The sequence below is a fragment of the Cherax quadricarinatus genome, chromosome 80, assembly GCF_038502225.1.
Source record: "Cherax quadricarinatus isolate ZL_2023a chromosome 80, ASM3850222v1, whole genome shotgun sequence".
In the NCBI taxonomy this organism is placed as follows: Eukaryota; Metazoa; Arthropoda; class Malacostraca; order Decapoda; family Parastacidae; genus Cherax; species Cherax quadricarinatus.
Window position 1 is genome coordinate 1,733,820 of NC_091371.1, and position 288,358 is coordinate 2,022,177.

At 41.8% G+C, this 288,358-nt stretch overlaps 1 protein-coding gene and 1 long non-coding RNA gene across 6 annotated transcripts; one reads left to right on the plus strand and one right to left on the minus strand.

Moving 5' to 3' along the window:
• Positions 1-1,776: 1,776 nt before the first annotated feature.
• Positions 1,777-14,659, minus strand: LOC128702405 (uncharacterized). Its single transcript, XR_008409099.2, has 4 exons — positions 14,566-14,659; positions 4,572-4,632; positions 2,529-2,590; positions 1,777-2,196 (listed from the first exon to the last, which is right to left on the minus strand). It is a non-coding gene; the product is annotated as an uncharacterized lncRNA (long non-coding RNA).
• Positions 14,660-72,706: 58,047 nt separating this feature from the next.
• On the plus strand, positions 72,707-239,155 carry LOC128702286 (protein arginine methyltransferase NDUFAF7, mitochondrial). Of its 5 annotated transcripts, none has more exons than XM_070102068.1 (11): positions 72,707-72,772; positions 81,063-81,234; positions 91,566-91,730; positions 92,732-92,868; positions 98,413-98,523; positions 105,400-105,517; positions 122,648-122,806; positions 140,686-140,954; positions 142,634-142,777; positions 190,459-190,632; positions 238,909-239,155. In XM_070102068.1, exons 2-11 carry the CDS (start codon positions 81,150-81,152, stop codon positions 239,083-239,085), a joined length of 1,539 nt encoding a protein of 512 aa, XP_069958169.1. In that variant the 5' UTR covers positions 72,707-72,772; positions 81,063-81,149; the 3' UTR covers positions 239,086-239,155. The 5 variants fall into 5 exon arrangements, with proteins under 5 accessions (XP_069958169.1, XP_069958173.1, XP_069958171.1 ...); XM_070102069.1 differs by lacking the exon at positions 72,707-72,772 and adding an exon at positions 72,786-72,920; XM_070102072.1 differs by lacking the exon at positions 190,459-190,632.
• The last annotated feature ends 49,203 nt before the right edge of the window (positions 239,156-288,358 follow it).

Below are 288,358 nucleotides of genomic sequence, written 5' to 3' on the forward strand. Positions count from 1 at the left end.
CCACTCCAGCCTCCCTGACAGTAGCCACGGTGGTGTTATTCCCACTCCAGCCTCCCTGACAGTAGTCACGGTGGTGTTATTCCCACTCCAGCCTCCCTGACAGTAGTCACGGTGGTGTTATTCCCACTCCAGCCTCCCTGACAGTAGTCACTGTGGTGTTATTCCCACTCCAGCCTCCCTGAGAGTAGCCACGGTGGTGTTATTCCCACTCCAGCCTCCCTGACAGTAGCCACGGTGGTGTTATTCCCACTCCAGCCTCCCTGACAGTAGCCACGGTGGTGTTATTCCCACTCCAGCCTCCCTGACAGTAGCCACGGTGGTGTTATTCCCATTCCAGCCTCCCTGACAGTAGCCACGGTGGTGTTATTCCCACACCAGCCTCCCTGACAGTAGCCACGGTGGTGTTATTCCCACTCCAGCCTCCCTGACAGTAGCCACGGTGGTGTTATTCCCACTCCAGCCTCCCTGACAGTAGCCACTGTGGTGTTATTCCCATTCCAGCCTCCCTGACAGTAGCCACGGTGGTGTTATTCCCATTCCAGCCTCCCTGACAGTAGCCACGGTGGTGTTATTCCCACTCCAGCCTCCCTGACAGTAGCCACGGTGGTGTTATTCCCATTCCAGCCTCCCTGACAGTAGCCACGGTGGTGTTATTCCCATTCTAGCCTCCCTGAGAGTAGCCACGGTGGTGTTATTCCCATTCCAGCCTCCCTGACAGTAGCCACGGTGGTGTTATTCCCATTCCAGCCTCCCTGACAGTAGCCACGGTGGTGTTATTCCCATTCTAGCCTCCCTGACAGTAGCCACGGTGGTGTTATTCCCATTCCAGCCTCCCTGACAGTAGCCACGGTGGTGTTATTCCCATTCCAGCCTTCCTGACAGTAGCCACGGTGGTGTTATTCCCATTCTAGCCTCCCTGACAGTAGCCACGGTGGTGTTATTCCCATTCTAGCCTCCCTGACAGTAGCCACGGTGGTGTTATTCCCACTCCAGCCTCCCTGACAGTAGCCACGGTGGTGTTATTCCCATTCCAGCCTCCCTGACAGTAGCCACGGTGGTGTTATTCCCACTCCAGCCTCCCTGACAGTAGCCACGGTGGTGTTATTCCCACTCCAGCCTCCCTGACAGTAGCCACGGTGGTGTTATTCCCATTCTAGCCTCCCTGACAGTAGCCACGGTGGTGTTATTCCCTCTCCAGCCTCCCTGACAGTAGCCACGGTGGTGTTATTCCCACTCCAGCCTCCCTGACAGTAGCCACGGTGGTGTTATTCCCTCTCCAGCCTCCCTGACAGTAGCCACGGTGGTGTTATTCCCACTCCAGCCTCCCTGACAGTAGCCACGGTGGTGTTATTCCCACTCCAGCCTCCCTGACAGTAGCCACAGTGGTGTTATTCCCACTCCAGCCTCCCTGACAGTAGTCACGGTGTATAAATATACCTAGTTGGATGAATCTTATTGTGGCTAGCTGGTCCAGTGGCTAACGCGATGGTCTGGAGTTTTGAGACTCTCTGACCGCGGGTTCTAACCCCACCCGTGGTATGGTATGTTTTACAGTGTTGCATAATATTTCTTTTAAAGAAACCAGACTTACAGCAATGTAATGACATACTAAAGTGGAACGAAAAGTCTCCCAAAATAATCTTAATTGAATAAGTTAAACGTTTTTCTCACTAACTACTGAGGAGGTGCAGAGCTGCAGTGTTCGCTTCGTCCTCTTAAATTCTCCACATTTCCTCTCTTACCTTCTAAACTTGAATTATGGTCATACCACGTTCAGTAATTGTGATTTCTTTATTGGGCCTAAGTATACACCAGATCCCTCTTCACATTAGGTCAAAAAGCCTCCAGCTAGCACCAACAGCATGCTTGCCTCTCCCTACTTTACATAACGATTGTCACATACTTCAACTCACTCAATAATTTATGAATCCTAAATACTCAAAGACTCACAAAATATATGAAGTGAAATTATCATTGTTAAATATAAATATATATTTGCTAATACCTAGATCCATCTTATAATAAAATAAATTCAATAGTAGGAATATTTTGTAGTGTGTTAAACACTCCAGACAACACATTAATGTTCTAGTATTGTGTTGCAGGAGGTTGTAGTACAGGTTTGCAGGTCCAGCCGTACTGACAGTCAGCGCAACACTTGTATTGTGGTGGACATTGACAGTCGTTGTAACACCTCTGTGAGAGAGACATGTTAATGTTAGTATATGTACGAGGATGCACTATATGCATGCATGAACAACCTAACTAATGAATAGAAAATATTTCCACTTACATTCTTATGGTATAAAATAATAATTCATTATTATTGTTATTATTATTATTATTATTATTATTATTATTATTATTATTATTATTATTATTATTATTATTATTATTATTATTATTATTATTATCATTATTATTATTATATTTAATTACAGTTACTATTTTATAATTGCTATTATCATTAATTTCATTATTTTAAAGATGGTAAACCCGTAGGGTAGGTTATGGTCAAAATACTTTACCGGCAACTGAGGAGGATGTTGAATACATTCTTGTAATATTCTCGGACACGAACCTTGACCACCTGGAGAAAAATGGCAAAATTAAATCTTTTAACTCAGATTCAGAGTTTTATTTAATAGTGGACCCCCGGTTAACGATATTTTTTCACTCCAGAAGTATGTTCAGGTGCCAGTACTGACCGAATTTGTTCCCATAAGGAATATTGTGAAGTAGATTAGTTCATTTCAGACCCCCAAACATACACGTACAAACGCACTTACATAACTACACTTACATAATTGGTCGCATTCAGAGGTGATTGTTATGCGGGGGTCCACTATTATAACTTATTATTGTCAAAGGAACTTGAGTGCTTCAGAATGTGCTGAGAAATGTAAAAGTCGTAATCTGTCTTTATTTTTCATGTTTACTCTAATTTTTTTGAGAGATAATTTTTATGCTAGCTGTAAAAAGTCTCAGACTTTCTTCTTCACAATAAATGTTTTGTGATTTTATTTTTCTGAATTTTCAACATTCTTTTGATTGTTAGTATTTATATGTAGTTAGTCTAGTTTTTAAGAGAACTATTGAGAAATAAAATGAACAAATTTTACTAGCGTTATTCACGCTAAAATGCGACTGGTAATGTTACTCTTTAGAAATTTTGTAAATAGTACTAGTAATAGTGGTTGAAAAAGATACTTGGGCAAACACTAAGATATATTAAAAAACTTTTCGGTCCTCTGGCCTTGATCCATTCTGATTTTAAATGATCAAGGGCCCAGGACCGAAACGTTTTCTGTTAAATATGTTCTAGTCTTTACTTAAGTGTCTTTTTAACCCAGTTATAGCAGTGGTGGGCAAAATTATTAACTTTTTCACTAACGTAAACGAAAAAATATATGTATCTTGAAACGTATAAGAGAAAATTTTAAAAAGAACTTAATTTTAAATGAGTTCTTGCTAATTGACCAATTTTACCTATTCAGCACTGTATATATATATATATATATATATATATATATATATATATATATATATATATATATATATATATATATATATATATATATATATATATACAGAGAGAGAGAGAGAGAGAGAGAAAGAGAGAGAGATAGATAGCTAGAGAGAGAGAGAGAGTCCTTAACCTGTAAATAGCTTGTCAATAAAGCTAGGGATCCTTAACCTAACCTTGTTAAACCCTGTGTAAAAAAGAGAGAGAGAGAGAAAGAGAGAGAGAGAGAAAGAAAGAGAGAGAGAGAGAGAGACACTTGCATACATACAGTAAGTGTATATATACTCTGAGATGTGTACATATTTCAGTTGATATATATATCGAGAGTGTTTCTCTTTCTCTCAGCATATATAGTATAAGAGGTGAAAGAGCGTTTATACAATAATAGAGAACATTTCAGTAACAAGTATGGAGTTACGCTGGTTGTGTTGTCTTCTATGACTGGGAGAGTTCCAAACACTCGTTTATTCTGTTTACACAACACTTTGATAGGTCTGCTGATCCTTGTCTTCTGTGTCATCATTTAAATTGGCAAGTCAGTTTACTTAACTAATATTCGATATACACTTCTATCCTAAGGTCACGCAGTCACATTAGTATTGGAAAGCAGAACAAGATATGTATTAAAACACGTGAAGGACATGTATATTAATTTTTATGATAAAATTCCAAAATTTCCTGGGAAGTATAAAAAACGATTAGTAACAATAGTAAGCTCTATTATGAGTTATGGATTAACTAAAAAAATTCTTTATTTTGGCATATATTTTCCTACGTAGTGTATATTATTTAAATCATAAATATAATGGAGCAAAATAGAATTTTTGAGGGAGAAGATATGAGATGAGTTGCAATAAGTGAAATAGAGACTTCACCGTCAACATTTATATTTTTATTATTTTTTTATTATCACACTGGCCGATTCCCACCAAGGCAGGGTGGCCCGAAAAAGAAAAACATTTATATATTTTCATAAATAGCCAGTTTTTCCACATTTAAAGAAAAAGACTGAATTTAATGTAAATTATTTTATATGTATACTCACATGTTGCATCTACCAGAACAAGTGATGCAACCAGCAACATTGTCACCAACATTTTTCGCAGCTGTTGACATAACAGGTCTGGTCAGGTCAGTTCAGGTCACTAATTAGAATACACAAAAATCTTAACAGAAGAACAAAAGTCACAATATCGTGGATGAAATATATAACAATAATATATAACAATAATTAGGTTAGGTAAGGTTCGTCAGGAGACAGGACAAATGTTTCCTGACGCGGGTCTTAGTCAGATGATGACCCGCCTTTGGAGCTTTTGGTCACCTGACCGAGGCCTTCCGCTGGCTTACCGGTCCACCCCTTTAAAAATTATGGTCATTTATAACCATTGTCTGTCTATATACCTAACAATAATATATAACAATATGTAAATAAGGACTCAGCCACTTTTCGATCCATTCTGAATTATTATAGTCATAAACTGATAATGATTCATCATAGATTATGATTGTTATAAAATGATAATGATCCGTCCTGGATTATTATAGTCATCATATGATAATTATCAATCCTGGGTTATTAAAGTCATACACTGATAATGATAAATTCTGGATTATTATAGTCATCATATGATAATTATCAATCCTGGGTTATTAAAGTCATACACTGATAATGATCAATTCTGGATTATTATAGTCATCATATGATAATTATCAATCCTGGGTTATTAAAGTCATACACTGATAATGATCAATTCTGGATTATTATAGTCATCAGGTGATGATTATCCTTCCTGGATTATTATAGTTAAAATCAGATAATGACGGTCCTGGACTACTATACAGTCAGTAATAATGATTGGTCTTGAACTATTAAATCATTAATAATGATCGGCCTTGGACTATTATAATCACTAATAATAAACGGTCCTGGACTATTACAGTTACTAATAATGATTGGTCCTGGGCTACCATAATTACAAATAATGATAGGTCCCGGACCATTATAGTAACTAATATTGGTCGGTTCTGCAATATTACTGTCACTTAAAATGATAGGTCCTGGAATATAATATTTACTAATAATGATCGGTCCTGGACTATTATAGTCACAAACTAATAACAATTTGAGAACTTTCCAAATCCAGTTCAATCTCTGAATTAATACTTTGTTTTGATATCTTAATGGTACCTTAGATATTTTACTATTTAACAGAAGATAAAGAACTTGACTAAGTATCAAAGTTAACATTATATGGTTGTTTAATCTGAATGATACAGGTTGATTTTCCAGATTTTAGATGTGGAAAGCCATCTTCAGAAAATATAATTTTTTGTGAGTATGACATCACATACTTACAAGAATGTACAGACCATGATAGTATAACATCACAGTAACATGATCCCCTGGAATAAGAATGTACAGACCATGATAGTATAACATCACAGTAACATGATCCCCTGGAATAAGAATGTTCAGACCATGATAGTATAACATCACAGTAACATGATCCCCTGGAACAAGAATGTACAGACCATGATAGTATAACATCACAGTAACATGATCCCCTGGAACAAGAATGTACAGACCATGATAGTATAACATCACAGTAACATGATCCCCTGGAACAAGAATGTACAGACCATGATAGTATAACATCACAGTAACATGATCCCCTGGAACAAGAATGTACAGACCATGATAGTATAACATCACAGTAACATGATCCCCTGGAACAAGAATGTACAGACCATGATAGTATAACATCACAGTAACATGATCCCCTGGAACAAGAATGTTCAGACCATGATCCTCTTCAAGGGGGGCTCCTTGGCGTGGTGAAGAGGCTCTTGGTCTGAGGAATTAGACCTATCGGTCTTCTTCCTCAGACCGAACCTAATTACCCCCCAATCTCCCCTCCCCTATCCCATCCTCCCCATCCTCCCCTTTTTCCTTTCCTCCTCCTCCTCCCCACTCCTCCCTTTTGCCCTTCCTCTTTTTGTCCTTTGGGATTTCTCCCACAGGCGCGCTAGTTCCTAGGTAGGAGAAAGGACACCGGGGTCCATCCCATTCCGTTGAGGTTTCTTGGCGGTGGCGTAGTTTGCCGTGGAATCTGGATTGCCTAGGGATGTCCCGATCCCTCTCCGGTATCCCGGAGTAGCTTTGGGTGTCTTTTGGGCGACGGGTGTAGCTCTGGAAGCCACCTTTCGGATTCCGGGGGTGGTGGCTGAAGGAGGTATGCTTTGTGGCGGATATCCGGCCGCCCTCTCTTTTGTCCACCGAGGTAGCTCGGCAGATGTGAGGTTGCTATCCCAGATTGCTGGTTTACTGGCATGAAGGGTAGGGTATGGCACGGGTTCCATGCTGCATCTGCGCTACTAGCGGTGTCGAGTCCTCTTGGGCGCGGAGGGAGATTTCTGGCCCTTTCATCCCTCCTAGGAACTATCCCTCCCCGGTCCCCCCTTTTTTTTTCTTTTTTTTATTTTTATTTTCTTTTCTTCTTTCTTTTTTTTTCTTAAAAACAAAAAGAAAGAAGTAACCTAACCATGGCAGCCCTAGTCCATGAACCTGGTACCCCCGGGCCCCTTCTTGATACCGCACCCCGTTCTGACCCCGCCTCGTCTTTGGACCACTCTTCAGACATTCCTCATGCCTCTGTACCTATTGCCGGTGCTGTTTCCTCACCCGCTTCAGGTACTGAGGCCTCGACTGACTCCTTCGATTTATCAGACCTTCGCTCTCCTCTGACTATGCTTCCGGCCTCTCCCTCTACGGTGCGGCAATTTTCAAATCGCCGACCCGTTCCACGTCGGACCAACTCTGGTCCCACGCCTAAACGTCAACGACAATTACCTGCTGATGATACCTCTCCACCTTCACCTTCTCGTTCTTCTCAGAAACGATCGACACGTCCTTCACTACCTTTCCACGCTCAGTTTCAGACTGAACAGTGGACTAAATTCTTCACTTTACGACCAACTTCCTCTACTGCCTATCTTTCTGACCATAGTATTGGCAAGGCACTCCTACGCCATGTTGGTAAAGATATTTCTTTTCATGCTCTTAAGAGCGGTACGCGCATCATTACCGTACAGAATGCTACCCAGGCTCGTGAGCTCTCTCGTCTTACCCATATAGATACTGTTCCTGTCACCCTTGAAAAACATCATTCCCTCAATTCTTGTAGTGGTACCGTTATTCTGCCCCATACCATAGTTCAACAAAATTTCCAGACATGTGGCACCGACATTCTAGAACAGTTGGAACTCCAAGATCTCCCAATCCTCAAGGTAGACACTTACGTTCTTCCTGCCCGTGGGCGGAGACGATACCCTAGCAATGTGGCTCGTTTAACTTTTGACAGCCGAGAACTCCCATCCTCCGTTTATATAGCAGGACATCGGTTACAAGTTCGAAAGGTGATCCCTACACCACAACAGTGTAGAAATTGCTGGCGATTTGGCCATCCAGCGAAATATTGCAGATCTATCGCCGAATGCCCAGTCTGTGGTGCCGATGACCATTCTAATACGTCTTGCAATCGATCTCCCTCTTGCCTTAACTGTCATGAGGCTCACCCTTCGTACTCTCGCCGTTGTCAGGTCTATTTAAACGAGCGGGAAATCCGTTACCTCAAAGAGACAGAAGGTCTCCCTTATGCCATGGCAGTTTCTCATCTCCGCCTCCAAGGGAGACTCCCACGTGTTTCTTATTCCCGTGTTTCAAAACGTCCCCCCACTTCTGGTATCCCATCTTCTACACCCACCTCTGTGGTTACCTCTCCCATAATCACTCCTGTATCTAATCCTTTTGCTGTCCTCGGCTCAGACGTCCCTACTTCAACGCCTCAGTCTAATCTCGCTTCTTCGAGTTCTCTCTTACAAGCCTCAGTATCGACGAGACCTCGTACGACACCTCTTCCCAATCGTCCCTCTACTTCTCAAAAGTCAAAAAAAGGTCCGGTAACACCTCCTACCCATCTTCCACCTCCTCATTTTACCCTCCCTGTCTCTGTCCCTAGTTCTTCCCCTCTCACTGGCTCAGTTACAAGTGCAGAGGTTCACCCTCCTCCTCGTAATGTACCTTCCTCCCCTGTTCCCTCCCAAGTTTCTTCCTCTTCTGCCACCTCCCAGGTTCCTGTCTCTTCTGTCCCCTGCCACGCTTCTCCAGTTCCCTCCACCCTTTCGCCCCCCCCTACCTTGGTACAGTCCAATACAGTTCCAATCTTTACTCATCCTCCCCCTACCATTCCCAATATTGTCTCCCATACGACATCTCTGAATTCCGAAACACTTGAAGCAATCTCTGAATATATTGCAGAGACCAAACCATCAATGGACACTGATCCACCTTCCGCTCTTCCTCTCTCCTCTGCTCCATCTGCGCAACTCCTTTCTTCACAGCGCACCGTTCCTTCGCTGCTTGAACATTTTCCACTGCCTCCGCATGTGGACTTTTCTAACCCTTCTAGTCCGTAGGAACCCTTACCTGCGGATTTCAAGTATCTTTATCATTGCCAATCATGGCCTTTTTACAGTGGAATATACGCGGCCTCAGGGGTAATCGGGGTGAGCTTCAGATGTTACTCTCCCAGTTTGCCCCTGTTGGTGTTTGCTTACAGGAACCAAAATTACACTCTGCTGTTATTTCTCACATCTCAGGCTATAATTTATTGTATTCTTCAGATCCTTTTCCTGATGGGACCTTTAATGAAAGTGCCCTTCTTCTCCGCACTGATATTCCGTACCATCAGCTATTTGTTCATACTTCGCTGCATTACACAGCAGCCCGTATCCACTTACATAGGTGGTATACGCTCTGTTCTTTATATCTCTCTCCTTCTCGGGCATTATCTATTCCGGATTTTGCCTTCCTTGTTTCGTCATTACCGCCACCGATTCTGTTACTTGGTGATTTTAATGCCCACCATTTCCTCTGGGGAGGGTCTCACTGTGATTCCCGTGGAATTCAGTTAGAGGCTTTTCTTGCCACCCACCCCCTCCATGTTTTAAATACAGGTACTCACACCCATTTTGATCCTCGGACTCATACTCTCTCTTGCATCGATCTCTCAGTTTGCTCTTCCTCCGCCGCATTAGACTTTACTTGGTCTGTTCTCCCGGACTTACATGACAGTGATCATTTCCCAATCATTCTTACTTCCCCTTCATATTCGCCACCTCTTCGCACCCCACGCTGGCAATTTAATCGGGCAAATTGGAACCTTTACTCACACCTGACTGTTTTTAAAGAGGTTCCTTCTTCGTCCTCCATCGATGAGCTTTTACACCTCTTCTCGTCCTCCGTTTTCACCGCAGCTTCTCATTCTATACCCCAAACTTCGGGCAGGCATTCTCAGAAATGCGTGCCTTGGTGGTCTCCTGCTTGTGCTCGTGCAGTACGTTTGAAACGCGCTGCATGGGGCAGGTACCAGTACAATAGAACCACAGAGCGACTCCTTGATTTTAAACAGAAGCGTGCGATCGCTCGCCGTGTCATCCGTGACGCTAAACGCACTTGCTGGCGAGATTATGTCTCCACCATCACCTCTGCTTCCTCTATGAGTGCAGTCTGGAAAAAAGTACGAAAACTGAGTGGTAAATATTCTCCTGACCCGGCTCCTGTTCTGCGGGTTGCCGGTGTTGATATAGCAAACCCACTAGATGTTGCCAATGAAATTGGCAATCATCTGGTCCGTATTTCTCAGGGACTCCATCTATGCCCCTCATTTCTTTCCTCAAAGTCTGCCAGAGAGTTAGCACCCTTGGACTTTTCTTCTCTCAGAGAAGAACAGTATAATGTGCCTTTTACACTTCAAGAACTGGAGGCAACACTCTCAGCTTGTCGATCATCGGCAGCTGGGCCCGACGACATTCATATTCGTATGCTACAACATTTACATCAGTCAGCCCTTGCAGTCCTATTACACCTTTACAATCTTATTTGGTCACAAGGAGTTCTTCCACAGCTGTGGAAATCCGCCATTGTTCTCCCTTTCCGCAAACCAGGCACTACGGGACATGAAACCTCCCACTATCGTCCCATTGCTCTTACCAGTGCAGTTTGCAAAGTAATGGAACGTCTAGTAAATAGACGTTTAGTGTGGTATTTAGAGACACACAACAGTCTCTCCACTCGTCAATATGGCTTTCGTAAGGGACGTTCTACCATAGACCCCTTACTGCGCTTGGATACGTATGTTCGTAATGCCTTTGCGAATAACCACTCAGTTATTGCCATATTTTTTGACCTTGAGAAGGCATATGACACAACTTGGAGGTATAATATTTTAGCCCAAGCCCACTCCTTAGGCCTTCGAGGCAATCTACCATCCTTCCTTAAGAACTTTTTAACTGACAGGCATTTCCGTGTTCGGGTTAATAATGTGCTCTCCCCGGACTTTGTCCAAGCTGAAGGTGTCCCCCAGGGATGTGTTCTGAGCACAACACTTTTTCTCCTTGCTATTAATGATTTGGCCTCTAGTCTTCCATCAAATATTTGGTCATCACTCTATGTTGATGACTTTGCTATTGCCTGTGCAGGCGCTGACTGTCACCTCCTTACAGTTTCTCTCCAGCATGCAGTCGACCGTGTTTCCAATTGGGCCACCACACATGGGTTTAAATTTTCCAGCACTAAAACCCACCAAATCACTTTCACTAGACGCTCTGTCATCTCTGATCATCCTTTGTACCTCTATGGCTCACGTATCCCTGAACGTGATACAGTCAAGTTTCTGGGCCTCCTCTTTGATCCTAGGTTATCCTGGAAACCTCACATTACCTCTCTGAAGGCAACTTGTCACAGCCGGCTGAACCTTCTTAAAACCCTTGCTCATCTTTCGTGGGGAGCTGATCGTCGAACCCTCCTTCACCTACATTCCACCCTTATTTTATCGAAACTTGATTATGGTGACCAGATCTATTCAGCGGCATCTCCTGCTACTCTCTCTAGCCTTAACCCCATTCATCACCAAGGATTACGTTTATGCCTTGGTGCTTTTCGCTCTTCCCCTGTCGAAAGCCTCTATGCAGAAGCAAACGTTCCATCCTTATCCGATCGCCGTGATGCCCATTGCCTGCGCTACTATGTACGCTCTCATGATCTCCGCAATCCTTCCATTTATAGAATGGTCACTGATATTAGTAGACATTCTTTATTTGTTCGCCGCCCCTGCTTACTCCGTCCCTTCTCTCTTCGCCTTCATTCGCTCTTGTCTTCTCTTCAACTACCACCTTTCTATGTACATGTAGCATCTCACTTTTCCCTACCCCCCTGGGAGGTCCCAGCTGTTCGAGTCTGTTCTTTCTCCCTCCCTTGCTCGAAAGCCCAACTGTCTACGGTCGCTTCCCGCTCTCTTTTTCTTGACCACTTTCACTCTCATTCTCATGCCATTGCTGTGTACACAGATGGCTCTAAGTCTTCTGACGGCGTAGGATTCGCAGCAGTGTTTCCGGACAGCGTCGTACAAGGGCATTTACTATCTTCAGCTAGTATTTTTACTGCTGAATTATATGCCATCCTTACAGCACTTATCCGTATTGCATCTATGCCTGTGTCATCATTTGTGGTTGTCTCAAACTCCCTTAGTGCTTTACAGGCTATACAAAAATTTGATACACCTCACCCCTTAGTCCTCCGTATCCAACTTTGGCTACGCCGCATCTTTACTAAGCATAAAGATATTGTTTTTTGTTGGGTCCCTGGTCATGTTGACGTATAGGGCAATGAACAGGCAGACACTGCTGCGCGGTCAGCAGTACATGACCTACCAGTTTCTTACAGAGGTATTCCATGTACGGACTATTTTGCTGTAATATCTTCCCACCTTCACACCCGTTGGCAACAACGTTGGTCTACTATGCTCGGCAACAAACTTCAGTCTATTAAACCGAGTATAGGTTACTGGCCGTCTTCTTATCACCAGTGTCGAGGTTGGGAGACTACTCTCTCCCGTCTTCGCATTGGCCATACTCGTCTTACTCATGGATATCTCATGGAGAGGCGTCTTGCTCCTCTCTGTGAGAATTGCCAAGCTCCATTATCAGTCAGCCACATTCTGTTGGACTGCCCACTTTATCAACGAGCACGCAGAATTTACCTCTGTCGTCGTCTTCGCCCCGCTGCTCTCTCTTTACCTTCCCTTCTCGCTGATGGACCCACCTTTCATCCGGACTCTCTTATTGACTTTTTGACAACGACTGACTTACTTCACAAATTCTGATACTTTCAGCCCTTTCTACTTGTATCTCTTGCTACCCTCTACCCCCGTACTATCCCCTGCCCCGCTGTTTTCTGTAACCTGCTGATCATCCCCCCTCCCTCCTGCCATCCAATTCCCTTGCTTCCTTCCCTACCCTGCAGCGCTGTATAGCCCTTGTGGCTTAGCGCTTCTTTTTGATTATAATAATAATCAGACCATGATAGTATAACATCACAGTAACATGATCCCCTGGAATAAGAATGTACAGACCATGATAGTATAACATCACAGTAACATGATCCCCTGGAACAAGAATGTACAGACCATGATAGTATAACATCACAGTAACATGATCCCCTGGAACAAGAATGTTCAGACCATGATAGTATAACATCACAGTAACATGATCCCCTGGAACAAGAATGTTCAGACCATGATAGTATAACATCACAGTAACATGATCCCCTGGAACAAGAATGTTCAGACCATGATAGTATAACATCACAGTAACATGATCCCCTGGAATAAGAATGTACAGACCATGATAGTATAACATCACAGTAACATGATCCCCTGGAACAAGAATGTACAGACCATGATAGTATAACATCACAGTAACATGATCCCCTGGAACAAGAATTTACAGACCATGATAGTATAACATCACAGTAACATGATCCCCTGGAACAAGAATGTTCAGACCATGATAGTATAACATCACAGTAACATGATCCCCTGGAACAAGAATGTTCAGACCATGATAGTATAACATCACAGTAACATGATCCCCTGGAATAAGAATGTACAGACCATGATAGTATAACATCACAGTAACATGATCCTCTGGAACAAGAATGTACAGACCATGATAGCATAACATTACAGTAACATGATCCCCTGGAACAAGAATGTACAGACCATGATAGTATAACATCACAGTAACATGATCCCCTGGAACAAGAATGTACAGACCATGATAGTATAACATCACAGTAACATGATCCCCTGGAACAAGAATGTACAGACCATGATAGTATAACATCACAGTAACATGATCCCCTGGAACAAGAATGTACAGACCATGATAGTATAACATCACAGTAACATGATCCCCTGGAACAAGAATGTACAGACCATGATAGTATAACATCACAGTAACATGATCCCCTGGAACAAGAATGTACAGACCATGATAGTATAACATCACAGTAACATGATCCCCTGGAACAAGAATGTACAGACCATGATAGTATAACATCACAGTAACATGATCCCCTGGAACAAGAATGTACAGACCATGATAGTATAACATCACAGTAACATGATCCCCTGGAACAAGAATGTACAGACCATGATAGTATAACATCACAGTAACATGATCCCCTGGAACAAGAATGTACAGACCATGATAGTATAACATCACAGTAACATGATCCCCTGGAACAAGAATGTACAGACCATGATAGTATAACATCACAGTAACATGATCCCCTGGAACAAGAATTTATAGACCATGATAGTATAACATCACAGTAACATGATCCCCTGGAACAAGAATGTACAGACCATGATAGTATAACATCACAGTAACATGATCCCCTGGAACAAGAATGTACAGACCATGATAGTATAACATCACAGTAACATGATCCCCTGGAACAAGAATTTACAGACCATGATAGTATAACATCACAGTAACATGATCCCCTGGAACAAGAATGAACAGACCATGATAGTATAACATCACAGTAACATGATCCCCTGGAACAAGAATTTACAGACCATGATAGTATAACATCACAGTAACATGATCCCCTGGAACAAGAATTTACAGACCATGGTTACTGAACTGCAGGAGTTGACGATATAACAGGTTGATAGGTGAGTGTGACTGCTTGTGTCAACGTACCTGCACCTTTATATGCATCGGCTAGACCCGCTTACGTGATCTTCAAGTGTGTGTGCGTGTATGTGTGTGTATGCGTGTGTATGCGTGTGCATGTGTGTGTACTCACCTATTTGTACTCACCTATTTGTGGTTGCAGGGGTCGATTCACAGCTCCTGGCCCCGCCTCTTCGCTGATTGCTACTAGGTCCTCTCTCTCCCTGCCCCATGAGCTCTATCATACCTCGCCTTAAAACTATGTATGGTTCCTGCCTCCACCACATCACTTTCTAGGCTATTCCATGGCCTGACTACTCTATGACTGAAGAAATACTTCCTAACATCCCTTTGATTCATCTGAGTCTTCAACTTCCAATTGTGACCTCTTGTGTCTGTGTCCCATCTCTGGAACATCCCGTCTTTGTCCACCTCGTCTATTCCGCGCAGTATTTTATATGTCGTTATCATGTCTCCCCTGACCCTCCTGGCCTCCAGTGTCGTCAGGCCGATTTCCCTCAACCTTTCTTCATAGGACAATCCCCGTAGCTCTGGGACTAGTCTTGTTGCGAACCTTTGCACTTTCTCTAATTTCTTGACGTGCTTGACTAGGTGTGGATTCCAAACTGGTGCTGCATACTCCAGTATGGGCCTGACGTAGATGGTGTACAGAGTCTTAAACGAATCCTTACTGAGGTATCGGAACGCTATCCGTAGGTTTGCCAGGCGCCCGTATGCTGCAGCAGTTATCTGATTGATGTGCGCCTCAGGAGATATGCTCGGTGTTATACTCACCCCCAGATCTTTTTCCTTGAGTGAGGTTTGCAGTCTTTGGCCATCTAAACTATATTGTGTCTGCGGTCTTCTTTGCCCTTCCCCAATCTTCATGACTTTGCATTTGGCAGGGTTAAATTCAAGGAGCCAGTTGCTGGACCAGGCTTGTAGCCTGTCCAGATCTCTTTGTAGTCCTGCCTGATCCTCGTCCGATTCGATTCTTCTCATTAACTTCACATCGTCTGCAAACAAGGACACTTCTGAGTCTATCCCTTCCGTTATGTCGTTCACGTATACCAAGAACAGCACAGGTCCTAGGACTGACCCCTGTGGAACCCCGCTTGTCACAGGCGCCCACTCTGACACCTCGTCGCGTACCATGACTCGTTGTTTCCTCCCTGTCAGATATTCTCTGATCCATTGCAGTGCCTTTCCTGTTATGTGTGCCTGGTCCTCTAGCTTTTGCAGTAACCTCTTGTGAGGAACTGTGTCGAAAGCCTTCTTGCAGTCCAAAAATACGCAGTCGATCCACCCCTCTCTCTCTTATCTTACTTCTGTCACCTTGTCATAAAACTCTAGTAGGTTTGTGACACAGGATTTTCCTTCCCTGAAACCGTGCTGGTTGTCAATTATACACTTGTTTCTTTCCAGGTGCCCCACCACTCTCCTCCTGATGATCTTCTCCATGACCTTGCATACTATACACGTTAGAGATACAGGTCTGTAGTTTAGTGCCTCATGTCTGTCTCCCTTTTTAAAAATTGGGACTACATTTGCCATTTTCCATACCTCAGGGAGTTGCCCAGTTTCAAATGATGTGTTGAAGATCTTTGTTAATGGCTCACACAATATCTCTGCTCCCTCTTTAAGGACCCATGGAGAGATGTTGTCTGGTCCCACCGCCTTTGAGGTGTCAAGTTCGCATAGCAGCTTCTTCACCTCCTCCTTGGTTATATGTACCTCGTCCAGCACTTGCTGGTGTGCCCCCCTGTTCTGATTTCTTGGAGTCCTACTGGTTTCCACTGTAAATACCTCTTTAAATCTTGTGTTGAGCTCCTGACATACCTCTCGGTCGTTTCTTGTGAATTCCCCATCACCCTTCCTCAGTCTGATTACCTGGTCCTTGACTGTTGTTTTCCTCCTGATGTGGCTGTACAACAGCTTCGGGTCAGTCTTTACTTTTGATGCTATGTCATTTTCATATTGTCTCTGAGCCTCCCTTCTTATCTGTGCATATTCGTTTCTGGCTCTTCGGCTGATTTCTTTATTTTCCTGAGTTCTCTGTCTTCTGTACCTTTTCCATTCTCTAGTACACCTAGTTTTTGCCTCCCTACACCTTTGGGTGAACCAAGGACTCGTTCTGTTCTTCCCATTATTTCTGTTTCCCTTGGGAACAAACCTCTCCTCTGCCTCCTTGCATTTTGTTGCTACATAGTCCATCATTTCTTGTACTGGTTTTCCTGTCAGTTCCCTCTCCCACTGAATGTCTTGAAGGTAGTTCCCCCTTTTGTAGTTTGGTTTTTCCCAGCCTATTCCTGCTACTCTCTCCACTTGGAGCTCAACTATGTAGTCGAAGCACAGAACCACATGATCACTAGCTCCCAGGGGCCTTTCATACATGATACCCTCGATGTCCGAACTACTCATGGTGAATACAAGGTCCAACCTTGCTGGTTCATCCTCTCCTCTCTCTCTGGTAGTGTCTCTAACATGTTGATGCATGAGGTTCTCCAGTACCACATCCATCATCTTGGCTCTCCATGTTTCGGGACCCCCATGGGGCTCCAGGTTTTCCCAGTCAATCTCCTTGTGATTGAAATCACCCATAACTAGTAACTTTGCTCCCCCCATGTGTGCTCTCCTGGCCACCTCGGCTAGTGTGTTGATCATTGCTCTGTTGCTCTCATCGTATTCTTCTCTTGGCCTCCTGCAGTTCTGTGGTAGGTTGTACATTACTGCAATTATCACCTTATGTCCCTCAGACTGGATTGTTCCTACTAAGTAGTCCCTTTCGCCCATGCCATCCATTCCTTCCATTTTCTCAAAACCCCACTGGTTTTTAATGAGCAGTGCAACTCCCCCTCCCCCTCTCCTCCCTCTGTCTTTCCTGAAGATTTGATATCCGGATGGAAAGATTGAATCTGTTATTATTCTGGTGAGTTTTGTTTCTGTGAGTGCTATTATGTCTGGGGATGTCTCTTTGATTCTTTCGTGCCACTCCTCATACTTGTTTGTTATTCCATCTGCATTTGTATACCACACCTTCAACTTCTTTTCTAAGACTGTGGTCTGGGAAGTATATTGGGGTTGGGGAAGTGGGAGACCTGGTAAGGAACTATGGGTTGTTGCTGTGGGGGTGAAGTTTGTAATGTAGTGGGTGGGGGCATTGGATGTGGCATGGGTGTTTTGATTTAGAGTGTTTGGTTGCACTGGGGTTGACCTGGTTGGGAGGCTTCTATAGAAAGTTGTGAGGGAGGCTGTATTAGATCTTCTTCCTGGGTCCGGGATCTCCTGTCTGTCTTCTCCATCCCCTCTCTTTCCTCCTTTCGCCTTTGTACCATCTCTCTCAGTTTCTTCCTTTCTTCTTGTGTTCTGTCGCGGTCGAGATACACCCTCCTGTATGCCGTCATGTCCCTTAATCGTGCTTTCTCCTGCAGTATCCTGGTCCGAGTCGCTTCTGCCTTGAAGGTCACTCTCACTGGCCGGGTTCTTTTTTTTACAAACCCCCCTATTCTCCGAAAATTTTCCAGCTGGGTCATATCGTCTTCTCCTATTGCTTTCATGATGCTTTCAATTGCTTTTTTTTCCCCTTGTTTTCTTGCTTCATATGTTTCCCCTTCGACTTCCTGGAGCCCATACACAAAGACTGACCTCACCCTTTCATTCTCCCACTGCATATCCCTGTGTATCCCCTCATTTAATTTGGTTTCCTCCACTGCAGCTTTCCTTTCATCAGTTTCACTGGCTAATGTACTTGGGCTCAGTGGCCTGTCATTTTCCCTTCTCGGCTTTCCTTGGGCTCTGTTGTTGTCTGTTAGGGCCTCCACATAAAGCTTAGCTCTTTCATTTGCTACAGTCTCCTCTGATAGAGCATCTCCATGCAGTTGTGCCCCTTCTTTCCCTACAGTCCCCTTATTTGTGGCTGAGGTAGCAGTCTCTGTTGTCAATCCCAAAATGTTCTTTAGTTCTTTAGGCTGTTTCAGATTTTTCAATTCCTCTTCTAAACTCTGTATCCTAGCTTCTGCTGCTTTGACATGCACCTCCCACTTCCTGTGTGTGTGTGTGTGTGTGTGTGTGTGTGTGTGTGTGTGTGTGTGTGTGTGTGTGTGTGTGTGTGTGTGTGTGTATGCGTGTGTGTGTGCGTGTACTCACCTATTTGTGGTTGCGGGGACTAGTCATAGCTCCTGGCTCCGCCTCTTCAATAATCGCTACTAGGTCCTCTCTCTCCCTGTTCCATGAACTTTATTAATATACCTCGTCTTAAAACTATGTATGGTTCCTGCCTCCACTACGTCACTTTCTAGGCTATTCCACTGCCTAACAACTCTATGGCTGAAGAAATACTTCGTAACATCCCTTTGACTCATCGGAGTCTTCAACTTCCAATTATGACCCCTTGTTTCTGTGTCCCATCTCTAGAAAATCCTGTCTTTGTCCACCTTGTCAATTCCTCGAGGTATTTTATGTTGTTATCATGTCTCCCTTAACCCTCCTGTCCTCCATTGTCGTCAGGCCGATTTCCCTTAACCTTTCTTCTTACGACAATCCTCTGAGCTCTGGGACTAGTCTTGTTGCAAAACCTTTGCACTTTCTCAAATTTCTTAACGTGTTTGTGTGTGTGTGTGTGAGAGAGAGAGAGAGAGAGAGAGAGAGAGAGAGAGAGAGAGAGAGAGAGAGAGAGAGAGAGAGAGAGAGAGAGAGAGAGAGAGAGTAACCCTTACAATGGTCAGGTAGAATGCTTATGTTCATATTTTTAAGCAAACATCTAATATTAAATTTTTAACAAGTATCGGGTTTTAACCGATACCGATACCGTAAAAGTGGTCGATACCGATACTGTGGTACATCCGTAGTAATAACATCACAAATTATGTACGGTGATGGATCTAAGCAGGAAGTTACAGGCAGGGCTGCATCTGCTCTTGTTACCACCTCCCTAGTTAAGAACTATAATATCTTTCTCGAGTCACTCGTAATAAATAACATCCAGTCATCTACACTGTAAACTTGTTGGTGAGGGGCTCTTGATTTAGGGAATTGGATCTGTGCTCCAGTTCCCCGAATTAAGCCTGAATGCCTTCCACATATCCCCCCCCCCAGGCGCTGTATAATCCTCCGGGTTTAGCGCTTCCCCCTTGATTATAATAATAATAATAATACACTGTAAACTGAAATATTTGCCAATATAATGGCACTACAGCAAACTTATGGTGTCGAGGTGGACTCCTTGATTATTACCGATTCTATGTCATCCCTGGAGACACTTGACTGATATAATGAGTAACATCACGTTCGTTAGAAAAGACAAGTACAAATAATGAGAAAGTCAGAGAGAATAGAATTAATATACACATTTTATGGATTTAGTCTGCTGTATAATCCTACGGGTTTAGCGCTTCCCCCTTGATTATAATAATAATAATAATATGGATTTAGTCACATGCTAATCACTTCTATGGTCTGGTGGCTAAAGCTCCCGCTTCACACACGGAGGGCCCGGGTTCGATTCCCGGCGGGTGGAAATTCCGACACGTTTCCTTACACCTATTGTCCTGTTCACCTAGCAGCAAATAGGTACCTGGGTGTTAGTCGACTGGTGTGGGTCGCATCCTGGGGGACAAGATTAAGGACCCCAATGGAAATAAGTTAGACAGTCCTCGATGACGCACTGACTTTCTTGGGTTATCCTGGGTGGCTAACCCTCCGGGGTTAAAAATCCGAACGAAATCTTATCTTATCTTATAATGAAGTTGACATTAAACAAAGAAGACACCATGAAGGAAAATGTAGAATTTAACTTGGGAATATCTGTGACAAGAATTAGGAATAATATCAGTAGAGAGGTTAATTATAAGTCTGAATGTCACTGAAACGTAGCTAGAAGCTTGGGTGGATCTAGTACTCTTTATGATAACATTTACGTAGATAAGCATATTTAGGGAGCAACTTGCAATATAAACAAATTATCTGATGTCGTAGTAGCCAGGTTTAGGCTTGGTTACACATACTTCTGGAAGTTTTGCATTTTACATATTTGATGATAAAATTATATGCAAAGTTTGTGGTCAACCTTGTGGACCCTTTCTTGAACATAGTTAGTTTAATATGTTTATTATGCACCCCATACCCATCCTGTGGGCGGTAGTCAAAAGATTACAGAGGTACATAATTGGTCCAGGGACTGGACTCCAAAGTTTTGATAGCTCAATGTGCTTCAATGTCCACTTATTAAGGAATACTGATATAGTAGAGTGATCTATGTGACTTATCAATGTATTTTAATAAGTATAAGATACTGGTCATAATAATTAAGCAAGCAAAATTTGCTTGTAACACAAGACAACTCGTAGATATAAGACAATATGTACTTCTTTTAAACCTTCCGAGGTCTAGTTTCTAAGCCTTTAGTAAATACATTTACTCTTACGCTACCATCTACAGGATGAATGTGGGGCGCACAATATACTAGCTGCTTTGGAAATAAACTCTGAATGTATTACTACTTCTCTGTGATAACTGTGATGTCTGGCGTTACCTCTGCTCTTCGTTCTTCCAAGTTATTTACCATGTTTGATAATCCATCAGCATTTGTGCACCACACTCTGAGCTTTCCTTTAGGATACTCTGGTTTGTGTTGTGTAGTTTTTCTGTTTGCTCCTTATCTGTCAGAAGTGGGGAAAATAAGGCTGGGGTTGGTGTGTGTATTGTATTGTTACATGAGGAGTCAGACTTATTGTTGTAATTAGGGAGAGGGAAAGATGTGGGTTAACATTAGTAACGGGGAAGTGGTTGCAGGTCATGCTAGGAGATGAACAAAGGCCTTGACAAAGCAACTTGGGTTTTATTGTTCCCTCAACTTGCTTCTCCTTCTGCTTCTTTCCTTTTTCTGACAGCCCTTTACATACTCTCTTTGCTCCATTTTTTCTCTTGTTAGATTCAGATATAAAAGGATTTTGTGTTCCTTAAACACTGTCTTAGGATCCAGCTTTGAGGAGCCATATATGGCAAAAAAAAAAATTTGACTAGGCGTTGTTTTCCATAGGAGAGCCTCCGGATCCTTTAAATATTTTTTCATCTGCGCTATGTCTTCCTCTCCTCCTTTGCACTAAATAATTGATCTCATCGCATGGTCTTCCTCCACACATCATCTTCTTGTTCCATCAGCCCCCTGAAGACCTCTGTCTTTCTTCAACCCACTGTTCCATCAGCCCCCTGAAGACCTCTGTCTTTCTTCAACCCACTTTTCCATCAGCCCCCTGAAGACCTCTGTCTTTCTTCAACCCACTGTTCCATCAGCCCCCTGAAGACCTCTGTCTTTCTTCAACCCACTGCCTTTCCATGCAGATTGGCTAGTATGTCTTCATTAGTTCCTGTTGCTGTCGATATTATTACCTTCCTTACCTCTTGAGAGTATCTCCTTTCTGGATCCCTCTGCTGCCCATTTTTCTTTCCCACCCACATTTTCTCTTTGGTTTTCTTCAGCTCTTTCATTTTCTCGTCGAGTCATAGAGACCATTCTTGAGTGATAATTTTTTTACCTGTTCTGCAACATCTCTTGCTTCATTACACATTTTACCAATTTTCTTTCGAAGGGCATTGAACTTGCCTTCCCGCTACTCATTCAATTTGCTTTTTCAGACCATCTATAAATGTATTTGAGTAATGTTACCCATTTCTTTTACCTTTTCCCAGTCAAAGCAAGTAAAAATATTTTATCTGTGATTTCAACCTCTCCAGGGATTGAGAGACTGCACCCAACATCTTGCTCCTGGGGGATTTCAACTTAAGGCACCTAAAATGGAGGAATATAGCAAATAATATTGTTGCAGTAATAACACCAGGAGGCAGCTCTGATGAAAACTCACACTCACACGAGCTTTTAAATCTCTGCACAAAATTCAATTTAAACCAGCAAATAATAGAGCCTACTAGACTGGAGAATACACTAGACCTCATCTTCACTAACAATGATGATCTGATAAGAAATGTCACCATATCAAAAACAATATACTCAGATCATAACATAATTGAGGTTCAGACATGTATGCGTGGAGCCCCAGACCGACAAAATGAGACTAGTCACGAGGGAGCATTCACCAAATTCAACTTCAATAACAAAAACATAAAGTGGGACCAAGTAAACCAAGTCCTAACCGATATAAGCTGGGAAGATACACTAAGCAACACAGACCCCAACTTATGCCTAGAACAGATTAACTCGGTGGCACTCGATGTATGCACAAGGCTTATTCCTCTAAGAAAAAGGAGGAGTAGATGTAAAATAGAAAGAGACAGGCGCTCCCTTTACAGGCGACGGAAAAGAATAACAGAGCGGCTAAAAGAGGTCAATATATCTGAAATGCGTAGGGAGACACTGGTCAGAGAAATAGCAAGCATCGAACTTAAGCTAAAAGAATCCTTTAGGAGTCAGGAATCGCGGGAAGAACTAAAAGCCATAAATGAAATCGAAAGAAACCCAAAGTATTTCTTCTCCTATGCCAAATCAAAATCGAGAACAACGTCCAGTATTGGGCCCCTACTTAAACAAGATGGGTCCTACACAGATGACAGCAAGGAAATGAGTGAGCTACTCAAGTCCCAATATGACTCAGTTTTTAGCAAGCCGCTAACCAGACTGAGAGTCGAAGATCAAAATGAATTTTTTATGAGAGAGCCACAAAATCTGATTAACACAAGCCTATCCGATGTTATCCTGACGCCAAATAACTTCGAACAGGCGATAAATGACATGCCCATGCACTCTGCCCCAGGGCCAGACTCATGGAACTCTGTGTTCATCAAGAACTGCCTTTTCCATCCTATGGAGAGGGAGCATGGACACGGGGGTCGTCCCTCAGTTACTAAAAACAACAGACATAGCCCCACTCCACAAAGGGGGCAGTAAAGCAACAGCAAAGAACTACAGACCAATAGCACTAACATCCCATATCATAAAAATCTTTGAAAGGGTCCTAAGAAGCAAGATCACCACCCATCTAGAAACCCATCAGTTACACAACCCAGGGCAACATGGGTTTAGAACAGGTCGCTCCTGTCTGTCTCAACTATTGGATCACTACGACAAGGTCCTAAATGCACTAGAAGACAATGTAATATATACAGATGTAATATATACAGACTTTGCAAAAGCCTTCGACAAGTGTGACCATGGCGTAATAGCGCACAAAATGCGTGCTAAAGGAATAACAGGAAAAGTCGGTCGATGGATCTATAATTTCCTCACTAACAGAACACAGAGAGTAGTCGTCAACAGAGTAAAGTCCGAGGCAGCTACGGTGAAAAGCTCTGTTCCACAAAGCACAGTACTAGCTCCCATCTTGTTCCTCATCCTCATATCCGACATAGACAAGGATGTCAGCCACAGCACCGTGTCTTCCTTTGCAGATGACACCCGAATCTGCATGACAGTGTCTTCCATTGCAGATACTGCAAGGCTCCAGGCGGACATCAACCAAATCTTTCAGTGGGCTGCGGAAAACAATATGAAGTTCAACGATGAGAAATTTCAATTACTCAGATATGGTAAACATGAGGAAATTAAATCTTCATCAGAGTACAAAACAAATTCTGGCCACAAAATAGAGCGAAACACCAACGTCAAAGACCTGGGAGTGATTATGTCGGAGGATCTCACCTTCAAGGACCATAACATTGTATCAATCGCATCTGCTAGAAAAATGACAGGATGGATAATGAGAACCTTCAAAACTAGGGAGGTCAAGCCCATGATGACACTCTTCAGGTCACTTGTTCTATCTAGGCTGGAATATTGCTGCACTCTAACAGCACCTTTCAAGGCAGGTGAAATTGCCGACCTAGAAAATGTACAGAGAACCTTCACGGCACGCATAACGGAGATAAAACACCTCAATTACTGGGAGCGCTTGAGGTTCCTAAACCTGTATTCCCTGGAACGCAGGCGGGAGAGATACATGATTATATACACCTGGAAAATCCTAGAGGGACTAGTACCGAACTTGCACACGAAAATCACTCACTACGAAAGCAAAAGACTTGGCAGACGATGCAACATCCCCCCAATGAAAAGCAGGGGTGTCACTAGCACGTTAAGAGACCATACAATAAGTGTCAGGGGCCCGAGACTGTTCAACTGCCTCCCAGCATACATAAGGGGGATTACCAACAGACCCCTGGCAGTCTTCAAGCTGGCACTGGACAAGCACCTAAAGTCAGTTCCTGATCAGCCGGGCTGTGGCTCGTACGTTGGTTTGCGTGCAGCCAGCAGCAACAGCCTGGTTGATCAGGGGCTGATCCACCAGGAGGCCTAGTCACAGACCGGGCCGCGGGGGCGTTGACCCCCGAAACTCTCTCCAGGTAAACTCCAGATAGCAGATGTTAGGCGAATGTTGTTTGTTTTGCTTACGGCGAGTAAGATGAGACAATCTTTACATGAGTGCCAAGTGAACTACAAGGCGCTGTTTACCCTTACCCATTACACAAGAGATTACCTGCAGTGTCCTGTTGAATCAGCTGATATTCGATGCATGCAACAATGTGTATGCTTTTGTGTGTGTGTGTGTGTGTGTGTGTGTGTGTGTGTGTGTGTGTGTGTTAGTTACCATTTTGTCCTAGGCACATGTCGATTAGACACTAGGCCTGTGTGCATGTGTGTGTGCATGTGTATGTGTGTGTGTGTATATATGTATGTATGTGTGTGTGTGTGTGTGTGTATGTGTGTGTATATGTATGTGTATGTGTGTATGTGTATGTGTGTGTGTATGTGTATGTGTGTGTATGTGTGTGTGTATGTGTGTGTACTCACCAAGTTGAGGTTGCAGTGTGTGTGTGTGTGTGTGTGTGTACTCACCTATATGTGGTTTGAAGAATCAAGTCTCGACTTGTAGCCTCACTTCCTCACTGGTTATTACTCAATTCACTCCTTTTTCTACCACTTCACTCTCCAGTTTGACCCACTTTCTGATTACTCCATGGCTGAAGAAATACTTGATAACATCTTATGATTCATCTGAGTTTTTAATTTCCAGTTGTGTATTCGTGTTCCTGTTTCCCAACTCTCAAATAATCTGTCCCCATTCACCTTATCAATTCCCTTCAGTATTTTGTACGCTATCATATTTCCCATAGACCTTCGGAGACATCGGGTTCACTTCCCTTAATTTTTTTTCATAGGACATACTTGTTAGTTCAGGGACTACTCTCGTTGTAAACCTCTTCTCTCTCTCCAGTTACTTGACATGACATGTTTGACTAGACGTGGGTTCCAAACTGGTGCTGTATACTCCAATATGGTTCTAAAGTATGCAGTACAGTGACGTGAATGATTCCTTACTCAGATGTCGAAAAACTATTTTTAGATTTAGCAGACACATATTTGCTGTAGCAGCTATTTAGTTGGTGTGCTTCTACTAGTGATATGCTCGGTACAATTCTCACCCCAAGGTCCTTCTCCTTGAGTGAGATTTGCGGCCTTTACCCCCTCCGATCCTGTACTCCATCTGTGGTCTTCTCTGTCCTTCCCCAAACTTCCTACCTGCTGAGGTTAAATGCCAGGAACCATTTGTCAGACCAGGCCTGCAGCCTGTCCGGATCAGTTCGTAACCTTCCTGGTCCTCGTATGCTTATATTCTCATTAGTTTCATGTCATCTGCGATCAGGGATACTTCTAACTTAATCCATTCTGTCATGTTACTCACAAGGAACAGCACCGGCCATATTACTTATCCGTATAGAGTCCCATTCGACTTATGCACCCATTCCGACACCTTCTTGAGGCTCATCACTCGTTGTTTCCATTTTGTCAGGAAGCCTTAATCCATTGCAGAAATTTCTCTGTTATTCCTGCCTGCTCCTCTGGCTTTTGTACTAGTCTCTTGTGTGGTACTAAGTAAAAGGCCTTCTCACTGTCCAAGAAAATGTAATCTACTCATCCTTCTCTCTACTGCCTTACTTCTGCTATCTTATGGTAGAACTCCAGAAGGTTCTTGACACAGAATTTTCCATCCCTAAAGTCTTGCTGGTTGTTAAGAATGAATCCATTCTTTCCTAGGCGCTCCACCATTTTTCACTTGATAATCTTCTGCATAGCTTTACGTACTTTAAGTGGCAGCGACACAGATCTGTAAACAAACCACCCGTACTGTAGTTTGTTTTTAATCGTGTCATTACGATTTGCTGATCATGATGACAGCATTGAGGGGACTTGAGCTAGAGTTCGTCACGGTCATGCTGGTGGGAGATCCATCTGTAAAAACTTACATTTGTGGTCATAGTGGTGGCCTATGCTAACCTTCCTATGGTGTATAAATGTACCGTTGGATGAATCTTATTGTAGTCAGCTGGTCCAGCGGCTAACGCGCCGGTCTGGAGTTTGACAACTCACTAGCCGCGAGTTCAATTCTCACCCGTACCGTGGTTTGTTTGTAATCGTGTCATTAAGATTTCGTGAGACATATATGTAATTTAACGGTTCCTATCTGTTTCCGTCCTTATAAACAGAGATTATATTTCCTGTCTTCAACATGTCCAGCAGATGCCCTGTGTCCATAAACTTATTGAAGATTGGTGTTTAAGGCACACACAGTGCCTCTGCTCCATATCTTAGGACCCAGGGAAACGTATTATCTGGTCTCACGGCCTTCAGAGTATCTACCTCACACAGCAGTTTTTCACCGTCTCCCTAATTGTGTGTATTTTGCCCAACTTCCCTACTTCCAACTTTAACATTCGCCGTCTTGTTGAATCCTCTCTAATACGCAACTTTCCTTGTATGAATCTTAGTCCTGGCTTCATCTCTGTAGATGCCGTCCTCTCCTACTACATTGTAAAATGCTCCAAACTTCACAACACCCGTGACTTAACCTGATTCCTCATTTTTTCTTCTTCTCCCTCTTCCCCTTTCCTCTTTCCTTTTTTTTTTTTTTTTGTCTTTCTTCTGTCGCGTGTTTCTGTTCCTTCATTATTTATTTCATCACTTCCCCTTCCCCCCACCTCTGTGCACTTGCTCTCCCTCTGTGGGCACCTAGCTCCCTTGCAGTGCTCCCCTGTCTTTATATTTGACTGGCTTCTCCTTAGTTCCCCACTACTACTACTACTACTACTACTACTACTACTACTACTACTACTACTACTACTACTACTACCACTACTACTACTATTACTACCACCACCACCTCTTCCTGCCTATATATAGCCGTCCTGCTCCACTTCTGGTTAGTGTGACTTTGTAAATGGTCCAAGTCGGACCGAAACGTCGTCGTAAGCTCCTCTCTTCTATGTGCGGGTTATTTGTGTACGGTCATTCTTTGTGAGTTACCCCTCTTCCTTCTTCAGCCTGATTACTCGGTCCTTCACTGCTGGTTTCCTTTTGATGTGAATGTATAACAACTTTGGGCCGAATTTAGTTTTCGATGGTATGACTTTCTCAAATTGCCTTTGAGCCTCCATTCTTATCCATGCATACTCGTTTCTGGCTCTTCGGTACAGTATTGTGTTCTATCATATCTAGCTTCTCCTCTCTACATCTCTGGGTACACTATCTGCTTGCTCACTTTGGTCTTCTGCTGCCTCCCTGCACTTTCTGACAACATATTCCATCATCTCATTCACTGTTATTCTCTCTGATAATCTTTCCCATTGCGTCTCACACAGAATTTGCCTCATGCCTGTGAAGTCCCCTCTTCTGAAATCTCCTCTACTGAAGACTGGCTTCTCACATTCTTTCAATTATGCTACTGTCTCCACTGTTATTTCCACAAGATAAATAGGGCAATGGTATAAAATACCGTCAAGTTGATAAGTAAGACATGTGTAGCAGCTAAGCATCTTTATTTAGAAATATTTAGTCTACACAGTAGATTTCTTCAGTCGAATACACCAGAAAGCAGAATGAACACAACCATACCTCGGTACAGAGGATGTCTTCGACAACTTCATTGCTTGTCTACTAATTACGAGTGAGAATGGATGGATTTGAGAAGGACCTACCCAATTGGTTTGCTACACTGCCTCTCAACGATTACCTTCTTGATCCTGCTAGTAGGTCTCACCTCTCATGTCGTCAAGATTTTCTGCATCTCACCTTGACACCCCTGACACCCCTGACACTCTTCAGGTCACTTGTTCTATCTAGGCTAGAATATTGCTGCACACTAACAGCACCTTTCAAGGCAGGTGAAACTGCTGACCTAGAAAATGTACAGAGAACCTTCACGGCGCGCATAACGGAGATAAAACACCTCAATTACTGGGAGCACTTGAGGTTCCTAAACCTGTATTCCCTGGAACGCAGGCGGGAGAGATACATGATTATATACACCTGGAAAATCCTAGAGGGACTAGTACCGAACTTGCACACGAAAATCACTCACTACGAAAGCAAAAGACTTGGCAGACGATGCACCATCCCCCCAATGAAAAGCAGGGGTGTCACTAGCACGTTGAGAGACCATACAATAAGTGTCAGGGGCCCGAGACTGTTCAACTGCCTCCCAGCACACATAAGGGGGATTACCAACAGACCCCTGGCAGTCTTCAAGCTGGCACTGGACAAGCACCTAAAGTCGGTTCCTGACCAGCCGGGCTGTGGCTCGTACGTTGGTTTGCGTGCAGCCAGCAGCAACAGCCTGGTTGATCAGGCTTTGATCCACCAGGAGGCCTGGTCACAGACCGGGCCGCGGGGGCGTTGACCCCCGGAACTCTCTCCAGGTAAACTCCAGGTTGACATAAAAGTTTTCATTCTATTGCTTCAGCTTCACATTGTTCCAAACTATAGAGAAAAACTGAGGGACTACCCACTGACTGCTTCTGCGGCCTCCTATGTATTCGACTGAAGAAGCCGACTGTGTAGGCAAGGAGTTTCGGAATACGGATCCCTAGCTGCTGCACATGTATCTTAATTATCAATTTCCATAAGATATTCAAAACTCAGGACCATGTGGTCGCTAGTGCCGACGGGCCTTTCCCTAAGTCAAAACCACTTAGGGTGGATACAAGGTCCAGCCTTGATGGTTCATCATATTTTTTTCTCTCTCTGAGTGTATCCCTAACATGTTGGTGCATGAAGTTCTCCATGACTACCTCCATCATCTTGGCCCTCCATGTTTTTCGGTCCCATGTGGCTCTAGGTTCTCCCAGTCACTCTCCTTGTGGTTGAAGTCCTGCTAATGTGGGCCCTTTTGACCACCTCAGCTAGTGTTTTAAACATTTCTCTGTTGTTTTCATCATATATTTGTCTTGTTATTTAGTGGAGGGTCGTACGGTACTGCTATCACCACTTTGGGAGTCCCAGTATTCATTATGACTAGTATGTAGGCATCTGTTTCCCCTCTTTTTATACCTCTTATTTCCTCAAAATTCCACTGGTTTCTGATTAGCAGTGCTTTTCCTCCTCCTCTGTTCCCTCAGTCTTTCCTCAAATTTTGATATTAAGCTGGGAAGATTATGTCTCATATATTCTCCATAAGTTTTGTCTCTATAATATCTGAGAATTCCTCAACTATTCATTTGTGCCGCTCCTCACTCTTATTTCTCACTTCCAGCTTCCACTCCATTACTGTGATTCATTGATTCCCTGTACATGCCCATGGGTCAGAGTCAATTTGATTGGATGTCTTTTTTCTCTTGAGAACTTTCTAAGTCTCTTAAAATATATCACCTATGACACATCAGCTTCTCCACTAGTTAATTTGTTAATTTGATATCATTAAGCGCTCGTTCATCCACCATCCGTATTTCATCGTAAGTCATTCCTTCAGCCTTTCGAAGTCCGCGAATAATCATCGACCTCTCTTTCTCTTCTTTTCCCACTTTCTTTCCCTCTATACTTGTGTATCTGGTTTGAGCAGTTTCTTTGCTGTTCTCCTTATCGTCTCCTACACCTCTTGGTAGTCTTAAAACACTTCTGCAAAGGTTTTCTTACCTCTATCTCTTCCTTCAGTCTCCTCACCTGTTATTGCTCTTCCTGGTCCTATCTCAGTCACCTTTCCTTCAGCTCTGGTTCCTTCATCGGCTCTTATATCAGACTTTGCACCTCTACACCAACAACCCATTTGACCGATTCATTGTTTTCTGCAGATACCTTCTCTACCTGCTCCTCCATCACTTTGCAAAACTCTCTGAACTTTTTTCCCATTCTTATTGCATCTTTGACCTGAGCCCTGCTACTCACATATCCTTCTGAGAGCGTTCCTCCATGATTCGCCTGGCCCCTTGTCCTAGCCTCCCTGCACTTTATGGTCACGTAATTCATCAGTGAACTTACTGTCTTTCCCTCCAGTTCTCTTTCCCACTAAACCTCGTGCAGGAATTTCTTCAAGCCTCTGTAGTCCCTTCTTTTGTAGTTTGGGTTCTCAGGACTACGTGGTCACTAGTCCGAAGAGCCTTTCATATGTGTTATTCCCAATGTCTGAACTATTGAAGCTTCATCCCTTCCCCTCTCTCTCTGGTAGTGTCCCTAACATGTTGATGTATGAGGTTTTTCACTGCAGCCTTCATCATCTTAGACCTCCAAATTTTTGATCCCACCTCGGGTTCCAGGTTTTCCCAGTCAGTCTCCTCCTCTTCTCGACACTTCTGGCCACATCAGCTACTGTGTCCACCATTATTCTCTTGCTCTTATCGTACTTGGTCTCCTGCTAATCTGTTGGTGGGTTATATTTCACTCCAATCACCACCTTGGGACCCACAGACTGAAGTGCTCCTACTATGAAGTCTTGCTTCCCTGTTTGTGTGTGTGAGTGTGTGTGTGTGTGTGTTTATGTATGTGTTTACTAACCTACTTGTGGTTGCAAGAGTCGACTCACAGCTCCTGGCCCCACCTCTTCACTGGTTGCTACTGGGTAACTCTCCCGGCTCCATGAGATTTATCATTCCTCTTCTTAAAGCTATATATGGATCCTGCCTCCACTACATTACTTCCAGACTGTTCCACTTCCTGACAACTCTGTGACTGAAGAAATACTTCCTAACAACCATGTGACTCATCTGAGTCACATGGATGTGACCCCTTGTTGCTGTGGCCAGTCTCTGGAACATCCTGTCTCCATCTTGTCAATTTCTCTCAGTATTTTGTGTCCTTATAATATCATCCCTATCTCTCCTGTCCTCCAGTGTCGTCAGGTCGATTTCCCTTAACCTCTCCTCGTAGAACATGCCCCATAGCTTCGAGACTAGTCTTGTTGCAAACCTTTGCACTTTCTCTAATTTCCTTACGCGCTTGGCTAGGTGTTGGTTCCAAACTGGTGCCGCATACTCCAATATGGTCCTGATGTACATGGTGTTTAGGGCCGTGAACAATTCCTTACTGAAATGTCGGAATGCAATCCTTAGGTTTGCTAGGCGTCCAAATGCTGCAGCAGTTATTTGGTTGACATGCGCCTCAGGAGCTCGGTGTTATACTCACCCTAAGATCCTTTTTGTTGGGTGAGGTTTGTAGTCTCTGGCCCCCTAGACTGTACTAGACTGTACACCTTCTGAAGTCTTCTTTGCCCTGAGCTTGCCTCGTCTCATTTGGACAATGCGATATGGTGCTTGCCTTTTCGACAGTCACGACACTCATTGAGTTGAACGTTGCAATCCCTGGCAAAGTGTTTCCCACAACACTTAAAACAGTGTCGCAACTCCTTTATCCGTTACAGCCTTTGGTCGCAGGCGGCGTTGCCCGAACACCCTCAATTAGCGTGCTCACCTTTGCAGAATGCACACTGTCTTGTACTGATAGCCTTGGTGACTCCTCCTTTGGGCTCATTATCTGGGGACTTATTTTGGGCATAATAAGTACCGACCCTAGTAGGGTGTGCATTAGACCTATCTTCCGAGTGCCTGCAGTGATTGTCAGATTTCCCTTTGGTGGGTAGTTTCTCGCCCTTACCTATGCTTATTTGAGAGACAAGATTAACCCAGCTTTCAATGATTTGTTTTACTGTAAACCGGTTCGTCCGGTATCTCAAGTGTGACTCATGTACTGTGGTGCTAGCCAGCTTCCTTTGAAATGTCTGGCTAACGAGCCATTCTGTCTTACCTCAGTCATATAAATCTTTGAGTCTGTTTGTCAGATTCATAACCTCAATGTGGAACATCTCTAGGCTACGACTGTCGTGTCGGCAAGCCTCTAAATCCAACAGCCGACACCATACAGCTATCTTATTTTGTTTCCAAACATGTCCTTTAATTGACTCTTGGCATGTTGGTAATTAGCATCAGTAGTCTGAATCAGTAATGAACATCAGTAGTGTCAGACTAAATCTAATGCTTTGCCCTTAAGCTGTGACCGTATGTACTGTAATTTGACTACGTCCGACAAACCATTTCTGTCGTCTCTGAGCTTCAAAACTGATTCCATAACGCAATGTACTCTGTCAAGGCACCATCATATGTTGGAAAATTTAACAGTGGAAACAGGAGTGTATCTGCTTGTACTCCTAGCAGTATTAGTCACTGTATCTGCCATATTAGTCTTTAATGTTTTCATTAGCAGCATGTATTGTCTCATCTCTGACTTAGCGACTTCGTATTCGTGCCGAGCTACCTCAGCAGTGTCCTCAGACTTATCTACATTATGGGCCACTGACTTAAAGAAGATACGCCCCCTGGAAGGCCTTTAACCGTTCATCTAAAAGCTTCAAGCAGCTTTCTAGATCATGACAATCTACATCCTGTCTGATCTCTTGGCACTCATCACGTGCCTTGTTTAAGCGTCCCTTACGGAGTGCCATAGACCACTTTAGCTTAATTAGAGGTGAGACGGTTGGTACTTGATTGTCTTCCTTCATTGTCTTGGGTTAGGAAAGGGTGAGGCACTAATTCGTGCTTTTACTTTTGACAGTAATCATTTATCGTTGTTAAGTTAGCTTAACCTAGCGCAAATCACAGTATTGTATAAGTACAACAATAAAGTTTACCCAACATAAAAATGCAGTCATTGCAAGATTAAATTTCATTGGGTCGGGCACAATAAATTTAGCAATTTCACTTATCAAACAGCAATACGTAAATGTGTAACTTGCCTAATTCGCTGTAAATATTAACTAGGCTAAATCTTTCCTAGCAGTTAGCTAGCTTAGACATTTGCAAATATTGCAAATACATAAGCTAACTTTGGCTACTTTGCAAATTCACTAAAAATAATTAAATTTACAAGCTTATTTTTGCCTACTTCTTTCTGGCTTTCTTATAAATCGCTGTAAAGACTCAATTTTTGCCTACTTCTGGCTTGCTTGTAACACTGTAAACAATTAAATGTACAAGCTTATTTTTGCCTACTTCTGGCTTGCCTGTAAACCACTGTAAATAATTAAATTTACAAGCTCAACTAGCCTACTCTTGGCCTGCCTGTAAACCACTGTATATAATTAAATTCTGTGAGCAGGTAGTCCCAGCCTAGCCAAACTTTTGAAAGTCTCTGTCCATAAGCTGTGAGCTAACTTTACCTTTGTAAACACTGGTATGTAGCTGTGGCCTTGCTATGTTAAGACGATTCTGTCTGATAAGCTAACTATTCTCCAGTGTCGGTTAGAAGGACCATATGAAAATGTTTGTAATGTCTGCCTACTTGCGGGAAGCTCTCTCTAGCAAGTACTGTTGACACCGTCCCCCGACACTCCTAACACCTATGTCTCACAAGTGACTTGTACAACACTTTCATTAGCAAAACTGTAAACTGTAGTAAATATCAACTTCAAATTACCTGATCGTTAGTCATGGGCACGCTTATTAAAAGGACGTTATCTATCCCTGATTTTCCCACCCAGTATTAGTAGCCACGTGACTAGGGTAAAATATGGTAAATATAAACACATATGCAGTGGTGACGTGTACTTAGCTCTGTGAAGACCTGTTTGTGTGCTCTCTGTGAATTTGAACAGGATGCCCTCTCTTGAGCAACTTTACCAGCAGCTGAGAGAAGAGCTCAGAGTTGCTAAGCTGGAGATACGGCGATTAATGGAGGAGAACAAGAGGATTCGTAGTAATCCTCCTGTTGTGACTCCCCAGGTTAAGAGGGGAGCTTGGTCAGTGGCCGGGCAACATGTAACCAAGCTGAGGATCAAGAAAATGGTTGGAGAGGCAGAAACAACGAGAAACCAGAAGACTACCGTGGAAACTTCCAACCCATTCTCGGTGCTACCTGACGAATGTGAGTGTTCTACTGGGAATGCCAAAATGAGCACCAAGGAAGCATTGGCAGACGTGAGTGAGACATCCCTAGAAACCCCAACGAAGACCATCGAGAACGTCTTGACGAATTCCACAAGTGGTGTAATGCCACTTGACGAATGTGAGTCGACTACTCGGAGCATCACGATGGACGACGCCAAGGAAGGCAAAAATATTGTTGTTGTTGGGGATAGCCAGATTAGGTACATGGATAGGGCATTCTGCTTGAAGGACAGGAGTAGGAGGCAGAGAGTGTGTTTTCCTGGGGCTGGGACGAAGGATATTGTTAGCCGTCTGAATGACATCATGAGAGGTAATGGGTGAATCCTATTATCTGTCTCAGTGCTGGAGGCAACGATATTGGCAGACGTAGGAGTGAGGACCTGATTAGCAGGTATAGGTCAGCAATAGAGAAAATTAGGAGGAAGGGTGGGAAACCTGTCATATGTGGCATTTTGCCAAGGAGAGGAGTTGGAAATGAATGGTTGTCCAGAGCAATTGGTGTCAATTGCTGGCTGGACAAATACTGTAAGGAAAATACGGTAACATTCATTGACAACTGGGACCTCTTCTATGGCAGAAATGACATGTATGCCATAGATGGGGTTCACTTATCTAGGTGTAGGGTGGGAGCACTGGCCAACGCAGTGGAGGGAGCGTTAGGTCTTTAAACTAGGAATAGTTAGTGGTATGGGTTTTGGCGGGAAAACAGTGAAGTCGCAGTGTAGTAATATGAGCACTAGGAGAACTAGTAATAGGCAAAATGAGGTGGATATTGGAAAGCCAGTGGCGCTAATTGACAAGGACAGTAATAGGTTTAGTGGAATAACAGAAAGGAGCAGGAAGGTTAAAGAGAGAGTTGGGTCTTTAAATATATATTACACAAATAGTCGCAGTCCTAGGAATAAGATGGACAAGTTGAGACTAGTTGCTAGTGCAGGTAACATTGATGTATTTGCCATAACTGAGACGTGGTTTAATTCAAAAAGTCGGGACATGCCTGCGGAATGTCACATTCAGGGTTTTAAATTGTTCCAAGTAGATAGAAGTGTCGGGAAGGGGGTGGGGTGGTACTGTATGTCAGAGATCGCTTGAACTGTTGAATAAAAACGGGTATTAAGTCTGAGGTAACACATACAGAGTCTGTTTGGATAGAATTTTCAGAGGGGCATGAAAAATTAATTTTAGGTGTGATATACCGTCCCCCAAACTTAGATAGGGACCAAGGGAGACTACTATGGGAGGAAATTGTTAGGGCCACGAGGCACGATAATGTAGTAATTCTAGGAGACTTTAACTTTAGTCATATTGATTGGAATTTCTTGACTGGAAATTTAGAATCATACGACTTCTTAGAAGTAGTTCAGGATTGTTTTTTGAAGCAGTTTGTGACAGAACCTACAAGGGGTAATAACCTGCTTGACTTAGTTCTGGCAAACAATGAATCCCTTGTTAATAATTTAGAAGTTTCAGAGGAACTGGGTGCTAGCGACCACAAATCAATTAAATTTAGCATTGAATGGAAGTATGATAGTAGGGATAACTCAGTAACAGTCCCAGATTTTTGCTTAGCAGATTACGATGGGCTTAGAGAACACTTATCATCTGTTGACTGGGGTAACGAAGAGAGCTATCAATATGACAGTTTTCTGAACACTATACATGAGGCTCAAAGAATGTTTATCCCGTATAAAGAAATTAGATCAAATAGAAATGACCCAAAATGGATGAATAATAGGCTCAAATATCTACTAGGACATAAGAAAGGAATTTATAGGCGTATCAAAAGAGGTGAGGGTCATCTTATGAATCAGTACATTGACACTAAGAGGGACATTAAAAAGGGGATAAGAAAAGCTAAAAGGGACTATGAAATTAAAGTTGCTAGGGATTCTAAAACTAACCCAAAAAGTTTTTTCCAGGTATATAGAACAAAAGTCAGAGATAAGATAGGTCCCCTTAAAAATAACTATGGGCATCTTACTGACAAAGAGAATGAAATGTGCTCGATTTTAAATAATTATTTTCTCTCGGATTTTACACAGGAAGACACTAATAATATTCCAGTAATTAATTTTTGTAGTGGGCCAGAAGAAGATAAATTATGCAACATCACAGTCACTAGTGAAATGGTTGTGAAGCAGATAGACCGACTGAAGCAAAATAAGTCACCGGGTCCTGATGAGGTTTTTTCAAGGGTTCTTAAGGAATGCAAAATGGAACTCTGTGATCCATTAACTAATATTTTTAATTTATCTCTTCAAACAGGTGTAGTGTCTGATATGTGGAAGATGGCTAATGCAATTCCTATATTTAAAACAGGGGACAAGTCGTTACCGTCAAATTACCGTCCAATAAGCCTGACCTCAATTGTAGGCAAATTACTAGAGTCAATTATAGCTGAGATTATAAGAAGCCATCTCGATAAGCATAGCTTGATTAATGATACTCAGCATGGATTCACAAGAGGCCGGTCTTGTCTAGCTAATTTATTAACTTTCTTCAGTAAAGCTTTTGAGGCTGTAGACCACGATAAAGAATTTGATATTATTTACTTAGATTTTAGTAAGGCTTTTGATAGAGTTCTGCACCAAAGACTGTTAAAGTGGCAGCTCATGGCATTAGGGGAAAAGTGCTCTCATGGATCGAGTCATGGCTCACAGACAGGAAGCAGAGAGTGTCCATAAATGGGGTTAAATCCTAGTGGGGATCAGTAACAAGTGGCGTTCCACAGGGATCAGTCTTGGGCCCGTTGTTGTTTATAATATATATCAATGATCTTGATGAAGGAATTACTAGTGATATGAGCAAATTCGCCGATGACACAAAGATAGGTAGGATAATTGATTCAAACGTAGATGTTAGGGAACTTCAGGAGGATTTAAACAAACTATATTCTTGGTCAGAAAAGTGGCAGATGCAGTTCAATGTAGACAAATGCAAGGTTCTGAAGCTCGGGAGTGTCCATAACCCTAGCACTTATAAGTTAAATGATGTAGAACTTAGCCATACAGATTGCGAAAAGGACTTGGGGGTTATGGTAACCTGGAGTTTACCTGGAGAGAGTTTCGGGGGTCAACGCCCCCGCGGCCCGGTCTGTGACCAGGCCTCCTGGTGGATCAGCCCCTGATCAACCAGGCTGTTGCTGCTGGCTGCACGCAAACCAACGTACGAGCCACAGCCCGGCTGATCAGGAACTGACTTTAGGTGATTGTCCAGTGCCAGCTTGAAGACTGCCAGGGGTCTGTTGGTAATCCCCCTTATGTATGCTGGGAGGCAGTTGAACAGTCTCGGGCCCCTGACACTTATTGTATGGTCTCTTAACGTGCTAGTGACACCCCTGCTTTTCATTGGGGGGATGGTGCATCGTCTGCCAAGTCTTTTGCTTTCGTAGTGAGTGATTTTCGTGTGCAAGTTCGGTACTAGTCCCTCTAGGATTTTCCAGGTGTATATAATCATGTATCTCTCCCTCCTGCGTTCCAGGGAATACAGGTTTAGAAACCTCAAGCGCTCCCAGTAATTGAGGTGTTTTATCTCCGTTATGCGGGCCGTGAAAGTTCTCTGTACATTTTCTAGGTCGGCAATTTCACCTGCCTTGAAAGGTGCTGTTAGAGTGCAGCAATATTCCAGCCTAGATAGAACAAGTGACCTGAAGAGTGTCATCATGGGCTTGGCCTCCCTAGTTTTGAAGGTTCTCATTATCCATCCTGTCATTTTTCTAGCAGATGCGATTGATACAATGTTATGGTCCTTGAAGGTGAGATCCTCCGACATAATCACTCCCAGGTCTTTGACGTTGGTGTTTCGCTCTATTTTGTGGCCAGAATTTGTTTTGTACTCTGATGAAGATTTAATTTCCTCATGTTTACCATATCTGAGTAATTGAAATTTCTCATCGTTGAACTTCATATTGTTTTCCGCAGCCCACTGAAAGATTTGGTTGATGTCCGCCTGGAGCCTTGCAGTGTCTGCAATGGAAGACACTGTCATGCAGATTCGGGTGTCATCTGCAAAGGAAGACACGGTGCTGTGGCTGACATCCTTGTCTATGTCGGATATGAGGATGAGGAACAAGATGGGAGCTAGTACTGTGCCTTGTGGAACAGAGCTTTTCACCGTAGCTGCCTCGGACTTTACTCTGTTGACGACTACTCTGTGTTCTGTTAGTGAGGAAATTATAGATCCATCGACCGACTTTTCCTGTTATTCCTTTAGCACGCATTTTGTGCGCTATTACGCCATGGTCACACTTGTCGAAGGCTTTTGCAAAGTCTGTATATATTACATCTGCATTCTTTTTGTCTTCTAGTGCATTTAGGACCTTGTCGTAGTGATCCAATAGTTGAGACAGACAGGAGCGACCTGTTCTAAACCCATGTTGCCTTGGGTTGTGTAACTGATGGGTTTCTAGATGGGTGGTGATCTTGCTTCTTAGGACCCTTTCAAAGATTTTTATGATATAGGATGTTAGTGCTATTGGTCTGTAGTTCTTTGCTATTGCTTTACTGCCCCCTTTGTGGAGTGGGGCTATGTCTGTTGTTTTTAGTAACTGAGGGACGACCCCCGTGTCCATGCTCCCTCTCCATAGGATGGAAAAGGCTCGTGATAGGGGCTTCTTGCAGTTCTTGATGAACACAGAGTTCCATGAGTCTGGCCCTGGGGCAGAGTGCATGGGCATGTCATTTATCGCCTGTTCGAAGTCATTTGGCGTCAGGATAACATCGGATAGGCTTGTGTTAATCAAATTTTGTGGCTCTCTCATAAAAAATTCATTTTTATCTTCGACTCTCAGTCTGGTTAGCGGCTTGCTAAAAACTGAGTCATATTGGGACTTGAGTAGCTCACTCATTTCCTTGCTGTCATCTGTGTAGGACCCATCTTGTTTAAGTAGGGGCCCAATACTGGACGTTGTTCTCGATTTTGATTTGGCATAGGAGAAGAAATACTTTGGGTTTCTTTCGATTTCATTTATGGCTTTTAGTTCTTCCCGCGATTCCTGACTCCTAAAGGATTCTTTTAGCTTAAGTTCGATGCTTGCTATTTCTCTGACCAGTGTCTCCCTACGCATTTCAGATATATTGACCTCTTTTAGCCGCTCTGTTATTCTTTTCCGTCGCCTGTAAAGGGAGCGCCTGTCTCTTTCTATTTTACATCTACTCCTCCTTTTTCTTAGAGGAATAAGCCTTGTGCATACATCGAGTGCCACGGAGTTAATCTGTTCTAGGTATCAATTGCTGGCTGGACAAATACTGTAAGGAAAATGCAGTAACATTCATTGACAACTGGGACCTCTTCTATGGCAGAAATGACATGTATGCCAGGGATGGGGTTCACTTGTCTAGGTGTGGGATGGGAGCACTGGCCAACGCAGTGGAGGGAGCTTTTAGGTCTTTAAACTAGGAATAGTTAGTGGTATGGGTTTTGGCGGGAAAACTGTGAAGTCGCAGGGTAGTAACATGAGTACTAGGAGAACTAGTAATAGGCAAAATGAGGAGGATATTGGAAAGCCAGTGGCACTAATTGACAATGACAGTAATAGGTTTAGTGGAATAACAGAAAGGAGCAGGAAGGGTAAAGAGATAGGAGGGTCATTAAATATTTATTACACAAACAGTCGCAGTGCTAGGAATAAGATAGACGAGTTGAGACTAGTTGCTAGTGCAGGTAACATAGATGTATTTGCCATTACTGAGACGTGGTTTAATTCAAAAAGTCGGGACATGCCTGCAGAATGTCACATTCAGGGTTTTAAATTGTTCCAAGTAGATAGAAGTATCGGGAAGGGGGGTGGGGTGGCATTGTATGTCCGAGATCGCTTGAACTGTTGCATAAAAACGGGTATTAAGTCTGAAGTAACACATACAGAGTCTGTTTGGATAGAATTTTCAGAGGGGCATGAAAAATTAATTTTAGGTGTGATATACCGTCCCCCAAATTTTATATAGGGACCAGGGGAGACTACTATGGGAGGAAATTGTTAGGGCCACAAGGCACGATAATGTAGTAATTCTAGGAGACTTTAACTTTAGTCATATTGATTGGAATCTCTTGACTGGGAATTTAGAATCATACGATTTCTTAGAAGTAGTTCAGGATTGGTTTTTGAAGCAGTTTGTGACAGAACCTACAAGGGGTAATAACCTGCTTGACTTAGTTCTGGCAAACAATGAATCCCTTGTTAATAATTTAGAAGTTTCAGAGGAACTGGGTGCTAGCGACCACAAATCAATTACATGTAGAATTGAATGGAAGTATGATAGTAGGGATAACTCAGTAACAGTCCCAGATTTTCGCTTAGCAGATTACGATGGGCTTAGAGAACACTTATCATCTGTTGACTGGGGTAACGAAGAGAGCTATCAATATGACAGTTTTCTGAACACAATACATGCTGCTCAAAGAACGTTTATCCCTTATAAGGAAATTAGATCAAATAGAAATGACCCAAAATGGATGAATAATAGGCTGAAATATCTACTAGGGCATAAGAAAGGAATTTATAGGCGTATCAAAAGAGGCGAGGGTCATCTTATGAATCAGTATATTGACATTAAGAGGGACATTAAAAAGGGGATAAGAAAAGCTAAAAGGGACTATGAAATTAAAGTTGCTAGGGATTCTAAAACTAACCCAAAAAGTTTTTTCCAGGTCTATAGAACAAAAGTCAGAGATGAGATAGGTCCCCTTAAAAATAACTATGGGCATCTTACTGACAAAGAGAATGAAATGTGCTCGATTTTAAATAATTATTTTCTCTCGGTTTTTACACAGGAAGACAATAATATTCCGGTAATTAATTTTTATAGTGGATCAGAAGAAGATAAATTATGTAACATCACAGTCACTAGTGAAATGGTTGTGAAGCAGATAGACCGATTGAAGCAAAATAAGTCACCGGGTCCTGATGAGGTTTTTTCAAGGGTTCTTAAGGAATGCAAAATGGAAGTCTGTGAACCATTAACTAATATTTTTAATTTATCTCTTCAAACAGGTGTAGTGTCTGATATGTGGAAGATGGCTAATGTGGTTCCTATTTTTAAAACAGGGGACAAGTCGTTACCGTCAAATTACCGCCAAATAAGCCTGACCTCAATTGTAGGCAAGTTGCTAGAGTCAATTATAGCTGAGATTATAAGAAGCCATCTCGATAAGCATAGCTTGATTAATGATACTCAGCATGGATTCACAAGAGGCCGGTCTTGTCTAACTAATTTATTAACTTTCTTCAGTAAAGCTTTTGAGGCTGTTGACCACGATAAAGAATTTGATATTGTTTACTTAGATTTTAGTAAGGCATTTGATAGAGTTCCGCACCAAAGACTGTTGAAGAAAGTAGCAGCTCATGGCATTGGGGGAAGGGTGCTCTCGTGGATCGAGTCATGGCTCACAGACAGGAAGCAGAGAGTGTCCATAAATGGGGTTAAATCCGAGTGGGGATCAGTAACAAGAGGCGTTCCACAGGGATCAGTCTTGGGCCCGTTGTTGTTTATAATATATATCAATGATCTTGATGAAGGAATTGCTAGTGATATGAGCAAATTCGCCGATGACACGAAGATAGGTAGGATAATTGATTCAAACGTAGATGTTAGGGAACTTCAGGAGGATTTAGACAAACTCTACTCTTGGTCAGAAAAGTGGCAGATGCAGTTCAATGTAGATAAATGCAAGGTTCTGAAGCTCGGGAGTGTCCATAACCCTAGCACTTATAAGTTAAATAATGTAGAACTTAGCCATACAGATTGCGAAAAGGACTTGGGGGTTATGGTAAGCAGCAACCTTAAACCAAGACAGCAATGATTGAGACACTTATGCAGCATATGGGAATCTTTATTCAGGAAACGTTTCGCCACACAGTGGCTTCATCAGTCCAATACAAAGAGGAAGGCGTAAGGAGAGGAGGAGAATGAGGTAATCAGTCCCTCAACCTTGAGTCGATGTGTTCAGTCCATCATCACAAGACAGCAATGCCTAAGCGTACGTAATAAGGCAAATAGATTACTGGGATTTATATCAAGAAGTGGTGGTATAAACCTTGGTAATAAATACCGACAAGTTGGTTTAGAAAGACACGTAAGCAAACACTATAACATATTTATTAGAAAACGTTTCGGTCCTGGGACCTTGATCACTTCTAACATACAGAGGTAGAAAGACATTATATATATAGGCGGAGAGTGAGATGTGACGCACGTGACCTGAGGAATGTCATAAGAACATAAGAATGGAGGAACACTGTAGAAGGCCTACTGGCCCATGCGAGGCAGGTCCTTATCAAAACAACCTCTGTCTATGATGAGGACCAGTAGACGATGAAATCATGTGACTCCTGTGTTGTTGGGTTGGTGCTGCTTAAGTATCATGTATGCCAATGTTTTTGAAATTTTGAAACATTGGCATACATGATACTTAAGCAGCACCAACCCAACAACACAGGAGTCACATGATTTCATCGTCTACTGGTCCTCATCATAGACAGAGGTTGTTTTGATAAGGACCTGCCTCGCATGGGCCAGTAGGCCTTCTACAGTGTTCCTCCATTCTTATGTTCTTATGACATTCCTCAGGTCACGTGCGTCACATCTCACTCTCCGCCTATATATATAATGTCTTTCTACCTCTGTATGTTAGAAGTGATCAAGGTCCCAGGACCGAAACGTTTTCTAATAAATATGTTATAGTGTTTGCTTACGTGTCTTTCTAAACCAACATATCAAGAAGTGTAAGCAACAGAAGTCCAGAGGTCATACTGCAGCTTTATACATCATTAGTAAGGCCTCACCTAGATTATGCAGCTCAATTCTGGTCTCCATATTACAGAATGGACATAAATTCGTTAGAAAACATTCAGCGTAGGATGACTAAATTAATACATAGCATTAGAAATCTTCCTTATGAAGAAAGATTGAAGACTCTTAAGTTACATTCACTTGTTAGACGAAGAATGAGGGGAGACCTGATCGAAGTGTATAAGTGGAAGATAGGTATTAATAAAGGGGATATTAACAAGGTCTTGAGGATATCTCTCCAAGAGAGAACCCGCAGTAATGGATTTAAATTAGATAAGTTTAGATTTAGAAAGGACATAGGAAAGTATTGGTTTGGAAATAGGGTAGTTGATGAGTGGAACAGTCTACCTAGTTGGGTTATTGAGGCTAGGACTTTGGGTAGTTTCAAATTTAGGTTGGATAAGTACATGAGTGGGAGGGGTTGGATTTGAGTGGGACTTGCACATCGGAGCTTGTTTCTTGGGTGGCATTGAAAATTGGGTTGGTCAAATGTTTGTTAGTGGGATGAATTGTAAAGGACCTGCCTAGTATGGGCCAACAGGCCTGCTGCAGTGTTCCTCCTTTCTTATGTTCTTATGTTCTTATGTTCCTAATTCCACCTAAAACCTGTAATCTATCAAATTAGTGTAAACCTATCGATAATAATGTGCTGATTCATGATTTCCGTTACCTGTTTATGGCCGTGAATTCTGAAGGCCTCTACTGATTGTTACAATGGCCCTGAGGGATTTCTTGAACTCAATAAATTACCACAAAATATTTTATTTCGCGTTTTTAGGAAAGTTCAGTTTGATAATAAAAGTATATATGATTGGAAAACTTGCATAGAAAATACCTAACTTCAATACAAATTAACTTCCAATAAAGTTAATCAACTTTTAAGTGTTTGAAGCCGACCAGAAAAACCATTCTCTAGCTATCACGCAGAACCCAATAATTTTATTAAATATGGTTCTTTAAGATTTAAATTGCTCAAAGTGAAAGCTAAGTTTCTTTTAATATAGCTCGTCAACACAAAAAGTTTGAAGCCTACCAGAAGAGGCATTCTCCAGAAAATGTTCTAAATGAAATGATTGAAAGATTATTTTTACAAATTTCAATAAACTTTCAAATTTGCACTAAACCAGAATAAACGTATAGTGTCATTATTCTTATTAGTTGCATCATAATAAGCCGGAAAGACACGGCATTCTTTAATTATTGAGTGGAAATCAATATTAATATTTATTTAATGAAATTTCCAAATTTGGATTTATGGAGACCAATAATAACACTAACATTGCTTTCTGGATGAACATCAAAATGGTATACAATACCGACAGGTTGTTAGGTAAGACACATATGCAACAGTTAGACAACTTTATTCCGAAACGTTTCGCCTACACAGGCTTCTTCAGTCGAATACAGAAAGTAGGCAGGAACAGTAGAGATGTGAAGACGATGTAATCAGTCCATCACCCTTGTAGTCGTAGAATTTGAGGTTGTCAGTCCCTCGGCCTGGAGAAGTTCAGTTCCATAACACACTAATACTGACATTTTAAGGTCCATCAAGGGAGGCTTTATGCAGTTATCCAGTTATCCGGTTAGTGCATTAACAAATTTCTAAACATATACTGTCATGGCCGTAAGATTTTTTTTTTTTTTTTTTTTTTTTTTTTTTTTTTTTTTTTTTTTTTTTACACAGGGTTTGACAAGGTTAAGGATCCCTAGCTTTATTGACAGCTATTTACAGGTTAAGGATTCTTAACTTTATTGGCAAGCTAAGAGCTGTTACCTACATCAGCTCATTTGAAAGCATTTTTATTGTTATGAGACATACAAGTAGGGAACAGGATGAAGTTGGAGCCATCTGTGGGCCAGCATTTTCATTTGATCAACTGACGTTATCTCGTTGACATCATTATGCTGTACGAATGTGTTCCATACTCGAGTCATCCTGGGTATGTATGATCTCAGATGGAGTGATGTTCTGGAGAAGGGTACAGCCAGAGTGAAGTTGCTGCTTTCTGCCCGTCTTGTGGCATAAAAGCTTGTTTCACGCTGTCCTCGAAGTGGATCCAAGTGTGGTATTTTGACAATATTGGCCTTGTACATAACAGTAAGGCCACCCACATCCCTCCTATGTTGAAGGCTCTGCTGAAATGACAGATCTATCCAGGATGGGTCCAGGCGAGAGATGAGACGTCTTGCTCTGTTCTCTACTCTGTCAAGCAGTCGCAGATGAGAGGGGGGGCAGGCAAACCAAGAAAGTGGAGCATACTCAAGGTGTGAGCGTACTTGTGCCTCGTACAGGATCTTGCAACCCCTACTGTCAAGCAGATGCGAGATACGGCGAAGTGCTGTAAGCTTCCTGGCTGCCTTGTTTGCAAGATTTACAACATGGTTCTTCATGGTTAGTTTGGAGTCAAATTTCACCCCAAGGATATCAACTTCTTCTCCAGGTGCCAACATCGTCCCATTCATCCTTACTACTGCACCAGCATTACCATCATGGTGCCTAGAGACGATCATCATTTGCGTTTTCTCAGGTGCAAATGTTACTTGCCATCTATTTCCCCAAGCTGATATAGCTCTCAGCTGGTGATTGATGTAGCTTAGAGCAGCTGGCATTTCTTCTCTTGGATAAGTGAATGTCAGTGTACAGTCGTCTGCATATGCATGTGATTCTGGGATGAGATGAAGAAGGTCGTTGAAGTAGACATTCCATAACAGTGGACCCAGCACACTTCCTTGTGGAACGCTTGCCCCAATAGGATGCCTTGCTGATTCCGTTCCATTGAGGACTACACTTAGAGATCTACCATGAAGGTAATCACTGAGGAGACATAGCGTAGAGCCTGCAATTCCCAGTGCTTGAAGTTTTGCTAAGAGGCCCTGGTGCCACACCCGGTCGAAAGCGCCAGCAATGTCCAGTGCTACCACACAGCTGACTTTGGATTCATCCAGTGACTGGTGCCACTTAGTGGAGAGGTTTAACAACAGATCAGCAGCAGAGTAACCTTTCCTGAAGCCATATTGACGATCACAAAGTAGTGAGTGGTAGTCAAAAAAATCTGTCATTTGTCTTGAGATTATTGTCTCAATGATCTTACCAGTGATTGACAGGAGTGACACTGGTCTGTAGTTGCTGATTTCTGCTCTGCTCTTCTTTTTGTGAACAGGGACTACATTTGCCTCTTTCCATGGAGAGGGCCATTTGCACTGTACTAGGCAGTGCTGAAAGATGCGAGTTAGAGGTGCTGCTAGCTGGTCTGCACATCTTCTCAACAATCTTGGGCTCAACTTGTCTGGGCCCACAGCCTTTTCCTGGTCAAGTGATTTAAGAAGGAAATGCACCTCCTCCTGCCTTATTGTCACCACTGACAGTTTTGACACAGTTCTTGCAGCTAGCCAAGGAGGGTCCCTTGCTGGATCAGGAACTTGCATTTTGGTAGCAAAGTGTTCAGCAAAGAGGTCCGCCTTCTCTTGACTACTAGTAGAGGTGGTCCCATCCTGTCGATTTAGAGGTGGAATAAGTTCATCAGGCAGATAACCTTGTCTGTCCTTGACCAGGGACCACCAGGTTTTGGAGCCTACCCTACCTGATGCTAACTTTCTTTTAGTGTCCACCTCCCATTTAGCAATGGCCCACTTTTGAACATCACCCATATGCCTGCAGGCTTGCATGTGCAAGTTCCTGTTATAGGTGGTAGGATGTCTCTTATACCTTCGCCATGCTTTGTACTTAGCAGTAGCAGCCTCTCTACAACGAAAGCCAAACCAAGGCTGATCTGTAGGCTTTGTCACATATTGCCGGTGAGGAATGTGTTCTTGTTGCAGATTAAGGATGTGTCCAGTGAAGGCTTTCACTTGGTTGTCAACATCCCCCTGGAGAAGAGCATTCCAGTCGGTGGTGGCGAGCTCAGAGCAAAGGGCTGGCCAATTTCCTCTTTCCCATAGCCAGGTTGTGCGTGTGGACTCCTCACCTCGTTCTTTTGGGATCTTAAGTGTGGTAAAAACAGCCTTGTGGTCAGACGATCCAACGTAGCCGAGGGGTTGACAAGTGACTATGCCTTCTGCCAGATCACTCACTACTGGGTCAAGGGAGGAGCCAGAGATATGAGTAGGGAAATCAACAAAGTTTCTCATGTCAAACACTGCAAGAAGGTCATCAAAGTCCCTCTGTATAAGGTGCTGGTTGAGGTCACCAACAATTATAATATGTTGACAGTTGTGTTGTAGCAGAAGGGAGTCAATATTTTCCATTAGGAAGTTGATAGGGTCTGCATGTTGCCACTGAGGTCTGTACATTGCACATGCTAGTACAGAGGTACTAGTGTTTATACAGAGCTTGAAGAACATCATTTCAAGATGTGTAGGGGTGGCAACATCTATGTGCTGGGCATGAACACTTTTAGACTTTTAGATGCATTAGCAGTTAAATATTGAAACTACTCCCAAGAGGTAGTCTCAAATATATTTAACGTGATTTAACGGGAATCAAAATTTCAGATTATTATGGGCATAAAGAATGGCAGAAGTTCACCTACACCATGAAATTTCACTTTCCATTGTCGTCGAATTAGTAGGCAACGTCTTAGAACGTTTAATTTTGCATTACAGAGTAGCCATTCCAGGGTACTGTGACCAGGTTTTACAGTTCTTGTCAAGCGATACCTGCACATACCTATTGTTCCAAGAACCTGGACCTAGTTTTCTACACCATTGTTTAAAATGTGACCACGATCGAATGAGGCTTTCTCGTGTTAAAAGCAAAATAAAAACGAAAAGTTAGGCGAAGAAAAAAGTATGATGGTCAAGGATATTCAAAAAGTCGATATTCAAGGATACCTTATAACATAGACTGCTTTAAACTTTCTGCTGCTTAGTTAGTTTAATATGTTTATTATGCACCCCATACCCATCCTGTGGGCGGTAGTCAAAAGATTACAGAGGTACATAATGGGACTGGGCCTCAAAGTTTTGATAGCTGAGCAAGTTACAGAGGTAATGAATTCACAATTTACAAAGGTAATGAACTCACAATTTACAAAGGTAATGAACTCCAGGTAGGTCTAGTCACAATCATGACACGTTACAAAGGTATTTACAGATTACAGAGGTACACAATGGGTCCAGGGACCGGGCTCCAAAGTTTTGATGGCTGAACTAGGTACAAGGTAATGAACTCACAAGTTACAAAGGTAATGAACTCACAAGTTACAAAGGTAATGAATACTGTAAGAATGGTTACTTACGTTTATACATGGCTGCAATCATGAACAAATTTTAGAGTAATGAGCAATTCACACTTCCACACCCGGTCACAACTGTAGTGAGTTATTGGTGCAAATGTTGATTGCTGAGTCTCTCTCTCTCACACACACACACATACAAATTCATACACACACACACACACACACACACACACACACACACACACACACACACACACACACACACACACACAAACTCATACACACACACGCACACACATTCATACACACACACACACACTCATACACACACACACACTCATACTCACACACACACACACACACACACACACACACTTGTTAACACACGCTAGTATTATAATTATTAGAACTACTTTCAGTGTTAATGGTATCTCATTAGTATTACGGATACACAGAAGTGAATTGTATTTCTGGGACATATAAACAACTGACGTGCTCACACACACACACACACGCGCACACACATACACACTCGGGGCCAGGAGATGGGTCTCGACCCCTGAAACCACAACTAGGTGAGTACACACAGCTGATCCTTGGAATTTGACCGCCTCCCCCACAGACCTCTTACCTTTCCCCTCCCTCGCGTTTCTCCCTCTCAATACCCTCTTTCCCTCCTTTCTCCCTCTCTCTCTTCTCTCCCTCTCCCTCTCTTTCTCCCTCTCTCTACCCTTTCTCTCCCCCTCACATTTCTCTCTCTCCCCCTTGGTCTTATCCCTCACCCCCATACTCTCTCCTCTCTCTCCCTCTTTCTACCCTTTCTCTCTCCTCTCTCTCCCTCTTTCTACCCTTTCTCTCTCTCCCCCACACCCTCTCCCTCCTCTACACATGTAGTAAAAGGTAGTACATAACTGGGTGAAAGAATGACTTGTTAACACACGCTAGTATTATAATTAGAACTACTCTCAGTGTTAGTGGTATCTCATTAGTATTACGGATACACAGAAGTGAATTGTATTTCTGGGACATATAAACAACTGACGTGCTCACACACACACACACACGCGCACACACATACACACTCGGGGCCAGGAGCTGGGTCTCGACCCCGAAACCACAACTAGGTGAGTACACACAGCTGATCCTTGGAATTTGACTGCCTCCCCCACAGACCTCTTACCTTTTCCCTCCCTCGCGTTTCTCTCTCTCATAGCCTTCTTCCCTCCTTTCTCCCTCTCTCTCTCTTTCTCTCCCTCTCCCTCTCCCTCTCCCTCTCTTTCTCCCTCTCTCTACCCTTTCTCTCCCCCCTCACATTTCTCTCCCTCCCCCTTGGTCTTATCCCTCACCCCCATACTCTCTCCTCTCTCTCCCTCTTTCTACCCTTTCTCTCTCCTCTCTCTCCCTCTTTCTACCCTCTCTCTCTCTCCCCCACCCACACCCTCTCCCTCCTCTAGCCTTCTGTCTGTGGTAATAAAAAGTAAAAAAAAAAAAAAAAAAAAAAAAAAATGGGTGGCCTTAGAGGACGGAAACCCAGAGATCTGGTGGACGAACCAGGGAGGAAAGACTGGGAGCTAGAGCTCCAAAAAAGGGAGGAAGAGTGGGGAAGGAAGATAGTAGAGCTTGGTAAGAAAATGGAGGAGCAGATAGCTGAAGAGTGCAGGAAGTGGGAAGTACAGGTCTTAGCAGCAGAAGCTAGGATACAGTGCTTAGAAGAGAAACTGCAAAGCCTGAAACAGATTAGAGAGACAAATGACAATTCAGGTGTGACATCAGGAAATTCAAAGTCAGGCGCAGACAAGGGGATGGTAAGCAACAACGGAGACATGCCGAACATGAAGGCCCTATCAGACCCACGTGGGGCCAGGGAAAAGACGACGAGCACACTAAGATCAAACGACAGGTCCGAAGACAATGAAGGTATGCTATATGCAGAGATTCTAACAGCCAACTGCAGTAGCAAGGGACAGCTGGTCAGGAAAGACAGTCCACTGAGAATAGAAGTTTCAGATATGACAGGGACTGAAGGCAAGAACATGTCAATGGAAGGAAATAAAATGCCTCAGAGGACGCAGATGGAGACTCAGTGGGAGGAGGAAAGGGCGAGGTCAGTTTTTGTGTACGGGCTCCAAGAAGCCAAGGGGGCCAACTTTGAAGAAATAAAACAGGAGGAGAAAAAAATGATTGAAGGCATCATGAAAACAATAGGGGAGGGCAATATGACCCAGGTGACAAATTTTCAGAGAATTGGGTGGTTTGCGAGTGGAAGGATACGGCCTGTCAGAGTAACTTTCAAGGAAGAATCAGTTCGAACCAGGATTCTGCAAGAGAAAGCAAGACTGAGGGACAAAGAGGGGTACCAGAGAGTATACCTCGACCGCGACAGAACACAAGAAGAAAGGACTACACTGAAAGAGAGGGTACAGAGACGCAAGGAGGAACGAGAAGCAATGAAAATGAGCAGGACCCAGACACAGGAGGAAGGGCAAACACACCCCACAGAATCTCCCACCAAAAGACTCCACCCGCGACATTCCCAACGCAACTGAGCAACCTATACTACAACCCACTCACTGTTCCCTCTGCCACCAATCCCCATATCACAAACCTCACCCCAACAGCTGTCCCTTATGGGCATTCTGACCCCACCCCCATCAACACAAACCCCACCTACACCACAGCCCCATATAGGCCCCCACCAAGGCTCTCGCTCCCCCAACCCCAATATTCTTGCATGACCACAATGATAGAAAAGAAACTAAAGGTTTGGTACACAAACGCGGATGGAATAATGAATAAACATGAGGAGTGGAATGAAAGAATCAGTGAAAAATCCCCAGACATCATAGCAGTCACAGAAACAAAACTCGCTGAGACAATAACAGACACAATCTTCCCAACAGGATATCAGATCCTGAGGAAAGATAGAAGGAGTAGAGGGGGAGGAGGGGTTGCACTGCTCATAAAACACCGATGGGGATTTGAGGAAATGGAAGGCATGGACATGATTGGAGAAAGAGACTACATTGTAGGTACAATTCAGTCCGGAGAACATAAAGTAGTCATTGGAGTGATGTATAACCCACCACAGAACTGCAGGAGGCCAAGAGAGGAGTACGAAGAAAACAACAGGGTGATGGTGGACACACTGGCTGAGGTGGCAAGAAGAGCTCACTCGAGCAGAGCAAAGTTACTGGTAATGGGCGATTTCAACCACAGGGAGATCGACTGGGAAAACCTGGAGCCACATGGGGGTCCCGAAACATGGAGAGCCAAGATGATGGATGTGGTACTTGGAAAACCTCATGCATCAACATGTCAGGGACACAACCAGAGAGAGAGGGGAGGATGAGCCAGCAAGACTGGATCTTGTGTTCACCCTGAGCAGTTCAGACATTGAGGACATCACTTATGAGAGGCCCCTTGGAGCTAGCGATCATGTGGTTCTGAGTTTTGACTATATAGTAGAGTTACAAGTGGAGAAGGTAACAGGAACTGAAGGGGACAGGCCAAACTATAAAAGGGGGGACTACACAGGTATGAGAAACTTCCTGCAGGAGGTTCAGTGGGACAGAGAAATGGTAGGAAAATCAGTAAACGAGATGATGGAATATGTGGCAACAAAGTGCAAGGAGGCAGAGGAAAGTTTTGTTCCCAAGGGAAACGGAAATAATAGGAAGACCAAAACGAGTCCTTGGTTTACCCGAAGGTGTAGGGAGGCAAAAACTAAGTGCAACAGAGAATGGAAAAGGTACAGGAGGCATAGGACCCAGGAAAACAAGGAGATTAGTAGAAGAGCCAGAAACGAGTATGCACAGATAAGGAGGGAGGCCCAGCGACAGTATGAAAACGACATAGCATCGAAAGTCAAATCTGACCCGAAACTGCTGTATAGCCACATTAGGAGGAAGACAACAGTCAAGGACCAGGTGATAAGGCTGAGGAAAGAAGGTGGAGAACTCACAAGAAACGATCAAGAGGTATGTGAGGAGCTAAACAAGAGATTTAAGGAAGTATTTACAGTAGAGACAGGAAGGACTCTGGGGGGACAGACCAGACGGGGACACCAGCAAGGAATACACCAACAAGTGTTGGACGACATACATACAGATGAGGAGGAGGTGAAGAAACTGCTAAGGGACATCGATACCTCAAAGGCAATGGGACCAGACAACATCTCCCCGTGGGTCCTTAGAGAGGGAGCAGATATGTTGTGCGTGCCACTTACCACAATCTTCAACACATCCCTGGAAACTGGGCAACTACCTGAGGTATGGAAGACGGCAAATGTAGTTCCCATTTTTAAAAAAGGAGACAGAAAAGAGGCACTAAACTATAGACCTGTGTCATTGACGTGTATAGTATGCAAAATTATGGAGAAGATTATCAGGAGGAGAGTGGTGGAGCACCTGGAACGGAACAGGAGTATAAATGCCAACCAGCACGGATTCACGGAAGGCAAATCCTGTGTCACAAACCTTCTGGAGTTTTATGATAAAATAACAGAAGTAAGACAAGAGAGAGAGGGGTGGGTTGATTGCATCTTCTTGGACTGCAAGAAGGCCTTTGACACAGTTCCTCACAAGAGATTAGTGCAGAAGCTAGAGCATCAGGCGCATATAACAGGAAGGGCACTGCAATGGATCAGAGAATACCTGACAGGGAGGCAACAACGAGTCATGGTACGTAATGATGTATCACAGTGGGCACCTGTGACGAGCGGGGTCCCACAGGGGTCGGTCCTAGGACCAGTGCTATTTTTGGTATATGTGAACGACATGACGGAAGGGTTAGACTCAGAAGTGTCCCTGTTTGCAGATGATGTGAAGTTAATGAGGAGAATTAAATCTGATGAGGACCAGGCAGGACTTCAAAGAGACCTGGACAGACTGGACACCTGGTCCAGCAAATGGCTTCTCGAATTTAATCCTGCCAAATGCAAAGTCATGAAGATGGGGGAGGGGCACAGAAGACCACAGACAGAGTATAGGCTAGGTGGCCAAAGACTGCAAACCTCACTCAAGGAGAAAGATCTTGGGGTGAGTATAACACCGAGCATGTCTCCGGAAGCACACATCAATCAGATAACTGCTGCAGCATATGGGCGCCTGGCAAACCTGAGAACAGCATTCCGATACCTTAGTAAGGAATCATTCAAGACACTGTACACCGTGTATGTCAGGCCCATACTGGAGTATGCAGCACCTGTTTGGAACCCGCACTTGATAAAGCACGTCAAGAAACTAGAGAAAGTACAAAGGTTTGCGACAAGGTTAGTTCCAGAGCTAAGGGGAATGTCCTATGAGGAAAGATTAAGGGAAATCGGCCTGACCACACTGGAGGACAGGAGGGTCAGGGGAGACATGATAACGACATATAAAATACTGCGTGGAATAGACAAGGTGGACAAAGACAGGATGTTCCAGGGAGGGGACACAGAAACAAGAGGCCACAATTGGAAGTTGAAGACACAAATGAGTCAGAGAGATAGTAGGAAGTATTTCTTCAGTCATAGAGTTGTAAGGCAGTGGAATAGCCTAGAAAATGACGTAGTGGAGGCAGGAACCATACACAGTTTTAAGACGAGGTTTGATAAAGCTCATGGAGCGGGGAGAGAGAGGGCCTAGTAGCAACCGGTGAAGAGGCGGGGCCAGGAGCTAGGACTCGACCCCTGCAACCACAAATAGGTGAGTACAAATAGGTGAGTACACACACACACACACACACACACACACACACACACACACACACACACACACACACACACACACACACACACACACACACACACACACACACACACACAAGACACTGTACACACACCCATACTGGAGTATGCAGCACCTGTTTGGAACCCGCACTTGATAAAGCACGTCAAGAAACTAGAGAAAGTACAAAGGTTTGCAACCAGGTTAGTTCCAGAGCTAAAGGGAATGTCCTATGAGGAAAGATTAAGGGAAATCGGCCTGACGACACTGGAGGACAGGAGGGTCAGGGGAGACATGATAACGACATATAAAATACTGCGTGGAATAGACAAGGTGGACAAAGACAGGATGTTCCAGGGAGGGGACACAGAAACAAGAGGCCACAATTGGAAGTTGAAGACACAAATGAGTCAGAGAGATAGTAGGAAGTATTTCTTCAGTCATAGAGTTGTAAGGCAGTGGAATAGCCTAGAAAATGACGTAGTGGAGGCAGGAACCATACACAGTTTTAAGACGAGGTTTGATAAAGCTCATGGAGCGGGGAGAGAGAGGGCCTAGTAGCAACCGGTGAAGAGGCGGGGCCAGGAGCTAGGACTCGACCCCTGCAACCACAAATAGGTGAGTACAAATAGGTGAGTACACACACACACACACACACACACTCACACACACACACACACACACATAGACATATGTGGTAATGCTTTATTTACAGCTAGCAAAGTCAGGGTATTTCTCCAGAATGGTCTGTAATATACCACTGTGGATAAAATACTTAGCCATTTCTTGAACACTTCTGAGTGAGTTGTTTCTAAATTCATTAATTTTATCGCACTCCAGTACATAATGACGCAGGGTGTGACAATAATCCATCTGGCAAAGTTTACATTTCGTTTGGTCTACATCTGGTGGTGGTGATTTAACCTGCCAAAGATACTTGTAACCCAGCCGGAGCCGGGCGGTAGTGACATCCAAGAGTCTGCTTATTTTGTTGGATGCACCATAGACATGTGGCTCCTCCTGCATGATAGAATGATGATAGATGGACTCACTGGTGTCAATCTCCCTGAGCCTTAAGTCCATAAAATTCAGCTGAAGTTCTTTTCGTATTATTGTTCTCAAACTACTACCTGACAAGCCAAGATTGTAATCTACTCCCTCTTTGAAAGCATACAGCTTAGCCAATTTATCAGTTCTATCATGCATCTGAAGACCAATGTGAGATGGAATCCACAGCATGTGCACTCTGACTCCACTGTCCACAATCCTACCATACCTGTGTCTGGCTTCTGACACAAGCATGCCACAATTTATGCTTAATGAGTTGAGAGCATTTATGGATGACAGAGAATCAGTTACAATTAAACTGTCAATCTTTGATACATAGATGCATTTCAGTGCAAGGAGTATGGCAAACAGTTCTGTCTGAAGGGTAGAGGCCCAATTATTGATGCGTGCTCCAATTTCTTTAAGAGAGCCATCACTCTGTACGACAACAGCAGCACTACCAGCTGCACCAGTGGATTGGTGAACAGAACCATCAACGTAAATAATTTGCGAGAGTGTGTGCTGTGTGACTAAGTTATCAATACAGCTTAAGGCCTCATGTTTGGCTTCAAGGCGAAGTTTTGGTTGTGATTTAAGAAGTAGTTTGGGGGGAAATGGAGGAATGGTAGTTTGGAATGGGGTAATATTCCATGGAGCGGAGAAGTGCCGCTGTTGCCTTACTTGACATAGATCATGTATCTGATTCATGCGGAGGTCGGTTCCAGTCTTTTCGATCCATCTGGAGGAGTGTTCACCAGTGCTGAGGAAAGTTTGGAGGGCTTCTGTGCAGGGGTTTGAATGAGCTTGCCTGAGCATATTAACCCCAATTAGGATATTTCTTTCAGTAACACGATCTCTGATGCTTGGAATATCAAGTTCTTTTTGCATATTTAAAATTTTGGCAGTACGAGGGCATCCTAGGATGATCCTCATTGCTTCGTTCTGCAGTTTTTCCAGCCCTCCAAGCTTCCAGTCAGACACAAGAGCAAGTAGTGGCGCAGCATAATCAACCAATGATCTAATATAAGCAAGATACATCATTTTCACAATTTTAACATTAGCACCATACCTGGGGTGAAGCCCTGCCACAACTCTAAGTGCTCTTAGTCGTTCTTTGTATTGGCGACAAAGTCTTGTTACAACAGGTCCAAGTAGTGGAACCTCAAAGCCTAGATACCTGTATCTGCTTACATATTCTAGAAGAGACCCATCATGCAATTGGATCTGACGAACTGTGCCTCTCTGTCGAGGAGGACGCCTATTGAGTATCTTTGTTTTATCAGTAGAGATTATCAACCCCAGGTCCTGACACGAGGCTAGTACATGATTAAGAATGTTTTGGGTGTTGGAGAATCCGGTGGTGTGAATCATTATATCATCAGCAAAACTAATCACATAATTATGGGGCTGACTAGGCATAGCATTAAGTAATGCATTAATTAGAATATTGAACAGTGTGGGACTGAGCACACCTCCCTGTGGGGTTCCTAATTCAAAGTCTTTAGTTACACTTCTATGTCCCTGGAACAACACAGACGATTTTCTGTTGGACAGGTAGCCTTTAATCCAGCGGAGAAGCCATCCTCCAACATCCATTCTGGCAAGTTCACTAATTATTACATGTCGGTTGGCTACATCGAAAGCGGATTTAAGGTCAAGGAAGGTAGTGTATGAGCTGTCAGTGTGCAGGGTGAGAAAGGTGGCTATGCAATGATGCACGCTCCTTCCATGCATGAAACCATGTAACCGGGGAGACAAAAATTGTTTGATTCTGTACATGAGACGATTAAGAATCATTCTCTCAAATGTTTTACACAAGCAGCTAGTAAGAGATATTGGGCGAAATGCATTTTGTTGATTGGGCTTAGGAATTGGAATGATGAGGCTGTTGGTCCAAGATTGAGGGAGCTCCCCAGTTACATAGCTCATGTTATATAATTCAAGTAATGGATTACCTGGTACTCGACACAGCAATCTGAGTATGTTGTAAGTAATACCATCCTCACCAGGCGACGTGGAGTTGCCCTTAGTTAGCGCTGCATCAAGTTCATAATTAGTGAAAGGAATGTTGCAATCATCTGCCTTGTTGAGCATAAAGCAAACAAGTCTCTCCCTTGCATCATATTTGTCATTTAATTTTGCCTGTGTGGTACTGGGAAGATTGTCATAGCTAGATGTAGCAGCCCAAGCACTGACTAACTCATTCGCCCTATGCAAGGGATGAGGGTGCGCGATCTGCCCAGTTCGGTTACCCTTAATTCTATTTATGTCCCTCCATGCCCGGCTAAGTGGGGTGTGAGCATTAAGACCGTTGACAAATTTTTCCCAGTCGGTTTGCCGCAGCTCTGTCATACGCTCTCTGGCAGCAGCAAGGGCAGTTTGGAAGAGCCTCAGCATTCCAGGGGTACGATGTTTTCTATAGGCTAGGCCTAGTCTGCGAGCAGTACGTTTCAGTGTACGAAGTTTAGAATCATTGTAATAAGTATGGTTTTTGAAGGAGGTATGATTATTATGGAAGTTTGTTGGGTTTAGAGTACCAAGAGGTTGCAGTGGCGGCTCTAAGTAGTTCTGAATACTGCTCACAAGATCATTGTTAAAGGTCTCTACAGAGGAACACTCATAGGAATTATACCAGTCAGTCACATGTGCAACAAAGTCATCATGCTGATCTGTGGGAACATTAAAACGTTTCCGTTTGAATATCCCACCAGGAAGGATAGTATTACCAATATCTAGAGAGGTTAGCCTAGGGAAATGATCAGACGCTATATCTGTTACAATGGAAGACTCACAGCTGGCAGAAGTAATGTTGAAGCCCAGGCACAGATCAAGGACGCCTCCATAGATATGTGTGGGTTCAAGGTCACCTACAATTTGGACATTATCATGACTGTTTAAGAGTGACAACAGTTGATTGCCATTACGATTACCAAACTGTGAGTTTCCAATGCTTTTGTGTCTCGCATTGTAATCGCCAATAATAAGAGTAGGCTCAGAATGAGCACAAGTTGGGAGCTCCAAGTAATTAAATTTATCAGCAGGAGCATACAAGTTAAATATGTTGAGAGCAGAGTTCCCTATATAAATCCTAACACCGTGATATTGTAGCCCCTCTGTTTTCTTGTGTGCAAGAAGTTGATGGGGAAGCGATTTTTTAATATATAGAACACAAGAGTTAGTAGATTTGAGGTTATATGCAACAAATGATGGTAATTTAGGGGGTTGGGATTTTTCAGGGACTCTGCACTCTTGTAGACACACAACATCAATGGGTTCGGTGGTTACTTTATGATGAAGTTCAGGAAGTCTTTTTCTAAGTGATGCAATATTCCAGCTTAATATAGAAAGTTTATACGAGTTTTGATCCATTATAGTAGTCCTGGGATCATCTCGAGTTTCTCAGCATAATGAAAAAATTGTTCATATAAATAGCAGACCTTATCAATGTCAACAGTGCTACCCTTGTCCATGAGTTTTGTAAGTGCACCTCCAGTTGTAAGGCCTCGTGGGAGTCTTCGTAAACCCAGAGCACGACGCTGTTTATGTGTGAATGTATGATAGGTGACACCACCACTCACATTCCCTCCTCCACTAACATTACACGCGACACTACAAAACTGTCATCACCAGCGCCACTACCACCATTGTGTTCATTACATTTATCAACAGTATTGTATTCAACATTAATGTCTATGTGGTTAACCTCATCACACTCTGCACCACCACTTATTTTACGCTCATCACTATTACTAACATTATAGACACCACCGCTCTCATCACACTCTTCACCACCACTTATATTACGACACCACCGCTCTCATCACACTCTTCACCACCACTTATATTACGGTCATCACTATTACTAACATTATAGACACCATTGCCCTCATCACACTCTTCACCACCACTTATATTACGGTCATCACTATTACTAACATCATTGACTCCACAGCCTTCATTATGATGCTCACTACAGTTATCAACACAAATATTATTGTGGAAAATTTTTAATTTTCCGAAACTATAGCGCCTAATAGGTGTTTTATGTGCCGATATGAGTCAAAATGTATTTGAAAATGGAGTAGAACCAAGAGTTCCCTTGGCGCATGCGCGGATGTGCGGGGGAGGTAGAGGCGGATTGTTTTGAATGGTGGTGAGGAAGCTGGGAAAACATGGAACCACGAAATTGACATTCACGGTGGCCTAAGGATTAATATAGGCCTCATTTCATAATAAGAAGTGTCGTAACTGTTCCTGGTGGAGAGTGAGGGAACGTGATTTACGGGACCACGGTAATAGAGTGGTAAAAGTGTGATAAGAGTAGGACCGGGTGACTGACGCGTCACAATGGACTGTGTCCTGGGGAAAATTACCCTTGGTTTAATCATCACTCATCGGTCTCAGATCTTAATGGAGTGACCTCTAGTTTGTATAATAGTTATGAGACGTTAAATCGTCTTGTGAATAGTAATGTAATCAGTGATAATAACATTGAGTTAAGAGAAAGCGGATGTGAAATAGAGCGCCCTGCTCCGAGTGAACGTGTGACTCTCGTAACGGGGATAGTGGAGATTTATAGAATCACGACTTCTAACCGGGACGATCCGACGGATACCTCGTCCTGCCGGAATGAGAACCGTGTCGGTGTAGCAGGACATCGAAACTGAGGTAGTGAATGGAAGAAATAAGGAGTATCAATCACCCACAGTTAAGTAACCCTTCTAGTTATAGCAACCTTAGGCTGGCCAGTTGTGGTATGTTATAATTAGATAGGTTATGAGTGATCCAGCTACATCAAGTGACCACCGGAGAACAGCTGGTAAGTGGTGGGATTATGTATAAATGCTTTTCCTTGATGGATGTATCCAGGTGTATCTTACCCCCCCCCCCTCATTCAGCTAAACTAATATAATCTATACAGTCCACAATTAATTAGTAGCACCGTACTTGTGGGTGCTATCCAATCCATACTGGTCTCGGATAGATATGGATAAGATTGTGAGGCCGAAGGAATCACTTGCCGCGACCAGGGGTGGTTAAGTTTTCTCACATGTCTACACGGGGTGACTACGGTAAACATACAGTTAAGCACCCTAGGAAATTTTCCATATCTGCCCGCTGGTCCTTCGTGAACCGGATGCAATCAGTGAAAAAATTAATTGAATTAATTACTTAATAATTAAGTGACTGATTGAAGGAAGTGGGTATAGGGTACACAAGTTTAATCGATCGTGTGATGGATGATAATTAGCCCAATAAATTGCTAGCACATGGGTGGCTAGGATTTATACAAGAGTAAAGTGCAAGAATTACTCTTATAAAGCGTCTACTTAAGTAGTATAATGGGTGATTATTAATTCCCTAACCATGGCTGGGTCTGAGGAAGTTAGTGCGACTGGCAAGTCCATGGATGCCAAAGCAAAGAAAGCGTCACTACAAGCTCGGAAGGGTCATGTTACTAAATCATACAAGAAGTGTATGGAGTTAATGAAACAAGAAACGGTAAACCCTGATGAATTAAAGCTACACCTAGATGCCTTAGGAAATAGACATGAGTCATATAGATTGTGGTTTAAAGACTATGAAAAAGAGCTGCTAGAGAATTGTGCAGATGATGCTGAAAGGGAGCGACTGCTGGATCAACATTATGAAGTGGAGGACAACATTGTGTCCTGCAAAACTAAGGCTTTGGAGAAGGTAAAGGGTGTAAACAATGTTGTTGGTCAACCTAGTAAGGAAAGTCAGAGGCATCTACCAAAACTCCCAGAATTATGTATGCCTGTGTTTAATCCGGGAGAACACTGGGAGGAGTTTTGGTCTATCTTTAAAGCAGTCGTACATGATAGGAGTGATCTTGCAAGTGTTACCAAATTATGCTATTTAAAGGGACAAGTAAGGGGAGATGCGCATGTTCTCATACAAGCATTCCCAAATGTAGATGACTCCTATAGTGAGGCAGTTGACTTGTTGGAGGTCACTTACGGTAACTTGGAGCAAAGTAGGCTGGACCTAGTAGCTAATTTGGCTAATTTGAAGACTCCAGATCACAACCGCAACAGTTTACAGCAATTTAGGATCAAACTAGAAAGCACTCTTAAGACCTTGAGTAATAAATATGATCTGGAGGGAGCAGAGTGGTTGTTGAGTGCCTTGATTCAGAATAAATTGAACCACAAGACCATAGAGTGGTTATCTAACAGATATCACAAGGGTTACTTCAGGTTGGAAGAAATAAGAGTGGGACTGCAAGAGCTAATTGTCCAACTGCAGACCAGCCAACCCATTACCTCTAGGAATACCACGTCTACAGACCCCAGTGCACCTGCCAAGTTCCACAAAGGGAAACCTTATCCTAATATCAATAATCCTAAGCCACCTACTACACGGGGTTACGTAGGCACGTATCAAGTGACAGGTGCCAGTTATAGTGGTTCTCCACCTCCAAGCAAGAGGAGGAAGTACCACAATAAGGGTAGCCCAGTTGATAAGAGGTCAGGCAAAGAAAGGAGAGATTGTATCTTCTGCAACGGTACTCATTTCTCTAAGAACTGTAATGCCTATAATTCATGGGATGTTAAAGTGGAAAGATTGGAAGAGCTTGCTAGATGTATCAGGTGTCTAGGAAATCATAATGTAAGGGATTGCCGTGCTAACTTGCACTATTGTTATCAGTGTAACAAGGGAAGACACCACATAGCTATGTGTAAGGGCAGATCTAATCGTAATGATGGTAACAATAGTACTGATAGTGATAATAACCCAGACACAACAGTAGCCCACGTAAAGATTGCAGCTAACGTCGGTAATGATGGCCTAGCTGAGGTAGCTTTGCCTGTGTTGGATGTGGTGATTAATGATAAACGGCGTAAATCCAAAACTGTAACAGCATTACTGGATCAGGGATCACAACGTACCTTCATAAAACGTAACTGCCTTAATGGGATGAAGGTACAAATGGGAGATCCTGCTATACTCAAGCTATCTGGCTTTCTCTCGAATAAGAAGGCCCAGTCATACGACACTGTTTATGTAACTGTCCGGCTGGGCAATGAGAGAAAACGTATTAATGCCGTAATTGTGGATAGGCTCCCAGAGAAAATATCTACAATAGGGCTTGGTAACGCTACTGAAAGGCTTTCGAGTAAGGTAGATTTGGCACCTTCTGGTATAAATAATGATTCGGTGGGGCCAATAGATATTTTGATAGGTAGTGACCATTATGCCACCTTTGTAAAGGGTATGACAAAGAAATGCGGAGTCACCCTTCTAAGGACCGCCGGAGGTCACGTGATGTATGGCAGGCTTCCTCGTACCGATAATGAATGACTGGAGGAATCCATAAATACAGTTACGGTGTGTCTTACTCATGAAGTATCACCCCAGTATAAATATACTTCAATAGAGGATGAAGTTGAACCTGTGTATAAATTATGGGAATTGGACAGCATAGGGATCAATGTAAATGAAGAAAGTCCAGATGATTCCTTTACTCAAGAACAATACCAGAAGGATGTTAAATTTGAATCTGGACAATACTGGGTGAGACTTCCGTGGAAGCTGAACCATCCAGACCTACCAACTAATTACCGGATGGCGTATGGACAATTAAAGGCTCAGCTCCACGAATTGAGCAAGACACCAGAACTGTTGACTGCTTACGATGATATAATTAATGAGCAGTTAAATAATAAATTCATAGAGGAGGTACCTCCCGAGCAAACCCAGATTTATGGTCACTATTTGCCACACCACGGAGTGAAGAAGGATTCTAAGACCACTCCTCTGAGGATTGTGTTTAATTGTAGTGCCAGGAGTAATAAAAGTGTACCTAGTTTGAATGACTGTTTGATGACAGGTCCGTCGTTGACGGAAAAACTGGGAGACATACTATTAAACTTCAGGGTTAAGAATTATGCCTTTACGGCAGACATAAGTAAAGCTTTCCTGAGAGTGGGTCTGCAGGAGGCTGACCGGGATTGCACTAGGTTCTTATGGCCCGAGAATCCTAGTGACCCACTTAGTCCCCTGAAGACTTTTCGCTTCAGGAGTGTATTGTTTGGTGCTACCTCCAGTCCGTTCCTACTCCAGGCAACGATAAATGCACACCTTAAGCGTACGGGTGGTCCACTGAGTGGAGTAATGGGTAAACAATTTTATGTGGACAATTTCCTGGGGGTGACGTCTACTGAAGAGGAACTAATGAGCATATACGCAGGGGCTAATGAAATAATGCAAGGTGCAAATATGCCCCTGAGGGAATGGAACAGTAATTCGTCCAGCTTAAGAGTTCAAATAAATAAAGACAACCCTGGAGTTGAAGTGTCCAAATATAGTAATGTGCTGGGACTGACTTGGGACACAGAGGGAGACTTGTTATCGTTAAAGTCTAATGACTACAGCATGCCCAATAAATTAACCAAGAGAGTCTTGCTTGCAGAAGTTTCAAAATGCTTCGATCCACTAGGCTTAGTGTCCCCACTTACCATAAGAGGAAAATTGTTGATACAAGAAGCATGGAAGCTTAAGTGTGCTTGGGATGAAACCCTACCTGAGGAATTTGTTGAAAGGTGGGAAGAACTAATAGGGGAATATGTAAAATTACCAATGTTGAAGTTCCCCCGTAATGTGGCCAGTCAAGAGGGAGAAAATGTACTCCACATTTTTTGCGATGCTTCGAAATTAGCATATGGAGCAGTCGCTTACCTTCAATGTAATAGTGCCATTTCTCTTGTTATGTCTAAGGCTAAGGTGGCTCCAATCAAATCACGCACCTTACCTCAGTTGGAATTAACGGCCATTTATGTAGGTGTCAAATTAGCCAATTATATAAGAAATAAATTGCGAGAGATAAATATCAGCGACACCGTAATTTGGTCTGATAACGAGGTATCCTTACAATGGATTCGTAATGGTAACAGTAAGATTGTGTATGTACAAAACAGAGTCGCTGAAATCCATCAAATGCAGGAGAAACACAACAGTTTGGGTCAGCATATGTTAACCTTTAATCACATTCCTGGTGACGAGAACCCAGCTGACTTCTTGTCTCGAGGCTTGACTTATGGAAAATTTGTGAGTGCTTTATCGTGGTTTAAAGGGCCAAGTTGGCTGGTGGACAAAATTAACTGGCCGGTGCAAAAGGCACATATTGCTCCTGTCGAAATTACGGTGAGCACCGCTCCGGTCAGTAGTCCCTCCTTAGCCATTGATATGAACAGGTATTCTTCCTTACCTAAGCTGATTAGTGTGACCAGGTTAGTGTTTAAATTTATAAGTAAGATGAATATCTCACATAATTTTCCCCATCCCCTGAAATACTGGCTACAGAGGGTACAAGAAGAAACCTACAGGGATGAGATTAAATTCATGATGGACGGAAAAATTGTGAAAGGCTCAATAATAGAAAAGCTGGGGCTGTATTTAGAGGATGATGTAATTAGGTGCAGAGGCAGGTTACAGAATGCTGAATTGGGGGAATATGCTAAGCACCCTATCTTGCTGCCCAAAACTCATCACCTGACAACCTTGATTGTCTTTAATGCCCATAATAACGTGATGCACGGTGGGGTACAGGATACCTTAAACTGTATTCGGGAAACCTTCTGGATTCCACAAGGACGGCAAAGTGTAAAGGGGGTTATCAAGTCGTGTGTAATATGTCGCCGGGTGGATGCCAGAACCTACATGTACCCAGGTCCTCCACCATTGCCCAAGGAACGCGTGCAGTTGGTAAAACCATTTGATGTGACCGGAGTGGACTATAGTGGGCCAATCATTTTGACAGGTACTTCAGATGGTGTCCCCTTGAAGGTGTATGTATGTCTATTTACTTGTACAGCTACTAGGGCTGTTCATCTAGAAGTGGCTCAGGACTTGTCTGCAGAACAGTTCATACAGCTGTTCCGGAAATTTGCAGCTAGACGATCCTGTCCAAGATTGATGATCTCAGATAATGCCACCAATTTTGTAGCGGGTGCTCAACACTTGATGAAATTAAATAAGAGTGATGATGTACAGTCTTTGTTGACCCAGCGAGGGTGTGTCTGGAAATTTATTACTCCCAGAGCCCCCTGGCAGGGAGGACTGTACGAAAGAATGATAGGTACAGTGAAAAGATGTCTTCGTAAGGTGCTACACAGGAAGAGAATTGATTTGGAGGAGTTCCGGGCAGTGTTGGTGGAGGCAGAAAATCGAGTGAACAATCGCCCTCTGTCATACATGAGCGACACTCCTGACGCGGAGATACTGACTCCCTCTCACCTAATATGTGGACAAAGGTTAGAAGCTGCGCCTATCTATAGAGATAATCCCGAGGGAAGTGATGAGGATTATAATAACGTGACTGTGTTGAGTGACAAGTTCAAAATGTTAAATAAGGTAATTATTCATTGGTCTGATGTGTGGCGTAAAGAATATCTTCTTACACTACGTGAACACTTTTATGGTGCGCCAGAGGCAGTAAACCGACAGAACATTCAACCAGGTGACATTGTGTTAATTGATACTGAACAACATCGAACACTGTGGCCTCTGGGCAAGGTAGTTACATTATACCCAGATGCACAAGGTGTTGTCAGAAACGTCAAAGTGTTGTGTCGTGGTCAAGAAAGTTTGCGTACCATTAATAAATTAATTCCCTTGGAATTAAATGGTGTTCAATCCAGTGCAGATGGAAACCTAAGGGACAGTGACACGAGTGATATTGAAGACACTGACCGGGTAATGCAAGAAGAAACCGTAGTAAGACCCACTAGGAAAACAGCAGCGCAATCTAGAGAGGGCTGGAACCGTCTCCTGGAGGAAGACGCAATTTAAGTCGTCTAACAACGACTTCCGCCCGGCCGCAGTGTGGAAAATTTTTAATTTTCCGAAACTATAGCGCCTAATAGGTGTTTTATGTGCCGATAGGAGTCAAAATGTATTTGAAAATGGAGTAGAACCAAGAGTTCCCTTGGCGCATGCGCGGATGTGCGGGGGAGGCAGAGGCGGATTGTTTTGAATGGTGGTGAGGAAGCAGGGAAAACATGGAACCACGAAATTGACATTCACGGTGGCCTAAGGATTAATATAGGCCTCATTTCATAATAAGAAGTGTCGTAACTGTTCCTGGTGGAGAGTGAGGGAACGTGATTTACGGGACTACGGTAATAGAGTGGTAAAAGTGTGATAAGAGTAGGACCGGGTGACTGACGCGTCACAATGGACTGTGTCCTGGGGAAAATTACCCTTGGTTTAATCATCACTCATCGGTCTCAGATCTTAATGGAGTGACCTCTAGTTTGTATAATAGTTATGAGACGTTAAATCGTCTTGTGAATAGTAATGTAATCAGTGATAATAACATTGAGTTAAGAGAAAGCGGGATGTGAAATAGAGCGCCCTGCTCCGAGTGAACGTGTGACTCTCGTAACGGGGATAGTGGAGATTTATAGAATCACGACTTCTAACCGGGACGATCCGACGGATACCTCGTCCTGCCGGAATGAGAACCGTGTCGGTGTAGCAGGACATCGAAACTGAGGTAGTGAATGGAAGAAATAAGGAGTATCAATCACCCACAGTTAAGTAACCCTTCTAGTTATAGCAACCTTAGGCTGGCCAGTTGTGGTATGTTATAATTAGATAGGTTATGAGTGATCCAGCTACATCAAGTGACCACCGGAGAACAGCTGGTAAGTGGTGGGATTATGTATAAATGCTTTTCCTTGATGGATGTATCCAGGTGTATCTTACCCCCCCCCCCCTCATTCAGCTAAACTAATATAATCTATACAGTCCACAATTAAATTGTAGCACCGTACTTGTGGGTGCTATCCAATCTATACTGGTCTCGGATAGATATGGATAAGATTGTGAGGCCGAAGGAATCACTTGCCGCGACCAGGGGTGGTTAAGTTTTCTCACATGTCTACACGGGGTGACTACGGTAAACATACAGTTAAGCACCCTAGGAAATTTTCCATATCAGGCTTAATTCGGGGAACTGGAGCACAGATTCAATTCCCTAAATCAAGAGTCCCTTGTGGAAAATATTTTAATTTTCCGAAACTATAGTGCCTAATAGGTGTTTAATGTGTCTATATGGGTCAAAAATGTATTTGAAAATAGAGTAGAACCAAGAGTTCCCTTTGCGCATGCGCGGATGTGCGGGGGGAGAGGTGGACGCGGGCCATAGGGGGAGGCGGATTGTTTTGAATGTGGTGAGGAGGCTGAGGAAACCGGGAATGAGGAAACTGGCGTTCACAGGGGCCTAAGGATCAATATAGGCCTCAATTCATAATAGGAAGTGTCGTGACTGTCCCTAGTGAAGAGTGAGGGAACGTGATTTACGGGACCACTGTAAAGGGGTGGTAAAATTAGTGAATAATGTTCGACCGGGTGGCAGGTGCACGGCCAGGGTGTGTGTCCAGGGGACATACCCGTGTGTTAATCCTCGCTCATCGGCCTCAGATCTTAATGGAGTGACCTCTAATTTGTATAATAATTATGAGACGTTAAATCGTCTTGTGAATGGTAATGTAATCAGTGATAATAACATTGAGTTAAGAGAATGCGGGATGTGAAATAAGTCGCCTTGCTTCGAGTGAACACGTTAGACCTTGTTGTTCCCGAGACGAGGAAAGTGAAGCTCATTGAGTCAAGACTTCTAAACCGGGACAAACCGACGGATACCTCGTCCTGCCGGAATGAGAACCGTGTCGGTGTAGCAGGACATCGAGATGAGATGGTGAATGGAGGAAATAAGGAGTATCAATCACCCATAGTTAAGTAACCCTTCTAGTTATAACAAACTTATGCTGGCCAGTTGTGTTATGTTGTAATTGGATAGGTTATGAGTGATCCAGCTACATCAAGTGACCACCAGAGAACAGCTGGTAAGTGGTGGGATTATGTACAAATGTTTTCCTTGATGGATGTATCCATGTGTATCCTACCCCCCCCCCCCTTCATTCAGCTAAACTAATATAATATATACAGTCCACAATTAATTAGTAGCACCGTACTTGGGGGTGCTATCCAATCCATACTGGTCTCGGATAGATATGGATAAGATTGTGAGGTCGAAGGGACCACCTGTAGTGACCAGAGGTGGTTAAGTTTTCTCACATGTCTACACGGGGTGACTACGGTAAACAATATGGTTGTCTCCCAATGAGATTACTTGTATGTATATAATGTTGAGGTACATACAGATAAGCACCCTAGAAAATTTTCCATATCTGCCCGTTGGTCCTTCCTGAACCGGAGGCAATCAGTGAAAAAAAAAAAATTAATTGAATTAATTACTTAATAATTAAGTGACTGATTGAAGGAAGTGGGTGTAGGGTGCACAAGTTTAATCGATCGTGTGATGGATGATAATTAGCCCAATTAATTGCTAGCACATGTGTGGCTAGGATTTATACAAGAGTAAAGTGCAAGAATTACTCTTATAAGGCGCCTACTTAAGTTGTATAATCAGTGATTAATAATTCTCTAACCATGACTGGATCTAATGGAGTTAATGTGGCTGACAAGTCCGTGAATTTTAGAGTAATGAAAGCATCATTACAGGCTATTAAAAGCCATGTGACGAAGGCATTTGATTTAGTGAATCAAAGAACCGTGAACCTTAATGAATTAAAGTTATATTTAGATGGTTTAGAGAGTAGATTTGATTGGTACAAATTGTGGTTTAAAGACTGTGAAAGAGATCTGCTGGAGAATTGTGCAGATGGAATGGAAATGAATGTTTTAATTAATCAACATTACGAATTGGAAGAAAAACTGTCTTGTAAAAGTAAGGCTTTGAATAAATTAAAGGGTGTAAGCCAGGCAGTTGATCAACCTATTAATGCAAAGGGTGGGTTTGCCAAAACCTCCATAGTACGGTCTGGAGGAAATCAGACTAGGTCGGCAGGAATTAATTGTTCAATTGCAGACCAGTCAGCCAAACAGTTCTAAGGATATAACACATAATGACTCTGAAGTATCTGTCAAGTCGCAAAAGGGAAAAATAATCCCAGTGGTAATAATCATAGTTAAGAGTTAAAAAGGCACATATCAAGTCAGGAATCAGTAATAGTGGTTCCTCACATCAAGGTAAGAGGAATAAGTACCTCAGTAAGTGTAACCCAGTTAATAAGAGGTCAGGCAAGGAAAAGAGAGACTGCCTCTTCTGCCAGGGTACTCATTTCACTAAAAATTGTAATGCCTATAATTCATGGGATATCAAAGTGGAAAGAATGAAAGAACTTGACAGATTTATCAGATGTCTAGACAATCATAATGTAAAGGATTGTCATACCAAATTGAACAGTTGCTATCAATGCAACAAGGAAAGGCACCATACAGTTATGTGCAGGGTTGTATGTGATTCTTATAATAATGGTGACAATAATGATAATGTTAATAACCCTGACACTACAGTGACTGATGTAAAGGTTGCAGCTAATGGCAATAATGATGGCCTAGCTGAGGTAGCCTTGCCGGTACTGGATGTAATAATTCAGGATAAAGGGCATAAATCCAAAACCATGCGGCGTCACTCTCCTCAACACTGGTAAGGGCCATGTAATATATGGCAAACTACCGCCTAGTAATAATGACTAGAGGAAGTAGTGAATACAGTCATGGTGTCTTACTCATAAAAGGTCAACCCAGTACAAGTATTCTTCTATCGAGAATGATGTTGAACCAGTCTAATTTGTGGGAGCTGGACAGCATAGTGATTAATATAAATGAGGAAAGTCCAAATGATTCCTTTACTCAGGAACAATACCTGAAAGATGTTAAATGTGAATCTGGACATTACTGGGTGCGACTTCCGTGGAAGCTCGACCGTCCAGAAATACCTACTAATTATAGGATGGCGTATGGACAGTTAAAGGGCCCAGCTCTGTGAACTGAGCAAGACACCAAAATTGTTGACTGCTTATAATGATATAATTAATAAACAGTTAAATAATAAATTGTTCTTACTTCAGGCGACGATAAATGCACACCTTAAGTGCACAGGTGGTCCACTGAGCGAAGTAATTGGGTAAATAATCTTATGTGGACAATTTCCGGGTGTGACGTCAACTGAAGAGGAACTAATGAGGATATGTGAAGGGGTTAATGAAATAATGCAGTAAGGTGCTGGGACTGACTTGGGATACTGAGAGAGACTCGTTATTGTTAAAGTCTCAAAATTCCAGTATGCCCAATAACTTAATCCAGGGAGCATAGGCTTATGCCCCTGAGAGAATGGAACAGTAATTAGTCCATTTTGAGGGATCAATAAATATGGATGGCCATGGAGTTGAAGTGCCTATATGCAGTAATGTACTGGGGCTGACTTGGGATACTGAGAGAGACTTGTTATTGCTAGTCTCATCATTCCAGTATGCCCAATAAATTAATCCAGGGAGCATAGGCTTATGCCCCTGAGAGAATGGAACACTAATTAGTCCATTTTGAGGGTTCAATAAATATGGATGGCCATGGAGTTGGTGCCTATATGCAGTAATGTGCTGGGGCTGACTTGGGATACTGAGAGACTTGTTATTGTAAAGTCTCATAATTCCAGTATGCCCAACAAATTAGCCCCGAGAGCATAGACTTAGTGTCGTACCTTACAATAAGAGGGAAATTGTTAATACCAGAAGCATGGAGGCTTGAGTGTGCTTTGGATGGAGCCCTACCTGAGGAGTTAACAGGTGGAAAGAATTAATGGGTGATTATGTAAATATCAATGTTGGAGTTCCCAAGCCAGGTGGCCAGTGAAGATGGGAAAAATTGTACTCCACATTATGTAAGTCGTCTAGCAACGACCTCCGCCCGACCACAGTGTGGAAAATATTTTAATTTTCTGAAACTATAGTGCCTAATAGGTGTTTAATGTGTCTATATGGGTCAAAAATGTATTTGAAAATAGAGTAGAACCAAGAGTTCCCTTTGCGCATGCGCGGATGTGCGGGGGGAGAGGTGGACGCGGGCCATAGGGGGAGGCGGATTGTTTTGAATGTGGTGAGGAGGCTGAGGAAACCGGGAATGAGGAAACTGGCATTCACGGGGGCCTAAGGATCAATATAGGCCTCAATTCATAATAGGAAGTGTCGTGACTGTCCCTAGTGAAGAGTGAGGGAACGTGATTTACGGGACCACTGTAAAGGGGTGGTAAAATTAGTGAATAATGTTCGACCGGGTGGCAGGTGCACGGCCAGGGTGTGTGTCCAGGGGACATACCCGTGTGTTAATCCTCGCTCATCGGCCTCAGATCTTAATGGAGTGACCTCTAATTTGTATAATAATTATGAGACGTTAAATCGTCTTGTGAATGGTAATGTAATCAGTGATAATAACATTGAGTTAAGAGAATGCGGGATGTGAAATAAGTCGCCTTGCTTCGAGTGAACACGTTAGACCTTGTTGTTCCCGAGACGAGGAAAGTGAAGCTCATTGAGTCAAGACTTCTAAACCGGGACAAACCGACGGATACCTCGTCCTGCCGGAATGAGAACCGTGTCGGTGTAGCAGGACATCGAGATGAGATGGTGAATGGAGGAAATAAGGAGTATCAATCACCCACAGTTAAGTAACCCTTCTAGTTATAACAAACTTATGCTGGCCAGTTGTGTTATGTTGTAATTGGATAGGTTATGAGTGATCCAGCTACATCAAGTGACCACCAGAGAACAGCTGGTAAGTGGTGGGATTATGTACAAATGTTTTCCTTGATGGATGTATCCATGTGTATCCTACCCCCCCCCCTTCATTCAGCTAAACTAATATAATATATACAGTCCACAATTAATTAGTAGCACCGTACTTGGGGGTGCTATCCAATCCATACTGGTCTCGGATAGATATGGATAAGATTGTGAGGTCGAAGGGACCACCTGTAGTGACCAGAGGTGGTTAAGTTTTCTCACATGTCTACACGGGGTGACTACGGTAAACAATATGGTTGTCTCCCAATGAGATTACTTGTATGTATATAATGTTGAGGTACATACAGATAAGCACCCTAGAAAATTTTCCATATCCCTCACCAACATCAAGGAACCTTCCTTGAGGGGAATTTGAATTTGAATTGTGGTCCTTGTCTTATTTCCATTGTGGTCCTTGGTTTATTTTCATTATTTCGTATTTATTATTATTATTATTATTATTATTATTATTATTATTATTATTATTATTATTATTATTATTATTATTATTATTATTATTATTATTATTATTATGGGGAAATGAGCATGTTATTAGAAGGCGGGGAAGTCAGGTGCCCTTAACACCCACAACAACAACAACTAGTCTCAGCGCCTGCGTTGACTGGTAAGATGTCTGGCTCTGCCTGTGTTTTTAGGCCTGGGGTCCACTTGATTTAAGTTAGGACCATAGCTGATGTTGCCTAGATTTGGGCAATATCTTTTTTTCCTGGAGTTCAGGAGGAAGGACTCTGTAAAACAGCTCACACACTGAGGTCAGTGATTCGACCCCCGGTACGGGTGGAAACACCGGGACGTGTTTCCGTAAGATACCTACTGTCTATGTTCACCTAGCAGTAAAATAAGTACCTGGGTGTTAGGTGACTGGTGTGGGTCGCATCCTGGGGACAAAATTGACCTAATTTGCCCGAAATGCTTGCATAACAAGTGGCTTACCATATAGTACACTGATGTTAGGCCTGTGTACTTTATTATTATTTTACTATTATTATTATTATTATTATTATTATTATTATTATTATTATTATTATTATTATTATTATTATTATTATTATTTTTATTATTATTTTTATTAATTATTATTATTATTATTATTATTATTATTATTATTATTAGTATTATTATTATTAATTTTATTATTATTATTATTATTATTTATTATTATTATTATTATTATTAAAGGAATGTCGAATCTGAGTATATTTTTCAGTGTTGAATTAGAGTTTTTGGTTCATTGGGTGTGTCTGGCCTGGGTGTGGGGCCTAAAGCAGCAGTGGATAGAGGAGAAAAAATCAGGTGAGAAGGTTGACTGGTCAAGGAACACGTCCGAAGTCTGATGGTAGTGTTGGAAAGGTTGATTATTTATTATTTTGAGTCTGCTAATTAACCCTTAAACTGTCCAAGCAGATCTATGCTCACATGTGTAGAGCTCCAAAAGTAGATCTACGTTTTTTTTTACATATTTTCAAATAAAAAAAAAAAAAGTATATCAAAGTTTTTTTACTCGTTTTCAAATGTAAAAAAAGAGAAAAAAAAAAGATCTACTTTTATTACATACTTTCAAATGTTGAAAAAACGTAGATCTACGTTTGGACAGTTTAAGGGTTAAGGATGCAGTGAGGTCAGTTTATGCACCGAAGGACTGGGATTTGATCCCCAGGTGAGTGGAAATATTTGACAAGTTAACTTGCACCTTTCAAGGCAGGTGAAATTGCTGACCTAGAAAATGTACAGAGAACCTTCACGGCGCGAATAACGGAGATAAAACACCTCAATTACTGGGAGCGCTTGAGGTTCCTAAAACTGTATTCCCTGGAACGCAGGCGGGAGAGATACACGATTATATACACCTGGAAAATCCTAGAGGGACTAGTACCGAACTTGCACACGAAAATCACTCACTACGAAAACAAAAGACTTGGCAGACAATGCAACATTCCCCCAATGAAAAGCAGGGGTGTCACTAGCACGTTAAGAGACCATACAATAAGTGTCAGGGGCCCGAGACTGTTCAACTGCCTCCCAGCATACATAAGGGGGATTACCAACAGACCCCTGGCAGTCTTCAAGCTGGCACTGGACAAGCACCTAAAGTCGGTTCCTGACCAGCTGGGCTGTGGCTCGTACGTTGGTTTGCGTGCAGCCAGCAGCAACAGCCTGGTTGATCAGGCTCTGATCCACCAGGAGGCCTGGTCACAGACCGGGCCGCGGGGGCGTTGACCCCCGGAACTCTCTCCAGGTAAACTCCAGGCACCTGCTGCTGCTGTTCATCTAACAGTAATTAGGTACCCAGGTGTTAGTTGGCTAGCATGGGTTGCATCCAGGAGATGATCAAAAGACCACATATGAATGGAAGTAAGTCAGTCTTATGACGTGGCTTTATATCCCATTACCCTTCAAGAAAGGTTCCCCTGAAGGGAGGTTCCTTGATGCTGGTGAGGGGCTCTTGATCCAGGAAATTGGATCTTTGCTCCAGTTTCCTGAATTGAGCCGGAATACCTTCCATCCTTCCCCCACATGTGGTGTATAATCCTACAGGTTTAATGCTCCCCCATTATTATAATAATTCAAGGAAGGTTCCTTGATGCTGGTGAGGGGCTCTTTATCCATGAAATTGAACATGAGCTCTGCTTCCTTGGACTAAACCTGACTGTCTCCCATTCCTCCAGGCACTGCATTAACCCTTAAGAGTTTAGCTTTCTGCAGTTGTATGTAATAATAATAATTCATACCCCTTTAAAGTTGATTTGATACCAGTGATGGACTCTTGATAAAGGGAATTGGAGCTACCCTGCTTTTACTTTGATCTGACCTGATTGCTTCCCATGTTAGGTAAGGTTTGTCAGGAAACAGGACAAGTGTTAACTGACACAAGTCTTAGTCAGATGATGACCCACTGTTGGAGTTTTTGGTCATCTGACCGAGGCCTTCCTCTGGCTTAACGGTTCACCCTTTTAAAAATTATGGTCCTAATTATAACCATTCATGATTGCTTCCCATTCTGCATACACTGTATGAACCCTATGAGTTTAACATTTTTTCATAAATATAATTTAGGTTCTACCCAAGGATACAGTCCACAAAAATTGATTTATACCCAAGTCTCTCTTTACTTTACTTCTAGGTAAACATAGGCAGCACATGTTAGAGAGACTTGCCATACCTGGGTTATAAGATTGTAAGCAAACAATCTTATAACCCAGACTTAATATCACTGCATAAATATTTTGCAGTTGTAACTAATTTTCACTGCTTTCCAAAAAATGTAAATAGTATTGTAAGTAGTTAGTGATTCAGTGGCCCTGAGAGACCACTTGCCCCTGAACATAACCAAGTACAGTTTTGGCAGCATCGATTTTCGTGAAATTCGACTCGGCAAGTTTTTTTGGCAAAATTTGGCCTCGAGTTTCGTGATTAGACTCATGATTCGGCGACCGTCCGGTACCCGTCCGCCCATCACCGTGCACACAAAGCCAGTCTCCCATGCCATTCACGCTCAGTGTGCCATTGTTTACCAACACATGACCACCACCCCGCGGGTTCATACGTAATAATCCATTGTTTTTTGTGATTGCAACTGCTAAATAAGTCACCATGGGCCCAAGGAAAGCTAGTGCAAGCCCTTTGGTAAAGAAAGCGAAGAACACGATCCAGAGGGGTTTTGAAGGGTTTGAGGCAGACCCTGACCCTGCCGACCCTCTGCCTGTTGTGGAAGGTGTTGTGGCATTGGGCAAGTCTATGGGGTTGGAGGTGAGTGACGGGGATGTGGAAGAGTTGGTGGAGGACCACAGGGAAGAGCTAACCACTGATGAACTGCTAGAGCAACTGGAACAGCATCAGACCACAGCTGAGGAACTTGCCTCAGAGGAGGAGGAAAAGAGAGTGAAGGAGGTGCCTTCTTCGGTGATTAAGGACATGTGTTCAAAGTGGAATGAGTTGCAAAGTTTTGTTGAAAAGTATCGCCCTGACCAAGCTGAAATAAGCCATATCTGCAACATGTTCAGTGACAAAACCTTGTCCCACTTCAGGCAAATCATAAAGAAATGCCAGAAACAGACCTCTCTGGACAGATATTTTGTGCAACAGAGGTTCAGTGACTCTCAAGTTGTTCCCAGTGGCATTAAAAGAAGAAGGGAAGTAACCCCAGAAAAGGACTTGCTACCTGAATTCCTAATGGAAGGAGATTCTCCTTCCAAACAATAGTGTACACCTTCCTCCTATCCCCTCCTCCCGTCTTCCATCCACCCAGAAGTCTTCAGTAAAGGTAAGTGTAATGTTATTATTATTTTTGGGTGTCTGGAATGGATTAATTTTATTTCCATTATTTCTTATGCGGAAAATGGTTTTGAGTTTCGTGAATTTTGACTTTCGGCAGGCTCTTTGGAACGGATTAATCATGAAACTCGAGGGTCCACTGTACAATGACACATAAGCCATCTAAACTTAGCACATGCTTAACTGAGGAAGTTGAACTGCACCTGAACCTACATATGATTAGCTGAAGAGGTTGAGCTACACCTCCTGGGTATATTACATCACTAGCTGAGGAAGTTTAGCTACAAGTACTGAATCTACCACCTGACTAGCTGAGGAAGTTTAGCTACACAGTGAAAAGCTCCATTCCACAAGACACAGCACTCCCTCCCATCCTGTTCCTTATCCTCATATCTGACATTGACAGAGATGTAAACCACATCACTGTGTCTTCCTTTGCCAATGATACCCAATTTGCATGACAGTGTCATCCATCGAAGACACCGCAAATCTCCAAGCAGACATCAACCAAATCTTTAAATGGGCCGCAGAAAACAACATAAAGTTACATGAAGACAATTTCAGTTACTCTGATATGAAAAACTCAAGGAAATTAAAACTAAATCAAAGTATAAAACAAATTCCACCCACACAATAGAGAGAAAAACTAATGTGAAGGACCTAGGAGTGATAATGTCAGAGAATTTCACTTTCAAAGATCACGACAATGTATGTACCACAGCTGCTAGGAAGATGATAGAATGAATAATGAGAACCTTCAAAACTAGTGATGCCAAGCCCATGATGATTCTCTTCAGATTACTTGTTCTCTCTAAGCTGGAATATTGCTGTATACTAATGGCCCCTTTCAAGGCAGGCAGAATTGCAAACCTGGAGAATGTGCAGAGAACTTTCACGGCACATATAGGTATGATAAAGCACATAAATTACTGGGAGCAGCTGAAGTCCCTTGATTTGTACTCCATGGAATTCAGGCAAGAAAGGTATGTACAGGTCCTCCATCACAAATCCGGCATCATTGGGACCTGTAGTGTGCCGGATTACTGAGTTTGCCGAATTACAGTGGTTAAGTTAGAATACACTTAATAAAATTAACTAACTTGACTTACACAGTTCATTGAATGTCGGCAAAAATCGAACATTTCCACTACTTTGAGCTCAATTTCAAGGTACTTTTCGTCATGAAAACAATCAAAATCATGTCTATTTCTGTAATATATCTTCCATTATATCAAATGAGTCCAAAAATTGAGAATACAACCATAAAAACCATATGAAAATATACTGCAAAGAGGCGGCTAATGGCTGAGAAGTGAACTCCCTTATGATGGAAAGTGGATACAAATGCAGCATATAGTCATGCGCTGCATAAAGATGCTTCGGTCAGTGATGAACAGCATTTACGACTGGTATAAACATACGTACTATGCTGCCAGACATATAAAAGTATAGCACAGACAGTTATGTACAATCCACAATACTAATGATAATGAACAACTATGTTTCCGGTTTATGTATTTACTGTTCTGCACTTTATATTGTTATTCTAGAATCTAAAGTGTACTCCTCCTACTTATAAAAAAAGTTTACTGTTACGCCAGCAGCAGCTTCATATGTCTCATGTTCACCACATCTCTTGATAGCATCATTTTCTCTTGTGTTTGATTTAATCTCATGTTGTTTTATTCACCATAGCCCCTACAGGAGAAGAAGAAGAGGAACCCCCAAAGAAAATTCACACTGAAGGGTTTAGCAGAAATTTTTGTAGACCTCAACAAGCTCCTTAAAAAATTTAAAAACCTGGACCCCAACACCAAAAGGTTTTCATTAATAGAGAGGAAAGTTTGTGATACATAATCTGCTTACAAGCAAATCTCTGATGAAAAAAACAAACAAACCATATAGCCTAGGTGTGTAGTAGGCTGTACCATCTAGGTTTGTGTAAGTATGATGTTCGCACAAGAACGAAATCACCTAACAGTGCACTTCTCAGAACGTATCCCCATTGTTAAGTGACACATGACTGTAATGCGATCCTTTATTGATTACGTTTTTGCCTTCATAGTGGGCTTTATTAAGTCACAAACAGATCTGTTGAAATTCCTGCCAAGTGGGTGAGATATTTCAATGGTGGAGACAACCAGCTGTTGCACATGTGTCTTACTCATCAACTTAGTATTTTATATCATTTTCAACAGATACGTTTGTGACGATAAAGCCTACTATGTGAGTGAAACATCAATAAAGGATTGCATTATACTGCATTTATATCTACTTTTCCATGCTGTACAGCAGTTGATTTCACTTCTTTGTAGTCTTCACTTGTTTTTACTAGGTTGAGGGAGCATTAGGGCAATTATTATAGTTTTTTTGTTTACCGTCCGATTTCCTCCAGTTTTGGTGCACAAGACAAAGTGTTTTCACTCTTTCTTGAAAATATTTATCAAAAATATACCTGAAACAACAACTGAGAAAAGACTGAAAAAGGACTGATTTACTGAAAATGCCCTTGTGGCCAAATTTATTCCTAAATGGGACGACATAAGGTTGTTTGGACACTTGGTGCCGAGAGAACAATGCTTATACGAATTCCTCGTGGATTAGTTTCCTCTAAATATCTTACCTTTATTTCACAAAAAAATAAAGTTTGTTAGTTCTTGGAATGTTGAAAAATATCTGCCCTTTACCCCCACATAAATCCCAAAATACAGTGGACCCCCGCTTAATTAACGATCACCTCCCAATGCGACCAATTGTGTAAGTGTATTTATGTAAGTGCGTTTGTACGTGTATGTTTGGGGGTCTGAAATGGACTAATCTACTTCACAATATTCCTTATGGGAACAAATTCGGTCAGTACTGACACCTGAACATACTTCTGGAATGAAAAAATATCGTTAACCGGGAGTCCACTGTAATTGGAATACATATTTCTCAAAATATTCCACCAGTAAATAGAGAAATCATTATTTTACAATTTCTGTGAATATTATTCCATTTAATTAAGTAATAAAGGAACAATTTTGGCCATTAGGTGAATAAGTTACTTCCGAGATATTGGCCAGGAGCGCCGGCCAGCCCCCCCCCATCTAAAAAAAAAAAAAAAATTGTATTGGCCGAGAGCGCCGGCCAGCCCCCGTCTCAAAAAAAAAAAAATGTGTGAAAATCGCGTTTCTTTGGGTATATTTCTTAGTAAACTGATGTTCTAGTGCAGTTAACCTCTTCAAAACACCATTTTCTCTTACTCAGAGACCAAAGAATACGACATGAGAGGACTCACTCATTTATATCAAAATATTCCCGATGGTCTCTCACCATATTATGGCTTATTTTATTCAATCTAGAGTATATAACATGTTTGTATGTTATTTATAGTGTTTATTATATCATATTAGATCAATTCTGATAGATAAATAAGCCGTAGAGTTGATATATAAGCTGATATAAGCGTAATAATGAAGTGATTTCTCCTGGCATTCTCTGGAGCGGGAACACTGCCGAACGTTCCCATATGGTGCCTGGTTGTCTCTAAGTCTTTGGATAAGCTCCACCTACTGTTTCATGATGCCAAATAGTCAGTTATTATATTAGAAAGAATAATGCAAGAAAAAGAGATAAAAAACAAGGAAAAAAATCCAAAAAATATGTGGGCTGTGAGCAGACGTGCTACCCACATCACCGTCGCCATGCCTGATATAAATGACTATAATTTCTTGTAGAAACGTCGTAGAACATTCATTCTGGTACCATTGTGTTGCCAAAGAGTTAAGCAATTTTTCAGTATAAATAAGTCAATTTCCATAATTTTTCTATTTTTTTTTTGAGAGCACGTGGAAACATGGATAAAGGCCCCCTTAAGCAGCTTTTGCTCATGCTCTTGAATTCTTATGGCTTGAATTGAGTGATTTCAGGTACATCCTTGAATGGCTTTCTTTATCATCATACTTTATAAGTAAATTCTCAGTACAGGCAGGCTCTGCTTATACAGCAGGTTAGCTTCTGGGCTACTGCTGTAAAGCAAAAATCGCTGCAAAGTAAAATGGCTTTTTTTTTTTTTTTTACTTTCAAATGCATATAACAGCATGATAACATGTTTACACACTCATATATTAATAAGTGAGCAATAGAACTAGGTTTACAAAATGCATATATTGTACATTACTTTTTTTTTTTCAACAAACTGGCCATATCCCACCAAAGCAGGGTGACCTAAAGAGAAAAATGAAAGTTTCTCTTTTTAAATTTAGTAATTTATATAGGAGAAGGTGTTACTAGCCCCTTGCTCCTGGCATTTTAGTTGCCTCTTATGACACGCATGGTTTACCGAGGAAGATTTCTTTTCCCCTTCCCAATGGAGACACATTACTTACTTCAAAATATTTTCATCCTTAGCTTATAGTGAGTAGTGAATATGTTTATTGCACTAAGTCTGAATAAATGAAGAATGGATATAATTGAAAAGTGCTGCATTAGCGAGACGCCGTAAAGTGAAGCACCATAAAACACAACCCTCCTGCATATGTTCATTTAAGAAATATGCCTTTCATTGACTATACCCTAGATAAATTTAAATTTTATTTGCAGAATTTTACTGATGACCTGAAATTTTTACCCTTTTATAGGTTCATGATATGACTTAATCTGCTCTGCTGAGACTACCTAGACAGAAGCGTATTTATTAACAGCAAGCAGGTTGCTAAATTGAGGCAATGGGAAGCCTGAGTAAACTGCCATGGAAAATAAGTCGCCTCTACTGTCACAGTCACCTTCCTCTTGTTGCCGGTTATTGGAAAGGTTAGTGCATGGTTTCAAAAAATTTATATGGTGGATAATGTGTTTATTACTTTTTCAAACAGGCTAAATACCATTAACCCTTTCAGTGGCCATCACATGGATCTATGTTATTGATGCCAAGGTCTTTTATGTAGACTAATGTTTTGAGCACAGCTCCGTCTCATAAACTGCGAGCAGTAAATTTTGGCCTAGATATGAGAAATTGGGCTTGCGCATTTTTTTATACAGAATTATGCAGGCACAGATTTAGCTGTCTGAGCATAATTTACACATCAGCAATTTCGCCCACCTTGAGTTGTATTTTAAACAATTTCATTGCTTCATTTGTCTTAGCTATTTCACTACTATTCCTTTTGTTCTATTAAGTGAGCACAAGAAACACTCATTCATCTATTACAACTAAACCTTATCAAGTGCACAGAAGTCAGTAATTTGGCCACTTTTACACAAAATTAGAAAAATACCAATTTAAAAATAGAGTGCAAAATATACATTGCAGACATTTCTGGCACTAAAAGAACATTTCCTCTGTTCATTAATCATGTCCCCCAGGCCTCTCTTATATTACATTTGCCTTCCGTTTTGAATTAATCACACAAAAATAGAAGATTTACTGCATTTCCCGGTTAATAAAATATAACCAGGAATGATCGGTCATGATTTATGGTGTCCCAATAATCAGGCCTATTATAAACCCATAAAACAGACTGTTGGGTAAGAGGTGTTACAAGGCTTTACTCATCCTTTAGGAAAATCTGTAAAATTCAAATATTTCTGCTATTTTGAGCCCAGTTTCAGGCTACTTTCAGTCCTGAAACCAATTAAAATAATTTCTCTTACATTACTATGTCTTCATTGTACAGGTCCTCTGTCACAAATCCGGCATCATTGGGACCTATAGTGTGCCGGATTACTGAGTTTGCTGGATTACAGAGTGGCTAGGTTAGAATACACTTAATAAAATTAACCAGCTTGACTTGCACAAAGTTCATTGAATATCAGCAAAAATCGAACATTTCCGCTACTGTGAGCTTAATTTCAAGGTACTTTTCGTCATGAAAGCAATTAAAATCATGTCTATTTCTGTAATATATCTTCCATTCTATCAAATGAGACCAAAAAAACGAGAATACAACCATAAAAACCATATGAAAATATATCGCAAAGAGGCGGCTAATGGCTGAGAAGTGAACTTCCTTACTTATCGTCCATCTTTTTTATTTTTGGTGTACATTAAGGAGCATCTTTCCATCATACATTGCCCAAGTTTCAATGAGATAGCCCAACAAGCAACCGAGAAAAAAAAACATTTACCAAAAATCATATATGGCAAGCCTAAGCCATGTACTGGAAATAAGTCACTTTGTCTGACTTTTTTGGGTTATCCCAGGTTCTCTATACATACACTGCTATGTATAATAATCTGTGTAACTGTATTTGTGTATACTTTAATAAACTTATTTACTTCTAGTCTGTTGACTGACTACAAGAAACCACCCATTCACCTATTTCAACCACCCAATAAAGTGGTCAGAAATTGGCAATTTGGCCAATTTAACACAAATTTCAACAGATGCCAATTTCAAAATAGGGTCCAGAATAAACAGTGCAGACATTCCTGGCACTAAAATAACATTTGCTCTGTTCATTAGTCATGGCTCCAGGCCCCTCTTATATTACTCTTACTAACCATTTGGAATTTTTATTCACACACAAAAATAGATTTACTGTTATGCAGACTACTGCATTATTGTAATAATTGTATAAATAATGTCAGCCCATTCTTGACTGCATATTGGAATTTGAACTGGCAGGTGGACAGGTATTGGATGGTGGTGTCATTTGTTTACTCTTGAGCTTCACTAAAGAATAGAACATTTCCGCTACTTTGAGCTCAATTTCAAGGTACTTTTCGTCATGAAAGTAATCAAAATCATATCTATTTCTGTAATATATCTTCCATTCTATCAAATAAGAATAAAACCATAAAAAAACAAGAATATAACCATAGAAACCATACAAAAATTCTGTACCGCTAAACGGCCGCTAATGGCTGAGAAGTGAACTCTGCTATTTATGGTCTGATTTCTTTCATTTTTGGTGTATGTTAAGAAGTATCTTTCCATCATATGTTGCCCAAGTTTCAATAAGATAACCCAACAAACAAATGAGAAAATAATAATAATAATAATTTACCACACGTACATGTACATGGTATACAGGCCTAGCTGACATCAGTGACACAGTGGAACCTCAAAAATTGAACTTAATCCATTCCAGGAGCTAGTTCTAAATTTGAAAAGTCTGAAATTCGAAGCAATATTTCCCATAAGAAATAATGGAAATACAATTAATCCGTTCCAGAAACCCAAAAATATTCACAAAAAAAATACATTGTATAGAGATTAATTACAGTTTTACTTACACACAACAAATGCTATAGTCTTTAATTATGTATAGTAATATAAAATAACATTTTTACTTACCTTTATTCAAGATTGGTGATGGCATCTGGAAGATAGGGAGGAGGAGAGAGGGAGTTGGGGTTATTGTTTGGAAGGAGAATCCCCCTCCATGAGGACTTCCGGTATCAAAGCCCTCCCTGGGGTTGCTTCCCTTCTCTGTATTGTAATGCCACTAGGACCAGCTTGAGAGTCATTGGACCCCTGTCTCACAAAATAACTGTCTACAGTCCTCTGTTTCTGTCTCGCAAAATAACTATCCACAGTCGTCTGTTTCTGTCTCACAAAATAACTGTCCACAATCGTCTGTTTGTCTCACAAAATAACTCCACAGTCGGCTGTGTCTGTCTCACAAAATAACTGTCTCACAAAATAACTCCACAGTTGTCTGTCTGTTCACAAAATAACTGTCTCACAAAGTCGTCTGTTTCTGTCTCACAAAATAACTGTCCACAGTCCTCTGTACATCCTGGCAAGCTCAACAAGTCTCACTCCAATCTCATACTTCTGTATTATTTCCTTCTTCACATCTATGGTGTTTCTCACTTTCTTTACCACAGGGGTACCACTAGCAAGTTTCTTTGGGCCCATGGCAGCTTATTTCACAGTCCCACAAGCACTAAACACAACGAAATAATCGTAAAATGTGTGAATGAGAGCGCAGGTTAGTGTTCACTCAAGCATAGACAAAGCTAGACTGCTCACAGCGCCTGCGTGGGGCTGCGGACGGAGCGGGCCAGCAGACGGGTCCCGTACCTAGCGGTCCGAAATTAGAGGCGCGTTTGATAATTGGGACACAGTTTGTCCAAAAAAATGGTCTTATTTTCGAAACGTTCGATATTGATACATTCGATTCTTGAGGTTCCACTGTATTACTATATAGAAAGCCCCTTGTTATGCAGAGTATTTCAAGCAAATTAGGTCAGTGTCCCAGGATAACACCCACACCAGTCCACTAACACCCAGGTACCCATTTACTGATGGGTGAACATAGACAACAGGTGTAAAGAAACACGGCCAATGTTTCTACCCTGGCTGGGAATTGAATATTTGCCAAAAATCATATATGGCTAACCCAAGCCAGGTACTAGAAATAAGCCACATTGTCTGACTTTTTTTGGGTTATCCTAGGTTCTCTACACATATACTGCTATGTGTGATAGTATATATAGAGAAAATAGCTTTTTTATTTCAGGTTTATTTTGCAGTACGAGTGTATATCATAGTTAGCCCTGTGCTATGATCCGTTTTCTCTAATATAAGCCCCAAGACAGGGGTAGGAGAATGGTACTTGTATCCCATATCCTCTTCATACCTCCGTCGAACTGCTCGGTATTATGCCAAATATTATTCATTCTGGAGTATTTAGCATGTTTTATATTATTTATATTGTTTATTATGTCATATTAGATCAATTGTGATAGGCAATAAGCTGTAGTGTTGATATTAGCGTAATAATAAAGCATATTCCCCTGCATCACGAGACTGAGCTCATGGCAATGGACAGTGGCTTCAAAGCCACCTTATCTTTAATGGACAATTAAAAGTAAGCAGGTTATAACAATAAATGGAGAAAAAATTAGAATGACTTTTGCAACAAGTAGCGCCACCAAGCAGTACCAGCAGGTTGGTGTGGCGACCCTGAAAATTTGAAATTATACTAGCCAAAATTAGTGCCGAATAACTGAAGGAACCGAGAAACCGATTTCCGGATTTGTGATGGCGGACCTGTATCAAATGATACTTCCAATAAAACCATAAAAGCCATCCTAGAAAACACCTCAAAGTGTCTACATGTATTTTAAACCAGAGTTTTGGTTTTCCCATCATTAACAGCATGGGGCAGAATTTTTTTTTTTATGCCATTCACAGTCACCATGCAGACCCATTCTCTCATATCTAGGCAAAAATTTACTGCTCACAGCTTATCTAAGTGAGCTGAGCTCATGACATGTAACTATGTGAGGGTTCTCTGGTTCTCTTGATAGTTGTGACAGAACCCACAGGCATAACACCAGACAAACATCTCTATGACATTCCCCGTGTCCAGCTAAACCTTTACAAAAATTCAATGTATGTCAAAGGCCCTAAAATTAGGAACACCCTACCTGAAAACTCTAGAACTGCAGACACATTCATCAAATTCAAAACTACCATCAGAAAACATCTTATCTCCCTGATACACCTTGTCAACTAATTACCACCTGGTGGTTCACACTTACACTCACTCACCCATTTGACCATAAACAGAAATATCAATCTCAATCTTAAATTAATGAATCCTAACTAGTCATAAGTTGGCCTGTGATACTCCAATACTGAAACTGTGTATTGTGCCGAAACAAAAGCATTCACATTGCTAAACTCACAAACTAGTATTAACCCTTTGACTGTCGCGGCTGTATATATACGTCTTACGAGGTACCGTGTTCGACGTATATATACTCATAAATTCTAGCGGCTTCAAATCAAGCAGGAGAAAGCTGGTAGGCCCACATGTGAGAGAATGGGTCTGTGTGGTCAGTGTGCACCATATAAAAAAAATCCTGGAGCACGCAGTGCATAATGAGGAAAAAAAAATGACCTTTTTTTTTAATTAAAATGCCAACTTTGTGGTCTATTTTCGTATAGTATTTATGGTTGTATTCTCGTTTTCTTGGTCTCATTTGATAGAATGGAAAACATATTATAAAAATAGAGGTGATTTTGATTGGTTTTACTATAAAAAGAACCTGGAAATGGAGCTCAAAGTAGGGGAAATGTTTGATTTTTGCCAATGTTCAAAAGTAAACAAATGATGCCATTGTCCAATAAATGTCCAACTAGCCATTCATGAATGGGTTGATGTTATTTATGCAATTATTACAGTATTGCAGTAGTCTGCATAATAGTAAGTCTTCTATTTTTTGTTTGAATAAAAATTCAAAATAGAAAGCAAGAGTAATATCAGAGGGGCCTGGAGACATGACTGATGAACAAAGAAAATGTTATTTTAGAGCCAGGAATGTCTGCATTGTTCATTCTGGACCTTATTTTGAAATTGTCATATTTTTTAGTTTTCGTGAAATTGGCCAAATTGCAAATTTCTGACCACATTATTAGGTAGTTGAAATCGGTAAATGGGCAGTCTCTTGTACTCAATTGATAGAAAAAATGGAGTTCTAAAGAAATAGCTATGAGTTTGGGTGACTGGAACAAAGGAATTAGCCGAAAATAGGGCTCAAAGTGGGCGAAATCGCTGATTTGTAAACAGCGCCGAGGTCGCTAACTTCGCGAGAGCATAATTCCGTCAGTTTTCCATCAAATTTTGTTTTTTTGGTGTCATTACAATCGGGAAAAGATTCTCTTATCATTTCATAAGATTTTTTTTTTTTTTTTTTTTTTTAAATTTTGCGACACCAGGAGACACCTCAGGATTGGGGGTTGCGACAGTCAAAGGGTTAAGTCACTTAGCCATAATACCAACTTACCTCATAATTTGTAATATTTTAAACTTAAGATTTAATCTAAGTCTGCCCGATATGCCTAGCCATGCTAGGTGTTCTAGTGATACACTCTGTAATTATTATTTTACTACATGTAAACCACACAATAACCAAATTCTGTAAACTCAGCATTGTAATCCTTATAGACAATAAACTTTGAATCATTGATGTAGTTCTATGTGATGGCCAATGAAAGGGTTAAAATAAACAAATTTGTTTACTCTCTTGTTTTCTTTTCTCTTTTAACCCTTCGACTGTCTCGACCCCAAATCCTAATGTGTATCTCTGTGTCGCAAAATACTGTATTAACCCCCTGACTGTTGCAACCCCCAATCCTGAGGTGTCTCCTGGTGTCGCAAAATTTAAACAAAAAAATTATTTTTTCTTATGAAACGATAGAGAATCTTTTCCCGATTGTAATGACACCAAAAAACGAAATTTGATGGAAAACTGACGGAATTATGCTCTCGCAAAGTTAGCGACCTCAGCGATATTTACAAATCGGCGATTTCACCCACTTTGAGCCCTATTTTAGGCTAATTCCGTTATTCCAGTCAACCAAACTCATAGCTATTTCTTTAGAACTCCATTTTTTCTATCGATTGAGTACAAGAAACTGCCCATTTACTGATTTCAACTACCCAATAATGTGGTCAGAAATTTGCAATTTGGCCAATTTCACAAAAATTAAAAAACATGAAAATTTCAAAATAAGGTCCAGAATGAACAATGCAGACATTCCTGGCTCTAAAATAACATTTTCTTTGTTCATCAGTCATGTCTCCAGGCCCCTCTGATATTACTCTTGCTTTCTGTTTTGAATTTTTATTCAAACAAAAAATAGAAGACTTACTATTATGCAGACTACTGCAATACTGTAATAATTGTATAAATAACATCAACCCATTCATGACTGCATATTAGAATGGCTAGTTGGACATTTATTGGACAATGACATCATTTGTTTGCTTTTGAACATTGGCAAAAATCAAACATTTCCCCTACTTTGAGCTCCATTTCCAGGTTCTTTTTATAGTAAAATCAACCAAAATCACCTCTATTTCTATAATATGTTTTCCATTCTATCAAGTGAGACCAAGAAAACGAGAATACAACCATAAATACTATACGAAAATAGACCACAAAGTCGGCATTTTAATTAAAAAAAACGATCGGAGTTTTTTTTTCTCGTTATGCACTGCGTGCTCCAGGATTTTTTTTATATGGTGCACACTGACCACACAGACCCATTCTCTCACATGTGGGCCTACCAGCTTTCTCCTGCTTGATTTGAAGCCGCTAGAATTTATGAGTATACGTTAAACACGGTACCTCGTAAGACATATATATACGGCCGCGACAGTCAAAGGGTTAAGAAAAAAAAATTCTTATGAAATGATAGAGAACCATTGCTGATGGTAATGACACCAAAAGTATGAAATTTGATGGAAAACTTATGGAATTATGCTCTCGTGAAGTTAGCGATCTCTGTGATATATACGCATCGGTGATTTGGTGCACTTTGAGCCCTATTTTCAGCCAATTCCATTGTTCCAGTCAACCAAACTCGTCCAACTAAGTTGGATGAATCTTATTGTAGCCAGCTGGTCCAGTGGCTAACATACTGTGATTTACTTGCAATAGTGTTATTGCAGTTTTGTGAGTCAATATTATTATTATATATATTATTATGGATCAAAGTAGAATGACATGGAAAGCATATAAATCTATAGGGAAGGAAGGCGGGGTAGGGGTCGTCCTCAAAAGGGTTGGAGAGAGGGGGTAAAGGAGGTTTTGTGGGCGAGGGGCTTGGACTTCCAGGAAGCCTGCGTGAGCGTGTTAGATAGGAGTGAATGGAGATGAATGGTACTTGGGACCTGACGATCTGTTGGAGTGTGAGCAGGGTAATATTTAGTGAAGGGATTCAGGGAAACCGGTTATTTTCATATAGTCGGACTTGAGTCCTGGAAATGGGAAGTACAATGCCTGCACTTTAAAGGAGGGGTTTGGGATATTGGCAGTTTGGAGGAATATGTTGTGTATCTTTATACGTATATCCTTCTAAACTGTTGTGTTCTGAGCACCTCTGCAAAAACAGTGATAATGTGTGAGTGTGGTGAAAGTGTTGAATGATGATGAAAGTATTTTCTTTTTGGGGATTGTCTTTCTTTTTTGGGTCACCCTGCCTCGGTGGGAGACGGCCGACTTGTTGAAAAAAAAAAAAAATTATTATTATTTATTATACATATTTAATGTGTGTAAAGGTAGAAAATTGAAAGTGAACATAAAAAAGAGTAAGGTGATGAGGGTATCAAATTATTTAGATAAAGAAAAATTGGATATCAAATTGGGGAGGAGGAGTATGGAAGAAGTGAATGTTTTCAGATACTTGGGAATTGACGTGTCAGCGGATAAATTTATGAAGGATGAGGTTAATCATAGAATTAATGAGGGAAAAAAGGTGAGTGGTGCATTGAGGTATATGTGGAAACAAAAAACGTTATCTATGGAGGCAAAGAAGGGAATGTATGAAAGTATAGTAGTACCAACACTGTTATATGGGTGTGAAGCTTGGGTTGTGAATGCGGCAGTGAGGAGACGGTTGGAGGCAGTGGAGATGTCCTGTCTAAGGGCAATGTGTGGTGTAAATATTATGCAGAAAATTCGGAGTATGGAAATTAGGAGAAGGTGTGGAGTTAATAAAAGTATTAGTCAGAGGGCTGAAGAGGGGTTGTTGAGGTGGTTTGGTCATTTAGAGAGAATGGATCAAAGTAGAATGACATGGAGAGCATTTAAATCTGTAGGGGAAGGAAGGCAGGGTAGGGGGTCATCCTCGAAAAGGTTGGAAGGAAGGGGTAAGGGAGGTTTTGTGGGCGAGGGGCTTGGACTTCCAGCAGGCGTGCGTGAGCGTGTTCGATAGGAGTGAATGGAGATGAATGGTATTTGGGACCTGACGATCTGTTGGAGTGTGAGCAGGGTAATATTTAGTGAAGGGATTCAGGGAAACCGATTATTTTTATATAGCAGGACTTGAGTCCTGGAAATGGGAAGTACAATGCCTGCACTCTAAAGGAGGGGTTCGGGATGTTGACAGTTTGGAGGTATATGTTGTGTATCTTTATATGTATATGCTTCTAAGCTGTTGTGTTCTGAGCACCTCTGCAAAAACAGTGATTATATGTGAGTGAGGTGAAAGAGTTGAATGATGATGAAAGTATTTTCTTTTTGGGGCTTTTCTTTCTTTTTGGGTCACCCTGCCTCGGTGGGAGACGGCCGATTTGTTAAAAAAAAAAAAAACATATTTAGATGGAAACACAGCCTGTAGAGATACAACATATGTGGAATAGGAATCATCAAGATTGATCCAAGGAATGGGAAAACATGTCCAATTTCTTGGACCAAGAGCTGGTTGGAAAGCTGATGGTGTAAGAACAGATCCTGGTTTCATTGTTTGCTTATGCTAATTAGGCAGTATTATAAACACAGATGGTAGTCATAACTAAGTCAACAAGCAAAGAACTCAGCAGAACAGAGCTAGGGCAAGGCAACCAAGCAGGGGTAGACTTTTTTACCCATGTATTCCTTCACCAATATATACACTATGTACAGTATTGATAAGAGAATAAGACAGATTGGAAGTGGTACTAATCAGAGCCACTCAAAGCACTAATGGTCATGACCAGTGACATTGGAAGTCTGCCACTCAACCAGATCAGCTGAAGTTATATCGTGTTGATTGAAGGAGTCCCCCTTCCACGTGATTGGTGGGTTTGAACTGGATAATAAGCACAACACTGGGGCCCCAGAACTGCTACCTTCCTAATTGCCAGTTCACTGGTCGAGAGGTCATGCCGAATAGTTGTGTGACAAATGTGGAATAAAATGTAACATACTTAGCACATGCCACAGGCAGTGTTACTCTACAATGCACTGCATGGACCCAGCTGAGCTGAGACCAAAAATATCAGCAAGTGATGTATTTGAAGTCACAAAAAAACTGGCATGCAAGTACATCTATCACATCCTCATCACCTGCACACTGGTGTACTGAACACTGTTTAAAGGTTAAAAGTAATTTGTTTGGCAAATTTGGAGGTGTATGGAATGTAATCCTATTTTTCCCATATGTTCTACACTTCACATTAAGCAAATGTTCATGGGGCACCAATTTTTGGGGACCTATTCCATACAAGGTGAGAGGATTTACTGCATTTTCTGTTATTTCACTTATTTGCATTTTGCTGGGATTCTGAGAACCTGGTGATGTCAGAATCATGGGACTCCATGGTAGATAGGTATTCTACAGAATGAGGGTTTACAACCAATAACTTTCCATTATGCCCATAAGCACACAGCAACATATGATTGAAATTTGTATTTTCAGGATCAATTTCTAAAGAAAAATACAAGAAAGGCAGACTTTCCACATGTACTCATATTAGAAGTATTGGGACAAGTGTCCCTGTGAGTAGAAGCCAAGTCATTCCAAATTCAAAATCACCAGAAACGCCACTTCTGAAGCAGTTAAAAGCTCGCATCAAATTATCAGGTGAGATAAATAGGTCTTTGCTACAATATTTTTTATAATATTTTAAAGTCATCAGCATCTCACTCAAAGGAGCAGATACATTTTGTGAATAATAGGTTAAGTCTATTCTAATGGCATCACAGCACAGCTAACACTGCTTTGAGACAACAGACAGATGCTTTTTTTTTTTCCCTACTTATAGGACATCTGAGACTGTCCAAGTCAACCCACTTCTACCTTAGATCATCAACAATCAGAACTTCCACCACAAACAGCAGTGGTAGAAGGCACAACTGTATGTAGATTGACATCCAAAAATTCTGTAATTGAAGTGATTCAATTACAGAACAGCCCTTTGTCAGCAGCAGTTAACTGGAGGTCTCTGTCACACTGTGGACACCTCACCTTCAACTAAGTTTTAGTTGCTTAAGGAAGTTTTGAAAATCTTATAGATTTTCCATCAGTACTTGCAATGTTGATTAATCTGTAACTTTGGGGACAAACAGGGGTCCAGGTGCTGCTAGCAAGTAACTCCTTAATGGAGTGATGATGATGATATGTGCCATGTACTGTACCACCTGCCTGCTAGGTACATCTGTAGCATTTGAGCATTAAGCTTATATGTATATTGGTACTGGTATTAGTATCAGTTATAGGTAGTAGGTTGGTAGACAGCAACCACCCAGGGAGGTACTACCGTCCTGCCAAGTGAGTGTAAAGCGGAATCCTGTAATTGTTTTACATGGTGGTAGGATTGCTGGTGTCATTTTTCTGTCTCTTATACATGCAAGATTTCAGGTACGTCTTGCTACTTCTACTTACACTTAGGTCACACTACACATACATGTACAAGCATATATATACACACCCCTAAATTTAGAAAGAGAAACTTTTGTTTTTCTTTTTGGGCCACCTTGCCTTGGTGGGATATGGCCAGTTTGTTGAAAAAAAAATTAGTATCAGTATCAGGATTTTAAATTATAGTTGTGGTTCATGTAAATGATGACACACTTTTTTGACAGGACCTTTGACAGTTTACGATTACATGAAAGAAGTACTAATCAATCCAGTCGCAGGATATTATGCAGCCGGTCAGGATATGTTTGGAAGCCAGGGAGACTACATCACTTCACCCGAGATATGTCAGATGTTTGGTGAAGTAAGTTTTCTTTTATTTCATTTGTTGCTATATTACCTCACCCATTATTGTGTTTAATTTATAAAATTCACACTACATATTTATTCATACTGTACTTAGCCTTTTAGGAACACAAATTTTAAATTTGTTTGTATCCTTGATGTCTTGTCAAATCTGAAAATTCAGCATCCCTGAGAGGATGTCTGTGCTCTGATTTCTCATTTCATTTAACCTTTTCAGTGGCTGTCATGTAAAACTGTGTCATTGAGGCCAGGGGTCCCAGACATAGTTCTGTGTCATTAGCTCAGGTCACTCAAGCAGTGAGTGGCAAATTTTGGACTAGATATGGGTCTGTGCATTAAGTGTGCACAGTATAAAAAAAATCCTGCCTCATGCAGTGCATGATGGGAAATGTAAAACTCTGGCAGTGTGTATGGTTTAACCCTTTTGCTGTGTCCAACATCCTAGAATGCAAATGCCTACAGAATGTTTGCAGTGTGTCCATCATTCTAGTACTCACAATTTTTTGTACCCACAAATCTGCCTTCTGCCAGGACTTTTGGTCTCAGCACAACTCTTCGGGTCTTCTTCCATCTGCTCATATATTTGAAAAAATCTAAGGCCAGTAAGGTCCACACAATGTTCATTGTTAACTGCTCAGAGGATGATTATTTCCAACATACTAGTATGCCTCCCTAACAAAAGTAAACAAAGAACCAGGAGCTAATGAGTGGTGAACATATTTATTGTGGGAAGTCTGAATAAATGAAAAATGGGTATATGTAATTGAAAACTGCTGTATTAGTGAAATGCTTTAAAGTAAAGTGCTGTAAAGTGGGGCCCTCCTTTTCATGTTATTTGACAAAATAGGAAATTAAAAAAAAAAATTGTTTGGCTTATTTGGAGGAGTCAGGAACCTAACCCAATTTTTCCCATATGTTATTCACAGAATGACTTGGAGAGCGTATAAATCTGTAGGGAAAGGAAGGCGGGGTAGGGGTTGTCTTAGGAAAGGTTGAAGGGAGGAGGTCAAAGAGGTTTTGTGGATGAGGGGCTTGGACTTCCAGCAAGTGTGCGTGAGTATGTTAGATAGGAGTGAATGAAGACAAATGTTTTTTTGGGACCTGACGAGCTGCTGGAGTGTGAGCAGGGTAATATTTTGTGAAGGGTTTCAGGGAAACCAGTTAGTCGGACTTGAGTCCTGGAGGTGGGAAGTACAATTCCTACACTTTAACCCTTAAACTGTCCAAACGTAGATCTATGTTTTCACTGCCAGCACTCCGAATATTTTGAAAAAAAAAAAAAAAAATTTAAATTAAAGACTGTAATTTTCTGTGTGTTATAAGACAAAAAAAAAAAAAATTAGGACCAGTACTTACCGAGATAGACCGCGAAGTTGGCGCTGGATGCTCAAATGATGGCAACATCAAGTCCTGCTATTTTTATTTATTTTTTTTTTATTATCACACTGGCCGATTCCCACCAAGGCAGGGTGGCCCGAAAAAGAAAAACTTTCACCATCATTCACTCCATCACTGTCTTGCCATAAGGGTGCTTTACACTACAGTTTTTAAACTGCAACATTAACACCCCCTCCTTCAGAGTGCAGGCACTGTACTTCCCATCTCCAGGACTCAAGTCCGGCCTGCCGGTTTCCCTGAACCCCTTCATAAATGTTACTTTGCTCACACTCCAACAGCACGTCAAGTATTAAAAAAAAAACATTTGTCTCCATTCACTCCTATCAAACACGCTCACGCATGCCTGCTGGAAGTTCAAACCCCTTGCACACAAAACCTCCTTGACCACCTCCCTCCAACCTTTCCTAGACCGACCCCTACCCCGCCTTCCTTCCACTACAGACTGATACACTCTTGAAGTCACTCTGTTTTGCTCCATTCTCTCTACATGTCCGAACCACCTCAACAACCCTTCCTCAGCCCTCTGGACAACAGTTTTGGTAATCCCGCACCTCCTCCTGACTTCCAAACTACGAATTCTCTGCATTATATTCACACCACACATTGCCCTCAGACATGACATCTCCACTGCCTCCAGTCTTCTCCTCGCTGCAACATTCATCACCCATGCTTCACACCCATATAAGAGCGTTGGTAAAACTATACTCTCATACATTCCCCTCTTTGCCTCCAAGGACAAAGTTCTTTATCTCCACAGACTCCTAAGTGCACCACTCACCCTTTTCCCCTCATCAATTCTGTGATTCACCTCATCTTTCATAGACCCATCCGCTGACACGTCCACTCCCAAATATCTGAATACATTCACCTCCTCCATACTCTCTCCCTCCAATCTGATATCCAATCTTTCATCACCTAATCTTTTTGTTATCCTCATAACCTTACTCTTTCCTGTATTCACTTTTAATTTTCTTCTTTTGCACACCCTACCAAATTCATCCACCAATCTCTGCAACTTCTCTTCAGAATCTCCCAAGAGCACAGTGTCATCAGCAAAGAGCAACTGTGACAACTCCCACTTTATGTGTGATTCTTTATCTTTTAACTCCACGCCTCTTGCCAAGACCCTCGCATTTACTTCTCTTACAACCCCATCTATAAATATATTAAACAACCACGGTGACATCACACATCCTTGTCTAAGGCCTAGTTTTACTGGGAAATAATTTCCCTCTTTCCTACATACTCTAACTTGAGCCTCATTATCCTCGTAAAAACTCTTCACTGCTTTCAGTAACCTACCTCCTACACCATACACCTGCAACATCTGCCACATTGCCCCCCTATCCACCCTGTCATACGCCTTTTCCAAATCCATAAATGCCACAAAGACCTCGTTAGCCTTATCTAAATACTGTTCACTTATATGTTTCACTGTAAAACACCTGGTCCACACACCCCCCTACCTTTCCTAAAGCCTCCTTGTTCATCTGCTATCCTATTCTCCGTCTTACTCTTAATTCTTTCAATAATAACTCTACCATACACTTTACCAGGTATACTCAACAGACTTATCCCCCTATAATTTTTGCACTCTCTTTTGTCCCCTTTGCCTTTATACAAAGGAACTATGCATGCTCTCTGCCGATTCCTAGGTACCTTACCCTCTTCCATACATTTATTAAATAATTGCACCAACCACTCCAAAACTATATCCCCACCTGCTTTTAACATTTCTATCTTTATCCCATCAATCCCGGCTGCCTTACCCCCTTTCATTTTACCTACTGCCTCACGAACTTCCCCCACACTCACAACTGGCTCTTCCTCACTCCTACAAGATGTTATTCCTCCTTGCCCTATACACAAAATCACAGCTTCCCTATCTTCATCAACATTTAACAATTCCTCAAAATATTCCCTCCATCTTCCCAATACCTCTAACTCTCCATTTCATAACTCTCTTCTCCTATTTTTAACTGACAAATCCATTTGTTCTCTAGGCTTCCTTAACTTGTTAATCTCACTCCAAAACTTTTTCTTATTTTCAACAAAATTTGTTGATAACATCTCACCCACTCTCTCATTTGCTCTCTTTTTACATTGCTTCACCACTCTCTTAACCTCTCTCTTTTTCTCCATATACTCTTCCCTCCTTGCATCACTTCTACTTTGTAAAAACTTCTCATATGCTAACTTTTTCTCCCTTACTACTCTCTTTACATCATTATTCCACCAATCGCTCCTCTTCCCTCCCGCACCCACTTTCCTGTAACCACAAACTTCTGCTGAACTCTCTAACATTACATTTCTAAACATACCCTATACCTCTTCGACCCCATTGCCTATGCTCTCATTAGCCCATCTATCCTCCAATAGCTGTTTATATCTTACCCTAACTGCCTCCTCTTTTATTTTATAAACCTTCACCTCTTTCTTCCCTGATGCTTCTATTCTCCTTGTATCCCATCTACCTTTTACTCTCAGTGTAGCTACAACTAGAAAGTGATCTGATATATCTGTGGCCCCTCTATAAACATGTACATCTTGAAGTCTACTCAACAGTCTTTTATCTACCAATACATAATCCAACAAACTACTGTCATTTCACCCTACATCATATCTTGTATACTTATTTATCCTCTTTTTCTTAAAATATGCATTACCTATAACTAAACCCCTTTCTATACAAAGTTCAATCAAAGGGCTCCCATTATCATTTACACCTGGTTCCCCAAACTTACCTACCACACCCTCTCTAAAAGTTTCTCCTACTTTAGCATTCAGGTCCCCTACCACAATTACTCTCTCACTTGGTTCAAAGGCTCCTATACATTCACTTAACATCTCCCAAAATGTCTCTCTCTCTCCTCTGCATTCCTCTCTTCTCCAGGTGCATACACGCTTATTAAGACCCACTTCTCGCATCCAACCTTTACTTTAATCCACATAATTCTTGAATTTACACATTCATATTCTCTTTTCTCCTGCTATAACTGATCCTTCAACATTACTGCTACCCCTTCCTTAGCTCTAACTCTCTCAGATACTCCAGATTTAATCCCATTTATTTCCCCCCACCGAAACTCCCCTACCCCCTTCAGCTTTGTTTCGCTTAGGGCCAGGACATCCAACTTCTTTTCATTCATAACATCAGCAATCATCTGTTTCTTGTCATCCGCACTACATCCACGCACATTCAAGCATCTCAGTTTTATAAAGTTTTTCTTCTTCTCTTTTTTAGTAAATGTCTTCAGGAGAAGGGGTTACTAGCCCATTGCTCCCGGCATTTTAGTCGCCTCATACGACACGCATGGCTTACGGAGGAAAGATTCTTTTCCACTTCCCCTTGGACAATAGAAGAAATAAAGAAGAACAAGAGATTTAGAAAAAGGAGACAAACCTAGGGTGTATGTATATATATATGCATGTGCGTGTCTGTGAAGTGTGACCAAAGTGTAAGTAGGAGTAGCAAGATATCCCTGCTATCTAGCGTGTTTATGAGACAGAAAAAGAAACCAGCAATCCTACCATCATGCAAAACAGTTACAGGTTTCTGTTTCACAGTCATCTGGCAGGACGGTAGTACTTCCCTGGGTGGTTGCTGTCTACCAACCTACACACCGAATGTTAAGACCCATTCTATACTGACCAAGTATCTCAGGCCAATTGTGCCAAATTTGGAGGCAGGAAAAATAAAACATAGATCTACGTTTGAAGCGTTAGCGGTACAAATGTGGATCTACGTTTGGACAGTTTAAGGGTTCAAGGAGGGGTTTGGGATATTAGCAGTTTGGAGGGACATCTAAACTGTCGTATCTGAGTGCCCCAGCAAAGACAGTGATTATGTATAAATGATAGTGAAAGTGTTAAATAATGATGAAAGCTTTTTCTCTCTTTTTGGGTCACCCTGCTTCGGTGGGAAACTGCCAGTGTGTTAAAAAAAAATCATTCACATTACACAGTGCTAATTACATAAAGCATCAACTTAAGGAGCATAACTCTAGCATTGTGTGAGGCTCTAGCATAGATTAATTTTATATTAATCTAAGTATTTGTAGTTTTATTTATTCACAACTGTTCAAGAGTATTCTTCATTTTCTGAGCCATAATTATTTACAGGTGTTATGATATTGTTCTCCAGCTTGTAGGTGTGTGGGTCTACAGTGAATGGTACAAGTTGGGATCACCCAAGCCACTGCAGCTAGTGGAACTGGGACCTGGACGTGGCACTCTCATGCAAGACATTCTAAGGGTTAGTTTCATTATCATATCTATTTATTACCTTTTGAATTTTCTTGCTTGTGTTCTCAAATTTAAACAATAAAGCAGAATTCAGATGATTAATAATGTAAGTAAAAATAATTATGAAACAATAAAAACCCATTAAAGTAGAATGCCTCCAATAACAAGCCTCTGCTTTCTATAAGTAAAAGATTGGCAGCTAAAGTACTTTATATAATAATTTCTTAAGAAAATAATAAAAGTAAAATTTGTAGCACATAATGAAAGTAGTTTGTTAGATTATGTATTGGTGGATAAAAGGTTGATGGGTAGGCTCCAGGATGTACATGTTTATAGAGGGGCAACTGTTATATCGGATCATTATCTAGTTGTAGCTACAGTTAGAGTAAGAGGTAGATGGGAAAAGAGGAAGGTGGCAACAACAAGTAAGAGGGAGGTGAAAGTGTATAAACTAAGGGAGGAGGAAGTTCGGGGGAGATATAAACGACTGTTGGCAGAAAGGTGGGCTAGTGCAAAGATGAGTAGTGGGGGGGTTGAAGAGGATTGGAATAGTTTTAAAAATGCAGTATTAGAATGTGGGGCTGAAGTTTGTGGTTATAGGAGGGTGGGGCAGGTGGAAAGAGGAGTGATTGGTGGAATGATGAAGTAAAGGGTGATAAAAGAGAAAAAGTTGGAGAGATTTTTACAAAGCAGAAGTGTTATAAGAAGAGCAAAGTATATGGAGAGTAAAAGAAAGGTGAAGAGAGTGGTGAGAGAGTGCAAAAGGAGAGCAGATGATAGAGTGGGAGAGGCACTGTCAAGAAATTTTAATGAAAATAAGAAAAAATTTTGGAGTGAGTTAAACAAGTTAAGAAAGCCTAGGGAAAGTATGGATTTGTCAGTTAAAAACAGAGTAGGAGAGTTAGTAGATTGGGAGAGGGAGGTATTAGGTAGATGGCGAGAATATTTTGAGGAACTTTTAAATGTTGAGGAAGAAAGGAAGGCGGTAATTTCATGCACTGGTCAGGGAGGTATACCATCTTTTAGGAGTGAAGAAGAGCAGAATGTAAGTGTGGGGGAGGTACGCGAGGCATTACGTAGAATGAAAGGAGGTAAAGCAGCTGGAACTGATGGGATCATGACAGAAATGTTAAAAGCAGGGGGGGGATATAGTGTTGGAGTGGTTGGTACTTTTGTTTAATAAATGTATGAAAGAGGGGAAGGTACCTAGGGATTGGCGGAGAGCATGTATAGTCCCTTTATATAAAGGGAAAGGGGACAAAAGAGATTGTAAAAATTATAGAGGAATAAGTTTATTGAGTATACCAGGAAAAGTGTACGGTAGGGTTACAATTGAAAGAATTAGAGGTAAGACAGAATGTAGGATTGCGGATGAGCAAGGAGGTTTTAGAGTGGGTAGGGGATGTGTAGATCAAGTGTTTATATTGAAGAGAATATGAATGTGTAAATTCAAGAATTATGTGGATTAAAGTAAAGGTTGGATGCGAGAAGTGGGTCATAATAAGCGTGTATGCACCTGGAGAAGAGAGGAATGCAGAGGAGAGAGAGAGATTTTGGGAGATGTTAAGTGAATGTATAGGAGCCTTTGAACCAAGTGAGAGAGTAATTGTGGTAGGGGACTTGAATGCTAAAGTAGGAGAAACTTTTAGAGAGGGTGTGGTAGGTAAGTTTGGGGTGCCAGGTGTAAATGATAATGGGAGCCCTTTGATTGAACTTTGTATAGAAAGGGGTTTAGTTATAGGTAATACATATTTTAAGAAAAAGAGGATAAATAAGTATACACGATATGATGTAGGGCGAAATGACAGTAGTTTGTTGGATTATGTATTGGTAGATAAAAGACTGTTGAGTAGACTTCAGGATGTACATGTTTATAGAGGGGCCACAGATATATCAGATCACTTTCTAGTTGTAGCTACACTGAGAGTAAAAGGTAGATGGGATACAAGGAGAATAGAAGCATCAGGGAAGAGAGAGGTGAAGGTTTATAAACTAAAAGAGGAGGCAGTTAGGGTAAGATATAAACAGCTATTGGAGGATAGATGGGCTAATGAGAGCATAGGCAATGGGGTCAAAGAGGTATGGGGTAGGTTTAAAAATGTAGTGTTAGAGTGTTCAGCAGAAGTTTGTGGTTACAGGAAAGTGGGTGCAGGAGGGAAGAGGAGCGATTGGTGGAATGATGATGTAAAGAGAGTAGTAAGGGAGAAAAAGTTAGCATATGAGAAGTTTTTACAAAGTAGAAGTGATGCAAGGAGGGAAGAGTATATGGAGAAAAAGAGAGAAGTTAAGAGAGTGGTGAAGCAATGTAAAAAGAGAGCAAATGAGAGAGTGGGTGAGATGTTATCAACAAATTTTGTTGAAAATAAGAAAAAGTTTTGGAGTGAGATTAACAAGTTAAGAAAGCCTAGAGAACAAATGGATTTGTCAGTTAAAAATAGGAGAGGAGAGTTATTAAATGGAGAGTTAGAGGTATTGGGAAGATGGAAGGAATATTTTGAGGAATTGTTAAATGTTGATGAAGATAGGGAAGCTGTGATTTCGTGTATAGGGCAAGGAGGAATAACATCTTGTAGGAGTGAGGAAGAGCCAGTTGTGAGTGTGGGGGAAGTTCGTGAGGCAGTAGGTAAAATGAAAGGGGGTAAGGCAGCCGGGATTGATGGGATAAAGATAGAAATGTTAAAAGCAGGTGGGGATATAATTTTGGAGTGGTTGGTGCAATTATTTAATAAATGTATGGAAGAGGGTAAGGTACCTAGGGATTGGCAGAGAGCATGCATAGTTCCTTTGTATAAAGGCAAAGGGGATAAAAGAGAGTGCAAAAATTATAGGGGGATAAGTCTGTTGAGTGTACCTGGTAAAGTGTATGGTAGAGTTATAATTGAAAGAATTAAGAGTAAGACGGAGAATAGGATAGCAGATGAACAAGGAGGCTTTAGGAAAGGTAGGGGGTGTGTGGACCAGGTGTTTACAGTGAAACATATAAGTGAACAGTATTTAGATAAGGCTAAAGAGGTCTTTGTGGCATTTATGGATTTGGAAAAGGCGTATGACAGGGTGGATAGGGGGGCAATGTGGCAGATGTTGCAAGTGTATGGTGTAGGAGGTAGGTTACTGAAAGCAGTGAAGAGTTTTTACGAGGATAGTGAGGCTCAAGTTAGAGTATGTAGGAAAGAGGGAAATTTTTTCCCAGTAAAAGTAGGCCTTAGACAAGGATGTGTGATGTCACCGTGGTTGTTTAATATATTTATAGATGGGGTTGTAAGAGAAGTAAATGCGAGGGTCTTGGCAAGAGGCGTGGAGTTAAAAGATAAAGAATCACACACAAAGTGGGAGTTGTCACAGCTGCTCTTTGCTGATGACACTGTGCTCTTGGGAGATTCTGAAGAGAAGTTGCAGAGATTGGTGGATGAATTTGGTAGGGTGTGCAAAAGAAGAAAATTAAAGGTGAATACAGGAAAGAGTAAGGTTATGAGGATAACAAAAAGATTAGGTGATGAAAGATTGAATATCAGATTGGAGGGAGAGAGTATGGAGGAGGTGAACGTATTCAGATATTTGGGAGTGGACGTGTCAGCGGATGGGTCTATGAAAGATGAGGTGAATCATAGAATTGATGAGGGAAAAAGAGTGAGTGGTGCACTTAGGAGTCTGTGGAGACAAAGAACTTTGTCCTTGGAGGCAAAGAGGGGAATGTATGAGAGTATAGTTTTACCAACGCTCTTATATGGGTGTGAAGCGTGGGTGATGAATGTTGCAGCGAGGAGAAGGCTGGAGGCAGTGGAGATGTCATGTCTGAGGGCAATGTGTGGTGTGAATATAATGCAGAGAATTCGTAGTTTGGAAGTTAGGAGGAGGTGCGGGATTACCAAAACTGTTGTCCAGAGGGCTGAGGAAGGGTTGTTGAGGTGGTTCGGACATGTAGAGAGAATGGAGCGAAACAGAATGACTTCAAGAGTGTATCAGTCTGTAGTGGAAGGAAGGCGGGGTAGGGGTCGGCCTAGGAAGGGTTGGAGGGAGGGGGTAAAGGAGGTTTTGTGTGCGAGGGGCTTGGACTTCCAGCAGGCATGCGTGAGCGTGTTTGATAGGAGTGAATGGAGACAAATGGTTTTTAATACTTGACGTGCTGTTGGAGTGTGAGCAAAGTAACATTTATGAAGGGATTCAGGGAAACCGGCAGGCCGGACTTGAGTCCTGGAGATGGGAAGTACAGTGCCTGCACTCTGAAGGAGGGGTGTTAATGTTGCAGTTTAAAAACTGTAGTGTAAAGCACCCTTCTGGCAAGACAGTGATGGAGTGAATGATGGTGAAAGTTTTTCTTTTTCGGGCCACCCTGCCTTGGTGGGAATCGGCCGGTGTGATAATAATAAAAATAATATGTGAACAGTATTTAGATAAAGGTAGGGAAGTTTTTATTGCATTTATGGATTTAGAAAAGGCATATGATAGAGTGGATAGGGGAGCAATGTGGCAGATGTTGCAAGTATGTGGAATAGGTGGTAAGTTAATAAATGCTGTAAAGAGTTTTTATGAGGATAGTGAGGCTCAGGTTAGGATGTGTAGAAGAGAGGGAGACTACTTCCCGGTAAAAGTAGGTCTTAGACAGGGATGTGTAATGTCACCATTGTTGTTTAATATATTTATAGATGGGGTTGTAAAAGAAGTAAATGCTAGGGTGTTCGGGAGAGGGGTGGGATTAAATTATGGGGAATCAAATTCAAAATGGGAATTAACACAGTTACTTCTTGCTGATGATACTGTGCTTATGGGAGATTCTAAAGAAAAATTGCAAAGGTTAGTGGATGAGTTTGGGAATGTGTGTAAAGGTAGAAAGTTGAAAGTGAACATAGAAAAGAGTAAGGTGATGAAGGTATCAAATGTTTTAGATAAAGAAAAATTGGATATCAAATTGGGGAGGAGGAGTATGGAAGAAGTGAATGTTTTCAGATACTTGGGAGTTGACGTGTCAGCAGATGGATTTGTGAAGGATGAGGTTAATCATATAATTGATGAGGGAAAAAAGGTGAGTGGTGCATTGAGGTATATGTGGAGTCAAAAAACGTTATCTATGGAGGCAAAGAAGGGAATGTATGAAAGTATAGTAGTACCAACACTCTTATATGGGTGTGAAGCTTGGGTGGTAAATGCAGCAGCGAGGAGGCGGTTGGAGGCAGTGGAGATGTCCTGTCTAAGGGCAATGTGTGGTGTAAATATTATGCAGAAAATTCGGAGTGTGGAAATTAGGAAAAGGTGTGGAGTTAATAAAAGTATTAGTCAGGGCAGAAGAGGGATTATTGAGGTGGTTTGGTCATTTAGAGAGAATGGATCAAAGTAGAATGACATGGAAAGCATATAAATCTATAGGGGAAGGAAGGCAAGGTAGGGGTCGTCCTCGAAAGGGTTGGAGGGAGGGGGTAAAGGAGGTTTTGTGGGCAAGGGGCTTGGACTTCCAGCAAGTGTGCGTGAGCGTGTTAGATAGGAGTGAATGGAGATGAATGGTACTTGGGACCTGACGATCTGTTGGAGTGTGAGCAGGGTAATATTTAGTGAAGGGATTCAGGGAAACCGGTTATTTTCATATAGTCGGACTTGAGTCCTGGAAATGGGAAGTACAATGCCTGCACTTTAAAGGAGGGGTTTGGGATATTGGCAGTTTGGAGGGATATGTTGTGTATCTTTATACGTATATGCTTCTAAGCTGTTGTATTCTGACCTCTGCAAAAACAGTGATTATGTGTGAATGTGGTGAAAGTGTTGAATGATGATGAAAGCATTTTCTTTTTGGGGATTTTCTTTCTTTTTTGGGTCACCCTGCCTCGGTGGGAGACGGCCGACTTGTTGAAAAAAAAAAAAAATTGTGAAGATAAGTGTCAATTTTTAAATCAAGTAACACTGCCAGAATTCTTCTAAAACTATTCAGAGCTGTGGGAATGTTGAACAAGTTAGACCACCACTGTAACACTTGACTCTCACATCCAGGTCTGGAAGCATTATAATCATTGAGTTACAGTGAGGCTACAGAACAGCTGGTCTTAGTCAACACAGATTTCTCCCCTGCCCCTACATCTTGGTCTCACCTGATTCTGTTATTATTGGATATTACCGTATAATGTTGACAGTTACCAAAAATATTATACAGTGGTATCTTGAGTTTCGAACAACTCCCAACTCGAACAATTATGTAAGTATATTTTTGTAAGTACTTTTGTAAGTTTGTAGATGAATGCTTCAGAGAACCGACATGTTGATAAATTAGACACATGTGCAACTCTTGGGTATCTTTATTGAGGAAACGTTTCACCACACAGTGGCTTCATCAGTCCATACAAAGGAGAATCTTGAAGAACAGGAGGAGAATGAGGTAATCAGTCCCTCAACCTTGAGTCGATGTGGTCAGTCCATCAATCTTGAATAGAATCTATTCAAGATTGATGGACTGACCACATCGACTCAAGGTTGAGGGACTGATTACCTCATTCTCCTCCTGTTCTTCAAGATTCTCCTTTGTATGGACTGATGAAGCCACTGTGTGACGAAACGTTTCCTCAATAAAGATACCCAAGAGTTGCACATGTGTCTAATTTATCCACTTTTGTAAGTGTATTTTTGGGGGGTCTGAAACAGACTAATCTAATTTACATTATTCCTTATAGGAACAAATTCATTCGGTATCAGCACTCAAACAGCCTTCTGGAACGAATTAAGTTCGTAACTCAAGGTACCACTGTATAGCCGTTATACATTATTATCACCATCACTAAGAAGAATTTAGTCAACAAGAAAAACAAAATCTGGTTAAATGTTATCTAAAAGAGCCTTTCTGCTTGTTTACATCTAGCTCTAAGTACAGTAAATTGAATATTATCATGATTGTTTTCTTTTGGAATAGGTGTTACAACAGTTTGGAGAAGCAGGGAGCGATCTGAGTGTGCATTTTGTGGAAGTTTCTGAAGAACTGAGTTGCAAGCAGGAAGAGAAATTGTGTGGGGTAGTTCAGTCTAATAAAGGTATGTTTGTCATGCTTCATTAGTGATGGTAACTGTACAGTTGTATCTATTGTCTTCACTACATTTAAATTTTTTTTAACTTCATGGAATGGACAGGATTCAAACCCATGGCAAGTCAGTGCTCTAACCGCTACACCATGCTGGCCTGATAAGATTCATCCAACTAGGTATATCTCTATACTTATGGAAATCCAGTTACCTGATAATGATATCAGGTAACTGATATTGAACATGCAGCTAATGTAGATGTGAGGGTAGATACATAACTAAAATAGTAGGTGCAAAAGAAAGCCTCTAATCATGCAGTGCATTTCGGAAAACTAATCATGTCTTACAAACTACTTAACTCATTAACTGTCCTAACGTAGATCTACTTTCTTACCGCTGGTGCTCCAAACGTAGATCTGTGTTTATTTTTCCTGCCTCCAAATTTGGCACAATTGGCCTGAGATGCCTGGTCAGCATAGAATGGGTCTTAACACTCATTGTCCATAGTATTAAAAATATCTGGGACCACTTAGTACCTCGTGGGAGCACCAGTTTAACTGAGCGCCAGCTAGAGCAAACAGTGCAGCAAACACCAGGAATTCACTGATGTCATGTAGTAATAACACTCCCATTTTAAGAGGAAAGTGATGTTGACCCTGAGTTTAGTGGCTTTGAAGTAGATGTGGCCACAAGTGGTCGAGGAAATGTCATAAACCTCGATAATAACATATGTGCAACATTTGTGCAACATCCTTTCAATTTTGGTACCACTGGTAGTGTCATCCTGCCAGAATGTCTTATAACCTATGCCATAACTAAAGAGAAAATTCTGGAATGTGTTTTACTTTCGTAGGGAGTGATTTCTGTGTGCAGATTCGGGACCATTCCTTCCAGGATTTTCCAAGTGTAGATTATGATATATCTCTCTCGCCTGCGTTCCAATGAGTACAAGTCAAGTGCTTCCAAGCATTTCCAGTAGTTGAGGTGCTTGATAGAACTTATACATGCAGTATAAGGCATATCAAAAGAGGGGATGGGCAGTTAAGAAATCAATATATTCAATTAAAGAGAGAAATAAAGAAAGGAATAAGAAAGCAAAAAGGGATTATGAGGCTAAGGTCGCAAGGGATTCGAAGACTAACCCAAAAGGGTTCTTTCAGGTATACAGAAGTAAGATTAGGGACAAGATTGGCCCACTTAAGAGTAACTCTGGTCAGACAGATCACTGACACTGATAAGGATATGTGCAAAATTCTCAATACCTACTTCCTCTCAGTTTTCACCCAGGAAAATACTAGCGATATTCCTGAAATATTAGATTATGTAGAACAGTACGACAATAAACTATGCATGATTGCGGTAACTAGTGACATGGTCCTCAGACAAATAGAGAAACTAAAACCTAACAAATCCCCAGGCCCTGATGAACTGTCTGCAAAGGTGTTAAAGGAATGTAAAGAGGAACTTAGCATACCTTTGGCTAATCTTTTTAACATATATCACTACAAACTGGCATAGTGCCTGATAAGTGGAAAATGGCAATTTTTTTTTTTTTTTTTTATTATCACACTGGCCGATTCCCACCAAGGCAGGGTGGCCCGAAAAAGAAAAACTTTCACCATCATTCGCTCCATCACTGTCTTGCCAGAAGGGTGCTTTACACTACAGTTTTTAAACTGCAACATTAACACCCCTCCTTCAGAGTGCAGGCACTGTACTTCCCATCTCCAGGACTCAAGTCCGGCCTGCCGGTTTCCCTGAATCCCTTCATAAATGTTACTTTGCTCACACTCCAACAGCACGTCAAGTATTAAAAACCATTTGTCTCCATTCACTCCTATCAAACACGCTCACGCATGCCTGCTGGAAGTCCAAGCCCCTCGCACACAAAACCTCCTTTACCCCCTCCCTCCAACCCTTCCTAGGCCGACCCCTACCCCGCCTTCCTTCCACTACAGACTGATACACTCTTGAAGTCATTCTGTTTCGCTCCATTCTCTCTACATGTCCGAACCACCTCAACAACCCTTCCTCAGCCCTCTGGACAACAGTTTTGGTAATCCCGCACCTCCTCCTAACTTCCAAACTACGAATTCTCTGCATTATATTCACACCACACATTGCCCTCAGACATGACATCTCCACTGCCTCCAGCCTTCTCCTCGCTGCAACATTCATCACCCACGCTTCACACCCATATAAGAGCGTTGGTAAAACTATACTCTCATACATTCCCCTCTTTGCCTCCAAGGACAAAGTTCTTTGTCTCCACAGACTCCTAAGTGCACCACTCACTCTTTTTCCCTCATCAATTCTATGATTCACCTCATCTTTCATAGACCCATCCGCTGACACGTCCACTCCCAAATATCTGAATACGTTCACCTCCTCCATACTCTCTCCCTCCAATCTGATATTCAATCTTTCATCACCTAATCTTTTTGTTATCCTCATAACCTTACTCTTTCCTGTATTCACCTTTAATTTTCTTCTTTTGCACACCCTACCAAATTCATCCACCAATCTCTGCAGCTTCTCTTCAGAATCTCCCAAGAGCACAGTGTCATCAGCAAAGAGCAGCTGTGACAACTCCCACTTTGTGTGTGATTCTTTATCTTTTAACTCCACGCCTCTTGCCAAGACCCTCGCATTTACTTCTCTTACAACCCCATCTATAAATATATTAAACAACCACAGTGACATCACACATCCTTGTCTAAGGCCTACTTTTACTGGGAAAAAATTTCCCTCTTTCCTACATACTCTAACTTGAGCCTCACTATCCTCGTAAAAACTCTTCACTGCTTTCAGTAACCTACCTCCTACACCATACACTTGCAACATCTGCCACATTGCCCCCCTATCCACCCTGTCATACGCCTTTTCCAAATCCATAAATGCCACAAAGACCTCTTTAGCCTTATCTAAATACTGTTCACTTATATGTTTCACTGTAAACACCTGGTCCACACACCCCCTACCTTTCCTAAAGCCTCCTTGTTCATCTGCTATCCTATTCTCCGTCTTACTCTTAATTCTTTCAATTATAACTCTACCATACACTTTACCAGGTACACTCAACAGACTTATCCCCCTATAATTTTTGCACTCTCTTTTATCCCCTTTGCCTTTATACAAAGGAACTATGCATGCTCTCTGCCAATCCCTAGGTACCTTACCCTCTTCCATACATTTATTAAATAATTGCACCAACCACTCCAAAACTATATCCCCACCTGCTTTTAACATTTCTATCTTTATCCCATCAATCCCGGCTGCCTTACCCCTTTTCATTTTACCTACTGCCTCACGAACTTCCCCCACACTCACAACTGGCTCTTCCTCACTCCTACAAGATGTTATTCCTCCTTGCCCTATACACGAAATCACAGCTTCCCTATCTTCATCAACATTTAACAATTCCTCAAAATATTCCCTCCATCTTCCCAATACCTCTAACTCTCCATTTAATAACTCTCCTCTCCTATTTTTAACTGACAAATCCATTTGTTCTCTAGGCTTTCTTAACTTGTTAATCTCACTCCAAAACTTTTTCTTATTTTCAACAAAATTTGTTGATAACATCTCACCCACTCTCTCATTTGCTCTCTTTTTACATTGCTTCACCACTCTCTTAACCTCTCTCTTTTTCTCCATATACTCTTCCCTCCTTGCATCACTTCTACTTTGTAAAAACTTCTCATATGCTAACTTTTTCTCCCTTACTACTCTCTTTACATCATCATTCCACCAATCACTCCTCTTCCCTCCTGCACCCACTTTCCTGTAACCACAAACTTCTGCTGAACACTCTAACACTACATTTTTAAACCTACCCCATACCTCTTCGACCCCATTGCCTATGCTCTCATTAGCCCATCTATCCTCCAATAGCTGTTTATATCTTACCCTAACTGCCTCCTCTTTTAGTTTATAAACCTTCACCTCTCTCTTCCCTGATGCTTCTATTCTCCTTGTATCCCATCTACCTTTTACTCTCAGTGTAGCTACAACTAGAAAGTGATCTGATATATCTGTGGCCCCTCTATAAACATGTACATCCTGAAGTCTACTCAACAGTCTTTTATCTACCAATACATAATCCAACAAACTACTGTCATTTCGCCCTACATCATATAATATAATATAATACCTATTTACAGGACAGGTGACAGGTCCTTGGCTTTGAACTATAGACCAATAAGCCTTACCTCCATAGTGGGAAAGTTTATGGAATCAATAATTGCCGAAGCAATTCGTAGCCATCTTGATAGGCACAGATTGATTAATGAATCTCAACACGGTTTTACAAAGGGGTGTTCCTGTCTTACGAATTTACTAACATTTTTCACTAAGATGTTTGAGGAGGTAGATTATGGTAAAGAATATGAAATTGTGTACATGGACTTCAGTAAAGCTTTCGATAGAGTTTCACATCAGACTATTGAGGCTATTGAGGAAACTTAAGGCACACAGAATAGGAGGAGAAAATTTTTCCTGGGTAGAGGCATGGCTGACAAATAGGCAGCAGAGAGTTTGCATAAATGGGGAGAAATCAGAATGGGGGCACATCACAAGTGGTGTTCCTCAGGGGTCAGTGTTGGGCCCATTGTTCTTCACAATTTACATAAACAACATAGATGAGGGAATAAATAGCGACATAAGCAGATTTGCTGATGACACCAAAATAGGCCGTCCAATTCATTTTAATTTTGTATTATCCCAGTGTTTTTAGTGCTTGTAACTGCAAAATAACTAGGTAGGTTGGTAGACAGCAACCGCCCAGGGACGTACTACCGTCCTGCCAAGTGAGTGCAAAACAAAAGCCTGTAATTGTTTTACATGAGGGTAGGATTGCTGGTGTCGTTTTTCTGTCTCATAAACATGCAAGATTTCATGTATGTCTTGCTACTTCTTCTTACACTTAGGTCACACTACACATGCATGTACAAACATACATATACACACTCCTCTGGGTTTTCTTCTATTTTCTTTCTAGTTCTTGTTCTTGTTTATTTCCTCTTATTTCCATGAGGAAGTGGAACAGAATTCTTCCTCCGTAAGCCATGCGTGTTTTCAGAGGCGACTAAAATGCCGGGAGCAAGGGGCTAGTAACCCCTTCTCCTGTATATATTACTAAATGTAAAAGGAGAAGCTTTTGTTTTTCCTTTTGGGCCGCCCCGCTTAAGTGAGATACGGCTGGTGTGTTGAAAGAAATAACTGCAAAATAAGTCACCATGGGCCCCAAGAAAGCCTCTAGTGCCAATCCTGTGGTAAAAAGGGTGAGAATTAGTATGGAATTGAAAAAAGAGACAATTGCAAAGTACGAAAGTGGAGTGCGTGTCTCCAAACTGGCCAGGTTGTATAACAAACCCCAATCAACCATCGCTACTATCTTGGCCAACAGAAAGGCAATCAAGGAAGCTGTTCTTGCAAAAGGTGCATGCCTGTTTTCGAAACAGAGATCACAAGTGTTAGAAGATGTTGAGAGACTGTTATTGGTGTGTATAAATGAAAAATGGATAGCAGTAGATAGCATCTCTCAAGCGATCATATGTAAAAAGGCTAGGAAGTTGCATGAGGATTTAATTGAAACTATGCCTGCAACTAGTGGTAATGAGAGTGAATTTAACCCTTAAATGGTCCAAACGTATATATACGTTTTTTCAACATCTGAAAGTATGTAAAAAAATGTAGATCTTTTTTGTTTTACATTTGAAAACGTGTAAAAAAAACTTTTATGTACATTTTTTTTGTTACATTTGAAAATATGTTAAAAAAAAAGTAGATCTACTTTTGTAGCACTACGAATTTAAACGTCGATTTGTTTGGACCGTTTAAGGGTTAAGGCCAGCAAAGGTTGGTTTGAAAGATTTAAGAACTGTAGTGGCATACATAGTGTGATTAGGCATGGTGAGGCTGCCAGTTTGGACCAAAAAGCAGCTGAAAAATATGTGAAGGAATTCAAGGATTACATAGACAGTGAAGAATTTAAACCTGAACAAGTGTTTAATTGCGACGAAACAGGCCTGTTTTGGAAGAAAATGCCAAGCAGGACCTACATTACTCAGTAGGAAAAGGCACTCCCAGGACATAAGCCTGTGAAAGACAGGCTTACTCTTCTGATGTGTGCCAATGCTAGTGGTGATTGCAAAGTGAAGCCTTTATTGGTGTATCACTCAGAAACTCCCAGAGTGTTAAGGCAAAAAAATGTCCTCAAGGCTAATTTGTGTGCGCTGTGGAGGGCAAACAGTAAGGCATGGGTCACTAAGGACTTTTTCTATGACTGGTTACACCAAGCATTTGCCCCCAATATGAAAAATTATGTAATTGAAAAGAAATTAGACCTTAATTGCCTCCTGGTATTAGGCAATGCCCCTGGTCATCCTACAGACTTGGCAGAGTGACTTTCTGGGGACATGAGCTTCATTAAGGTCAAGTTTTTGCCTCCTAATACCACTCCTCTCCTGCAGCCCATGGACCAGCAGGTCATTTCCAACTTCAAGAAACTGTACACAAAAGCTATGTTTCAAAAGTGCTTTGAAGTGACCACAAACACTCGATTGACTCTAAAAGAGTTTTGGAAGGATCACTTTAATATCTTCAATTGTGTAAACCTTATAGGTAAAGCTTGGGAGGGAGTGACTAAGAGAACCTTGAACTCTGCTTGTAAGAAACTGTGGCCAGAATGTGTAGACAAAAGGGATTTTGAAGGGTTTAAGGCTAACCCTGGGAATCGTATGCCACTTGAGGAATCCATTGTGGCATTGGGGAAGTCCTTGGGGTTGGAGGTTAGTGGGGAGGATGTGGAAGAGTTGGTGGAGGAGAACAATGAAGAACTAACCACTGATGAGCTGCTGGATCATCTTCAACAGCAAGAGGCCACACCTAGGGAAACTGCTTCGGAGGAGGGGATAGAGAAATTGGAGAAGTTGCCTACTTTTCAGATTAAAGAAATGTGTACAGTGTGGACAAAGGTGAAAGCTTTTATGGATGACAGTCACCCTCACACAGCTATTGCAAGCCGTGCTGGTGACTATTACAATGACAATGTTGTGAATCACTTTAGAAAAGTCATAAAGGAACGAGAGGTACAGGCCTCTGTGGACAGATTTGTTGTGTGACAGAAGTCCACTGACTCTCAAGCTGGTCCTAGTGGCATTAAAAGAAAAAGGGAAGTAACCCCGGAAAAGGACTTGCTACCTCAAGTCCTAATGGAAGGGGATTCCCCTTCTAAACATTAACAACTTTGACACACTCCCCTCCTCCCATCCCATCAATCATCACCAGATCTTCATTAAAGGTAAGTATCATGTATTCTGTTGTTAGTAGAGTACTACAAACTGTGCATGTCTTCAGTTTGTGTGCATTAAACTTAATATTTCATGTGGTAAAACTTTTTTTTTCATACTTTTGGGTGTCTTGCACGGTGTGAGGGAAAAGTTCAATAGATAGGAGTAGCGAGGGAGTGTATAGCAACAATAGTTTCATTGCCGGCTACTTGTTAAGGTAGGGTAAGTCCAGCTCCTGCTATCCCTCCCCCCTTTTTCCCCCCCTCCCCGAAAGTGATAGTTTGATTGCCGGCTGCTTGTTAAGGTAGGGTCAATCTAGCTCCCGCTATCCCTTCCCCTCCCTCTTCTCCCCCCTTCCCCGAAAGGTGACATGTGGGGCTCCGGTCAAACAGTAAATCACTCGACTCACAGCTCCCAACACTACTGTAAGTACACGCCTGATCATATTTTAGTGGACTTATTGGTTGAAAGCTTCACTTTTGACCAATAATTAACTTAGTCCTTTCAGTCTTTATCTGTTAAATGTTTTAATAATCACCACATCTTTTAGGTATTGTACTTATCATGGAGAGTGATTTCTTAAGCAGTGGGTAATCTGTCTCTCTTTACAGCTTGGAATGAGAGAGGGTCACCTGCCAACCAACGAGAAGAATTGAAGGAGACGGACTATCGTCCTGAGATGTCCCATGTTTTATCTACTTGCCTGTGCACTTGTATGAAGAATCAGGATGTAACCCCTCATCATTGCAGCGGTAAAGAACCTGATTTCCTGTCATCTGGATCGATTATTTACGGCTATAAGAACGAGCCGGTGGGTTTTCACCAACACCTGCGATCCCCCCCCCACATCATCAGCAACGGCTACGATTTCAACAACACGCAGTGTCACCAACACCAGACACCCAAGTTTTATATATATTAGCGTTGAATTCAGATATCATTTATATTTTTCATTTTTCATTTTCTTTAATGTAGGATCAATATTTCATATTTAAGTGTTTTATATTTTAAATTTTCTAAATAATAAAGTGTTTATGTTTGTCAGTTTTTGTTCTTTTTCTATGCATTAATTTTCCTGAGGAGGAGCCAGCCTTAGTAATACTGACTGAAGTTGTTACAGGGCTGAGTAAGCCTTCACAAGTGGCGACCTTGCCAGGATCAACTCTACTGAATCAAGATTCAATTCCATCTCGAATCTACCATTGGAACTTCAACGCCGCATACCACAGACGGTTACCACCAGCCATGAGTAATCATTCTCTATGGTAGGACTACTGTACAGGTATTTAAAAGATTTGGTGATTGTTATAGTCTCAATTTATTGTAAGTCAAGTCAGGCAGGATGTAATATTTAATTCTGCCACTTTTTTTTCCGAGCTTGAAACACTTTGGAGGATTAGACTCTAGGGACCCGAGATTTTCCAGTGACAATTTGTTTCATTGAGCTCTTTATTTTATCAAGGGAACTGTCATAGGACACTCTTGATTTGTTGGTGAGAAGATTGGATGGTCAAGTGACCCCATTCTGCTTACTGTTTGCTCGGAGCCGGCATAGAACCCTTCGTTTTCATTAATACATATTGTGTAATTGAAGTAGGGATCGAGCCCTCTGGTTTATTTACAGTTTGAGCGGAGCAGGAATTGAACCCTCCGTTTTCTTTGATACCCGTTTCTTTTTCCCCTGATAGTTTAAGTTATTCTTGCAAGTATGGAGGAATACCAGTTTTGGATGAATGCTGGAAGTAAGTTAGGAATAACAGGGAAAAATTTAGAAGCTTTCATTAGTGCTAAGATCCAGGAAAGAGAAAGAAAGGAGAAAGAGAACCTTGAAAGACAGGAGAAAAAGGAGAAAGAGAACCTTGAAAGACAGGAGAAAAAGGAGAAAGAAAACCTTGAAAGACAGGAGAAAAGGGAGAGAGAGAGAATTGAAAGAGAAAGCCAAGAAAGACAGTTAGAAAGAGAGCGAGAAGACAAAAAAGAGCGTGATAGGCTTGATCGTGAGGAAAGAGCGTGATAGGCTTGATCGTGAGGAAAGAGCTAGAGAACGTGAGGAAAGAGCTAGAGAACATGAGTTGAGAGACAGAGAAAAGGATCGCGAGCTCGAGAAAACTCGCCTTGAATTAGAGAATAAAAAGTTAACTTTCTCACAACAGCAATTAGAGGAAGGAGTAATGGAACAATGTGCAGCTAGTACACATATTCCAACACCTAATTTACCTCCCTTCACAGAGGGTGAAGACATTACTTCATACATTATCAGGTTTGAAAATACCGCTACCCTCTGTGAATGGCCTACTGACACCTGGGCTACCAGGTTAGGAATGTTTTTTTCTGGTACAGCTTTGAATATCTATGCAACTTTGTCGCAGGATATCCTATGTAATTATAACCTACTGAAGAAGGCAATCCTTAAAGCATATCAAAAAACCACAAATTCTTACAGGAAAGATTTCAGGTATGCCACCTTACAGCCTGGCCAGAACTTTCAGCAGTTACAGGTAACACTCTTTCGTTTGTTCGACTTTTGGATAGAGAGTTCAGGAATTGATCACAGTTATGAATCTCTTAGAGACTTCATGGTTGCTGACCAGTTCCTGACAGCTCTTCCCCACCAGATAAGAACATTCATCAGAGAACGTAACCTGATTAAAGCTGAGGAAGTTGCTGAGGCCGCTGACTTGTATGCTGAGGCTCACAATTCCTATAAAGACCTAAAGGGATCAAACCCTAAGGGCAAGGGTTCATCAGACCTTAAGAAATCAAAGCCTTTAGTGGAAAGTAAAGTGACTTTTTTTATTCCTGTTTGTCATTTGTGTGGTGTTAAGGGACATAAACGTCCAGATTGTCCTTCTAAGAAGGTGCAAAAAGTTGGAAGATGTTTTAAAGACTGTAATGACCAAGCACCCTTCTGTTCAGGAACAGTTAATGGACTTAATGTATCTACCATTTTACAAGACACTGGATGCACATGTATAGTCATTTCTGATAAGCTGTTCCCTAATCTTAAAGAAACTCATTCCTCTGCTATACTTTCAGACTACTTGGGCCATACAGATACTTTTCCTACCATCCGTTGTTACATTAGGTCTAAATGGTTCACAGGTTGGTCTGAAGCCGTACTAGCTCCCATCACTTCTTGCTCCGTACTAATAGGTAATGTAAAAGGTGCCATTCTTCCTTCTGAGGTTGACCTTTCATCACCAAAGATGGACATAAACTTTTCAGATCCTCTTCCTGTAGAGTTAGAGAATCCCCTCGAAAGTTCAGATGATACAATGTCTCGTGAGATTCATGTGGGATTAAAAACCAGTGATGATACTCTCGAAAGCGAGGTAGTAGGATCACTGGTTCACTTGTTAGATGAAAGTGAAGATATCACCTCCGATACCATAAATGTCTTGACTAGGGCTCAGACCAAAGCCTAGGCTTCTCCTACTGTCCATCCTTTGATTTTCCCTGACTTTAAGCCTTTAGATATATCGAAGGACTCCTTTGTCAATTTACAACGTAATTGCCCTTCTCTTCAGAATTGCCATAATGCTGCTAAACAAAATCAAGTTATCCAAAAGAAAAACTTTTCATATAAATTTGAATATATAAAAGGTATCTTGTACAAGTCACTATTCAAATTAAATTCAGATGAGATAGATTATTCCATCTTAGCTGTTCCAAGTCAATGCAGAGAGACTGTTCTTAAAATGGCTCATGACCTGCCAGTGGCCGGACATTTCTCGCATCGTAAAACCTTAAATAAAATTAGGGAAACCTATTTTTGGCCAAAAATGTCCTCAGATGTCACTACCTATTGTAGATCGTGTAAAGTTTGCCAACTGTCATCCTCCCGAGGTACCAGGCGAGTACCTATGGTCAAAATGCCTATCTTTACGGTACCATTTGAAAGAGTAGCTATTGACATCGTTGGTCCTTTATCTCCACTTTCATCTGGGGGACATAGATATATATTAACATTAGTTGATTATGCTTCAAGTTTCCCTGAAGCCATTCCCTTAAAGACCATACTACTACAGAGGTGGCTGAAGCCCTTTTGTCCATCTTCTCCAGAGTGGGCATCCCTAGAGAAATTTTGTCTGACCATGGGACACAATTCACATCTGACTTAATGCAACATCTATACCAACTTCTGGGGGTGAAGCCTCTCTTCACCACACCCTATCATCCCAGCTGTAATGGGAGGATTGAGTGCCAGCATTCAATTCTCAAGTCCATTTTAAGGAAACTTTGCTCCCTTAAACCTAAGGAGTGGCATCATTACCTACCCTGTGCTTTGTTTGCCATGAGGGAAGTTCCCAGTGACTCCTTGGGGTTTTCACCTTTTGAACTTCTCTATGGTAGACAGTCCAGAGGTCCATTGTCCATCCTTCATGACTTATGGACTAATGAGGAGGTAAATGCTGAGGTTCAGTCGTCTTACCAGTTTCTCCTTGACCTTAGATCCAAACTTGAGGAGACCTCTGACATAGTTTCGAGAAACTTAAGCTTGTCAATGGGCGGTACAAAATCTATTTTGATTCCAAAAGTCAGAGAAGTTTTAAAGTAGGGGATGAAGTTCTTGTACTTTTGCCTATAAAGTCAAATAAATTATTAGTAGCATGGCGTATGAGGCGACTAAAATGCCGGGAGCAATGGGCTAGTAACCCCTTCTCCTGTATACAATTACTAAAAAAGAGAAGAAGAAAAACTTTATAAAACTGGGTTGCTTAAATGTGCGTGGATGTAGTGCGGATGACAAGAAACAGATGATTGCTGATGTTATGAATGAAAAGAAGTTGGATGTCCTGGCCCTAAGCGAAACAAAGCTGAAGGGGGTAGGAGAGTTTCAGTGGGGGGAAATAAATGGGATTAAATCTGGAGTATCTGAGAGAGTTAGAGCAAAGGAAGGGGTAGCAGTAATGTTAAATGATCAGTTATGGAAGGAGAAAAGAGAATATGAATGTGTAAATTCAAGAATTATGTGGATTAAAGTAAAGGTTGGATGCGAGAAGTGGGTCATAATAAGCGTGTATGCACCTGGAGAAGAGAGGAATGCAGAGGAGAGAGAGAGATTTTGGGAGATGTTAAGTGAATGTATAGGAGCATTTGAACCAAGTGAGAGAGTAATTGTGGTAGGGGACTTGAATGCTAAAGTAGGAGAAACTTTTAGAGAGGGTGTGGTAGGTAAGTTTGGGGTGCCAGGTGTAAATGATAATGGGAGCCCTTTGATTGAACTTTGTATAGAAAGGGGTTTAGTTATAGGTAATACATATTTTAAGAAAAAGAGGATAAATAAGTATACACGATATGATGTAGGGCGAAATGACAGTAGTTTGTTGGATTATGTATTGGTAGATAAAAGACTGTTGAGTAGACTTCAGGATGTACATGTTTATAGAGGGGCCACAGATATATCAGATCACTTTCTAGTTGTAGCTACACTGAGAGTAAAAGGTAGATGGGATACAAGGAGAATAGAAGCATCAGGGAAGAGAGAGGTGAAGGTTTATAAACTAAAAGAGGAGGCAGTTAGGGTAAGATATAAACAGCTATTGGAGGATAGATGGGCTAATGAGAGCATAGGCAATGGGGTCGAAGAGGTATGGGGTAGGTTTAAAAATGTAGTGTTAGAGTGCTCAGCAGAAGTTTGTGGTTACAGGAAAGTGGGTGCAGGAGGGAAGAGGAGCGATTGGTGGAATGATGATGTAAAGAGAGTAGTAAGGGAGAAAAAGTTAGCATATGAGAAGTTTTTACAAAGTAGAAGTGATGCAAGGAGGGAAGAGTATATGGAGAAAAAGAGAGAAGTTAAGAGAGTGGTGAAGCAATGTAAAAAGAGAGCAAATGAGAGAGTGGGTGAGATGTTATCAACAAATTTTGTTGAAAATAAGAAAAAGTTTTGGAGTGAGATTAACAAGTTAAGAAAGCCTAGAGAACAAATGGATTTGTCAGTTAAAAATAGGAGAGGAGAGTTATTAAATGGAGAGTTAGAGGTATTGGGAAGATGGAAGGAATATTTTGAGGAATTGTTAAATGTTGATGAAGATAGGGAAGCTGTGATTTCGTGTATAGGGCAAGGAGGAATAACATCTTGTAGGAGTGAGGAAGAGCCAGTTGTGAGTGTGGGGGAAGTTCGTGAGGCAGTAGGTAAAATGAAAGGGGGTAAGGCAGCCGGGATTGATGGGATAAAGATAGAAATGTTAAAAGCAGGTGGGGATATAGTTTTGGAGTGGTTGGTGCAATTATTTAATAAATGTATGGAAGAGGGTAAGGTACCTAGGGATTGGCAGAGAGCATGCATAGTTCCTTTGTATAAAGGCAAAGGGGATAAAAGAGAGTGCAAAAATTATAGGGGGATAAGTCTGTTGAGTGTACCTGGTAAAGTGTATGGTAGAGTTATAATTGAAAGAATTAAGAGTAAGACGGAGAATAGGATAGCAGATGAACAAGGAGGCTTTAGGAAAGGTAGGGGGTGTGTGGACCAGGTGTTTACAGTGAAACATATAAGTGAACAGTATTTGGATAAGGCTAAAGAGGTGTTTGTGGCATTTATGGATTTGGAAAAGGCGTATGACAGGGTGGATAGGGGGGCAATGTGGCAGATGTTGCAAGTGTATGGTGTAGGAGGTAGGTTACTGAAAGCAGTGAAGAGTTTTTACGAGGATAGTGAGGCTCAAGTTAGAGTATGTAGGAAAGAGGGAAATTTTTTCCCAGTAAAAGTAGGCCTTAGACAAGGATGTGTGATGTCACCGTGGTTGTTTAATATATTTATAGATGGGGTTGTAAGAGAAGTAAATGCGAGGGTCTTGGCAAGAGGCGTGGAGTTAAAAGATAAAGAATCACACACAAAGTGGGAGTTGTCACAGCTGCTCTTTGCTGATGACACTGTGCTCTTGGGAGATTCTGAAGAGAAGTTGCAGAGATTGGTGGATGAATTTGGTAGGGTGTGCAAAAGAAGGAAATTAAAGGTGAATACAGGAAAGAGTAAGGTTATGAGGATAACAAAAAGATTAGGTGATGAAAGATTGAATATCAGATTGGAGGGAGAGAGTATGGAGGAGGTGAACGTATTCAGATATTTGGGAGTGGACGTGTCAGCGGATGGGTCTATGAAAGATGAGGTGAATCATAGAATTGATGAGGGAAAAAGAGTGAGTGGTGCACTTAGGAGTCTGTGGAGACAAAGAACTTTGTCCTTGGAGGCAAAGAGGGGAATGTATGAGAGTATAGTTTTACCAACGCTCTTATATGGGTGTGAAGCGTGGGTGATGAATGTTGCAGCGAGGAGAAGGCTGGAGGCAGTGGAGATGTCATGTCTGAGGGCAATGTGTGGTGTGAATATAATGCAGAGAATTCGTAGTTTGGAAGTTAGGAGGAGGTGCGGGATTACCAAAACTGTTGTCCAGAGGGCTGAGGAAGGGTTGTTGAGGTGGTTCGGACATGTAGAGAGAATGGAGCGAAACAGAATGACTTCAAGAGTGTATCAGTCTGTAGTGGAAGGAAGGCGGGGTAGGGGTCGGCCTAGGAAGGGTTGGAGGGAGGGGGTAAAGGAGGTTTTGTGTGCGAGGGGCTTGGACTTCCAGCAGGCATGCGTGAGCGTGTTTGATAGGAGTGAATGGAGACAAATGGTTTTTAATACTTGACGTGCTGTTGGAGTGTGAGCAAAGTAACATTTATGAAGGGATTCAGGGAAACCGGCAGGCCGGACTTGAGTCCTGGAGATGGGAAGTACAGTGCCTGCACTCTGAAGGAGGGGTGTTAATGTTGCAGTTTAAAAACTGTAGTGTAAAGCACCCTTCTGGCAAGACAGTGATGGAGTGAATGATGGTGAAAGTTTTTCTTTTTCGGGCCACCCTGCCTTGGTGGGAATCGGCCGGTGTGATAATATATAATATATATATAGCATATATGTGAACAGTATTTAGATAAAGATAGGGAAGTTTTTATTGCATTTATGGATTTAGAAAAGGCATATGATAGAGTGGATAGAGGAGCAATGTGGCAGATGTTGCAAGTATATGGAATAGGTGGTAAGTTATTAAATGCTGTAAAGAGTTTTTATGAGGATAGTGAGGCTCAGGTTAGGGTGTGTAGAAGAGAGGGAGACTACTTCCCGGTAAAAGTAGGTCTTAGACAGGGATGTGTAATGTCACCATGGTTGTTTAATATATTTATAGATGGGGTTGTAAAGGAAGTAAATGCTAGGGTGTTTGGGAGAGGGGTGGGATTAAATTATGGGGAATCAAATTCAAAATGGGAATTGACACAGTTACTTTTTGCTGATGATACTGTGCTTATGGGAGATTCTAAAGAAAAATTGCAAAGGTTAGTGGATGAGTTTGGGAATGTGTGTAAAGGTAGAAAGTTGAAAGTGAACATAGAAAAGAGTAAGGTGATGAGGGTGTCAAATGATTTAGATAAAGAAAAATTGGATATCAAATTGGGGAGGAGGAGTATGGAAGAAGTGAATGTTTTCAGATACTTGGGAGTTGACGTGTCGGCGGATGGATATTATGTAAATATTATGCAGAAAATTCGGAGTGTGGAAATTAGGAGAAGGTGTGGAGTTAATAAAAGTATTAGTCAGAGGGCAGAAGAGGGGTTGTTGAGGTGGTTTGGTCATTTAGAGAGAATGGATCACAGTAGAATGACATGGAAAGCATATAAATCTATAGGGGAAGGAAGGCGGGGTAGGGGTCGTCCTCGAAAGGGTTGGAGAGAGGGGGTAAAGGAGGTTTTGTGGGTAAGGGGCTTGGACTTCCAGCAAGCGTGCGTGAGCGTGTTAGATAGGAGTGAATGGAGACGAATGGTACTTGGGACCTGACGATCTGTTGGAGTGTGAGCAGGGTAATATTTAGTGAAGGGATTCAGGGAAACCGGTTATTTTCATATAGTCGGACTTGAGTCCTGGAAATGGGAAGTACAATGCCTGCACTTTAAAGGAGGGGTTTGGGATATTGGCAGTTTGGAGGGATATGTTGTGTATCTTTATATGTTTATGCTTCTAGACTGTTGTATTCTGAGCACCTCTGCAAAAACAGTGATAATGTGCGAGTGTGGTGAAAGTGTTGAATGATGATGAAAGTATTTTCTTTTTGGGGATTTTCTTTCTTTTTTGGGTCACCCTGCCTCGGTGGGAGACGGCCGACTTGTTGAAAAAAAAAAAAAAAAAAAAAAAAAAATATATATAGCATGGAAAGGTCCATATAAAGTATTAAAAATTTGTGGGAAAGTTGATTACCTCATAGAAGTCAAGGGGAAACCTAAGCTGTATCATATCAACATCCTTAAGAAATATTACCAAAGAAATTCAGTTAACTGCCTTTATAACTTTGACTTAGTTTTTCCACATGAACTTGACAAGACAACTGAAGAATGTAAAGTGTGCGTAATTGACACCTCTAACTTAGACTATGACAGAGAACTACATGACTTGGTGACTCTTGGCCACTCGGGCGCAACAAACATTAATATTAATGAATCTTTGGATGACCATAAAAAACGAACTACTTCAATATGTGAGTAACTTTTCAGACGTCTTTACTGATATTCCAGGTGTTACCTCCACAGTAGTCCATAAGATTGATTTAGTGACGGACAATCCTGTCAAATGAAAATTATACCCAGTATCACCTTAGGGATGCATTTGACCGAGAGGTAGACAAATTATTAAAACTAAAGATCATTGAACCTTCAGTATCTGCATATTGCTCACCAGTAGTCATGGTTAAGAAGGAGGATAATTCATATAGACTTGCTATTGACTTTAGAGGCCTTAATGCTATACTTCGGTGGGATGCTGAGCCTATGCCCTTAATAGATAGCGATCTACACAAATTTTATGACTCTTCCTTCTTTTCAGAGATTGATATTGTGCAGGCATATCAAGTAATGTTAGATCCTTCTTCTAAGCAGTACACCGCTTTTCCTACACACCAAGGACTGATGCAGTATAGAACTATGCCCTTTGGTTTGGTAACTGCCTGTGCTACCTACGTGAGACTGATGAGAAAGGTCTTGGGTAATATGCCAAATGTTTCAGTTTATTTTGATAACATTTACGTAATGACATCCACGTGGGGCAAGCATATCCAAACATTAACATCAGTTTTACATAGGTTATGCTCACATGGCCTCAATGCCAAGCCGAAGAAATGCTTCCTTGGGTATAACAAGATTAAATATCTTTGACTGATACTTTCTAATAACTCTTTGCAGCCTCTCCCCAGTAAGATCAAAGCTTTATTAGAATTTAAATTCCCCAAAACCAAGAAGCTCATGCGTAGCTTTCTTGGTTCTGTAAATTTTTATGCACGGTTTATCCCGAACCTTACTGATCTTACAGGCATCTATTCTGACTTCCTTAAAAAGTCTGTGAAGGAACCTCTTGAACTTTCCGACGTAGCTCGGGAAAAGTTTAATGAGATTAAAAGTATCTTTTCGAAAGACCCTATACTTAAGATTCCAGATATTAATAAAACATTTTGTTTAAGAACCGATGCCTCCAATACTGGCTTAGGTGCGGTGCTACTACAATACCATGATGGTACTCCCTTCCCTGTATGCTTCCTAAGCCGGAAACTCCTTCCCGCAGAAACGAGATACTCCACCATAGAAAAGGAATGTTTGGCCCTTGTGTGGGGTATCTCCAAGCTTAAATTTTATTTGCTGGGAAAAGAATTCATTTTAGAAACGGACCACAAACCTTTGATATACCTAGAAACTTTTAAGGGAACCAACAGTCGCCTCTTGAGGTGGACGTTGGCACTCCAGGCTTTTAAGTTCCATATTGTGTATATCAATGGTTCATCCAATTATTTCTCTGACTGGTTAAGTTGTGACAGTCAGTAGAAGATTTGTTGCCTTATGCGGCTTGCACATGTTAGAACTTTTTCCTCACCTATTCTTCTTATACTCCTTGACTATAAGTCTTGGTATGGGGGAGTGTGAGGGAAAAGTTCAATAGATAGGAGTAGCGAGGGAGTGTATAGTAACAATAGTTTCATTGCTGGCTACTTGTTAAGGTAGGGTAAGTCCAGCTCCCGCTATCCCCCCCTTTTCCCCCCCTTTCCCCCCCCTTTTCCCCCCCTCCCCGAAAGTGATAGTTTGATTGCCGGCTGCTTGTTAAGGTAGGGTCAGTCTAGCTCCCGCTATCCCTTCGCCTCCCTCTTCCCCCCCCCCCCCCGAAAGGTGACGTGTGGGGCTCCGGTCAAACAGTAAATCACTCGACTCACAGCTCCCAACACTACTGTAAGTACACGCCTGATCATATTTTAGTGGACTTATTGGTTGAAAGCTTCACTTTTGACCAATAATTAACTTAGTCCTTTCAGTCTTTATCTGTTAAATGTTTTAATAATCACCACATCTTTTAGGTATTGTACTTATCATGGAGAGTGATTTCTTAAGCAGTGGGTAATCTGTCTCTCTTTACAGCTTGGAATGAGAGAGGGTCACCTGCCAACCAACGAGAAGAATTGAACGAGACGGACTATCGTCCTGAGACATCCCATGTGCACTTGTATAAAGAATCAGGACGTAACCCCTCATCATTGCAGCGGTAAAGAACCTGATTTCCTGTCATTCGGATCGATTATTTACAGCTATAAGAACGAGCCGGTGGGTTTTCACCAACACCTGCGATCTTCCCCCCACATCATCAGCAACGGCTACGATTTCAACAACACGCAGTGTCACCAACACCAGACACCCAAGTTTTATATATATTAGTGTTGAATTCAGATATCATTTATATTTTTCATTTTTCATTTTCTTTAATGTAGGATCAATATTTCATATTTAAGTGTTTTATATTTAAAATTTTCTAAATAATGAAGTGTTTATGTTTGTCAGTTTTTGTTCTTTTTCTATGCATTAATTTTCCTGAGGAGGAGCCAGCCTTAGTAATACTGACTGAAGTTGTTACAGGGCTGAGTAAGCCTTCACACACGTATTAATTTGATTTCCATTATTCCTTATGGGGAAAATTAATTCGCCTTCCGGTGATTTTGGCATACGATGAGCTCTCGGGGACGGATTAATATCGTATGCCGGGGTCCACTGTACTCTGTTCTAGCTATTACCTCCTCCAGTTTTCCATAACAGAGTAGTTGGAATTTGTTCTCATTGAACATCATATTGTTTTCCGTTGCCCATTGGAAAACTTGGTTTATATCTTCTTAGAGGTTAATCGTGTCCTCAGTAGATGACAGTCTCGTGCAGATCCTAGTATCGTCTGCAAAGGATGACATGGAGCTGTGGATTACATCTCTGTCCATGTTTGATATGAGGATGAGGAACAGGATGGGGGCAAGTACTATCCCTTGTGGAACAGAGCTTTTCACTATGGCAACTTCCGATTTAACTCTGTGTAAGAATGGTATATAATACCGACAAGATGAAATTAAGACACGTGTGCAACATCTGGGTATCTTTATTGTAGACGTTTCGCCATCCAGTGGCTTTATCAATACAAATTCTAGGACATAACTTGAAGACAGTAGAACTATGTACAGAAGATGAGGTAATCAGTCCCTCAACCTAGGAGTAGGTGCGAAGAGCACCATAGTCATGGAGATTCTGAAGCAGAAGAAAGGAGCCTGGCACTTATATAGTAACGTCAGGTGTAGCAGATGAGGGCATAGTCACTACTTCCACTGGGGAATCCCGCTTACCAGTGACTATGCCCTCATCTGCTACACCTGACGTTACTATATAAGCGCCAGGCTCCTTTCTTCTGCTTCAGAATCTCCACGACTATGGTGCTCTTCGCACCTACTCCTAGGTTGAGGGACTGATTACCTCATCTTCTGTACATAGTTCTACTGTCTTCAAGTTATGTCCTAGAATTTGTATTGATAAAGCCACTGGATGGCGAAACGTCTACAATAAAGATACCCAGATGTTGCACACGTGATTTAACTCTGTTGACCACTACTCTTTGTGTTCGATTAGTTAGGAAGTTGAAGATCCATCTCCCCACTTTGCCAGTTATTCCTTTAGCACATATTTTGTGCACTGTTACGCCATGATCGCACTTGTCAAACGCTTTTGCAAAGTCTGTGTATATTACATCTGCATTCTGTTTTTTCTTCCAGTGGTTTGCAATCATGCTTCTTAGCACTCTTTCAAAGATTTTTATGATGTGGAACGTTAGAGCTATTGGTTTATAGTTCTTAGCTAATACTTTGCTGCCACCTTTATGGAGTGGGGCTATATCCATTGTTTTAATTGACTGTGGAATTTCACCCATGTCTAAGCTCCTTCTCCATAGTATACTTAGGGCATGTAAAAGGGGTTTCTTGCAGTTCTTAATGAACACAGAGTTCCACTATTCTGGGTCTGGACCTAAGTACATGGGCATGTTATCAATGGCTTTTTCAAAGTGTATCAGAGTTAGGGTAATGTTGGAAATCTGGCATACATTGATGGAGTTTTGAGGCTCATTCATGAAGAAATCATTTGGATTGTTGATCCTCAGACTGATTAGTGGCTCACTAAACACAGAGTCGTACTGGGATTTCAGTAGTTCATTCATTTCCTTGTTGTCATCTGTGTAAGTCCCATCCTGTCTGAGCATGGTCCTGTTACTAGATGTGGTATTCACCTTGCTTTTGGCATATGAAATGAAATATTTCGAATTTCTTTCAATTTCACTAATAGCTTTAAGCTCCTGTCTCTCCTGGTTCCTGTAAGAGTCCTTTAACTTAAGTTTGATAGTTTCCATTTCCCTAGTCAGCACTTCCTTCCATGTATCAGATATTCTAGCATTCCTGAGGAGCTCAGTGATTCTTCGTCGTCTTCTGTAGAGGGAGCATTTTCTCTCTCCAGTTTACTCCTGCTCATCTTCTTTCTTAGGGGAATATGCCTAGAACATACTTCAGCTGCCAGGAAGTTGATCCTTTCAAGGCACTGGTTTGGATCCATGTTATTTAACCCTTAAACGGTCCAAACATATATATATACGTTCTCTCACATAGCGCCCCAAATGTATACAGGTCTCCCTCAACATTCACGTTTTCTGCTTTCGCGGGCTTCACACATTCGCGAATTCCCAACCGCCAAATTCCCAGCCGCCAAATCATATTCAAGTTTCCCGCCACCTGCGAGTCCCTACTACCCTCCCACCGACCCCCGCAACTGGCAGCCAGCCCTCCCACCACTCATTGTGGTGAGTGTTTTGTTTGTTCATTATTTGCTATTAAACTACAGTATAAATAATGTAAACACATTCATGACTGCATATTGGAATGGCTATTTGGACAGGTACTGGACGGTGACATCATGTGTTTACTCTTGAACACAGCAAAGAATCAAACATTTCTGCTACTGCTAATAATAACAATAATAATAATAATAATAATAATAATAATAATAATAATAATAACAATAATAATACGATATAATTGAAGAAGGAAATTGTACAAAAATACGAGGGAGTGGTTGACACATCGTCAGTGTGGCTTTGTTTATGCTGGAGTGAACATTAGTCTCCCTGCTCTTCCAAACATTTCACAATAATTCATTGTTTGGTGCTTGTAGATTGAGTGTGACTGGAGTGGTTGAGGCAGTGGTAGAGGCAGTGGTAGAGGCAGTGGTAGAGGCAGTGGTAGAGGCAGTGGTAGAGGCAGTGATAGAGGCAGTGGTAGAGGCAGTGGTAGAGGCAGTGGTAGAGGCAGTGGTAGAGGCAGTGGTAGAGGCAGTGGTAGAGGCAGTGGTAGAGGCAGTGGTAGAGGCAGTGATAGAGGCAGTGGTAGAGGCAGTGGTAGAGGCAGCGATAGAGGCAGTGATATTTACTACATATGTGTTATAAATAATAATAGTACATTATGAATAACATTTATTATTATTATTATAAATGTTATTAATATTAACATGTACTATTATTATTTATAACATACGTATATGTTAGTAAATACCACTGCCTCACCCACTGTCTCTATCACTGCCTCTATCACTGCCTCTATCACTGCCTCTATCACTGTCTCAACCGCTGAATTATTGTGAAATGTTTGGAAGAGCAGGGAGACTAATGTTCACTCCAGCATAAACAAAGTCACACTGACGATGTGTCAACCACTCCCTCGTATTTTTGTACAATTTCCTTCTTCAATTATATCGTATTATTATTATTATTATTATTATTATTATTATTATTATTATTATTAATATTATTATTATTATTATTATTATTATTATTATTATTATTATTATTATTATTATTATTATTATTATTATTATTATTACTATTGTTATTATTAGCAGTAGCAGAAATGTTTGATTCTTTGCTGTGTTCAAGAGTAAACACATGATGTCACTGTCCAATACCTGTCCAAATAGCCATTCCAATATGCACTCATGAATGTGTTTACATTATTTATACTGTAGTTTAATAGCAAATAATGAACAAACAAAACACTCACCACACTGAGTGGTGGGAGGGCTGGCTGCCAGTTGCGGGGGTCGGTGGGAGGGTAGTAGGGACTGGCATTGGTTGAGGAAGTGGTGGAGGCAGTGGTGGAGTCTGTGGTATTTAATAACATACATGTTATTAAAGCATAACATGTATATATTTAGTACAACTTACGACATTTTCATGTATTTTATGATTGTTCATGGCTCAACAAGTTAAGCAGTATTGTATTATATTTCCCTACAATATATTGGGGCACCAAACATTCACGGTTTTTCAACATTCGCGAGGCTCTTGATCCCCTAACCCTCGCGAATGTTGAGGGACTCCTGTACTTCTTTTACAACCCCATCTATAAATATACATGTTTTAAACAACCATGGTGACATTACACATCCCTGTCTAAGACCTACTTTTACCGGGAAGTAGTCTCCCTCTCTTCACACCCTAACCTGAGCCTCACTATCCTCATAAAAACTCTTTACAGCATTTAGTAACTTACCACTTATTCCATATACTTGCAACATCTGCCACATTGCTCCCCTATCCACTCTATCATATATTATATATTTATATTATCACACCGGCCGATTCCCACCAAGGCAGGGTGGCCCGAAAAAGAAAAACTTTCACCATCATTCACTCCATCACTGTCTTGCCAGAAGGGTGCTTTACACTACAGTTTTTAAACTGCAACATTAACACCCCTCCTTCAGAGTGCAGGCACTGTACTTCCCATCTCCAGGACTCAAGTCCGGCCTGCCGGTTTCCCTGAATCCCTTCATAAATGTTACTTTGCTCACACTCCAACAGCACGTCAAGTATTAAAAACCATTTGTCTCCATTCACTCCTATCAAACACGCTCACGCATGCCTGCTGGAAGTCCAAGCCCCTCGCACACAAAACCTCCTTTACCCCCTCCCTCCAACCCTTCCTAGGCCGACCCCTACCCCGCCTTCCTTCCACTACAGACTGATACACTCTTGAAGTCATTCTGTTTCGCTCCATTCTCTCTACATGTCCGAACCACCTCAACAACCCTTCCTCAGCCCTCTGGACAACAGTTTTGGTAATCCCGCACCTCCTCCTAACTTCCAAACTACGAATTCTCTGCATTATATTCACACCACACATTGCCCTCAGACATGACATCTCCACTGCCTCCAGCCTTCTCCTCGCTGCAACATTCATCACCCACGCTTCACACCCATATAAGAGCGTTGGTAAAACTATACTCTCATACATTCCCCTCTTTGCCTCCAAGGACAAAGTTCTTTGTCTCCACAGACTCCTAAGTGCACCACTCACTCTTTTTCCCTCATCAATTCTATGATTCACCTCATCTTTCATAGACCCATCCGCTGACACGTCCACTCCCAAATATCTGAATACGTTCACCTCCTCCATACTCTCTCCCTCCAATCTGATATTCAATCTTTCATCACCTAATCTTTTTGTTATCCTCATAACCTTACTCTTTCCTGTATTCACCTTTAATTTCCTTCTTTTGCACACCCTACCAAATTCATCCACCAATCTCTGCAACTTCTCTTCAGAATCTCCCAAGAGCACAGTGTCATCAGCAAAGAGCAGCTGTGACAACTCCCACTTTGTGTGTGATTCTTTATCTTTTAACTCCACGCCTCTTGCCAAGACCCTCGCATTTACTTCTCTTACAACCCCATCTATAAATATATTAAACAACCACGGTGACATCACACATCCTTGTCTAAGGCCTACTTTTACTGGGAAAAAATTTCCCTCTTTCCTACATACTCTAACTTGAGCCTCACTATCCTCGTAAAAACTCTTCACTGCTTTCAGTAACCTACCTCCTACACCATACACTTGCAACATCTGCCACATTGCCCCCCTATCCACCCTGTCATACGCCTTTTCCAAATCCATAAATGCCACAAACACCTCTTTAGCCTTATCCAAATACTGTTCACTTATATGTTTCACTGTAAACACCTGGTCCACACACCCCCTACCTTTCCTAAAGCCTCCTTGTTCATCTGCTATCCTATTCTCCGTCTTACTCTTAATTCTTTCAATTATAACTCTACCATACACTTTACCAGGTACACTCAACAGACTTCTTTCTTTCAACACACCGGCCGTATCCCACCGAGGCGGGGTGGCCCAAAAGGAAAAACGAAAGTTTCTCCTTTTACATTTAGTAATATATACAGGAGAAGAGGTTACTAGCCCCTTGCTCCCGGCATTTTAGTTGCCTCTTACAACACGCATGGCTTACGGAGGAAGAATTCTGTTCCACTTCCCCATGGAGAACTCAACAGACTTATCCCCCTATAATTTTTGCACTCTCTTTTATCCCCTTTGCCTTTATACAAAGGAACTATGCATGCTCTCTGCCAATCCCTAGGTACCTTACCCTCTTCCATACATTTATTAAATAATTGCACCAACCACTCCAAAACTATATCCCCACCTGCTTTTAACATTTCTATCTTTATCCCATCAATCCCGGCTGCCTTACCCCCTTTCATTTTACCTACTGCCTCACGAACTTCCCCCACACTCACAACTGGCTCTTCCTCACTCCTACAAGATGTTATTCCTCCTTGCCCTATACACGAAATCACAGCTTCCCTATCTTCATCAACATTTAACAATTCCTCAAAATATTCCTTCCATCTTCCCAATACCTCTAACTCTCCATTTAATAACTCTCCTCTCCTATTTTTAACTGACAAATCCATTTGTTCTCTAGGCTTTCTTAACTTGTTAATCTCACTCCAAAACTTTTTCTTATTTTCAACAAAATTTGTTGATAACATCTCACCCACTCTCTCATTTGCTCTCTTTTTACATTGCTTCACCACTCTCTTAACTTCTCTCTTTTTCTCCATATACTCTTCCCTCCTTGCATCACTTCTACTTTGTAAAAACTTCTCATATGCTAACTTTTTCTCCCTTACTACTCTCTTTACATCATCATTCCACCAATCGCTCCTCTTCCCTCCTGCACCCACTTTCCTGTAACCACAAACTTCTGCTGAGCACTCTAACACTACATTTTTAAACCTACCCCATACCTCTTCGACCCCATTGCCTATGCTCTCATTAGCCCATCTATCCTCCAATAGCTGTTTATATCTTACCCTAACTGCCTCCTCTTTTAGTTTATAAACCTTCACCTCTCTCTTCCCTGATGCTTCTATTCTCCTTGTATCCCATCTACCTTTTACTCTCAGTGTAGCTACAACTAGAAAGTGATCTGATATATCTGTGGCCCCTCTATAAACATGTACATCCTGAAGTCTACTCAACAGTCTTTTATCTACCAATACATAATCCAACAAACTACTGTCATTTCGCCCTACATCATATCGTGTATACTTATTTATCCTCTTTTTCTTAAAATATGTATTACCTATAACTAAACCCCTTTCTATACAAAGTTCAATCAAAGGGCTCCCATTATCATTTACACCTGGCACCCCAAACTTACCTACCACACCCTCTCTAAAAGTTTCTCCTACTTTAGCATTCAAGTCCCCTACCACAATTACTCTCTCACTTGGTTCAAATGCTCCTATACATTCACTTAACATCTCCCAAAATCTCTCTCTCTCCTCTGCATTCCTCTCTTCTCCAGGTGCATACACGCTTATTATGACCCACTTCTCGCATCCAACCTTTACTTTAATCCACATAATTCTTGAATTTACACATTCATATTCTCTTTTCTCCTTCCATAACTGATCATTTAACATTACTGCTACCCCTTCCTTTGCTCTAACTCTCTCAGATACTCCAGATTTAATCCCATTTATTTCCCCCCACTGAAACTCTCCTACCCCCTTCAGCTTTGTTTTCTAAATCCATAAATGCAATAAAAACTTCCCTACCTTTATCTAAATACTGTTCACATATATGCTTCAATGTAAACACTTGATCTACACATCCCCTACCCACTCTAAAACCTCCTTGCTCATCCGCAATTCTACATTCTGTCTTGCCTCTAATTCTTTCAATTATAACCCTACCGTACACTTTTCCTGGTATACTCAGTAAACTTATTCCTCTATAATTTTTACAATCTCTTTTGTCCCCCTTCCCTTTATATAAAGGGACTATTCATGCTCTCCACCAATCTCTAGGTACCTTCCCCTCTTTCATACATTCATTAAACAAAAATACCAACCACTCCAATACTATATCCCCCCCTGCTTAACATTTCTGTCATGATCCCGTCAGTTCCAGCTGCTTTACCCCCTTTCATTCTGTGTAATGCCTCACGCACCTCCCCCCACACTCATCCTGTTCTTCACTCCTAAAAGATGGTATACCTTCCTGTCCAGTGCATGAAATTACCCCCTCCCTCTCTTCATCGACATTTAAAAGTTCCTCAAGATATTCTCGCCATCTGCCCAAAACCTCCATCTCCCCATCTACTAACTCCCCTACTCTACTTTTAACTGACAAATCCATTTGTTCCATAGGCTTTCTTAACCTGTTTACCTCCAAAATTTTTTCTTATTTTCATTAAAATTTCTTGACAGTGCCTCTCCCACTCTATCATGTGCTCTCCTTTTGCACTCTCTCACCACTCTCTTCACCTTTCTTTTACTCTTCATATACTCTACTCTTATTACAACACTTCTGCTTTGTAAAAACCTCTCATAAGCTAACTTTTTATCTTTTTTCACAACCTTTACTTCATCATTCCACCAATCTCTCCTTTTTCCTCCTGCACCCAGCCTCCTATAACCACAAACTTCTGCCCCACATTCTAATACTGCATTTTTAAAACTATTCCAACCCTCTTCAACCCCCCCACTGCTTATACTTGCACCAGTCCACCTTTCTGCCAATAGTTGCTTATATCTCACCCGAACTTCCTCCTCCCTTAGTTTATACACTCTCACCTCCCTCTTACTTGTTGCCATTTTCCTCTTTTCCCATATACCTCTCATTCTAACTGTAGCTACAACTAAATAATGGTCCGATATATCAGTTACCCCTCTATAAACGTGTACATCCTGGAGCCTACCCATCAGCCTTTTATCCACCAATAGCCTACCCATCAACCTTTTATCTACCAATAGCCTACTCATCAACCTTTTATCCACCAATGCATAATCTAACAAACTACTTTCGTTGTGCTATATCATACCTTGTATATTTATTTATCCTCTTCATAAAATGTGTATTACTTATTTCTAAACCTCTTTTTACATATAGCTCAGTTAAAGGCTCCCCATTTTCAATTACCCCAGGCACCCCAAATTTACCTACTACTCCCTCCACAACATTTTTGCCCACTTTAGCATTAAAATCCCCAACCACCATTACTCTCACACTTGGTTCAAAACTCCCCACGCATCACTCAACATTTCCCAAAATCTCTCTCCTCTACACTTCTCTCTTCTCCAGGTGCATATACACTTATTATAACCCACTTTTCACATCCAACCTTTATTTTACTCCACATAATCCTTGAATTAATACATTTATAGTCCCTCTTTTCCTGCCATAACTTATCCTTCAACATTATTGCTACTCCTTCTTTAGCTCTAACTATATTTGAAACCCCTGACCTAATCCCATTTATTCCTCTCCACTGAAACTCTCCTACCCCCTTCATCTTTGTTTCATTTAAAGCCAGGACATCCAGCTTCTCATTCATGACATCCACAATCATCTCTTTCTTATCATTTGCACAACATCCACGCACATTCAGACTTCCCACTTTGACAATTTTCTTCTTCTTATTTTTTTTGTAATTATTACAGGAAAAGGGGTTACTAGCCCATTGTTCCCGGCATTTTAGGAAAGATTCTTATTCCACTTACCCATGGATATAAAAGGAAAAGTAATAAGACCAAGAACTATTAAGATAAAATCAAAGAAAACTCAGATGAGTGTGTATAAATAAACATGTACACATATGTGTAGTGTGACCTAAGTGTAAGTAGAAGTAGCAAGACGTACCTGAAATCATTATTTTCAAGAACTGCATAAAGCAATTCAATCATTTTTGTAATTGTATCATTTGTACCTTTTTTTTTTTTTTTTGGCCTGAAACCCAACTAGCAGAGGTTGACCATATTGTGGGATACTAGGGAAGAGTAAACTCTCTTATGAATTAATTTTTAAGAAGCAGTGGCAAGTTGGATATTTGTGTATAATTATTTACATCAGCTGGATTGCCTCCTTTGTGTATTGGGGTAACCCTTGTTATCTTAAAGTGTCATTGGGAACGTTCTGGTTTTTAATGACTTTTTGAACAAAATTGTAATGGTGAGTGAGTGCACATGAACTACGTTTTTTGTATATTAGTGATGGCAAATTAGTTAAGTTTCTTGCCTTGTTTTTCAGTGAATTTATTATAACTGTGACCTCATGGGATTAGTTGGAGCTAGATAGTGAGTTAGGATAGTTCCGGTGAGGTAGTTGCTTGACCAAGCATTCGATGTTGAGATTTTACTAGCTAGCCTTGATCCTATAGTAGAGAAAAATCATTTAGTGTGTTGAATGTGTCTGCAGGTTGGATGTGAGGCTGGATGAGTCTTACTTATTAATGAGACACGGTATAATGTTTGAATATTTTTCATCACATGAGTGGCTTATAGTTGTGTTACAGTTTTGTAAGTCAGTAGTTTTTAAATTCAGAATTATTATTTTGCTAAATGATGGCCACTAATTAATGCTCAGCTACAATTAACCTTTTGACCATGTCCAGGCTAGTCCACACTGTGTAAATCTAACCCAGGAGAACTCAGTACTAAAGTCAAACAATGTGACTTATTTCCATGTTTTAATAAATATTACACCCTGAAACAATTGAAATATCATAACTATTTCTTGTACATAGTGTTAGAGCATCAAAACAGTAAAAAATGGAATAAAAGCTATAATCGCACTAATTTGTGCCATATATTCCAAGTCCTATGTAGTAGGTTGGTAGACAGCAACCACCCAGGGAGGTACTACCATCCTGCCAAGTGAGTGTAAAACAAAAACCTGTAATTGTTTTACATGATGGTAGGATTGCTGGTGTCTTTTTTCTGTCTCATAAACATGCAAGATTTCAGGTACATCTTGCTACTTCTACTTACACTTAAGGCACACTACACATACATGTACAAGCATATATATACATTCCCCTTTGAGTTTTCTTCTATTTTCTTTCTAGTTCTTGTTCTTGTTTATTTCCTCTTATCTCCATGGGGAAGTGGAACAGAATTCTTCCTCCGTAAGCCATGCGTGTTGTAAGAGGCGACTAAAATGCTGGGGGCAAGGGGCTAGTAACCCCTTCTCCCGTATAAATTACTAAATTTAAAAAGAGAAACTTTTGTTTTTCTTTTTGGGCCACCCTGCCTCGGTAGGATATGGCCAGTTTGTTGAAAGAAAGAAGAAAGATATTCCAAGTGGAGCAATGTTGGGATAAGCATTTCCCATTGTTCAACCTTTTGAGGGTGCTAGCCCCTGATTTGAAACCTGCTTTCAGGGTCAGAGAATTTTCAAAAAAAGAAATTATTTTTTCTTATGAAATGGTAAAGAATCTTTTTCTGACATTCCTGCCGCTAAAACATTTCCTCTGTTCATTAGTCTGCTGGAATATTGGCAAAAATCGAACATATCTGCTACTTTGAGCTCAGTTTGAAGCTGCTTTCAGTCCTGAAGCCAATGAAAATAATCTCTATTATCTTCTGTTCTGTCATGTAAGACCAAGAATACAACAATAAAAACCATATGAAAATACACCGCAGTGTCACTGTCTTAAACCAAAAATACAATCACAGTTTTTTTTTCTCATGTACTGCTTGCTGCAGGAATTTTTTTTTATATGGTGCACACTTACCACATAGACCCATTCTCTCATACCTAGGCCCAGATTTACTGTTCATAGCTGATCTGAGTGAGCTGATCTCATGGTGTAGCACTATGGGACTGACCCTGGCTTCAGTGCCGTAGTACTTCAGGACCAACCCTCAAAGGGTTAACCCTTAAACGGTCCAAAGAGATTGACGTTCAAATTCGTAGTGCTACAAAAGTAGATCTACTTTTTTTTACATATTTTTAAATATAACAAAAAAAAAATGTAGATGAAAGTTTTTTTTACAGGTTTTCAGATGCAAAACAAAAAAGAAGATCTACATTTTTTTACACACTTTCAGATGTTGAAAAACGTATATATACGTTTGGACCATTTAAGGGTTAAAGTACTAAAACAGTGAAACACCTTTTATACCATAAAAAACTAGTGTACATAGTATTAAACATTATATAGAGATTAAAAAACTAAAAGAAAACAATCATAATTTGGCATCATAATAACAAATATTGCTGGTGCATTTATGCTACTGTTGCTGAAAAGTGATTATTTTTTGCCAGCCTTAACATACTATAAAATTGCAAATTTTTTATCAGAATCCACTCATTTTAGTGTTATTCGTTTCATAAAAATGCACTTTCATAATCTTGCCACACAGGAATTCTTTTTGTGGGCATGCCACAGTTAACCCTTTGAGGGTCGGTGACGTACTAGTACGTCATTGCAGCCAGGGTCGGTCACGTACTTGTACGCATAAATTCTAGCGCCTTCAAATTGAGCGGGAGAAAGCTGGTAGGCCTACGTATGAGAGAATGGGTCTGCATGGTGAGTGTGTGCAGAAGGAAAAAATTTGGGCACCCAGTGGTGCATTGTGGGAATGCCATTTTAGTTCACCTTGTCCACCATGCCTAGCGGTAAGAAACTTCTCACTCCTCGGCGAATTGGGACTCTTTTGTTCCCAAGTGACAGTTCAAATACAGATGGAAGTGTCAGTGAAGATGAGTTCTAGGGTTTTGATGAGTTTGTGACTGAGAATAATGAACATAAGAGTGGTAATGGTGATGAAAATCCAGACGACCCTCAGCCTTCCACATTTGGTGCTGGGCCATCTTCACATTCAGTTACACCAGAACGAAAGAGGAAACTCGTATTTTCCCGTGCTCAGGACACAGATGTGAGCAGGGGTGATGATAGTGACAGTGAATATGAGCTCCAAGCTCTTGAAAACAGTTCCAGTAGCGAGAGTGAAGAGGAATATTCTCCAGTGAAGCATCAGTATATATGACGCTACATGCGCTCTGGTTGTGTGCCATATGCTGTTCCAAGGGTAAGGAGTACATCTCGGAGTACATCTTGTGGCCGTACAACAGGAACAGATAGTGAAAATGAAGATGATATTGTTCCAATGGGGCTCAAAAATGTGCAGGTGTCAGAAGATGGTGGTGGTGGCAGTGCCAGCCATGAGGCACCAGCAGCAGCCCATGCTGTTATCCACGCCGCTGAGTCAGCTCAGCTACAACAGAGACCACCCTCAGCCACCCACCCACCATGCCAACCTCCACAACCACAACCTCCACAACTACAACCTCCACAACTACAACCTCCACAACTACAACCTCCACAACCATCTGTCACTATCCAGTATCCACCAGCAGACTGCACCTAGGATTGGCAGGAAGCTGCCAGTTTTATTCCCAATCCCCATCAGTTTGATGAAAGTCAAAGTGGACTACAGCCATCTTCTACACTTGGGAACAATGCAACTGAACTAGAATGTTTTGAGTTGTTCTTTGACGAACCCCTGATGGAAATGATTGTAAGGGAAAGCAACAGATACTACGAGTACATCATGGCAAACACAATTCTTTCACCAAGATCACAGCTACACCAGTGGAAGGAGACAACTGTGGTTGAGATGTATCTTTTGTTTGCCACAATAATGCTTGTGCCACATGTGTATAAGCACAGTGTCAAATCATACTGGTCAACAGACCGCCTCATTGCAACCCCAGCTTTCAGTGATATTATACCAGTGAATCGATTTGCGCTACTGTTATGTATGTGACACTTCTCAGACAAAACCAGGCCTGACAGAAAAGACAGGTTATATTAGATTAGAAATGTGTTTATGTATCTGAAATAGAAATTCAATATGTATTTTTATCCCTTCAGGAAGCTTGTTATTGATGAGTCTTTGAATGAGTCTTGGTATATACTGCAGACTGTCATTCAAGCAGTATATACCAAGCAAGAAGAAACGTTGTGGCATAAAGTTGTTTGTACTTTGTGATTGCTACAGTGGTCTTGTATTAGATGTTATTGTGTACACTGGAAGTAATACATTGCAAGATACCAGGAAGTTATTGGGTGTCTCTGGTGATGTGGTTAGAAGTATGATGAGACCATATCTTGGTAAGGAGCATTTATTATATACTGATAACTGGTACACAAGCCCCTCACTCAGTGATTTTTTGCAAGTGAATATGACAGATGTGTGTAGTACAGTGCGTGAGAATCATAAACATATGCCCAGGTTCAAGGCAGGCACTCACGGAGGTGAGGTGCAGGCATTTGCTGCCAATGACATCGTGGCATTTCGGTGGCATGACAAACGAGATATCACACTGTTGTCATCAGTTCACCGAAACGAAATGACAGACACTGGCGGGCAGCATAGAGAGACCAATGAACCCATTCTAAAACCTGCAGCTGTGATGGAGTACACCTTCAATATGCGCTATGTGATATGAAAATTGGGTTTGCTGATTGTGTTCGCAAGAGTTATAAATGGTACATAAAACTCTTTTTTCATCTTGGGGACATTTCCATGCTGAATGCTTATAATGTGTACAAGTTGAAGACCAGAAACAAACCACCATATTGTCAATTTTGTTTGTCTGTCATCAGGCAAATATTATTCAAGTACCAAGTAACAACACCTGCAATAGAACAACGCCTGTGAACTGATCATCAACTACCCTCTCGTCTGAGGCCTGGTGATCACTTCCTAATACAACTACCTGCTACTGCTTTGAAGAAAAAGGCTCAGAAGAGGTGTTTTGTCTGTGCACACACAAGAATACTCCCACAAAAATGCAGAGACCCACGTTTTATGTGTGAGGAGTGTAAAACACCATTGTGCATGACACCGTGTTTCAAAGATTACCACAGGCTGCAGAACTTCTAGAAACATGTCCTGTGACTGTATATGTGTATATAGAATTTAGAAAAATAGTAATAAACAACATTTTATATTATTCGTTTGTGTAAGCATGTTTTGTAAACAATATAATGACAACAGTGTTTGTGCAGTTATTGCGTAGTATAGAAAGAGTATACAAAATAGTGCTCATGTTGGTCTCACAGACCATTAAAGTTACTTGAAAAGAAAAAATATTAAAAAATAATAGAAAAAAAGTAAAAAAAAAAAAATAAATGATTACCAGGTGACCGGCAGTCAGCGATGTTACCGTATGCAGTTCAATTTCTGTCAACCTCACACCTCCATTGATGGCAAAAAAAAATTTTTTAGCCTCTAAAATTTAGAAAAAAAAAAAGTATCTTTTCATAAGAATTTTTTTTTTTTTTTTCGAATATTTTTCCACCCTGAGAACAAGTCTGGGAGAGGGGCTGTCGACCCTCAAAGGGTTAAGGGGTTAATTTGTTGTTGAAAGAATTCAATATACCTTTTATTATTTTTTATCTACACATTTCTCATTTACTACCAAGACAAGGTGACCCAAAGAAGGAAACATTCTCCATCATTCATTATCAAGCTGTCTTTCAGATATAAATGGATATAATATTAACATTCCAGATTCAATCCATGGAAAGGTGTCCCTTGCTTTATGCAGTAGATGTGTTCCAAGCACCCCTGGAAGCTGTACTAATTTCATTTAGGCCAACACTTAATTATGCACATAAGAATCTGTAGTAGGGGTAGGAATGTTGTGGTTTAGAGAGTCATCTGAGTTGTGGTGTCTGTAATGGGGTGTGCAGTAACACTGGTATGGACAGTCCACCTTGTCTGTTGTTGCAGGCATGGTAATTTTAATGGGTAGGAGCTGTGCAGGGTACTGTAAAAAGTCACAACAGATTAGATAGTGGTTTATTGACAAGTGGGTACACCGGGCATAGCATAGGGAAAATTCAGAGCCAGGTCTGATGAAGAGGAAGATGTTGTCAGTCCAACTGCTGGCATCCAAGTGAGAGTGAGGTAGAGGCTAGCAGCCATCCCCCATCCCTCTTATGGCACAAGAGTTTCTTACCTAGACAGAACTTGTGCTTTGGTGGGATCTATAAAAATACAAGGATGCCTGGTTACACGTCATCATGATTCTAGCAAAACAGTGAATGAATGAATGATAGTGAAAGTGTTTTCCTCTTTATTGGGAGATGGCCAGTGTGTTACAAAAAAAAATCTTCAGACTATTTTGTGAGCTGTATTGACTGCAAACAATGAATGTACAGTATATCACACTTATAATAATACCTTAAGTATAGGTTCACCTAAGGTGAACCAATGGAAAGCACTGGAAACCTGCATTACTTGGTCTGTAAAATGTGTACCATTAATACTGTGCTGGCAATAATTACGTATACTTCATAAGTTAGCCAGCATTATATTTAACCATTGTTAGTTTTATAATTCATAATTCCATAATGTTTTTTTAACAGATGACTATGAAAAGGAGTTGTATTTTAAGAAAAGTACCACAACTGGTGGCTCACCAGTATTTTGGTACAGACACCTGGGCAGTGTTCCAAGAAGTTTCTCTGTGTTCCTTGCTAATGAGTTCTTTGATGTGCTACCTATTCACAAAATTTGTAAAACAGAAGATGGATGGAGAGAAGTTCTAATTGACATAGATGAAGGAGATGGACCTCATCACCTGCGTTATGTTCTATCCAGAGCTGAAACACCTGCTACAAAAGTTTTCATTCAGGTAAAAAATTATTATTTTATGTTTTGGAAGGTTCTGTATGGGGAAATGGAGAAGAATTTTTCCTCTGTAAGCCGTGCGTATTGTAAGAGGCAAGGAGCTAATAACCCCTTCTCCTGTATAAATTACTAAATGGTAAAAAAAAAATTCCTGTTTAGGTCACCCTGTCTTGGTGGGAGATGGCTGGTGCATTAACCCTTAACCCTTTGAGGGTCGACAGGCCCTCTCCGAAACTCGTTCTCAGGGTCGGCCAAATTTAAAAAAAAAAAAAATTATTTTCTCTTATGAAAAGATAGAGAATCTTTTCCCGATCATAAAGACACCAAAAGTTTGAAATTTGATAGAAAACTTACGGAATTATGCTCTCGCAAAGTTAGCGGTCTCGGCGATGTTTACTCATCGGCGATTTTGCCCACTTTGAGCCCCATTTTCGGCCAATTTCACTGTACTAGTCGACAAAAAACATGAATATTCCGCTAGAACTCCATTTTTTCTATCGAATGAGTGCAAGAAATCACCCATTTATAAATTCAACTATCCAGTACAGTGGTCAGAATTTAGCAATTTTGCCAATTTCACACAAATTTCAAAAGATGCCAATTTCCGAATAGGGTCCAGAATAAACAAGAAAGACATTCCTGGCACTAAAATGACATTTCCTCTAGTCATTAGTCACGTCTCAAGGCCCCTCTTATATTCTTTTGCTTTCCACTTTGAATTTTTATTCTCACAAAAAATATAAGATTTACTGTTATGCAGACTACTGCATTAGTGTAAAAAATGATATAAATATTATTGGTGCACTTGTGAAAGAATATTAGACTCACCAGTTGACGTGTATTGCACGCTTGGCACGATTTGTTTACTTTTGAAGTTTGGTAAAAATCGAACATTTCTGCTACTTTGAGCTCAATTTCAAGGCACCTTTCATTGTAAAACCAGTCAAAATCATCTCAATTTTTGTAATATGTCTTCCATTCTATAAAATGAGACCAAGAAAACTAGAATACAACAATAAATACCATACGAAAATACACTGCAAAGTCGCTGATTTATTAAAAAAAAATGGTCAAAGTTTTTTTTTTTCTCATTATGCACTGTGTGCTGCAGGATTTTTTTTAGACTGTGCACACTGACCACATAGACCCATTCTTTCATATGAAGGCCTACCAGCTTTCTCCCACTAGATTTGAGGCCGCTAGAATTTATGAGTACTAGTACGTCAAAAACCCCTACGCGTAAGACGTACTAGTACGACCAAAACCCTCAAAGGGTTAAACGGTCCAAATGTGTATATACGTTCACCTGTGCCCCGAATACTTTGAGAAAAAATTTTTTTTTTTTTTTTGTAGGAAAAAAGAACATGTGGTACCCTGGCATCCCCAATTTTTTTCATATGGCACACACTGAGTGATCACACTCATTCTCTCCATGTATAGGCGACTCAGGCCTATCGTGCCAATGTTGAATGAATAACAAATGAAGCGTATATATACGTTTGGGGTCCTATGCGAGAGAACATGTATATACGTTTGGACCATTTAAGGGTTAACAAGAAAAAAATTATAGAGCGTAATGTTTCATATGATCTAACTTTTCTATGCTAATACATTAGTAGTGCCACATAGAATATTGTTTAAATATTTTTGAATGAAAGTTGATGGATTTTTTGTATATTGTAGCCTGAAGAAACACGTGATGAAATTGAGGTGAGTCCAGATGCTGCAGTACTTTGTGAAGAGCTGGCAAGCAGGATAGAAGAAGATGGAGGCATTGCTCTTATTATGGATTATGGGCATGATGGCAAAGATTCCAGTACTTTCAGGGTTAGTAAAAGTTTTAATTCTGGGAATGAACCATCTATATTGTGAATTATATCACTTGAGATGATGCTTCTTTGTATTGAAATTATTGTGCTCAGATTCTAAGTTTTATTGAGATAATGCTAACTCTGTGGTATGGTGGTCAGACAGTTGCATCAGCTGCTCAAGTCTACATGGGTAGACCTCACTTTCCGGTTAATTCGACTGTAATTCTCTGGTGGTGGGAATTACAGTGCCTGCTCTCTAAAGGAGGGATTTGGGATATTTGCTATTTAGAGTGACATCTAAATTGTCATATCTGTGCACCTCTGGCAAGACAGTGATAGTGTGAATGATGGTGAAAGTTTCTTTTGTTTCACTCTATCATGGTGGGAGACAGCCAGCGTGTTAAAAAAAAATACTTTGAACTAATATATGTATGTGCGTGAGTGTGTTAGATAGGAGTGAATGGAGACAAATAGTTTTTGCGACCTGACGAGCTGTTGGAGTGTGAGCAGGGCAATATTAAGTGAAGGGATTCAGGGAAACCGGTTACAGTGGTCCCTCGTTTTTCGTAATTAATCCGTTCCTGGAGGTGCTACTATTATCGAAATCTATGATTTTCGAATCAATTTTCCCCATAAGAAATAATGTAAATACAGTGGTCCCTCGTTGTTTGTAATTAATCCGTTCCTGGAGCCATTACTATAAACGAAATTTATGATTTACGAATCAATTTTCCCCATAAGAAATAATGTAAATACAATTAATCCGTTCCTGACACCCAGAAGTATTAAAACAAAAATATTTTTAACATGAAATATGCATGTAGTACATAAACAATACAATGGGAAATGATGAATGAAACATTAACAGCATAACACTTACCTTTATTGGAGATTCTTCTTGCAGCTCTTCAGTGGTGAGCTCTTCATTGTGGTCTTCCACCAATTCTTCCACATCCTCCAAACTCACATCCAACCCCATGGAACTCCCCAGTGCCACAATTGATTTTACAACAGACATAGGCTCATTAGGGTCAGTTCCAAATTCTTCAAAATCCTTCTTGTCGACACAATCTGGCCACAATTTTCTCCAGGCAGAGTTCAAAGTCCTGGTAGTCACTCCCTCCCAAGCCATACCTATAAGGGTTATGCAGTGGAGGATGCTGAAGTGTTCTCTCCAAAATTCCCTTAGGGTCAGGTGAGTGTCTGTGGTCACAGTCAAGCACCTGTGAAACATTGCTTTTGTGTAGAGTTTTTTAAAGTTTGCAGTAACCTGCTGGTCCATGGGTTGGAGGAGAGGAGTGGTATTCGGGGGCAAGAACTTTACTGTGATGAACCCAAACTCCTCGAAAATTAGGTCATCCAAGTTTGGAGGATGAGCAGGTGCATTATCCATTACTAGCAGGCACTTGAGATCCAATTTCTTTTCCAGGAGATACTCCTTCACACTAGGGCCAAACACTTCATTGAACTACTCGACGAAAATTTCCCTCGTAACCCATGCCTTACTATTAGATTTCCAAAACACACACAATTTACTCTTCATAACATTGTTTTTCCTGAACACTCTGGGATTTTCAGAATGGTACACTAGTAATGGCTTCACTTTGAAATCCCCACTAGCATTAGCACAGAACATTAGCATCAGCCTGTCCTTCATAGGCTTGTGTCCTGGCATTGCCTTTTCCTCTTGTGTATTGAAGGTCCTCTTTGGCATTTTCTTCCAAAAGAGGCCTATTTCGTCACAATTGAACACTCGTTCAGGTTTCAGTCCTTTAGCCTCTATGTACTCCTGGAATTCATGCACATATTTTTCAGCCGCCTTGTGGTCCGAACTGGCAGCCTCACCATGCCTTACCACACTGTGTATGCCAGTACGGTTCTCTCAAACCAGCCTTTGCTGGCCTTAAATTCACTCACTTCACCACTATTTGCAGGCAGTTTCTTTACCAAATCTTCATGCAACTGCCTAGCCTTTTCACAAATAAACGAAGTCATAAGAGTATCTCCTGCTATTTGTTTCTCATTTATCCACACCAATAATAACTTCTCAACCTCTTCCAGTACTGGTGATCTCATTTTTGTCAGCATAGTTACTCCCTTTGCAACAACAGCATCCTTTATTTAATTTTTCTTGGCCACTGTGGAACATAAGGTTGTGTAGGGTTTCTTATACATCCTGGACAGTTCGGCCACACTTGTACCACTTTCATATTGTTCAATGATGGTTTTCTTAAATTCAATCGTATTTCTCACCTTCTTTACCACAGGCTTGGCACTAGGAGCTTTCTTTGGAGCCATGGTAGCTTATTTAGTACTTGCAAGCACTAAAATAAATGGAATATTATGAAATATTTCGCTGGAGCACGTGAGGGGACCTTCGCTCACTGGTAAACAGTGCCAGACTGGCTGCCGCCCTGGCTCACGCCGTGGGTACGCGTCCCAGACGAACTACGACTCGCGAGTCAACCTATGAAAAGCGAGTCCATGTTTATATGAAAATACCTCTATGATTGGCGAATTTTACGATTGCCGGGAACTACGAAAAGCGGGGGACCACTGTACAATTAATCCGTTCCTGACACCCAGAAGTATCAACAACAATATTTTTTTACCTTAAAGATAGATTTACATGCACAAAAGAATGAACATTCAACATGACAGTTACCTTTATTGAAGGCTGTTGTTGATGAATGGAAGACAGGGAGGAGAAGAGAGGGAAGAGAGGTTATTGTTTGGAAGGGGAATCCGCCTCCATAAGGACTCTAGGTCACTTACCTAGCTTAAATATAGATTTACATGCAGAAAAGAATGCCAAATAAATTTTTTTTTTTTTTTTTATTATTATCACACTGGCCGATTCCCACCAAGGCAGGGTGGCCCGAAAAAGAAAAACTTTCACCATCGTTCACTCCATCACTGTCTTGCCAGAAGGGTGCTTTACACTACAGTTTTTAAACTGCAACATTAACACCCCTCCTTCAGAGTGCAGGCACTGTACTTCCCATCTCCAGGACTCAAGTCCGGCCTGCCGGTTTCCCTGAACCCCTTCATAAATGTTACTTTGCTCACACTCCAACAGCACGTCAAGTATTAAAAACCATTTGTCTCCATTCACTCCTATCAAACACGCTCACGCATGCCTGCTGGAAGTCCAAGCCCCTCGCACACAAAACCTCCTTTACCCCCTCTCTCCAACCTTTCCTAGGCCGACCCCTACCCCGCCTTCCTTCCACTACAGACTGATACACTCTTGAAGTCATTCTGTTTCGCTCCATTCTCTCTACATGTCCGAACCACCTCAACAACCCTTCCTCAGCCCTCTGGACAACAGTTTTGGTAATCCCGCACCTCCTCCTAACTTCCAAACTACGAATTCTCTGCATTATATTCACACCACACATTGCCCTCAGACATGACATCTCCACTGCCTCCAACCTTCTCCTCGCTGCAACATTCATCACCCATGCTTCACACCCATATAAGAGCGTTGGTAAAACTATACTCTCATACATTCCCCTCTTTGCCTCCAAGGACAAAGTTCTTTGTCTCCACAGACTCCTAAGTGCACCACTCACTCTTTTCCCCTCATCAATTCTATGATTCTATGCCAAATAAATGTAAAGCACTAATAAAATGTATAAATGAACATTGGGAATAGGGGTAGTTGATGAGTGGAACGGTAGGGTGATCGAAGCTAAAACATTGGGTAGTTTCAAATTTAGGTTGGATAAATACATTAGGTAGTAGGTTGCTAGACAGCAACCACCCAGGGAAGTACTACCGTCCTGCCAGATGACTGTGAAACAAAAACCTGTAACTGTTTTGCATGATGGTAGGATTGCTGGTTTCTTTTTCTGTCTCATAAACACGCTAAGATAACAGGGATATCTTGCTACTCCTACTTACACTTTGGTCACACTTCACAGACACGCACATGCATATATATATATACATACATCTAGGTTTTTCTCCTTTTTCTAAATAGCTCTTGTTCTTTTTTATTTCTTCTATTGTCCATGGGGAAGTGGAAAAGAATCTTTCCTCCGTAAGCCATGCGTGTCGTATAAGGCGACTAAAATGCCGGGAGCAATGGGCTAGTAACCCCTTCTCCTGTATACAATTACTAAAAAAGAGAAGAAGAAAAACTTTATAAAACTGGGTTGCTTAAATGTGCGTGGATGTAGTGCGGATGACAAGAAACAGATGATTGCTGATGTTATGAATGAAAAGAAGTTGGATGTCCTGGCCCTAAGCGAAACAAAGCTGAAGGGGGTAGGAGAGTTTCAGTGGGGGGAAATAAATGGGATTAAATCTGGAGTATCTGAGAGAGTTAGAGCAAAGGAAGGGGTAGCAGTAATGTTAAATGATCAGTTATGGAAGGAGAAAAGAGAATATGAATGTGTAAATTCAAGAATTATGTGGATTAAAGTAAAGGTTGGATGCGAGAAGTGGGTCATAATAAGCGTGTATGCACCTGGAGAAGAGAGGAATGCAGAGGAGAGAGAGAGATTTTGGGAGATGTTAAGTGAATGTATAGGAGCCTTTGAACCAAGTGAGAGAGTAATTGTGGTAGGGGACTTGAATGCTAAAGTAGGAGAAACTTTTAGAGAGGGTGTGGTAGATAAGTTTGGGGTGCCAGGTGTAAATGATAATGGGAGCCCTTTGATTGAACTTTGTATAGAAAGGGGTTTAGTTATAGGTAATACATATTTTAAGAAAAAGAGGATAAATAAGTATACACGATATGATGTAGGGCGAAATGACAGTAGTTTGTTGGATTATGTATTGGTAGATAAAAGACTGTTGAGTAGACTTCAGGATGTACATGTTTATAGAGGGGCCACAGATATATCAGATCACTTTCTAGTTGTAGCTACACTGAGAGTAAAAGGTAGATGGGATACAAGGAGAATAGAAGCATCAGGGAAGAGAGAGGTGAAGGTTTATAAACTAAAAGAGGAGGCAGTTAGGGTAAGATATAAACAGCTATTGGAGGATAGATGGGCTAATGAGAGCATAGGCAATGGGGTCGAAGAGGTATGGGGTAGGTTTAAAAATGTAGTGTTAGAGTGTTCAGCAGAAGTTTGTGGTTACAGGAAAGTGGGTGCAGGAGGGAAGAGGAGCGATTGGTGGAATGATGATGTAAAGAGAGTAGTAAGGGAGAAAAAGTTAGCATATGAGAAGTTTTTACAAAGTAGAAGTGATGCAAGGAGGGAAGAGTATATGGAGAAAAAGAGAGAAGTTAAGAGAGTGGTGAAGCAATGTAAAAAGAGAGCAAATGAGAGAGTGGGTGAGATGTTATCAACAAATTTTGTTGAAAATAAGAAAAAGTTTTGGAGTGAGATTAACAAGTTAAGAAAGCCTAGAGAACAAATGGATTTGTCAGTTAAAAATAGGAGAGGAGAGTTATTAAATGGAGAGGTAGAGGTATTGGGAAGATGGAAGGAATATTTTGAGGAATTGTTAAATGTTGATGAAGATAGGGAAGCTGTGATTTCGTGTATAGGGCAAGGAGGAATAACATCTTGTAGGAGTGAGGAAGAGCCAGTTGTGAGTGTGGGGGAAGTTCGTGAGGCAGTAGGTAAAATGAAAGGGGGTAAGGCAGCCGGGATTGATGGGATAAAGATAGAAATGTTAAAAGCAGGTGGGGATATAGTTTTGGAGTGGTTGGTGCAATTATTTAATAAATGTATGGAAGAGGGTAAGGTACCTAGGGATTGGCAGAGAGCATGCATAGTTCCTTTGCATAAAGGCAAAGGGGATAAAAGAGAGTGCAAAAATTATAGGGGGATAAGTCTGTTGAGTGTACCTGGTAAAGTGTATGGTAGAGTTATAATTGAAAGAATTAAGAGTAAGATGGAGAATAAGATAGCAGATGAACAAGGAGGCTTTAGGAAAGGTAGGGGGTGTGTGGACCAGGTGTTTACAGTGAAACATATAAGTGAACAGTATTTAGATAAGGCTAAAGAGGTCTTTGTGGCATTTATGGATTTGGAAAAGGCGTATGACAGGGTGGATAGGGGGGCAATGTGGCAGATGTTGCAAGTGTATGGTGTAGGAGGTAGGTTACTGAAAGCAGTGAAGAGTTTTTACGAGGATAGTGAGGCTCAAGTTAGAGTATGTAGGAAAGAGGGAAATTTTTTCCCAGTAAAAGTAGGCCTTAGACAAGGATGTGTGATGTCATCGTGGTTGTTTAATATATTTATAGATGGGGTTGTAAGAGAAGTAAATGCGAGGGTCTTGGCAAGAGGCGTGGAGTTAAAAGATAAAGAATCACACACAAAGTGGGAGTTGTCACAGCTGCTCTTTGCTGATGACACTGTGCTCTTGGGAGATTCTGAAGAGAAGTTGCAGAGATTGGTGGATGAATTTGGTAGGGTGTGCAAAAGAAGAAAATTAAAGGTGAATACAGGAAAGAGTAAGGTTATGAGGATAACAAAAAGATTAGGTGATGAAAGATTGAATATCAGATTGGAGGGAGAGAGTATGGAGGAGGTGAACGTATTCAGATATTTGGGAGTGGACGTGTCAGCGGATGGGTCTATGAAAGATGAGGTGAATCATAGAATTGATGAGGGAAAAAGAGTGAGTGGTGCACTTAGGAGTCTGTGGAGACAAAGAACTTTGTCCTTGGAGGCAAAGAGGGGAATGTATGAGAGTATAGTTTTACCAACGCTCTTATATGGGTGTGAAGCGTGGGTGATGAATGTTGCAGCGAGGAGAAGGCTGGAGGCAGTGGAGATGTCATGTCTGAGGGCAATGTGTGGTGTGAATATAATGCACAGAATTCGTAGTTTGGAAGTTAGGAGGAGGTGCGGGATTACCAAAACTGTTGTCCAGAGGGCTGAGGAAGGGTTGTTGAGGTGGTTCGGACATGTAGAGAGAATGGAGCGAAACAGAATGACTTCAAGAGTGTATCAGTCTGTAGTGGAAGGAAGGCGGGGTAGGGGTCGGCCTAGGAAGGGTTGGAGGGAGGGGGTAAAGGAGGTTTTGTGTGCGAGGGGCTTGGACTTCCAGCAGGCATGCGTGAGCGTGTTTGATAGGAGTGAATGGAGACAAATGGTTTTTAATACTTGACGTGCTGTTGGAGTGTGAGCAAAGTAACATTTATGAAGGGATTCAGGGAAACCGGCAGGCCGGACTTGAGTCCTGGAGATGGGAAGTACAGTGCCTGCACTCTGAAGGAGGGGTGTTAATGTTGCAGTTTAAAAACTGTAGTGTAAAGCACCCTTCTGGCAAGACAGTGATGGAGTGAATGATGGTGAAAGTTTTTCTTTTTCGGGCCACCCTGCCTTGGTGGGAATCGGCCGGTGTGATAATAAAAAAAAAAAATAAAAAAATACATTAGTGAGAGGGGTTGGGTTTGAATCGGTCTTGCACATGAGTAAATAGGTTTATCAAAGCTTATTGCTTGAGTATAGCAGTTATGCTGTTAGTGGGTTGGATTTGTGAAGGACCAGCCTAGCATGGGCCAACAGGCCTATTGCAGTGTTCCTCCTTTCTTATGTTCTGAAAGCTATGGCTTGGGTAGTTTCAAATTTAGGCTGGATAAATACGTTCATGAGTGAGAGGGGTTGGATTTGAGTCGGACTTGCACCTGAGCTTATTGCTTGGTTAGCATTTGTTCTGTTAGTGGGTTGGATTTGTGAAGGACCTGCCTAGTATGGGCCAGCAGGCCTGTTGCAGTGTTCCTACTTTCTTAAGTTCTTATGTTCTTATTTAACATCACACTTACCAGTAGGGTGATAGAGGCTAGGACCTTGGGTGGCTTTAAGAAGAGATTGGACAAATATATGAGTGGGAGGAGCTGAGTTTGATTTGTGTCATTGGGTACGGGAGTAAATTCTTGGGTAGCTTTGTGTAGAGGTCATTTTGATAAGGACCTACAGTGGACCCCCGCATACCGATTTTAATCCGTGCAAGAGGGGTAATTGTTATGCGAAATAATCGGTATGTGAATGAATTTTCCCCATAAGAAATAATGGAAATAAAATTAATCCGTGCAAGACACCCAAAAGTATGAAAAAATTTTTTTTTTTACCACATGAAATGTTAATTTTAGTACACACAAACTGAAAAAGGCATGCACAATTACATGACACTTACTTTTATTGAAGATCTGGTGATGATTGATGGGATGGGAGGAGGGGAGAGAGAGTGTTAGTGTTTAGAAGGGGAATCCCCTTCCATTAAGACTTGAGGTGTCGAGTCCTTTTCTGGGGTTACTTCCCTTCTTCTTTTAATGCCACTAGGACCAGCTTCAGAGTCACTGGACTTCTTTCGCACAACATATCTGTCCATAGTGGCCTGTACCTCTCGTTCCCTTATGACTTCCCTAAAGTGTTTCACAACATTGTCAGTGTAATAATCACCAGCACGGCTTGCAATAGCTGTGTGAGGGTGATTTTCATCAAAAAAGGTTTGCACTTCAAGCCACTTTGCACACATTTCCTTAATCTTTGTAGTAGGCAACTTCTTCAATTTCTCTCTCCCCTCCTCTGAACCAGTTTTCTCAGGTCTGGCCTCTTGCTCTTGAAGTTGATCTATCAGCTCATCAGTGGTTAGTTCTTCATTGTCCTCCTCCACCAACTCTTCCACATCCTCCCCACTAACCTCCAACCCCAAGGACTTTCCCAATGCCACAATGGATTCCTCAAGTGGCATAATCCTCTCAGGGTTAGCCTCAAACCCTTCAAAATCCCTTTTGTCTACACATTCTGGCCACAGTTTCTTCCAAGCAGAGTTCAAGGTCCTCTTAGTCACCCCCTCCCAAGCCTTACCTATAAGGTTTATACAATTGAGGATATTAAAGTGCTCTCTCCAAAACTCTCTTAGAGTCAGTTGAGTTTCTGAGGTCACTACAAAGCACCTTTCAAACAGAGCTTTTGTGTACAGTTTTTTGAAGTTTGCAATAACCTGCTGGTCCATGGGCTGCAGGAGAAGAGTGGTATTAGGAGGCAAAAACTTCACCTTAATGAAGCTCATGTCCCCATAAAGTCGCTCTGCCACGTCTGTAGGATGACCAGGGGCATTGTCTAACACCAGGAGGCACTTAAGTTCTAATTTCTTTTCAGTTAGGTAATCTTTCACATTGGGGGCAAATGCATGGTGTAATCAGTTATAGAAAAAGTCCCTAGTGACCCATGCCTTACTGTTTGCCCTCCACAGCACACACAAATTATCCTTGAGGACATTCTTTTGCCTGAACGCTCTGGGAGTTTCAGAGTGATACACTAATAAAGGCTTAACTTTGCAATCACCACTAGCATTGGAACACATCAACAAAGTAAGCCTGTCTTTCATAGGCTTATGTCCTGGGAGTGCCTTTTCCTCCTGAGTAATGTAGGTCCTGCTTGGCATTTTCTTCCAAAACAGGCCTGTTTCATCACAATTAAACACTTGTTCAGGTTTCAGTCCTTCAGTCTCTATGTACTCCTTGAATTCATGCACATATTTTTCAGCCGCTTTGTGGTCCGAACTGGCAGCCTCACCATGCCTTATCACACTATGTATGCCACTACGCTTCTTAAATCTCTCAAACCAACCTTTGCTGGCCTTAAATTCACTCACATCAGCACTAGTTGCAGGCATTTTTTTAATTAAATCCTGATGCAACTTCCTAGCCTTTTCGCTTATGATCGCTTGAGAGATGCTATCTCCTGCTAGCTGTTTTTCATTTATCCACACCAATAAGAGTCTCTCAACATCTTCCATCACTTGCGATCTTTGTTTCGAAAACACAGTTAAACCTTTGGCAAGAACAGCTTCCTTGATTGCCTTTCTGGTGCCCACAATAGTAGCGATGGTTGATTGGGGTTTCTTGTACAACCTGACCAGGTCGGCGATACGCACTCCACTTTCATACTTATCAATGATCTCTTTCTTCATTTCTATTGGAATTCTCACCCTTATTGGTGTAGGGTTGGCACTAGAAGCTTTCTTGGGGCCCATGGTCACTTATTTTTCAGAAACAGCACCGAAAACACTGTAATAATACGAAATATTCCGATTGTATGCTTGAATGTTACCGCGGAGGCTGGCTGGTAAACAATGGCACAGGCGGCACATGTGAGGCTGGCTGAGGGCGCACATTGGACGCGTCTCGGACGAAAATCGGTGAGCGGGTTTTTAAGTGGTATGCGAGGCAAAATTTTTGCGATTAAAGCAAGCGGTATGCGGATTAATCGCTATGTGGTGCCATCGGTATGCGGGGGTCCACTGTACCTTGTATGGGCCAGTAGACCTGCAGTGTTCTTCCATTATGTTGCAAAGTAAAAGGACACAAGTGCAACTAATGTGACATTTTATTGTGGCAACGTTTTGCTCTCCAGGAGCTTTATCAAGCTTGATAAAGCTCCTGGAGAGTGAAACATTGCCACAATAAAATGTCACATTAGTTGCACTTGTGTCCTTTTACTTTACATATTGTCGGTAATTCTACCAACTTTATTACACTTCCATTATGTTCTTAATGGGAAGGATTGTAAAGGACCTGCCTAGTATGGGCCAACAGGCCTACTGCAATGTTCCTCCTTTCTTATGTTCTTATTGGAGACTTGTTTGTGTGAGGGAGGGATGGCAAGTTTATTGTTGTTAGGTAAGACACATATGCAACAGTTAGGTATCTTTATTTTGAAAAGTTTCGCCTGCACAGTAGGCTTCTTCAGTCGAGTACAGAAAAGTTGATAGAAGCAGAAGAGACTTGAAGACGATGTAATCAGTCCATCACCCTTAAAGTTCAATCTGTCAGACACTGCAACACAAGGGTATCTTGGTACAGACCTGAAATCAACTTCGACAACCTCTACTAGTGAGAACGGCTGGTTTTGAGAGGGACCTGACCTCCCAAAGTGACCTACGTCTCACCTCCTGGCGCTATATAAGGCTCCATCCTGTCCTTTCAACTTCATATTGTTTCACACTTCGGAACAATGCTCTTCTCCAGACTGAGGGACTGACGACCTCAAAACTTTAAGGGAGATGGACTGATTACATCGTCTTCAAGTCTCTTCTGCTTCTATCAACTTTTCTGTACTCGACTGAAGAAGCCTACTGTGCAGGCGAAACGTTTCAAAATAAAGATACCTAACTGTTGCATATGTGTCTTACCTAACAACCTGTCGGTATTTTATACCATTTTAATGTTCAATCTGTCTCTTCTGCTTCTAACAACTTTTCTGTACTCGACTGAAGAAGCCTACTGTGCAGGCGAAACGTTTCAAAATAAAGATACCTAACTGTTGCATATGTGTCTTACCTAACAACCTGTCGGTATTTTATACCATTTTAATGTTCAAGTTTATTGTTGGAGAATATGACAGTAATATCAACTCTACGGCTTATTTATCTATCACAATTCAACTAATATGACATAATAAACAATATTAATAACATAGAAACATGGAATATACTCTAGAATGAATAAAATAAGTCATTATGTATGTCACGAGAGGTGTGATGTTGTGTTGTTATTGGGTATATAAGGGCCACTGAGAGTAAGCCGCACACCCACACTATTCAGCCAGTGTTGCCTCTCCTCGCCGTTGCCTGAAGTCTCCACGCCTCAGCCTGTATGTGAAGTCTGCATGCCATACAGCTAGTGTTGGCTCTCCTCATCGCTCACAGCCAGAGTTGCTCTCCTCACAGAGTGGTGGTTGCTGGACCTTCGTCTTCACCATCAGGATTGGTGCATCGGTGGCTGCCTACCCAAGGACAGGAAGCCTCCCTCTGCACTCCTGTTGCTGTCTGAAGTCTCCACGCCTCAGCCAGTACGTGTGATCTGCACGCCATACAGCCAGTGTTGCCTCTCCTCACTGTTCAGAGCATACAGTTCTCTATCAAGCTACAGCTCACCTCCTCAGTGTCCTGTGCCTCCAGAGATGGACTCCACAAGAAACTTTAAAGTTATAGCCATGCAAGTGCGTGTGTCTACTTCACACGTGCTTGCCTAACCAATTATTCTCACAGATTTGGCCGCCACATCTAATTTACGATGCCTTCAATGCCTTCCACTTCCTTCCCCCTTACCACTCCTCCTCTACTGCCAACACCTGCCTCTACTCTGTCTACTCCTGCCTCTATGGCCTACCCTGCCTCTACCTCTTCCAAACCCAATTCTTTCTCGCTTAACCTCAAATACTCTAAATCTGATCATGCCACTATCTGTCCTGGAAATTTATTGTACCAGATCACTGGCGCTCCTCAACTGAAAGTCTTTAAAACCAACTCAGGCTTCAAACTACTTCTTGACAGACATTCTTACGAATCGTACACCTCAACCGAGACCAGACAAAAACTTCTTAATGCAGGCTTCACCATTATTTGGACTCCTGAGCACCGCGCAAATGCACAGTGATCGCAAAGCATGTAGACTATTCTCTCCTGACTGCCTATGACACAGACAAAGAAGACTTAATCAAAAACATTAGTACTAAGAACAAAGTCTCTGTTGACGATATTTACAGACCTGAAAACTCTACCATCCTCAAAATACGCTGTTCAACTCCTTCTGACGCCTCTACACTCTTCAATCAAGGAATCCCTGCCAAGACCATCCGCATTCCTCCAAACACCCTCTTCACTCCAAACTTTCACCCCATCACACAATGTCTGAAATGCTACAAATTCGGCCACGACAAAATCTCATGCACTTCCACACAAACCTGCTCCAGATGTTCAGCAACTGGCCACTTCTGGAACACTTGCAACCTCCCCCTTAAATGTTCTAACTGCGGCGGGTCACACACTGCAGTTGCAAATTCCTGCCCTACTAGAAAAGACATTCTCTCCACCCTCAGAGCCAGCCAACCTCCCTCCCTCCCCAACTCCTTCCCTGCACCTACCTCCCCTTCCATACCTCCCTCCCCTACCCCCAATGCCTGGGCCTCCCCATGCACTTGGTCTACCTCTTCTACTCTACACACATCAAACACCAACACACAGACTACAAGCACTTCTCCTTCTACACCTACACCCACACTAGACTACAAAACTAACTGTCAACTCGCCACTGCTGCCCACTCTGCGATGGTAATCTCACAAGCTTACCAATCGGACTACTCACATGTCCTTAACCTAATCTTGTCTACTAACAATCTTCCCTCTTTAATTATCCCTCCTTCCTGCTTCTCTTCTAAGCCTACTACAACCTCTCCCTCCTCCCTCTCTCCCACCCCCCCACTTCCTACTCCAACCCGAAATGCCTAGCCATGCTAAGCGTTCTAGTGGTACACTCTGTAATCACAATTTTACTACATGTAAACCACACAATAACCAAATTTCTGTAAACTCAGCATTGTAATCCTTATAGAGAATGAACTTTGAATTTGAATTGAATTTGAACCAGCTCTCCTCCTCCCCTACCCCTCTTCACTACTTCCACACCTCCCACCAACACCCCTACTGCTGCTGCTAGACCACCCCTCCCCCCACTTCCTCATCCCCTTCCAAAGCTTCCAATTCCTCATCCCTTACCACAGCTTCCACTTCCTCATCCCTTACCATAGCTTCCACTTCCTCATCCCTTACCATAGCTTCCACTTCCTCATCCCTTACCATAGCTTCCACTTCCTCATCCCTTACCATAGCTTCCACTTCCTCATCCCCTACCAAAGCTTCCACTTCCTCTGCATCCACCTTTGCCAACTCCTCCACCACAACCAAAACTTCATCCAGGTCCAACTCCACCTCCTCCAAACAAAATCCACTCAAACCTAAACTTGCCCCAACTTCTGACAGACAGACCAAAGAACATAAAAACAGATCCATCTCTCCCTCCCCCTTCAGGAAACGGGTCCGTAGCACCTACAAACACACATCCACTGATGGCACCACTATCACGGGCTTTAATCCAAACTCCTCCGACATTAACTTTGCTATGATGAAACCATTAAATCACGTTTAAGGTGATTCAGTTCAACGTACGTTCTTACTTTACAATTAGACACCTACTGATCGAGCTCCTTGAAGCAGAGGCCAGATATTGTTTTGCTAAACAGTACCTGCCTCAAAACCCCTCAACGTATCCGCCATTATGGTTATACTGCACTACAGTCCCCCTATGATCCCCACGATGGGGTTGCCATCCTTGTCAATTCCAACATAAAACACGAATTTCTCCGAATCCCTTTTTTTCACCAACACTGTCTTGCAGTCAGAATACACACCCACCTTGGTCCCTTTATCTTTTTCACCACCTATGCTCGCCCAAACACTATTCTCAACATACACGACCTTTCCTTAGTCTTCAACTACACCAACACACCAACATACCTACTAGCTGACATGAATGCCAAACACACCGCCTTTCATCACACCAGTAACAACCAACTTGGTCTCCAATTACTCAATTTCACAAACCATAAACACCTAATTCATCTTGGCCCAGACTTCAATGCCTTCTACAACCACACGGGCCAAGGCAAACCAGACATCATTCTGGCAAACCGAGCCAGCTCTCTATTTCAACACTACATCTCACCTGGCCCTATTACAGGCTCTGATCACATCCCAGTCATCTTACACATCTCCTCCAACCCTATCCTCATTCCAACCACACCTTCCTTCTCCTACAAGAACGCTGACTGGGATGCTTTTACAACAACAAACCTATCTCTGACATCGATACTCAACTTGATCTCATCCAGGACACCATTACACAAGCAGCCAACATCGCAATACCAAAGAAAACTCACACCACTCGTTATTCCTTCAAATCGTCACTCAGAACAAGACGACTAATTATCTGCTACCACAATCGCTTCCTCTACAACACACATAGATTTAATCAAGTCCGATTAGATCTCACTTACCTTAGAAACAATATTTTACACAGCCTAGAACAAGACCACAACAATCACTGGTCACAACTCATACAACAAGCAGACAAACAGCATATTAAAAACACTAAAGCCTTCTGGAACTTTATCAAAAAAATCAGAGGCACAACTCCCACCAACAAATTCAAACACATCACCCACAACAACACACGCATCTCAGACCCGCAGGCTGCTACCAACATCTTCAAACACATCTGGGATAACATCTTCCACCCTCACCCACCTCACCCTTACGTTATTCAACACATTCAGAACATAGAACACTGGAACACTGCACACACACAAGAAACAACACCAGACAGCCACATACATCTAGACTCTCTTACCTCCTCCCAAGAACTCGACACTCCTTTCACCAACACAGACATTAAAACTCTCCTCAGACACCTTCCTCCCAAGGCTCCTGGTGCCTCTGGCCTAAACCATATTATCCTGAAACACCTTCCTGACTCTATCATTACTGCCTACACAAACCTCCTCAATGCCTCCCTTGCCTCTGGATACTTCCCTTCCCTCTTCAAAGCTGCTACTGCTATCCTCCTTCCTAAACCCAATAAAGACCACTCTGACCCTAGAAACTATCGCCCTATCAGCCTCCTCGAAACTTTAGGAAAACTCTTTGAAAAACTCATCAATCATCGCCTTCGCAGATACCTGGAACACAACTCTCTACTTTCTGATGGCCAGTTTGGCTTCAGAACACACAGATCCACACAGGATACCATTAACATCATTCTCAACTACATCCACATAAACACAAAACAAAGAAACAGGACAGCCCTGGTTGCAAAAGACGTTGAAAAAGCCTTTGACACTGTCTGGCACGAAGGGCTCAAGTACAAACTCTGCACTAACTTCAACCTGCCTCTCACTACTCGTAAACTCCTCTGCAACTTCCTAGACGGCCGTACCATGAGAATCAAATTCCAAGGCTGTTACTCTGACTACTTCACACTAAAAGCTGGAGTACCCCAGGGATCTGTCCTCTCCCCTACCCTCTACATTTTATACACTAACGACATTCCAACACCTGTATACCACAACTCCATCACACTAGCCTATGCAGACGACATTACACAACTTATCACTCATGCCAATATAGATACACTCACACACAAAACACAAAATGAGGTCGACAGGATAGCCATCTGGGAACAAAAATGGAGGATCAAAACCAATGCAGCTAAATCCAGCATTACGTATTTTAACTACAGGAAACGTGATCCTCCATTACCTGTCGAGCTCAGAACAGCTGACACCCGCACTTACATCCCCATCACACAATCTGTCGCTGTCCTTGGCATTAATCTTGACTACCTTCTTAGTTTAGACGGACACATTCACTCAAGGCATGCAATAGCTAGTAAGGCCCTTGCGGGCCTCTACAAGCTGAAACATGCCTCTCAACGCTCCAAACTACACCTCTACAAATCCCTAATTCGTCCTCTGGTAACTTACTCTCCTCTAGCCCTTTCTCTTGCAGCAAAAACAAACTTACTTAAACTGCAGCATGTCCAAAACAAGGCGCTACGCTGGGTGCTTGATGTCAGGTGGGAAGACTTCGCCACAAGCGAGTCTCTCCATGTCCAATTAGACATCCCTGCACTGAATCTGTACTGGAAGACGCTCAGTGACAGACAGATAGACAAACTTGAGACACGACATGACTACTGAACCACTCTCCTTGAAGAAGACATTCGCAGACCCACAAACCAACACAACCTTTTCTACTCCTTGCATGATCCTGCTCCAAACCCTATTTACAAATAACCTTGGATTCGCTGACAGGTACCTTCTATGACAGGTACCATTCTCTGACCCACGTTCGCCTTAGCTACACTCCTCTCTAGCGCTAAATGTCGCATGTCCCTTCCTCCCCGCTCACCCCACTGGAGTCCCAACAGAGGAGCCTGAATTTCTCTTCTCAATATCTGTCCCACGATCGCCTTCGCTGCTGGGTTAAGCCCTGGCTCTATTTCTACGACTAAGAACACTCCTCTCCATCACTATTCTTCGTCTGTCCCGTCTTCCCCGCTCATCCCATTTGGGATCTTACCTGAACTTTCGTTCGTTCGTTCGTAAGCCGTCCATAATGGTGAAGCAGCAGCTGAGGCGCCAGTGTTTTCTGTAGCCCTATGTAACTCCAACAACATTGGAGGAGTTGGTAGAATTGCTGAATCACTAAAGAAGACACCCTCTACCACCACTACCACCTTCTAACACTATTACAATGCTACCACCTTAAGAACATAAGAACGGAGGATCACTGCAGCAGGCCAGTTGGCCCATACTAGGCAGGTCCTTTACAATCCATCCCACTAACAAAACATTTGCCCAACCCAATTTTCAATGCTACCCAAGAAATAAGCTTTGATAACTATCCACTCATTTGCAAGTCCCACTCAAATCCAACTCCTCTCACTCATATATTTATCCAACCTAAATTTGAAACTACCCAAAGTCCTAGCCTCAATAACATAAGAACCAGTTGTGATGAATGGTTTGGAAAACCGACAAGTTGAAGATTGAGACACTTATGCAACATATGGGAATCTTTATTCAGAAACGTTTCGCCACACAGTGGCTTCATCAGTCCAATACAAAGCAGAAGGTGTAAGGAGAGGAGTATGAGGTAATCAGTCCCTCAGCCTGGAATCGATGTGTTCAGTCCATCAATCTTGTAAAATGTACAGCATAGGGCCGTAGACGTGGCTTACATACTGTAGTCAGGTGAGGTGAAGCAGGATGAGGCAGGGTCATAGTGGTACCATCCACTAGTCGAAGTAGGTCTTCGTCCAAAGGTTGGACAAGTGTTGAAGAATACTTTGTAACAAGATCCCATGATGCTGCAGTGTCTGACAGTTGTGATGAATGGTTTGGAAAACTGACAAGTTGAAGATTGAGACACTTATGCAACATATGGGAATCTTTACTCAGGAAACGTTTCGCTACACAGTGGCTTCATCAGTCCAATACAAAGTAGAAGGTTTAAGGAGAGGAGTATGAGGTAATCAGTCCCTCAGCCTGGAGTCATATTCCTCCTCTCCTTACACCTTCTGCTTTGTATTGGACTGATGAAGCCATTGTGTGGCGAAACGTTTCCTGAATAAAGATTCCCATATGTTGCAAAAGTGTCTCAATCTTCATAAGAACCAGTATTACAACTACTATTACAACTATTACCACTATTACAACTGCTACCACCATCACTACCACCCTCTACCACCATCAACCACTATTACAACTGCTTCCACTCTACCGCCACCACCTTCATATTTTTCTACAAACTTTTTCTTAAATTATATGTGTTTCTCACATTCTTTACCAAAGAGCTGGCACTAGAAGCTTTCTTTGGAGCCATGTTGACTTATTTAGCAGTTGCAAACACTAAAACGAATGGAACATTATAAAATGTATCGTATGAACTCGTGGGATCATCCTCACTCACTGATAAACAATGGTACACTGGGTGGGAAAGGAGTGTGAGGGGGCTCGGGGCTGTGTGTACCTGTCCCGGACAAACTACTATTTGCGAGTCAATCTACAATTAGTGAGCCCATGTTTATACGAAAATATCCCTATGATTTCCGAAATCTACGATTCTCGAGAACTACGATTATCGAGGGACCACGGTATTTTCATATAGCCGGACTTGAGTTCTGGAAATGGGGAAGTACAATGCCTGCACTTTAAAGGAGGGGTTTGGGATATTGGCAGTTTGGAGGGATATGTTGTGTATCTTTATACATATATGCTTCTAAGCTGTTGTATTCTGAGCACCTCTGCAAAAACAGTGTGTGAGTGAGGTGAAAGTGTTGAACGATGATGAAAGTATTTTCTTTTTGGGGATTTTCTTTCTTTTTGGGTCACCCTGCCTCGGTGGGAGACGGCCAACTTCTTAAAAAAAAAAAATTGTAAATAATTTTTCTTTATGGTAAATTATGAACATTAAAATGGTATAAAATACTGACAGGTTGTTAGGTAAGACACATATGCAACAGTTAGGTATCTTTATTTCAAAACGTTTTGCCTACACAGTAGGCTTCTTCAGTCGAGTACAGAAAAGTTGATAGAAGCAGAAGAGACTTGAAGACGATGTAATCAGTCCATCACCCTTGAAGTTTTGAGGTGGTCAGTCCCTCAGTCTGGAGAAGAGTATTGTTCCATAGTCTGAGACAACATGGAGTTGAAGTGATAGGATGGAGCCTTATATAGCGCCAGGAGGTGAGATGTAGGTCACTAGTAGAGGTAAGAACGTGGGCGTTGTGAGGTCAGGTCCCTCTCAAATCCAACCATTCTCACTAGTAGAGGTTGTCAAAGTTGATTTCAGGTCTGTACCAAGATATCCTTGTGTTGCAGTGTCTGACAGAGTGAACATTAAAATGGTATAAAATACCGACAAGGGTGATGGACTGATTACATCGTCAAGTCTCTTCTGCTTCTATCAACTTTTCTGTATTCGACTGAAGAAGCCTACCGTGTAGGCGAAACGTTTCAAAATAAAGATACCTAACTGTTGCATATGTGTCTTACCTAACATGATAAATTATGTTGTAATTGTATAGTAATTTTACCTCTTCCTTAGCTGTCTTTCCAGAAGAGTGTAGACATAGTACAGACATCACAATTCTAACAATCCACAGAAATTCAATATTCACTCATCTTTCAGAGTGCAGGTAGCACTGTACTTCTAACCAGTTTGTTTAATCAGTTTTCCTTAATTCCTTCATGAAGGTTACCATGTCAACACTCCCAACAAGGCCTGGTCTCAGACCAGGCCGTGGGGGTGTTGGGCCTCTGAACCCTCTCCAGGTATACTCCAGGTTATTTATCAAATCGGAAAAAGCATTTGACTCCACTCATTCCACTATAACACACTCATTCCTGACTTCTGGATGCTCAAGCTATGACAACATAAATATCTCTACACATTCCTTCCAACTTTTCCTGAGAGGTTCCCTACATCTTTCATACACCATCAGACCATCTCAAAAACTCTTACACAGTTCTCAGAATTATACATTTATTACCTCCACACCTTTTATTTTCTTCAATTTTTTTTATTCTCTGCAGTGGTAGTATAGTAACCAATGGGGTTGACCTCTGTTTCATTCAAGTTTGACATAATTTGCAAATTTATACGAGAAAAGTTTTCTCTGTTGATACACCACGATTGTTCGGTTATACTCTTAAATAGAGTGTAATCCAGTGGCACTCATCCTGCTTGTGGGAACCTCACAAATTACTTTGGGTGGCACAAGCCCAAGTGCTGTCTGGGGTTTCCCAAGACAGTTTATTTACTTATTTGGAGTTTTTGTCGTGGCAAAAGACTTGTTAACTATGGCTGTGAAAGGTCAGGATGAGGTGTCCTGTGTGAGGATGAAATTGGAAACTATGCTATGTGTGTCTTGTAGTGAATGACTACATTGCCTGTGCAGATTTAGATAAGGATGAATATAATTTATGCTCAGGTTTCATAGTTCAGATTATTTGGTGGTTGTACAAGGGATCTGTTTTTCGAGCAGATGTTATTTTTTTGTGTGGGTCATTGGGGGCTAGTGTTTCTGTGGGAGTGATTAGTGCAGTGAATGATGCTTTTTGTTAGTATCTTGACTGATTTTGCTATACAGTTGCAGCAGGTGGAAAAGAAACTATCTAACCTTAGTGATGACCTGCAGGGCCATGTTGCCTCTTCAATGTTTTGTTGACATTGTTAGGAAGAGCATTCCAGAAGCAAAATAGGGGAGGAGGTGCATGCTCCAAATGTGCCTGGCAGCATGGTTAACAATCTTGGAATGATTGCTGTGGTTTGAAATCAGCAGGTTCTGCTTATCTAGCTAGAACCTTGCGTCCTAGTGGATATTGCTGCTGTTGGTCATGCAACCAATTTAATCAGGGATTCATTAAGCTTTGTCCCAGTAAAGAAGTTAAGGGAGTCTTAAAATCATACTTTGGTACTTAGTTTCCCAACTGCTGGAGTAAAGTGGAAGGTTGGGGTTTCCATGACTTCATTTTCGTTCTGATGCTGGTTTTGTGCCCTCTGAACCAGTCAAGATGTTGCCTACAGTAACTGTGGTTCATCTTTACATTCTTGTTCAGATGAATTTTTTTTTAATATTCTTGCCAAGAATCCAGAAATCAGGAACTATCTGAAAGAGGCTGTGTTCCTAGTGTTTGTCGTTCAGAGTGGTAGCAAGACAACTGTTGTTGCTAGGTGTCACCCTCCTCCAGTTGTTTGATTATAGTTTTTTCTTTATCACATATAGTTATGGTTACCCAGCTTTGTTAGGATGGTGCTTGGCCTGAATCAGGCACTGCCTCTTCACTTCTTTTCAGCCTCACTGTATGACATAATGCTTTCTTTCTTTCTTTCAACACACCGGCTGTATCCCACCGAGGTGGGGTGGCCCAAAAGGAAAAACGAAAGTTTCTCCTTTTCCCATGACATAATGCATCATGGGAAATTCTTGGCCTGGGTAGGAGTTGCCCCTATAGATTGATGTATTATTTAACTCTTTCACTGTCTGTGATGTAGAACTATGTTATTGATTCCAGGGTCCCTCTCATAGACCTATGTCATGAGGTCAGCTCACTCAGAATGGGTCTCTGTGATGAGTATGCACATGGTGCATGATGGGAAAAATAAAACTCTGACCTTGTATTATTTAGTTTAAAATAGGAACTATGAGGTGTTTTGGAGGAGGGTTTTTATGATTTTATTGGCCTTTTCTTGGTATCAATTGATGAAACAGAAAACATATTACTGAAATAGAGGTGATTTTAGTTGGTTCTAGGACTGGAAGTAGCTTGAAACTGGCCTCATGATAACAGGAATGTTGAATTTTTACCAATATTCCTGAGGGAGGGTAAGTTCCCCCTACACCCCTGGTATGTTTTATGGGCTTTTAGCAAGTCATATTTAATTATTAGGATGCTCAGAACCATGACCAATCATTTATTGTTATAATTTATTATGCGAGAAATAGGGTAAATCTTCAATTTTTTGTGTGATGAAATCAAAATGGAAGGTAAATGTAATATAGGAAATGTTGTTCAAGTGCATGGAATGTCTACTGTGCACTTTATAGGACAGTTTTGATTTTTGAATGGGTAGGAACGACACAGAATCAATAAATATAGGTAGTCAGAGCATTTGCAGTTACTATGCTAAAGGTATGCTCCTATATGGCAGAGATTGTTGGAATAAACATGCCAGAAAATGTGCCAACATGTTGAGGAAGGGAAAGTGTCGTTTCAACAAAGAGTGCAGCAGGTACTTCCATCCAGTAATGTGTAAAGCTTCAACGCAGTCCAGAGAATGCTATGACCTGAACTCCCCAGACCATCATGTAAAAGGAACGCAGCGCTACAGAGTTAGCAGAGAAAGGGAAATTGAACAGCATTCTTTTTTAGACAAAAAGAGAAAAGATCATTACAAAGGAAGAGAAAAACAGGGGGAATGGTGCAGAGAGGACAGGTGGGCAGTAAAATGGGGCATACCAAACCAGGCATCAGCCTGCCAAGGCCAAATAAGCAAACAAACGTGAAGCCAGTACTGGAGAAACCAGAGGCGTGTACACCAGGGGACATACCAGGTAGTACACCACCAGTGGTACTAATGAAACACAAAGCGAGACAAAACATCCCACTTGGTAATTCCTGCTTCATATTTGCAAATATACAGGGTTTGAAATCAAATAAAAATGACAAAGTTAGTTATGTCAGTGGGCTCCTAACAGAAGCAAATGCCACGTTTGGAGCATTTACAGAAACACACACAAGGGTTGTTTTGAATGGAGAGATAAAGATAGAAAACCACAACATGTATAGATGTGATAGAATCAATAGGTCACAGGGAGGAGTAGGAATCTATGTAAAGAATACTTTCTGTTGCACAGAAGTGCTGAATTCTGTGAATGATGTAGTAGAAATTCTAGGCATTAACCCTTTGACTGTCGCGGCCGTATATATACGTTTTACGAGGTGCCGTGTTTGACGTATATATACTCATAAATTCTAGCGGCTTCAAATCAAGCAGGAGAAAGCTGGTAGGCCCACATGTGAGAGAATGGGTCTGTGTGGTCAGTGTGCACCATATAAAAAAAATCCTGGAGCACGCAGTGCATAATGAGAAAAAAAAAACTCCGACCGTTTTTTTTAATTAAAATGCCGAATTTGTGGTCTATTTTCGTATAGTATTTAATGTTGTATTCTCGTTTTCTTGGTCTCATTTGATAGAATGGAAAACATATTACAGAAATAGAGGTGATTTTGATTGATTTTACTATATAAAGAACCTAGAAATGGAGCTCAAAGTAGGGGAAATGTTTGATTTTTGCCAATGTTCAAAAGTAAACAAATGATGCCATTGTCCAATAAATGTCCAACTAGCCATTCTAATATGCAGTCATGAATGGGTTGATGTTATTTATACAGTTATTACAGCATTGCAGTAGTCTGCATAATAGTAAGTCTAATATTTTTTGTTTGAATAAAAATTCAAAATAGAAAGCAAGAGTAATATCAGAAGGGCCTGGAGACGTGACTGATGAACAAAGAAAATGTTATTTTAGAGCCAGGAATGTCTGCATTGTTCATTCTGGACCTTATTTTGAAATTGTCATATTTTTTAGTTTTCATGAAATTGGCCAAATTGCAAATTTCTGACCACATTATTAGGTAGTTGAAATCAGTAAATGGGCAGTTTCTTGTATTCAATCGATAGAAAAAATGTAGTTCTAAAGAAATAGCTATGAGTTTGGGCGACTGGAACAATGGAATTAGCCGAAAATAGGGCTCAAAGTGGGCGAAATCGCCGATTTGTAAACAGCGCCGAGGTCGCTAACTTCACGAGAGCATAATTCCGTCAGTTTTCCATCAAATTTCGTTTTTTTGGTGTCATTACAATCGGGAAAAGATTCTCTATCATTTCATAAGAAAAAATAATTTTTTTTTTTTTTAAATTTTGCGACACCAGGAGACACCTCAGGATTGGGGGTTGCGACAGTCAAAGGGTTAAAGTTGAAAATAGGAATTTGGTAATTATCCTAGTATACAAACCACCATCGGCAACTGCTGAGGAATTCACAGATCAGTTCAGTAAGATAGATAGCTATCTGGATAGGCTAGAAAATCCTACACCAAATATTTTATTCCTTGGAGATTTTAATCTCCCTCATGTCAAATGGAAGATGGCACAATGAAATGTTATACCAGAAATATCTCCGGGAAGCACCCTGGCTCAACAGGTACATACCAGGGAAATAATGAGGCTTTGTGAAAAGTACTCTTTAAACCAACAGGTAATTGATCCCACTAGAAATGAAAATACCTTGGATTTGATATTCACAAACAACGAGGAACTGATCAGACACATAACAGTTTCCAAAACTATTTACTCTGATTATAACATCATAGAGGTTCAAACTAGTATTAACTCGGGTAGGAAACTGCATCGCTAAAGTTAGAGACAGGATGTTCAGTAAGTTTAATTTTAACAACCATAGAATTAACTGGGAAAAAATAAACCAAGAGCTATCAGACATACCCTGGAAATCAGACATAAGCAACCTAAATCCCCACCAGTGCCTAGAGAAGCTGAATACAGAAGCATAAGGTATAAGGTATAAGGTTCTGACCAGAGCTTTGGTAAAATGGGAAGAAGGAAGAAGGATGGGTAAGGATGGAATGTAGGAAAGGTTGGGGAGGGAGGAGGGGTAGGTGGGGTTATAAAAGGGTAGTGGCCTATCCACTTTGGTGTAATTTGAATATGCGTGTGTGCATATTGAGTAATTTATAAAGAGGTTTATTTTATGAGTGGGGTATGCCCATCAAATGCACACTGCTATATTGATGTTATACCAGTGCATCATTGAATTGGAAGGATGCATACTGTGTACAATTGCTTGCCTTTTTTTTCGCAAGAGGTTGGTCAGAAGGGCGCAGCTGCAGACGGAAGTTGCCAAGCATTTGATGGAGGTTGGTAGCTCATCTGGAGTTGGCCGGCAAGGTAGTGACTGAGGTGGTGTCCTGCTGGAGGGTAGTTGTAGGTGCAACAAGGTTAGTTGTGAGGTGTTGGTGGATAGAAGTGGGTCACCCAGAGATGGGGAGCATTAGTCCGTGTTACTGAACATAGAATGGTTCCAGAGGTATCCATTCATCTTCTGCAGGGAGGTCGCTTAAGATTTTCGGTCGAGGGAAGTTCTCCTTGTGGATGAAGCGTCGAACTCTTTGCTGGAGAGTCATTCTTTAGGATCTGTGGGGAGGGGTGGTGATGGAATAGTCAGTCGTGTTCACTGGTTGGGGGGGGGTTCTCTCTGTCGGGCACATAAAGTTCCTGCATGTCATATAGTTATCTCTTAGTAAGTTTGTCTAGCTGGACATTGATTGCGGGGATTCTCTGTTGTATGTGGAGGTCCTCTGACCTGATTCTGTCTCTGAGTCTGGTGTCATACAAAATATGTGTGAAACATGTACCACTGAGGAAACCCAGAGGAAGATCAGATATAGAGAGAGAGCATAGGAGATGGTACAGAAGAAGAAAATGGGTTACTGAACTGCTTAAAAACACAAATATGCTACAAAGAGGAATGATAGACTTAGCAGAGAGATCACTGAATTAGAGCAAAAACTTAGGATGTCATACCTCACAGAAGAAGTACAAAGGGAACAAAAGACCATACAGGACATTGCAAGAAACCCAAAATATTTCTATTCCTACGCAAAATCCAAGCTAAGAACTACCTGTAGAATTGGACCACTACTGAGAGGAGACTCGTATACTGACGACGAACAGGAAATGAGTGAAATCCTAAAAGAACAGTATGAGTCGGTGTTCAGCAACCCACTAAATGACAGCAAGGTAGAAAATGCTGAAATATTTTTCACTTCAGAAGAAGGCCGCACAGACCAACTAACTGACATTAGTACAAATCCCATAGATTTCGAAAAAGAAATGAAAAACATTCCCACTCACTCAGCACCTGGACCAGATTCATGGAATGTTCTATTTATAAAGAAGTGCAAAGTACCACTAGCACGAGCTCTCAGTATTCTTTGGAGAAAGAGCTTAGATCTAGGTGAAATACCGGAGGCCTTAAAGAGTGCAGACATAGCTCCTTTGCATAAGGGAGGTAGTAGAGCACTAGCTAAAAATTACAAACCAGTAGCCCTAACCTCTCACATCATAAAAATCTTCGATACAGTGATGATTACCAACAGACCCCTGGCAGTCTTCAAGCTGGCACTGGACAAGCACCTAAAGTCGGTTCCTGACCAGCCGGGCTGTGGCTCGTACGTTGGTTTGCATGCAGCCAACAGTAACAGCCTGGTTGATCAGGCTCTGATCCACCAGGAGGCCTGGTCACAGACCGGGCCACGGGGGCGTTGACCCCCAGAACTCTCTCCAGGTAAACTCCAGGTTACAAATTTCATGGAGCAGCACAGCCAACATAACCCGAACCAGCATGGTTTTAGAGCAGGATGATCATGTCTGTCACAGCTGCTGAACCACTGTGACAGAATTACGGAGGCATTGGAAGACGACCAAAACGCAGATGTGATTTACACAGATTTTGCAAAGGCGTTTGACAAATGCGATCATGGAGTGATAGCGCACAAAATGAAGGCCATGGGCATTACTGGGAAGGTAGGCAGATGGATTTTTGGTTTCCTAACACACAGAACACAAAAAGTAGTAGTGAACAGGGCAAGATCCAGCATCAGTGAGGTCAAAAGCTCAGTGCCCCAAGGCACTGTCCTGGCACCTCTGCTGTTCCTCATCCTCATAGCAGACATAGACAAAAACACCCGGCACACTTTTGTATCATCATTTGCAGATGACACTAAAATAAGCATGAAAGTCAGTATGGTAGAGGACACTGAAAAAGTACAGGAAGACATAAACAGGGTTTTCCACTGGGCAGTGGAAAACAACATGACGTTCAATGGTGATAAGTTCCAGCTGCTTAAGTATGGAAAGAATGAAGAACTCAAAAGGAACACTATATACAAAACTCAAGAGGGTCACCCAATAGAACGTAAGGAACACGTAAAAGACCTAGGAATAATTATGTCAGCCGACCTTTCTTTTAAAGACCATAACAAGACAAAGATCACAACAGCCAGAAAATGACTGGGTGGGTATTGAGAACTTTCAAAGCAAGGGAAATAATGCCAATGGTGACACTCTTCAAATCGCTAGTGCTCCCTCACTTAGAATATTGCTCAGTGCTGATGGCCCCATTCAGGGCAGGAGAAATATCGGGGCTGGAACAAATACAGAGATCGTTTATGGCTCACATTGAGCCAGGAAAGCACCTAAACTACTGGGAATGCCTGCAAGTCTTGAACATGTACTCATTGGAGCGGAGGAGAGAGAGGTACATGATAATATATACCTGGAAGGTACTCGAGGGCTTGGTCCCAAATCTGCACACTGCCATAACAACATTCTGGAGTGAGAGATATGGGAGGAAGTGTAAAATAAACCCAGTGAGGAGCAGGGGTGCAGTGGGGACAATAAGGGAACACTGTATCAACATCCGGGGTCCCAGGCTTTTCAACATCTTACCAGAAGACATCGGAAACACTGCTGGAACAAATGTAGAAGCCTTCAAGAGGAAACTAGACAAGTACCTTCACCAGGTGCCAGATCAGCCAAGCTGTGATGGATATGTGGGGCAGCGGGCCTCCAGCAGCAACAGCCTGGTTGACCAGGCAAGCACCAGACGAGCCTGGCCCGTGGCTGGGCTCAGACAGTAGATATACTCTCGAAATTCTTCAAAGGTATATCAGAGGTAAAGGTAAGGTAAGGTAGCTTCTCGTGCTCAATTGATAGAACAGAAAACACACTAGTGAAATAGCTTTGAATTTTTTCAAATTGAAGAGTGGAATTGGCCTAAAACAGGACTCAAATTTGGCAAACTTGTCAATGCATAAATTGCACCCAGACCATTAACTTTGTGCCTGCGTAATTTGCGAGTTTTCTATCATGTTCTCTTTTTGGTGTCATTACCTTCATCATTTCAGAATTTTTTTTATTTTATTTTGAAAAATGTGGACACTGAGCACTTTCAATTTTGGTAATCTGGACAGTGAAAGGGTTAATAAAGTTAGCCAATGCCACCTAACCCTTCATTTTCGATTTTTACAATCTTTTTGTTTTGACGATTTTTATTTCTTTGACTATGTTCCCCAGGGTTGCCACCCAAACCCTGTGCTCTCACACCTGCCTGCTGGGTAAAACAAAACTCTTGCTCAACAAATCTATCCCAAGGATTGTGACTCATATATGAAGAACAAGAGGATGAATCTCAATACAGCTATCAATTTGGGGACAGGAATCCTGGTGTTACAGTGCTGATCTTTTAGCTGCAGATGTACAGTTCTTCATAATTATTTATCACACTGGATATCTCCCATTGAGGTTGGGTGACGAAAAAAAAGAAAAAGAAGAAACGCTTTCACCGTCATTCATTTGCTCTCTTGACAAGCACGCTGACATCACAGTTCAGATGGCCCTCTGAATTGCACTGTCCCCTCCTCTCCTTTAAAGTGCAGGCACTGCACTTCCCACCTACAGGACTCAAGTTGAACTAACTGGTTTTCCTGAATTCCTTAATAAATACTTTCCTGCTCGCACTCCAACAGCACTTCGTGTCATAAAAATCACTTGCTTCCACTCCTATTTAATGTATTCATACAAGCCTGTTGGATACCCAACACACGAATTCATAACCTTATCTACCCCTCTTTCTAACTTTTCCTTAGATTTCCTTTACCTCTCCTTCCCTACAATACTTACTAAAGTACTTCAGCATCAGAACTCATTTAATAGCATGTGCTTGGCATTGGGCCATTAATATAGATCAAGTTTAATTATGTGACACTTTTTGTTAGACACTGAAACCTTAACCCTTTGACTGTCGAGGTCTGATATATACATCTTACGAGGTACCGTGTTTGACGTATATATACTCATAAATTCTAGCGGCTTCAAATCAAGCAGGAGAAAGCTGGTAGGCCCAAATGTGAGAGAATGGGTCTGTGTGGTCAGTGTGCACCATATAAAAAACATCCTGGAGCATGCAGTGCATAATGAGAAAAAAAAAAACTCCGACCGTTGTTTTAATTAAAATGCCGACTTTGTGGTCTATTTTTGTATAGTATTTATGGAAAACATATTATAGAAATAGAGGTGGTTTTGATTGATTTTACTATAAAAAAGAGCCTGGAAATGGAGCTCAAAGTAGGGAAAATGTTTGATTTTTGCTGATGTTCAAAAGTAAACAAATGATGTCATTGTCCAATAAATGTCCAACTAGCCATTCTAATATGCAGTCATGAATGGGTTGATGTTATTTATACAATTATTACAGTATTGCAGTAGTCTGCATAACAGTAAATCTTCTATTTTTTGTTTGAATAAAAATTCAAAATAGAAAGCAAGAGTAATATCAGAGGGGCCTGGAGACATGACTGATGAACAAAGAAAATGTTATTTTAGAGCCAGGAATGTCTGCATTGTTCATTCTGGACCTTATTTTGAAATTGTCATATATTTTAATTTTCATGAAATTGGCCAAATTGCAAATTTCTGACCACGTTATTGGGTAGTTGAAATCGGTAAATGGGCAGTTTCTTGTACTCAATCGATAGAAAAAATGGAGTTCTAAAGAAATAGCTGAGTTTGATCAACTGGAACAATGGAATTAGCCGAAAATAGGGCTCAAAGTGGGCGAAACCGCCAATTTGTAAATATCGCCGAGGTCGCTAACTTCGCGAGAGCATAATTCCGTCATTTTTCCGTCAAATTTCGTGTTTTTGGTGTCATTACAATCAGGAAAAGATTCTCTATCATTTCATAAGATTTTTTTTTTTTTTTTTTAAATTTTGCGACACCAGGAGACACTTCAGGATTTGGGGTTGCAACAGTCATGGGGTTAAAATTGCTAGTCTTGCACTCACTGTTACCACCATTGTCAATGATATTACTGTACTTGAATAGTTACCATTTTAAATACCATCATAAAATTTGTCCACTCTCCACTTTAGCTTGATTTTTTAAGTCTGTGGCCATCTACCAAGGTTAGGTGACCTGACAATGAAGAAAACTTTTTCATCACTCATTCAATCACTGTTTTTCCATAAGGATGCCAAAATCACAATTCATATGACTCTCCAAGCTGCAGCATCCCCAGCCCCTCCTTCAGAGTGCAGGCAATGTACTTCCCACCTCCAGGACTCAAGTCTGGATTCCCTGAATCACTTCATGAATGTTACCTTGCTCACACCCCAGCAGTACTTCAAATAATAAAACCCACTTGCCTCCACTCACTCCAAGCTAACACACCATAGCCTGTTGAATGTCCAAGCCCTTGTCACTGAAAAAACTCCTATAGAATGACCCATAACCCTCCTTCCCTGCACCTCAGATTTATGCACTCTCCAAGTCATATTTTTTCTCCATCCTCTCTAAATATCCAAACCATCTCAATAACCCCTCCTCTGCCCTCTGAATAATACTTTTGGTAACTCCACACCACCTAAATTCCAAACTCTGTATAATATTCACAGAACTGTAGGTAGTAGGTTGGTAGACAGCAACCACCCAGGGAGGTACTACCGTCCTACCAAGTGAGTGTGAAATGAAAGCCTGTAATTGTTTTACGTGATGGTAGGATTGCTGGTGTCTTTTGTCTGTCTCATAAATATGCAAGATTACAGGTACGTCTTGCTACTTCTACTTACACTTAGGTCACACTACACATTCATGTACATGTTTATTTATGCACACTCATCTGAGTTTTCTTTGATTTTATCTTAATAGTTCTTGGTCTTATTAATTTTCCTTTTATATCCATGGGGAAGTGGAATAAGAATCTTTCCTCCGTAAGCCATGCGTGTTGTAAAAGTCAACTAAAATGCCAGGAACAATGGGCTAGTAACCCCTTTTCCTGTAATAATTACAAAAAAAAATAAATAAGAAGAAAATTGTCAAAGTGGGAAGTCTGAATGTGCGTGGATGTTGTGCAAATGATAAGAAAGAGATGATTGTGGATGTTATGAATGAGAAGCAGCTGGATGTTCTGGCTTTAAGTGAAACAGAGATGAAGGTGGTAGGAGAGTTTCAGTGGAGAGGAATAAATGGGATTAGGTCAGGGGTTTCAAATAGAGTTAGAGCTAAAGAAGGAGTAGCAATAATGTTGAAGGATAAGTTATGGCAGGAAAAGAGGGACTATAAATGTATTAATTCAAAGATTATGTGGAGTAAAATAAAGGTTGGATGTGAAAAGTGGGTTATAGTAAGCGTATATGCACCTAGAGAAGAGAGAAGTGTAGAAGAGAGAGATTTTGGGAAATGTTGAGTGAATGCGTGGGGAGTTTTGAACCAAGTGTGAGAGTAATGATGGTTGGGGATTTCAATGCTAAAGTGGGCAGAAATGTTGTGAAGGGAATAGTAGGTAAATTTGGGGTGCCAGGGATAAATGATTAATTGAGCTATGTGTAGAAAGAGGTTTAGTAATAAGTAATACATATTTTATGAAAAGAGGATAAACAAATATACAAGGTATGATATAACACATAATGAAAGTAGTTAGATTATGTATTGGTGGATAAAAGGTTGATGGATAGGCTCTAGGATGTACATGTTTATAGAGGGACAACTGATATATCGGAAAAGAGGAAAATGGCAACAGCAAGCAAGAGGGAGGTGAAAGTGTATAAACTAAGGGAGGAGGAAGTTCGGGTGGGATATAAACAACTATTGGCAGAAAGGTGGGCTGATGCAAGTATGAGCAGTAGGGGGGGGGGGGGGTTGAAGAGGGTTGGAATTTAAAAATGCAGTATTAGAATGTGGGGCAGAAGTTTGTGGTTATAGGAGGTTGGGTGCAGGAGGAAACAGGAGTGATTGGTGGAATGATAAAGGGTGTGATTACAGAGTAAAAGTTAGCTTGAGAGGTTTTTACAAAGCAGAAGTATTGTAAGAAGGGTAGAGTTTATGGAGAGTAAAAGAAAGGTAAAGAGAGTGGTGAGAGAATGCAAAAGGAGAGCAGATGATAGAGTGGGAGAGGCACTGTCAAGAAATTTTAATGACAATAAGAAAAAATTTTGGAGTGAGTTAAACAAGTTAAGAAAGCCTAAGGAACAAATGGATTTGTCAGTTAAAAACAAAGTAGGGGAGTTAGTAGATGGGGAGATGGAGGTTTTGGGTAGATGGCAAGAATATTTTGAGGAACTTTTAAATGTCAACGAAGAAAGGGAAGCAGTAATTTCTTGCACTGGCTAGGGAGGTATACCATCTTTTAGGAGTGAAGAGGAACAAGATGTGAGCGTGGGGGAGGTGCGTGAGGCATTACGTAGAATGAAAGGGGGTAAAGCAGCTGGAACTCACAGGATTATGACAGAAATGTTAAAAGCAGGGGGGGATATAGTGTTGGAGTGGTTGATATCTTTTTTTAATAAATGTATGAAAGAAGGGGAGGTTCCTAGGGATTGGCGGAGAGCATATATTGTCCCTTTATATTAAGGGAAGGGGGACAAAAGTGATTGTAAAAATTATAGAGGAATAAGTTTACTGAGTATACCAGGAAAAGTAAATGGTAGGGTTATTATTGAAAGAATTAGAGGTAAGACAGAATGTAGGATTGCGGATGAGCAAGGAGGTTTCAGAGTGGGTAGGGGATGTGTAGATCAAGTGTTTACATTGAAGCATGTATGTGAGCAGTATTTAGATAAAGGTAGGGAAGCTTTTATTGCATTTATGGATTTATAAAAGGCATATGATAGAGTAAATAGGGGAGCAATGTGGCAGATGTTGCAAGTACAGTGGTCCCTCGTTTATCGTATTTAATTCGTTCCTGGAGGTGCTACTATTATCGAAATCTATGATTTTCAAATCAATTTTCCCCTTAAGAAATAATGTAAATACAATTAATCCATTCCTGACACCCAGAAGTATTAAAACAAAAATTTTTTTACATGAAATATAGATGTAGTACTTGAACAATACAATGGAACATGATGAATGAAACATTAACAGCATAACACTTACCTATATTGGCGATTCTTCTTAGTGTATGGGAGAGAGAGTGGATTATTTACAGTTTGGAAGGGGAATCCCCTTCCATCAACACCTCAGGTACCAATTGCTTTTCTGGGGTTACTTCTCTTCTCTGTTTCTTAATGCTACTAGGACTAGCTTGAGAGTGACTGGAGTCCTGTCTCGCAAAATAACTGTCCAGAGAGCTCTGTTTCTGGTGTCTCTTTAACACTTCCCTAAAATGAGCCAAGACTTTGTCACTGTACATGTTGCCAACATGGCTTGCAACAGCCTTGTCAGGGTGATGTTTCTCCATAAATCTTTCCATCTTACCCCACATTTCAAAAATCTCCTTAATTTCTGAAGAAGGCACCTTCTTCCATCTCTCTTCTTCCTCCTCTGCAGCAAGATTCTGAGCTGCGATCTGTTGCTCTTCCTGCTGAAGCTCTTGCAGCTCCTCAGAGGTGAGCTCTGCGTTGTGGTCTTCCACCAACTCTTCCACATCCTCCAAACTCACATCCAACCCCATGGAACTCCCCATTGCCACAATAAATTTAACAACAGACATAGGCTCATCAGGGTCAGCCCCAAACCCTTCAAAATCCCTCTTGTCTACACAATCTGGCCACAATTTTCTCCAAGCAGAGTTCAAAGTCCTGGTAGTCACTCCCTCCAAAGCTGTACCTATAAGGGTTATGCAGTGGAGGATGCTGAAGTGTTCTCTCCAAAAATCTCTTAGGGTCAAGTGAGTGTCTGAGGTCACATTCAAGGTGTAGAGTTTTTTAAAGTTTGCAATGACCTGCTGGTCCATGGGCTGTAGGAGAGGAGTGGTATTCGGGGGCAATAACTTTACTGTGATGAACCCAAACTCCTCGAAAATTAGGTCATCCAAGTTTGGAGGATGAGCAGGTGCATTGTCCATTGCTAGGAGGCACTTGAGATCCAATTTTTTTTCCAGGAGGTAATTCTTCACACTAGGGCCAAACACTTCATTGAACCACTCGACGAAAATTTCCCTCGTAACCCATGCCTTACTATTAGATTTCCAAAACACACACAATTTACTCTTCATAACATTGTTTTTCCTGAACACTCTGGGATTTTCAGAATGGTACACTAGCAACGGCTTCACTTCGAAATCCCCACTGGCATTAGCACAGAACATGAGCGTCAGCCTGTCTTTCATAAGCTTGTGTCCTGGCAGTGCCTTTTCCTCCTGTGTAATGTAGGTCCTCTTTGGCATTTTCTTCCAAAAGAGGCCTGTTTCGTCACAATTGAACACTTGTTCAGGTTTCAGTCCTTCAGCCTCTATGTACTCCTTGAATTCATGCACATATTTTTCAGCCGCTTTGTGGTCCGAACTGGCAGCCTCACCATGCCTTACCACACTGTGTATGCCACTACGGTTCTTAAATCTCTCAAACCAACCTTTGCTGGCCTTAAATTCACTCACATCACCACTATTTGCAGGCAATTTCTTTACTAGATCGTCGTGCAACTGCCTAGCCTTTTCACAGATAATCAACGTCATAATACTATCTCCTGCTAATTGTTTCTCGTTTATCCACACCAATAATAACTTCTCAACCTCTTCGAGTACTGGTGATCTCATTTTTGTCAGCATATTTACCCTCTTTGCAACAACAGCATCCTTGATTTCCTTTTTCTTGGCCACAATGGAACATATGGTTGTTTAGGGTTTGTTATACATCCTCGCCAGTTCGGCCGCACTTAAGCCACTTTCATATTGTTCAGTGATGTTTTTCTTAAATTCAGTCGTATTTCTCACCTTCTTTACCAAAGGCTTGGCACTAGGAGCTTTCTTTGGAGCCATGGTAGCTTATTTAGTACTTGCAAGCACTAAAATGAATGGAGTATTATGAAATATTTCGTAGGAGTGAGTGAGGGGACCGTCGCTTACTGGTAAACAATGCCACACTGGCTGGGAAGGGAGGCCACCCCAGCTCACAGCGTGCGTACGCATCCCGGACGAACTACTATTCGCGAGTCAATCTATGATTAGCGAGCCCATGTTTATATGAAAATATCACTGTGATTTCCAAAATCTACGACTCTCGAGCCCTACGATTATCGAGGGACCACTGTATATGGAATAGGTGGTAAGTTACTAAATGCTGCAAAGAGTTTATATGAGGATAGTGAGGCTCAAGTTAGGGTGTGTAGAAGAGAGGGAGACTACTTCCCAATAAAAGTAGGTCTTAGACGGATGTGTAATGTCACCATGGTTGTTTAATATATTTATAGATGGGGTTGTAAAAGAAGTAAATGCTAGGGTGTTCGGGAGAGGGGTGGGATTAAATTATGGGGAATCAAATACAAAATGGGAATTGACACAGTTGCTTTTTGCTGATGATACTGTGTTTATGGGAGATTCTAAAGAAAAATTGCAAAGGTTAGTGGATGAGTTTGGGAGTGTGTGTAAAGGTAGAAAGTTGAAAGTGAACATAGAAAAGAGTAAGGTGATGAGGGTATCAAATGATTTAGATAAAGAAAAATTGGATATCAAATTGGGGAGGAGGAGTATGGAAGAAGTGAATGTTTTCAGATACTTGGGAGTTGATGTGTCAGTGGATGGATTTATGAAGGATGAGGTTAATCATAGAATTGATGAGGGAAAAGAGGGGAGGGGTATATGTGGAGACAAAAAACGTTATCTATGGAGGCAAAGAAGGGAATGTATGAAAGTATAGTAGTACCAACACTCTTGTATGGGTGTGAAGCTTGGGTTGTGAATGCAGCAGCGAGGAGGCGGTTGGAGGCAGTGGAGATGTCCTGTCTAAGGGCAATGTGTGGTGTAAATGTTATGCAGAAAATTCGGAGTGTGGAAATTAGGAGAAGGTGTGGAGTTAATAAAAGTATTAGTCAGAGGGCTGAAGAGGGGTTGTTGAGGTGGTTTGGTCATTTAGAGAGAATGGATCAAAGTAGAATGACATGGAGAGCATATAAATCTGTAGGGGCAGGAAAACGGGGTAGGGGTCGTCCTCGAAAAGGTTGGAGGGAAGGGATAAGGGAGGTTTTGTGGGTGAGGGGCTTGGATTTTCAGCAGGCGTGCATGAGCGTGTTCGATAGGAGTGAATGGAGACGAATGGTATTTGGGACCTGACAACCTGTTGGAGTGTGAGCAGGGAAATATTTAGTGAAGGGATTCAGGGAAACCGGTTATTTTTATATAGCCGGACTTGAGTCCTGAAAATGGGAAGTACAATGCCTGCACTCTAAAGGAGGGGTTTCGGGATATTAGCAGTTTGGAGGGATATGTTGTGTATCTTTATACGTATATGCTTCTAAACTGTCGTGTTATGAGCACCTCTGCAAAAACAGTGATTATGTGTGAGTGAGGTGAAAGTGTTGAATGATGATGAAAGTATTTTCTTTTTGGGGATTTTCTTTCTTTTTGGGTCACCCTGCCTTGGCGGGAGACGGCCGACTTGTTAAAAAAAAAAAATTGCTCTCATACATGACATCACTGCCTCCAGCCTCCTCTTCACTGTAGCATTTATAACCCATGCTTCACACCCATACAACACTGTTGGTGCTACTTTTCTCTGGTACAATCTCCTCTTTTGTCTTCATTGATAAAATTCTTTGTCGCCACAGATGTCTCAGTTCACTATCCATCTTTTTACCTGTCATCAGTTCAGTGGTTCATGTCATCTCTCGTAGAACCATCTGCTAAAAAGTCCACTGCCAAATATCTGAACACATTCACTTCCTTCATACTCTCTCAAATATGATATCCAGTCTCTCATTGCCTGTATTTTTGGAGACTCATCACTGTGCTCTTTTCTATGTTCATTTTTAATTTCCTTATACATACCATCCCAGATTCATTTACTAACTTTTGCAACTTTTTTTAAGAATCTCCCAAAATAACCATGTCTTCAGCGAAAAGTATGTGACAACTCACTTCACACTAGATTCCCTCTCTTTCATTCCCACACCTCTCCCCAACACACCTACATTCAGTTCTTTTTTAACCCCCATCTATAAATATGTTGAGCAACCATGGTGCCATCACACATTCCTGGCTAAGTCCTACTTTTACTGAAAATAATCTCTCTCTTCTGCTTACTCTTATCTGTGCCTCATTATTCCCATTTTTCTTTAAGGAACCATGCACTCTCTGCCAGACACTAGCTACTTTACCCATTTTAATGTCTATATTGAATAAATGTACCAAACACCCCAAAACACTATTCTCACTTACTTTTAACATTTCTGTCTTATCTCATCTATCCCAGCTGCTTTTCTCCCTTTCATTCTATGAACTGTTTCATGCACATCCTCCACACAAACATTTGGGTCTTTCTCGCTCCTAACAGGTAATATTCCTTCCTGTTGAATGCAAGGAATTATTGCCTCAATTTCTTCACAAACATTTAACAACTCAAAATATTACTTCCAGTTTTCCAGTACCTTTTCCTTTCTATGTAATGGCTGCCTTCATTTGTTTATACCTTAAATCTATTTGTTCCCTAAGCTTTCTCAACTTATTAATCTCACTCCAAAATTTTTTCTTCTTTCTTTCAACACACCAGCCGTATCCCACCGAGGCAGGGTGGCCCAAAAGGAAAAACAAAAATTTCTCCTTTTACATTTAGTAATATATACAGGAGAAGAGGTTACTAGCCCCTTGCTCCCGGCGTTTTAGTCACCTCTTACAACACGCATGGCTTACAGAGGAAGAATTCTGTTCCACTGCCCCATGGAGGTATGAGGAAATAAACAAGAACAAGAACTAGAAAAAAAATAGAAGAAAACCCAGAAGGGTGTGTATATATATGCTTGTACATGTATGGAAGAGGGTAAGGTACCTAGGGATTGGCAGAGAGCATGCATAGTTCCTTTGTATAAAGGCAAAGGGGACAAAAGAGAGTGCAAAAATTATAGGGGATAAGTCTGTTGAGTATACCTGGTAAAGTGTATGGTAGAGTTATTATTGAAAGAATTAAGAGTAAGACAGAGAATAGGATAGCAGATGAACAAGGAGGCTTTAGGAAAGGAAGGGGGTGTGTGGACCAGGTGTTTACAGTGAAGCATATAATTGAACAGTATTTTGATAAGGCTAAAGAGGTTTTTGTGGCATTTATGGATTTGGAAAAGGCGTATGACAGGATGGATAGGGGAGCAATGTGGCAGATGTTGCAGGTGTATGGTGTAGGAGGTAGGTTACTGCAAGCAGTGAAGAGTTTTTATGAGGATAGTGAGGCTCCAGTTAGAGTATGTAGGAAAGAGGGAGATTATTTCCCAGTAAAAGTAGGCCTTAGACAAGGATGTGTGATGTCACCGTGGTTGTTTAATATATTTATAGATGGGGTTGTAAGAGAAGTAAATGCGAGGGGCTTGGCAAGAGGTGTGGAGTTAAAAGATAAAGAATCACACATAAAGTGGGAGTTGTCACAGTTGCTCTTTACTGATGACACTGTGCTCTTGGGAGATTCTGAAGAGAAGTTGCAGAGGTTGGTGGATGAGTTTGGTAGGGGGTGCGAGAGAAGAAAATTAAAAGTGAATACAGGAAAGAGTAAGGTTATGAGGATAACAAAAAGATTAGGTGATGAAAGATTGGATATCAGATTGGAGGGAGAGAGTATGGAGGAGGTGAATGTATTCAGATATTTGGGAGTGGACATGTCAGCGGATGGGTCTACGAAAGATGAGGTGAATCATAGAATTGATGAGGGGAAAAGAGTGAGCGGTGCACTTAGGAGTCTGTGGAGACAAAGAACTTTGTCCTTGGAGGCAAAGAGGGTAATGTATGAGAGTATAGTTTTACCAACGCTCTTATATGGGTGTGAAGCATGGGTGATGAATGTTGCAGCGAGGAGAAGGCTGGAGGCAGTGGAGATGTCATGTCTGAGGGCAATGTGTGGTGTGAATATAATGCAGAGAATTCGTAGTTTGGAAGTTAGGAGGAGGTGTGGGATTACCAAAACTGTTGTCCAGAGGGCTGAGGAAGGGTTGTTGAGGTGGTTTGGACATGTAGAGAGAATGGAGCGAAACAGAATGACTTCAAGAGTGTATCAGTCTGTAGTGGAAAGAAGGCGGGGTAGGGGTCGGCCTAGGAAAGGTTGGAGGGAGGGGGTAAAGGAGGTTTTGTGTGCAAGGGGCTTGGACTTCCAGCAGGCATGCGTGAGCGTGTTTGATAGGAGTGAATGGAGACAAATGGTTTTTAATACTTGACGTGCTGTTGGAGTGTGAGCGAAGTAACATTTATGAAGGGATTCAGGGAAACCGGCAGGCCGGACTTGAGTCCTGGAGATGGGAAGTGCAGTGCCTGCACTCTGAAGGAGGGGTGTTAATGTTGCAGTTTAAAAACTGTAGTGTAAAGCACCCTTCTGGCAAGACAGTGATGGAGTGAATGATGGTGAAAGTTTTTCTTTTTCGGACCACCCTGCCTTGGTGGGAATTGGCCAGTGTGTTAATAAAAAAAAAAACATGTATGTGTAGTGTGACCTAAGTGTAAGTAGAAGTAGCAAGATGTACCTGAAATCTTGCATGTGTATGAGACAGAGTAAAAAGACACCAGCAATCCTACCATCAAGTAAAACAATTACAGGCTTCTGTTTTACACACACTTGGCAGGACAGTAGTACCTCCCTGGGCGGTTGCTGTCTACCAACCTACTACCTATGAAAAATTTTTCTTATTCTCATAAAAATTTGTTGATAAGCCCTCCCCCACTTTATCACTAACTCTCCTTTTGCTCTCTTTCACCACTCTTTTTAACCTCTCTTTTACTCTCCATATAGTTTTCTCTCCATGTGTTGACTTTTTTCTATTATAGTACAGTGGACCCTCTGTTTTCGTCGGTCTCTGTTATCACTGATTTCGGTTTTGGCCGACTTTTTTCGTTGATTTTTTGCTTTCGTTTTCGTCAATTACCTCCATTTTTGTCAGTTGTGCAGAATCTGTCCAGTGCCCAGCGCGCAGACAAAGTCACTTCCCGCACGCATTCTCAGCCAGTGTAGCGAGTGAACATATCCTGCCAGGTCATATGAAACATTTCATAATAATCCATTGCTTTTGCCACTTGTTTATTGTGTGTGACTACTAAATAAGCAACCATGGCCCCAAAGAAAGCTCCTAGTGCCAGTGCTTTTGCAAAAAAAGTGACAAATGCCATAGAACTGAAAAAAGAAATCTTAAGAAAATATGATAGTGACATACGCATTGCTGAACTCGGCAGGATGTATGGGAAGTCGCCATCAACAGTTAGCTCCATTGTGGCAAAGAGAAAAGAAATCATGGAAGCTGATGTTGCAAAAAGGTGAATGTGATAACCAAACAGTTCCCAAACAGTTGAAGAAGTGGAGAAATTGTTGTTGGTGTGGATCAGAGAGAAAGAGTTAGCAGGAGATAGTGTTGTGCAGTTCATTATTTGTGAAAAGGCAAGGCAGTTGCATGAGGATCTCATTAAGAAACTGCCTGAAATAAGTGATGATAAAGGTAGTAGGTTGGTAGACAGCAACCACCCAGGGAAGTACTACCGTCCTGCCAGATGACTGTGAAACAAAAACCTGTAACTGTTTTGCATGATGGTAGGATTGCTGGTTTCTTTTTCTGTCTCATAAACACGCTAAGATAACAGGGATATCTTGCTACTCCTACTTACACTTTGGTCACACTTCACAGACACGCACATGCATATATATATATACATACATCTAGGTTTTTCTCCTTTTTCTAAATAGCTCTTGTTCTTTTTTATTTCTTCTATTGTCCATGGGGAAGTGGAAAAGAATCTTTCCTCCGTAAGCCATGCGTGTCGTATGAGGCGACTAAAATGCCGGGAGCAATGGGCTAGTAACCCCTTCTCCTGTATACAATTACTAAAAAAGAGAAGAAGAAAAACTTTATAAAACTGGGTTGCTTAAATGTGCGTGGATGTAGTGCGGATGACAAGAAACAGATGATTGCTGATGTTATGAATGAAAAGAAGTTGGATGTCCTGGCCCTAAGCGAAACAAAGCTGAAGGGGGTAGGAGAGTTTCAGTGGGGGGAAATAAATGGGATTAAATCTGGAGTATCTGAGAGAGTTAGAGCAAAGGAAGGGGTAGCAGTAATGTTAAATGATCAGTTATGGAAGGAGAAAAGAGAATATGAATGTGTAAATTCAAGAATTATGTGGATTAAAGTAAAGGTTGGATGCGAGAAGTGGGTCATAATAAGCGTGTATGCACCTGGAGAAGAGAGGAATGCAGAGGAGAGAGAGAGATTTTGGGAGATGTTAAGTGAATGTATAGGAGCCTTTGAACCAAGTGAGAGAGTAATTGTGGTAGGGGACTTGAATGCTAAAGTAGGAGAAACTTTTAGAGAGGGTGTGGTAGGTAAGTTTGGGGTGCCAGGTGTAAATGATAATGGGAGCCCTTTGATTGAACTTTGTATAGAAAGGGGTTTAGTTATAGGTAATACATATTTTAAGAAAAAGAGGATAAATAAGTATACACGATATGATGTAGGGCGAAATGACAGTAGTTTGTTGGATTATGTATTGGTAGATAAAAGACTGTTGAGTAGACTTCAGGATGTACATGTTTATAGAGGGGCCACAGATATATCAGATCACTTTCTAGTTGTAGCTACACTGAGAGTAAAAGGTAGATGGGATACAAGGAGAATAGAAGCATCAGGGAAGAGAGAGGTGAAGGTTTATAAACTAAAAGAGGAGGCAGTTAGGGTAAGATATAAACAGCTATTGGAGGATAGATGGGCTAATGAGAGCATAGGCAATGGGGTCGAAGAGGTATGGGGTAGGTTTAAAAATGTAGTGTTAGAGTGTTCAGCAGAAGTTTGTGGTTACAGGAAAGTGGGTGCAGGAGGGAAGAGGAGCGATTGGTGGAATGATGATGTAAAGAGAGTAGTAAGGGAGAAAAAGTTAGCATATGAGAAGTTTTTACAAAGTAGAAGTGATGCAAGGAGGGAAGAGTATATGGAGAAAAAGAGAGAAGTTAAGAGAGTGGTGAAGCAATGTAAAAAGAGAGCAAATGAGAGAGTGGGTGAGATGTTATCAACAAATTTTGTTGAAAATAAGAAAAAGTTTTGGAGTGAGATTAACAAGTTAAGAAAGCCTAGAGAACAAATGGATTTGTCAGTTAAAAATAGGAGAGGAGAGTTATTAAATGGAGAGTTAGAGGTATTGGGAAGATGGAAGGAATATTTTGAGGAATTGTTAAATGTTGATGAAGATAGGGAAGCTGTGATTTCGTGTATAGGGCAAGGAGGAATAACATCTTGTAGGAGTGAGGAAGAGCCAGTTGTGAGTGTGGGGGAAGTTCGTGAGGCAGTAGGTAAAATGAAAGGGGGTAAGGCAGCCGGGATTGATGGGATAAAGATAGAAATGTTAAAAGCAGGTGGGGATATAGTTTTGGAGTGGTTGGTGCAATTATTTAATAAATGTATGGAAGAAGGTAAGGTACCTAGGGATTGGCAGAGAGCATGCATAGTTCCTTTGTATAAAGGCAAAGGGGATAAAAGAGAGTGCAAAAATTATAGGGGGATAAGTCTGTTGAGTGTACCTGGTAAAGTGTATGGTAGAGTTATAATTGAAAGAATTAAGAGTAAGACGGAGAATAGGATAGCAGATGAACAAGGAGGCTTTAGGAAAGGTAGGGGGTGTGTGGACCAGGTGTTTACAGTGAAACATATAAGTGAACAGTATTTAGATAAGGCTAAAGAGGTCTTTGTGGCATTTATGGATTTGGAAAAGGCATATGATAGGGTGGATAGGGGGGCAATGTGGCAGATGTTGCAAGTGTATGGTGTAGGAGGTAGGTTACTGAAAGCAGTGAAGAGTTTTTACGAGGATAGTGAGGCTCAAGTTAGAGTATGTAGGAAAGAGGGAAATTTTTTCCCAGTAAAAGTAGGCCTTAGACAAGGATGTGTGATGTCACCGTGGTTGTTTAATATATTTATAGATGGGGTTGTAAGAGAAGTAAATGCGAGGGTCTTGGCAAGAGGCGTGGAGTTAAAAGATAAAGAATCACACACAAAGTGGGAGTTGTCACAGCTGCTCTTTGCTGATGACACTGTGCTCTTGGGAGATTCTGAAGAGAAGTTGCAGAGATTGGTGGATGAATTTGGTAGGGTGTGCAAAAGAAGAAAATTAAAGGTGAATACAGGAAAGAGTAAGGTTATGAGGATAACAAAAAGATTAGGTGATGAAAGATTGAATATCAGATTGGAGGGAGAGAGTATGGAGGAGGTGAACGTATTCAGATATTTGGGAGTGGACGTGTCAGCAGATGGGTCTATGAAAGATGAGGTGAATCATAGAATTGATGAGGGAAAAAGAGTGAGTGGTGCACTTAGGAGTCTGTGGAGACAAAGAACTTTGTCCTTGGAGGCAAAGAGGGGAATGTATGAGAGTATAGTTTTACCAACGCTCTTATATGGGTGTGAAGCGTGGGTGATGAATGTTGCAGCGAGGAGAAGGCTGGAGGCAGTGGAGATGTCATGTCTGAGGGCAATGTGTGGTGTGAATATAATGCAGAGAATTCGTAGTTTGGAAGTTAGGAGGAGGTGCGGGATTACCAAAACTGTTGTCCAGAGGGCTGAGGAAGGGTTGTTGAGGTGGTTCGGACATGTAGAGAGAATGGAGCGAAACAGAATGACTTCAAGAGTGTATCAGTCTGTAGTGGAAGGAAGGCGGGGTAGGGGTCGGCCTAGGAAGGGTTGGAGGGAGGGGGTAAAGGAGGTTTTGTGTGCGAGGGGCTTGGACTTCCAGCAGGCATGCGTGAGCGTGTTTGATAGGAGTGAATGGAGACAAATGGTTTTTAATACTTGACGTGCTGTTGGAGTGTGAGCAAAGTAACATTTATGAAGGGATTCAGGGAAACCGGCAGGCCGGACTTGAGTCCTGGAGATGGGAAGTACAGTGCCTGCACTCTGAAGGAGGGGTGTTAATGTTGCAGTTTAAAAACTGTAGTGTAAAGCACCCTTCTGGCAAGACAGTGATGGAGTGAATGATGGTGAAAGTTTTTCTTTTTCGGGCCACCCTGCCTTGGTGGGAATCGGCCGGTGTGATAATAAAATAAAATAAAAAGGTGAATTTAAGGCCAGCAAAGGCTGGTTCGAAAAATTCAAGAAGCGAAGTGGCATACAGTGTTGTAAGGCAAGGTGAGGGTGCCAGTTCAGACAAACAAACAACTGAAAAATTCGTGTGGGAATTCAAATGTTATGTAGAGGCTGAAAAATTCCAACCCCAACAAGTGTTCAGTTGTGACAAAACAGGCCTGTTTTGGAAGAAAATGCCAAATGGACCTACATTATGCAGGAGGAAAAGGCACTCCCAGGACACAAGCCTATGAAAGACAGGCTAACTCTTTTGTTGTGTGGTAATGCTAGTGGGGATTTCAAAGTGAAGCCTTTACTGGTGTGTCACTCTGAAAATCCCAGTGTGTTCAAGAAACACAGTGTTACCAAGAGTAAATTGTGTGTGATGTGGAAGGCTAACAGTAGGGCATGGGTCACTAGGGAAATTTTCCGGGAATGGTTCAGTGAAGTGTTTGGCCCAATTGTGAAGAAATACCTCCTGGATAATAAATTGCCACTCCAGTGCCTCCTGTTAATGGACAATGCTCCAATTGTCTAAGGAATTCAGTTTTGTATCAGTGAAGTTCTTGTCTCTTAACACTGCTCTTCTCATCCAGCTCATGGACCAGCAGATCATTGCAAACTTCAAAAAACTGTACACCAAAGCAATGTTTCAAAGGTGCCTTGACATAACCTCGGACTCTGAATTGGCCCTAAGAGAGTTCTGGAAGAATCACTTCAGTATCTTCAACTGCATAGACCTTATAGATAAGGCTTGGCAGGGAGTGACTTCCAGGATGATGAACTCTACTTGGGGAAAATTGTAACCAGTGTGTGTCCAAAAGAAGGATTTTGAAGGGTTTGAGGCTGACCCTGTCGACCCTACACCTGTTGTGCAATCAATTGTGGGATTGGGAAATTCCATGGAGTTGGATGTGAGTGGTGACGATGTGGAAGAGTTGGTGGAGGACCACAATGAAGAGCTAACCACTGATGAGCTGCAAGAGCTTCATCTGCAACAGCAACAGACCTCAGATGAGGAACTTGCTTCAGAGGAGGAGGAAGAGAGATGGAAGAAGGTGACTTCTTCAAAGATTAAGAAGATTTGTGCAATGTGGACTAAAGTGCATTCATTTGTGGAGGAACATCACCCTGAGAAAGCTGTTGCAATCCGTGCTGGCTACTTTTACAGTGACAATGCCATGTCCCATTTTAGGCAAATCTTAAAGAGATGCCAGAAACAGAGCACTTTGGACAGATATTTTGTGCGACAGGGGTCCAGTGACTCTCAAGCTGGTCCTAGTGGCATTAAAAAACAAAGGAGGGAAGTGACCCCAGATAAGGACTTGGTACCTAGAGTCCTTATGGAGGGGGATTCCCCTTCCAAAAAATAACCTCTTTTCCCTCCCCCCTCCTCCCTGTCTTCCTTCCAGCAACAACAGCCTTCAGTAAAGGTAAGTGCCATGTTCATTCTTTTGTGCATGTATGTAAATCTATCTTTAAGGTAAAAAAAATTTTTCTTGTTGTTGATACTTCTGGATGTCTGGAACGGATTAATTCCATTTACATTATTTCGTATGGGGAAATTGGTTTTGGTTATGGACAATTTCAGGTTTGGCTGATGCCTCTGGAACAGATTAAACATGAAAACTGAGGGTCCACTGTATTTACTAAGGTCAGTCAGATGATTTTAGCCCCTCATTTTATTTTCCAATAAACCAGCTGTATCCCACCAAGGCAGGGTGACCCAAAAAGGAAAGAAACACATTCACCATAGTTCATCACTTTCACCATCATTCACACAATCACTGTCTTTGCAGAGGTGCCCAGATACGACAGTTTAGATGTCACTCCAAACAGCCAGTATCCCAAACCCATCCTTTAAAAGTGCAGGCATTGTACTTCCCACCTCTAACAGCCTTTTTATTCTTTGTTGGTCCAAGATGGGTGATGAATCATAGCTAACTACAGTTTCATTCACCTGAGAATGTGTAAACAATCAAATATGATACGATTTGTATGGTTGAGGTCTTCCTGGGTCACTACTGTGCTCACTGAAGCACTATGTGGAACCACAGATGTGAGGCATCATATTTGAAATAGAATAACGATGCAATATTGATAGTTTACAAATAATAGAAATAAAACAGTACATACACTGTACTGGTTATCGAAGTATTGTCAAGATGTAAATGTAAGTCTGACTTTGACAAATACTGATCATTAGTGTGCATATAGCTTGTTAAACATGGCAAGGGTGTATAGACATGTTATGTATTACATATGCAGTGGACTCCCGCATAACAATATTATTTCAATCCAGAAGTCTGTTTGGGTGCCGTTATAGACCAAATTTGTTCCCATAAGAAATATTGTGAATTAGATTAGTCCTTTTCAGACCCCTAAAAATACACCTACAAAAGCACTTACAAAAATAAACTTACATAATTGGTCGAGTTGGGAGCTGATCGTTATCCGGGGGTCCACTGTATATATTTTTTAACATGTCGGCCATTTCCCACTTAAACAGGGTGACCCAAAAAGAAAAAAATCTTCATCATCATTCAACACTTCAGTCATCACTCATACATAATCAATATCTTTGCGAAGGCTCTCAGATACGACAGCTTAGATGTCACTCCAAACAGCCAATATCCCAAACCCCTCCTTTAAGTGTTGGCATTGTACTTCCCACCTCCAGGACTCAAGTCCGGCTAACCAGTTTCAAAACCCATTCATCTCCATTCACTTCTATCCAACACGCTCATGGACGATTGATGGAAGTCCAAGCCCCTCGCCCACAAAACCTCCTTTACCCCCTCCCTCCAACCTTTCCTAGGACGACCCCTACCTTGCCTTCCTTCTACTACTAATTTATACACTCTCCAAGTCATTCTGCTTTGTTCCATTCTCTCTAAATGACCAAATGTCTGGTTTTATTATTTTTTTTTTTTTTATCACACTGGCCGATTCCCACCAAGGCAGGGTGGCCCGAAAAAGAAAAACTTTCACCATCATTCACTCCATCACTGTCTTGCCAGAAGGGTGCTTTACACTACAGTTTTTAAACTGCAACATTAACACCCCTTCTTCAGAGTGCAGGCACTGTACTTCCCATCTCCAGGACTCAAGTCCGGCCTGCCGGTTTCCCTGAACCCCTTCATAAATGTTACTTTGCTCACACTCCAACAGCACGTCAAGTATTAAAAACCATTTGTCTCCATTCACTCCTATCAAACACGCTCACGCATGCCTGCTGGAAGTCCAAGCCCCTCGCACACAAAACCTCCTTTACCCCCTCCCTCCAACCTTTCCTAGGCCGACCCCTACCCCGCCTTCCTTCCACTACAGACTGATACACTCTTGAAGTCATTCTGTTTCGCTCCATTCTCTCTACATGTCCGAACCACCTCAACAACCCTTCCTCAGCCCTGTGGACAACAGTTTTGGTATGAATATATAATCCCATGCCTGTCATAAGAGGTGACTAAAGTGGTGGGAACAAGGGGTTAGTAATCCCTTCTGTATAAATTTTTAAATGTAAAAAGAAAAGCTTTATAATGTTTTTTTTTTGTTTTTTTTGAGTCACCCTGGCTTGGTGAGAGACGACTGGTATGTTGATAAAAAAAATTGGATAGCAAAAAGCAACCGCTTGCTTTCATGACATTTCATCTCTTGTTGGTGAAACTAAATCCTGAACAGTCTCCCCCTTGCTATATGTGATGATTATATTGTAAAAGAAACTAACTGTTATTGTATTTACAGGCATTCAAGAATCATGCACTTCATGATCCGCTGTGTGAGCCAGGCACAGCTGATCTGACAGCTGATGTGGATTTTGCTCATCTAAAGGGACAAATTCAAGAAAGGGTGATCACATATGGTCCTGTAACACAATCTTCATTTTTAACAAATATGGGCATAGAATTCAGACTTGCTGTAAGATTTAGTAGTTTTCTGTTGGTTTGTTTAATCTTAAGAGACTATGGAACCAGCAATAAATATTTGATGGTATATGCAATAAGATCACAAGAAATAGGAAATATCTTAATATGCAGTATAACCAGAATGAAAAATAGTAATACAGTGGACCCCCGCTTAACGATCACTTCCCAATGCAACCAATTATGTAAGTGTATTTATGTAAGTGCGTTTGTACGTGTATGTTTGGGGGTCTGAAATGGACTAATCTACTTCACAATATTCCTTATGGGAACAAATTCGGTCAGTACTGGCACCTGAACATACTTCTGGAATGAAAAAAATACGTTAACCTGGGATCCACTGTATTCCCAACACTTACGAAATTTCCGACATTATCAAACAATAGTACATGTCCTAAGGCCTCTCTTAGGATGCTGAGTCAATGTCATAATGTGCATGGTTCTTGTACTTGAAAGTTACAATGTTATATTAATTTGAGAAAAATGAGAAAAGAAGCATTAATTAACTTATATAGGTGTAAGTGACTACATTAAGTATAGGTTTACCTGGAGTTTTACCTGGAGAGGGTTTTGGGGGTCAGTGCCCCCACAGCTCGGTCTGAGACCAGGCCTCATGGTGGATCAGGGTCTGATCAACCAGGCTGTTACTGCTGGTTGCACACAAACTGATGTATGAACCACATCCTGGTTGGTCAGGTATTGGCTTTAGGTGCCTGTCTAGTGCCTTCTTAAAGACAGGCAAGGGTCTATTGGTAATCCCCCTTATGTATGCTGAGAGGCAGTTGAATAGTCTTGGGCCTTGGACACTCATTGTGTTGTCTCTCAATGTACTCGTGGCGCCCCTGCTTTTCATCGGGGGAATGTTGCATCTCCTACCAAGTCTTTTGCTTTCATAGGGAGTGATTTTCATGTACAGGTTTGGTACCAGTCCCTCCAGGACCTTCCAAATGTATATTATCATGTATCTCTCTTGTCTGCATTCCAGGGAATATAGATCAAGGACCTTCAACTGTTCCCAGTAATTGAGGCACTTTATCGTACTTATGTGTGCTGTGAAAGTTCTTTATACACTCTCCAGGTCTGCAATGTCTCCAGCCCTGAAGGGTGCCATTAGTGTACAGCAGTATTCCAGCCTAGAGAGAACAAGCGATTTGAAGAGAATTATCATGGGCTTGGCATCCCTAGTTTTGAAGGTTCTCATTATCCATCCTATTATTTTCATAGCAGATGAGGTAGATACATTGTTGTGGTCTTTGAAGGTGAGATCCTCTGACATTATCACTCCCAGGTCTTTCACATTTCTTTTTTGCTCTATTGTATGGTTAGAATTTGTCGTATACCCTGATACATTTTTAATTTCCTCAAGTTTTCCATATCTGAGTACAGTGGACCCTCGAATTTCGTAATTAATCCGTTTTAAAGTGTGTGACGATAGTTGAGACTTATGAATGGCGAAACCATTTTCCCCATAAGAAATAATGTAAATCCAATTAATCCGTTCCAAACGCTCAAAAGTATTAACAAAAAATATTTTTTTTACATTAAATATAGATTTAAATACAGAAAACAATGAGACATCAAGTATTTAACAAAATTAACATCACAATTACCCCTATTGAAGACTGCTGTTGGTGTATGGAAGACAGGAGGAGGGGAGAGGATGGAGAAGTTATACTATTGTTTGGAAGGGGAATCCCCTTCCATAAAGACTTTAGGTACCAAGTGCTTATCCAGGGTTACTTCCCTTCTTTGTTTTTTAACCCTTTCAGGGTCCACAGGCCCTCTCAGAGACTTGTTTTCAGGGTCCCCCAAATTAAAAAAAAAAAAATAATTTTTTCTTATGAAAAGATAGAAATTTGATGGAAAACTTACGGAATTATGCTCTCGCGAAGTTAGCGGTCTCGATGATGTTTATGCATCGGCGATTTTGCCCACTTTGAGCCATATTTTTGGCCAATTCCAGTGTACTAGTCAACAAAAATCATACCTATTTCGCTAGAACTTCATTTTTTCTATCGAATGAGTACAAGAAACCATCCATTTACCGATTTCAACTATCCAATACAGTGGTCAGAATTTAGCAATTTTGCCAATTTCACACAAATTTCAAAAGATGCCAATTTCAAAATAGGGTCCAGAATAAACAAGAAAGACATTCCTGGCACTAAAATAACATTTCCTCTATTCATTAGTCATGTCCGCACACCCCTCTTACATTCTTTTGCTTTCCATTTTGAATTTTTATTCTCACAAAAAATAGAAGATTTACTGTTTTGCAGACTACTGCATTAGTGTAGAAATGGTATAAATAATATCGGTGTACTTGTGAAAGAACATTAGACTTACCAGTTGATGTGTATTGGACGCTTAACATGATATGTTTACTTTTGAACTTTGGTAAAAATTGAACATTTCTGCTGCTTTGAGCTCAATTTCACGGTACTTTTCATTGTAAAACCAGTCAAAATCATCTCAATTTCTGTAATATGTCTTCCATTCTATCAAATGAGACCAGGAAAACTAGAATACAACAATAAATACCATTCGAAAATACAGTGCAAAGTCACTGTTTTAATCCAAAAACACGGTCAAAGTTTTTTTTTCTCATTACGCACTGTGTGCTGCAGGATTTTTTTTATACTGCACACACTGACCATATAGACCCATTCTTTCATATGTAGGCCTACCAGCTTTCTCTCACTAGATTTTAAGGCGCTAGAATTTATGAGTACTAGTACGTCAAGGACCCTGGCACGTAAGCCGTACTAGTACGGCCGAAACCCTGAAAGGGTTAATGCCACTAGGACCAACTTGAGAGTCACTGGACCCCTATCGCTTAAAAAATTGTTCCAGATAGCTCTATTTCTGTAGGTAGTAGGTTGCTAGACAGCAACCACTCAGGGAGGTACTACTGTCCTGCCAAGTGAGTGTAAAACGGAAGCCTGTAATTGTTTTACACGATGGTAGGATTGCTGGTTTTTTTTTTTTTTCTGTCTCATACACATGCAAGGTTTCAGGTATGTCTTGCTACTTCTACTTACACTTAGGTCACACTACACATACATGTACAAGCCTATATATATATATATACACACCCCTCTTGGTTTTCTTCTATTTTCTTTCTAGTTCTTGTTCTTGTTTATTTTCTCTTACCTCCATGGGGAAGTGGAACAGAATTCTTCCTCTGTAAGCCATGCGTGTTGTAAGAGGCAACTAAAATGCCAGGAGCAAGGGGTTAGTAACCCCTTCTCCTGTATATATTGCTAAATGTTACAAGGAGAAACTTTTGTTTTTCGTTTTGGGCCACCCCGCCTTGGTGGGATACGGCCAGTGTGTTGAAAGAAAGAAAGAAAAGCTCTATATCTGGCATCTCTTTAAAATTTGCCTCAAATGGGACAAGACATTGTCATTGTACATGTTGCTGACACGGCTTGCAATAGCTTTGTCAGGGTGATGTTCCTCCATAAACATTTGCATCTCACTCTACTTTGTGCAACTGTCCTTAAGCTTTGAAGAAGGCACCTTCTTCCATCTGTCTTCCTCCTCCTCTGAAGCAATTTCCTCAGCTGTGGTCTGTTGCTGTTGCAGCTGAAGGTCTTGCAACTCTTCAGTGGTTAGCTCTTCATTGTGGTCCTACACCAACTCTTCCACATCTTCACCACTTGCATCCAACCCCATGGAATTCCCCAATGCCACAGTTGATTGCACAACAGGTGTAGGGTCGACAGGGTCAGCCTCAAACCCTTCAAAATCTTTGTCAAGGACACAATCTGGCCACAATTTTCTCCAAGCAGAGTTAAAAGTCCTGGAAGTCACTCTCTGCCAAGACTTATCTATGAAGCCTGTGCAATGGAGGATATCGAAGTGATCTTTCCAGAACTCTCTTAGGGTCAATTGAGTGTCTGAGTTCACATCAAAGCACCTTTGAAACATTGCTTTTTGAAGTTTGAAATGACCTGCTGGTCCATGGGCTGGATGAGAGGAGTGGTATTAGGGGGCAAGAACTTCACTGTGATGAAACTAAACTCCACCATTTGATCATCCAAGTCTGGAGGATGAGCAGGAGCAGTGTCCATTACCAGGAGGCACTTGAGTGGCAGTTTACTTTCCAGGAGATATTCCTTCACACTCAGGGCAAACACTTCATTGAACCAGTCAAGGAAAATTTCCCTCGTGACCCATGCTGTTAGCCTTCCACATTACACACAATTTACTCTTGGCGAAACTGTGTTTCTTGAACACTGGGATTTTCAGAGTGATACACCAGTAAAGGCTTCACATTGAAGTCCTCACTAGCATTACCATAGAGCATGAGAGTTAGCCTGTCTTTCATAGACTCGTGTCCTGGGAGTGCCGTTTCCTTCTGCGTGATGTAGGTCCTCTTTGGCATTTTCTTCTAAAAGAGGCCTGTTTCATCACAATTGAACACTTGTTGGGGGGCAAATTCTTCAGCCTCTACATAGTCCTTGAATTCCTGCACAAATTTTTCAGCCGTATATTTGTCAGAACTGGCAGCCTTGCCATGCCTTACCACACTGTGTATACCACTACGCTTTTTAAATGTCTCAAACCAGCCTTTGCTGGCCTTAAGTTCACTAATATCATCACTCGTTCCAGGCATTTTCTTTACGAGATTGGCATTCAACTGCCTTGCCTTTTCACAAATTATCGACTGCCTAACACTATCTCCTGCTAACTGGTTTTGGTTGATCCACACCAACAACAAATTCTCAACATATTCAAGTATTCGCGATCTCTCTATTGTGAGCATATATACCCTTTTCGCAACAACAGCTTCCTTGATTTCCTTTTTCTTCACTACATTGGAAGCGATGGTTGTATGGGGCTTCCACTACAAGCTTTCTTTGTGCCTATGGTGGCTTATTTAGCCACTGCAAGCACAAAAAAAAGAATTGAAAATTGCGAAATGTATCGTATGAACGCGTGCAGTGATGTTCTCTCATCAATGACTAGTAGTGGTGTGTGGTGTGCCTTTGTGTGGCATGGACGCTGGGAGGCCATGTTGTGGGGGTTCGGAAAGAGATATGATGATTGAAGATAAACACACTTGTGGATGGTAACACTATATATTGTCAGACTGTGGTAAAGGAAGGGCCCAGCCTGCCTGTAGATGCCTGGTATGTCTAAGCGTGGGCTGAGAGCAAGGTAGCGGGCCCCACTCACTCATGCCGCATCCCGTGATGTCATACAGTCACTAGGCCTAATAGGGATCTTCTATATAAACACATGGATAGTACTGTGATACTCAGCTAAGCTATACAACACATATAAGAGGAATCAGCAACTATGCTGACAGCTCGGTCATGTTACGTATGTCGTCTCGACATACACTACTATGCTATAGGCTGAACAGGCAGGTGATTCTGGGCTGATTCTATACAATAACAAAGACATATGTAACTTAGAACTAATGGATGTTAACATAATGAGTTTTAACGTAATGCATTACAAATTATAAGAACAAATCATGGTATAATATAGGGTGGAATTGATCGATCGATTTGTATTCATGCACTCTACGGATTCTGAGGAAGAATAAATATATATTTACAAAGTGAAAGTAATTAACAGCAAAATCTGGTGCACACAGATCAGTGTTGCTAAATTCTCAGAATTCGGAGGGAACGTGAACACAAAAATTTCTGACAAACTGATCAGCTAATAACAAAACACACAATAGATAATTTCATTCATCTCGGACATCTAATTATATGGGCTGTTTACATTTAAACCCAATTCTGCGAGGGTAAGGTTTACATATGCAGAATGGTTATCATCTTTGGGTGGATTGAACTCTTCTGCGATGGGTAACACATGCCTTGACTGAGGACGATCTGAACGAGTATCTACAAAAGATACAGCTACATTCACTAGCGACTGTGGAATTACTAACTCTTCTGCTAGAAGTACTCAACTCGACTGTTCGATACAGTAATTCTTGGCTCATTACAAAGTCACTAATGGGTGGTGGTGGCTTCACAGTCAGAATGAGATCTTCCTGGAGCAGGAATCGAATCACACCAGAACACAAGGGATCGGTTTTTTCTTACTGGAGGAATGAACAAACTCGGTGGAGTGGATGACTCTCTCCGGTTGAAAAAAATTACGCTATAACACGCAATATGAGCAAGGGAGAACGAATCTACTATCTCTCACTGCAAGCACAGGGGAAAAGAAATGAACACGGTCAACAATGCTGATGTTCAATCTGAGTCGCATACAGTGACACGAGGTATCAACTATAAAGAAACTTCACTTACAAACGTTAACAACATGTGAAAGTTACTCGAGAAACAACTTCTTACATTGCATGAATTACTATCAACTATGGGATCACCATCTGGAACACAAGGGACAACAACAACACTCAAGTGAGTACACTAGCTACAGAAACGTCTTTCTGCAATGGTTTGTGGCATCAGCAAGAGATGGCATGACTCGTTGCAAGTAAAGTTCTTCTCAAAGCGTCCCCTGGGAAGGAACGAATACTTGAACAAGTTGCCATCGCAGGGATAGACTGAGCACTCAAGGCAGTCTGAGCGTCCTCGGACGCTTGAGGCAATACGCTATCTTGCATGTCTGAAGGTGTAGGTGGAACACAGTTGGGAGTGACAGAGTTACTAGTGCCTGACCGCTTGGGTACGCTACTGGAAAATGCATTGGCTTGTAAGGACTTAATTTATTTATTTATTTATTTATTTATTATAAATTTGTGCACACATACAGAGGTACAAAAAAATACAGATAAGAGCAGTATGCCAAAGCCACTTATACTATGCATAGCATTACGGGCTGGCTTAAAATTAACTTAAGATTAATTAAGCAATGATGAAGTCAGTGATAAAACATTAATGTAAACAGATTACTATAAAGCACAAGTGAGTATTACAAAGACAGGTCATATGAAGGATTCTGTTAGGTAGTGTATTTAAAAAATAATAAAGTTAGATTGGGTTTTAGGTTTAACATTTATGTGATATAATTGTGAGAAACATTTAAGATATACAATTTATAAGGTTCAGTTATTCAGTATTTATTTGGTTTTGGGTGAGTAAGTGATCTTTGAGTAGAGACTTGAATTTATAAACAGGTAGTGTTTCTTTTATATTTACAGGTAATGAATTCCAGATTTTAGGGCCTTTTATGTGCATTGAGTTTTTGCATAGTGTGAGATGAACACGAGGAACATCAAAGAGTGATCTGTGCCTTGTGTTATGGTCATGTGTTCTGTTGAGGTTGGCAAGGAGATGTTTGAGGGGAGGGTTAATATCAGAGTTAAGTGTTCTATGTATGTAATAGGTGCAGTAATAAGTATGGATGTTTTGTATGGTGAGTAGGTTTAGTGTATTGAATATTGGTGGAGTGTGCTGCCTGTAGTGAGAATTTGTTATCATTCTAACTGCAGCCTTTTGTTGGGTAATTAGTGGTCTGAGATGGTTAACTGTTGTTGAGCCCCATGCACAAATTCCATAGGTGAGATAGGGGTAAATAAGAGAGTGATATAGGGCCAGGAGGGCTGACTGTGGAACATAGTACCGTATCTTCGATAGTATGCCTACAGTCTTGGAAATTTTCTTAGAAATTTGTTGTATATGTGTATGAAATTTGAGTCTATTATCAAGGTGGATTCCTAAGAATTTTCCCTCTGTTAGCTTTGTGATAGGTGATCCGTTTATCATTATGTTAAGAGGGACATCTGTAGCTCTGTTACCAAACTGAATGAAGTAGGTTTTGTCAATGTTTAGTGTAAGTTTGTTAGTCCTCATCCAGGTAGATATTTTCTGTAATTCGGTATTTACAGTATTGGCTAGTGTGACTGGGCTCGGGTGAGAGAAGACGTATGTAGTGTCATCTGCAAATAGTGTGGGTTTGAGTAATTGCGAAGCATTTGGAAGGTCATTTATGTATAGGAGAAAGAGAAGAGGGCCAAGGACACTTCCCTGTGGGACACCAACTGTAATTGGTTGCGCAGAAGAGTTTGCCCCATTTGCGTACACATATTGGCTTCTGTTGCTGAGGTATGACTTGAGGTAATTGAGGGAGTGCCCTCTTATACCATAGTGTGACAATTTTACGTGGAGCAAGTCATGGTCAACTGTATCAAAAGCTTTACGTAAGTCAATGAAGATCCCCAGTGGGACTTCTTTTTTCTCTATTGCAGTGTATATATGTTCTAGCATGTGTATAATAGCATCATTAGTATTTTTATTAGGCCTGAATCCAAATTGGCAGGGGTTGAGTATGTTCTGGGAGATAAGGTAGGAGTAGATTCGTTTATGAATTAGTTTTTCAAAGATTTTTGAGAGAGGGTGTAAGTTGGATATTGGCCTATAATTATTCAACTCTGTTTGGTCTCCTCCTTTGTGGATCGGGGTGACCCTTGCTATTTTGAGTACTGTAGGGAAGGTGGAGGATTCAATGGATTTGTTAAAGAGTGTTGCAATGATTGGAGATAGCACTTGTGACACTTTTTTATATATAAAGGGTGGTAAGGTACTTAAATCTCCTGCCTTGTTTTTTAGTGCATTGATAATAAGGGAGACTTCGTATGGGTTAGTCGGAGCTAGGAACAGTGTGTTCGGGTAGTTGCCGGTGAGGTAGTTATTTGGTGGGGTATCTGAGCTTGGGATTTTATGGGCAAGGTTTTGTCCTATAGTGGAGAAGAAATCATTGAGTCTGTTTGCTGTTTCTGTTGGTGGGAGTTGGGGTTCATCTGATTTTGCTAATTTTATTTCGCTATTTCGTGATATCTTTTTTGTTCCCAGAATTTCAGATAGTGTTTTCCAGGTCTTTTTTATATCACCTCGTAAGTTGGATAATCTGTTCTCATAATACAATTTTTTTGCCCTTCTTATCAGGCTGGTTAGGATTGACGAGTAACGTTTTGTTTGGTCTCTGGTTATGTGACCCATTCTGTACTGTTTTTCATATTGGTGTTTTGTATTTATGGATTTGAGAATGCTGGGTGTTAGCCAGGGACTGTTCAGTCTCTTTGCTGTCATCTGTTTAGTTTTTTTAGGGCAGTGCTTGTTATAGAGGTATTGGGTCTTTTTTAGAAAATTATTAATACATTCGTCAATATCTGTATAGATTTCTAGCTCAGTGTGCCAATCAATGTTTGCTAATGCTGTTGCGAAGTTATTAATGGCTGCCTCATTGTGAAGTCTGAAGGTGACTTTAGTAGTGTCTTGGGGTAGTTTACCAAGAGTTGTTATGAGGAAAGTAGGGTAGTGGTCTGTGGTATTATCTGTAATTATGCCTGATTTTAAAGGGGATATGGTGTTGGTCCAGATGTGGTCAAGTAGGGAAACACTAGTCTCTGTAACTCTTGTAGGTTTTGTTACTGTTGGTAGTAACATACAGTTACTCATTGTGTTTGTGAATTCAGTAACGTGTGGGTCCTGGTCTTGCAGGAGATTTATATTGAAGTCACCTGAGAGTAGTAAGTGATCTTTGTTCATGCGTGCATCAGTTATCATACTTCCTAGATTTTGACTAAATTGGCTAATGTTTGACTGTGGAACTCTGTAGATGTTTATCAATGTGAGAGGTTTTTGTAGGTATTTGGATTTGAATTTAGCTATTATATATTCCCCATGTTCATCCCTTGTGCAAGTATTAGTGATACATTCTAGTTGGTCTGAGTAGTATATGGCTGTGCCACCCCCTTGTTGGTCTGGCCTACAGTTGTGTATGGCTGTGTAACCAGGAATGGCATAGACATCTGTACTATCAGGCTTTAGCCAGGTTTCAGTTAGTGTAATGATGGACATATTGGCATGTAAGGAATTTAGTAATGCTATGAGGTCATCGTAATGCTTGCTTAATGATCTGATATTGTAGTTAAAGATAGTTATGTTGTTGTTGGCACTGAGAAGTGCCTTTGATTGTTCTGCAGTGTAGTAATTACAGTAACTGTTTGATTCATTTAAGTCATTAAATAAGAGGTTGGTATCAGGATCAATGCTTGTAATCATAAGATTTGTAGTGAATCTATAGTTAGAATTAAGTATAAAACAAAGTAAATAGTCTTAAGCTAAAAAATAGCACCTGAATTATTTAACAAATGTAAAATAATGAGCTAAGGGACTAATACAAATAAAGTGATGATCATATAATAGTGCTTGGGAATATGATAGTAGGTAGTACTATAAAGGTAATTTTTTAAAGTTATAATTATAGTTTAAAATTATAATAAAAAGGGACTAATATAGGTTGTGAATAAAAGAGCTTTGGAATATAATGGCAAGATTGTGAGCTTATTCTACTTTAGCACCTGAGAATAGCACCTTGATTATTTTAACAGTTGTGGATATATAAACTAGGATAGTTATATAAAGCTAAAATAAAGGAGAAAATATAAAAGGGACTAAAATTAAGTAATGGTAAGCAAAGTTAAATGGACAGATGGTAGGAATTATAATATAAACTTATAATATAAAAATACAATTTGAAATGGTACTTGCAATTGCACTAGAGTCTGGTATGGGTTGTTGACAAGATCAAGGTTATAACTATAGATTTAAATTGACAAAATAAAATTCACAATTAAAGTACAAAAGAATAATAGTAAAAAATCACAATGGTAATGTCTTGGTTATAATATGATAGTAAGATGGTAGACAGGTACCCAGGTACACAGGTACAAAGGATAATACAAGGTTGGGGTTGAATATAAAAACTTGAAAATTTGGCAACAAAATGTTATGGGAAGTATAAAATAATGTTTAATGTACAAAAGTAAAATTGACTGGTAGTAAATATGGTGTTTAATAAAATTTTAGTAAGTAATAATGATTACAAAAAAGTGAAATAGTAATGTTTATTTCATTCAATATTGCACTGGTAGTTATACTTGAGGTTATATGGCAGTACAAGGTAATTAAGAGTAATCTAGGATAGTAAATGTGGTATTAAAACAGGTAAAGGTAATTAGTCAAGTAATGGTTATTAAATGTCAAAAATGTTAAGAGTAAATTGAAATTTTAGTAAAAATGATATTTATTAATTTTAGTAAGTAATATCAATTGTAGTATTTAAAAAAAATATGAGGTAGTAATATGGACAGAGAAAGTATCAATTCAGCTAATGTTCAAGCGAACAATAGTAAATAAGAAAATCACATAAGGTGATTTATGCTTACTAGTAAAATCACAAAATGAGGTAGTTGATTATTTAAATACTAAGAGATTGTACAATGAAATTTGAACAATAATGGAGCAAAACATACACTACACTACGTAGACTTTTAAGTTGGACATTGTTTAGTTATTCTCTGTAAGATTAGTATCCCTGAGAAATCGTGATAGATCATTCTCGTTCGTGATTGTGTACAGTTGACCTACATTTGTTTTCCTAACTAGAATTTTCCCATCCCGTGTGAAGCATTGGTGTATTGTGTCATTATTCTCCCGCTTAAGTTTTCTGACTCTATACAGGAGGTTCTGACGTTTTTTGGTAAGACACTCGTTTATGTATACCTCTTTCTTTACTTTAATAGATGCAATAATTAAGTCTTTTTTCCTATCATGTGAGTTGAATCTAAGCATAACACTTTTTCTACCATGGGATCCTAGTAATCTGGCTTCTTTTATTTCAGACTCTGGTACAATAACACTTGTTTGGTCCTTTATGATCTGCAGAGTAATTTCTTTACTGTTTGTTTGGTTCATATCACTGGGAAAAAGTGGACTGTTAACTATTACTGCGTCCGATAGTTTTTCTTGCTCAGTTTTATCTTCTTGGAGAGCAAAGTAGTCACTGAACTGGTTATCTAAGTTGTTCTTCCATTGTTTTACTGCTTCTTCAACCTTTGTATTAAGAGATATTATTTGTTGGGTATGGCTATCTATGACTGTTTGGATGGTCTTGTCACAGTTAGTCATTCCAGGTGTTGATAACTTTTGTTCAAGACTGAGGATTTTGTTCTCGAGTTGTGTCATCCTGGTGTCTTGTTTTGTTAGCGTCTCTCGAAGATTCATATTTTCAATAACTAAGTTGGAGATGCATGACTTTAGGGTATCTGGATCGTTGGTCATACCTGAGAGACTACTAGGTAGGTTGAATCCGGGGAAGAGAGGGGAGGATGGGCTGGTGGCAGCCATGTTTGTTGTTATTGTTGTGGTGTCGCCTTGAGTGGTGGTGAGTGGGGTGGTTGCTGGGCCGGCGTCCTCCTGGCTACACTTGTTGAATAGTTGATTTTTCGGTGTTTTCTTGCTGGCCTTGGTGTTGTTTCCTCTTAGATTGCGCCTCATAATACTACAGGAATTGTTGTTGTTAAGAAGAAGTTGTAGTATACAAAGCTTAGGGTTACGTTGTTCGGCTGGCAGCGGGGTGTTGCTTTCGGTTTGTGTGCAGTCTTCCTTTGATCTCTCTTTTTCTCGATTTGTAGGTTTCACTGTTGGTAGTCTTTTGTCATTCTGGGTGCTACGTTGGGTAGTGCAGTTTTGCTTGTAACTAGGTCATCATAGGAGCATTTGTAGCTCTGGTAGTTGGAGAAAAATACGGAGCTTGGAAGTCGCTGCTGCCGCTGCCGCTGCCGTGATATGAGCCATACATCGTACTCTGCGGCAGTATGGCAAATCTCTGATCCAAGCTGGTAACCCCAAAATGGAATGATCAAGTCGTCAATTTGGGCATGCCATCGGTATGGGTCAAGCACAATATGTAAGTCTCTCATAGAAGCAAATCCCAGTAGAAGGTCACCAGGGAAAGTAATCTGGTCAACAGCAAGGAAAGAAGCAGTAAAGTCTCTACCTTGGATAGAAAAGGTGAGTGAAGTCTGACCTCAGACACGCAGAAGGGAACCAGCTACTCCACTAAGGGAGGTTACAGTAGTTGGTTCAACGAGGAGAACACGTCGTAACTGCTTCTCTTTAAACAAACTAGACCTGATGATATTAACTTGTGCACCAGAGTCCATGAACACATGAACGGGCGCATTATGAATAGAAGCTTGCACTATAGGACCTATCGTTTCATTTGGAGTTATGTGCAGACAGAAGGGTGGGTTGTCATCGGAGAAGGCATGTTTCACTTCATCCCCAAATTCCTCTACGTCAGAGATGTGTAAAGCAACATCAACAGCGGGATTGTCATTCTCAAGACTGCTTAAGGCTTCATAGGAATTGTGAACAGGGATGGTGTACTCATTATCACCTACTGTCACGACTGGACGAGTAGACTGGGGCGCTCAGATTCTCCCGAATTGGAAGAATGAGGCTGGTTCTGGTTATTCTGAGAACCCCGATCTCTATTTCCTCTCCTGGCTCTGCGGTTGGAGTGGCCACGGAAAGATCTAGAGTACTGGAGGTTATAGAGAGCATTACACTCAGATGTGTCATGGCCATGAATTCTGTGTTAAGTACAATAAGGCAATTCAGACTGGTACTTATCAGCATTATGATGCCTCTTAGAGCGACTATCAGGGCAATTTACCGCAATGTGGCCACGGTAACCACAATTATAGCAAGTTCTTTGGCTATGGGTACTGTACATGCTATGAGTGCTACGGGAATGATAACTCTTAACACTAGCTTTGGATGACGGTCGTGAGTGATTTAGATCGTCTTGGTTGTAGTACAAACAAGAGGAGGTACGGGAGTAGACAAAACGGTTGATGTAGACCTTCGATAGGGGAAGGTTCCCTTGGGACACAAACTATGCACATGGATAAGAGCTGCAAGCGGTCCCATTGTGGCATTTAGAGGACTAGAATTATACACATACATTGACGTTGGTGGCATTAGCTGTTTAATAACTCCGAATGCTGCTAATTTGGCAAACCCCTCAAGAGCTGGTTTATCATTGTCTTTAAGGTACTTGGAACTTTGACCTGCCTTAACAAATGAGGACATTAGGTCATTTAGATGAAGAGCAAACTCATCTAATGATTCCTCTGGCCTCGGAGCTGTACACACTAATTCTTTAAGAACAACAAAAGGATCAGTTTCTTGTACTGGTTCAAGATAGTTATAGATTAATTGCTCATAATCTTGCCACTTGGTTAGATCCTAAAAATCTTTCATACGGATCAAGTTGAAGATATGCGAGGCAGCTGGTGAACGAGCTAAACTCTCCTTTCCGATACTAATTAGGCAACTCTCTGATGGAGGACCATCTACTGAGGCATTTGCTCTAGCACAAACAGCAGTAAACCATCCTTCCAGGTTGTCTGGGTTACCATTGAACAACGGCATAGCATCATAAGGATTATTATTATTATTTTATTATCACACTGGCCGATTCCCACCAAGGCAGGGTGGCCCGAAAAAGAAAAACTTTCACCATCATTCACTCCATCACTGTCTTGCCAGAAGGGTGCTCTACACTACAGTTTTTAAACTGCAACATTAACACCCCTCCTTCAGAGTGCAGGCACTGTACTTCCCATCGCCAGGACTCAAGTCCGGCCTGCCGGTTTCCCTGAATCCCTTCATAAATGTTACTTTGCTCACACTCCAACAGCACGTCAAGTATTAAAAACCATTTATCTCCATTCACTCCTATCAAACACGCTCACGCATGCCTGCTGGAAGTCCAAGCCCCTCGCACACAAAACCTCCTTTACCCCCTCCCTCCAACCTTTCCTAGGCCGACCCCTACCCCGCCTTCCTTCCACTACAGACTGATACACTCTTGAAGTCATTCTGTTTCGCTCCATTCTCTCTACATGTCCGAACCACCTCAACAACCCTTCCTCAGCCCTCTGGACAACAGTTTTGGTAATCCCGCACCTCCTCCTAACTTCCAAACTACGAATTCTCTGCATTATATTCACACCACACATTGCCCTCGGACATGACATCTCCACTGCCTCCAGCCTTCTCCTCGCTGCAACATTCATCACCCACGCTTCACACCCATATAAGAGCGTTGGTAAAACTATACTCTCATACATTCCCCTCTTTGCCTCCAAGGACAAAGTTCTTTGTCTCCACACAAGGATCACGACTAAAATTGCGAAGGCTAGAAGTCTGAGCATGTCTATTGTTTGATAAAGAATTACTCGAATTTGGGACTGATGCATTAATGGTTGTACTAGCAGAATGCGCTGAGGCATCGCTCGAGAAGACTTGAGACGTGTTTGCAAAATGTAAAACAAGATTTTAGAGAAACAAAAAAATGTAACTGAGGAACACACAACACAGTAACTTAAATGGGAAGAAATTACTTAACTATTTTGCATAAGTAAATAAAAATTGACAAGTCACACTGTAAGCAAGGAAAACTCACACTCACAAAAGAAAATACTCAGCTGAATAAGCAACACTTGGAAAATCAAGAGAAATTGTACTTTACTCAAATCTAATTTACTGTAAATTGAATTAATGGCACAGTGAGTTGTCTTTACTCTCAATGCAATAAGGAAATTCAACAATAAAAAAAAATGATAAAATGGGATCAACAAATCTTGTGCAAAATTAAAACAAACTGGGAAAACAATTCACTAAAAATAAAATAAAATGGCACACAAAGAATAAAACATTATGCACAGAACAGAGCATATGAAACTGCACTGAAATAAACTGTAGCAATATTGCAAATAATAATTAGTAATCAAAAGTACTGCACAACACTACATAAAATTTCTGAAAGAAAAAATTTTAATGGCAACACACTGTTTACACAAGAATTATTGTAAAATGAGTCCTCTTCAAGGGGGGCTCCTTGGCGTGGTGAAGAGGCTCTTGGTCTGAGGAATTAGACCTGTCGGTCTTCTTCCTCAGACCGAACCTAATTACCCCCCAATCTCCCCTCCCCTATCCCATCCTCCCCTTTTTCCTTTCCTCCTCCTCTCTCCCCACCCCTCCCTTTTGCCCTTCCTCTTTTCGGCCTTTGGGATTTCTCCCACAGGCGCGCTAGTTCCTAGGTAGGGTAAAAGATACCGGGGTCCATCCCATTTCGTTGAGGTTCTTGGCGGTGGCGTAGTTTGCTGTGGAATCTGGATCGCCTGGGGATGTCCCAATCCCTCTCCGGTATCCCGGAGTAGCTTTGGGTGTCTTTCGGGCAACGGGTGTATCTCTGGAAGCCACCTTTCGGATTCTGGGGGTGGTGGCCGAAGGAGGTATGCTTTGTGGCGGATATCCGGCCGCCCTCTCTTTTGTCCACCGAGGTAGCTCGGCAGATGTGAGGTTGCTATCCCGGATTGTTAGTTTACTAGCATGATGGGTAGGGTATGGCACGGGTTCCATGCTGCATCTGCACTACTTGCGGTGCTGAGGTCCTCTTGGGTGCGGAGGGAGATTTCTGGCCCTTTCATTCCTCCTAGGAACTATCCCTCCCCGGTCCCCCTTTTTTTTTATTCTTTTTTTTATTTTTATTTTCTTTTCTTCTTTCTTTTTTTTTCTTAAAAACAAAAAGAAAGAAGTAACCTAACCATGGCAGCCCTAGTCCATGAACCTCCTACCCCCGGGCCCCTTCTTGATACCGCACCCCGTTCTGACCCCGCCTCATCTTTGGACCACTCTTCAAACACTCCTCATGCCTCTGTACCTCATGCCGGTGCTGTTTCCTCACCCGCTTCAGGTACTGAGGCCTCGACTGACTCCTTCGATTTATCGGACCTTCGCTCTCCTCTGACTATGCTTCCGGCCTCTCCCTCTACGGTGTGGCAATTTTCAAATCGCCAACCCGTTCCATGTCGGACCAACTCTGGTCCCACGCCTAAACACCAATGACAATTACCTGCTGATGATACTTCTCCACCTTCTCGTTCTTCTCAGAAACGATCGACACGTCCTTCACTACCTTTCCACGCTCAGTTTCAGACTGAACAATGGACTAAATTCTTCACTTTATGACCGACTTCCTCTACTGCCTATCTTTCTGACCACAGTATTGGCAAGGCACTCCTACACCATGTTGGTAAAGATATTTCTTTTCATGCTCTTAAGAGCGGTACGCGCATCATCACCGTACAGAATGCTACCCAGGCTCATGAGCTCTCTCGTCTTTCCCATATTGATACTGTTCCTGTCACTCTTGAAAAACATCATTCCCTCAATTCTTGTAGTGGTACCGTCATTCTGCCCCATACCATAGTTCAACAAAATTTCCAGACATGTGGCACTGACATTCTTGAACAGCTGGAACTCCAAGATCTCCCAATCCTCACGGTAGACACTTACGTTCTTCCTGCCTGCGGGCAGAGACGATACCCTAGCAATGTGGCTCGTTTAACTTTTGACAGCCGAGAACTCCCATCCTCAGTTTATATAGCAGGACATCGGTTACAAGTCCGAAAGGTGATCCCTACACCGCAACAGTGTAGAAATTGTTGGCGATTTGGCCATCCAGCGAAATATTGCAGATCTATCGCCGAATGCCCAGTCTGTGGTGCCGATGACCATTCTCATACGTCTTGCAATCGATCTCCCTCTTGCCTTAACTGTCATGAGGCTCACCCTTCGTACTCTCGCCGTTGTCAAGTCTATTTAAATGAGCGGGAAATCCGTTACCTCAAAGAGACAGAAGGTCTCCCTTATGCCATGGCAGTTTCTCATCTCCGCCTCCAAGGAGACTCCCTCGTGTTTCTTATTCCCGTGTTTCAAAACGTCCCCCCACTTCTGGTATCCCATCTTCTACACCCACCTCTGTGGTTACCTCTCCCATAGTCACTCCTGTATCTAATCCTTTTGCTGTCCTCGGCTCAGACGTCCCTACTTCAACGCCTCAGTCTGATCTCGCTTCTTCGTGTTCTCTCTCACAAGCCTCAGTAACGACGAGATCTCGTATGACACCTCCTCCCAATCGTCCCTCTACTTCTCAAAAGTCAAAAAAAGGTCCGTTAACACCTCCTACCCATCTTCCACCTCCTCATTTTACCCTCCCTGTCTCTGTCCCTGGTTCTCCCCCTCTCACTGGCTCTGTTACAAGTGTAGAGGTTCACCCTCCTCCTCGTACTGTACCTTCCTCCCCTGTTCCCTCCCAGGTTTCTTCCTCTTCTGCCACCTCCCAGGTTTCTGCCTCTTCTGTCCCCTTCCACGCTTCTCCAGTTCCCTCCACCCTTTCGCCCCCCCCCCTACCTTGGTACAGTCCAATACAGTTTCAATCTTTACTCATCCTCCCCCTACCATTTCCAATATTGTCTCCCATACGACGTCTCTGAATTCCGAAACACTTGAAGCAATCTCTGAATATATTGCAGAGACCAAACCATCAATGGACACTGATCCACCCTCTGTTCCTTCTCTCTCCTCTCCTCCATCAGCGCAACTCCTTTCTTCACAGCGCACCGTTCCTTCGCTGCTTGAACGTTTTCCACTGCCTCCGCATGTGGACTTTTCTAACCCCTCTAGTTCGTAGGAACCCTTACCTGCGGATTTCAAGTATCTTTATCATTGCCAATCATGGCCTATTTACAGTGGAATATACGCGGCCTCGGGTAATCGGAGTGAGCTTCAGATGTTACTCTCCCAGTTTGCCCCTGTTGGTGTTTGCTTACAGGAACCAAAATTACACTCTGCTGTTATCTCTCCCATCTCAGGCTATAATTTATTGTATTCTTCAGATCCTTTTCCTGATGGGACCTTTAATGAAAGTGCCCTTCTTCTACGCACTGATATTCCGTACCATCAGCTATTTGTTCATACTTCGCTGCATTACACAGCAGCCCGTATCCACTTGCATAGGTGGTATACGCTCTGTTCTTTATATCTCTCTCCTTCTCGGGCATTATCTATTCCGGATATTGCCTTTCTTGTTTTGTCATTACCGCCACCGATTCTGTTACTTGGTGATTTTAATGCCCACCATTTCCTCTGGGGGGGTCTCACTGTGATTCCCGTGGAATTCAGTTAGAGGCTTTTCTTGCCACCCACCCCCTCCGTGTTTTAAATACAAGTACGCACACCCATTTTGATCCTCGGACTCATACTCTCTCTTGCATCGATCTCTCAGTCTGCTCTTCCTCCACCGCATTAGACTTCACTTGGTCTGTTCTCCCGGACTTAAATGACAGCGATCATTTCCCAATCTTTCTTACTTCCCCTTCATATTCACCACCTCTTCGCATCCCACACTGGCAATTTGATCGGGCAAATTGGAACATTTACTCACACCTAACTGTTTTTAGAGAGGTTCCTTCTTCGTCCTCCATCGATGAGCTTTTACACCTCTTCTCGTCCTCCGTTTTAACCACAGCTTCTCATTCTATACCCCAAACTTCGGGCAGGCATTCTCAGAAATGCGTGCCTTGGTGGTCTCCTGCTTGTGCTCGTGCAGTACGTTTGAAACGCGCTGCATGGGGCAGGTACCGGTACAATAGAACCACAGAGAGACTTCTTGATTTGAAGCAGAAGCGTGCGATCGCTCGCCGTGTCATCCGTGACGCTAAATGCACTTGCTGGTGAGATTATGTCTCCACCATCACCTCTGCTTCCTCTATGAGTGCAGTCTGGAAAAAAGTACGAAAACTGAGTGGTAAATATTCTCCTGACCCGGCTCCTGTTCTGCGGGTTGCCGGTGTTGATATAGCAAACCCACTAGATGTTGCCAATGAAATTGGCAATCATCTGGTCCGTATTTCTCAGGGACTCCATCTATGCCTCTCATTTCTTTCCTCAAAGTCTGCCAGAGAGTTAGCACCCTTGGACTTTTCTTCTCTCAGAGAAGAACAGTATAATGTGCCTTTTACACTTCAAGAACTGGAGGCAACACTCTCAGCTTGCCGATCATCGGCAGCTGGGCCCGACGACATTCATATTCGTATGCTACAACATTTACATCAGTCAGCCCTTGCAGTCCTATTATGCCTTTACAATCTTATTTGGTCACAAGGAGTTCTTCCACAGCTTTGGAAATCTGCCATTGTTCTCCCTTTCCGCAAACCAGGCACTACGGGACATGAAACCTCCCACTATCGTCCCATTGCTCTTACCAGTGCAGTTTGCAAAGTAATGGAACGCCTAGTAAATAGACGTTTAGTGTGGTATTTAGAGACACATAACAGTCTCTCCACTCGTCAATATGGCTTTCGTAAGGGACATTCTACCATAGACTCCTTACTACGCTTGGATACGTATGTTCGTAATGCCTTTGCGAATAACCACTCAGTTATTGCCATATTTTTTGACCTTGAGAAGGCATATGACACAACTTGGAGGTATAATATTTTAGCCCAAGCCCACTCCTTAGGCCTTCGAGGCAATCTACCATCCTTCCTTAAGAACTTTTTAACTGACAGGCATTTCCGTGTTCGGGTTAATAATGTGCTCTCCCCGGACTTTATCCAAGCTGAAGGTGTCCCCCAGGGATGTGTTCTGAGCACAACACTTTTTCTCCTTGCTATTAATGATTTGGCCTCTAGTCTTCCATCAAATATTTGGTCATCACTCTATGTTGATGACTTCGCTATTGCCTGTGCAGGCGCTGACTGTCACCTCATTACAGTTTCTCTCCAACATGCAGTCGACCGTGTTTCCAATTGGGCCACCACACGTGGGTTTAAATTTTCCAGCACTAAAACCCACCAAATTACTTTCACTAGACGCTCTGTCATCTCCGATCATCCTTTGTACCTCTATGGCTCCCGTATCCCTGAACGTGATACAGTCAAGTTTCTGGGCCTCCTCTTTGATCGTAGGTTATCCTGGAAACCTCACTTTACCTCTCTGAAGGCAACTTGTCACAGCCGGCTGAACCTTCTTAAAACCCTTGCTCATCTTTCATGGGGAGCTGATCATCGAACCCTCCTCCGCCTACATTCCACCCTTATTTTATCGAAACTTTATTATGGTGACCAGATCTAATCAGCGGCATCTCCTACTACTCTCTCTAGCCTTAACCCCATTCATCACCAAGGATTACGTTTATGCCTTGGTGCTTTTCGCTCTTCCCCTGTCGAGAGCCTCTATACAGAAGTGAACGTTCCATCCTTATCCGATCGCCGTGATGCCCATTGCCTGCGCTACTATGTACGCTCTCATGATCTCCGCAATCCTTCCATTTATAGAATGGTCACTGATATTAGTAGACATTCTTTATTTGTTTGCTGCCCCTGTTTACTCCGTCCCTTCTCTCTTCGCCTTCATTCGCTCTTATCTTCTCTTCAACTACCACCTTTCTATGTACATGTAGCATCTCACTTTTCCCTACCCCCCTGGGAAGTTCCAGCTGTTCGAGTCTGTTCTTTCTCCCTCCCTTGCTCGAAAGCCCAACTGTCTACGGTCGCTTCCCGCTCTCTTTTTCTTGACCACTTTCACTCTCATTCTCATGCCATTGCCGTGTACACAGATGGCTCTAAGTCTTCTGACGGCGTAGGATTCGCAGCAGTGTTTCTGGACAGCGTCGTACAAGGGCATTTACTATCTTCGGCTAGTATTTTTACTGCTGAATTGTATGCCATCCTTACAGCACTTATCCGTATTGCATCTATGCCTGTGTCATCATTTGTGGTTGTCTCAGACTCCCTTAGTGCTTTACAGGCTATACAAAAATTTGATACACCTCACCCCTTAGTCCTCTGTATCCAACTTTGGCTATGCCGCATCTTTACCAAGCATAAAGATATTGTTTTTTGTTGGGTCCCTGGTCATGTTGACGTACAGGGCAATGAACAGGCAGACACTGCTGCGCGGTCAGCAGTACATGACCTACCAGTTTCTTATAGAGGTATTCCATTTACGGACTATTTTGCTGCAATATCTTCCCACCTTCACACCCGTTGGCAACAACGTTGGTCTACTATGCTCGGCAACAAACTTCAGTCTATTAAACCGAGTATAGGTTACTGGCCGTCTTCTTATCACCAGTGTCGAGGTTGGGAGACTACTCTCTCCCGTCTTCGCATTGGCCATACTCGTCTTACTCATGGATATCTCATGGAGAGGCGTCCTGCTCCTCTCTGTGAGAATTGCCAAGCTCCATTATCAGTCAGCCACATTCTGTTGGACTGCCCACTTTATCAACGAGCATGCAGAATTTACCTCTGTCGTCGTCTTCGCTCCGCTACTCTCTCTTTACCTTCCCTTCTCGCTGATGGACCCACCTTTCATCCGGACTCTCTCATTGACTTTTTGACAACAACTGACTTCACAAATTCTGATACCTTCAGCCCTTTCTACTTCAATCTCTTGCTACCCTCTACCCCCGTACTATCCCCTGCCCCGCTGTTTTCTGTAACCTGCTGATCATCCCTCCTCCCTTCTGCCATCCAATTCCCTCGCTTCCTTCCCTACCCTGCAGCGCTGTATAGCCCTTGTGGCTTAGCGCTTCTTTTTTATTATAATAATAATAATGTAAAATGAGTCAATGTGCAATAATAAAAAAAATTACACACACAAGAAAATACAGTTTACATGAAAAAAAATATATCAAGGAATGAAGTGATTGAACACTTTAATGCTTAATTGCAGCTTAAGCAACATTTACTGAACAAACAAAAGAATGATTTACTTTAAAAGAAGAACTTAAAAATTGCACTAAGAGTGAATTTGTCCAATGAAATATGAAAATAATAGATGCAAAAACACACACCAAAAAGTTTGAACACTTACAGTGATGCAGAACACAACACATCAATATAAACACAATACTAGAATTTTCTTGCTATGAAACTTGAGGTATGAAAATTGGAAAATAGTTGTCTTGCTTGAACAAAATAATGGCACTATTGTCTGTGGAAATAAGGCAAATTAGACACAGGTTAAATGAAAAGAATATAAACACAAGAGCTGTATAGCCCTTGTGGCTTAGCACTTCTTTTTGATTATAATAAATAATATAAACACAAGAATGTTCAACACACAGAGAAAAATAAAATAAAATGGCAAATGAATGAAAACAAAAACAGCAAAAATACACAAATACTAGGAGAAAAAATATAACTGAGACAACACTGAGTTGTGATGCAGAATATAAGGCAATAAATTACTGAATTACTTCTCTGTAATACTGTGAACAAACTAATTGTGAAGTGTAAACACAAATTCTATGCTGCTTATATATTGCACACAACAAGGAAAAACACTAAAGTACTTCAAGTATATATAAAAAGAAACTCAACACAACAGACATAAAATAATGCACGAAAATTAACACTGAAGTAAGAAGAGAAAAAAAAACATTGCAAGCAGTATATAATGAACACTGAGTCTAATCAAGAGTTACTGAATGTCACTAAGAAATCACTGGAAACACAAAAAAGAAATGTCTCAACACTCGCAAATGTCTCTATGAAAAATAATATTCATTAACAGTGTCTTGTGCAGGCGCTGACTGTCACCTTATTGCAGTTTCTCTCCAGCATGCGGTCGACCGTGTTTCCACTTGGGCCACCACACATGGGTTTAAATTTTCAAGTACCAAAACTCACCAAATTACTTTCACTAGACGCTCTGTTATCTCCGATCATCCTTTGTATCTCTATGGCTCCCGTATCCCCGAACGTGATACAGTCAGGTTTCTAGGCCTTCTCTTTGACCGTCGGTTAACCTGGAAACCTCACATTACCTCTCTGAAGGCAACTTGTCACAGCCGGCTAAACCTTCTTAAAACCCTTGCTCATCTTTCCTGGGGAGCTGATCGTCGAACTCTGCTTCGCCTACATTCAGCCCTCGTTTTATCGAAACTCGATTATGGTGACCAGATTTATTCCGCGGCCTCTCCTGCTACTCTCTCTAGCCTTAACTCTATCCATCACCAAGGCTTACGTTTGTGCCTTGGTGCTTTTCGCTCTTCCCCTGTTGAGAGCCTCTATACAGAAGCAAATGTTCCATCCTTGTCTGATCGCCGTGATGCCCATTGCCTTCGTTACTATGTACGCTCTCACGATCTACACAATCCTTCCATTTATAGAATGGTCACCGATATTAGTAGACATTCTTTATTCGTTCGCCGCCCCTGTTTGCTCCGTCCCTTTTCTCTTCGCCTACTTTCACTCTTGTCTTCCCTTCAGTTACCACCTTTATATGTTCATGTAGCATCTCACTTTTCCCTACCCCCCTGGGAAGTTCCAGCTGTTCGGGTCTGTTCTTTCTCACTCCCTTGCTCGAAAGCTCAACTGCCTACGGTGGCTTCCCGCTCTCTTTTTCTTGATCACTTCCACTCTCATTCTCATGCCACCGCTGTGTACACAGATGGCTCTAAGTCTTCAGACGGCGTCGGATTCGCAGCAGTGTTTCCGGACAGCGTCGTACGAGGGCATTTACTATCTTCAGCTAGCATTTTTACTGCTGAACTGTATGCCATTCTTGCAGCACTTATTCGTATCGCATCTATGCCTGTGTCATCATTTGTAGTAGTCTCAGACTCCCTTAGTGCTCTACAGGCTATACGAAAATTTGATACATCTCATCCCCTAGTTCTCCGTATCCAACTTTGGCTACGCCGTATCTCTACCAAACATAAAGATATTGTTTTTTGTTGGGTCCCTGGTCATGTCGACGTACAGGGCAATGAACAGGCAGACACTGCTGCGCGGTCAGCAGTATATGACCTACCAATTTCCTATCGAGGTGTTCCATTTCTGGACTATTTTGCTGCAATAGCTACCCACCTTCGCACCCGTTGGCAACAACGTTGGTCAACTCTGCTCGGTAACAAACTTCATTCTATTAAACCGAGCATAGGTTACTGGCCGTCTTCTTGTCATCAGTGCCGAGGTTGGGAGACCACTCTCTCCCGCCTTCGCATTGGCCACACTCGTCTTACTCATGGGTATCTCATGGAGAGGCACCCTGTTCCTCTCTGTGAGCAGTGTCAAGTTCCAGTATCGATTAGCCACATTCTGTTAGACTGCCCTCTCTATCAACGAGCACGCAGAATTTACCTCCAACGTCGTCTTCGTTCCCCTACTCTCTCTTTACCTTCCCTTCTTGCTGATGGACCCTCCTTTAATCCTGACTCTCTCATTGACTTCTTGACAACGACTGATTTACTCCACAAACTCTGATGATACTTTTCGCACTCCCCTCAGCCCTTTCTGGTTCAGTCTCTTGCTGCCCTTTACCCTTTCACCATCCACTGCCCCGCTGTTATCCGTAACCTGTTGCTCATCCATCTCCCTTTTGCCACCTGATGCCCTCGCTTCCTTCCTGCCCTGCAGCGCTGTATAGTCCTTGTGGCTTAGCGCTTCTTTTTGATTATAATAATAATAATCATTAACAGTGTAGCGACTTGGTGTAGAATGAGGTAGATGGTGGAGGATGGTGGTGGTTTACTCGTGGCTGGCTGCGTTCGCTGCTATTCTCCACACGTGATCGAAGAATTTGCACTTAAATCGACGATGGACCCACACAGGAGGCTTTTTACGATGGCGCTACTGACGAGGAACACACTCTGGCTCTTGACCCCCTATGTGGTCCTTAAAAATATGGTGCTAGAACCCGTAATAAGGGTAAAAACAGTGGTAGTGGGTGAGGTGGGTGAGACACCACGTGGTGACTGGGCCTATGGGATGAACGGCGTAAGCCTCACTGGGGGACACCCGCACTAGGCACGAAGATATTCTAAGCCGGGCTGGCTTAAAAACGAACCCACGAAATACCACAACACCACAAGGATGATAAAGCACTCAGAATGGCTTGGAACTTGAAGCACAAAGCGATGAAGAAGACTGTACCCACATGGCTTGCTTGGGTACTGGGTTAGTCACCTGGGTTAGTTGCTGGCTGGCTTGGCTCAACCCTTCACACAGACTGGCTTGATAACTCTCAACGATGAGCACTGCAGGGGTGGAAAGCTGGCTTGGCAGGCAAGGCTGGATGGTGTAAAGCTTGGGCTGGACTGGGCTTGTTCTGACTCCCCCCATCACAGACTGGCTTGCTGGCTTGGTTTACTTTGCAAACTTGGGTCAACCCCTCGGGAGTGATGCAAATAAGCAGATAAACACTAATACACAGAGACTGACCAGTGAATAGTGTAGAGGCTGGTAGACGCTTGCTCGGGTAGTGGTTTGGCTAGGTCGGCCTACTGACCACACAAGATGTCCGTCATTGGCTGAGAGAATTTATCTCCGTGCTTCAGCGTAATTATCAATTTTACGCCCACACCGCTGGCACCAATTTGTAGTGGGGGTTCGGAAGGAGATATGATGATTGAAGATAAACACACTTGTGGATGGTAACACTATATATTGTCAGACTGTGGTAAGGGAAGGGCCCAGCCTGCCTGTAGATGCCTGGTATGTCTAAGCGTGGACTGAGAGCGAGGTAGCGGGCCCCACTCACACGTGCCTCATCCCGTGACGTCATACAGTCACTAGGCCTAATAGGGATCTTCTATATAAACACATGGATGGTACTATGATACTCAGCTAAGCTATACAACACATGTAAGGGGAATCAGCAACTATGCTGACAGCCACTCATATGCGTTTTGGACGAGTTACCAATGGCGAGCCAAATTATGAACCACGAGGCTATATTTTGACAAAACAACCTCTTCAAGGGGGGCTCCTTGGCGTGGTGAAGAGGCTCTTGGTCTGAGGAATTAGACCTATCGGTCTTCTTCCTCAGACCGAACCTAATTACCCCCCAATCTCCCCTCCCCTATCCCATCCTCCCCATCCTCCCCTTTTTCCTTTCCTCCTCCTCCTCCCCACTCCTCCCTTTTGCCCTTCCTCTTTTTGTCCTTTGGGATTTCTCCCACAGGCGCGCTAGTTCCTAGGTAGGGGAAAGGACACCGGGGTCCATCCCATTCCGTTGAGGTTTCTTGGCGGTGGCGTAGTTTGCCGTGGAATCTGGATTGCCTAGGGATGTCCCGATCCCTCTCCGGTATCCCGGAGTAGCTTTGGGTGTCTTTTGGGCGACGGGTGTATCTCTGGAAGCCACCTTTCGGATTCCGGGGGTGGTGGCTGAAGGAGGTATGCTTTGTGGCGGATATCCGGCCGCCCTCTCTTTTGTCCACCGAGGTAGCTCGGCAGATGTGAGGTTGCTATCCCAGATTGCTGGTTTACTGGCATGAAGGGTAGGGTATGGCACGGGTTCCATGCTGCATCTGCGCTACTAGCGGTGTCGAGTCCTCTTGGGCGCGGAGGGAGATTTCTGGCCCTTTCATTCCTCCTAGGAACTATCCCTCCCCGGTCCCCCCTTTTTTTTTTCTTTTTTTTCTTTTTATTTTCTTTTCTTCTTTCTTTTTTTTTCTTAAAAACAAAAAGAAAGAAGTAACCTAACCATGGCAGCCCTAGTCCATGAACCTGGTACCCCCGGGCCCCTTCTTGATACCGCACCCCGTTCTGACCCCGCCTCGTCTTTGGACCACTCTTCAGACATTCCTCATGCCTCTGTACCTATTGCCGGTGCTGTTTCCTCACCCGCTTCAGGTACTGAGGCCTCGACTGACTCCTTCGATTTATCAGACCTTCGCTCTCCTCTGACTATGCTTCCGGCCTCTCCCTCTACGGTGCGGCAATTTTCAAATCGCCGACCCATTCCACGTCGGACCAACTCTGGTCCCACGCCTAAACGTCAACGACAATTACCTGCTGATGATACTTCTCCACCTTCACCTTCTCGTTCTTCTCAGAAACGATCGACACGTCCTTCACTACCTTTCCACGCTCAGTTTCAGACTGAACAGTGGACTAAATTCTTCACTTTACGACCAACTTCCTCTACTGCCTATCTTTCTGACCATAGTATTGGCAAGGCACTCCTACGCCATGTTGGTAAAGATATTTCTTTTCATGCTCTTAAGAGCGGTACGCGCATCATTACCGTACAGAATGCTACCCAGGCTCGTGAGCTCTCTCGTCTTTCCCATATAGATACTGTTCCTGTCACCCTTGAAAAACATCATTCCCTCAATTCTTGTAGTGGTACCGTTATTCTGCCCCATACCATAGTTCAACAAAATTTCCAGACATGTGGCACCGACATTCTAGAACAGCTGGAACTCCAAGATCTCCCAATCCTCAAGGTAGACACTTACGTTCTTCCTGCCCGTGGGCGGAGACGATACCCTAGCAATGTGGCTCGTTTAACTTTTGACAGCCGAGAACTCCCATCCTCAGTTTATATAGCAGGACATCGGTTACAAGTTCGAAAGGTGATCCCTACACCACAACAGTGTAGAAATTGCTGGCGATTTGGCCATCCAGCGAAATATTGCAGATCTATCGCCGAATGCCCAGTCTGTGGTGCCGATGACCATTCTAATACGTCTTGCAATCGATCTCCCTCTTGCCTTAACTGTCATGAGGCTCACCCTTCGTACTCTCGCCGTTGTCAGGTCTATTTAAACGAGCGGGAAATCCGTTACCTCAAAGAGACAGAAGGTCTCCCTTATGCCATGGCAGTTTCTCATCTCCGCCTCCAAGGGAGACTCCCACGTGTTTCTTATTCCCGTGTTTCAAAACGTCCCCCCACTTCTGGTATCCCGTCTTCTACACCCACCTCTGTGGTTACCTCTCCCATAATCACTCCTGTATCTAATCCTTTTGCTGTCCTCGGCTCAGACGTCCCTACCTCAACGCCTCAGTCTAATCTCGCTTCTTCGAGTTCTCTCTTACAAGCCTCAGTATCGACGAGACCTCGTACGACACCTCTTCCCAATCGTCCCTCTACTTCTCAAAAGTCAAAAAAAGGTCCGGTAACACCTCCTACCCATCTTCCACCTCCTCATTTTACCCTCCCTGTCTCTGTCCCTAGTTCTTCCCCTCTCACTGGCTCAGTTACAAGTGCAGAGGTTCACCCTCCTCCTCGTAATGTACCTTCCTCCCCTGTTCCCTCCCAAGTTTCTTCCTCTTCTGCCACCTCCCAGGTTCCTGTCTCTTCTGTCCCCTGCCACGCTTCTCCAGTTCCCTCCACCCTTTCGCCCCCCCCTACCTTGGTACAGTCCAATACAGTTCCAATCTTTACTCATCCTCCCCCTACCATTCCCAATATTGTCTCCCATACGACATCTCTGAATTCCGAAACACTTGAAGCAATCTCTGAATATATTGCAGAGACCAAACCATCAATGGACACTGATCCACCTTCCGCTCTTTCTCTCTCCTCTGCTCCATCTGCGCAACTCCTTTCTTCACAGCGCACCGTTCCTTCGCTGCTTGAACATTTTCCACTGCCTCCGCATGTGGACTTTTCTAACCCTTCTAGTCCGTAGGAACCCTTACCTGCGGATTTCAAGTATCTCTATCATTGCCAATCATGGCCTTTTTACAGTGGAATATACGCGGCCTCAGGGGTAATCGGGGTGAGCTTCAGATGTTACTCTCCCAGTTTGCCCCTGTTGGTGTTTGCTTACAAGAACCAAAATTACACTCTGCTGTTATTTCTCACATCTCAGGCTATAATTTATTGTATTCTTCAGATCCTTTTCCTGATGGGACCTTTAATGAAAGTGCCCTTCTTCTCCGCACTGATATTCCGTACCATCAGCTATTTGTTCATACTTCGCTGCATTACACAGCAGCCCGTATCCACTTACATAGGTGGTATACGCTCTGTTCTTTATATCTCTCTCCTTCTCGGGCATTATCTATTCCGGATTTTGCCTTCCTTGTTTCGTCATTACCGCCACCGATTCTGTTACTTGGTGATTTTAATGCCCACCATTTCCTCTGGGGAGGGTCTCACTGTGATTCCCGAGGAATTCAGTTAGAGGCTTTTCTTGCCACCCACCCCCTCCATGTTTTAAATACAGGTACTCACACCCATTTTGATCCTCGGACTCATACTCTCTCTTGCATCGATCTCTCAGTTTGCTCTTCCTCCACCGCATTAGACTTTACTTGGTCTGTTCTCCCGGACTTACATGACAGTGATCATTTCCCAATCATTCTTACTTCCCCTTCATATTCGCCACCTCTTCGCACCCCACGCTGGCAATTTAATCGGGCAAATTGGAACCTTTACTCACACCTGACTGTTTTTAAAGAGGTTCCTTCTTCGTCCTCCATCGATGAGCTTTTACACCTCTTCTCGTCCTCCGTTTTCACCGCAGCTTCTCATTCTATACCCCAAACTTCGGGCAGGCATTCTCAGAAATGCGTGCCTTGGTGGTCTCCTGCTTGTGCTCGTGCAGTACGTTTGAAACGCGCTGCATGGGGCAGGTACCGGTACAATAGAACCACAGAGCGACTCCTTGATTTTAAACAGAAGCGTGCGATCGCTCGCCGTGTCATCCGTGACGCTAAACGCACTTGCTGGCGAGATTATGTCTCCACCATCACCTCTGCTTCCTCTATGAGTGCAGTCTGGAAAAAAGTACGAAAACTGAGTGGTAAATATTCTCCTGACCCGGCTCCTGTTCTGCGGGTTGCCGGTGTTGATATAGCAAACCCACTAGATGTTGCCAATGAAATTGGCAATCATCTGGTCCGTATTTCTCAGGGACTCCATCTATGCCCCTCATTTCTTTCCTCAAAGTCTGCCAGAGAGTTAGCACCCTTGGACTTTTCTTCTCTCAGAGAAGAACAGTATAATGTGCCTTTTACACTTCAAGAACTGGAGGCAACACTCTCAGCTTGTCGATCATCGGCAGCTGGGCCCGACGACATTCATATTCGTATGCTACAACATTTACATCAGTCAGCCCTTGCAGTCCTATTACGCCTTTACAATCTTATTTGGTCACAAGGAGTTCTTCCACAGCTGTGGAAATCCGCCATTGTTCTCCCTTTCCGCAAACCAGGCACTACGGGACATGAAACCTCCCACTATCGTCCCATTGCTCTTACCAGTGCAGTTTGCAAAGTAATGGAACGTCTAGTAAATAGACGTTTAGTGTGGTATTTAGAGACACACAACAGTCTCTCCACTCGTCAATATGGCTTTCGTAAGGGACGTTCTACTATAGACCCCTTACTGCGCTTGGATACGTATGTTCGTAATGCCTTTGCAAATAACCACTCAGTTATTGCCATATTTTTTGACCTTGAGAAGGCATATGACACAACTTGGAGGTATAATATTTTAGCCCAAGCCCACTCCTTAGGCCTTCGAGGCAATCTACCATCCTTCCTTAAGAACTTTTTAACTGACAGGCATTTCCGTGTTCGGGTTAATAATGTGCTCTCCCCGGACTTTATCCAAGCTGAAGGTGTCCCCCAGGGATGTGTTCTGAGCACAACACTTTTTCTCCTTGCTATTAATGATTTGGCCTCTAGTCTTCCATCAAATATTTGGTCATCACTCTATGTTGATGACTTCGCTATTGCCTGTGCAGGCGCTGACTGTCACCTCCTTACAGTTTCTCTCCAGCATGCAGTCGACCGTGTTTCCAATTGGGCCACCACACATGGGTTTAAATTTTCCAGCACTAAAACCCACCAAATCACTTTCACTAGACGCTCTGTCATCTCCGATCATCCTTTGTACCTCTATGGCTCACGTATCCCTGAACATGATACAGTCAAGTTTCTGGGCCTCCTCTTTGATCGTAGGTTATCCTGGAAACCTCACATTACCTCTCTGAAGGCAACTTGTCACAGCCGGCTGAACCTTCTTAAAACCCTTGCTCATCTTTCGTGGGGAGCTGATCGTCGAACCCTCCTTCACCTACATTCCACCCTTATTTTATCGAAACTTGATTATGGTGACCAGATCTATTCAGCGGCATCTCCTGCTACTCTCTCTAGCCTTAACCCCATTCATCACCAAGGATTACGTTTATGCCTTGGTGCTTTTCGCTCTTCCCCTGTCGAAAGCCTCTATGCAGAAGCGAACGTTCCATCCTTATCCGATCGCCGTGATGCCCATTGCCTGCGCTACTATCTACGCTCTCATGATCTCCGCAATCCTTCCATTTATAGAATGGTCACTGATATTAGTAGACATTCTTTATTTGTTCGCCGCCCCTGCTTACTCCGTCCCTTCTCTCTTCGCCTTCATTCGCTCTTGTCTTCTCTTCAACTACCACCTTTCTATGTACATGTAGCATCTCACTTTTCCCTACCCCCCTGGGAAGTTCCAGCTGTTCGAGTCTGTTCTTTCTCCCTCCCTTGCTCGAAAGCCCAACTGTCTACGGTCGCTTCCCGCTCTCTTTTTCTTGACCACTTTCACTCTCATTCTCATGCCATTGCTGTGTACACAGATGGCTCTAAGTCTTCTGACGGCGTAGGATTCGCAGCAGTGTTTCCGGACAGCATCGTACAAGGGCATTTACTATCTTCAGCTAGTATTTTTACTGCTGAATTATATGCCATCCTTACAGCGCTTATCCGTATTGCATCTATGCCTGTGTCATCATTTGTGGTTGTCTCAGACTCCCTTAGTGCTTTACAGGCTATACAAAAATTTGATACACCTCACCCCTTAGTCCTCCGTATCCAACTTTGGCTACGCCGCATCTTTACTAAGCATAAAGATATTGTTTTTTGTTGGGTCCCTGGTCATGTTGACGTACAGGGCAATGAACAGGCAGACACTGCTGCGCGGTCAGCAGTACATGACCTACCAGTTTCTTATAGAGGTATTCCATGTACGGACTATTTTGCTGTAATATCTTCCCACCTTCACACCCGTTGGCAACAACGTTGGTCTACTATGCTCGGCAACAAACTTCAGTCTATTAAACCGAGTATAGGTTACTGGCCGTCTTCTTATCACCAGTGTCGAGGTTGGGAGACTACTCTCTCCCGTCTTCGCATTGGCCATACTCGTCTTACTCATGGATATCTCATGGAGAGGCGTCTTGCTCCTCTCTGTGAGAATTGCCAAGCTCCATTATCAGTCAGCCACATTCTGTTGGACTGCCCACTTTATCAACGAGCACGCAGAATTTACCTCTGTCGTCGTCTTCGCCCCGCTGCTCTCTCTTTACCTTCCCTTCTCGCTGATGGACCCACCTTTCATCCGGACTCTCTCATTGACTTTTTGACAACGACTGACTTACTTCACAAATTCTGATACTTTCAGCCCTTTCTACTTGAATCTCTTGCTACCCTCTACCCCCGTACTATCCCCTGCCCCGCTGTTTTCTGTAACCTGCTGATCATCCCCCCTCCCTTCTGCCATCCAATTCCCTTGCTTCCTTCCCTACCCTGCAGCGCTGTATAGCCCTTGTGGCTTAGCGCTTCTTTTTGATTATAATAATAATAATTGACAAAACAAATGTTACGAAAGGTGAAATTTACGAAGGGCTAGGCTTACGAAACTCAGGGGTCCACTGTGTTGAATTTTCTCTTCATTGAACTTCATATTGTTTAGAGTGGCCCATTTGAAGATTGGTTGATGTCCTTTTGGAGTCTTGCAGTGTCTTCGATGGAGGTCACTGCCATGGCAATCCAGGTGTCATCCGCAAAGGAAGACACAGAGCTATGGCTTACATAGTAGCAAATATAAGCTGAAAATATCAGGCTGGCTGTATCAGGCCTGAAATAGTAATGGCAGGGGTTATGTCAGTCAGTTATATATAGAATGGAGTGAAAAGTGACAACCCTCTTCCTAGCATCCTTTACAAAGAAATAAAATCTTTATTCTTTTATTCTTTCTCTAGGAAAATAATAATAAAACCCCTTTGTGCACTTATTGAGGGAAGGAATTAAATTGTTGGACTGAGCCTGCAAAGCATTTTGGACATAGTTGACTCAGAATAAGTAACCCCCTCTGAGATTCTCCAGTATCTATGAAGAGGCTGTTAACCCTTACAAATATGCATGTTCATTGTCATTGAATAACAGTCAGGCATGTACACTACTCATTGTAGATGTTAGCTGTTAAAATGAGATCACCCGCTAGTGCATTTTTACAGCAGAATGCTGTACAATATCGAAGGTGAAATAAAAGAGCTATTAAAACTACCCACTTGTTGACAGCACAGGCAGAAGCCTTGAGAATGTTAGTAGTCTTAGAGACCTGAGCTTCAGTGAACAAATAAACCAACACTTATGAATGTTCTGCCTTGGCCTGGAAAATATTGATCATCAATAATTTTTGAAAGAACAGAGCTTTCTGTTGATGAATAACTAGAAGAAGTTGACTCATGAAATTGTAATAACCCAATTGTTCTAACAGTCTGGACTAGTGGTGGAGGTAGAGAGGGAAGAATACAGAAGGGCCCGGCTTATAAAGCTGTTTAGGTGCTGCTGTACAGCAAAAATCACTGTAAAGTGAAACATAGCCTTTTTATTTTTTTTCATTTTCAAATTCATATGAAAGCTTTTTAGCATGTTTACATTATCATATACGTATTCTGTGAGCAATAGTGCTAGGCCTAAAAAATTCATGTACAGCCCACACTTTTTTTTTTTTTTCATCAAACCAGCCATATCTCGTCGAAGCAGGGTGACCTAAAACGAAAAATGAAAGTTTCTCTTTTTCTTCTTCTTCTTTCAACAAACCGGCCATATCCCGCTGAGGCGGGGTGGCCCAAAAAGAAAAACTAAAGTTTCTCTTTTTAAATTTAGTAATTTTGCAAGAGAAGGGGTTACTAGCCCCTTGCTCCCAGCATGTTAGTCACCTCTTACAACACTCATGTCTTACGGAGGAAGAATTCTGTTCTACTTTCCCATGGAGATAAGAGGAAATAAACAAGACAAGAACTAGTAAGAAGATAGAAGAAAGCCCAGAGGGATGTGTATATATACATGCTTGTACATGCATGTGTAATGTGTCCTATGTGTAAGTCGAAGTAGCAAGACGTACCTGAAATCTTGTATGCTTATGAGACAGAAAAGACACCGGCAATCCTACCATCATGTAAAACAATTACGTACAGGCTGCCATTTTGCACTCTCTTGGCAGGACGGTAGTACCTCCCTGGGATGGTTGTTGTCTACCAACCTACTACCTAGGACACATTATTTACCTTAAAATATTTTTGTCCTTAGCTTATAGTGGGTGGTGAATATATTTATTGTAGGAAGTCGGAATCAGTGAAGAATGGGTATAATTGAAAGAAAACTGTTGTATTAACAAAACACTGTAAAGTGGAATCCCTCATGTAGTTTTATTTATTTTATTTATTTAGAAATTTTAGCATACAAACAGAGGTACAAAAAATACAGGTAAGAGCAGCATGCCAAAGCCACTTATGTGCATAGCATTATGGGCTGGCTTAAAATTAACTTAAGATTAACTAAGCAATGATGAAATCAGTGATAAGACATTATTGTAAACAGATAACTATAAAATACAAATGAGTATTACAAAGACAGGTCCTATGGTTGCATGCATGACGTGTGCACTTCAGTCCAGATGAAGACAGTCTTGTTGTTTGTGGTTTAGTGGTGCTGGTGGAGGGAGGAGGAAGGGTTACAGGGAGATTATGACAAAATTTTAAATTAACCTTTTTCTCATTTTTTTTTTTGGTATATGCCCATTTGGTTCCTATCTTTTATGTTTTGACATAAACAATTTAAGAACTAGGGAATTTTTTTCCCTATTTTGTTTTGTATTGGAATTATTATTGATTTTTTTTTCTCAATACAGTATTCTTTTATCAGATTCATTCTTTCTTCTTTTTGTACATGACCACTTGGTGCATGTGTGGTAAGCTCCTTTTCATTTTTGGTGAACATTGGTCTAGAAATGCATAATTTGCATGGTCTTAGATTGAATCCTTATGTTTTAATTATGTTAGGTTCTCTGTGTGTGATTTTGCTTGACTCACCCTAAGTCCATTATTTATTATTATAATCAAAAAAAGAAGCGCTAAGCCACAAGGACTATACAGCACCCTAAGTCCATGTTATGCATGTTGCATAAAACGAGGAAGAGCTATACCCTGTTGAAGCTTATTACAAAACACTAGTTTAACATAAAAACACCATTACCTCTACACAGGTTGAGTGTTTTTTCATTAGCCTGTTACTAGTGTTGTAACGTGAGAAAGTTTGGGATTACAAAAATTAACACTAAAATTTATAATCTTTACTTATAGAAATATTTTGCATAAAAATATAACAAGGAGTCTAACTCCTACTCTTATCTTTGGTATAGCTACTTTATACAAAGTCATACACAATATACAATGTCACATAAACAAGCTACTTTATACAAAGTCATACACAATATACAATGTCACATAAACAAGCTACTTTATACAAAGTCATATACAATATACAATGTCACATAAACAAGCTACTTTATACAAAGTCATACACAATATACAATGTCACATAAACAATCAGTGTAGAAGTAAATCATCATGACCCTAAGTGCCCCAGTGTCATATGTCACTGCCATCTTCAGGTGTCTTACGACACTACCAGTCCTAGTGTTAAGACACTCCTTCATGGTGTCCTATGACACCACCTTGTCTCTGCGTTATAACACCCTTCTCTTATGCATCACACAACACCCTGTTCTCCGTGTCACATATGACACCCTTCTCTCTGTGTCACACGGCACCCTTTGCTCCATGTTATAACACTCCTTCACTGTGGTACATCCATGACACTGCCTTGTCCCCATGTTTTAACAGTCTCTTTACGTCCTTTTCACCACGTCATTTGACACTAACTCACCGGGTTACAACACCGACTTTTTTTCTAAGAATGCTTGTGTGTCACCTGTCACCTGACACACTCACCGGATTACCCAACCCTGACTTACCGTGTCCATGTCACCTGACACAACGCTTACCAGGTTACACACAGCCTGGCTTCCCACGTGTCTGTCCTCTGACACACAGACCCACATGTCCCTGAGGTCTGCTACAGAAGCCTAAGTCAGCAGGTGTCCACTCCGTTAGACATTCCGTTGAATACACACAACTGCCAGAAGATGTACACCATGAGGCAGTCTAGTAAACGCTCTCAAAGGCCAATCATCAGCAGATGAGAGTCTGGTGAACACTGTCAATCAGGCTAGCTCAGTAGTGTCCACATTGGATTTGATGACATACCCAGTGGTACTGCAGGCCGGCAGGTTAACTACTTAACCACCAGGTTGGTAGGAGGCTGCAACAAGCTTAAAAACCAGGCAACACTTCTTCAGTTTTAATAATAAAATTACCTAGTGATGGTATGATAGGATCAAGGAATTACTTTGTGGAAATTACAGTATTTTGTCTCACTAACAACAAGACTTATAACACAGATTGTATTTCCATGAATGGGCAGTAGAGTGTATTCTGGAGTCACATTACCACATGGGACATAGAAATAGTCAGTGCTGTACTATGTAATGTACATAGTACAGTGGACCCCCGGTTAACGATATTTTTTCACTCCAGAAGTATGTTCAGGTGCCAGTACTGACCGAATTTGTTCCCATAAGAAATATTGTGAAGTAGATTAGTCCATTTCATACCCCCAAACATACACGTACAAACGCACTTACTTAAATACACTTACATAATTGGTCGCATTCGGAGGTAATCGTTATGCGGGGGTCCACTGTATAAAGATAGCATATTATACTAGTATGTGTGGTTTTGTAGATACAGGAGGGCCCTGCTTTACAATGCTTTGCTTTACGGTGTTTTGCTAACGCAACAGTTTTCAATTATACGCATTCTTTATTTAGACTTTGTACACCACTCATTACAAGCTAAGGACAAATATATTTTAAGGTAAGTAATGTGTATACTGTATATGCATTTTTTAGGCTTAGCTCTATTACTCACTTAATATATGATAGTGTAAACATTTTATCAGGCTTTTATATGCATTTGAGAGTGAAAAAAGGCTATGATTCACTACAGCAATTTTTGCCTTACAGCAGTAGCCTGGAACCTAACCTGCTGTATAAACGAGGCACTCCTGTATGTGTACTTGTATGGCATGTTGCATATGGAACAATTTATGCCAATTATATTAGGTAAGCATGCTAAAAATATGTTGTAGAGGGAGAATAGAGGAAATAAGTGATATGAGCAAATTCACCATTAACTCAAAAAATAGGCAGGATAATTGATTCAGAGGAGGATGCCACTTAACTTTAGGATTTAGACAAGCTCATGTTGTGGCCAGAAAAGTGCCAGATGTAGTTCAATGTAGATAAATGTACAGTCCTGAAGCTGAGGAATGTACATAACTCTAGCACTTATGTAATAAATAATATAGAAGTTTTTTTCCTAACAAGTCGGCCGTCTCCCACCGAGGCAGGGTGACTCAAAAAGAAAGAAAATCCCCCAAAATAAAATACTTTCATCATCATTCAACACTTTCACCTCACTCACACATAATCACTGTTTTTGCAGATGTGCCCAGAATACAACAGTTTAGAAGTATATACAGTGGACCCTCAGCTAACGATATTAATCCATTCCTGAAAGCTCATTGTTAGCTGAAATTATCGTTAGCTGAATTAATTTTCCCCATAAGAAATAATGGAAATCAAATTAATCCGTGCAAGACACCCCAAAGTATGAAAAAAAAAATTTTACCACATGAAATATTAATTTTAATACACATAAACTGACACTTGCCTTTATTGAAGATCTGATGATTGATGGGATGGGAGGAGGGGAGAGTGTGGAAGTTGTTAATGTTTAGAAGGGGAATCCCCTTCCATTAGGACTTGAGGTATCAAGTCCTTTTCTGGGGTTACTTCCCTTCTTCTTTTAATGCCACTAGGACCAGCTTGAGAGTCACTGGACCTCTGTCGCACAACAAATCTGTCTATAGAAGTCTGTACCTCCCGTTCCTTTAAGATTTGCCTAAAATGGGCCACAACATTGTCATTGTAATAGTCACCAGCATGGCTTGCGATAGCTGTGTTAGGGTGATTTTCATCCATAAAGCTTTGCAGTTCAACCCACTTTGCACACATTTCCTTAATCTTTGAAGTAGGCACAATGGATTCCACAACTGGCATAGGCATCTCAGGGTTAGCCCCAAACCCTTCAAAATCTTTCTTAATTTCCATACTAATTCTCACCCTTTTTGTCACAGGGTTGGCACTAGAAGCTTTCTTGGGGCCCATGGTGACTTATTTTGGAGGTACAATCACTAAAAACGCTGTGATAATATGAAATGTTCCGATTGTATGCGTGGATGCGACCGCACTGGCTGTCTTGTAAACACTGGCACCCACAGGACAACTGAGGCGCACTCAGGCCGCAGGTGGACGTGTCTCGAATGAATCGCATTGGGCGAGTTATTTAGCATTAGCTGAGGGAAATTTTTTGTGTTAAAATGTATCGTTAGCTGGATTTAACGTTAGCTGATGCCATCGTTAGCTGAGGGTCCACTGTACGTATAAAAATACACAATATATCTCTCCAAACTGCCACTATCTCAAAACCCCTCCTTTAGAGTGCAGGCATTGTACTTCCCATTTCCATGACTCAAGTCCAGTTATATAAAATAACCGGTTTCCCTAAATCCCTTCACTAAATATTACCCTGCTCACACTCCAACAGCTCATCAGGTCCCAAATACCATTTGTCTCCATTCACTCCTACCTAACACGCTCACGCACGCTTGCTGGAAGTCCAAACCCCTCGCCCACAACACTTCCTCTACCCCCTCTCTCCAACCTTTTTGAGAATGACCCCTACCCCGCCTTCCTTCCCCTACAGATTTATACACTCTCCATGTCATTCTACTTTGATCCAGTCTCTCTAATGACCAAACCACCTCAACAAACCCTCTTCAGCCCTCTGACTAATACTTTTATTAACTCCACACCTTCTCCTAATTTCCACACTCCGAATTTTCTGCATAATATTTACACCACACATTGCCCTTAGACAGGACATCTCCACTGCCTCCAACCGCCTCCTCGCTGCAGCATTTACAACCCAAGCTTCACACCCATATAAGAGTGTTGGTACTACTATACTTTCATACATTCCCTTCTTTGCCTCCATAGATAACATTTTTTGCTTCCACATATACCTCAATGCACCACTCACCTTTTTTCCTTCAATTTTATGATTAACCTCATCCTTCATAAATCCATCTGCTGACACGTCAACTTCCAAATATCTGAAAACGTTTAATTCTTCCATACTCCTCCTCCCCAATTTGATATCAAATTTTTCTTTATCTAAATCATTTGATACTCTCATCACCTTACTCTTTTCTATGTTCACTTTCAACTTTCTACCTTTACACACACTCCCAAATTCGTCCACTAACCTTTGCAATTTTTCTTTAGAATCTCCCATAAGCACAGTATTATCAGCAGAAAGTAGCAGTGCCACTTCCCATTTTGTATTTAATTCCCCATAATTTAATCCCACCACTCTCCCGAACACCCTAGGATTTACTTCTTTTACAACCCCATCTATAAATATATTAAACAACAATGGTGACATTACACATCCCTGTCTAAGACCTACTTTTACCGGGAAGTAGTCTCCCTCTCTTCTACACACCCTAACCTGAGCCTCACTATCCTCATAAAAACTCTTTACAGCATTTAGTAACTTACCACCTATTCCATATACTACTTGCAACATCTGCCACATTGCTTCCCTATCCACTCTATCACATGCCTTTTCTAAATCCATAAATGCAATAAAAACTTCCCTACCTTTATCTAAATACTGTTCACATATATGCTTTAATGTAAACACTTGATCTACACATCCCCTACCCACTCTAAAACCTCCTTGCTCATCTGCAATTCTACATTCTGTCTTACCTCTAATTCTTTCAATAATAACCCTACCGTACACTTTTCCTGGTATAATCAGTAAACTTATTCCTCTATTATTTTTACAATCTCTCTTGTCCCCCTTCCCTTTATGTAAATTGACTATACATGCTCTCTGCCAATCCCTAGGTACCTTCTCCTCTTTCATACATTTATTAAACAAGAATACCAACCATTCCAACACTGTCCCCCCCTGCTTTTAACATTTTTGTCATGATCCCGTCAGTTCCAGCTGCTTTACTCCCTTTCATTCTACGTAATGCCTCACGCACCTCCCCCACACTCACATCCTGCTCTTCTTCACTCCTAAAAGATGGTTTCCCCCCCAGTCAGTGCATGAAATTACCGCCTCCCTTTCTTCGTCGACATTTAAAAGTTCCTCAAAATCTTCTCGTCATCTACCCAAAACCTCCATCTCCCCATCTACTAACCCCCCTAATCTGTTTTTAACTGACAGATCCATTTGTTCCTTAGGCTTTCTTAACTTGTTTAACTCACTCCAAAATTTTTTCTTATTTTCATTAAAATTTCTTGACAGTGCCTCTCCCACTCTATCATCTGCTCTCCTTTTGCACTCTCTCACCACTCTCTTCACCTTTCTTTTACTCTCCATATACTCTGCTCTTCTTATAACACTTCTGCTTTGTAAATACCTCTCATAAGATATCTTTTTCTCTTTTATCACACCCTTTACTTCATCATTCTACCAATCACTCCTCTTTCCTCCTGCACCCACCCTCCTATAACCACAAACTTCTGCCCCACGTTCTAATACTGCATTTTTAAAACTATTCCAACCCTCTTGAACCCCCCTATTACTTATACCTGCATCAGCCCACGTTTCTGCCAATAGTTGCTTATATTTCACCCAAACTACCTCCTCCCTTAGTTTATACACTTTCACCTCCCTCTTACTTCTTGTTGCCATTTTCCTCTTAGCCCATCTACCTCTTACTCTAAATGTAGCTACAACTAGATAATGATCCGATATATCAGTTGCCCCTCTATAAACGTGTACATCCTGGAGCCTACCCATCAACCTTTTATCCACCAATACATAATCTAACAAACTACTTTCATTACATGCTACATCATACCTTGTATATTTATTTATCCTCTTCTTCATAAAATATGTATTACTTATTACCAAACCTCTTTCTACACATATGTCAATTAAAGGCTCCCCATTTTCATTTACCCCTGGCACCCCAAATTTACCTACTACTCCCTCCACAACATTTTTTCCCACTTTAGCATTAAAATCCCCAGCTACAAGTACTCTCACACTTGGTTCAAAACTCCCCACGCATTCACTCAACATTTCCCAAAATCTCTCTCTCCTCTAAACTTCTCTCTTCCCCAGGTGCATATATGCTTACCATAACCCACTTTTCACATCCAACCTTTATTTTACTCCACATAATCCTTGAATTAATACATTTATAGTCCCTCTTTTTCTGCCATAGCTTATCCTTCATCATTATTGCTACTCCTTCTTTAGCTCTAACTCTATTAGAAACCCCTGACCTAATCCCATTTATTCCTGTCCACTGAAACTCACCCACCCCCTTCAGCTTTGTTTCACTTAACCCTTAAATGGTCCAAACGTATATATACGTTTTTTCAACATCTGAAAGTGTGTAAAAAAATGTAGATCTTCTTTTTTGTTTTGCATTTGAAAACCTGTAAAAAAAACTTTTATCTACATTATTTTTTTGTTATATTTGAAAATATGTAAAAAAAAAGTAGATCTACTTTTGTAGCACTATGAATTTGAACGTCGATCTGTTTGGACCGTTTAAGGGTTAAAGCCAGGACATCCAGCTTCTTCTCATTCATAACATCCACAATCATCTCTTTCTTATCATTCACACAACATCCACACACATTCAGACTTCCCACTTTGACAATTTTCTTCTTATTCTTTTTAGTAATTATTGCAGGAAAAGGGGTTACTAGCCCATTGTTCCCGGCATTTTAGTTGACTTTTACAACACGCATGGCTTACGAAGGAAAGATTCTTATTCCACTTCCCTATGGATATAAAAGGAAAAGTACAGTGGACCCCCGGTTCGCGATACTAATCTGTTCCTGAGAGCTCATCGTAAACCAAAAATATCGGAAAGCGAATCAATTTTCCCCATAAGAAATAATGGAAATCAAATTAATCCGTGCAATACACCCAAAAGTATAAAAAAAAAACTTTTACCACATGAAATATTAAGTTTAATGCAATAGAATAGTAATTACAATAGCAACAATAACAATAAATAACAATAAATAACGAAAGAATAATTGACACTTACCTTTAATGAAGATCTGGTGATGATTGATGGGATAGGAGGAGGGGAGAGTGTGGATGGTGTTAGCATTTTGAAAGGGAATCTCCCTCCATTAGGACTTGAGGTAGCAAGAGAGATGCTTGAGAGATGCTATCTCCTGCTATCTGTTTTTCATTTATCCACACCAATAACAGTCTCTCAACATTTTCTAACACTTGCGGTCGCTGTTTCGTAATCACAGTTGCACCTTTTGCAAGAACAGCTTCCTTGATTGCCGTTTTCTTGCTCACTATAGTAGAGATGGTTGATTGGGGTTTACTATACAACCTGACCAGCTCCGACACACGCACTCCACTTTCGTACTTTGCAATTATCTCTTAATTCATTTCAACAGTCATTAGCACCCTTGATCTCGAAGGGTTGGCACTGGGAGCTTTCTTGGGGCCCATGGTGACTTATTTTGCAAAAACAGGCACCAAAAACAGTGATAATATGGATAACATGGAATGTACCGAATGTATCCTTAGATGCGCGCACACTGGCTGGCTTGTAAACACTGGCACACACAGGGCAGTTCAGGCCACACATGGACACGTCTCGTACGAACCACATCGCATACCGGGTTTTGTATCAGGAAGCTAGGCAAATTTTCTGCAATATAATGCATCGGTTACCGGATTTATCAGATACCGATAGCATCGCGAACCGGGGGTCCACTGTAATTAGAACAAGAACTAAGATAAAATCAAAGAAAACTCAGATGAGTGTGTATAAATAAATGTGTAGTGTAAGCAGAAGTAGCAAGACGTATCTGTAATCTTGCATATTTATGAGACAGACAAAAGACGCCAGCAATCCTACCATCATGTAAAACAATTACAGGCTTTCGTTTTACACTCACTTGGCAGAACGGTAGTACCTCCCTGGGTGGTTGCTGTCTACCAACCTACTACCATACAAAATGTGAAAGGAAGTTAGTTATGGTAAGCAGGAACCTGAAACCAAGACAGCAGTGCTTAAGCTTAAGTAATAAGGCAAACAGATTACTGGGATTTATATGAAGAAAGAAAAGCAACGAGGGTCTAGAGGTTATACGACAGCTCTCCATGAGTAAGGCCTCACTTAGATTATGCAGCTCATTTCTGGTTTTCATATTACAAAATTGATATAAATTTGTTAGAGAACATTCAGAGAAGAATGACAAAATTCATTCATTGCACTGCATTCTCTTGTAAGACGTAGAATGAGGGGAGACATGATTGAAGCGTATAAGTGGAGGACAGACATAAATAAAAGAGATATAAGTAAGGTTCTGAGGATATTCCTCCAAGGAAGAACTCAAAATAATGGATTCAAATTGGATAAGTTTAGATTTAGAATGGGAAAGTACCAGTTTGGAAATAGAGAAGTCGATGAGTGGAAGTTTGACTAATGGGTTATTGAGGCTTCTAAAATTTTGGGCTGCTTCAAATATAGGTTAGATAAATACATGAGTGAGAGGGGTTTGACTTGAGTGGTTGAAGGTTCTGACCTGAGTGTCGGTAAGATGGGGAAGGAAGAAGGATGGGTTAGGATGGAAACATGGGAAAGGGTTGGGATGGTGTAGGAGGAGGGATAATAAAGGTGAGTGGCCCATCCACTCTGGGCAAGTTGTGCAGACATACTGCAGGCATTTGTGTCGATGCGTGAGTGCTGCTGGGAACAGCTGTGTGCTGTGGGAGGCAGGCAGGAGATGGCAGGAAGGGCAGAGATGGCAGCTTGGAAGGCAGGCAGGAGGCAGCAGGAAGGATAGAGATGGCAGCTAAATCAGGGTCGATTGGAGAAATACCCCAACTTTAGCTAAATAGCAAAGTGCTGGGGAACTTCTGCTTGACAATGGATAAACATTGAGAGATTGGTTATATAACCGAGCCATTGGAGAGACCGCTGAACTTCGTTCTGGTGAGGTGCAGTGCTTTGAATGGTGTTGTGGGGTCTGATCCAGGGTTGGCAAGGAAGTAGAGTAGTACTTCATCCAAGGGAATTGGTGGTTCTTCATCACAGGAGTATTTGATAGTCCCATCTCGGAGTCGTTGTTCCAGTTCTTGGACAAACATTACGTTCTTATAAGGTTTTGTGGTGTAGAGTTTGATACCAGGCATACAGTAGTAGTCTGACTTGGTCTCAGAGGCAGGAGAGGTCAGTGATTGGTCGGTTGAGGCGGTGGAGGGCAAGGATGATGGTGGTCTCATTGGTGGGATTTGGTGGCGTCTCAGTGGCCTGTGATTGGCCCATTTCCTCGGCGGAGGGAGGTGGTGGAGATGGTGGAGCTGTGGAGATCGTTATGGTGCTGCTAGTGGATTTTATGATGTCTGACAAAGGTGGAGAGTCAGGGAATGTGAATCCTGGCATATTGTTAAATTTGAAGAGTTCATTGATGGTGGTGTTGAATGATCCAGGTGCAGCTACATTGTGTACATGAGCATACATGATTCAGTAGAGGATTTTAGTGGAGTCGCCTTCAGAAGGTGGAGGGGATGGAGTACTAGAGGAAGACGCAGATTGGGTGGCTTTGAGAATCTTGGAAGTACAGTTGACCCCCGAGTTTCGTCAGCATCAACTTTCATGAAATCCGACTTTCAGCAAGGTTTTTCGGCAGAATTTAGCCTCGCAGTTTGTGATTGGACTCGTGATTCAGTGACCCCTCCGGTACGTGTCTGCCCGTCACCACGCACACAAAGCCAGTCTCTCGCACCATTCACACTCAGTGTGCCATTGTTTATCAGCACATGACCATCACCCCACAGGTTCATACAATACATTTCATAATAATCCATTGATTTTTGTGCTTGCAACTGCTAAATAAGTCACCAGGGGCCCAAGGAAAGCTAGTGCAAGCCCTTTGGTAAAGAAAGCGAGGAACACGATCAAATTCAAGAAGGAAATCATTGAAAAATATGAGAGCGGAGTGCGTGTTACAGAACTTGCCAGGATGTATGGCAAACCCCATTCAACCATCACTTCGATCGTGGCAAAGGGAAAGGAAATAAAGTGTGTTGTTGTTGCAAAAGGGGTAGATATGCTGACAAAAAAGAGATCGCAAATCCTCGAAGTGGAAAGGTTATTGTTGGTGTGGATTACCCAAAAACAGTTAGCAGGAGATAGTATTATGCAGTCGATAATATGTGAAAAGGCAAGGCAGTTGCATGACGATCTCATAAAGAAAATGCCTGCAACGAGTGGTGATGCTTGTGATTTTAAGGCCAGCAAAGGTTGGTTTGAGAGATTTAAGAAGCGTAGTGGCATTCACAGTGTGATAAGGCATGGTGAGGGTGCCAGCTCTGACAAAAAAGCAGCTGAGAAGTTTGTACTGGAGTTTAAGGAGTGCGTAGACACTGGAGAATTCAAACCCCAACAAGTGTTTAATTGTGACGAAACAGGCCACTTTTGGAAGAAAATGCCAAAGAGGACCTACATCACGCAGGAGGAAACGGCACTCCCAAGTAATGCTAGTGGGGATTGCAAAGTGAAGCCTTTACTGGTGTATCACTCTGAAAATCCCAGAGTGTTCAAGGAAAACAGTGTCGCCAAGAGTAATTAGTGTGTGATGTGGAAGGCTAACAATAAGGCATGGGTCACAAAGGGAATTTTTCTAGACTGGTTTAATGCAAAGTGGACTGAAGTGCAAACATTTATGGATGAACTTCACCCTGACAAAGCTGTTGCAGGCTGTATTGGTAACATGTACAATGACAGTGTTGTGTCCCACTTCAGACAAATCTTAAAGAAACGCCAGAAACAGAGCTCTCTGGACAGATATTTTGTGCGACAGTGGTCCAGTGACTCTCAAGTTGTTCCCTGTGTCTTTAAAAAACAAAGAAAGGAAGTAACCCCAGATAAGGACTTGGTACCTGAAGTCCTAATGGAAGGAGATTCTCCTTCCAAACAATAGTGTACACTTTCCTCCTATCCCCTCCTCCCATCTTCCATCCACCCAGAAGTCTTCAGTAATGGTAAGTCTAATATTAATATTTCATATATGTATGTACTTGATTTCTCATTGTCTTCAGTATGTAAATCTTTTTTTAATTTAAAAAAAAAAAAAATTATTTTAACATTTTTGGGTGTCTGGAACAGATTAATTTTATTTCCATTATTTCTTATGGGGAAAATGGTTTCGTCATTCGGCAGACTCTCTGGAACGGATTAATCACGAAACTCGGGGGTCCACTGTATCTACTTGGAGCTTGGTTGTAGGAGCATGTGTTGTAGTTTGATCAGTGGTTGTGTTATGTTGTTCAGTTTGTTTCTTGAATGCTTCACGCCTTGTTGGACACTTGGCAGCAAAGGTATGGTGGTCATTCTTGCAGTTCAGGCATTTGGGTGGAGTGGTGGTAGTACATGACTTGAATTCATGTCCTTTGCCGCAGGCAGAGCAGAGCTTCTTGTCCTTGGTGGGACAATCTTTAGTGGTGTGCAGGTATGAGTAACAGTTATAACACTGTGGAATATGACTGAGTTTCTCTGCTTCAATGTAGGCTGGATTGATGTGAAAATAGTGAATAGCCAGTCCCTCTGCAAGAGCTCTGGCTGCCATGTTGACATCACTGAAGGTGACCATCAGCATGGAGGAAGCGTTTGGTATCTTAGTGATATGTTCTAACTTGGTCCAAGTGTTCTGTTTTTCTGTGGATGATTTGATTGCTGCGATATCTTGAGCAGTGATGAGCTTGTCCAGCCACTTGAAAAACAGTTTTCTTTTCCCTCAAAGCTGGGGAAGTCATGACTTGAAATCCTCACTGTTGGAGAGTGGTGGTAGCATCAGTGGTGGTTAGTCTCTCAGCCTTGATGTTGTCAGAACAGACTAATACGAAAGCTTCTTTTAGCAAGAGAATCCCATTACGCTTGACTCGCAGAATGCCACTAATGGCAGCTGCCATTAGTGGCATTGACTGTCATTGACTGTCCCACTTGCTGGTTTAATCTTCACCCTGTTCGAGAAATGCATCATGAGTGATGTAGACTAAAGGTTCCCCTCCCCAACGGGGATCGAAGGGATACATCTTGTGAGAAAATCGAGTCAAGAAAATAAAAATCAAGAAAACCGGATTTGAGTGGGAATTACACAACATGAGTTAATATGGTTATCAAAGCTTATTCCTTGGGTAGCATTGAAAATAGGTTGTCCGAATACATACTTTTGTTAATGAGTTTGGGTTTCAGAAGGAGCTGCCTAGTATTGACCAGTAGGCCTACTGCTATGTTCCTCATTTCTTATGTTCTTATGAAAGAATACTTAAACCTTGAAATAGCATCAAATTCAAACAATGGGGAAAAATGCAGGCATCAGGGATATTGGAGCTCTGAAGCTTGAGTTACCATACTTTGTTATGGGACTCTGAGCCTAACTTGCAGCTGTAGAAGGCAATATCTACACTTTCCCACAAACACGAAGCAATAAGAAATTGATTTGTTCGCTAACCTGGATTTTGTCCATGGTGGCCGAGTTCCTTTTATTTAATTATTTATTAAAATAATTTTGCATTTTTTCAGAATTTGATGAAACACTGTCATCTTGATGAGCAGAAATCTCTCATCTCTGGGTTTAAAATGTTGACAGACCCTCTGAAGATGGGAACTAGATTCAAGTTTCTTGCATTTTTTCCTGCAGCAGTTAAGGATTTCCTTAAAAAACATCCTCCTGCTGGATTTTACAGGTACGAGGATTAATGACAATATTTCCAAATAAAATTGGTGTAGTATTTTGTGAAATGTAAATAAACACTGTATGAAGATATTACATTTGTTTTTCACTTCAGTTTCATAAAACATTCAAGAATGTTGTTCTTGAAATATTAATCTAGTAAGGTACATGAGCCTGTGTATACCAGTAATGAGCTCCTAAAAATATCTGTATGGATAACTACCAACAAATTCAGTCTTAACGACTTCACTGGCTGTGTTGTAGTACTATGGCTTTGGTCATAGGCTGTGCCATTGTAGTATGACACGAGCTCAGCTCACTCAGATAAGCTGTAAGCATAAAATTTGGGCCATATATGAGAGAATGGGTCTATGCAATTAGTGTGTGCCATATGAAAAAAAATCCTGCAGCATGCAGTGCATAATGAGAAATAATTGAGACCGTGTTTTTGGTTTAACCCTTTCACTGTCGGTGTTGTATTAGTATGGCTTACAAGCTAATGTTGGTGCCGTATTAATATGCCTTCATATCAAGCGGGAGAAAGCTGGTAGAGCTACATGTGAGAGAATGGGTCTGAGTGGTCAGTGTTCATAGTATAAAAGAAATCCTGCAGCACACAGTGCATAATGAGAAAAAAAAACTCCGACTGTGTTTTTGGTTTAAAATGCTTACTTTGAGGTTTATTTTCGTATGGTATTTATGGTTGTTTTCTTGTTTTCTTGGTCTCATTGGATAGAAGGAAGATATATTGCAGAAATAAAGATGATTTTGATTGGTTTCACGATGAAAAGTACCTTGAAATTGAGCTCAAAGTAACAGAAATGTTTGTTTTTTTTCCACTGTTCAAGAGTAAACAATACGTGTCCAACTGGCCAGTCTAATACACAGTCACGAGTGGGTTGACATTATTTATACAATTATTGCAACAAAGCAGTAGTCTGCATAACAGTAAATCTATTTTTTTGTGACTAAAAATTCAAAATGGAAAGCAAGAGCAATATTAGAGGGGCTTGGAGATATGACTGATGAACAGAGAAAATGTTATTTTAGTGCCAGGAATGTCTGCATTGTTTATTCTGGACCCTATTTTGAAATTGGCATCTTTCGAAATTTGTGTGAAATTGCCAATTTCTGACCACTTTATTGGGTAGTTGAAACCAGTAAATGGGCAGTTTCTTGTACTCAATTGATAGAACAAATGGAGTTTTAGTGAAACAGCTATGAGTTTGGTCGACTGGAACAATGGAATTGGCCGAAAATAGGGCTCAAAGTGGGCAAAATTGCCAATGCGTATATATTGCCAAGACTGCTACCTTCATGAGAGTTTAATTCTGTAAGTTTTCCATCAGATTTCGTACTTTTGGTGCCATTACCATCGGGAAAAATTTCTCTATCATTTCTTAAGAAAAATAATTCTTTTTTTTTTAAATTCTTAGACACTGAGAGCAAGTTTGTGAGCAAGGTTCTCGACAGTGAAAGGGTTAAAGCTGTGACTTTGCGATGTATCTTGGTATGGCTTTTATGGTTTTATTCTCAGTTTCTTGGTGTCTTTTGACTTTTGATAGAATGGAAGATATTTTAGAAATAGAGATGATTTTGATTGGTTTCAGGACTGAAAATAACGTGAAATTGAGTTCGAAGTAGTGGAAATGTTCGCTTTTTGCCTCTATTCAAGAGTAAACAAATCATGTCACTCGTCTAATACATGTCCGACTGGTGGGTCTGATGTGTTCACAGATGTGCACTGATATTATTACAATATTGCATAACAGCAAATCATCTGTTTTTTGTGTGAATAAAAATTCCTTGTTTGATTAAAAAATCAAATTGGAATTCATGTGTAAAGCCTGGAAATGTAACTAATAAACAAAGAAAATGTTATTTTAGTGCCAGGAATGCCTGCATTGTTTATTCTGGACCCTTTTTGAAATTGGAATGGAACCTCTACTTGCGAGCGTGTCCACGTGAGTTTTTCCAAATACAAGCAGTGGATGGGTCAATTTTTTTCTTCCATACGCGAGCAAAATTTCCACAAGTGAGCAGACCTCAAGGCAGGTTCCTTGACACTGGTGAGGGACTCTTGCTCTTGATCTCGGGAATTGTATCTCAGTTGTTTGTAGGGCTATCTTATTGAAACTTGGGCAATGTATGATGGAAAGATGCTTCATAACTTACACCAAAAATGAAAGAAATCTAAGCATAAATAATGGAGTTCACTTCTCAGCAATTAGCCACCCCTTAGTGGTAATTTCGAATGGTTTTTATGGCTGTATTCTCATTTTTTTGGTCTCATTTGATAGAATGGAAGATATATTACAGAAATAAATATGAGTTTGCTTGCTTTCCTGACAAAAAGTACCTTGAAATAGAGCTCAACCTAGGAGAAATGGTCCATTGCTTGGCTGTTTCAGAGTAAACAAATGACGTCACTGTCCATTCCAATATGCAGTCATGAATGGGTTGACATATTTATACAATTATTGCAATAAGGAATAACAGTAAATCTTATATTTTTGTGTGAATAAAAAATACAAATACATTACATAGAATATATTATATAATAATAATAATAATAATAATAATAATAATAATAATAATGATAATAATAATAATAATAATAATGTGTATAATAATATGAATAATAACAATACATATAATAATAATAATAATAGTATAATACAGGTCTGCCATCACAAATCCGGCAATCAGTTATTTGGTTCCTTCAGTTATTCGGCACTAATTTTGGCTAGCATAATTTCAAATTTCCAGGGCTGCCACACCAACCTGCTGGTACTGTTTGGTGGCGCTACTTGCTGCATAAGCCATTCCAATTTCTTTTTCTCCATTTATTGTTTTAACCTACTTACTTTTAGCCCTAGCCATGGTTCCAATGAATAAAAGTAATGCTTCTCATTATGTAAAGCACCTACACAGTACATTATCCATTAAAGAAAAGGTGGTTTTGAAGCCACTGTCAGTTGCCATGAGCTCAGTTTCATGAAGCAGGAGAATATGCTTTATTATTACGCTAATATCAACACTACAGCTTATTTGCCTATCACAATTGATCTAATATGACATAAGAAACAATATAAATAACATAAAACATGTTAAATACTCCAGAATGAATAATATTTGGCATAACACCGAGCAGTTCGACAGAGTTATGAAGAGGATATGGTAAACAAATACCATTCTCCTATCCTTGTCTTGGTGGCTTATATTAGAGAAAACGGAGTATAGCATAGGGCTAACTATGATGTACCCTCGTACTCCACCATAAACATGAAACAAAAAAGTTATTTTCTCTCTATAGATTATCACACATAGCAGCATATGTGTAGAGAACCTAGGATAACCCCAAAAAAGTCAACGTGGCTTATTTTTAGTACCTGGCTTGGGTTAGCCATATATGATTTTTGGTAAATATTCGATTCCCAGCCAGGGTAGAAACATTAGGCGTGTTTCTTTACACCTGTTGTCTATGTTTACCCATCAGTAAATGGGTACCTGGGTGTTAGCCGACTAGTGTGGGTGTTATCCTGGGACACTGACCTAATTTTCTTGAAATACTCTGCATAACAAGCGGCTTTCTATACAGTAGTATGTCACTGATGTCAGCTAGGCCTGTATACCTTGTACATGTACGTGTAGTAAATAAAGATATGTATTATTATTATTATTATTTTCTCAGTTGTTTTTTGGGTTATCTTATTCAAACTTGGGCAATGTATGATGGAAAGATACTTCTTCACATACGCCAAAAATGAAAGAAATCAGACCATAAATAGCGGAGTTCACTTCTCAGCCATTAGCGGCCGCTTAGCGGTATATTTTTGTATGGTTGTTATGGTCATATTCTCATTTTTTCGGTCTCGTTTGATAGAATGAAAGATATATTACAGAAATAGATATGATTTTGATTGCTTTCATGACGATAAGTACCTTGAAATTGCGCTCACAGAGCGAAAATGTTCTATTCTTTAGCGAAGCTCAAGAGTAAACAAATGACGTCACTGTCCAATACCTGTCCACCTGCCAGTCTAAATTCCAATATGCAGTCAAGAATGGGTTGACATTATTTATACAGTTATTACAATAATGCAGCAGTCTGCATAACAGTAAATGTTCTATTTTTTTGTGAATAAAAATTCTGAATGGAAAGCAAGAGAAATATAAGAGGGGCCTGGAGCCATGACTAATGAACAGAGAAAATGTTATTTTAGTGCCAGGAATGTCTGCATTGTTTATTTTGGACCCTATTTTGAAATTGGCATCTGTTGAAATTTGTGTTAAATTGGCCAAATTGCCAATTTCTGACCACTTTATTGGGTAGTTGAAATAAGTGAATGGGCGGTTTCTTGTACTCAGTTGACAGACTAGAAGCAAATAAGTTTATTCAGGTTTATTCAGGTATAAATACAGTTATATAGATTATCATACATAGCAGTGTATGTATAGAGAACCTAGGATAACCCAGAAAAGTCAGACAAAGTGACTTATTTCCAGTACCTGGCTTGGGCTTGCCATATATGATTTTTGGTAAATATTTTTTTTTCTCGGTTGTTTGTTGGGCTATCTCATTGAAACTTGGGCAATGTATGATGGAAAGATGCTTCTTAACGTACAACAAAAATAAAAAAGACGGACGATAAATAAGGGAGTTCACTTCTCAGCCATTAGCCGCCTCTTTGCAGTATATTTTCGTATGGTTTTTATGGTTGTATTCTCATTTTTTGGACTCATTTGATAGAATGGAAGATATATTACAGAAATAGACATGATTTTGATTGCTTTCATGACGAAAAGTACCTTGAAATTGAGCTCAAAGTAGCGGAAATGTTTGATTTTTGCTGATGTTCATTGAACTGTGTAAGTCAAGTTGGTTAATTTTATTAAGTGTATTCTAACCTAACCACTCTGTAATTCGGCAAACTCAATAATCCAGCACACTACAGGTCCCAGTGATGCCAGATTTGTGATGGAGGACCTGTACAAGAATAATAATAATAATAATATGTATAATAATAATAATAATAGTACTTTATTATTTTTTTTAAATAATAATAATGTATTACATATAATAATTATAATAATAAACGGTTTCAAAAGGCCGTCACTAGATGGCAGTGTTTACCACAACAAAGAGGAGCGGTTGTGGCTGCCTCCACCTGTTACATAATGACATGTTTTATTCATTCTAGAGTATATATCGTGTTTCTATGTTATTTATATTGTCTGTTATGTCATATTAGATGAACTGTGATATAGAAATAAGCCATATAGATGATATTAGCGAAATTATTCATGAAGTATTTTTCCCGGTCTCCAGACAAACTCTCGTCCACCGCCGACACCGCCCATACCACTACATGAATGACATACTTTATTCATTCTAGAGTATATATCATGTTTCTATGTTATTTATATTGTTTATTATGTCATATTAGATGAAGTGAGATAGATAAATAAGCCGTAGAGTTGATATTAGCGAAATTATTGAAGCACAGAATTCCACTGGAACGGATTAATTGCATTTCAATTAATTTAAATGAGGAAAATTGACTCTGCAAATGAGCAAATCCAGTTGCGAGCAAGGTCATGGAATAGATTAAACTCGCAAGTAGAGGTTCCACTGTACAGTGGACCCCCGCATAGCGAACGCCTTGCATAGCGAACAATCCGCATAGCGAACGCTTTGTTCGCTAAAATTTTGCCCCGCATAGTGGACAAAAACCCGCTCAGCGACCTTCGTCCGAGACGCGTCCAATGTGCGCCCTCAGCCAGCCTCACATGTGCCGCCCGTCCCATTGTTTACCAGCCAGCCTCCGCGGTAACATTCAAGCATACACTCGGAATATTTCGTATTATTACAGTGTTTTCGGTGCTGTTTGTGGAAAATAAGTGACCATGGGCCCCAAGAAAGCTTCTAGTGCCAACCCTACACCTCAAAGGGTAAGAATACCCATTGAAATGAAGAAAGAGATCATTGATAAGTATGAAAGTGGAGTACGTATCACCGACCTGGTCAGGTTGTACAAGAAACCAAAATCAACCATCGCTTCTATTGTGGGCAAGAAAACGGCAATCAAGGAAGCTGTTGTTGCCAAAGGTTTAACTGTGTTTTCGAAACAAAGATCGCAAGTGATGGAAGATGTTGAGAGACTCTTATTGGTGTGGATAAATGAAAAACAGCTAGCAGGAGATAGCGTCTCTCAAGCGATCATATGTGAAAAGGCTAGGAAGTTGCATGACGATTTAATTAAAAAAATGCCTGCAACTAGTGATGATGTGAGTGAATTTAAGGCCAGCAAAGGTTGGTTTGAGAGATTTAAGAAGCGTAGTGGCATCCATAGTGTGATACGGCATGGTGAGGCTGCCAGTTCGGACCACAAAGCGGCTGAAAAATATGTGCATGAATTCAAGGAGTACATAGAAACTGAAGGACTGGAACCTGAACAAGTGTTTAATTGTGATGAAACAGGCCTGTTCTGGAAGAAAATGCCAAGCAGGACCTACATTACTCAGGAGGAAAAGGCACTCCCAGGACATAAGCCTATGAAAGACAGGCTTACTTTGTTGATGTGTGCCAATGCTAGTGGTGATTGCAAAGTTAAGCCTTTATTAGTGTATCACTCTGAAACTCCCAGAGCGTTCAGGCAAAAGAATGTCCTCAAGGATAATTTGTGTGTGCTGTGGAGGGCAAACAGTAAGGCATGGGTCACTAGGGAATTTTTCTATAACTGGTTACACCATGCATTTGCCCCCAATGTGAAAGATTACCTAACTGAAAAGAAATTAGACCTTAAGTGCCTCCTGGTGTTAGACAATGCCCCTGGTCATCCTACAGACGTGGCAGAGCGACTTTATGGGGACATGAGCTTCATTAAGGTGAAGTTTTTGCCTCCTAATACCACTCCTCTCCTGCAGCCCATGGACCAGCAGGTCATTTCCAACTTCAAGAAACTGTACACAAAAGCTCTGTTTCAAAAGTGCTTTGAAGTGACCACAGACACTCGATTGACTCTAAAAGAGTTTTGGAAGGATCACTTTAATATCCTCAATTGTGTAAACCTTATAGGTAAGGCTTGGGAGGGAGTGACTAAGAGAACCTTGAACTCTGCTTGGAAGAAACTGTGGCCAGAATGTGTAGACAAAAGGGATTTTGAAGGGTTTGAGGCTAACCCTGAGAGGAGTAGTATACCAGTTGAGGAATCAATTGTGGAATTGGGGAAGTCCTTGGGGTTGGAGGTTAGTGGGGAGGATGTGGAAGAGTTGGTGGAGGAGGACAATGAAGAACTAACCACTGATGAGCTGATAGATCAACTTCAAGAGCAAGAGGCCAGACCTGGGGAAACTGGTTCAAAGGAGGGGAGAGAGAAATTGAAGGAATTGCCTACTTCAAAGATTAAGGAAATGTGTGCAAAATGGCTTGAAGTGCAAACCTTTTTTGATGAAAATCACCCTCACACAGCTATTGCAAGCCGTGCTGGTGACTGTTACAATGACACTGTTGTGAACCACTTTAGACAAATCATAAAGGAACGAGAGGTACAGGCCACTATGGACAGATATGTTGTGCGAAAGAAGTCCAGTGACTCTGAAGCTGGTCCTAGTGGCATTAAAAGAAGAAGGGAAGTAACCCCAGAAAAGGACTTGCTACCTCAAGTCCTAATGGAAGGGGATTCCCCTTCTAAACACTAACACTCTCTCTCCCCTCCTCCCATCCCATCAATCATCACCAGATCTTCAATAAAAGTAAGTGTCATGTAATTGTGCATGCCTTTTTCAGTTTGTGTGTACTAAAATTAACATTTTTTTGTGGTAAAAAAAATTTTTTTTCATACTTTTGGGTGTCTTGCACGGATTAATTTTATTTCCATTATTTCTTATGGGGAAAATTAATTCGCATAGCGAACATTTCGCATAACGACCAGCCCTCTTGCACGGATTAAGTTCGCTATGCGGGGGTCCACTGTATTTTGAAATTCATGTGAAATTGGCCAAGTTACAAATTTCTGATCACTATAATGGGTGGTTGAAATAATTGATTGGGCAATTTCTTGTGCTTAGTCAATAAAATGGAAGACATACTAGTGAAATAGCTAAAAATTTGGTCGACTGGAACAATGTAATTGGCCTAAAATAAGACTCAAAGTGGGCAAAATCACTGATGCATGAACGTTGGTGACACGGCAAAATTCGTGAAGGCGTCATTTTGTCAATTTTCCATCAAATTTTATACTTTTGTTTTATTACCTTCAGGAAAAGATTCTCTACCATTTCATAAGAATTTTTTTTTTTTTTTTTTTTTAATTTTTGGAGTGTGTACAAGTTTGAGATCGGGGTCTGGACAGTAAAACTACTACATGATGTTTGGAAACAGCTTCACATATCCAGCTAAACATAATGATTGATGGTTCTTCCACTGTAAGACACACTGATTATTATTATTATAATCAAGGGGGAAGCACTAAACCCATAGGATTATACAGTGCTTGGGGGAGGGATGGAAGGTATTCAGGTTTAACTCAGGGAACTGGAGCACAGATCCAGTTCCCTAGATCAAGAGCCCCTCACCAGCATCAAGGAACCTTCCTTGAGGGGTAAGACACACTGAGGGTAAATTCTTAGGTCTACACCTTGATTGCAACTTGAAATTTTATACCCACGTCCAACACCTACCCCAGAAGGTCTCCAAAACAGTAGACATCCTCTCCAAGATACGTTACTATGTATCTCAAACAACACTACTTACATTATGCCAATCTCTAATCTGTCCTTACATTACTCTCTAATCTGTCCTTATCTGGGGATCTACTATACCAAATCACCTAAAACTATTAAAAATTCGGCAGAAAGCTGCTGTGCGGACTACTCTTCAAAAGTTTGAACTTACTTAATATGTAAAATATGCACTCATACTGCTGTGCCTATTATATATATAGAACGGTAAATTCCAACATAAACCCTTCTCTGAAACTTTTCCTTGATAGCTGCAACAGAACGCAGTCATAACACAAGACATTCCCCGTGTTCAACTCAACCTGTGAAAAAATTCATTGCCTGAATCTCTGAAAGGGTCCCTTTCTGCCAGTAAGATTCAGAGCTATTGTTAAAAAGCACCTTATATCTCATAACATAACTGAACCAGCATTGTGCAGTGTCAGACAAAACCAACTCATCCAACTCTGCCCCTGTTCTTCAAGTCTTCATCTAACTTCCATAGAAAATTGATTACACATTTTATCCCATTATATTTTTATTGTAACAAGTAACTTGCTGTATGTTCATCAGTCACTCCACAAAACTGAAGATCACTGAATCAGTTTGAAATAAGCCATAATTTTAAAATTGTACCAATGTTAAATGTTGATGAAGATAGGGAAGCTGTGATTTCGTGTATAGGGCAAGGAGGAATAACATCTTGTAGGAGTGAGGAAGAGCCAGTTGTGAGTGTGGGGGAAGTTCGTGAGGCAGTAGGTAAAATGAAAGGGGGTAAGGCAGCCGGGATTGATGGGATAAAGATAGAAATGTTAAAAGCAGGTGGGGATATAGTTTTGGAGTGGTTGGTGCAATTATTTAATAAATGTATGGAAGAGGGTAAGGTACCTAGGGATTGGCAGAGAGCATGCATAGTTCCTTTGTATAAAGGCAAAGGGGATAAAAGAGAGTGCAAAAATTATAGGGGGATAAGTCTGTTGAGTATACCTGGTAAAGTGTATGGTAGAGTTATAATTGAAAGAATTAAGAGTAAGACGGAGAATAGGATAGCAGATGAACAAGGAGGCTTTAGGAAAGGTAGGGGGTGTGTGGACCAGGTGTTTACAGTGAAACATATAAGTGAACAGTATTTAGATAAGGCTAAAGAGGTCTTTGTGGCATTTATGGATTTGGAAAAGGCGTATGACAGGGTGGATAGGGGGGCAATGTGGCAGATGTTGCAAGTGTATGGTGTAGGAGGTAGGTTACTGAAAGCAGTGAAGAGTTTTTACGAGGATAATGAGGCTCAAGTTAGAGTATGTAGGAAAGAGGGAAATTTTTTCCCAGTAAAAGTAGGCCTTAGACAAGGATGTGTGATGTCACCGTGGTTGTTTAATATATTTATAGATGGGGTTGTAAGAGAAGTAAATGCGAGGATCTTGGCAAGAGGCGTGGAGTTAAAAGATAAAGAATCACACACAAAGTGGGAGTTGTCACAGCTGCTCTTTGCTGATGACACTGTGCTCTTGGGAGATTCTGAAGAGAAGTTGCAGAGATTGGTGGATGAATTTGGTAGGGTGTGCAAAAGAAGAAAATTAAAGATGAATACAGGAAAGAGTAAGGTTATGAGGATAACAAAAAGATTAGGTGATGAAAGATTGGATATCAGATTGGAGGGAGAGAGTATGGAGGAGGTGAACGTATTCAGATATTTGGGAGTGGACGTGTCAGCGGATGGGTCTATGAAAGATGAGGTGAATCATAGAATTGATGAGGGAAAAAGAGTGAGTGGTGCACTTAGGAGTCTGTGGAGACAAAGAACTTTGTCCTTGGAGGCAAAGAGGGGAATGTATGAGAGTATAGTTTTACCAACGCTCTTATATGGGTGTGAAGCGTGGGTGATGAATGTTGCAGCGAGGAGAAAGCTGGAGGCAGTGGAGATGTCATGTCTGAGGGCAATGTGTGGTGTGAATATAATGCAGAGAATTCGTAGTTTGGAAGTTAGGAGGAGGTGCGGGATTACCAAAACTGTTGTCCAGAGGGCTGAGGAAGGGTTGTTGAGGTGGTTCGGACATGTAGAGAGAATGGAGCGAAACAGAATGACTTCAAGAGTGTATCAGTCTGTAGTGGAAGGAAGGCGGGGTAGGGGTCGGCCTAGGAAAGGTTGGAGGGAGGGGGTAAAGGAGGTTTTGTGTGCGAGGGGCTTGGACTTCCAGCAGGCATGCGTGAGCGTGTTTGATAGGAGTGAATGGAGACAAATGGTTTTTAATACTTGACGTGCTGTTGGAGTGTGAGCAAAGTAACATTTATGAAGGGGTTCAGGGAAACCGGCAGGCCGGACTTGAGTCCTGGAGATGGGAAGTACAGTGTCTGCACTCTGAAGGAGGGGTGTTAATGTTGCAGTTTAAAAACTGTAGTGTAAAGCACCCTTCTGGCAAGACAGTGATGGAGTGAATGATGGTGAAAGTTTTTCTTTTTCGGGCCACCCTGCCTTGGTGGGAATCGGCCAGTGTGATAATAAATAAATAAATAAATTGTTCATTATCTGTATTTCTTATTGTGCATATAAATGTATTTCTTTTTTTTTTTTATTAACACACTGGCCGATGCCCACCAAGGCAGGGTGGCCCGAAAAAGAAAAACTTTCACCATCATTCACTCCATCACTGTCTTGCCAGAAGGGTGCTTTACACTACAGTATTTCTTCTTTCAATAAAACGGCCATACCCCACCAAGGCAGGGTGGCTCAAAAACAAAAACGAAAGTTTCCCCTTTTTAAATTTAGTAATTCATGCAGGAGAAAGGGTTACTAGCCCCTTGCTCCCAGCATTTTAGTCACCTCTTACAACATGCATGGCTTACGGAGGAAGAATTCTGTTCCACTTTCCCATGGATATAACAGGAAATAAACAAGAACAAAAACTAGTAAGAAAATAGAAGAAAACCCAGAGGGGTGTGTGTATGTATATATATGCTTGTACATGTTTGTGTAGTGTGACTAAGTGTAAGAAGAAGTAGCAAGACGTACCTGAAATCTTGCATGTCTATGAGACAGAAAAAAGACACCAGCAATCCTACCATCATGTAAAACAATTACAGGTTTCCGTTTTACACTCACTTGGCAGGACGGTAGTACCTCCCAGGGCGGCTGCTGTCTACCAGCCTACTACCTAGGATAAATGTATTTATCTGCATAAAAAATCCTACTTAATGGTCTGTGTCTAAATCTTAAGTAGTCTTTAAGCATTATTATTAGTTTGCCAGAAATGCATTGCATACTAGTGGGTTTCTTTTGTGCCACCACTGTTTTATTACATGTAAACTACATTATTTTTGAACAGCATGAAAAGAAATAAAAATTAGAATTTGAATGAGGTTTCACTAGTCACATTTGAGGCATCAACAAGAATCTGTAATATCGCAGGGAAGTGTTGGTGAGATGGGAAGTACAGTGCCTGCACTCTGAAGGAGGGGTGTTAATGTTGAAGTTTGAGAAACTGTAGTGTAAAGCACCCTTCTGGCAAGACAGTGATGGAGTGAATGATGGTGAGAGTTTTTCTTTTTCAGGCTACCCTGCCTTGGTGGAAATCGGCCAGTGTGCCAATAAAAATAAAAAAAAAGTTTACTGAGTATACCAGGTAAAGTGTATGGTAGAGTTATTATTGAAAGAATTAGAGGTAAGACAGAAAGCAGGATTGCAGATGAGTGAGGAGGCTTTAGAGTGGGTAGGGGATGTGTAGATGTAAACAGTATTTAGATAAAGGTAGGGAAATTTTCGTTGCATTTATGGAATTAGAAAAAGCATATGATAGAGTGGATAGGGGAGCAGTGTGGCAGATGTCGCAGGTGTATGGAATAGGTAATAAGTTACTAAATGCTGTAAAGAGTTTTTATGAGGATAGTGAGACTCAGGTTAGGGTGTGTAGCAGAGAGGGAGACTACTTCCCAGTAAAAGTAGGTCTTAGACAGGGATGTGTAATGTCACCATGGTTGTTTAATACAGTGGACCCCCGCATAATGATCACCTCCGAATGCGACTAATTATGTAAGTGTATTTATGTAAGTGCGTTTGTACGTGTATGTTTGGGGGTCTGAATTGGGCTAATCTACTTCACAATATTCCTTATGGGAACAAATTCGGTCAGTACTGGCACCTGAACATACTTCTGGAGTGAAAAAATATCGTTAACCGGGGTCCACTATATTTATAGATGGTGTTGTAAAAGAAGTAAATGATAGGGTGTTGGGAAGAGGGGTGGGATTAAACTATGGGGAATCAAATACAGAATGGGAGTTGACTCAGTTAATTTTGCTGATACTGTGCTTATGGGAGATTCTAAAGAAAGTTGCAAAGGCTAGTGGATGAGTTTGGGAAGGTGTGTAAAGGTAGAAAGTTGAAAGTGAACATAGATAAGAGTAAGGTGATGAGGGTATCAAACAAGTTAGATAAAGAAAAATTGAATATCACATTGGAGAGAGTGAGTATGGAAGAAGTAAATGTTTCCAGATATTTGGGAGTTGACTTGTCAGCAGATGGGTTTATGAAGGATGAGGTTAACCATAGAAATGATGAAGGAAAAAACATATATATAGGTATAAAATAAGTGTTCCATAAAAATAATTATAGAAAATGGAAAAAATCTTATTTTTGTAAAACAAAACACAAGTAACTTCTTCCATGTGGCAAGATCTTATGTTTCCATAAAACTTTCACAAATGTCACATTCATACCTTCATATCTGTAAGTAATAATAAAATTTCATTCATACATGTTTTATTACACTACTAAAATCAGGGAGCTTTTTGGGTAAGACATTGATTTTTCAAAATCACTGGCACTTTAGATCACCTTTATTTTGGATCCTCTGGCAATATAAGATCTAAATGATCCGGGTTCTCCTCCATGTTCTTGAGAACTCTGGCAATTTGCAGTGAGAAGAGAACTTCTACACATCAAGACGAGTAGCGAACAGCAACTACACTCTGGAAACACTTGGAAACTCTTAGACGGACTAGTCCCTGATCTGCACATGGAAATCACTCCCTACGAAAGCAAAAGACTCGGCAGGTGGTACGACGTCCCCCAATGAAAAGCAGGGGCACCATGTGTACACCAAGAGACAACACAGTAAGTGTCAGGGGCCCAATATTGTTCAGTTGTTTCCCAGCATACATAAGGGAGATTACCAATAGACTGTCTTCAAGAGAGGGCTTGACAAGCACCTAAAGCCAGTACCTGACCAGCTGTGCTGTGGTTCATATGTCAGTTTGCATGCAACCAACAGTAACAACCTGGTTGATCAGGCCTTGATCAACCACGAGGCCTGATCATGGACAAGGCAGTGGGGGCATTGACCCTCAGAATGCTCTCCAGGTATCTTTGTGTAATTACAATTTTGATTTGTTAAGCACAAAGAAAGCCACTATGTGAGGGAAAAGTTCAATAGCTAGGAGTAGAGAGGGAGTATATAGTAACAATAGTTTCATTGCCGGCTACTTGTTAAGGTAGGGTAAGTCAAGCTCCCACTATTCCCGCCTTTTTTCCCCCACCCCGAAAGTGATAGTTTGACTGCCGGCTGCTTGTTAAGGTAGGGTCAGTCTAGCTCTCGCTATCCCTTCCCCTCCTTCTTCCCCCCCCCCTCCGAAAGGTGACGTGTGGGGCTCCAGTCCAAACAGTAATCACTAGACTCACAGCTCCCAGCACTACTCTTGGATGATAGAGAGGGTCACCTGCCAATCAACGAGTAGAACTGATGGAGATGGACTAACGTCCTGAGACTTCCCCTTTTTGGATTTAATTACCTGTGCACCTGTATGAAATTGCAGGACGTAACCCCTCATTATTGCAGCGGTAAAGAACCTGCTTTCCTGTCATCGGGATAGAATACTCAAGGCTATACTGTGAAGAACGAACTGGTGGGTTGTAACCAACACCTGCGACCCCCCCCCCCATCATCAGCAACTGCTACGATTTCAACAACACTCAGTGTCACCAACACCAGACACCCCTATATATATTAGCGTTGAATTCAGTTATCATTTATATTTTTCATTTTCATTTTCTTTAATGTAGGATTAATATTTCATATTTAAGTGTTTTATATTGTATATTTTCTATATAATAAAGTGTTTATGTTTGTTATTATTTCTTTTTCTATTCATTAATTTTCCTGAGGAGGAGCCAGCCTTGGTAATACTGTCTGAACTTATTACAGGGCTGAGTAAGCCTTCACACACTATTATGCCTGGTCATTTCAGGCAGACTAATCCTAATACTTAAAAATTACTTAAGTCTTGACAAAATAAGTGTGGTTATCTTTTTAATAAATCTTTATTTTATCATAATACTAATGCAAGGTAGTCAAAGGTTTATAAGAATAATAATCTTGAAGTTTCACATAAATAACAGTATTACAAATAATGGTTTGAACAGTACTATTTTATGGATCAGCAGATGTCTTAATAGATTACAAGTCATATAATATTTGGGAGAGTTGCTTCAAACTGACTAGAAGTTGTGTTGTTTAGTACATATTGAGAGATGAGATGATTTTTAAGCATAGCAGTCTGGGGATCTTTTACCGGTGTGGGTAGTGAATTACAAATCTTCGGGCCCTTTATGTACATTGCATTTTTGCATTGTGAGAGACTGATACCAGGGATGTTAGCTCTGTGCCTTGTATTGTAACTGTGCTTTCTGTTGTAGCATCAAGGAGAAGTTTAAGCGGAGGGTGTATATTGGAGTTTAATGGCCTGTATATATAGTGGTCACAATAATGAGTGTGTCTTGTATATTATGTTAAGTCTGTTTCCAAACAGCATGAAGTAGGTTTTGTCAGTATTGAGAGTGAGTTTGTTCGTAGTCATCCAAGTAGACATGAGTAGTTTCATCTGTGAATAGAACTGGTTTAAGGAGTTGAGATCCATTGGGGAGATCATTGATGTAGATGAGAAAGAGGAGTGGGCTAAGGACACTACAGGCTGGGTAGTGGAGTTAACTCCATTTGCATATACATAATGGTGTCTATTGCTAAGATAAGATTGTAGGAGAGAGAAAGAGAGTAGGAGAGAGAGAGAGTGAGTGAATGAGTGAGAGTGAAAATGAGAATGAATGAATGAATGAATTATGGGAAACTGCTAGAAGTGCTACCTCTTCGATGAGACGATACAGGCAAGGACAAGGAAGCATTTGCCATATGCTTTGTCTTAAAGCATATATACCTAGCAACTCATTAAGGCACCTAAAATGGAGGAATATAGCAAATAATATTGTTGCAGTAATAACACCAGGAGGCAGCTCTGATGAAAACTCACACTCACACGAGCTTTTAAATCTCTGCACAAAATTCAATTTAAACCAGCAAATAATAGAGCCTACTAGACTGGAGAATACACTAGACCTCATCTTCACTAACAATGATGATCTGATAAGAAATGTCACCATATCAAAAACAATATACTCAGATCACAACAGAATCGAGCTTCAGACTTGTATGCGTGGAGCCCCAGACCGACATAATGAGACTAGTCACGAGGGAGCATTCACCAAATTCAACTTCAATAACAAAAACAAAGTGGGACCAAGTAAACCAAGTCCTAACCGATATAAGCTGGGAAGATATACTAAGCAACACAGACCCCAACTTATGCCTAGAACAGATTAACTTGGTGGCACTCGATGTATGCACAAGGCTTATTCCTCTAAGAAAAAGGAGGAGTAGATGTAAAATAGAAAGAGACAGGCGCTCCTTTTACAGGCGACGGAAAAGAATAACAGAGCGGCTAAAAGAGGTCAATATATCTGAAATGCGTAGGGAGACACTGGTCAGAGAAATAGCAAGCATTGAACTTAAGCTAAAGGAATCTTATAGGAGTCAGGAATCGCGGGAAGAACTAAAAGCCATAAATGAAATCGAAAGAAACCCAAAGTATTTCTTCTCCTATGCCAAATTAAAGTCGAGAACAACGTCCAGTATTGGGCCCCTACTTAAACAAGATGGGTCCTACACAGATGACAGCAAGGAAATGAGTGAGCTACTCAAGTCCCAATATGACTCAGTTTTTAGCAAGCCGCTAACCAGACTGAGAGTCGAAGATCAAAATTAATTTTTTATGAGAGAGCCACAAAATTTGGTTAACACAAGCCTATCCGATGTTATCCTGACGCCAAATGACTTCGAACAGACGGTAAATGACATGCCCATGCACTCTGTCCCAGGGCCAGACTCATGGAACTCCGTGTTCATCAAGAACTGCAAGAAGCCCCTATCACGAGCCTTTTCCATCCTATGGAGAGGGAGCATGGACACGGGGGTCGTCCCACAGTTACTAAAAACAACAGACATAGTCCCACTCCACAAAGGGGGCAGTAAAGCAACAGCAAAGAACTACAGACTGATAGCACTAACATCCCATATCATAAAAATCTTTGAAAGGGTCCTAAGAAGCAAGATCACCACCCATCTAGAAACCCATCAGTTACACAAGCCAGGGCAACATGGGTTTAGAACAGGTCGCTCCTGTCTGTCTCGACTATTGGATCACTACGACAAGGTCCTAAATGCACTAGAAGACAAAAAGAATGCAGATGTAATATATACAGACTTTGCAAAAGCCTTCGACAAGCGTGACCATGGCGTAATAGTGCACAAAATGCGTGCTAAAGGAATAACAGGAAAAGTCGGTCAATGGATCTATAATTTCCTCACTAACAGAACACAGAGAGTAGTCGTCAACAGAGTAAAGTCCGAGGCAGCTACGGTGAAAAGCTCTGTTCCACAAGGCACAGTACTCGCTCCCATCTTGTTCCTCATCCTCATATCCGACATAGACAAGGATGTCAGCCACAGCACCGTGTCTTCCTTTGCAGATGACACCCGAATCTGCATGACAGTGTCTTCCATTGCAGACACTGCAAGGCTCCAGGCAGATATCAACCGAATCTTTCAGTGGGCTGCAGAAAACAATATGAAGTTCAACGATGAGAAATTTCAATTACTCAGATATGGTAAACACGAGGAAATTAAATCTTCATCAGAGTACAAAACAAATTCTGGCCACAAAATAGAGCAAAACACCAACGTCAAAGACCTGGGAGTGATCATGTCGGAGGATCTCACCTTCAAGGACCATAGCACTGTATCAATCGCATCTGCTAGAAAAATGACAGGATGGATAATGAGAACCTTCAAAACTAGGGAGGCCAAGCCCATGATGACACTCTTCAGGTCACTTGTTCTATCTAGGCTGGAATATTGCTGCACACTAACAGCACCTTTCAAGGCAGGTGAAATTGCTGACCTAGAAAATGTACAGAGAACCTTCACGGCGCGCATAACGGAGATAAAACACCTCAATTACTGGGAGCGCTTGAGGTTTCTAAAACTGTATTCCCTGGAAAGCAGACGGGAGAGATACATGATTATATACACCTGGAAAATCCTAGAGGGACTACCGAACTTGCACACGAAAATCACTCACTATGAAAGCAAAAGACTTGGCAGACGATGCAACATCCCCCCAATGAAAAGCAGGGGTGTCACTAGCACGTTAAGAGACCATACAATAAGTGTCAGGGGCCCAAGACTGTTCAACTGCCTCCCAGCATACATAAGGGCGATTACCAACAGACCCCTGGCAGTCTTCAAGCTGGCACTGGACAAGCACCTAAAGTCGGTTCCTGACCAGCCGGGCTGTGGCTCGTACGTTGGTTTGCGTGCAGCCAGCAGTAACAGCCTGGTTGATCAGGCTCTGATCCACCAGGAGGCCTGGCCACAGACCGGGCCGCGGGGGCATTGACCCCCGGAACTCTCTCCAGGTAAACTCCAGATAGTGCCATTCCTAATCACATGGAAATAGTAATTTTACAGACCTCAATGGCAGCAAGAAGACCCTATCAGTTTTCTGATTGGAAATGTGGACTCCCTTCTGCTTCAACATAAATGTCATCATTATATAATTGTAAAGTAAAAGGACACAAGTGCAACTAATGTGACATTTTATTGTGGCAACGTTTCACTCAGTAAAATGTCACATTAGTTGCACTTGTGTCCTTTTACTTTACATATTGTCGGTAATTCTACCAAATTTATTACAATCTTATAATTGTTGGGGACCTCATCCAACATTTTATAGGGAAATTTTGATGAACTCCTTGCAGTGTTTGCCTAAAAACCTTTGGCTTCTCCCTTGACCCAGTAGTGAGTGATCTATCTGAATGCTTCTGCAAGCCCCTTGGCTATGTTGGATCATCTAACTACAAGGCTGTCTTTACTATACTGAAAATTCCAACAAAACTAGATAAAGAATTTACACACACAACCTGGCTGTGAGAAAGAGGAAACTGGCTGGCAATTGCTTGGAGCTTTCCACCTCCGATTGTAATGCTCTTCTCCTAGGTGCCTCTTCAAGGGGGGCTCCTTGGCGTGGTGAAGAGGCTCTTGGTCTGAGGAATTAGACCTGTCAGTCTTCTTCCTCAGACCAAACCTAATTACCCCCCAATCTCCCCTCCCCTATCCCATCCTCCCCATCCTCCCCTTTTTCCTTTCCTCCTCCTCCTCCCCACCCCTCCCTTTTGCCCTTCCTCTTTTTGGCCTTTGGGATTTCTCCCACAGGCGCGCTAGTTCCTAGGTAGGGGAAAGGATACTGGGGTCCATCCCATTCCGTTGAGGTTCTTGGCGGTGGCGTAGTTTGCCGTGGAATCTGGATCGCCTGGGGATGTCCCGATCCCTCTCCTGTATCCCGGAGTAGCTTTGGGTGTCTTTCGGGCGACGGGTGTATCTCTGGAAGCCACCTTTCGGATTCCTGGGGTGGTGGCCGAAGGAGGTATGCTTTGTGGCGGATATCCGGCCGCCCTCTCTTTTGTCCACCGAGGTAGCTCGGCAGATGTGAGGTTGCTATCCCGGATTGTTAGTTTACTAGCATGATGGGTAGGGTATGGCACGGCTTCCATGCTGCATCTGCGCTACTTGCGGTGCTGAGGTCCTCTTGGGCGTGGAGGGAGATTTCTGGCCCTTTCATTCCTCCTAGGAACTATCCCTCCCCGGTCCCCCCTTTTTTTATTCTTTTTTTTTATTTTTATTTTTTCTTCTTTCTTTTTTTATTTTTATTTTTTCTTCTTTCTTTTTTTATTTTTATTTTTTCTTCTTTCTTTTTTTTCTTAAAAACAAAAAGAAAGCAGTAACCTAACCATGGCAGCCCTAGTCCATGAACCTACTACCCCCGGGCCCCTTCTTGATACCGCACCCCGTTCTGACCCCGCCTCGTCTTTGGACCACTCTTCAGACACTCCTCATGCCTCTGTACCTCTTGCCGGTGCTGTTTCCTCACCCGCTTCAGGTACTGAGGCCTCGACTGACTCCTTCGATTTATCGGACCTTCGCTCTCCTCTGACTATGCTTCCGGCCTCTCCCTCTACGGTGCGGCAATTTTCAAATCGCCGACCCGTTCCACGTCGGACCAACTCTGGTCCCACGCCTAAACGCCAACAACAGTTACCTGCTGATGATCCTTCTCCACCTTCTCGTTCTTCTCAGAAACGATCGATACGTCCTTCACTACCTTTCCACGCTCAGTTTCAGACTGAACAATGGACTAAATTTTTCACTTTACGACCGACTTCCTCTACTGCCTATCTTTCTGACCACAGTATTGGCAAGGCACTCCTACGCCATGTTGGTAAAGATATTTCTTTTTATGCTCTTAAGAGCGGTACGCACATCATTACTGTACAGAATGCTACCCAGGCTCATGAGCTCTCTCGTCTTTCCCATATCGATACTGTTCCTGTCACTCTTGAAAAACATCATTCCCTCAATTCTTGTAGTGGTACCGTCATTCTGCCCCATACCATAGTTCAACAAAATTTCCAGACATGTGGCACTGACATTCTTGAACAGCTGGAACTCCAAGATCTCCCAATCCTCAAGGTAGACACTTACGTTCTTCCTGCCCGCGGGCGGAGACGATACCCTAGCAATGTGGCTCGTTTAACTTTTGACAGCCGAGAACTCCCATCCTCAGTTTATATAGCAGGACATCGGTTACAAGTTCGAAAGGTGATCCCTACACCACAACAGTGTAGAAATTGCTGGCGATTTGGCCATCCAGCGAAATATTGCAGATCTATCGCCGAATGCCCAGTCTGTGGTGCCGATGACCATTCTAATACGTCTTACAATCGATCTCCCTCTTGCCTTAACTGTCATGAGGCTCACCCTTCATACTCTCGCCGTTGTCAAGTCTATTTAAACGAGCGGGAAATCCGTTACCTCAAAGAGACAGAAGGTCTCCCTTATGCCATGGCAGTTTCTCATCTCCGCCTCCAAGGGAGACTCCCACGTGTTTCTTATTCCCGTGTTTCAAAACGTCCCCCCACTTCTGGTATCCCATCTTCTACACCCACCTCTGTGGTTACCTCTCCCATAGTCACTCCTGTATCTAATCCTTTTGCTGTCCTCGGCTCAGACATCCCTACTTCAACGCCTCAGTCTGATCTCGCTTCTTCGTGTTCTCTCTCACAAGCCTCAGTATCGACGAGACCTCGTACGACACCTCCTCCCAATCGTCCCTCTACTTCTCAAAAGTCAAAAAAAGGTCCGTTAACACCTCCTACCCATCTTCCACCTCCTCATTTTACCCTCCCTGTCTCTGTCCCTGGTTCTTCCCCTCTCACTGGCTCAGTTACAAGTGTAGAGGTTCACCCTCCTCCTCGTACTGTACCTTCCTCCCCTGTTCCCTCCCAAGTTTCTTCCTCTTCTGCCACCTCCCAGGTTCCTGCCTCTTCTGTCCCCTGCCACGCTTCTCCAGTTCCCTCCACCCTTTCGCCCCCCCCCTACCTTGGTACAGTCCAATACAGTTCCAATCTTTACTCATCCTCCCCCTACCATTTCCAATATTGTCTCCCATACGACGTCTCTGAATTCCGAAACACTTGAAGCAATCTCTGAATATATTGCAGAGACCAAACCATCAATGGACACTGATCCACCTTCCGCTCTTTCTCTCTCCTCTGCTCCATCTGCGCAACTCCTTTCTTCACAGCGCACCGTTCCTTCGCTGCTTGAACGTTTTCCACTGCCTCCGCATGTGGACTTTTCTAACCCCTCTAGTCCGTAGGAACCCTTACCTGCGGATTTCAAGTATCTTTATCATTGCCAATCATGGCCTATTTACAGTGGAATATACGCGGCCTCAGGGGTAATCGGGGTGAGCTTCAGATGTTACTCTCCCAGTTTGCCCCTGTTGGTGTTTGTTTACAGGAACCAAAATTACACTCTGCTGTTATTTCTCCCATCTCAGGCTATAATTTATTGTATTCTTCAGATCCTTTTCCTGATGGGACCTTTAATGAAAGTGCCCTTCTTCTACGCACTGATATTCCGTACCATCAGCTATTTGTTCATACTTCGCTGCATTACACAGCAGCCCGTATCCACTTACATAGGTGGTATATGCTCTGTTCTTTATATCTCTCTCCTTCTCGGGCATTATCTATTCCGGATATTGCCTTTCTTGTTTCGTCATTACCGCCACTGATTCTGTTACTTGGTGATTTTAATGCCCACCATTTCCTCTGGGGGGGGTCTCACTGTGATTCCCGTGGAATTCAGTTAGAGGCTTTTCTTGCCACCCACCCCCTCCATGTTTTAAATACAGGTACTCACACCCATTTTGATCCTCGGACTCATACTCTCTCTTGCATTGATCTCTCAGTCTGCTCTTCCTCCGCCGTATTAGACTTCACTTGGTCTGTTCTCCCGGACTTACATGACAGTGATCATTTCCCAATCATTCTTACTTCCCCTTCATATTCGCCACCTCTTCGCACCCCACGCTGGCAATTTGATGGGGCAAATTGGAACCTTTACTCACACCTAACTGTTTTAAAGAGGTTCCTTCTTCGTCCTCCATCGATGAGCTTTTACACCTCTTCTCGTCCTCCGTTTTCACCGCAGCTTCTCATTCTATACCCCAAACTTCGGGCAGGCATTCTCAAAAATGCGTGCCTTGGTGGTCTCCTGCTTGTGCTCGTGCAGTACGTTTGAAACGCGCTGCATGGGGCAGGTACTGGTACAATAGAACCAGAGAGAGACTCCTTGATTTTAAACAGAAGCGTGCGATCGCTCGCCGTGTCATCCGTGATGCTAAACGCACTTGCTGGCGAGATTATGTCTCCACCATCACCTCTGCTTCCTCTATGAGTGCAGTCTGGAAAAAAGTACGAAAACTGAGTGGTAAATATTCTCCTGACCCGGCTCCTGTTCTGCGGGTTGCCGGTGTTGATATAGCAAACCCACTAGATGTTGCCAATGAAATTGGCAATCATCTGGTCCGTATTTCTCAGGGACTCCATCTATGCCCCTCATTTCTTTCCTCAAAGTCTGCCAGAGAGTTAGCACCCTTGGACTTTTCTTCTCTCAGAGAAGAACAGTATAATGTGCCTTTTACACTTCAAGAACTGGAGGCAACACTCTCAGCTTGTCGATCATCAGCAGCTGGGCCCGACGACATTCATATTCGTATGCTACAACATTTACATCAGTCAGCCCTTGCAGTCCTATTACACCTTTACAATCTTATTTGGTCACAAGGAGTTCTTCCACAGCTGTGGAAATCCGCCATTGTTCTCCCTTTCCGCAAACCAGGCACTACGGGACATGAAACCTCCCACTATCGTCCCATTGCTCTTACCAGTGCAGTTTGCAAAGTAATGGAACGCCTAGTAAATAGACGTTTAGTGTGGTATTTAGAGACACACAACAGTCTCTCCACTCGTCAATATGGCTTTCGTAAGGGACGTTCTACCATAGACCCCTTACTACGCTTGGATACGTATGTTCGTAATGCCTTTGCGAATAACCACTCAGTTATTGCCATATTTTTTGACCTTGAGAAGGCATATGACACAACTTGGAGGTATAATATTTTAGCCCAAGCCCACTCCTTAGGCCTTCGAGGCAATCTACCATCCTTCCTTAAGAACTTTTTAACTGACAGGCATTTCCGTGTTCGGGTTAATAATGTGCTCTCCCCAGACTTTATCCAAGCTGAAGGTGTCCCCCAGGGATGTGTTCTGAGCACAACACTTTTTCTCCTTGCTATTAATGATTTGGCCTCTAGTCTTCCATCAAATATTTGGTCATCACTCTATGTTGATGACTTCGCTATTGCCTGTGCAGGCGCTGACTGTCACCTCATTACAGTTTCTCTCCAACATGCAGTCGACCGTGTTTCCAATTGGGCCACCACACGTGGGTTTAAATTTTCCAGCACTAAAACCCACCAAATTACTTTCACTAGATGCTCTGTCATCTCCGATCATCCTTTGTACCTCTATGGCTCCCGTATCCCTGAACGTGATGCAGTCAAGTTTCTGGGCCTCCTCTTTGATCGTAGGTTATCCTGGAAACCTCACATTACCTCTCTGAAGGCAACTTGTCACAGCCGGCTGAACCTTCTTAAAACCCTTGCTCATCTTTCATGGGGAGCTGATCGTCGAACCCTCCTTCGCCTACATTCCACCCTTATTTTATCAAAACTTGATTATGGTGACCAGATCTATTCAGCGGCATCTCCTGCTACTCTCTCTAGCCTTAACCCCATTCATCACCAAGGATTACGTTTATGCCTTGGTGCTTTTTGCTCTTCCCCTGTCGAGAGCCTCTATGCAGAAGCGAACGTTCCATCCTTATCCGATCGCCGTGGTGCCCATTGCCTGCGCTACTATGTACCTGGAGTTTACCTGGAGTTTACCTGGAGAGAGTTTCGGGGGTCAACGCCCCCGCGGCCCGGTCTGTGACCAGGCCTCCTGGTGGATCAGCGCCTGATCAACCAGGCTGTTGCTGCTGGCTGCACGCAAACCAACGTACGAGCCACAGCCCGGCTGATCAGGAACTGACTTTAGTTGCTTGTCCAGTGCCAGCTTGAAGACTGCCAGGGGTCTGTTGGTAATCCCCCTTATGTGTGCTGGGAGGCAGTTGAACAGTCTCGGGCCCCTGACACTTATTGTATGGTCTCTTAACGTGCTAGTGACACCCCTGCTTTTCATTGGGGGGATGGTGCATCGTCTGCCAAGTCTTTTGCTTTCGTAGTGAGTGATTTTCGTGTGCAAGTTTGGTACTAGTCCCTCTAGGATTTTCCAGGTGTATATAATCATGTATCTCTCCCTCCTGCGTTCCAGGGAATACAGGTTTAGAAACCTCAAGCGCTCCCAGTAATTGAGGTGTTTTATCTCCGTTATGCGCGCCGTGAAAGTTCTCTGTACATTTTCTAGGTCGGCAATTTCACCTGCCTTGAAAGGTGCTGTTAGAGTGCAGCAATATTCCAGCCTAGATAGAACAAGTGACCTGAAGAGTGTCATCATGGGCTTGGCCTCCCTAGTTTTGAAGGTTCTCATTATCCATCCTGTCATTTTTCTAGCAGATGCGATTGATACAATGTTATGGTCCTTGAAGGTGAGATCCTCCGACATAATCACTCCTAGGTCTTTGACGTTGGTGTTTCGCTCTATTTTGTGGCCAGAATTTGTTTTGTACTCTGATGAAGATTTAATTTCCTCATGTTTACCATATCTGAGTAATTGAAATTTCTCATCGTTGAACTTCATATTGTTTTCTGCAGCCCACTGAAAGATTTGGTTGATGTCCGCCTGGAGCCTTTCAGTGTCTGCAATGGAAGACACTGTCATGCAGATTCGGGTGTCATCTGCAAAGGAAGACACGGTGCTGTGGCTGACATCCTTGTCTATGTCGGATATGAGGATGAGGAACAAGATGGGAGCTAGTACTGTGCCTTGTGGGACAGAGCTTTTCACCGTAGCTGCCTCGGACTTTACTCTGTTGACGACTACTCTCTGTGTTCTGTTAGTGAGGAAATTATAGATCCATCGACCGACTTTTCCTGTTATTCCTTTAGCGCGCATTTTGTGCGCTATTACGCCATGGTCACACTTGTCGAAGGCTTTTGCAAAGTCTGTATATATTACATCTGCATTCTTTTTGTCTTCTAGTGCATTTAGGACCTTGTCGTAGTGATCCAGTAGTTGAGACAGACAGGAGCGACCTGTTCTAAACCCATGTTGCCCTGGGTTGTGTAACTGATGGGTTTCTAGATGGGTGGTGATCTTGCTTCTTAGGACCCTTTCAAAGATTTTTATGATATGGGATGTTAGTGCTATTGGTCTGTAGTTCTTTGCTGTTGCTTTACTGCCCCCTTTGTGGAGTGGGGCTATGTCTGTTGTTTTTAGTAACTGAGGGACGACCCCCGTGTCCATGCTCCCTCTCCATAGGATGGAAAAGGCTCGTGATAGGGGCTTCTTGCAGTTCTTGATGAACACAGAGTTCCATGAGTCTGGCCCTGGGGCAGAGTGCATGGGCATGTCATTTATCGCCTGTTCGAAGTCATTTGGCGTCAGGATAACATCGGATAGGCTTGTGTTAGTCAAATTTTGTGGCTCTCTCATAAAAAATTCATTTTGGTCTTCGACTCTCAGTCTGGTTAGCGGCTTGCTAAAAACTGAGTCATATTGGGACTTGAGTAGCTCACTCATTTCCTTGCTGTCATCTGTGTAGGACCCATCTTGTTTAAGTAGGGGCCCAATACTGGACGTTGTTCTCGATTTTGATTTGGCATAGGAGAAGAAATACTTTGGGTTTCTTTCGATTTCATTTATGGCTTTTAGTTCTTCCCGCGATTCCTGACTCCTAAAGGATTCTTTTAGCTTAAGTTCGATGCTTGCTATTTCTCTGACCAGTGTCTCCCTGCGCATTTCAGATATATTGACCTCTTTTAGCCGCTCTGTTATTCTTTTCCGTCGCCTGTAAAGGGAGCGCCTGTCTCTTTCTATTTTACATCTACTCCTCCTTTTTCTTAGAGGAATAAGCCTTGTGCATACATCGAGTGCCACCGAGTTAATCTGTTCTAGGCATAAGTTTGGGTCTGTGTTGCTTAGTATATCTTCCCAGCTTATATCGGTTAGGACTTGGTTTACTTGGTCCCACTTTATGTTTTTGTTATTGAAGTTGAATTTGGTGAATGCTCCCTCGTGACTAGTCTCATTTTGTCGGTCTGGGGCTCCATGCATACATGTCTGAACCTCAATTATGTTGTGATCTGAGTATATTGTTTTTGATATGGTGACATTTCTTATCAGATCATCATTGTTAGTGAAGATGAGGTCTAGTGTATTCTCCAGTCTTGTAGGCTCTATTATTTGCTGGTTTAAATTGAATTTTGTGCAGAGATTTAAAAGCTCGTGTGAGTGTGAGTTTTCATCAGAGCTGCCTCCTGGTGTTATTACTGCAACAATATTATTTGCTATATTCCTCCATTTTAGGTGCCTTAAGTTGAAATCCCCCAGGAGCAAGATGTTGGGTGCAGGAGCTGGAAGATTTTCCAGACAGTGGTCAATTTTTAACAGCTGTTCCTGGAATTGCTGGGATGTTGCATCCGGAGGCTTGTAGACTACCACAATGACTAGGTTTTGGTTCTCGACCTTTACTGCTAAAACTTCCACTACGTCATTTGAGGCATTAAGCAGTTCTGTGCAAACAAGTGACTCTGCAATGTACAGGCCAACCCCCCCCTTTTGCTTGTTCACTCTGTCACATCTGTATAGGTTGTAACCTGGGATCCATATTTCGTTGTCCAAGTGATCCTTTATGTGGGTCTCAGTGAAAGCCGCGAACATTGCCTTTGCCTCTGCAAGCAGTCCACGGATGAAAGGTATTTTGTTGTTTGTAGCTGGCTTTAGACCCTGTATATTTGCAAATAAGAATGTTATCGGACTGGTGGTATTGTTGGTACTGGGGGGGGATTTTTTTTCCGGCATTAGTATCTGTATCTGTTGGTTTGGAGTGGAGGCCATCGACTGTGGTTCCACTCCAGGAATGACTGGATTTGGTGTACGATTTCTGCCATTTCCTGCCAGTTTTTTTTCCTTCCTGGCACTAAAAAACCTCTCCCTCTTGAGTGGCTGTGGCTACCCAGGTTTTCCCATGGCCTGGATGTTTTGTATCTTTTTGTCCCCTTTAGATGGTATGCCTGGCAATTTAAGTTATAGCACAGTCTTTCCTGTACTGAAGAGGTACACATTTCAGGGTGAAAAAGCTTACAGGAAGGGAGTTTGCATTTTCCTGTTTTCATATGGGCATGGCATTTTCTAGGGTGGTCATAGTTGCATGTCCCATCTGTTTTTCCAGATTTCCCATGCCAGCAGATACCAAGTGCATAGTATGTGCACAGGCTTGGTTTCCGCTTGCCTTGGGTTTCTGTGACTGTATTCCCTGTTGGTGCATGTTTCCCTGTCTTACTTCTATCCTCCCTAGCACCAACAATGGAGCTCCCACCAGTTGTTTTTGGTAATTTATCCTCACTATTGCTATTGGAGTCCTCTTGTTTGCTATTTCCTGCGGTATTTCTAGTTTGCAATATTGGTTTTATCTTATCTTTGACTACACTTGTTTCCCTACTATGGCTCCTGTCCCCTATGAGATCATTTATATGTATTCCTTCCTGCGTATAATTCCCGACTACCTGGACAATATCTCCAGCTTCACCATTTCTGTCTCCCAGGACAGTATCTCCAGCTTCACCATTTCTGTCTCCCAGGACAGCACCTCCAGCTTCACCATTACTGTCTCCCAGGACAGTATCTCCAGCTTCACCATTTCTGTCTCCCAGGACAGCACCTCCAGCTTCACCATTTCTGTCTCCCAGGACAGTATCTCCAGCTTCACCATTTCTGTCTCCCAGGACAGCACCTCCAGCTTCACCATTACTGTCTCCCAGGACAGCACCTCCAGCTTCACCATTACTGTCTCCCAGGACAGCACCTCCAGCTTCACCATTACTGTCTCCCAGGACAGCACTATCAGCCCTACATTTACTGACTACCAGGACATCACCTCCAGCCTTACAGTTTGTGACTACATGGCCAGTATCAAGGGCAGTACCATTCAGCCCAGACTTTTTATGTTCCCATCTGTTGTAGAAAGCTTCCAGGTTTTCTATGAAAGCAGCTTTGATGTTGTCCTCTTTTAATACCCTTGTGATTTTAGTCCACAGATTTTCCTCATTTGGGCATACCCAAAAACACTTCTCTGTTTTAATACTGCTTGTAGCTAGTTCTGGGATATCTGCACAAGGGGCGTGACACCAATTTCCACAAAAATGACAATTTATCCATGTGGAAGCCCGTTTGTTTGACTGACCACAGACTACACAGGGGTTCATAATGATTTGAATGGTTGATTTACTGCAAATTCTACTAGCAACCTCTTGAAAATTCTATTAATAACCTTAAATGAAGCTCTAGCTATTTGTATTTCTGTTTCTAACTCTTTTTGTATATTGGACAGCTTACCGTCACGTTCCTGATTTTTAATGTTTGTGTTTATAGGGCGCCTACAACCCCATCCGTTTACAGTCTGCTTTATTGTCCAACGAAACTGTTTGAAACCAGTCCCGGGTTCGGACCAGTCAAGGGTTCGGACCAGGCAAGGGTTCGGGCCAGACGATCTGCTCTGATCAGTGGGTCACTTATTTAAAACATACTGGTCGGTGATTTGAGCTAACACATGAAGGATCTACTGGAAATTATCTACCCGAGTAATATGTGATTTGACTGATACAAAAGTATAACTTGCGTGTTGAAGAGCCGGTGATATCTGGCAGCTCCTACAATGACGAACGGTCACCTCCTTGTTTATCAATCGCTGTATCTGGCTTTTCTCTTTTTTTTTTTTTTTTTTTTTTTTTTCTTTTTTCCGTCTCCACCACAATAAATGCTATATTATCACTATAGTTGACTGGTGCAAATTTTGGAGGAAGGACGCTTTTTCTGTAGTAATAATTGCTTCTCGTTGTGTATATTGCGACTGCTGGTAACTACAGGTTATATGAAATTCACAGTAACGTCTCGTATTTCAAGAAAAAGAAACTAATGAAAGTCACTCCACTCCACTAAGTACCATTATAATACTGGTTAGTTGCTACTACAACACTGTATTCTGCTAATCACTGGTATCACTAGTTATATGCGAGTACACTGGCAAGCCAGGAAGATTATTAAAAACAGCTGACCTGTGGTAAGTTCTGGCGACTTCTGGCACCTGCCTCTATAGGCTTATCACTTCATTTACAAATTCACCTGTTTTCAAATGACACTTTAGCCTTTATCATCAATATACTAGGGAGCCCCTGTAGTATACACTATACACTATGTATACTCAATGTTATCAGGGAGACTTTCTTTCCTCTGACATGAAAAGTTCAATTATTATTTTTTCCACACGGGACAGGCCTATGATTCCCCTCTGGCAGTAAACTCTGCTAGTGCACACTAATTCTCCTTTTTTGACTCAGTATATAATGTTTTCCGCCCAAGATTTGTTCCAGGCGCTAGAGGGATGTATCGTATAGGATTGATGACACAAATTAAAGTTCTAGCACGTAAGAGCGACCGTGAAAACACGAAAAACCCGGAGCACAACGAGGCACGCTGAGGTATTATTACCAAAAACCTCTCAAAAACGCTCTCATGATCTCCGCAATCCTTCCATTTATAGAATGGTCACTGATATTAGTAGACATTCTTTATTTGTTCGCCGCCCCTGTTTACTCCGTCCCTTCTCTCTTCGCCTTCATTCGCTCTTGTCTTCTCTTCAACTACCACCTTTCTATGTACATGTAGCATCTCACTTTTCCCTTCCCCCCTGGGAAGTTCCAGCTGTTCGAGTCTGTTCTTTCTCCCTCCCTTGCTCGAAAGCCCAACTGTTTACGGTCGCTTCCCGCTCTCTTTTTCTTGACCACTTTCACTCTCATTCTCATGCCATTGCTGTGTACACAGATGGCTCTAAGTCTTCTGACGGTGTAGGATTCGCAGCAGTGTTTCCGGACAGCGTCGTACAAGGGCATTTACTATCTTCGGCTAGTATTTTTACTGCTGAATTATATGTCATCCTTACAGCACTTATCCGTATTGCATCTATGCCTGTGTCATCATTTGTGGTTGTCTCAGACTCCCTTAGTGCTTTACAGGCTATACAAAAATTTTATACACCTCCCCCCTTAGTCCTCCGTATCCAACTTTGGCTACGCCGCATCTTTACAAGCATAGCTGTATAGTCCTTGTGGCTTAGCGCTTCTTTTTGATTATAATAATAATTTACAAGCATAAAGATATTGTTTTTTGTTGGGTCCCTGGTCATGTTGACGTACAGGGCAATGAACAGGCAGACACTGCTGCGCGGTCAGCAGTACATGACCTACCAGTTTCTTATAGAGGTATTCCATTTACGGACTATTTTGCTGCAATATCTTCCCACCTTCACACCCGTTGGCAACAACGTTGGTCTACTATGCTCGGCAACAAACTTCAATCTATTAAACCGAGTATAGGTTACTGGCCGTCCTCTTATCACCAGTGTCGAGGTTGGGAGACTACTCTCTCCCGTCTTCGCATTGGCCATACTCGTCTTACTCATGGAGAGGCGTCTTGCTCCTCTCTGTGAGAATTGCCAAGCTCCATTATCAGTCAGCCACATTCTGTTGGACTGCCCACTTTATCAACGAGCACGCAGAATTTACCTCTGTCGTTGTCTTCACTCCGCTGCTCTCTCTTTACCTTCCCTTCTCGCTGATGGACCCACCTTTCATCCGGACTCTCTCATTGACTTTTTGACAACAACTGACTTACTTCACAAATTCTGATACCTTCAGCCCTTTCTACTTCAATCTCTTGCAACCCTCTACCCTCGTACTATCCCCTGCCCCGCTGTTTTCTGTAACCTGCTGATCATCCCTCCTCCCTTCTGCCATCCAATACCCTCGCTTCCTTCCCTACCCTGCAGCGCTGTATAGCCCTTGTGGCTTAGCACTTCTTTTTGATTATAATAATAATAATAATAATTCTCCTAGGTGACTCAGTAACCAAGTAAATGACTTCACTGAACTTATCCCTAATTTCCAAAACAAATACATCCCTCACAGGCCATATATGATGAAGCCTTTGTTGTTTGTTCTCGTGAGGCTGCTACAGCTAAATACAAAGCTTGAAGAAGGCATAAGAGGCATCCATCTATCTATAACAGGAATCCGCACAGGCAGGTCTATTGGCAAATGGAAGCAGTCCAAAAGTGGGCCATCTCTAAATGGGAATCTGGCACAAAAAGAAAACTTGCATAAGGTAGAGTGAACTTCAAAACCTGGTAGTCCTATAAGCTTGTCCCCAAGGATGCGACCCACACCAGTCAACTAACACCCAAAGACCTGCTTAATACTAGGTGAACAGGGACAGCAGGTGAAAGGAAATATGCCCAACATTAGTAAGTTCATTTAGATACAAATACACATAAATACAGTTACATAAATTATCATACATAGCAGCATATGTGTAGATTACCTAGGATAACCCAAAAAGTCAGACAAAGTGACTTATTTCTATTGGGTTTACAACCATGCCGGGGATTGGACCACAAACACTCACTGTGTGAGGCAACAGCATTGCCAGCCAAGCCATGGGACACCCAAAACTAACATCAACCACCTGCCATGACTAGGATTTGAACCTGGGTTGTTGCGGTCACAATGCAACGTACTAACCACCTTACGATCACGGCCGCTGTAGAGATACTGTTAGCATCGTAAGTTTATTTAGGTACAGGTACACATAAGTATAATTATCATATATAGTTTAATGTGTGTGTAAATTACTTAGGATAATCCCCCCAAAAACAAGTCAGACAAAGAGACTTATTTCCTTGGGGTGAGGTATGGATAGATTAGAAAGTGGTTTAAAGTGAACAAGGATAAGTAGGTAAGGATTGTCAGGAAATAAAACAAGTGTTTCCTGATGCGGGAGTTAGTCATATGATGGAGCTCTTGGTCATCCAACTGAGGCCTTCTGCTGGCTTACCGACCCACCCCTTTAAGAATTATGGCTATGAAATATGGATCCCAGGTTACAACCTATACAGATGTGACAGAGTGAACAGGCAAAAGGGGGGGGGGGTTGGCCTGTACATTGCAGAGTCACTTGTTTGCACAGAACTGCTAAATGCCTCAAATGATGTAGTGGAAGTTTTAGCAGTAAAGGTCGAGAACCAAAACCTAGTCATTGTGGTAGTCTACAAGCCTCCGGATGCAACATCCCAGCAATTCCAGGAACAGTTGTTAAAAATTGACCACTGTCTGGAAAATCTTCCAGCTCCTGCACCCAACATCTTGCTCCTGGGGGATTTCAACTTAAGGCACCTAAAATGGAGGAATATAGCAAATAATATTGTTGCAGTAATAACACCAGGAGGCAGCTCTGATGAAAACTCACACTCACACGAGCTTTTAAATCTCTGCACAAAATTCAATTTAAACCAGCAAATAATAGAGCCTACTAGACTGGAGAATACACTAGACCTCATCTTCACTAACAACGATGATCTGATAAGAAATGTCACCATATCAAAAACAATATACTCAGATCACAACATAAATGAGGTTCAGACATGTATGCGTGGAGCCCCAGACCGACATAATGAGACTAGTCACGAGGGAGCATTCACCAAATTCAACTTCAATAACAAAAACATAAAGTGGGACCAAGTAAACCAAGTCCTAACCGATATAAGCTGGGAAGATATACTAAGCAACACAGACCCCAACGTATGCCTAGAACAGATTAACTGGGTGGCACTCGATGTATGCACAAGGCTTATTCCTCTAAGAAAAAGGAGGAGTAGATGTAAAATAGAAAGAGACAGGCGCTCCCTTTACAGGCGACGGAAAAGAATAACAGAGCGGCTAAAAGAGGTCAATCTATCTGAAATGCGTAGGGAGACACTGGTCAGAGAAATAGCAAGCATCGAACTTAAGCTAAAGGAATCTTATAGGAGTCAGGAATCGCGGGAAGAACTAAAAGCCATAAATGAAATCGAAAGAAACCCAAAGTATTTCTTCTCCTATGCCAAATCAAAGTCGAGAACAACATCCAGTATTGGGCCCCTACTTAAACAAGATGGGTCCTACACAGATGACAGCAAGGAAATGAGTAAGCTACTCAAGTCCCAATATGACTCAGTTTTTAGCAAGCCGCTAACCAGACTGAGAGTCGAAGATCAAAATTAATTTTTTATGAGAGAGCCACAAAATTTGGTTAACACAAGCCTATCTGATGTTATCCTGACGCCAAATGACTTCGAACAGGCGATAAATGACATGCCCATGCACTCTGCCCCAGGGCCAGACTCATGGAACTCCGTGTTCATCAAGAATTGCAAGAAGCCCCTATCACGAGCCTTTTCCATCCTATGGAGAGGGAGCATGGACATGGGGGTCGTCCCACAGTTACTAAAAACAGCAGACATAGCCCCACTCCACAAAGGGGGCAGTAAAGCAACAGCAAAGAACTACAGACCGATAGCACTAACATCCCATATCATAAAAATCTTTGAAAGGGTCCTAAGAAGCAAGATCACCACCCATCTAGAAACCCATCAGTTACACAACCCAGGGCAACATGGGTTTAGAACAGGTCACTCCTGTCTGTCTCAACTATTGGATCACTACGACAAGGTCCTAAATGCACTAGAAGATAAAAAGAATGCAGATGTAATATATACAGACTTTGCAAAAGCCTTCGACAAGTGTGACCATGGCGTAATAGCGCACAAAATGCGTGCTAAAGGAATAACAGGAAAATTCGGTCGATGGGTCTATAATTTCCTCACTAACAGAACACAGAGAGTAGTCGTCAACAGAGTAAAGTCCGAGGCAGCTACGGTGAAAAGCTCTGTTCCACAAGGCACAGTACTTGCTCCCATCTTTTTCCTCATCCTCATATCCGACATAGACAAGGATGTCAGCCACAGCACCGTGTCTTCCTTTGCTGATGACACCCGAATCTGCATGACAGTGTCTTCCATTGCAGACACTTCAAGGCTCCAGGCGGACATCAACCGAATCTTTCAGTGGGCTGCAGAAAACAATATGAAGTTCAACGATGAGAAATTTCAATTACTCAGATATGGTAAACACGAGGAAATTAAATCTTCATCAGAGTACAAAACAAATTCTGGCCACAAAATAGAGCGAAACACTAACGTCAAAGACCTGGGAGTGATCATGTCGGAGGATCTCATCTTCAAGGACCATAACATTGTATCAATCGCATCTGCTAGAAAAATGACAGGATGGATAATGAGAACCTTCAAAACTGGGGAGACCAAGCCCATGATGACACTCTTCAGGTCACTTGTTCTATCTAGGCTGGAATATTGCTGCACACTAACAGCACCTTTCAAGGCAGGTGAAATTGCTGACCTAGAAAATGTACAGAGAACCTTCACGGCACGCATAACGGAGATAAAACACCTCAATTACTGGGAGTGCTTGAGGTTCCTGAACCTGTATTCCCTGGAACGCAGGCGGGAGAGATACATGATTATATACACATGGAAAATCCTAGAGGGACTAGTACCTAACTTGCACACGAAAATCACTCACTACGAAAGCAAAAGACTTGGCAGACGATGCAACATCTCCCCAATGAAAAGCAGGGGTGTCACTAGCACGTTAAGAGACCATACAATAAGTGTCAGGGGCCCGAGACTGTTCAACTGCCTCCCAGCATACATAAGGGGGATTACCAACAGACCCCTGGCAGTCTTCAAGCTGGCACTGGACAAACACCTGAAGTCGGTTCCTGACCAGCCGGGCTGTGGCTCGTACGTTGGTTTGCGTGCAGCCAGCAGCAACAGCCTGGTTGATCAGGCTCTGATCCACCAGGAGGCCTGGTCACAGACCGGGCCGCGGGGGCGTTGAACCCCGGAACTCTCTCCAGGTAAACTCCAGGTATGATTATATCCATTAGTTTGTTTACTACTACTAACTACTATGAGTAAGCAAGGATGTTTGGGGAGAACAATATAGCCCATTCTCGAGAGAATGCCCACTGTTTTGGATTTTTTTATATAAATATTCTAGGTATGTGTTGAATTTTAGTTTGCTGTCCAAGTGTGTTCCCAAGAATTTACATTCGTCCTGCCTATTGATGAGTGTATTGTTAATCTTCATGTTTAAATGAACATTTTTAGATTTATTCCCAAACATTATATACAGAAGGTCTTGCCAATATTTAGTGTGCATTTGTTAGCTATCATCTAAGTAGAAATCCAAATAGATATTTTACAGTAAGTTTATTTATTCACAGATACACATAAGTACAGTTATCATACATTTACCTGGAGTTTACCTGGAGAGAGTTCCGGGGGTCAACGCCCCCGCGGCCCGGTCTGTGACCAGGCCTCCTGGTGGATCAGAGCCTGATCAACCAGGCTGTTGCTGCTGGCTGCACGCAAACCAACGTACGAGCCACAGCCCGGCTGATCAGGAACCGACTTTAGGTGCTTGTCCAGTGCCAGCTTGAAGACTGCCAGGGGTCTGTTGGTAATCCCCCTTATGTATGCTGGGAGGCAGTTGAACAGTCTCGGGCCCCTGACACTTATTGTATGGTCTCTTAACGTGCTAGTGACACCCCTGCTTTTCATTGGGGGGATGTTGCATCGTCTGCCAAGTCTTTTGCTTTCGTAGTGAGTGATTTTCGTGTGCAAGTTCGGTACTAGTCCCTCTAGGATTTTCCAGGTGTATATAATCATGTATCTCTCCCGCCTGCATTCCAGGGAATACAGGTTCAGGAACCTCAAGCGCTCCCAGTAATTGAGGTGTTTTATCTCCGTTATGCGCGCCGTGAAGGTTCTCTGTACATTTTCTAGGTCAGCAATTTCACCTGCCTTGAAAGGTGCTGTTAGTGTGCAGCAATATTCCAGCCTAGATAGAACAAGTGACCTGAAGAGTGTCATCATGGGCTTGGCCTCCCTAGTTTTGAAGGTTCTCATTATCCATCCTGTCATTTTTCTAGCAGATGCGATTGATACAATGTTATGGTCCTTGAAGGTGAGATCCTCCGACATGATCACTCCCAGGTCTTTGACGTTGGTGTTTCGCTCTATTTTGTGGCCAGAATTTGTTTTGTACTCTGATGAAGATTTAATTTCCTCATGTTTACCATATCTGAGTAATTGAAATTTCTCATCGTTGAACTTCATATTGTTTTCTGCAGCCCACTCCCCTCAAGGAAGGTTCCTTGATGTTGGTGAGGGGCTCTTGATTTAGGGAACTGGATCTGTGCTCCAGTTCCCCGAATTAAGCCTGAATGCCTTCCACATCCCCCCCCCCAGGCGCTGTATAATCCTCCGGGTTTAGCGCTTCCCCCTTGATTATAATAATAATAATCTGCAGCCCACTGAAAGATTCGGTTGATGTCCGCCTGGAGCTTTGCAGTGTCTGCAATGGAAGACACTGTCATGCAGATTCGGGTGTCATCTGCAAAGGAAGACACGGTGCTGTGGCTGACATCCTTGTCTATGTCGGATATGAGGATGAGGAACAAGATGGGAGCGAGTACTGTGCCTTGTGGAACAGAGCTTTTCACCGTAGCTGCCTCGGACTTTACTCTGTTGACGACTACTCTCTGTGTTCTGTTAGTGAGGAAATTATAGATCCATCGACCGACTTTTCCTGTTATTCCTTTAGCACGCATTTTGTGCGTTATTACGCCATGGTCAGACAAGTCAGACAAAATGGTTTATTTCCATAGGAGTGTTGAGTGCAGTCGGAAATAAATCCATTGTAATATTTTATGTGGATAAACAGATTTAAAAATAATTTACTTTTATACTGAACCTCAGTAAAGTTTTACTATCGAGGCCAGAGCCGGGTTTAGGGGAGGGGCCCCGGGCTCTGGGCCCCCACCAAATGATGAAAAATATTATGACACACATTATACTGAGAATTGAATAGATCACAAAAAGAGAAAATGTATACAAGAGTTTGAGTTGTGGTGAGATTGTCATGTTGAGTCATCTGATTGCTTGTGTTACATCATCGGTGGGAGCGCATTGTCAGCTGCATGACACGAGGATGACTCACAGCACATCATCCTGGGTGTGCAGGGCGCTGCAGTATGAATGACTGCTTGATCGTGGTCAGTATATGAACAGTGTGGTAGTGAGAACCGGCTACGAACGAGCATGAAGCAAGGGCAGCTTGTGAACCCGACGGTCATGAGCATAAAATCTCACATCCTGTGCTCGTTGGATTTTGATGGAGTCATCAGAGATTTTTTTCATCAGAAATGCACGGAATGTACCTGGCTTATAATATTTTATCAGATTAAAATAACTCCTCGGTGGCCTGGTGGCTAAAGCTCCCGCTTCACACACGGAGGGCCCGGGTTCGATTCCCGGCGGGTGGAAACATTTCGACACATTTCCTTACACCTATTGTCCTGTTCACCTAGCAGCAAATAGGTACCTGGGTGTTAGTCGACTGGTGTGGGTCGCATCCTGGGGGACAAGATTAAGGACCCCAATGGAAATAAGTTAGACAGTCCTCGATGACGCACTGACTTTCTTTGGTTATCCTGGGTGGCTAACCCTCCGGGGTTAAAAATCCGAACGAAATCTTATCTTATCTTATACTTGCAAATGAGCTGAAAAGCTGCTAAAATACACTATAAATCTAAATTATTGTTTCATTTCTTTATCTTAAGAGGGTGGTATGTATATTGAGAGTGGTAAAAGTTTTCCAAGGAGAAACTTAGAAGTCTATTAACAATTAGCCCCTCAAGGAAGGTTCCTTGATGTTGGTGAGGGGCTCTTGATTTAGGGAATTGGATCTGTGCTCCAGTTCCCCGAATTAAGCCTGAATGCCTTCCACATATCCCCCCCCCCAGGCGCTGTATAATCCTCCGGGTTTAGCGCTTCCCCCTTGATTATAATAATAATAATATTAACCATTAGAGTTAGACCTTTTTAATTCAAGGGGCCCCCAACCAAACTGGGCCTCGGGCCCCCCACCACGTAAATCCAGCACTGATAAAGGTAGCAACATTTAAATTCATAAATGTTCTAGATACATTTTGGTTTTCTTGAATGTGGTTTACAGAAAATACCTTAATATAAGGGACACTAAAGAAAAACAGTCTGGCGCAGAGCTGCGATCACTAGTGCATCAGCTCATACACTGAGGTCGGTGGTTCGATCCCCTACAGGGTAAGGAAGGGGATCGAACCGGGTAGTGGTAGGGATCGTCCCAGAAATGGTTAAAAGGAGAGGGGTAAAGAAGGTTTTTCAGTGCTAAGGACATTGACATCCAATAGGCTTGAGTGAGTGTGAGATACAACAGAGAGTGGAGACAAATGACTTTTTTGACTACCTCTTATTGGATTTTCAACAGAGAATAATTTATTGAGGAACTCAGCCGGATATGAATCCTGGAGGTTTAAAGTATGGTGCCTACACTCTGATAAAGAGGTAGGACTTGCATTTTGGAGGGAAATCTGAACTTAGATGTCAAAATGTTTGTCAAACCATTCTGGAAAAATACCCTGATTTTGCTCACTGTAAATAAAGCATTACCGTGTGTGTGTGTGTGTGTGTGTGTGTGGAAGGGGGGAGTGTGCTCGCTTGTATGTGTGTGACTCGATTAATATTTGCACTAATAACTCATTACATTTGTGACCAGGTGTGGACCTGTGAATTGCTCATTACTTTGTAATTTGTTCATGATTGTAACCATGTATGACGTATGGATGATTCATTACCTTGTAACTCGGTCATGATTGTGACCGGATTTACCTGGAGTTCATTACCTTTGTACCTTGTTCAACTATCAAAACTTTGGGGTCCAGTCCCTGGACCCGTTATGTACCTCTGTAATCCTTTGACTACCTCCCACAGGATAGGTATGGGGTGCATAATAATAACTCAAGAGAGTGATTAAATGAGGAACCGTGAAAGTGTTTCTTCTTGCTTTCGGGTCACACTACCTGGGTGAGAAATGTCTGGCATAATAGGATAGTGAAAGATGGGTGTATACTAGAAAATATAGTGCGAGCAGCTCTCGGCTGTTTTACATGACTGGTTATGTAGCTACAGTCACACAAAACACCCAGAACTCACCATGTGGAGGTGGCTGCCCATAGAGTTCCTTTTTTTTTTTTTTTTTTTTTTGTTTTTTTTTTTTGTTTAGAATACATAAAACAAAAACAGAAGAGAGAAACTTAAACTCATAAAGTAGAATAAAAATATCTGTAGCATAAACTGTTCACCAAAATTATATATATTTTTATAACATTCAACCTTCGCTGACCTTTACTTCTTAACTAACATGGCAGGATCCTCTGAGGTACTTTATTATGCCGGTGATTTCCCAGCTTAGCCGCTTCTTACGGAGACAAGAGATAGCATCTTTTCTACCGTAGAGTTTCAGAGCCTTGCCGCGGATCTCATGGATCTTAGATCTCACTCGAGAGATCTGCTGATCCTCATCCAGCATCTTAAAGGATGATCTGTGACATACAAAGTCAAGTTCTTCCCATGGAAGCTCCTGACGTTCAGCAAGGATAAGGGTGTATTGGCTCTGAGATGCATATTTTGGCGAATATTCGGGAGGAAGACTGTAGGAATTAAAATATTCGGGAGAAAGACTGTAGGAATTAAGGCAGGGGCGTTGGACAGTGGAAGGTGATGCGGAGCGAGGCTCTTTACGAGGAGACTCAAGAATCACCTCGTAGTCCAAAGTGGCTGACTTGATGTCCTTTCCCTCTGGGAACCTTACGTAGTTCTTGGTAATTCCTTCTGCGACGTTAGTCTTGATAATGTCGTAAAGGTTAAGCTTTACTTTTCCAAATGTTTTTCTTCCAGAGACAAGTTCGATAGAGAGTTCATCACCCTGACGGACCTTGCTTACGTCAAGGCCCTTTTGCTGCAGATCGCCCCACTCTTGCGTGCCATACCTCCATTCAGGGAAAGATAAAATCTGCCATGATGGATAATTTTTCCACCCTGGACATGTCTAGTGGGTCGTGGAAAGCAGGTGAACAAACGACGATGGTAGGAGAACTTCATCTTATGGGGAAGATCTTGTTCTCCCCAAACTTCTGCCTCTATACGTGTGAAATTTACACGCAAAGCCATTTTGTTCTCTACAACAAGAGACGTTTTTATATGAAGCTCTAAGTAAGTGTTGGTTAACGCAAGGACTGACTAAGACTCAGTAGTCACTAGGCGAATAATCTCTCTACTTGGCAAACTAAAGTTTTCTTATGTCTAATATATTTTAAATGAGACTGATTTGGGTTAAAATAGTAATACCTGAAATAATAGGTTCGAATAATATAAAGAGTATTTGTCTGGTAATTGTCTTGAGCTTATGAAGATAGTGATGATAGTATTAATTGGCTTTGATAGTGGGGATGGTTATTGTGGTGGTAGTGATGGTGTTAATGTTAGTGATAGTGATGTTTGTGATAGTGATGCTTGTGATGATAGTGATGCTTGTGATGATAGTGATGCTTGTGATGATAGTGATGCTTGTGATGATAGTGATGCTTGTGATGATAGTGATGCTTGTGATGATAGTGATGCTTGTGATGATAGTGATGCTTGTGATGATAGTGATGCTTGTGATGATAATGATGTTTGTGATGATAGTGATAGTGTTGATGTTTGTGATAGTGAAGATTTTTGTGGTGTAGAGGTATTAATATTGATGTTTGTGATGCTAGTAATGTTTGAGGTGATAGTGATGGTTTTAATGTTTGTGGTAGTGATGGTGTTAGTGTTATTGTTTATCAGAGCGAAGTTTCAGGTAATAGTGATGATGTTAAAGTCTGTGATAGTGAAGTGTGTGGTGGTGATAGTGATGGAGTTATTAATGCTTGCGACAATGAAGTTGTCGTAATGATGGTGTTAATGTTAGTTATATATATATATATATATATATATATATATATATATATATATATATATATATATATATATATATATATATATATATATATATATATATATATATATATACAGAAGTCATGTATGAACGTGTTAGGGGTAAGTGGAGACGAATGGTTTTTGGGACTTGAGTGTTGGAGTGTGAGCAGGTTATTACTTTGTGAAATGATTCGGTGAAACCTGTTGGCAGGACTTGAGCCCTAGAGGTGGTAAGTACAATGCCAACCCTCCCTCCAACCTTTTCTAGGACGACCCCTACCACACCTTCCTTCCCCTACAGATTTATACGCTGCCCGGAGCTGTTTGAATATTTTATTCTCCTACCACCCCTGTATTCTATATTCTATGTGAACTTTAATAATAATCATATCTTTATTTACTACAAGTACATGTACAAGGTGTACAGACCATAGCTGACATCAATGACATACTACTAATTAGAAAGCCCCTTGTTATGGAGAGCATTTCGGGAAAATTAGGTCAGTTTTGTCCCAGGATGCGACCCACACCAGTCAACTAACACTCAGATACCCATTTTACTGATGGGGAACATAGATAACCGGTGTAAGGAAACACGTCTGATGTTTCCACCCCTTTGCTGGGAATCGAACCCGGACAATCACCGTGTGAAGCGAGAGCTTTTGCCACCAGGCCACAGGGCACCGTGGCCTGGTGTAAATAGGAAGTAGAACAACATAACATCCCAGAGCCTACATCTCAAATACTTCATCCAGCTTCAAGTTGTTCAACAGAATTGTGTTTGGTGTGAGTAGATATGAGTGATGAATGATGATTACGGACCTGTTATCAACCATAACACTTCGTTTACGATATATTCGGTCACTTGACTCACGAAATCGTATTGACACGATTGCAAGCAAACCATACCACGGGTGGGGTTTGAACCCGCGGTCAGAGAGTCATAAAACTCCAGACCATCGTGTTAGCCACTGGACCAGCTAGCTTCAATAAGATTCATTCAACTAGGTATATTTCTGCACCATAGGAAGGTTAGCATAGGCCACCACTGTGACCACAAATGCAAGCTTTTACAGATGAATCTCCCGCTAGCGTGACCGCGACGAACTGTAGCTCAAGTCCCCTCAAAGCCGTCAACATGACTCACGAAATCGTAATGACACGATTGCAAACAAACCATACCACGGGTGGGATTTGAACCCGAGGTCAGAGAGTGGCTAACACGACAGTCTGGAGTTTTGAGACTCTCTGACCGCGGGTTCAAACCCACCCGTGGTATGGTTTATTCGGTCACTTTTTCAAATAGTTTTTATGGTTTCGTAACATCGGTTATAATATCCGAATGATAATTCGTATTTGCATTCATAACTCTACTTTTGTGTAGATGCACAGACAGATCCGGCAATTAATTTTGTCACCCAGTCGCCATCGTCGTTACAAGCTGCGCTAATTCATTCATGACAATAGTCTCTACTTCTCTGTTTACTACGTCTGAGTTGCCTGATATTATTTCTGCCCTGGAGAGACTGTCCAGGAACTTTTTTCCACAACTGTACATCATGGAAAGGTAGCAAAGTTAGATTCCCATTCAGTTTTAAGCTTGAGGGAAGAAGCAAGAGTGTTAGCTGCATCGAGAAATGGTTGGAAGAGACTAGAGTCATGGGACCTAAAAGCAAAGCTGTCTTCTACATAGAGCCAGAAGGAAGGGTACTCACCAATAGTAGGAAGAAGAACAGTTTCGAAGTACAGTATTCCATGTAAGGGTTAGCATGAACAGGTGATAGAGGAGAGCTCATAACGACACTGAAGGTTTGAGAGTAAAATTTACCCTGAAAGAAAAAGGAGTCAGAGTTTACACAAAGGCGAATAAGATCAAGAAAGACGTCAGTAGATATAGGGACATGAAGTAACCCTTCATTAGCCTTCTCTCCGAGAAAATTAAGAACATCATCAAGAGGAATAATACATTCGATGAAGTCTTGACAGTGATGGAGGTAAGCAAGAGAAAAAATGCCAAGGGAAGAAGTGAGAGTTTTGGCCAGCCAAGAGGTAAGGGAATAAGAGACGGAACCTCTGGAGGATAAGATGGGACGTAGAGGGATATCAGGTGTATGAGTTTTAGGAAGATCGTACAAGGAAGGTAGAGAGAGAGAGAGAAATAATTATTTGTCCCTCTCTACCTTTTGTTCTGTGTTATAACAATGAAACTTTGAACAAGGTCAAAGTCAGGAGGACAGAGATCGGAGTCCGAAGTTTATTGTTGAAAGTTCTCTTAATGATATCAAGATGGTTGGGAACAAGAGGAGTGTAGGTACGTGAGTCAGAGAGCAAGACTTCAGTTTCAGTTTTGCGAAGGTAATCCTCGCGATCAAGGGCAACCACCGTACTGCCTTTGTCAGAGGAGAGGATCAGAGGCATCGCTAGAGTTGGTGTCACCCGGGGCGGCATCTCTGGTGTCACCTGGGGCGGAATCTCTGGTGTCACCCGGGGCGGCATCTCTGGTGTCACCCGGGGCAGCATCTTTGGTGTCACCCCTATGAAATTCAAGGGCGGGGGGATGGGGGGTAAATTCCAGTTACGTCACTACTGCATGACCAGTTACGTCACTACTGCATGACCAGTTACGTCACTACTGCATGACCAGTTACGTCACTACTGCATGACCAGTTACGTCACTACTGCATGACCAGTTACGTCACTACTGCATGACCAGTTACGTCACTACTGCATGACCAGTTACGTCACTACTGCTTGACCAGTTACGTCACTACTGCATGACCAGTTACGTCACTACTGCATGACCAGTTACGTCACTACTGCATGACCAGTTACGTCACTACTGCATGACCAGTTACGTCACTACTGCATGACCAGTTACGTCACTACTGCATGACCAGTTACGTCACTACTGCATGACCAGTTACGTCACTACTGCATGACCAGTTACGTCACTACTGCATGACCAGTTACGTCACTACTGCTTGACCAGTTACGTCACTACTGCATGACCAGTTACGTCACTACTGCATGACCAGTTACGTCACTACTGCATGACCAGTTACGTCACTACTGCATGACCAGTTACGTCACTACTGCATGACGAGTTACGTCACTACTGCATGACCAGTTACGTCACTACTGCATGACCAGTTACGTCACTACTGCATGACCAGTTACGTCACTACTGCATGACCAGTTACGTCACTACTGCATGACCAGTTACGTCACTACTGCATGACCAGGGACTAATGTTTAGCAATAAGAACGTTTAAGGGCCATAAACTGAACAGGAGAATACTTCTCAACTTTATTAATGATAAAATAAATAATCGTAGAAATACTGAGGAAACATAAACTCAAATACCACTTTGAGTACACCAACACATCCTATATTTATTCATCGTCAACAATGAAAAAAAAAATGAAAAATAAAGAAAAACATTGCAATATCAGAGAAACACAAGTTCTGGTGACCTTGATTGAGTACAGGTAACATAAGAACATAAGTTGAAGATTGAGACACTTATGCAGCATATGGGAATCTTTATTCAGGAAACGTTTCGCCACACAGTGGCTTCATCAGTCCAATACAAAGAGGAAGGCGTAAGGAGAGGAGGAGAATGAGGTAATCAGTCCCTCAACCTGGAGTCGATGTGTTCAGTCCATCAATCTTGTAGAATGTACAGCATAGGGCCGTAGACGTGGCTTATATACTGTAGTGAGGTGAGGTGAAGCAGATGGAGGCGGGGTCATAGTGGTACCATCCACTAGTCGAAGTAGGTCTTCGTCCAAAGGTTGAACAAGTGTTGAAGAATTCTTGGTAACAAGATCCCATGATGCTGCTTGTCGGTTTTTCAAACCATTCATCACAACTGTCAGACACTGCAGCATCATGGGATCTTGTTACAAAGAATTCTTCAACACTTGTTCAACCTTTGGACGAAGACCTACTTCGACTAGTGGATGGTACCACTATGACCCCGCCTCCACCTGCTTCACCTCACCTCACTACAGTATATAAGCCACGTCTACGGCCCTATGCTGTACATTCTACAAGATTGATGGACTGAACACATCGACTCCAGGTTGAGGGACTGATTACCTCATTCTCCTCCTCTCCTTACGCCTTCCTCTTTGTATTGGACTGATGAAGCCACTGTGTGGCGAAACGTTTCCTGAATAAAGATTCCCATATGCTGCATAAGTGTCTCAATCTTCAACTTGTCGGTTTTTCAAACCATTCATCACAAGAACATAAGAACATAAGAATGTAGGAACACTGCAGAAGGCCTACTGGCCCATACGAGGCAGGTCCTTATCAAAACGACATCTACCTAAAGCTACTCAAGAAATAACTCCCGTACCCCTTGACACCAATCAAACCCAGCCCCTTCCATTCATATGTTTGTCCAGTCTCTTCTTAAAGCTACCCAAGGTCCTAGCAAACATCTCAGTGAATCTCATCTTATATTTCCTTGCCTTCAATTATGCAAAATCATCTATCACATCATCAAAATCAATGATTTTCCCTATACAGGCTTATTTGTACTTTGTTAATATATATTAGGCTATATAGAAACGAGGATTCTTCTCTTATATTGGTGCAGTACTGTTTTGTACATTAGTGTCACCTTCTTTACAGACTCTATGGTGTCACCCCCAAAATGGTGTCACCCGGGGCGGCCCGCCCCCTTCCCCCCGCCCCCCCTTACGACGCCTCTGGAGAGGATGACAATATTGGCTCACGAAATCGTAATGACACGATTGCAAACAAACCATACCACGGGCGGGGATAGAACCAGCAATCAGAGGGTCTCAAAACTCCAAACCGGAGTCTGACCGGAGTCTGGAGTTTTGAGACTCTCTGATCGCGGGTTCTATCCCCGCCCGTGGTATGGTTTATGACAATATTGGTATTAGATTTGGGAGAAGAAAGGGCAAGTTGACAGCGTCGAGGAAGGTGGTAGTTCTTAGACAACAAGCTATCAAGAGTAAGAAGGAGAGTGGATGTGGACAAGTCAGGAAGATTACGAGAGTGAGAGTGAGACTGGCGAAAGGAATCAAAAGAGCTAATCAGGTCAATGGCAGCGCGAGGAGGTAGGTGAAGTGGCAAAGGAAAGACCAAAACCAACCTTACCACTGCTGCTACTTTTTCTTCCTCTCTTGGTACCGTCCTCGTTCCCCTCGCCTATATATACTGGCTCCCTCACTCTTGTATTAGTGTGACTTTGTAATTGGTCCAAGTCGGACCGAAACGTCGTCGTAAGCTTCTCTCCCCTGTCCCCTCAAGGGAGGTTCCTTGACGCTGGTGAGGGGTTCTTGATCTAGGGAATTGGATTTGTGCTCCACTTCCCTGAATTGAACCTGATTACCTTTCATATCCCCCCCATATGTGCTGTATAATCCTGCGGGTTTAGCGCTCCCCCATGATTATAATAATTCTCCTGTCTGCGGGTTATTTATATAATGTTCCATTCACAGTATTGTGCCTTTTTGTTATTTATTCATTATTCACCACATAATTTTTATAAATTTTTATTAATCTAGGTATTTATTTTTTGTTTAAAATTACTAAGGACGAGCTCATTGTTAAGCGTCTCGAGGTGTTGCTGGAAGGTGTGTACACATCTATGGTCGCCAAGTGACTGGTGTTTTGCAGTCGGCAGATAGTACACAAACTTATGGGGGTGGAGGTTTTAGCTGGCCTGCTACATTAACACCGGTCAATTCACACACCTGTTCTGACCCTCACTTGTTCTTTGAGAGATGTGTCATTTATTCATTGCCTCTAGTCCCATATATACATTTTGGCCTTGGAGATAGTGTAGTGTAGAGGTCTGACCTTTGCTCAGACCTTTGCAATTGTCCTCAAATATTTGTTAAGTTATACCATGAATTCAGGAAAGATCCTGGACTTCACCTTAGGAAACAGACAAAGCAAATGTAATAGTAATTATGGACAAGGTAGATTATAGTGGAAGAATGAACATGTTAATGGAAGACGGGGGAACTTAGGTGCCTGTTAACACCTCCACTTTGTTCTTTCTTCAGCCTTGTGTAGCTCTACCGTGGACTGTTTCTTAGGTGGAAGCTTCTGTTGCAGTCAGTACGGTTATGATTCTTCCCTTGCTTTTTAAAATTAGAAAAAAATATACACGTGCAACATCTGGGTATCTTTATTGTAGACGTTTCGCTAACCAATGGCTTTATCAATACAAATTCAAGGACATAGTTGGAAAACAGTAGAACTCTTCACGAAAGATGGTGTAATCAGACTCTAAGCTTTAGCTGAGGGACTGATTACGACCACCACCGTATTTGGTACACTGTTAGATGGGTACAGTACACAAATTAATGTATTTATCATAAGTCTAATAAGGCTTATGTTTAATTATTTCTCACGTACATAATATTCTTGTAGTCTTCAACCACCTCATTAATTAACGTAATACACCCCGCTTATTATATGGGGTTTGTATCGACCCATTCTGCCAATACTGCAGTAATTCTCAGTGCATGTGTTCATTAATATAATCCAAAGTCTCGACCGAGGGAGTAATTTACAGGTCTGCGTCGACGGGTGATCGGTGCTCGAGTCACCACCACCAGAGTAAATCCTCCTGGTCTGCAAGTGAGGCAATACACTGGTATTAAGTCACCGCAGGTACAAATTGTTTTATATGTATTTCATTTCATATCAGACAAGACATGTCACCAATTTGTATTAAAAGAAGCAATACACAGCTCTTTAAATATGTCCTAAAAATATTAAATAAGAATAATAATAATAATAATAATATACTATTATTATTATTATTATTATTATTATTATTATTATTATTATTATTATTATTATTATTATTATTATTATTATTATTATTATTATTACTATACACAAATAACCCGCACAAACGAACGAACGAACGAAAGTTCAGGTAAGATCCCAAATGGGATGAGCGGGGAAGACGGGACAGACGAAGAACAGTGCTGGAGAGGAGTGTTCTTAGTCGTAGAAATAGAGCCAGGGCTTAACCCAGCAGCGAAGGCGATCGTGGGACAGATATTGAGAAGAGAAATTCAGGCTCTTCTGTTGGGACTCCGGTGGGGCGAGCGGGAAGGAAGGGACATGCGACGTTTAGCGCTAGAGAGGAGTGTAGAACTGAGCCATGTCTTAACCCAAAGGGTAAGGCGAACGTGGATCAGAGAATGGTACCTGTCATAGAAGGTACCTCTCGGAGAATCCAAGGTTATTTGTAAATAGGGTTAGGAGCAGGATCATGCAAGGAGTAGAAAAGGTTGTGTTGGTTTGTGGGTCTGCGAATGTCTTCGTCAAGGAGAGAGGTCCAGTAGTCATGTCGTGTCACAAGTTTGTCTATCTGTCTGTCACTGAGCGTCTTCCAGTACAGATTCAGCGCAGGAATGTCTAATTGGGCATGGAGAGACTCGCTTGTGGCGAAGTCCTCCCATCTGACATCAAGCACCCAGCGCAGCGCCTTGTTCTGGACACGCTGCAGTTTAAGTAAGTTTGTTTTTGCTGCAAGAGAGAGGGCTAGAGGAGAGTAAGTTATCAGAGGACGTATTAGGGATTTGTAGAGGTGTAGTTTGGTGCGTTGAGAGGCATGTTTCAGCTTGTAGAGGCCCGCAAGGGCCTTACTAGCTATTGCATGCCTTGAGTGAATGTGTCCGTGTAAGCGTAGAAGGTAGTCAAGATTAACGCCAAGGACAGTGACAGATTGTGTGATGGGGATGTAAGTGCGGGTGTCAGCTGTTCTGA

Coding starts and splice junctions, on each gene's coding strand:
- LOC128702286 (XM_070102068.1), top strand. CDS start 81,150: ATGGGAAGCCTGAGTAAACTGCCATGGAAAATAAGTCGCCTCTACTGT. Junction 92,869..98,412: donor TATGTCAGATGTTTGGTGAA/GTAAGTTTTCTT, acceptor ATTGTTCTCCAG/CTTGTAGGTGTGTGGGTCTA. Junction 105,518..122,647: donor GGTAGTTCAGTCTAATAAAG/GTATGTTTGTCA, acceptor CCTTCTTTTCAG/AGATTGATATTGTGCAGGCA.